General features: G+C 41.8%; 6 protein-coding genes and 1 long non-coding RNA gene across 18 annotated transcripts in view; 5 read left to right on the forward strand and 2 right to left on the reverse strand.

Moving 5' to 3' along the window:
• Positions 1-3,946: 3,946 nt before the first annotated feature.
• On the reverse strand, positions 3,947-46,960 carry LOC134294496 (uncharacterized). The gene is made up of 3 exons (XR_010001380.1): positions 46,720-46,960; positions 41,979-42,061; positions 3,947-4,962 (listed from the first exon to the last, which is right to left on the reverse strand). It is a non-coding gene; the product is annotated as an uncharacterized LOC134294496 (long non-coding RNA).
• Positions 46,961-47,996: 1,036 nt separating this feature from the next.
• rer1 (retention in endoplasmic reticulum sorting receptor 1) lies at positions 47,997-61,246 on the forward strand. 2 transcript variants are annotated; one of them, XM_062965891.1, is made up of 8 exons: positions 47,997-48,276; positions 55,647-55,738; positions 55,843-55,947; positions 57,512-57,611; positions 58,337-58,415; positions 58,661-58,796; positions 60,256-60,321; positions 61,046-61,246. In XM_062965891.1, exons 2-8 carry the CDS (start codon positions 55,658-55,660, stop codon positions 61,058-61,060), a joined length of 582 nt encoding a protein of 193 aa, XP_062821961.1. In that variant the 5' UTR covers positions 47,997-48,276; positions 55,647-55,657; the 3' UTR covers positions 61,061-61,246. The 2 variants fall into 2 exon arrangements, with proteins under 2 accessions (XP_062821961.1, XP_062821960.1); XM_062965890.1 differs by having other exon boundaries at positions 47,999-48,276; positions 60,256-60,383.
• A 2,162-nt stretch (positions 61,247-63,408) lies between these two features.
• Positions 63,409-68,609, reverse strand: pex10 (peroxisomal biogenesis factor 10). Its single transcript, XM_062965889.1, has 6 exons — positions 68,425-68,609; positions 65,434-65,514; positions 64,961-65,352; positions 64,713-64,885; positions 64,502-64,637; positions 63,409-63,593 (listed from the first exon to the last, which is right to left on the reverse strand). Exons 1-6 carry the CDS (start codon positions 68,537-68,539, stop codon positions 63,525-63,527), a joined length of 966 nt encoding a protein of 321 aa, XP_062821959.1. The 5' UTR covers positions 68,540-68,609; the 3' UTR covers positions 63,409-63,524.
• A 4,293-nt stretch (positions 68,610-72,902) lies between these two features.
• On the forward strand, positions 72,903-230,598 carry plch2 (phospholipase C eta 2). Of its 10 annotated transcripts, XM_062965884.1 has the most exons (24): positions 72,903-73,021; positions 73,309-73,402; positions 76,422-77,901; positions 170,261-170,407; positions 171,917-172,160; positions 173,010-173,139; positions 179,712-179,882; positions 185,194-185,287; positions 187,760-187,963; positions 188,055-188,175; positions 188,829-189,000; positions 190,693-190,800; positions 191,273-191,431; positions 195,842-195,934; positions 197,303-197,403; positions 197,603-197,700; positions 199,475-199,657; positions 200,099-200,206; positions 201,321-201,445; positions 204,181-204,265; positions 205,465-205,611; positions 209,007-209,086; positions 220,742-221,795; positions 225,618-230,598. In XM_062965884.1, the coding sequence occupies exons 3-24, from the start codon at positions 77,826-77,828 to the stop codon at positions 227,261-227,263; spliced, it is 5,346 nt and encodes a 1,781-aa protein (XP_062821954.1). In that variant the 5' UTR covers positions 72,903-73,021; positions 73,309-73,402; positions 76,422-77,825; the 3' UTR covers positions 227,264-230,598. The 10 variants fall into 10 exon arrangements, 9 of the variants coding, with proteins under 9 accessions (XP_062821954.1, XP_062821953.1, XP_062821955.1 ...); XM_062965883.1 differs by lacking the exon at positions 72,903-73,021 and having other exon boundaries at positions 73,215-73,402; XM_016998486.2 differs by lacking the exons at positions 72,903-73,021; positions 73,309-73,402; positions 76,422-77,901 and adding exons at positions 163,033-164,424; positions 224,722-224,751 and having other exon boundaries at positions 225,618-225,754.
• LOC134294508 (uncharacterized) lies at positions 100,448-105,090 on the forward strand. 2 transcript variants are annotated; one of them, XR_010001385.1, is made up of 2 exons: positions 100,448-104,631; positions 104,858-105,090. XR_010001385.1 is itself a non-coding variant. In XM_062965888.1 (2 exons), the coding sequence occupies exon 2, from the start codon at positions 102,180-102,182 to the stop codon at positions 104,274-104,276; it is 2,097 nt and encodes a 698-aa protein (XP_062821958.1). In that variant the 5' UTR covers positions 100,448-100,772; positions 100,999-102,179; the 3' UTR covers positions 104,277-105,090. The 2 variants fall into 2 exon arrangements, 1 of the variants encoding a protein (XP_062821958.1); XM_062965888.1 differs by having other exon boundaries at positions 100,448-100,772; positions 100,999-105,090.
• Positions 230,599-235,085: 4,487 nt separating the features above from the next.
• Positions 235,086-259,994, forward strand: LOC100552623 (probable glutamate receptor). Its single transcript, XM_003229231.4, has 11 exons — positions 235,086-235,244; positions 238,828-238,908; positions 246,136-246,167; positions 247,924-247,986; positions 248,690-248,869; positions 250,552-250,778; positions 250,919-251,010; positions 252,886-253,103; positions 255,605-255,830; positions 257,045-257,292; positions 259,463-259,994. Exons 1-11 carry the CDS (start codon positions 235,118-235,120, stop codon positions 259,556-259,558), a joined length of 1,590 nt encoding a protein of 529 aa, XP_003229279.3. The 5' UTR covers positions 235,086-235,117; the 3' UTR covers positions 259,559-259,994.
• Positions 259,995-268,538: 8,544 nt separating this feature from the next.
• The window catches only part of pank4 (pantothenate kinase 4 (inactive)), a gene marked incomplete in the record, with an annotated part of 25,194 nt that continues 8,374 nt past the window's right edge, over positions 268,539-285,358 (forward strand). Inside the window, 8 exon segments of the mRNA XM_062965679.1 lie at positions 268,539-268,723; positions 270,530-270,612; positions 272,584-272,792; positions 276,054-276,237; positions 278,224-278,316; positions 280,414-280,567; positions 282,040-282,221; positions 285,064-285,145. Coding sequence (XP_062821749.1) covers positions 268,540-268,723; positions 270,530-270,612; positions 272,584-272,792; positions 276,054-276,237; positions 278,224-278,316; positions 280,414-280,567; positions 282,040-282,221; positions 285,064-285,145 — 1,171 coding nt within the window.

Consider the following 285,358-nt stretch of genomic DNA (forward strand, 5'->3'; position numbering starts at 1 on the left):
GGTGGTCCAGGGTTCGTTTTGCCCCTTTGGGCCTGTTTAGAAGTTGTTTAAGGCCCCTTTAGGGTGGTCCAGGGTTCGTTTTGCCCCTTTGAGCCTGTTTAGAAGTTGTTTAAGGCCCCTTTAGGGTGATCCAGGGTTCGTTTTGCCCCTTTGGGCCTGTTTAGAAGTTGTTTAAGGCCCCTTTAGGGTGATCCAGGGTTCGTTTTGCCCCTTTGGGCCTGTTTAGAAGTTGTTTAAGGCCCCTTTAGGGTGATCCAGGGTTCGTTTTGCCCCTTTGGGCCTGTTTTGAAGTTGTTTAAGGCCCCTTTAGGGTGGTCCAGGGTTCGTTTTGCCCCTTTGGGCCTGTTTAGAAGTTGTTTAAGGCCCCTTTAGGGTGATCCAGGGTTCGTTTTGCCCCTTTGGGCCTGTTTAGAAGTTGTTTAAGGCCCCTTTAGGGTGATCCAGGGTTCGTTTTGCCCCTTTGGGCCTGTTTAGAAGTTGTTTAAGGCCCCTTTAGGGTGGTCCAGGGTTCGTTTTGCCCCTTGGGGCCTGTTTAGAAGTTGTTTAAGGCCCCTTTAGGGTGGTCCAGGGTTCGTTTTGCCCCTTTGAGCCTGTTTAGAAGTTGTTTAAGGCCCCTTTAGGGTGGTCCAGGGTTCGTTTTGCCCCTTTGAGCCTGTTTAGAAGTTGTTTAAGGCCCCATTAGGGTGGTCCAGGGTTCGTTTTGCCCCTTTGGGCCTGTTTAGAAGTTGTTTAAGGCCCCATTAGGGTGGTCCAGGGTTCGTTTTGCCCCTTTGAGCCTGTTTAGAAGTTTAATGCCCCATTAGGGTGGTCCAGGGTTCGTTTTGCCCCTTTGAGCCTGTTTAGAAGTTGTTTAAGTCCCCTTTAGGGAGGTCCAGGGTTCGTTTTGCCCCTTTGAGCCTGTTTAGAAGTTGTTTAAGGCCCCATTAGGGTAGTCCAGGGTTCGTTTTGCCCCTTTGAGCCTGTTTAGAAGTTGTTTAAGGCCCCTTTAGGGTGGTCCAGGGTTCGTTTTTGCCCCTTTGGGCCTGTTTAGAAGTTGTTTAAGGCCCCATGAGGGTGGTCCAGGGTTCGTTTTGCCCCTTTGGGCCTGTTTAGAAGTTGTTTAAGGCCCCATGAGGGTGGTCCAGGGTTCGTTTTGCCCCTTTGGGCCTGTTTAGAAGTTGTTTAAGGCCCCTTTAGGGTGGTCCAGGGTTCGTTTTGCCCCTTTGAGCCTGTTTAGAAGTTGTTTAAGGCCCCTTTAGGGTGATCCAGGGTTCGTTTTGCCCCTTTGGGCCTGTTTAGAAGTTGTTTAAGGCCCCTTTAGGGTGGTCCAGGGTTCGTTTTGCCCCTTTGGGCCTGTTTAGAAGTTGTTTAAGGCCCCATGAGGGTGGTCCAGGGTTCGTTTTGCCCCTTTGAGCCTGTTTAGAAGTTGTTTAAGGCCCCTTTAGGGTGGTCCAGGGTTCGTTTTGCCCCTTTGAGCCTGTTTAGAAGTTGTTTAAGGCCCCTTTAGGGTGATCCAGGGTTCGTTTTGCCCCTTTGGGCCTGTTTAGAAGTTGTTTAAGGCCCCTTTAGGGTGATCCAGGGTTCGTTTTGCCCCTTTGGGCCTGTTTAGAAGTTGTTTAAGGCCCCTTTAGGGTGATCCAGGGTTCGTTTTGCCCCTTTGGGCCTGTTTTGAAGTTGTTTAAGGCCCCTTTAGGGTGGTCCAGGGTTCGTTTTGCCCCTTTGGGCCTGTTTAGAAGTTGTTTAAGGCCCCTTTAGGGTGATCCAGGGTTCGTTTTGCCCCTTTGGGCCTGTTTAGAAGTTGTTTAAGGCCCCTTTAGGGTGATCCAGGGTTCGTTTTGCCCCTTTGGGCCTGTTTAGAAGTTGTTTAAGGCCCCTTTAGGGTGGTCCAGGGTTCGTTTTGCCCCTTTGAGCCTGTTTAGAAGTTGTTTAAGGCCCCTTTAGGGTGGTCCAGGGTTCGTTTTGCCCCTTTGAGCCTGTTTAGAAGTTGTTTAAGGCCCCATTAGGGTGGTCCAGGGTTCGTTTTGCCCCTTTGGGCCTGTTTAGAAGTTGTTTAAGGCCCCATGAGGGTGGTCCAGGGTTCGTTTTGCCCCTTTGAGCCTGTTTAGAAGTTTAATGCCCCATTAGGGTGGTCCAGGGTTCGTTTTGCCCCTTTGAGCCTGTTTAGAAGTTGTTTAAGGCCCCATTAGGGTAGTCCAGGGTTCGTTTTGCCCTTTTGAGCCTGTTTAGAAGTTGTTTAAGGCCCCTTTAGGGTGGTCCAGGGTTCGTTTTGCCCCTTTGGGCCTGTTTAGAAGTTGTTTAAGGCCCCATGAGGGTGGTCCAGGGTTCGTTTTGCCCCTTTGGGCCTGTTTAGAAGTTGTTTAAGGCCCCATGAGGGTGGTCCAGGGTTCGTTTTGCCCCTTGGGGCCTGTTTAGAAGTTGTTTAAGGCCCCTTTAGGGTGTTCCAGGGTTCGTTTTGCCCCTTTGAGCCTGTTTAGAAGTTGTTTAAGGCCCCTTTAGGGTGGTCCAGGGTTCGTTTTGCCCCTTTGAGCCTGTTTAGAAGTTGTTTAAGGCCCCATTAGGGTGGTCCAGGGTTCGTTTTGCCCCTTTGGGCCTGTTTAGAAGTTGTTTAAGGCCCCATGAGGGTGGTCCATGGTTCGTTTTGCCCCTTTGAGCCTGTTTAGAAGTTGTTTAAGGCCCCTTTAGGGTGGTCCAGGGTTCGTTTTGCCCCTTTGAGCCTGTTTAGAAGTTGTTTAAGGCCCCATTAGGGTGGTCCAGGGTTTGTTTTGCCCCTTTGAGCCTGTTTAGAAGTTGTTTGGGGCCCCTTTAGGGTGGTCCAGGGTTCGGTTTGCCCCTTTGGGCCTGTTTAGAAGTCGTTTAAGGCCCCTTTAGGGTGGGCCAGGGTTCGTTTTGCCCCTTTGAGCTTGTTTAGAAGTCGTTTGGGGCCCCTTTAGGGTGGTCCAGGGTTCGTTTTGCCCCTTTGAGCCTGTTTAGAAGTTGTTTAAGGCCCCTTTAGGGTGATCCAGGGTTCGTTTTGCCCCTTTGGGCCTGTTTAGAAGTTGTTTAAGGCCCCATGAGGGTGGTCCAGGGTTCGTTTTGCCCCTTTGAGCCTGTTTAGAAGTTGTTTAAGGCCCCTTTAGGGTGGGCCAGGGTTCGTTTTGCCCCTTTGAGCCTGTTTAGAAGTTGTTTAAGGCCCCTTTAGGGTGATCCAGGGTTCGTTTTGCCCCTTTGGGCCTGTTTAGAAGTTGTTTAAGGCCCCATGAGGGTGGTCCAGGGTTCGTTTTGCCCCTTTGAGCCTGTTTAGAAGTTGTTTAAGGCCCCATGAGGGTGTTCCAGGGTTTGTTTTGCCCCTTTGGGCCTGTTTAGAAGTTGTTTAAGGCCCCATGAGGGTGGTCCAGGGTTCGTTTTGCCTCTTTGGGCCTGTTTAGAAGTTGTTTAAGGCCCCATGAGGGTGGTCCAGGGTTCGGTTTGCCCCTTTGAGCTTGTTTAGAAGTTGTTTGGGGCCCCTTTAGTGGTGACGTTTTTCAAGACTGCTGGCAGTACTCCGCTTTGCCATCTTGCAGTGGGAGATTATTATTTTTTGAAATGTACTGGATGAACAAGAGTCCTCTTTTTACGAGCAAGAGTAAGAGTCATACGCATAATTGGAAATGTATGTTTTTGGCCATTGGGTGGCCATCTGGCCCGGTTGGCTTGACGGCCAACGATTATCTGGCCAAAGTATTCTACAAATTACTGTATATACTCGAGTATAAGCCTAGTTTTTCAGGCCTCTTTTTAAGCCCCCCTCGGCTTATACTCGGGTGAGGGTCCTGGTTGGCTTATATTTGGGTCAGTTTATACTCGAGAATATATGGTACATTTATTATTTTTCTCTATTATTATTGGTATTATTACATTTATTATTTTTATTATTATTGGTATTATTACATCTATTATTAATCTCTACTATTATTGGTATTCTTACATTTATTATTTTTCTCTATTATTATTGGTATTCTTACATTTATTTTTTTCTCTATTATTGTTGCTACTACAGTAGATTCTCACTTATCCAAGCTAAACGGGCCAGCAGAAGCTTGGATAAGCGAATATCTTGGATAATAAGGAGTGATTAAGGAAAAGCCTATTAAACATCAAATTAGGTTATGATTTTACAAATTAAGCACCAAAACATCATGCTATACAACAAATTTGGCAGAAAACGTAGTTCAATACGCAGTAATGCTATGTAGTAATTACTATATTTACAAATTTAGCACAAAAATATCACGATGTTTTGAAAACATTGACTACAAAAATGCGTTGGATAATCCAGAACGTTGGATAAGCGAATGTTGGATAAGTGAGACTCTACTGTATTTATTTTTATTTCTGAAATTTACCACTCTCAGCTTATACTGGAGTCAATATTTTCCCAGTTTTTTTGTGGTAAAATTAAGTGCCCCGGCTTATATTCGGGTCGGCTTATACTCGAGTGTATACAGTAATTTATTACAATTGGTTTTTTAACATTCATAATTTAGATTTTGATTTTTTTCTAAACAACTGCCTAGAAGGAATAACATCCCTGACGCAGTATTATCCAAGAGGACCAATTGTGAAACAGTCAGAAACACTGGGATGTCTGTGGTGGAGGAAAAACAGATTTTTTTTTTTTCTGAGGATGCCTGCCATAATGTGGTTGAAACGTCAGGAGAAAATACGTCTGGAACATCGCCGAACAGCCCGGAAAACACACAACAACCCTGTGTTTCTGGCCATGAAAACCTTTGATGTGTTATTTCTTTGCTTTGACTCTCGACATAGCATATCGACCCGAAAATGCAATTTATGAGCATCATGATTAATCCATTCCACAGCATACTTGCCTTAAAGTCAGGCGTTAAGTTGTGCTCCATCCTTTGCTTTCCTTCCCTAAGATCTTTTTGAGTTTCCATTTGCTCTTGCATCCCTTGAAAGCAAGTGGGAGACGGAGGTGATGTCACTTCATAATTACATGCTCTCCTGAAAGACATAAATGAAAGCTTGGTATTAATGCACTGGGTTGGATTCCCTTAGACACAAGCTCTGAAGTAGGGCTGAGCTTCTAGTTTTTTTAAATAATATTTTGTAAATTCCTCTTTTATGTCCTCATCCGTATTTTTACTTCTTTATCTTGCGTTTTAATTTTTAAAACCTGTTGCTTGTGCTTTTTCTTTCTAATCAATCTCGCTAGCCATTTACCTGGCTTGTTGGCATTTTCAACGAGCTCTGAGGTAGGGCTGAGCTTCTATCCCTGTCGTGCGGCGCCTGCCAGGACACAGGAGGCGGGGCTAGAAGAGGGGGCGGGGCCTCTTCCCAAGTGCCTGACAGGGCTGGACCTCTATACTGGACCTCAGGGGAGGTATACAGAGGCTTAGCCCTGTCTTGCGCTCTTGGGAAGAGGCCCCACCCCCACCCTAGCCCTGCCCTTTAGTCCTAAAAGTCCTCTCAGGAGAAATATAGAGGCTCAGCCCTGTCTAGGGCTCTTGGGAAGAGGCCCCGCCCCCACCCCTAGTCCCACCCTTTAGTCCTAAAAGGCCTCTCAGGAGACGTATAGAGGCTCAGCCCTGTCTCACACTCTTGGGAAGAGGCCCCGCCCCCACCCCTAGTCCCACCCTTTAGTCCTAAAAGGCCTCTCAGGAGACGTATAGAGGCTCAGCCCTGTCTCACACTCTTGGGAAGAGGCCCCGCCCCCACCCCTAGTCCCACCCTTTAGTCCTAAAAGGCCTCTCAGGAGAAATATAGAGGCTCAGCCCTGTCTCACGCTCTTGGGAAGAGGCCCCGCCCCCACCCTAGCCCCACCCTTTAGTCCTAAAAGGCCTCTCAGGAGACGTATAGAGGCTCAGCCCTGTCTCACACTCTTGGGAAGAGGCCCCACCCCCGCCCTAGCCCCGCCCTTTAGTCCTAAAAGTCCTCTCAGGAGAAATATAGAGGCTCAGCCCTGTCTCACGCTCTTGGGAAGAGGCCCCGCCCACCCCTAGTCCCACCCTTTAGTCCTAAAAGGCTTCTCAGGAGAGGTATAGAGGCTCAGCCCTGTCTCACGCTCTTGGGAAGAGGCCCCGCCCACCCCTAGCCCCACCCTTTAGTCCTAAAAGGCCTCTCAGGAGAGATATAGAGGCTCAGCCCTGTCTCACGCTCTTGGGAAGAGGCCCTGCCCCCACCCTAGCCCCACCCTTTAGTCCTAAAAGGCCTCTCAGGAGACGTATAGAGGCTCAGCCCTGTCTCACACTCTTGGGAAGAGGCCCCACCCCCGCCCTAGCCCCGCCCTTTAGTCCTAAAAGTCCTCTCAGGAGAAATATAGAGGCTCAGCCCTGTCTCACGCTCTTGGGAAGAGGCCCCGCCCACCCCTAGTCCCACCCTTTAGTCCTAAAAGGCTTCTCAGGAGAGGTATAGAGGCTCAGCCCTGTCTCACGCTCTTGGGAAGAGGCCCCGCCCACCCCTAGCCCCACCCTTTAGTCCTAAAAGGCCTCTCAGTAGAGATATAGAGGCTCAGCCCTGTCTCACGCTCTTGGGAAGAGGCCCTGCCCCCACCCTAGCCCCACCCTTTAGTCCTAAAAGGCCTCTCAGGAGACGTATAGAGGCTCAGCCCTGTCTCACACTCTTGGGAAGAGGCCCCGCCCCCACCCCTAGTCCCGCCCTTTAGTCCTAAAAGGCTTCTCAGGAGAGATATAGAGGCTCAGCCCTGTCTCACGCTCTTGGGAAGAGGCCCCGCCCCCACCCTAGTCCCGCCCTTTAGTCCTAAAAGGCTTCTCAGGAGAGATATAGAGGCTCAGCCCTGTCTCGCGCTCTTGGGAAGAGGCCACGCCCACCCCTAGTCCCACCCTTTAGTCCTAAAAGGCCTCTCAGGAGAAATATAGAGGCTCAGCCCTGTCTCACGCTCTTGGGAAGAGGCCACGCCCACCCCTAGTCCCACCCTTTAGTCCTAAAAGGCCTCTCAGGAGAAATATAGAGGCTCAGCCCTGTCTCACGCTCTTGGGAAGAGGCCACGCCCACCCCTAGTCCCACCGTTTAGTCCTAAAAGGCCTCTCAGGAGAAATATAGAGGCTCAGCCCTGTCTCGCGCTCTTGGGAAGAGGCCACGCCCACCCCTAGTCCCACCCTTTAGTCCTAAAAGGCCTCTCAGGAGAAATATAGAGGCTCAGCCCTGTCTCGCGCTCTTGGGAAGAGGCCACGCCCACCCCTAGTCCCACCCTTTAGTCCTAAAAGGCCTCTCAGGAGAAATATAGAGGCTCAGCCCTGTCTCACGCTCTTGGGAAGAGGCCACGCCCACCCCTAGTCCCACCCTTTAGTCCTAAAAGGCCTCTCAGGAGAAATATAGAGGCTCAGCCCTGTCTCGCGCTCTTGGGAAGAGGCCACGCCCACCCCTAGTCCCACCCTTTAGTCCTAAAGGCCTCTCAGGAGAAATATAGAGGCTCAGCCCTGTCTCACGCTCTTGGGAAGAGGCCCCGCCCCCACCCTAGTCCCGCCCTTTAGTCCTAAAAGGCTTCTCAGGAGAGATATAGAGGCTCAGCCCTGTCTCGCGCTCTTGGGAAGAGGCCATGCCCACCCCTAGTCCCACCCTTTAGTCCTAAAAGGCCTCTCAGGAGAAATATAGAGGCTCAGCCCTGTCTCAGGCTCTTGGAAGGAGACCCCGCCCCCTTCCCTAGCTCCGCCCTCTGTGTCCCAACAAGAGCCTCAGAAGAGGCTTTTTAATCGCAGTTTTCCTACTTTCTATACACTCAAATGTTCTCACTCTTTTGATGTTAATTCACTCTATCTTATAAGGTAAAACTTCAATAAAAATATATTTTAAAAAAAGAAAAGAAACAGCTTCCTAAGATCTACAGAGATACTCACAGGAACATCTCAGCAAGCAAGAGTCCAAAAGTGGCAGGCTAAAATCCGGAACCTCAATCAGTGGCTGATACCACAGGAGAAATTCTCCCCAGGGAACACAGAAGACTGGGCAACTGGGAAGGCCAGAACAAACATGAGAAGCAGAGCTAACCTTAAGAAATGGTGCTATAAAGCAGAGTCTACGACATGCAAGTGTAAAGAGCAAACCACAGACCCACAATGCAACCACATGCACAATGGAGGACCTTCTCACAGTGACACCAGAGGCACTCCAGCTTCTGATCAAAGGAAATCTAGAATAATGGCAAGTTTGTAAGGGTTGTTGTATGTTTTCCGGGCTGTATGGCTATGTTCTAGAAGTATTCTCTCCTGACGTTTTGCCCACATCTAAAGAGAATACTTCTAGAACATGGCCATACAGCCCGGAAAACATACAACAACCATGTGATCCCGGCCATGCAAGTTTTTAACTTTGTTTGCGTTTTTAAATACATTATAATATACCCTCAATTTGCTTTTGACACAACAAACAAACAAATCTGGGATACTTTTCTGCTACTTTATCTTACTTCTTCTTGAATGGTCTTGTAATAGGGTCTTCATGGGAAAAGGCATTCAAAAGTGGCTTACCGATGCCTCCTTGTGCACATTCCTAACAAGTGTTAGTTATGGTGACTTTGTGATCTGTCACTGTCTACACCACCATATAATGTAGTTTCAAACCGGTGTAGACTCATACAATGCAATGGTAAACCCAGATGCATAAGTCCAACTTCATCCTTTTTTGGTGCCAGCTGTAACACTTAGATACTTTAGGTTTTTATTCCCCACCCTAAAATAGGTTGGACAAACATTATTTATGGAGGTGAAACCATAGTGTATCCCTGTATTTAACAACAGTAATAATAACTGGTGTGTATGTGGGGAGGGGAATTAAGGGTCTGACTGTGAAAGCAGTTACCAAGGTGCTAGGTAAACATCATCCACATTCTGGCGTCATAAACTATGTTCAAGAAAGGAATTTATTTGTCCCATTTATTGGCTGCAAAATGCTTGGGGAATTTTCAAAGGGGCAGGGATCCTTCGAATATAAAAACGCATACGGATTGGGAAGCAGAGAAAAGGGATGTTTTGTTGCCCTAGAAACAACCGAGCCCCCCTTATTGTCCCTCTGCAATGCATTAACCGCCGGCATATTCGGGGATCAGAATGTGCAAGAAAGTGCCCATAAACCTGGAATTTCACACCACGTGGAAGAAAACCCTACTAAGAAGTAGTTACCGCAGATGCCGTAATGTAAGTAAGTAGCACCATGTCTCCTGAGGCTGAGACCATGGTCATGGGCCCAGAAGAAGTCTTTCTTTGAATGCGATCTTGAGCCTTTCCATCATAGCACAATTGCCCGTTTTCTTCTAAAGACAAGAACTTGAACATCACATACAAGCATGATGTGACCAGTTGGCACAATTCAGTCTTCGCCTCAACATCATAAAGATGGAGTACCTGACAACCAACGAGGAGGAGACTCATACCAACCAGGCAGATGAGGTGGATCTACCAAATGTCAACACCTTCAAGTATCTTGGATTCTGAGGACAAGGAAGAACTTGAACGTCAGGTGAAAGCATGGTGTGACTGGTTGGCGCAGTTCGGTCTTCATCTCAACGATCTGATGACCAACGAGGAGACTAGTACCATCCAGGCAGATGAGGTGGATCTCCCAAAAGTCAACACCTTCAAGTATCTCAGATCAATGGTTCTGAGGACAAGGCAGAACTGGAACGTCAAGTGCAAGCATGGTGTGACTGGTTGGCATAGTTCGGTCTTCATCTCAACGGCCTGATGACCAACGAGGAGGAGACTGGTACCATCCAGGCAGATGAGGTGGATCTCGCAAAAGTCAACACCAAGTATCTTGGATCAATGAATCTGAGGACAAGGAAGAACTTGAACATCCATGGTGTGACCAGTTGACACAATTTGGTCTTCGTCTCAACGTCACAAAGATGGAGTATCTGACGACCAACAAGGAGGAGACTGGTACCATCCAGGCAGATGAGGTGGATCTCCCAAAAGTCAACACCTTCAAGTATATCAGATCGATGGTTCTGAGGACAAGGAAGAACTTGAACGTCAAGTGCAAGCATGGTGTGACCGGTTGGCACAATTTGATCTTCGCTTCAATGACAAAAAGATGGGGTACCTGACGACCAACGAGAAGGAGAATCATACCATCCAGGTGGATGAGGTGGATCTACCAAAAGTCAATACCTTCAAGTATCTCAGATCAACGGTTCTGAGGACAAGGAAGAACTTGAACATCAGGTCCAAGCATGGAGACTCGTACCATCCAGGCACATAGGGTGGACCTCCCAAAAGTCAACACCTTCAAGTATCTCAGATCGATGATTCTGAGGACAAGGAAGAACATGAACATCAGGTCCAAGCATGGAGACTCGTACCATCCAGGACCTCCCAAAAGTCAACACCTTCAAGTATTTCGGATCAACGGTAACTTCAGGTGGCAAGATTTTGATGAAATCAAAAATCTACCGAACTGTCGTAAGGCCTGCTGCAATATATGCAATATAAGTTGGCTGCCTAGGTGTTATGGACATGAGGATGATATGATTTACAACTGGCGTCACACGCCTTGACCGCATCCACAATGATGACAACCAGCAACGCTCTGGCATTGCTCCAATTGTGGACAAACTACGAGAATGATAAGATCATATTCTCTGAAGTGGAGACAAGTCCATTTGCAAGATTGCTCTTGATTTAGAAGTGTCTGAGACCAAAGGGACGACCGAAGCAACACTGGCTGGACACGTAAAAGGCAGAACTGCTCAATATCTTCTTTCAAACTGAGCTTCCATGCATCATTTTGGCAGGAGATCCGGATTATAAACCAAAATGGATAAGGAGATAGCCAGGAATGCACCTAAATCAGTTCAAATCTTCAGGGACAGATGAAATCAACCCCAAGGTTGGCTCGGAGAAGACTTTCGAGCAGCTCTTTGGGCTTCATTTCTTACTCCGTTGGATATAATATTTGGGGATTTGCAGTGTTTCTAAGCAGGTCAAAGGCAGCTATGTTTGTAGGCAAATGTTTCGAAAATCACACTGTTCTGCTTTTGTGCGCAATGGTGCCTATGGTATAGACGGAGCCCGGGCTCCATATGGATCGCTGCAACATTATGTTCTTCCTCTCCGTTTTTAAAATGTCAGTCTGTTTTCGGAACAGATGGGATGGGAAGAAGAAGAATACGTGCATCCAGAATCCTAACTAGCAACATTTTGAAGGTATGGGGTAAAACGATTTACAAAAGTATGAGTTATATTGACTTGGATATCCACTCTCAATATTTTTCCGCCACATTCACATAATAAAAGTGAAAAATGGTTATATGTGTATGTGGAATAGTTCACCTTAGCAACTTAGACATTTTCTCACCTATACTGTGTTAATGTGGGATTTATGTATTGATAGTTTTTAAATGCAATTTGTGCCATGCTTGTATAGCAACTGATTGCATCATCCAGATTGTATCATAATGTGGAAAGAGTTAATTGCCAAGAAGCTATGATGACCTTGATGCATGGCTGGAACTAAGGAGTATCCAGACACAAGTGTTTGTGCATAACGATTGCATCAGTTCAGTTGAGTTCTGTCTGCCTGGAGTTCGAGTCAAGTTTTGTTGGAGAACAGAGCAGTCCTGTGTTCGTCTGTCGTCTGCAAGTCTGTCTGTGTTGATTATTGTTGTATACAGCAAAACATTGTAAATAGTTTTACCGACGTCTCTGAGTATCTCTTCGTTCTGCGTTCCACTGCTTCCATCCAACTACTTTTGTGCTGCAAATACTCTGATAATTGGTTATGGGCCCAGCACGCTTCCGCTGCGCAAAGAGCTGGAGATGGCTTTAATCTCAGTTCCAAAATCAGCTCCATGTGTTAAACTAAAATGTACAAAACTGGATGAGGAACCTATGGGAACAAGGTGGAATCTATTGGATGACCTCCTTTTAAAAAAAAAAAAACAAGGCTCATGGTGCTATATAGGGTCAAGGTTAAACACAGATAAACAGAGTACAAAAGACTTTGCGGTAAAGTATTAATGGTAAAATGTATTTGGGACACGGCTTAGTTGATCATCTAGATAAGATCCTTTCCCAGTGGGTTAGGGAAGGAAATAGTGTCTGAAATATGCATAGTCCAACCATATAATAACAACTTAGTTTTCTTTTAGCACAACACTTTCTTCCTAGGCACATGCACCATTCGAAATGCATGCATATTCTAGACCCAAATCACCGACTAATGGAAAATTGGCATGGCTAATTCCCAAGATATACCTTCCCCCACATCTTTCAGGAAAAGAAAATCCAATTTTTACTTTCAGAGAGGGTTGTACGTAAATTGGACTCAGCTGTAGCAGCTGAGGGCATTTGTTGTTTTTCCATAGCAAAGATTGCCGCGCATCTGAGCAACAAAATGTGGAGCCAATAAAAGCCAGCGTCATCTCACTGTATTTCTTGTTGCCATGTACAATCTCTCCCTTGTGACATAGGCACATACGCACTTGCACATACACACAAGGTCACAGAGCTCATCCATCTGATTCGGGAAGAGAAAGAGACTGTGTCCCATGCAATTGTGTGATATGATTCAGAACCAAATCATCATCGGCAATCACTCGTTGGCCTTCCTAGTTATAGTGTCTTGGCGGATAGATGATTTCCACTCTGGTGGGAAGCTTCCTATCGACAAGATGAAGCATCATAGCAATAAAGATGGATTTGAAAAGGGATTTGAAGTCTGCTGGGATTTTTTCGGTCACCCACACTTTTTCAATGAGCTGGTGTAGTTGTTGTGTCAGCTCAGGCCCACCCTCTTTAAAGATTTCAGCAAGGATCCCATCAGGTCCGCTGGCTTTGTTATTTTTTTGTTGGCTGATGGCGTTGCTGACTTCTTCCAATAGGCAGTGCTGCAAGCTCATCCCTGGCTTGTTGTTGCTTGATTTGTGAGAGAACCTCTTTGGCCATGTTGGCATTGCGATTCAGCAGGTTGTGTGTTGTTGTTTGTTCGATCAGTCCCTTCCGAGCCAGAGTTCCCTGTCGGCCATCGCCACCCCATCCCCATCTTTCAAGGTCAAGCTAGTCACTTCCACGTTGTGGTAGTGCTACCCTGTTTCCCCGAAAATAAGACATCCTCTGAAAATAAGACCTAGTAGAGGTTTTCCTGAATTACTAAATATAAGGCCTCCCCCAAAAGTAAGACCTAGCAAAGTTTTTGTTTGGAAACATGTCCGCCAAGCAGAACACTAGGGCATGCAGGATTGGTAAATGTACAGTACATGGAAATAATGGTAGTAACAAGAAATACTTGATAGGATTCACAGTTTGTCTGGTTATGCTGGTTTGTGATGACAACTACTGTACAGTATATAATAAATGTTAAAATTTTTGTTCAACAATAAATGGAAAAATAAGACATCCCCTGAAAATAAGACCTAGCGCATCTTTGGGAGCAAAAATTAATATGACACTGTCTTACTTTCAGGGAAACACTGTATAATAATAATAAATACTAAAAGCCTGACCTTCTGTTGCCTGAACTTTGAACGCAAACATCCAACTTTTCAAAATCCAGATACTACTATCCACAGTTCTAGCCTGGCTCTTGACAACAATAGAAAAAAATATATTCGATTTAATTCTTCTCAGCAACTTTTAATCACCTCCTTGGCCTAAGACAGAAGGCTGCCACTTGGAACACCAAAATTTGATTATATATGCAAGTCTTAAAAAAAAATGACCTTGTGCATAATCACTAATTTTATGACTGTTAGCAAATTGCCCAAATGGAATCTGATACTCATTGCGAGGCATTAATGAGTGGCTTCCTCCTCGTTCCCTTTCGCCCTTCCCCACGTTCGCTTCTTCCGCAGGAAAAAAATATGTTTTAATTAAGACTTCCTTGATTAGTCATTTAATCAGTTGTTAAGCCAATACAGATGGAGCCAATTTTTTAAAAAAATTCACAGCTGAATAGATACTCGATGCTAGTGCAAAAGTATACATTTGGGGGTGCATATACACCTATTGTATCCTCAGCGGTTGTGGGTTCAGCTCTAGAAAGCAAAACGGTAATCTATAGTTGGCATAAATATGGCATGAGCATATTATACCCGTATGGCATCACCTTCATTCAAACAAAGTGTGTTAAGTCATGTTGTGGTGTTTTTTGGCCCCTGCCATAATACCAGCAATGTCATTCCCTGCTAAATCTTCCCCAGAAATCCTAACTAGAACACTGATTTGACAATTGAAACAACTTTTCAAAGCCTTTAGTCATATAATAATAATAATAATAGTCTGGATTCAGAAGTCCCACAGTATCTTTGCGTGTTCATTTTCCAGGTGGTACTTGAGGCATAAGTTCCAATGAATCATTTGGGCCACATAGTTGTACCTCTGTTTGCAGTCTGTCTGTGCGATTTTGTTACAGCAGCTGAGGAGATGGTCAATGGTTTCGTCAGCTTCCTTACACAGTCTGCATTATTATTATTATTTTATTTTATTTTACGAAATCCAGCATATCTATCTTGTTTGCTATGACATAATAAAATAATAATACTAATAAAGACTGTGCAAGGAAGCCGACAAAACCATTGATAATCTCCTCAGCTGCTGTAAGAAAATCGCACAGACAGACTACAAACAGAGGCACAACTATGTGGCCCAAATGATTCATTGGAACTTATGCCTCAAGTACCACCTGGAAAATGAGCACGCAAAGATACTGTGGGACTTCCGAATCCAGACTGACAAAGTTCTGGAACACAACACACCAGACATCACAGTTGTGGAAAAGAAAAAGGTTTGGATCATTGATGTCAACATCCCAGGTGACAGTCGCATTGACGAAAAACAACAGGAAAAACTCAGCCGCTCTCAGGACCTCAAGATTGAACTTCAAAGACTCTGGCAGAAACCAGTGCAGGTGGTCCCAGTGGTGATGGGCACACTGGGTGCCGTGCCAAAAGATCTCAGCTGGCATTTGGAAACAATAGGCATTGAGAAAATTACGATCCACCCGACAGGGATCTGCGCGCAACATCCGAAAATACATCACACAGTCCTAGACACCTGGGAAGTGTTGGACTTGTGATTTTGTGATACGAAATCCAGCATATCTACCTTGTGTGCTGTGTCATATAATGTCGTTGTGTCAATAATAATAATAATAATAATAATAATAATAATAATACTGTAATAATAATAATAACAATAACATACTTTTATCACCCGCTTCACTCTGTGGCTCGAGGCAGATTGCAACATCATTACAACGAGAGAAAACACTACTAAAAGGCATATAACTTTTAGGAAAAACTGCCCATGGCGATGTATGAATACCATGAAAGTTGCTCTATTTCAATGGGTCCGCTGTCCAGTTCTCAAGGGCCAAATTGTGTCCATCATTTTTAATGCCATTTTCGAAAGAAGGCTATGAATAGGTTTTATTCATAGCCTCAAATCCTACACTTTTCTTAATATTTTTTTTAAGATTCAATTTTTTTAGCTCTATCTTGTCTAGGCAAGGAATAATAAATAAAAGCAGGTGTGAAGGGCTGGAATTGGAAACAGATGGATATGATGGATGCGATCTGAGATCTCTACGGCTTCAGTCTTTAATCCCTGTGGTTTAGTGCGAATATTTTCCCCCTGATGCAATGTAGGAATAATAAAGGCAGCAGAGCATATGGAAGGGGTTTCTTTCAATGGTTGGACAAGGGACAGGACCTGCGGGAGCGTGCCGAGCAGACTATCCTTCCAGAGCTGGATGTTGAGCTTCTTTCCGCCCACGCTTTCACACTTGATCATATTTGCATAATTGTATATAACTGTGAGAAGGCCAAAGTCTTGCTTTGTCATGTATTTCCACCTTAACTTAGGTTGGTCATAAGCTTCTCTCCTAGTCCAAGATGCAGGGCTGCGAGGGGAGGTGGGCGGGGCCAGGACTGGGATGGGCGGAGTTACGAGCTCTGAAATAGGGCTGAGCTTCTATCCCTGTCCTGTGGCACCTGCCAGGACACAGGAGGTGGGGCTAGAGGAGGGGGCGGGGCCTCTTCCCAAGTGCCTGACGGGGCTCAACCTCTATATCCTTATCTCAGGCTCCTGGGAAGAGGCCCCGCCCCCACCCCCAGCCCCGCCCTTTAGTCCTAAAAGGCCTCTCAGGAGAGATATAGAGGCTCAGCCCTGTCTCAGGCTATTGGAAGGAGGCCCCGCCCCCACCCCTAGCCCCACCCTTTAGTCCTAAAAGGCCTCTCAGGAGAAATATAGAGGCTCAGCCCTATCTCAGGCTCTAGGAAGGAGGCCCCGCCCCCACCCCTAGCCCCGCCCTTTAGTCCTAAAAGGCCTCTCAGAAGAGATATAGAGGCTCAGCCCTATCTCAGGCTCTAGGAAGGAGGCCCCGCCCCCACCCCTAGCCCCGCCCTTTAGTCCTAAAAGGCCTCTCAGAAGAGATATAGAGGCTCAGCCCTGTCTCAGGCTCTTGGAAGGAGGCCCCGCCCCCACCCCTAGCCCCGCCCTTTAGTCCTAAAAGGCCTCTCAGGAGAGATATAGAGGCTCAGCCCTGTCTCAGGCTCTTGGAAGGAGGCCCCGCCCCCACCCCTAGCCCCGCCCTTTAGTCCTAAAAGGCCTCTCAGGAGAGATATAGAGGCTCAGCCCTGTCTCAGGCTCTTGGAAGGAGGCCCCGCCCCCACCCCTAGCCCCACCCTTTAGTCCTAAAAGGCTTCTCAGGAGAGGTATAGAGGCTCAGCCCTGTCTCAGGCTCTTGGAAGGAGGCCCCGCCCCCACCCCTAGCCCCACCCTTTAGTCCTAAAAGGCTTCTCAGGAGAGGTATAGAGGCTCAGCCCTGTCTCAGGCTCTTGGCAAGAGGCCCCGCCACCACCCCTAGCCCCGCCCTTTAGTCCTAAAAGGTTTCTTAGGAGAGATATAGAGGCTCAGCCCTGTCTCGCACTCTTGGGAAGAGCCCCATCCCTGCCTCTAGCCCCGCCCTTTAGTCCTAAAAGGCCTCTCAGGAGAGATACAGAGGCTCAGCCCTGTCTCTTGAGGAGATGGGGCAGAATACAAATAAAGTTTTATTCATTATATTATTATTAGTAGTAATAATATAATAAATTGTCATGGTAGTTAAAGTGGTGTCGAACTACATTAATTCCCTGAAGTAGATGAATCCTGAGTTCGGTCAATGTGCCCAACATCAGGAAGAATTTCAGATAGAGAATTCTAAATAATTACTTGCCTCCCTCCACTTCCTGGTAAAAGCAGAAACTCTTTCATCGTTTTTCCTGTCGAATGGGATACACCCCTCCTCCTTTACATCTGGAACCTCTCCAAATACTCCAAATCCTATTTCGGTTAAATTACAGTACCCAGAATTGCCTTGATTTTATATTCAAAAAGATTTTTATATTTAGTCTGCTAACCTTTTGTAAATCCCACCCACTGCTTTTAAACCGCAGAATGGTGTGTGTGTTTTAATGCTAATTGCGATCAGTAGGGTTTCAGCAACTGGGTGCCTTGGCAATTTCAATGCACTGAATGGGAAGAGCAAATACCGTATATACTCGAGTATAAGCCGACCCGAATATAAGCCGAGGCACCTAATTTTACCACAAAAAAACTGGGAAAACATTGACTCCAGTATAAGCCGGTGGTGGTATTGGTTAAAAATTGTTGTGTAATTTTTATTTGACATTATTTGCATTTTTTAAATTAATTTTATTGTAAGTTATATTTTTATTTATTATATTTTATTATTTTCTTGTATTACTTTTAGTTATTTACTGTTATTATAGCATTTTATTGTATTTATTTTTTAGTGTTTTTTATTATTTTTATTGGGTTGCTAGGAGACCAAGTTGGAGGAGCTTAGCCTTCTAACTGGCAGCAATTGGATAAAAGCAATTATTCCTCTCTCTCAAATTAGGACTTTATTTTTCTTTTCTTTTTGTTGTATCAACCTAGAGGCGTGGATGATGGGTTGTGTTGTCAAATTGCGAGGTTGGGGGGCCTGTAGTTTTGTTGTTTTGTGGGTCGCCATGATGCCATCACTCTTTTATATATATAGATTAATTATATGGCGGTGTAGAGGTGGCCCAAGGCAGCAGCTATATACCAACTAGGTCGCTGATTCACTTTCTTCTATTGCACCAGAGTCAAGAGCTTTCACATTGCTCACTATCGCCCTTCTTCTTAATGTCATCATCAAAGCAAGCTCGTATTAAAAGTTAGCCTTTCTACTTCGGCAAGGACGTTCTTTTAACACCTGTCTCATCATTGGCTTTTGCTGGAGTAGCAGTATTTATGTTCAGAGCAATGAATGGGAACCGTACTGCTTACAGCATAATTTCCAATTTCTTAATGCACTAATAGTTTTGGATAAAGACTTTGCAGCTGCTAACTTCTGACGTCTCATCTAATTGTAGCGCGATGGGGTTTTTAAGTAAATATGAATCTAAAACCATGTGTGTGTGTGTGGGGGGGGGGGGCATCATACTGGGTTCCAGCTTACTCCTTCCCAGCCGTTTTCAGGAAGGTTTTAGACCCCAAAAAGGTTCGTCCCAGTATCAGGTCTCCAATATTGACAGTCTTAGCACATGTGCCAAACTCAAGGTCACCATGTCATTTTATGTGCCTTCCACCCCACATGCTGGACTACAAGGCTTCATCCCCATATAAGCTGCCCGAGTCCCTTCGGAGAGATGGAGGCGGGTTATAAGAAATAAATTATTATTATTATTATTATTATTATTATTATTATTATTATTATTATTATTATTGTATGACACAGCTCTAGTTTGTAGTGCGGTTTTCTTGTACTGGTTTTTTGTCTGCTGTGCTTTGAGGAGTTTCTGATTTTTGACTTTAATCAAAGCAGGTTCTTCACTTAGCTTTACATATTCTGCCAGGGCATGTTCTTCTTCTTTGACTGCTTGTTTTACTTGTTTTTTATTATTATTATTATTATTATTATTATTATTATTATTATTATTATTATTATTATTATTATTATTATTGCATGACACAGCTCTAGTTTGTAGTGTGGTTTTCTTGTACTTGTTTTTTGTCTGCTGTGCTTTGAGGAGTTTCTGATTTTTGACTTCAATCAAAGCAGGTTCTTCACTTTGCTTTACATCTTCTGCCAGGGCATGTTCTTCTTCTTTGACTGCTTGTTTTACTTGTTGTTATTATTATTATTATTATTGTATGACACAACAAACAAGATAGATATGCTGGATTTCGTATCACAAAATCGCAAGTCGAACACTTCCCAAGTGTCTAGGACTGTGTGATGTATTTTCAGATGATGCGCGCAGATCCCAGTAGGGTGGCCTTTTGCAGTTGGCAGATCGTGATTTTGTCAATGTCTGTTGTTTCCAAATGCCGGCTGAGATCTTTTGGCATGGCACCCAGTGTGCCCATCACCACCGGGACCACCTGCACTGGTTTCTGCCAGAGTCTTTGAAGTTCAGTCTTGAGGTCCTGATAGCGGCTGAGTTTTTCCTGTTGTTTTTCATCAATGTGACTGTCACCTTGATCCAAACCTTTTTCTTTTCCACAACTGTGATGTCTGGTGTGTTGTGTTCCAGAACTTTGTCAGTCTGGATTCGGAAGTCCCACAGTATCTTTGCGTGTTCATTTTCCACGACCTTTGCTGGTTTGTGATCCCACCAGTTCTTTGCTGCTGGGAGGTGGTACTTGAGGCATAAGTTCCAATGGATCATTTGGGCCACGTAGTTGTGCCTCTGTTTGTAGTCTGTCTGTGCTATTTTCTTACAGCAGCTGAGGATATGATCAATGGTTTCGTCGGCTTCCTTGCACAGTCTGCATTTTGGGTCTTCTGCTGATTTTTCGATCTTGGCCTTAATTGTATTTGTTCTGATGGCTTGCTCCTGGGCTGGGAGTTGAAGGCCAAAACATTTGGAGACCCACAAGTTGAAAACAACGATCCTAGAACAAAGTCTATTGGGAGCCTTTCCCAAAAGGCTCCATGAGAAGGTCTACTCCTAAACCTGAGAGCTTGTTAATGCGAAGAGAAACATACAAATGCTACTAATATAACCCATACAAGACAGCCATGGATTGGTCTGTTTCATTTTGGAGTCACTACTTTTATGCCCCATATGATGACTAATTCAAGCGCTGTCGGAAAATCCCGTCTCAATAATGTCACTCCTCTTTCCCTCCCTCCGTGTCTATTTTAATTGCATCAATTATATCTTGATCAGCAAGATAAAGGTCATCCCGGCACCTTGGATGGAGGAAGGTGGGAGGAAGGATACAGGATCAGAACAACTAGTCTCATAACGGTGGTATATAAAAGGGGGCAGCTTGACCTCTCTGGGAGGGAAATGTCGATTAATTATCTTTTTACAACCAAGCCAATTACAACATGCTAATCACCTGTGTAGGACATAAAACGGAGAGGAGAGGCAAAGAAGTGTAGGACATAAAACGGAGAGGCAAAGAAATGGAAGAGAAGGAGAAACACGGCCAACCATAAGTACTTAAGACTTAGGAGGACAGAGTCATTATCGTTAAACCGTAGGCACACCTTCTTATAACAGGGCATAAAGAATTATTGGCTCTTGATGGGCCGGCCTAAATGTTGTAATATTTTCTTCCTTAAGACGAAAAGGGTAAAAGATCGGGCCATTGGTCCTTGGGAGTTGCCCATGTGTTCCATTTAAAGGTGACCAGACACAGTGCATTAGCCTTTAATGCTTGGTTCAATTACCAATCAACTTCGGTAATTAACAAGAAGGAAGGTGGAGAAAGGAGTCAGGACGAAACGAAGAAGGAGAGACTTTAAACAGATCTAAAGGTTATAGGACAATAATGGGCAACCTTGTGCACTTGGTGTGTCAAAATTCACCAAAAACCTAGCATGACTTGGGTGGTGTGTCACTTTGAGAAAAAAAACCCATAATTTCACAATATATATAGTTTAAATAACAAAAATATATAATCTATATATATAAAAGAGTGATGGCATCACGGTGACCAACAAAACAACAAAACTACAGGCCCCCCAACCTTGAAATTTGACAACACAACCCATCATTCATGCCTCAAGGTTGATACAACAAAAAGAAAAGAAAAATAAAGTCCTAATGAGAGGGAAAGGAATAATTGTTTTTATCCAATTGCTGCCAGTTAGAGGACTAATCTCTGCCCACTTGGTCTCCTAGCAACCAACTCAGCTGAGGGGACAGGCATTTAGGCCTCACTTAGGCCTCTTCCACAGATTATCTAATTTGCACTGGATTATATGGCAGTGTAGACTCAAGGCCCTTCCACACAGCTATATTACCCATTTATATTCTTATATTATCTGCTTGGCACTGGATTATCTTGACTCCACACTGCCGTATAATCCACTTCAGTGTGCAGTCGGACACAACTGGACTTAATGTCAGGAGAAAACCTTTACCCTTTACCTTCACTACCACCAATTCCTCAATACTTTATTTCCCATACCACCAGACTTCGCCACAGCAACGCGTGGCCGGGCACAGCTAGTTGTAATATATAACTGTATTTAATAAATCAACAACTATTTACTACCATTATTTCCATGTACAACAATCTATGGTCCCTTTTGCAGTTTCCACGCTGATTTCTCTGTATTGTAGTTTCAATGTAGTCATGAATAATGAATAATATAATCTTCTATATATATAAAAGAGTGATGGCATCACGGCGACCCACAAAACAACAAAACTACAGGCCCCCCAACCTCGAAATTTGACGACACAACCCATCATCCACGCCTCTAGGGTGATACAACAAAAAGAAAAGAAAAATGAAGTCCTAATTAGAGGGAGAGCAATAATTGTAACTACCACCAATTCCTCAATACTTTATTTCCTATACCACCATACTTCGCCATACTTCGCCTCTGCTCAGCCACGTGTTGAAGCCCCGCCCACCTGGCTAACATAACCATTTATGGGGGGGGGGGGGCTCTGCGCATGCGTGGTTTGTAATTTTTGGTTTTGAAGGGTCTTCTGTAATTTGGACCTAATTTTATAGGGGTTTTTTATTGAAAGACATACATTGGATGATTATGTCTTTTGTGGCCAAATTTGGTGTGATTTGGTCCAGTGGTTTTGTTGTTTACTCCATGGGAATTATGCACATTTTTATATATAGACTAGCTGTGCCCGGCCACGCATTGCTGTGGCGAAGTATGGTGGTATGGGAAATAAAGTATTGAGAAATTGGTGGTAGTTAAGGTAAAGAGTAAAGGTTTTCTCCTGACATTAAGTCCAGTTGTGTCCGACTGCACACTGAAGTGGATTATATGGCAGTGTGGAGTAAAGATAATCCAGTTCAAAGCAGACAATATAAGATTATAAATGGGTTATATAGTTGTGTGGAAGGGCCTTGAGTCTACAGTGCCATATAATCCAGTTCAAATCAGATAATCTGTATCTTATAGGCAGTGTGGAAGAGGCCTAAGTGAGGCCTAACTCTGCCTGTCCCCTGGGCTGAGTGGGTTGCTAGGAGACCAAGTGGGCGGAGCTTAGCCTTTGAACTGGCAGCAATTGGATAAAAGCAATTATTCCTCTCCCTCTAATTAGGACTTTATTTTTCTTTTCTTTTTGTTGTATGAACGTAGAGGCATGGATGAGGAGTTGTGCTGCCAAGTTTAGTGTTTCTGGGATGTGTGGTTTTGTTGTTTTGTCCTAGGCCGAAATTTCATTACTCTTTTATATATATAGAGATAGATGGTTAACATTTTGTTGCAGGGATGATATGTCCTCTAATATAGCAACGTTGAAATTACTTAGTTTCCCATATGGTTCCATTGTTGAATCACTCTGCCAATTAAATTCCTTCTCGTATTCAATTGAAATCTACCTCCCTGGAAAGCCAATTTCTTCTGAGAATGTCCACCTCATGTTTCCAATAGGAACCCTCAGCCTCTCCTTAATGTAAAACACAAGGAGGAGTTTGAGCAAAGAGTTGGCTTTTGAGCACGGGCTGTAAAAGCACAAAACAATGAACAGCTGAGATCGGAATCAAACTGTATAACATTACATTCGACTGAGTCCTACCAAGCCAATGCCAATGAATGCAGAAAAGAGCCCTCCAGAAGACGTAAAAGCAAGGGTGTAACTTTATTCAATTAAAGCCAGGCAAAGTTATCATTCCGTCCTTCGAATGTTTGGTCTTTGTGGGTGTTACGTAATGCATAGATGTTTAAAAGCTCGGAAGGAAGGAAAATCTGTTACAGGCGACTGTAGGATTCTATAATCTACTAGCTGTGCCCGGCCACGCGTTGCTGTGGCGAAGTATGGTGGTATGGGAAATAAAGTATTGAGGAATTGGTGGTAGTTAAGGTAAAGGGTAAAGGTGTGGAGTCCAGATAATCCAGTTAAAGCAGATAATATAAGATTATAAATGGGTTATCTAGCTGTGTGGAAGGGCCTTGAGTCTACACTGCCATCTAATCCAGTTAAAATCTGATAATTTGTATTTTATAGGCAGTGTGGAAGAGGCCTAAGTGAGGCCTAACTCTGCCTGTCCCCTGGGTGAGTGGGTTGCTAGGAGACCAAGTGGGCAGAGCTTAGCCTTCTAACTGGCAGCAATTGGATAAAAGCAATTATTTCTCTCCCTCTAATTAGGACTTTATTTTTCTTTTCTTTTTGTTGTATGAACGTAGAGGCGTGGATGATGGGTTGGTTTGTCAAATTTCGAGGTTGGGGGGCCTGTAGTTTTGTTGTTTTGTCGGTTGCCGTGATGCCATCACTCTTTTATATATATAGATAATTGACTGTCAGTCATTGGCTACTACCAAAACTTTGAAAGTTATAAAATCAGTTGTCTGTGGTTGAATGCATCCTCCGGTTTAGTCCTTTTGCACAACTATGAAAGATACAAGAGATGTGTTTTCTTTTCACGTGGTCATCATCATAGGTTTATCTCAGGCATTGGAATCAGATACAGTAGAGTCTCACTTATCCAACATAAACGGGCTGGCAGAACATTGGATAAGTGAATATGTTGGATAATAAGGAGGGATTAAGAAAAAGCCTATTACACATCAGATTAAGTTATGATTTTACAAATTAAACACCAAAACATCATGTTTAGCAACAAATTTGACAGAAAAAGTAGTTCAATACACAGTAATGCTATGTAGTAATTACTGTATTTACGAATTTAGCACCAAAATATCATGATGTATTGAAAACATTGACTACAAAAATGCGTTGGATATTCCAGAATGTTGGATAAGCGAGTGTTGGATAAGTGAGACTCTACTGTACTACTAAATCACTCTCGACTAAAACATGCTCCGGCGGTTAAATGCATTTGGTGTTGCCACACTGTGAAGGCAGTCTCCAATTCTGTGGCTTTAAGAGCACTTAAAGCTTCGGAAAGCTTCTGTTCAACCATTTCAAAGCTCTCTCCTTGAGCAGTAATGGCACGATCATCATCACAGATGAAACTATTTCCATGTAATAAGCAGTAAGAGCACCTAAAGCTTCTGAGAGCTTCTGTTCAACCATATCAAAGCTCTCTCCTTGAGCAGTGATGGCACAACCGTCAGCATAGATGAAACTATTTTCCTGTAATAAGCAGTAAGAGCACCTAAAGCTTCTGAGAGCTTCTGTTCAAACATTTCAAAGTTCTCTGCTTGAGTGGTGATGTCATGATCGTCAGCATAGATGAATCTCTTTGTCCCTTCTGGAAGTGACTGGTCTGTGTTTTAGATGGATTAGGAATTGGCTGGTTTTCCCTGTAATAGGCAGTAAGAGCATCTAAAGCTTCGGAGTTGGAAATAACTTTGCATTCTGTGTTTGTCATTCAGTCCTTCTCTCAGCCTTCTACAGTAATAGCAGGGCTTCATCAATAATGTTTGGTTTATTTTCGATTCTTGAAATGAATACAAGACCAATATAAGCGTTTGTCAGAGTTGAAGAGCCTTAGGGATCTCCTTCTTTCTTACCGACAAGCCATTCTGTTCCCTTCCTTTATTAGTTTCACCTGCCTATCAGTCTTCTGCTATCGGTTAGGCTTCAAACAATGGAAGTGATTGAAACAAAAACGCCCACATTCCTGGGAAGATTAAGAGTGACACGTCATCCTGTAATTTGGGGAGTTGTGCAAGGGTTGTGCATTTGCATTAGAAGGGTAGGTGGGGATTGCGCTGCGTTGTTACATGAGCTGAACGTACGAGGAATAAATCTTAGTTTTAATTTTTGAAAGCTCTTACGATTCTTATTACTCACATTAGGTAAAGGTAAAGGTTTTCCCCTGACATTACATCTTGTCATGTCCGACAGGCGGAGATAGGGAACGAAGCGGGGCCTCCTTCCAAGACCCCGAGACAGGGCTGAGCCTCTATATCTCTCCTGAGAAGCCTTTTAGGACTAAAGGGCAGGGCTAGGGGTGGAGGCGGGGCCTCTTCCCTAGAGTCTGAGATAGGGCTGAGCCTCTATATTTCTCCTGAGAGACTTTTAGGACTAAAGGGCAGGGCTAGGGGTGGGGGCGGGGCCTCTTCCCTAGAGTCTGAGATAGGGCTGAGCCTCTATATTTCTCCTGAGAGACCTTTTAGGACTAAAGGGCAGGGCTAGGGGTGGAGGCGGGGCCTCTTCCCTAGAGCCTGAGATAGGGCTGAGCCTCTATATCTCTCCTGAGAAGCCTTTTAGGACTAAAGGGCAGGGCTAGGGGTGGAGGCGGGGCCTCTTCCCTAGAGTCTGAGATAGGGCTGAGCCTCTATATTTCTCCTGAGAGACTTTTAGGACTAAAGGGCAGGGCTAGGGGTGGGGGCGGGGCCTCTTCCCTAGAGTCTGAGATAGGGCTGAGCCTCTATATTTCTCCTGAGAGACCTTTTAGGACTAAAGGGCAGGGCTAGGGGTGGAGGCGGGGCCTCTTCCCTAGAGTCTGAGATAGGGCTGAGCCTCTATATTTCTCCTGAGAGACCTTTTAGGACTAAAGGGCAGGGCTAGGGGTGGGGGCGGGGCCTCTTCCCTAGAGTCTGAGATAGGGCTGAGCCTCTATATTTCTCCTGAGAGACCTTTTAGGACTAAAGGGCAGGGCTAGGGGTGGAGGCGGGGCCTCTTCCCTAGAGTCTGAGATAGGGCTGAGCCTCTATATTTCTCCTGAGAGACCTTTTAGGACTAAAGGGCAGGGCTAGGGGTGGGGGCGGGGCCTCTTCCCTAGAGCCTGAGACAGGGCTGAGCCTCTATACCTCTCCTGAGAAGCCTTTTAGGACTAAAGGGCGGGGCTAGGGGTGGGGGCGGGGCCTCTTCCCTAGAGCCTGAGACAGGGCTGAGCCTCTATACCTCTCCTGAGAAGCCTTTTAGGACTAAAGGGCAGGGCTAGGGGTGGAGGCGTGGCCTCTTCCTTAGAGTCTGAGATAGGGCTGAGCCTCTATGCCTCTCCTGAGAGGACTTTTTCGACTAAACGGCAGGGCTAGGGGTGGGGGCGGGGCCTTTTCCCTAGAGCCTGAGACAGGGCTGAGCCTCTATACCCCCCCTGAGAAGCCTTTTAGGAGTAAAGGGCGGGGCCAGGGGTGGGGGCGGGGCCTCTTCCCTAGAGCCTGAGACAGGGCTGAGCCTCTATACCTCTCCTGAGAAGCCTTTTAGGACTAATTTTTCTTACATCTTTTTGTTAACAATCTTTTTGCTCTGGTATTTTGCAGAACTTCTCCTTTCAAAACCACTCGCCAAATTTAACCCGCCTCCCCAAATGGCTCAAATATGAAAAAAGCATCAAAACGGCACGTCTCAGATACTCGCTTCTTACTGAAGGTTCATTTCTCTGTCTCGTAAATTCCACATAATTTAAGACATGTAACAAAATCGCTATCTTCAGTCCAGAAGTATGAGAAGTATTTGAGCTGATGCAGCACAAAACGCAATGATATAAACCAAACTTTAAAACAGATGGATTACAAGGAACTGGACAGCCAGCAAAAATAACGTTGCTATTGTCAGTGCCTGGAAACGTTCTGTATTGTTTAACTTTGTTTTATAAAACACAAAGACCGCAAGGGGAATATTCGTATCATTCCAGGAGTGCTATGTAAGTAGAACAGATCAGTATTGTCCCCCTTTTTCTTTAATGGGTGGAGATGCTTTAAAACAATAATTTATTATCATTTCAAAACCGAAGGGGAAAAATATATTCAGATGACAGGAGAAAACCAAACCCAAGGACAGTGTTACGGAGGGAGAAATGAAGAAAAGGACCAGCAACTTTTGTCTTGCTTCAAAGTTTGTACAGAAAGCTAACAGCTTTCTGTTGTTGGAACTACAACTCTCAAATGTCAACTCCCACTTTTATTCTGTGTATAGATTACCGTATATACTTGAGTATAAGCCAACCCGAATATAATCCGAGGCACCTAATTTTACCACAAAAAAAACCTGGGAAAACATTGACTCAAGTATAAGCCGAGAGTGGTAAATTTCAAAAATAAAAATAGATACCAATAAAATTACATTAATTGAGGCATCAATAGGTTAAATGGTTTTGAATATTTACATAAAGCTCAAATTTAAGATAAGACTGTCCAACTCTGATCCAATCATTATTCTCATCTTCTTCGATGTAAATGTGCTTATAAATCCTTTTAATAATAATAGAGTAAAATAATACATGTAATAATAATAATACTAACTAGAGTAAAATAATACATGTAATCTATATATATAAAAGGGTAATGGAATCCCAGCACCGGACAAAACAACTAAACTAAACGCCCCACAACCTCGAAAATTGACAGCACAACCTCTCATCCACGCCTCTATGTTCATACAACAAAAAGAAAAGAAAAATTAAGTCCTAGCCACAGCAACGCGTGGCCAGGCATAGCTAGTTCCATATATAAGAATATATAAGCGGACTAGTTCTTTAAAAGCTGCAGAAGAAAACCACCAAATACAGCCAACGTGAAGCATTTGCAAATGTTACATTTCCAAATGCTTCGCTTTGGCTGCCATTGTTTTTTTTTTTTCTGTCAGAAGCTTGCGTCAGCCATCAAATGCCAGCTTTTTAAAAAACCACGATAAACAAAATAGCACAACACAGAGAAGTAGAAGAAGGGACTGACACACGCTACATCTTCCCATCTTCAATCTGTTTCAAAACGCGCTGATAAACAGGCGAAAGGCAGCAAAACTGTGGTGAGTGGGAGTGCGAGTGCATTTGAGACACTCAGAGAGGCAGGAACATGGATCTAGGGGCAGTTTTACAACAGATCCAGGGGTTTGGGGCTGAAGATTTGGACAGCCCTTCCCACTATTTCTATGTGTACAAGATTACTTTTAATTTTCCGTTAAGAGCATTGAAATACTTAGTAATGCCTTTTGGGCTCACGAGGGTCCCAGGAGTGTTTACGCACTTGATCCATGAGATATTGAGAGCATTATTTCCCAGGGAATTTTGATTTATCAAAATTTGGCAAGTTTTTCAGATTTGGAAGCGGTCACTTTTGTCTGGAAAATTTGAAGATTTTCCAAACCTGGCTGGTCAGAAAAATCAAAATTTGGCAAGTTTTTCAGATTTGGAAGCGGTCACTTTTGTCTGGAAAATTTGAAGATTTTCCAAACCTGGCTGGTCAGAAAAATCAAAATTTGGCAAGTTTTCCAGATTTGGAAGCGGTCACTTTTTCTGGAAAATTTGAGCTTTTTCCAAACCCAAATAAATGATAAATAAATAAATACCGACACATCTGTAAATTGTAATAGCAAACTGTATGGCGAGAAAGCATATCTCAAGAACATCTTTCATTTATATTTTCTAAATATAGATCAAATCAAATCATGTTTTATTGATTAGCCCATCGGCTGTATCAAAACATTTAACACATAGACATACATACAACATACAACCCGTGGTACAAAAGCATTCTAAATATAGATGATTTGTTGCTTATTTCACATGCGACACACCAACACACCCCAGCCAACACACTAATGTTTCGCGACACACACTTTGTTAAGCTCTCATCTAGACAATGTATTGATCTGTTCACAGAAGAAATTCTTCTGTGTCAAAAAATATGAAAATGTTATTTTCTGCAAAAGAAAAAAAAATCTCCCAAATTGTGAATGGTTTTCAAAAAAAGTCTGTTTTTGTTCTTACAGCAGGAGAAATTGCTACAACTGCTCGTGGCATTTTCAAGAACAAAATTAGTGAAAAGGAAATGATGTCGGAATTGAGTTTTGAAGGAAAAGCTTAGATGCAAGTGTGAAATATGGAAATGCCATTTTGTGCCCTTTCCCCATTTGAAGTCTCACAATTCACCCAAGTGTAACATTTATATATACAGTAGAGTCTCACTTATCCAACACTCGCTTATCCAATGTTCTGGATTATCCAACGGATTTTTGTAGTTAATGTTTTCAATACATTGTGATATTTTGGTGCTAAATTCGTAAATACAGTAATTACTACATAGCATTACTGCATATTGAACTACTTTTTCTTTCAAATTTGTTGTATAATATGATGTTTTGGCGCTTAATTTGTAAAATTATAACCCAATTTAATAATAATATTACTATATATTGATATAGTACAATATAGTAATTTATTGCCAGTATCGTGTTATACCTTGGATAAGCAAGTCTTGGATAAGCAAGTCTTGGATAAGTGAGAATCGATTGTATTATTATTATTATATTATTGTATGACACGGCAAACAAGATACAGTAGTTTCACTTATCCAACATTCGCTTATCCAATGTTCTGGATTATCCAACGCATTTTTGTAGTCAATGTTTTCAATACATTGTGATATTTTGGTGCTAAATTCGTAAATACAGTAATTACTACCTAGCATTACTGCATATTGAACTACTTTTTCTGTCCAATTTGTTGTATAACATGATGTTTTGGTGCTTAATTTGTAAAATCATAACCTAATTTGATGTTTAATAGGCTCTTCCTTAATCCCTCCTTATTATCCAACATATTTGCTTATCCAACGTTCTGCCGGCCCGTTTACGTTGGATAAGCGAGACTCTACTGTATCTCAAACATGATACAATGCCTTGTTATTCTCTCTGCCTCAGTATTTCCCCTAAGAGAATACATTGTAATCTGGGATCAGAAAATTTACTTAACAAAACACTCTGGAGCGGGGAATTAAAACAATATAACAAAACGTTTGGTAATTCGATAGCAAGGGTCAGGTTTGGAAGAGGGGCTCTTGTCAATATTTATTTTGGTTGGGAAGAAGGCAAAATGTAACCAAAATTAATATGATAAAAGAGTCGCACCAAGTGTCGCACACCTATCAAAATAAACTCTCCAGAGTCCAAAGATAGATACTGTTTAAAGTTTCTCTCCACATAGTTAGCAAGCTGAGTGCATTAAGATGTAAAGCTTGTATTTATAATGTATCAAGTTATATGGGGTGGATTTAATGCAGTTCACACACAAAAAAAAAGTGATTAAACTTGGATTCAACCCCAAAGATCTCAGCACTCAGGCTCCCCTAATGAATTCCAGGAATTGTAAAATAATACCAGTGTGTTTATAAAGAAAGTGTTAGCTCATCTGTTACTTCATGTCCTCTAGGAAACACAAACAATATAGGTGGCTAATGTATATATATATTACACATCAGATGTAATGGGGAGGCATTCCTCTCTCAGACTCAGCTTTAGGGTCTCAGAATAATAATAATAATAATAATAATAATAATAATAATAATAATAAAAATAATAATTAACACCCATTGGCACACATCAGATGTAATGGGGAGGCATTCCTCTCTCAGACTCAGCTTAGGGTCCCAGAATAATAATAATAATAATAATAATAATAATAATAATAATAATAATAATAATTATTATTATTATTATTATTATTATTATTAACACCCATTGGCACACATCAGATGTAATGGGGAGGCATTCCTCTCTCAGACTCAGCTTAGGGTCCCAGAATAATAATAATAATAATAATAATAATAATAATAATAATAATAATAATTATTATTATTATTATTATTATTATTATTATTATTAACACCCATTGGCACACATCAGATGTAATGGGGAGGCACTCCTCTCTCAGACTCAGCTTAGGGTCCCAGAATAACAACAATAACAACAACAACAACAATTATTATTATTATTATTAACACCCATTGGCACACATCAGATGTAATGGGGAGGCACTCCTCTCTCAGACTCAGCTTAGGGTCCCAGAATAATAATAATAATAATAATAATAATAATAATAATAATAATAATAATAATAATAATAATAATAAACACCCAGTGGCACACATCAGATGTAATGGCGAGGCACTCCTCTCTCAGACACAGCTTAGGGTCCCAGGATAGCTATCATTATTAATATTAAATATTAATATTAAAAAGTGAATTTCATTCAATAACATCTGCAGGCCCAAATTGGGTGAAAGCTAGAAAGCACGAACCACTATGTAAATGAATTATAGTTGGCCCTATACCCTCTCCATGGATTCAACATCTCTTTGAAGGCAACCATAAGGCTGATGTGGTTCTCGATGAAAATGAACATCTCTAGGTTAACATTTGTATACTTTTGATTATCTGTGACATATGCAAAGATGTCATTGTTGACAGCTGTAATAAGGGACAAAATTACACAAGCTTTCCATATTCTCAGTGCTCATAAGATGCTCCCATGGAAAGAGGGCCACAATTCCTATGGCAGCGTTTTCCTGCGTCAGTTCTTCCCATGAGCAGTTGTTCCCTCCTGCCAGGCAGTCCTTCAGAAAGCTAATTATAGTGACATGTCCCGGGAATGAAAATGATGCCAACTCGGCAGTCCAACTATACGAATCAATGGAGTGAAAGACTGGGTATAATGCGGGAATCTAATTACAAACTGAGTTGGATAATCAAAGTACATACCAACAGGGAACCATTGAGCCACAGTCCATCATAGATGACATTGGAACAATGGGTTAGAGAGCCCCGTCATTGAATGTCTCCATGCCACTGAACATAAGAAGAAAAAAGACAGAAGAGATATGCATTGGGTTCTATTTGAAAGTATAAGGAATAAGGGATTAAGCTATAATAGCAGTATGGGTGGTCTTATTGGAGATGCGGGACAAATGCGGGGTGGGAGAAGCTTGGTAGTGAAACTTGGTATAACTCGTGGGTATGTGCACAGATTATAACTCAGTTAATGCATCCAGATGTGTTTGTTAACATTACTTCCTTAACAGAAACGTTGGTAGCAGAAGTAGAGAGGTGTGCGAAAATGTTTCCTTCGTGCTATCGTTTCGACCGTTTGTCTACACAAAACAAATGATGACATTTTCGTAGGAAATAATAATAATAATATTAATATTAATAATGATAGCTATCCTGGGACCCTAAGCTGAGTATGAGAGAGGAGTGCCTTGCCATTACATCTGATGTGTACCAAAGGGTCTTAATATTAATAACGATAGCTATCCTGGGACCTTAAGCTGAGTCTGAGAGAGGTCTGCTTCCCCATGACATCTGATATGTACCAATGGGTCTTAATAGTAATATTAATAACGATAGCTATCTGGGACCCTAAGCTGAGTCTGAGAGAGGTCTGCTTCCCCATTACATCTGATGTGTACCAATGGGTCTCAATGTTAATATTAAGAACAATAACTATCCTGGAACCCTAAGCTGAGTCTGAGAGAGGAGTGCCTCCCATTACATCTGATGTGTACCAATGGGTCTCAATATTAATATTAATAACAATAGCTATCCTGGGACCCTAAGCTGAGTGAGAGAGGAGTGTCTACCCATTACATCTGATGTGTACCAATGGGTCTCAATATTAATATTAATAAAGATAGCTATCCTGGGACCCTAAGCTGAGTCTGAGAGAGGAGTGTTTCCCCATTACATCTGATGTGTACCAATGGGTCTCAATATTAATATTAATAACGATAGCTATCCTGGGACCCTAAGCTGAGTCTGAGAGAGGAGTGCCTCCCCATTACATCTGATGTGTACCAATGGGTCTGAATAGTAATATTAATAATGATAGCTATCCTGGGACCCTAAGCTGAGTATGAGAGAGGAGTGCCTTGCCATTACATCTGATGTGTACCAAAGGGTCTTAATATTAATAACGATAGCTATCCTGGGACCTTAAGCTGAGTCTGAGAGAGGTCTGCTTCCCCATGACATCTGATATGTACCAATGGGTCTTAATAGTAATATTAATAACGATAGCTATCTGGGACCCTAAGCTGAGTCTGAGAGAGGTCTGCTTCCCCATTACATCTGATGTGTACCAATGGGTCTCAATGTTAATATTAAGAACAATAACTATCCTGGAACCCTAAGCTGAGTCTGAGAGAGGAGTGCCTCCCATTACATCTGATGTGTACCAATGGGTCTCAATATTAATATTAATAACAATAGCTATCCTGGGACCCTAAGCTGAGTGAGAGAGGAGTGTCTACCCATTACATCTGATGTGTACCAATGGGTCTCAATATTAATATTAATAAAGATAGCTATCCTGGGACCCTAAGCTGAGTCTGAGAGAGGAGTGTTTCCCCATTACATCTGATGTGTACCAATGGGTCTCAATATTAATATTAATAACGATAGCTATCCTGGGACCCTAAGCTGAGTCTGAGAGAGGAGTGCCTCCCCATTACATCTGATGTGTACCAATGGGTCTGAATAGTAATATTAATAATGATAGCTATCCTGGGACCCTAAGCTGAGTCTGAGAGAGGAGTGCCTCCCCATTACATCTGATGTGTACCAATGGGTCTGAATAGTAATATTAATAATGATAGCTATCCTGGGACCCTAAGCTGAGTCTGAGAGAGGAGTGCCTCCCCATTACATCTGATGTGTACCAATGGGTCTGAATAGTAATATTAATAATGATAGCTATCCTGGGACCCTAAGCTGAGTCTGAGAGAGGAGTGCCTCCCCATTACATCTGATGTGTACCAATGGGTCTTAATAGTAATATTAATAACGATAGCTATCCTGGGACCCTAAGCTGAATCTGAGAAAGGTCTGCTTCCCCATGACATCTGATGTGTACCAATGGGCGTTAATAATAATATTAATAATGATAGCTATCGGACCCTAAGCTGAGTCTGAGAGAGGAGTGCCTACTCATTACATCTGATGTGTGCCAATGGGTGTTAATAATAATAATAATAATAATAATAGTACTCTGGGGAAGAACCAAATGTTTTAAAAGCTGGTGGGCTAAAAGGGGTCGAAATGCTCTCTGTGTGTGGTGATTTTCACCCCTCTAGCCCAAAAACTGAGTGGCGGGGTGAGCCTCGGAAGCCCTCCCATTGCAGCCAATGGTCCAAAAAATTTTGTTTTTTTTCCGTAAGCCAGACTAAAATTCTGTTTGTATAGGCGTCCCATTTTCGTTAGCGGGAACAAATACGGAAATGAGACCGTACGAATGAAACTACACAAAACAAACAGCAATTCCATACAAAAGCACAACACTAACCAGAAGTAGAAATGAGTCAGAATAGGTTCACAACATTGTGCTGTCTGGCAAGTATAAGATACTATCCTATATATTCCATGTCCAGGAACCAAAAAGACTACCGGTTAAATCTTACTTCAGCACTGTTGATAGGACCATGTTCTTCGCTATTATTTGAGGGTAGTTGCTATATTAGGAAATGCAAGGAAAGTAAGAGAGTTCTGCCTCTGCAAAATTTTGCTGCTATAGCCCATCTACTATCATCGTTGCCCAAAGGTAGGATGGTCCCCACCTTTGATATTGTCTGTATCTAATTTTATTAATATATGTGTGACATGTGTATGCAGAAAGGTGATGTCACATTCAGCTAGCAGACACATACATCTATCTCCAAGCCATGTTTTTCCTCTTGAATAGCCAAATGAGATATATGGGGGTGGCCAGAATTAGTTGCGTACCTGGTGCTGCCAACTGACAAATGGTGGCTTACGCAGAACCAAGTGCTACTACAACTCTAAATTTATCTCTGCCATCATCAAATCCCAGATGGATCCAGAGAGACTCGAGTTCTGTTGCTCTGTCTTTCTTACCCGCTTAGCAACTCGTATCCAAAACTGAAGAGGAGGAAGGAAGAAGAGAGCAATGGTACAGGCGGTTCAAAAGCAAGCCATGGAAAAACACGTTGCTGCAGCAACTAGGCTGGTTCTGATTTTTTAAAATATTTCTACTGAGATCATGGTAAAGAAGTAAGTGTTCGGTTTTATTTTATTGCCGCACTCCGACACGCTTTTCTTTCTTTATTAGTGCTGAAAGATAAGCCAAATTAACTGCATTTTTTTTAACTTTTTCACTCAGATTTAAAAGAGTGCCCAGACTTGCCTTGTCTGAAACCGGAACCTCCATCCTTCCCCAAATAAACTGAGGGTCAGGAATGACCGATAGTCACACCGCTCGGCTTCAGAAGCTGGAAAATAACTCCCAACTAAGTGCATCTTCTGTTACAAACAACTCTAGTACATTTCCAGCTCCCATCCTAATACCACTATGAAAATCTTTTGTCTATACTACGCTATAGATGTAAAGCAAAGTGAAGAACCTGCTTTGATTGAAGTCAAAAATCAGAAACTCCTCAAAACACAGCAGACAAAAAATCAGTACAAGAAAACCGCACTACAAACTAGAGCTGACAGCTGGCACAACAAAACATTGCATGGAAAGTTCCTTGACAAAACTGAAGGAAAAGCTGATAAGGAGAAGACCTGGCTCTGGCTCACGAATGGGACCCTGAAGAAGGAGACAGAAGGCCTGATCCTTGCAGCCCAGGAGCAAGACATCAGGACAAAGGCAATTCAGGCCAAGATTGAAAAATCAGCTGATGACCCAAAATACAGACTGTGCAAGGAAGCTGACGAAACCATTGATCATCTCCTCAGCTGCTGTAAGAAAATAGCACAGACAAACAGAGGCATAACTCTCACACCGTTCGGCTTCAGAAGCTAGAAAAATCCCAACTAAGTGGATTTTCTCTTACAAACAACTCTAGTACATTTCCAGCCCCCATCCTAATACCACCATGAAAATCTTTTGTCTATACTACGCTATAGTCTTCCCTTTTCACTGCTTTCCGTGTGTTTTGGCTGCTTTTCGTTTGTCTTCTTTCCCAGAGGAAGGCCTACTGCTTGATACACCTGTTAGCAGCACTGAACAGGTGGCTAACCTTATGGGTTTCTCCCACCTGCAAAGAGAGAGCTTCGGCAGAGGAAAATAAACTCTTGCTACTTGCTCTGCCAAAGTAACAATGACAACATGCTTGAACGGACATATATATGCAGACAAACACAAACCCACAAGAACATAACCCAAGAGGAAGAGCTTTCTAACCTGCTCCTCACAGGGTTTGGCTTCCAAACTTCTCATCATTCGATTTGCCCTTCTCTGGACACTTTCCATCTTGTCACTATCTAATCCAGGCTGCAATGGTAAACAACTTTCAACTAGATGTTTCCAAAATAACAAGAACTAGACATGAATGCAATGACTCCCCAGCCTGATCTATTTGTGGGGTTGAGGAAAGGAATCATTCATAGTTCTTTGAGGTCTTTGGAGGAAAGCGAAGTACAATAGAAGGAGAAATGGAAAATCCAGTTTGCAGTATTGACAGACTAAAAAAATAGAGCAGGAATTTGGACTTGATGGCCCATGAGGTCTCTTCCAACTCTATGATTCTAGGAATAAAATCTTCACCATGTTGCAACTTTGCAAACCTCTACCATCTCCTACTAGAGCCCTAAAGTCCCAAATAAATAAATAAATAAATAAATAATAATTGGAAATTAAAGCTATGGACTTGTCAACATCAGAAGAGGAATTTTCCAGGGAGACTCATTGTCCCCTCTGCTTTTCATTATTGCCATGATCCCTCTGTCAACAATCTTACAAAAAACAAATCTCGGCTATCAAACATCTAAGAATTCTCACAAAATTTCGCATCTGATATACATGGATGACCTGAAGCTGTATGGAAAAACGGAAACTGAAATCCAGTCTCTGACTAACACTGTCTGAGTTTTTAGCACTGATATCAGCATGAAGTTTGGCTTGGACAAATGTTCAACAGTGGCATTGAAGAAGGGAAAAATAATTGAAAGTGAGGGCATAAATATGCCCAAAGGCCAAACAATAAAGTGTCACCAGCCAGAGGCCTATAAATATCTCAGCATATTACAGCTGGACAACATCAAGCATGAACATGTGAAGACTGTGGTCAGTAAAGAATACACACAAAGGGTCAGAAAAATTCTCAAAAGCAAGCTCAATGGAGGCAACACCATCAAGGCCATAAACACCTGGGCCATACCTGTCATAAGATATGCTGCTGGCATCATAAACTGGACACAGGCAGAACTGGACAATTGGGACAGAAAAACAAGAAAACTCATGACCATTCATCATTCACTGCACCCTCACAGTGATGTTGACCGGCTATATCTGCCTAGAAGATCAGGGGGCAGAGGACTCTTGCAAGTAAAACAAGCAGTCAAAGAAGAAGAACATGCCCTGGCAGAATATGGAAAGCAAAGTGAAGAACCTGCTTTGATTGAAGTCAAAAATCAGAAACTCCTCAAAGCACAGCAGACAAAAAACCAGTACAAGAAAACCACACTACAAACTAGAGCTGACAGCTGGCACCACAAAACATTGCATGGAAAGTTCCTTGACAAAATTGAAGGAAAAGCTGACAAGAAGAAGACCTGGCTCTGGCTCACGAATGGGACCCTGAAGAAGGAAGGAGACAGAAGGCCTGATCCTTGCAGCCCAGGAGCAAGACATCAGAACAAAGGCAATTAAGGCCAAGATCGAAAAATCAGCTGATGACCCAAAATGCAGACTGTGCAAGGAAACCGACGAAACCATTGATCATCTCCTCAGCTGCTGTAAGAAAATTGCACAGACAGACTACAAACAGAGGCACAACTATGTGGCCCAAATGATTCATTGGAACTTATGCCTCAAGTACCACCTCCCAGCAGGAAAGAACTGGTGGGATCAGAAACCTGCAAAAGTATTGGAAAATGAACACGCAAAGATACTGTGGGACCTCCGAATCCAGACTGACAAAGTTCTGGAACACAACACACCAGACCTCACAGTTGTGGAAAAGAAAAAAGTTTGGATCATTGATGTCGCCATCCCAGGTGACAGTCGCATTGACGAAAAACAAAAAGAAAAACTCAGGACCTCAAGATTGAACTTCAAAGACTCTGGCAGAAACCAGTACAGGTGGTCCCGGTGGTGATGGGCACATTGGGTGCTGTGCCAAAGGATCTCAGCCGGCATTTGGAAACAATAGATATTGACAAAATTGCAATCTGCCAACTGTAAAAGGCCACCCTACTGGGATCTGCACGCATCATCCGAAAATACATCACACAGTCCTAGACACTTGGGAAGTGTTCGACTTGTGATTTTGTGATATGAAATCCAGCATATCTATCTTGTTTGCTGTATAATTAATAATAATAATAATAATAATAATAATAATAATAATAATAATAATAATACATCACATAGTCCTAGACACTTGGGAAGTGTTCGACTTGTGATTTTGTGATATGAAATCCAGCATATCTATCTTGTTTGCTGTGTAACAATAATAATAATAATAATAATAAGAATAATAATATTCGCTCAGTCCTAAACACTTGGGAAGTGTTCAACTTGTGATTTTGTGATATGAAATCCAGCATATCTATCTTGTTTGCTGTGTAATAATAAAATAATAATAATAATAATAATAATATTCGCTCAGTCCTAAACACCTGGGAAGTGTTCGACTTTCGATTTTGTGATACGAAATCCAGCATATCTATCTTGTTTGCTGTGTAATAATAAAATAATAATAATAATAATAATAATATTTGCTCAGTCCTAAACACCTGGGAAGTGTTCGACTTTTGATTTTGTGATACGAAATCCAGCATATCTATCTTGTTTGCTGTGTCATACTATATCTTTGTGTCAATAATAATAATAATAATAATAATAATTTTATTTTTGTACCCCGCCTTCATCTCTCCGAAGGGATTTGAAGCGGCTTACATTGGGCTTAGCCCGGATAATTACAACAAACAGAATAAAACACATCAAAATAAAAATACAAGTGAAAATATAAAATTGTACACATTAACATAATAAGATTAAAATGGTGACCATAGTAAAACATAATTTAGACACCACCAGAATAATAGCTCAGCCTGTACTAAAGTGAGACATTGCTGAACTCCGACTGCTTGCTTTCATTGCAGGGAAGTAAGAACTCACACAGAGCTGCTCAAGCCGAATTCCCCCAAAATTGCCCTTCAATGCTGTCTTTGCTCCACCCAAAAACACTGTGCGGAGGCCAACTGTAGTTATTCCCTCCTCACAACAGCGTCAGCCTTGGCTGGAACTTGATCCCTTTGCCCTGCCTGCCTGGAGCAACCCGTGAGTTAATTAAACTCAGAACCCCAACAACTTTGCACTGACACACTAGATGAGAAGAAACCGGGCAGAGTTTCAAGGGAAATAGTCTATTCAAAGCAAATGTTAGAGAGCCACCAAGCGGCAAAAAACCAGAGATGCAAGATATGTTTCTAGTCTATTAATTAAATTTTAAGAAGCCTTTTCACCATATAAACATCTCTAAAAATGGGATACAAATTTTAGAATCACAGGTGATTTCTTATACATATAAATAAAGCTTTTTCCCCTGTCCGTGGTACTGAAATTGGTGTGCCTTACAATCAGTGTCTTACAATCAGTACTACAGTAGAGTCTCACTTATCCAACACTCACTTATCCAACGTTCTGGATTATCCAACGCATTTTTGTAGTCAACGTTTTCAATAAATTGTGATATTTTGGTGCTAAATTCGTAAATACAGTAATTACTACATAGCATTACTGTGTATTGAACTATTTTTTCTGTCAAATTTGTTGTATAACATGATGTTTTCGTGCTTAATTTGTAAAATCATAACCTAATTTGGTGTTTAATAGGCTTCTCCTTAATCTCTCCTTATTATCCAACATATTCGCTTATCCAACATTCTGCCGGCCCCTTTATGTTGAATAAGTGAGACTCTACTGTATTTGGAAATCTTGTATAATTGTGAATTTCCAACCACACCATGCTGTCTTTCCCAAGGAATTCTAGGCATTTAATAAAAATCTGAACATTATCACATCTATAAAGCATGGAAACAGCTGCATTCACAACCAGTAAAAGCAAAACATCGAAATAAGAACCAAGAACCAAGATATTCGCTTATCCAAGCTTCTGGCGGCCCGTTTAGCTTGGATAAGTGAGACTCTACTGTATTTACGAATTTAGCACGAAAATATCATGATATATTAAAAACATTGACTACAAAAATGCCTTGGATAATCCAGAACCTTGGATACGTGAGACTCTATGGTAATATTATTTCTTATTCACCTCTCATTGCGGCTCGAGGTGAACTATAACCTAGCTAAATAAACATGATCATCATAAACATTATACAAAATACACCTACTGAAATGTATTTCTACAAAATACATATACAGTAGAGTCTCACTTATCCAACATAAACGGGCCGGCAGAACGTTGGATAAGTGAATATGTTGGATAATAAGGAGGGATTAAGAAAAAGCCTATTAAACAAAATAGGTTATGATTTTACAAATTAAGCACCAAAACATCATGTTATACAACACATTTGACAGAAAAAGTAGTTCAATACGCAGTAATGCTATGTAGTAATTACTGTATTTATGAATTTAGCACCAAAATATCACAATGTATTGAAAACATTGACTACAAAAATGCGTTGGATAATCCAGAATGTTGGATAAGTGAGACTCTACTGTATTAAAACACAGAGAACAAAGATTAAAATAAATCTGGGATCACATCAAAATGTCTCGGACTAAAACGTGTCCCAAGTGGAAAAGTTTAAGAGAACTGAATCCAAAAATTACCAGACTCAACAATGACTTAAAAAAGAAAAAGAAAATTCATTTCCCACTAATTAATTTGAGAAGTTCCTATTTTTTTTCCCCTAGTTTAAATTATGCAATAATTTTTTTCTGGCTCATTAGGTTTAATGGGAAAGATCTGACTATCTCCACTCTGCCACTTTTCATGACCTCTGAAATCCCACTCATTTGGGAACATCTCACTAAAATGCCATAGTTTTGACCTGGTCTTTCAGCTCACCTTCTCATCTATATATATAAAAGGGTAATGACATTTCGGCCTAGGACAAAACAACAAAACTACACATCCCAGAAACACTAAACTTGGCAGCACAACCCCTCATCCATGCCTCTACGTTCATACAAGAAAAAGAAAAGAAAAATAAAGTCCTAATTAGAGGGAGAGGTATAATTGTTTTTATCCAATTGCTGCTCACTTGGCCTCCTAGCAACCCACTCAGCCCAGGGGACAGGCAGAGTTAGGCTTCACTTAGGCCTCTTCCACACTGCCTATAAAATACAGATTATCAGATTTGAACTGGATTATATGGCAGTGTAGACTCAAGGCCCTTCCACACAGCTATATAACCCATTTATAATCTTATATTATCTACTTTGAGCTGGATTATCTTGACTCTACACTGCCATATAATCCACTTCAGTGTGCAGTCGGACACAACTGGACTTAATGTCAGGGGAAAACCTTTACCCTTTACCTTAACTACCACCAATTCCTCAATACTTTATTTCCCATACCACCAGACTTCGCCACAGCAACGCATGGCCGGGCACAGCTAGTCTATATATATAAAAGGGTACTGGAATCACGGCACCGGACAAAACAATTAAACGAAACGCCCCACAACCTCAAAAATTGACAGCACAACCTCTCATCCACGCCTCTACGTTTATACAACAAAAAGAAAAGAAAAAGTACATACATACATATACTATTCATATTATTATCTATATATATAAAAGGGTAATGGAATCACGGCACCGGACAAAACAACTAAACTAAACGCCCCACAACCTCGAAAATTGACAGCACAACCTCTCATCCACGCCTCTACGTTCATACAACAAAAAGAAAAGAAAAATAAAGTCCTAGGCACAGCAATGCGTGGCCGGGCACAGCTAGTAAGCTATAAGAGGACTCACCTTCATATTTTCCACCATTTGCATACTGAAAGACACCACACTCGTGTAGTTCTCAACGAGGAGCTGCCCAGAATAAGTATTCCCTTGAATCAAATATATGATAATGTAAAACACCGGGGGAAATGGCTCTGGCAAATGCATCTTAATAATACTTGGTATTCCTATAAGGATTTTGAACATGTCTTTCTTCCATCTAAGACATTACAAGTGAATAATTACCAACCATTTTTTTTATTATTATCTGGGCAGATTAATGCAGAAGAAAGGAGGCGTCCATTAGGTCTTTAATCCTACAAATGAAAAGACTCATAATCCATATTGCTTTAGGTCTTTAAAAAGGATACTTTTAAAGATATTAGTGCCACGCATTTAAAAGAGCCCTCTTTCATAGTATATTTTTATGGTTAAGGAATGAGTAAGAAGTACTTCCATTTCTTAGTTAAGAGCACTTTGATTGCACACATTTATTCAAAGCATTAATTATGGATTGCAGGGATGTGGCCCATGAATAGAATTAAAGCAGAATCCCAAGGCTACTGGGACCACACAAAATTCACTCAACAGGAAACCTGCTCAGGACATTTCAAGTACAGTAGAGTCTCACTTATCCAACATAAACGGGCCGGCAGAACGTTGGATAAGCGAATATGTTGAATAATAAGGAGAGATTAAGAAAAAGCCTATTAAACATCAAAATAGGTTATGATTTTACAAATTAAGCACCAAAACATCATGTTATACAACAAATTTGACGGAAAAAGTAGTTGATTACTCATTAATGCTATGTAGTAATTACTGTATTTATGAATTTGGCACCAAAATATCACAATGCATTGAAAACTTTGACTACAAAAATGCGTTGGATAATCCAGAACGTTGGATAAGTGAGACTCTACTGTACTTAAAAATTCCAATAAATAAATATAATTCTACAGAAGGTCATAGCTCAGTGGCAGAATTGCAGGGAGATGTTTTGTTTTTAATTTGCTACATTTTACTATGTTATTGTTACTATTTCACTGTTTTAACATGTCACTGTATATAATTGTGTTTTTACTTTGTTGCATTTTTACCTACTGATGATGTGTGTCATATATACTGTATATACTCAAGTATAAGCCTAGTTTTTCAGCCCTTTTTTTAAGACTGAAAAAGCCCCCCTCGGCTTATACTCGGGTGAGGGTCCTGGTTGGCTTATATTTGGGTCAGCTTATACACGAGAATACACGATACATTTATTATTTTTCTCTATTATTATTGGTATTATTACATTTATTGTTTTTCTCTATTATTATTGGTATTATTACATTTATTATTTTTCTCTATTATTGTTGCTACTATTACATTTATTTTACACTATTTTTATTATTATTATTAATACATTGATTATTTCACTCTGATCTTATTATTACAGTAGAGTCTCACTTATCCAACATAAACGGGCCGGCAGAACGTTGGATAAGCGAATATGTTGGATAATAAGGAGAGATTAAGGAAAAGCCTATTAAACATCAAACTAGGTTATGATTTTACAAATTAAGCACCAAAACATCAGGTTATACAACAAATTTGACAGGAAAAGTAGTTCAATATGCAGTAATGCTATGTAGTAATTACTGTATTTATGAATTTAGCACCAAAATATCACGTTATATTGAAAACATTGACAACAAAAATGGCTTGGATAATCCAGAGGCTTGGATAAGCGAGGCTTGGATAAGTGAGACTCTACTGTATATGGTACATTTATTATTTTTCTCTATTATTATTGGTATTATTACATTTATTGTTTTTCTCTATTATTATTGGTATTATTACATTTATTATTTTTCTCTATTATTGTTGCTACTATTACATTTATTTTACTCTATTATCATTATTATTAATAATAATAATAATAATACATTGATTATTTCACTCTGATCTTATTATTACAGTAGAGTCTCACTTATCCAACATAAACGGGCCGGCAGAATGTTGGTTAAGCGAATATGTTGGATAATAAGGAGAGATTAAGGAGAAGCCTATTAAACACCAAATTAGGTTATGATTTTACAAATTAAGCACCAAAACATCATTAGACAACAAATTTGACAGAAAAAGTAGTTCAATACACAGTAATGTTATGTTGTAATTACTGTATTTACAAATTTAGCACCAAAATATCACGATGTATTGAAAACATTGACTACAAAAATGCGTTGGATAATCCAGAACATTGGATAAGCGAGTTGGATAAGTGAGACTCTACTGTATTATTACATTTATTGTTTTTCTCTATTATTATTGGTATTATTACATTTATTATTTTCTCTATTATTGTTGCTACTATTACATTTATTTTACTCTATTTTTATTATTATTAATAATACATTTATTATTTCACTCTGATATTATTATTATTGCATTTATTATTTTACTCTATTTATTATTACATGTATTATTTTCCTGTATTTATTATTATTAGTATTACATGTATTATTTTACTCTATTATTGTTCAAAGGATACATAAGCACATTTATATTGAAGAAGATGAGAATAATGGTTTGATCAGAGTTGGACAGTTTTATCTTAAATTTGAACTTCATGTAAATATTAAAAAAACATTTAATCTACTGATGACTCAATTAATGTAATTGTATTGGTATGTATTTTTATTTCTAAAATTTACCACCCTCGGCTTATACTGGAGTCAATGTTTTCCCAGTTTTTTTGTGGTAAAATTAGGTGCCTTGGCTTATATTCGGGTCGGCTTATACTCAAGTATATACGGTAATTCTACAGAGGATCATAGCTCAGTGGCGGAATTCCAGGGAGATGTTTTGTTTTTAATTTACTATGTTTTATAGTAGTCTCACTTATCCAAGCTCCGCTTATCCAACGTTCTGTATTATCCAACGCAGTTTGCCTTTTAGTAATCAATGTTTTTGTAGTCAATTTTTCAATAAATTGCGAAATTTTGGTGCTAAATTCATAAATACAGTAATTATTACATAATGTTATTGTGTACTGAACTGCTTTTTCTATCCATTTGTTGTAAAGCATGATGTTTTGGTGCTTAATTTGTAAAATCAAAACCTAATTTGATGTTTAATAGACTTTTCCTTAATCTCTCCTTATTATCTAACATTTTCACTTATCCAATGTTCTGCTGGCCCATTTAGTTTGGATAAGTGAGACTCTACTGTACTATGTTATTGTTATTATTTCACTGTTTTACCATGTTACTGTCTACAATTGTGTTTTTACTTTGTTGCATTTTTACCTGCTGATGATGCATGTCATGTATATATTTTATTTTGTTTTATTGTAATTGCCTGGGCTTGACCCCATGTTAGCCGCCCCAAGTCCCATTGGGAGATGGAGACGGGGTACAAAAATAAAGTTATTATTATGATTATTATTATTGACCCAATGACATTGTATGACACAGCAAACATGATAGATATTATTATTATTATTATTATCTGATTTTATTTTAATAGAGGTTGTTTTATCTAACTTATATACCTGGTTTGTAATGCTATTATTGTTCTTATGTTGATGTATTTTATTTTATGTATAGAAGAGTCTCACTTATCCAAGACTCACTTATCCAAGGTTCTGGATTATCCAAGGCATTTTTGTAGTCAATGTTTTCAATATTTTGTGATATTTTGGTGCTAAATTTGTAAATACAGTAATTACAACATAACATTACTGCGTAGTGAACTACTTTTCCAGTCAAATTTGTTGTATAACATGATGTTTTGGTGCTTAATTTGTAAAATCATAACCTAATTTGATGTTTAATAGGCTTTTCCTTAGTCCCTCCTTATTATCCAAGATATTCGTTTATCCAAGCTTCTGCCGGCCCATTTAGCTTGGATAAGTGAGACTCTAGTGTATTATCAATATTATATGTATATACAATATATTATATTATTATATATTATAGTAAATTATAATATTATTATAATTATATAATATATATTATTATTATAATATTATAATGGATACAATATTATACTACTAGTAATACAATATAATAATATTAATTATATATTTAATGTAACATTACTAATAATATTACCATATAATGATATAGTACAATATAGTGATTTAATGCTTATATTGTGCTATGCTAATAATATATTGTACTAGCTGTGCCCGGCCACGCGTTGCTGTGGCGAAGTCTGGTGGTATGGGAAATAAAGTCTTGAGGAATTGGTGGTAGTTAAGGTAAAGGGTAAAGGTTTTCTCCTGACATTAAGTCCATTATAAATGGGTTATATAGCTTTGTGGAAGGGCCTTGAGTCTACACTGCCATATAATCCAGTTAAAATCAGATAATCTGTATTTTATAAGCAGTGTGGAAGAGGCCTAAGTGAGGCCTAACTCTGCCTGTCCCCTGGGCTGATTGGGTTGCTAGGAGACCAAGTGGGCGGAGCTTAGCCTTCTAACTGGCAGCAATTGGATACAAACAATTATTCCTCTCCCTCTAATTAGGACTTTATTTTTCATTTCTTTTTGTTGTATGAACGCAGAGGCATGGATGAGGGGTTGTGTTGCCAAGTTTAATGTTTCTGGGATGTGTAGTTTTGTTGTTTTGTCCTAGGCCGAAATTTCATTACCCTTTTATATATATAGATATTATTATATATTATAGTAAATTATGTTGTATGTGGTATAGATAGGTTAGATAACATTTCTTCAAAACGAGTCTATATTTTTTAGAGGAATCCTACTGTTTATTCATACCTGCATCTTCTCCAGAATGGAAGGCCTCAAGTGTCCTTACTACTACAAAGGGTCGGATGGTGCTATACAGGCCCGAATGAAGGGCCTGCTTCTGTGGAGGATTTCAAGCAGAAGATGGGTGGCAATGTGTTGTGAGGGGTGCTTTGTGTTTTCCTGGCTTGGTTTGGATGGCCTTTGAGGCCCCTTTGCCATTTTGTGGTTCTGCGCCTCAACTGAGGAGAAGCAGAGCAATGGCGGCGGGCCAAAAAGAGCGCCTCAGGAGACAAAATCGCCCTCTGCGCATGCGCCTCAGGAGACCAAAAGGCAGTGTTAATTCTCCTCAGGAGACCAAATCGCCGTCTACGCATGCGCATCAGGAGTCCAAAAGGCATGTGTTCATTCTCTCACTCCTGCGCATGCGCCTCAGGAGCCCAAAAGGCTGTTAATTCTCCTCAGGAGCCCAAATCGCCGTCTGCGCATGCGCCTCAGGAGTCCAAAAGGCAGTGTGTTCATTCTCCTCACTCCTGCGCATGCGCCTCAGGAGCCCAAAAGGCTGTTAATTCTCCTCAGGAGCCCAAATCGCCCTCTGCGCATGCGCCTCAGGAGTCCAAAAGGCAGTGTGTTCATTCTCCTCACTCGTGCGCATGCGCCTCAGGAGCCCAAAAGGCTGTTAATTCTCCTCAGGAGCCCAAATCGCCCTCTGCGCATGCGCCTCAGGAGTCCAAAAGGCAGTGTGTTCATTCTCCTCACTCCTGCGCATGCGCCTCAAGAGACCAAAAAGCAGTGTTAATTCTCCTCAGGAGCCCAAATCGCCGTTTGCGCATGCGCCTCAGGAGTCCAAAAGGCAGTGTGTTCATTCTCCTCACTTCTGCGCATGCGCCTCAGGAGACCAAAAGGCAGTGTTCATTCTCCTCAGGAGACCAAATCGCCGTCTGCGCATGCGCATCAGGAGTCCAAAAGGCAGTGTGTTCATTCTCCTCAGGATAATAATATTACAATATATTGCTGCAGTAAAATATAGTAATTTATTACCAGTATTCTACTATGCTAATATAATATTGTGTGTAAATTTAATGTGTAAGCCGCTCTGAGTCCCCTTCGGGGTGAGAAGGGCGGCATATAAATGTAGCAAATAAATAAATAAATAAATAAATCGCCCTCTGCGCATGCGCCTCAGAAGTCCAAAAGGCCTGTGTTCATTCTCAGAAACCTAAATCGCCCTCTGCGCATGCGCCTCAGGAACCCGAAAGGCCGTGTGCTCATTCTCCTCAGGAGACCAAATCAACGTCAGCGCATGCGCCTTAGAAGTCCAAAAGGCGGTGTGTTCATTCTCCTCAGGAGCCCAAATCGCCCTCTGCGCATGCGCACCGCGGGAGTTGCCAGTGTGAGGGAACCTCAGCAGGGTGGTAGTAGGCGCGGCCTAGTTCCTCACGATGCCCCGGTAGCGGAAGCTGTGGGCCGGCCTCTCGCGGAGGAGGAGGAGGAGCCGGCAGAGGCCTCTCTGCCCGGTCAGGCGGGGCGGGAAGGAAGCGGAAGGCGAGGAGCCAGGAAGGAAGGAAAAAGCGCCGAGCCAGGCCTGTAAGTTGAGCGGTTCTTGGGCGAGGCCTACAAGGCCTGAGTGGGAGTCCCGAGCCCTTTGGGGACGTGAGTCCGTCTAAACAAATGGGAAACGTTTAGGTTTTGGAACTGGGTGTCTTGGGCCTTCTTCCACCCACATTGGCCTCTCTTCTGGAGAGCCTGAGTGGCCATCTGTCGGGAGGGCTTGGATGGTGTCTTTCTGCCTTGCACTGGATGGCCCTTGGGGTTCCTCCCATCTCTAGGATTCTCTCTCCATACATACATACATACATACATACATACACATACACACTAGCTGTGCCCGGCCACGCGTTGCTGTGGCTTTGTCTGGTGGTGTTGGTGAGAAATTGTTGAGGTAGTAGTGGTATTGAATGTGTGTTGTATGGTTGTCTTTATGTTTAGTATGCACACTGAAGTGGATTATACGGCAATGTGGAGTCAAGATAATCCAGTTCAAAGCAGATAATATAAGATTCTAAATGGGTTATATAGCTGTGTGGAAGAGCCTTGAGTCTACACTGCCATATAATCCAGTTAAAATCTGATAACCTGTGGAAGAGGCCTAAATGAGGCCTAACTGTGCCTGTCCCCTGGGCTGAGGAGGTCGCTAGGAGACCAAGTGGGTGGAGCTTAGCCTTCAAACTGGCAGCAATTGGATAAAAACAATTATTGCTCTCCCTCTAATTAGGACTTTATTTTTCTTTTCTTTTTGTTGTATCAACCTAGAGGCATGGATGAGGGGTTGTGCTGTCAATTTTCGAGGTTGTGGGGTGTTTACTTTTGTTGTTTTGTCCGCTGCCGTGATGCCATCACTCTTTTATATATATATATATATATATATAGAGAGAGAGAGAGAGAATCCTCACACACATACATATATAATCATGTAATATTAATAATAATATTATTATGAAGTAATACAATGTAATATATATACATACATACATATAGACATCTTTCCACCATGTCTCCTGTATCAATTTAATGATATAATAATATTATACTATACTAATATTATAATATATTGTATATGCATGTTATATTAATAATAATATTATGATGTAATGCAATGTAATAATAATTATAATTCACTATTATAATTGTATATGCTAATGCAATATTACTAATAATATTGCAATATAGTCGTATAATATAATATATTGTATGTATATATACAGTAGAGTCTCACTTATCCAATGTTCTGGATTATCCAACGCATTTTTGTAGTCAATGTTTTCAATCTATCGTGATATTTTGGTGCTAAATTCATAAATACAGTAATTACTACATAGCATTACTGCGTATTTAACTACTTTTTCTGTCAAATTTGTTGTATAACATGATGTTTTGATGCTTAATTTGTATAATCATAACCTAATTTGACGTTTAATAGGCTTTTCCTTAATGCCTCCTTATTATCCAACATATTCGCTTATCCAACATTCTGCCAGCCCGTTTATGTTGGATAAGTGAGACTCTACTGTATATAAAATTGTACAATACATTGTGAATCAATTAAAAAGTTACTAAGTTACATCAGACATTAATACAAAACACTTATAATATACAGATGGGCATGTTTGAATCTAAAAGACTGGGTGTGTCAATTGAGTATGGAGGTATGGCCCCCCACAGAGAAGGGTGTGGATCTTTGGGAAACTATAACTCCCAGGAATGCATAGTATTATTTTTTTTTATTAATTACAATATTTATATCTTGCCCTTTTCACCCAATAGAGGACTCAGGGTGGGTTACAATAAAACACATATATAAAATTGTACAATACGTTGTGAATCAATTAAAAAGTTACTAAATTACATCAGGCATTCATAAAAACACTTATAAAATACAGATGGGCATGTTTGAATCTAAAAGTAAGGCCCAACTGCCATTCTGGACCAGAATGAAGACGGGGCCAGGAAGACATCTTTCCACCATGTCTCCTGTATCAATTTAATGATATAATAATATAATAATAATAATAATATACTATACTAATATTATAATATATTGTATATACATGTAATATTAATAATATTATGATGCAATGCAATGTAATAATAATTATAATTCACTATTATAATTGTATATTTATGTTAATGCAATATTACTAATAATATTGCAACATAGTCGTATAATATATTGTATGTTTATATACTTGTAAACCGCCCTGAGTCCCCTTCAGGGTGAGAAGGGCGGGATATAAATGTCGCTAATAAATAAATAATATACAGTATATGTATATGTATGTATATATATATATATTTCTATCTCTACCATCTTATGGCCCCCACAGAGAAGGATGTGGACCTTTGGGAAACTATAACTCCTAGGAATCCATAGTATGGAGGTATGGTATTTAAAGTAAGGCCCAGCTGCATTCATTTTACAAGTGTAGAGATGCACCCAGAGAAGGTTCATGGACCTTGGGAAACTTAAAGTGAGATCCAACTTCATTCATTCTATAGTGTAGATGCACCCAGAGAAGGTTCATGGACTCTAGGAAACTGCAGTTTCCCAAGACCATCTCATGGAGACATGGCATTTAAAGTAAGGTTTTTGAGTAATTACATTGGAATACCGCCAATCTCTGGGCCTGAATATATTGCACAAGATTGATCTAGCCTGAAATTATACACTTTAATATATTGGGTTTATGGTTCCCGTCCCCTTGATCAGGTTGTGTAAGTGTTATTTATTGCTATATAATTGTATTGTTTTATCTTGCTTAATAATGTGTTATTATGTTGCCATGTAATGTATGTGTTGTTTTTATGATTGGAAACCGCCCTGAGTCCCACCTGGGAGATAGGGCAGTATATAAATAAATTATTATTATTTATTATTATTATTATTAGGTCCAACTGCATTCATTCCACAGTGTAGATGCACCCAGAGAAGGTATGGATCGTGGGAAAATTAAAGTAAGGCCCAACTGCATTCATTCCACAGTGTAGATGCACCCAGAAAAAGTTCATGGACCTTGGGAAACTGCAGTTTCCCAAGACCATCTCATGGAGACATGGCATTTAAAATAAGGCCCAACTGCATTCATTCCACAATGTAGATGCACCCAGAGAAGGTTCATGAACCTTGGGAAACTTAAAGTGAGGCCCAACTTCATTCATTCTATAGTGTAGATGCACCCAGAGAAGGGTATGGACTTTGGGAAACTATAACTCCCATGAGGACTCTATCACATGGAGCCATGGCATTTAGAGTGGGGTGCTTAGGCATTGCAGGACTCCCAGGACTTCATAAATAATAACACAACCCAACCAACTGGTCTAAGGTTTCTTGGCGTGGGGATGTTGGGTGCAGAATGAATGCAAAGTTACAACTCCCATGCTTCCATAGCATTGAGCCACGGCAGTTAAAGTGGTGTTAATTTGCATTTATTCTATAGTGCAGCTGCATCCAATCTGTTAGGGCTTGGTATGATATTCTGCCACACTATAATAATAATAATAATAATAACAACAACAACAACAACAACAACAACTTTATTTTTATAGCCCGCCCCATCTCCCCGAAGGGACTCGGGGTGGCTTACATAGGGCCTAGCCCAATAAAACAATACACTGCCAACGTATGCAACTAGTAAGGAAAATGTGCAAAATTATATTAGGATTAGATGAAATTCTGATTTGTTTTGGGGATGAGCGGTTGGAAAGACTTGTTGTTTTCCGGGAATGGTCCCTTGAGGATGAGGCTCTGAATTATTGGGTGAAAGGATGCCTCTCGCAACTAGGACAAAGTAGCAGAACATGAGAAGCGCTCTTGGCGCAAGTGGTTTTGTCATGCAAGTCCACAATATCGTGCTCTTACAGGCAAAGGTATTTGATCTATAACCATCAATGGTGCCTTCTTTCACTTTTCCCTTTCATCCTTAGCATGTTTCAGATGCATTCTCTCCTGATGTTTCATCCACATCTATGGCAGGCATCCTCAGAAGTTGTGAGGTCTGTTGGAAGCTAGACAAGGGAGGTTTATATATCTGTGGAAGTTCAAGGTCAAGTGGACAAGGATGTTGTTGGGTTCCTTCAAGTTGTTAATGACCTATTCGACCCTTAAGGTGAACCTATCACAGAGTTTCCTTGGAAGTGCATCAGGAGTCTTGGAGCACAGTGTGCCAAGCCCTGTTGTGTATTGTTGTCATTCCCTCGCACAATTGAGTATTATGTCGGCAATATAGCTCCGTGATCATAGAGTTATGGATGCTCTGATGCAGGATTTGAGCCATTCATGGCTTCCTTGTGGCTTACTCACAACTAGGCAACTCTTGAAAAACATTCACTGGAAAAAGGACATTTGTTTCATCCGTATGGCGAGACTGAATAATGGTTTCATACCTATATGAGCTATTTTTGTCTTCTCATTGACTTCAACTTGAGTCAGGAATGTCACTGGCTGCTTAATAGAGTAATAGTTGTTGATAATCATGTTTTATTGTAATGAGGTATGTTTTTATTCTTGATTTTATGATGTTATTATGTCGATTGGGCTCGTTCCCCATGTCAGCCGTTCCGAGTCCCCATGGGGAGATGGAGGCAGGATACAAAAATAAAGTTGTATTATTATTATTATATTATATTATATTATCACACAGCGAACAAGATAGAAATGCTGGATTTCGTATCACAAAATCACAAGTCGAACACTTCCCAAGTGTTTAGGACTTGTGAGGTATTTTCGGATTATGCGTGCAGATCCCAGTAGGGTGGCCTTTTGCAATTGGCAGATCGTAATTTTGTCAATGTCTGTTGTTTCCAAATGCCGGCTGACATCTTTTGGCACGGCACCCAATGTGCCGATATTATTATTATTATTATTATTAATCAGAATACCCCTGTATGATAGAAACAGTTGTATATCTTAACAACCCTGTTGTCTAAGACGAGCTGTTTACAAACGCCTTTGGAATGATTTTCCCAGCAAGTAAGACAGCATAGGGTTGCTATGAGTTTTCTGGACTGTATGGCCATGTTCCATTAGCATTCTCTCCTGACGTTTCGCCTGCATCTGTGGCTGGCATCTTCAGAGGATCTGATGGGTAGCATAAGTAGTTTTGATTTTATTAGGTATTTTCTTTTGTAAAGCTGGCCTGTTATATTTTTTCCAGATTGAAAGTATCTTGTCAAGTCTTTAAAATTATATAATGTTCAAGCAACATTGCGGGGAGTTAGAGGCGTCTTTTTCTGAATGCATCCGACAACAATTTTAAAAATTGCTTTATTTGATATGTTAATTTGGTTATTTATATCGGGATATGATATTTTAATTGATTATGTATTGCTGTCGGCTGTATTTGTATGGATTTTATATGTTGTTCGCCGCTTTGAATCCCACCCATGGGAGAAAAGCGGGATATAAATGAACAAATAACAATAATAATAATAATAATAATAATAATCTGCACGCATCATCCGAAAATACATCACACAGTCCTAGACACTTGGGAAGTGTTCGACTTGTGATTTTGTGATACGAAATCCAGCATATCTATCTTGTTTGCTGTGTCATAATAAAATAATAATAATAATAATCTCCTTCCTAGCTTCCTGTTGACAGTTGACTGAAGGTTGAGATTTCCCTGTTAATATGTCAAGCTCCAGACTGACTTTCCTTTTCTCCCTTCCTCCTTTTCCCCCCGGCATATATCTCTCCCGTCTGTAGTTTTGTATTTCCTGTAGCTCACAGGGAACTTAGCCCTGCCCCTTGGTGACGACAAACCAGGAAATTCATTTTTGCTCTGGGTGATGTGGCACCGCTGCTTCGATCCTTTGAACCACAACTGCAGGAATGTGCACTTCCCAATCACACCTTTATGAATCAAAATAGGCAAAGGGCCATGTTTTTTCTCTTCTCGTCCTCTATTAACTGTTTGAAATGGTGAGAGAGGAAAGCCAGGGAACTGATTCAGCTCATAACAAAAAAAACTATTGTATATACTCGAGTATAAGCTGACCCGAATATAAGCCGAGGCACCTAATTTTATCACAAAAAAACTGGGAAAACATTGACTCAAGTATAAGCTGGGAATGGTAAATTTCAGAAATAAAAATAGATACCAATAAAATTACATTAATTGAGGCATCAGTAGGTTAAATGTTTTTGAATATTTACATACAGCTCAAATTTAAGATAAGACTCTCCGACTCTGATCAAGTCATTCTCATCTTCTTCAATGTAATTGTGCTTATGTATCCTTTTAATAATAATAGAGTAAAATAATATATGTAATAATAATAATAATAAATAATACAGTGTTCCCTCACTACTTCGCGGTTCACTTTTTGCGTATTCGCTGTTTCGCAGTTTTTCAATAAACTCTAAAATACTATTATAAATCATAAACAAATATAGTTTACAGCCTAAGGAAGGGCAGAAGGAGAAGCCAAAGGGAGAGAAAAGGAGCCCAAGCGGCAACGGGAGGAGAAGGAGGCAATTTATCAACACATAATTGGTTGATAAAGACTTAAAATAGTGTATAACTACTAAAATAATGTATAAATATTAAAATAAATACAGTGCCCATACTTCGCGGATTTTCACTTATTGCAGGTGGTCCTGGAAACTAACCCCAGCAATAAGTGATAATAAATAGAGTAAAATAATAAATGCAATAATAATATCAGAGTGAAATAATAAATATATTAATAATAATAATAATAAAAATAGAGTAAAATAAATGTAATAGTAGCAACAATAATAGAGAAAAATATTAAATATAATAATTCCAATAATAATAGAGAAAAATAATAAATGTACCATATATTCTCGAGTATAAGCTGACCCATATATAAGCCAACCAGGACCCTCATCCGAGTATAAGCCGAGGGGGGCTTTTTCGGTCTTAAAAAAGGGCTGAAAAACTAGGCTTATACTCGCACACACACACACACATACACACACACAGTAATCCTTTATTTGAAGCAGGAGGCAGCATGTGATGCTTCAGACAGCTGAATGTCATAGCCCAGCATTCAAACCACTATACTGCAGACTTAAATACAGCTTCTAATTTCTAATAATCACACTTTGGTTGAATTGGTTGGACCTTTTCTTTGTGGCTTCTCCCAATCTATGGAATTCCCTGCCTCAGGAAATGTTGGCTCTTTCTGCTTCTCTTTTCCATTTTATATAATCCGGCTTTTAATGATTCATTGGTTGCAGTGAGACTTATTTTTTGAGGCATGGTGCTGTATTTTGATATTGTACTCGCTTGGGTACCCGGCGTTGCAAAGCTGCAAATAAAAAACATTTTTAACTTGAGAAAATGCATCTCTAGGAATCTTGGTTTCTCCTGCAAATTTAAATGAGTGGAAGGGAATGTGTTATTAATGTCGTTGCTTTTTTGTTTCTACAGCCAAAAAAAAAATGTCCGAAGGAGACAGTACTGGTGATTCTATCCATGGCAAACCTTCAGTGGTCTATAGGTTTTTCACAAGACTCGGACAGGTAACTAGCAGCAAAAAGTGCCTCCTTTGTAATTTGGCAATTACAGTTGCTGCCTGCTTAGAAATCCCATTCTAAAATAATGTTTTCTGCTACTTTTCTTCTAGATTTACCAGTCCTGGTTAGACAAGTCTACCCCTTATACTGCGGTACGATGGGTTGTGACATTGGGCCTAAGTTTTATCTACATGATCAGAGTTTATTTGCTACAGGTAAGAGTCATTCATTGGCAGTCTACAACCAGTTTGTTTGTTTATCGTGTCAGAAGGGAATTAAGGATACAGTTATAATGTATTTTGAAAAACAAAGTTTAAAACTTGGTATATTAGATTTCCTAGGTTTCTTATACTGTGTAATTTACCGTATATACTCGGGTATAAGCCTAGTTTTTCAGCCCTTTTTAGGACTGAAAAAAAAACCTCCTCGGCTTATACTCGGGTGAGGGTCCTGGTGGGTTTATATTCAGGTTGGTTTATACTCAAGTGTATATATGGTATATTTATTTTTCTCTATTATTATTGGTATTGTTACATTTATTATTTTACTCTATTAATTATTATTATTACATTTATTATTTTACTATATTATTGTTGTTACTTTTATATTTATTTTGCTCTATTTTTATTATTAATAATACATTTATTATTTTACTCTATTATTACATTTAGGGGCTTGGCCCCATGCAAGCCGGCCCGAGTCCTTTCGGGGAGATAGGGCGGGGTATAAAAATAAAATTATTATTTTATTCCAGTAGTGTGGCCTTTTGCGGTTGGCAGATCGTGATTTTGATTTTTTTAATTATTATTATTATTTATTTCACTCAATTTATTATTACATTTATTATTTTACTGCATTTATTATTATTACATTTATTATTTTACTCTATTATTATTATTACATTTATTATTTTACTCTATTATTGTTGTTACTTTTATATTTATTTTGCTCTATTTTTATTATTAATAATACATTTATTATTTTACTCTATTATTACATTTAGGGGCTTGGCCCCATGCAAGCCGCCCCGAGTCCTTTCTAGGAGATAGGGCGGGGTATAAAAATAAAATTATTATTATTATTTTATTATGACACAGCAAACAAGATAGATATGCTGGATTTCATATCACAGAATTACAAGTCGAACACTTCCTAAGTGTCTAGGACTGTGTGATGTATTTTCGGATGATGCGTGCAGATCCCAGTAGGGTGGCCTTTTGCAATTGACAGATCGTAATTTTCTCAATGTCTATTGTTTCCAAATGCCGGCTGAGATCTTTTGGCAGGGCACCCAGTGTGCCCATCACCACCGGGACCACCTGCACTGGTTTCTGCCAGAGTCTTTGAAGATCAATTATTATTATTATTATTATTATTATTATTATTATTATTATTTTACTCTATTTATTATTACATTTATTATTTTACTGCATTTATTATTATTATATTTATTATTTCACTCTATTATTATTAAAAGGATACATAAGCACATTTACATTGAAGAAGATGAAAATAATGGTTTAATCAGAGTTGGACAGTCATATCTTAAATTACAGTTTGACGTAAAGATTCAAAAACATTTAAACTACTGATGCCTCAATTAATGTAATTATATTAGTATCTCAGCTTATACTGGAGTCAATGTTTTCCCAGTTTTTTTGTGATAAAATTAGGCGCCTCAGCTTATATTCGGGTCGGCTTATACTCGAGTATATATGGTATATTAATTCATTCCAATTTGACATTTTGCATTTCCTCTCTCTCCTCTTTCCTTCCCAGGGTTGGTACATTGTGACATATGCCTTGGGCATCTACCACCTAAACCTTTTCATAGCTTTCTTGTCGCCAAAGGTAGATCCCTCTTTAATGGAAGATTCAGGTATAAAGAACTTTTGCATTTCACTCTGATCTTATTATTATTATTGCATTTATTATTTTACTCTATTTGTTATTACATGTACTATTTTCCTGTATTTTATTATTATTATTATTATTATTATTATTATTATTATTATTATTATTATTATTACATGTATTATTTTACTCCATTATTATTACTATTATTACTATTATTATTAAAAGGATACATAAGCACATTTACATTGAAGAAAATGAGAATAATGACTTGATCAGAGTTGGACAGTCTTATCTTAAATTTGAGCTTGATGTAAATACTCAAAAACATTTAACCTACTGATGCCTCAATTAATGTAATTTTATTGGTATTATTATTATTATTATTATTATGTTGTTGTTGTTATGTAATGTATGTGTGGTTTTTATGATTGGAAACCACTCTGAGTCCCATCTGGGAGAATAGCATTATTATTATTATTATTATTATTATTATTATTATTATTATTATTATTATTATTATTATGTTTCAATTGGCCATCTTGATTAGCATCAAATAGCCTTACAGATTGAAAGCCTGGCTGCTTCCTGCCTGGGGGAATCCTTTGTCGGGAGGTGTTAACTGGCCCTGATTGTTTCCTGTCTGGAATAATAATAATAATATGATGTAACATTGAGCCACAATCACCCGTAATGAAATAATCTACGACTGAATGCTTGTTTTTAAGATATTGCTTCTTCCCTCCCCAGACGAAGGCCCTTCATTACCCACAAAACAAAACGAGGAATTCCGGCCCTTCATTCGAAGGCTGCCAGAGTTCAAGTTCTGGTGAGTGTAAATGAGATTTTTCAAAGTGATTTTTCAAAGATTTTTCAGAGTGTTCAAATTTGGGCATATCAGGTCTGCATGCCAAGTTTCTTCCAGGTCTATCATTGTTTGGGTTGATAGTGCGCTCTGGATGTAGGTGAACTACAACTCCCATAAATCCCTCCAGTATTTTTTCCTTGTCATGGGGGTTTTCTGTGCGCCAAGTGACTTCCAGGTCCATCAGCTGCCTTCCTTTTCCCTTCAAGGCACTCGGCTACGAAAGGCATCCTTGTCGCAATGACGTGTACATTCTTTGAGGCTTTCAACGTTCCAGTGTTTTGGCCAATTCTCGTGATGTATTTCATTATGCTTTTCTGCATCACCATGAAGAGGCAAATCAAGGTAAGAACATTACAAGTTCATTACACTGTATTGTACTATACCATTATACTGCAATATTATTAGTAATATTACTTGTAATATATAATATACAATTATAATAGTGTATTATTATTATTGTTACATTGTATTACATTATAATATTATCAATATTATATGTGTATATAATATAATATATTAGTATAGCATATTAGCATAGCACAATATAAGCATTATATATTACTATATTGTACTATACCGTTATACTGCAATATTATTAGTAATATGACATGTAATATATACTATTGCATGTAATATATAATATACAATTATAATAGTGTATTATTATTGTTACATTGTATTTGAACTTGGAATAATAAATGTCTCCTGTGTCAATATAACAATATAATATATAATATTAATAATAATAATATATAATTATTAATATTATGCTATACTAATAATATATGTATATTGTATATACATCTAATATTGATAATATTATGTAATATATTATTAGTATAGCATATTATTAGTATTATATATTATATTGTTATATTGACACAGGAGACATGTATATTTATATACATATAATATTGATAATATCATGTAATATATTATTAGTATAGCATAATATTAGTATTTTATATTACATTGTTATATTGACACAGGAGACATGTATATTTATATACATATGTTTATATTGACACAGGAGACATGTATATTGTATATACATATAATATTGATAATATTATCATGTAATATATTATTAGTATAGCATAGTATTAGTATTATATATTATATTGTTATATTGACACAGGAGACATGTATATTTATATGCATATGTTTATATTGACACAGGAGACATGTATATTGTATATACATATAATATTGATAATATTATCATGTAATATATTATTAGTATAGCATAGTATTAGTATTATATATTATATTGTTATATTGACACAGGAGACATGTATATTTATATGCATATGTTTATATTGACACAGGAGACATGTATATTGTATATACATATAATATTGATAATATTATCATGTAATATATTATTAGTATTGCATAGTATTAGTATTATATATTATATTGTTATATTGACACAGGAGACATGTATATTTATATGCATATGTTTATATTGACACAGGAGACATGTATATTGTATATACATATAATAGTGATAATATCATGTAATATATTATTAGTATTGCATAGTATTAGTATTATATATTATATTGTTATATTGACACAGGGGACGTATATTTATATATTATGTAATATATTAGTATAGCATAATATTAGTATTATATTTTTTTTATCTTGACACAGGAGAAGTGTCAATATAACAATATGAATCAATAGCTTCATTTGTTGTCGAATTTGGGCTTTGTTTGGACCTATGTCAGGATGGGGACGGGAAGGGAATTGTATGCCATTTCTTCATGTTCCTCTTCTTCTTTTTTTTCTGCAGCATATGATAAAATACCGATATATACCCTTCACGCATGGCAAGAGGAAATATAAAGGGAAGGAAGAGGTGGGGAAGGCCTTTGCGAGCTAGAATATCCCACTTGAGCCTGCTGACCAACTCCTTACATTGTAATTAAAAAAAACCGGTTTTGAGCCATTGGAACGATGCCTCTTTTCTTCATAATTAAGTCATCACTAAGAGAGGAATTTCCATTTTTTTTTTTACCTTCCGTTTATTGGGGCCAATGTTTTTATGGGTACAGATCTCTCATAGGAACTATATGGTTGTTTTTGGGGTTTGGTGGCTCGTTTCACCCGTCTTTTTGAGAGCCGTTGTTTTTCATATGCATTGAAAGGCATAGGAAAACGTGGAAGTAACTTTTCAAGCCACACAATCATTGCAAGGCATTGCATTCTTTTAAAATAATTTTTTAATCTTTCGTAGTTTGCCACCCTCCTCTCACGAGAGAAAAAACAGGACTCAATCGTTCCGTTCAGATTTTTTAAAACTGCTCATTATGCTCATATTATTCACTAGCTGGTATAATATTTAGCGGGAAAATTGCAAAACAAGCCTACATTATATTCTTGATTTTTCAAAACACAAGATTTCCATTTAGCTTTTGTGGTGAAGAAGAAGAGGCTGACGTTTGGCTCTTTCGTAACAATTCAATATTATTCTTAGCTAGTATGTTTTTTTTAAAAAAAATGGCTAAATATCTGGAATTATAAATATATTAAGGTGGCAAAATGACATTTCTTTGATACCTATTTTTTTTAAATTAACTTAGGTTTGTGTCATGTGACGTCCTTTCCAAGAGGCTTTGCCATGGCCGATGAGACTTTGTGGGTTTTAACGCAGCTTTTAATCTTCTATGGAGAGAAATACGACCTGCATGTACCAATTTTTTTTTGATGTTATAGAGCTATAAACAATTTTACTGATTGACTTTTTAAAAATTCCAACTTTATTAAAAAGACTGTGTCCCTTTTTGGGGGGTTCGATAGTCTTTATAAAACCAACAAACCAGGACGAAGTGTTATCCTTTATCAGTTTTTGGTCAACTTTTGATTCGGTTTGGTTATTTGGGGGGCCAATTCAGAAAATTGTATTGGATAGACCACATCAGCTCTAGTTTCTGATACAGAACACTTGACCAAGGACCACTCTGACCAGGGACAATTCTCCAAGATTAATACCAAAAGGGTTATGAATCAATTTTTGGTCAACTTCCGATTTGGCTTTGTTATTTGGCTTTTGTTATTACGATTCGGTTTGGTTATTTGGGGTGCTGATTCAGAAAATTGTATTGGATAGACTACATCAGCTCTAGTTTCTGATACAGAACACTTGACCAGGGACAATTCTCCAAGATTAATACCAAAAGGGTTATGAATCAGTTTTTAGTCAACTTCCGATTTGGCTTTGTTATTTGGCTTTTGTTATTTGTTATTTCGATTCGGTTTGGTTATTTGGGGTATTGATTCAGAAAATTGTATTGGATAGACTACATCAGCTCTAGTTTCTGATACAGAACACTTGACCAAGGACCACTCTGACCAAGGTTGGACTCTCCAACATTAGTACCAAAAAGGTTACGGATCAGTTTTTGGTCAACTTCCGATTTGGCTTTGTTATTTGGCTTTTGTTATTTGTTATTTCGATTTGGTTTGGTTATTTGGCGTGCTGATTCCGAAAATTGTATTGGATAGACCACATCAGCTCTAGTTTCTGATACAGAACACATGACCAAGGATCACTCTGACCAGGGACAATTCTCCAAGATTAATACCAAATGAGTTATGAATCAACTTCCGATTTGGCTTTATTTGGCTTTTGTTATTTGTTATTTCGATTCGGTTTGGTTATTTGGGGTACTGATTCAGAAAATTGTATTGGATAGACCACATCAGCTCTAGTTTCTGATACAGAACACTTGACTAAGGACCACTCTGACCAAGGTTGGACTCTCCAACATTAGTACCAAAAGGTTTACGAGTCGGTTTTTGGTCAACCTTTGATTCGGTTTGGTGATTTGCGGTTCTGATTCAGAAAATGGCACTGGATAGACCACATCAGCTCTAGTTTCTGATACAGAACACTTGACCAAGGACCACTCTGACCAGGGACAATTCTCCAAGATTAATACCAAAAGGGTTATGAATCATTTTTGGTCAACTTCCGATTTGGCTTTGTTATTTGGCTTTTGTTATTTTGATTCGGTTTGGTTATTTGGGGTACTGATTCAGAAAATTGTATTGGATAGACTACATCAGCTCTAGTTTCTGATACAGAGTCTTGACCCAGGGACCACTCTGACCAGGGAGCACTGTCTAACATTAGTACCAAAAGGCTTACGAATAAGTTTTTGGGTCAGCTTTTGATTTGGTTTGGTTATTTGGGGTGCTGATTCAGAAAATTGTATTGGATAGACTACATCAGCTCTAGTTTCTGATACAGAACACTTCACCATGGACCACTCTCCAACATTAGTACCAAAAGGGTTATGAATCAGTTTTTGATCAACTTCTGATTTGGCTTTGTTATTTGGCTTTTGTTATTATTTTGATTTGGTTTGGTTACTTGGGGTACTGATTCAGAAAATTGTATTGGATAGACCACATCAGCTCTAGTTTCTGATACAGAACATATGCCATGCAGTAGTCACCATCTGCTCGCCCACAGAAAACCATATTTAATAAGCCTCGGCACTGGAAGAGGGTTTCATGAGACCAGTCGCTCTCCTTGCAACGGTGTAGTAACCATATTTTAGTTTTTGGGGACCGCTGGTGGTCCACGGACAACAGGTTGGAAACCACTGCTCTAGAACTTAGGGTATTAAGTTCTACGTAAATTAAGTACGTAAATATCCTCTATTTCTCAAAAACTGGGATATGGTTGGTGCCGGCACCATCTAAAACGTTTTGCTAAAATACTGGTAAATTCTTATTTTACCAACGAAAGGATGGACGCTAAGAATTTGTGCTACGTGCTAAGAGGAAGGCGCATTAAGCCAACCCTGACCGGGACCACCTTCCACCTGGAAAATGATGTCAACTACATATCCACCACCAAAACACACTGCACTTGGAAGGCCATCACACTTGGACAACGAGGGATCGCCCAACAACATGGACAGGCAGTACAATCCCGAGCGTTTGGCTGCACAGTTTTATTTCGGGAATTTAACATGAAAATAAAGTTTATTGGTCCGAAGTTGTACGATTGCCAGCTCTGAAGCCTTCACCTGACCGTCCGGCTCAGCGTTCTCATTGATAGTGTCGCAAATAAATCAACTTCTGTGGACGGAATTTCTCTCTACACAGCGGGCACTCGGCCTATGGCAGAGAAAAAATAAATCAGTGAAAATAATAATTAATAAACATAATGGTTGCCTTCAAAGGGCCGTTAGCACAATGGGCTAAACGACTAGATTTAGAAAATCCTGCTGATCAAAAGGTCGGCAGTTCGAGCCCAGGTTAGGGTGAGCACCCGCCGTCAGCCCCAGCTCATCTGCCCACCTAGTGGATCGAAAACAAAAATGTGAGTAGATAAATAGGTACAGCTATATCTTCTGAGTGCTGCCAATAGTATATCAAACCTGTCTATAGAACTTGCTGGAGCTCACGCCGTAGATATTAAGATGTGTACTGTACCATTTATTTACTTATTTACAGTACAGTAGAGTCTCACTTATCCAACACTCGCTTATCCAACATTCTGGATTATCCAATGCATTTTTGTAGTCAATGTTTTCAATACATCGTGATATTTTGGTGCTAAATTCATGACTACAGTAATTACTACATAGCATTACTGTGTACTGAACTACTTTTTCTGTCAAATTTGTTGTATAATATGATGTTTTGGTGCTCAATTTGTAAAATCATAACCTAATTTGATGTTTAATAGGCTTTTCCTTAATCTCTCCTTATTATCTAACATATTCGCTTATCCAACGTTCTGCCGGCCCGTTTACGTTGGATAAGTGAGACTCTACTGTATTTATATTCCGCCCTTCTTTCTCACCCCGAAGGAGACTCAGGGCGGATCATATTGTACACATATAAGGCAAACATTTAATGCCTTAACATAGAACAGAGACAGAGAGAAACGCAGGCTCCGAGCTGGCCTCAAACTCATGACCTCTTGGTCAGAGTGATTTGTTGCAGCTGGCTGCTCACCAGCCTGCACCACAGCCCGGGTCTGATCAGAATTCAGCTATTTTAAGACGGTACATCCTTACCTTTGTGTTGCACCAGTGAGTGATGCATTCCCAGCAGAAGAGGTGTCCGCACGGCGTGGCTGTGGTATGTTGCCGTTCCTCTAAGCACAGCGTACAGTAAGAGCTGCGGTTAAGAAGCCTCTCCTCAGACTGAGTCCTGTGGGAAACAAGGTACAAAATAATATCTAATGTCCAGTTCTATCCAATTCCCAAAACGCCAGGCATGTTATACCTTTGATAGGAGATGTGGCGATGCAGCTTCCATTCGTCCCGTGCCCGTTTCATCCGTTGGAACCGATACGTGTGCATGCCGACCGTCAGGGCCAGGTGAAGCAGGGAGACGATCCCGAGGAACCTGTAGCTGGACCGGAAGCTCTGGTCTTCGGCCAAACCCATGTAGCGAAGCTGCAAAAAATTGGGGTGCAACCATTACGTGGTGAATGACGATGTTTCCTCTTAGAAGGAAAGCGTTCCACTTACATACGTGATTCCCGTCATCCTCTTCGACAGGTGATAGAAGAGACCGTTGATGTAAAAGACGGCCAAGTGCAGCCTGCGCAGGAGTGGGAGGCCTTGCTTGAGGACGTAAACGCACTGCCCGAGGAGTTTCCTCTGCTGTTCGGTCAACGTGCCAAGCCATTGCTGCACCCAACCCTGCACATAAGTCCTCCGTCGCCACCAGCTTAAAGGCCTCGTCCCGTCCAATTCGGCCTCTAACTCATGCTCGAGGTGCATCAGTCCTTTGTCCAACGCGTACGGCAAGACCGCGTGCAGGGCGATCAAAGCAACCCGGCGAAGCGCCGAAGGGACTCGCCGTCCCGAGGGGTCCACTTGAATAATACCGACATATTCTTCCCCGAGAGTTTGGTAACCTTGAAGGAACACACAACAGGAGTCTTGAAACTAAATATCAAGACGGCACCAAGAAAGCACAGACCAATTTGCGGAATTACCTGAAAGCGTCGTAAGAGTAAAATAGGCCACGTCAGCAAGCAGCTCGATCTCCTTCTGCCACGCCAGCCACGTTTTGGCACCTGGAGAACGCCAAGAACAAAGCAGGGGAATGAGATCCCAACCTGATGCTTCTTCGAGAGAGAAATCTGATGCTACGTTTCTATTTAAACAATACTAAAAATGACAAATGAGTCTATTACACTGAACTGCATTATGAATCTATTGCACTCAACTGCATTATGAATAATAATAATAATAATAATAATAATAATACTTTATTTATATACCCGAACATGCCCTGGCAGAATATGTAAAGCAAAGGGAAGAACCTGCTTTGATTGAAGTCAAAAATCAGAAACTCCTCAAAGCACAGCAGACAAAAAACCAGTACAAGAAAGCCACACTACAAACTAGAGCTGACAGCTGGCACAACAAAACATTGCATGGAAAGTTCCTTGACAAAATTGAAGGAAAAGCTGATAAGGAGAAGACCTGGCTCTGGCTCACGAATGGGACCCTGAAGAAGGAGACAGAAGGCCTGATCCTTGCAGCCCAGGAGCAGGACATCAGGACAAAGGCAATTAAAATCAGCTGATGACCCAAAATGCAGACTGTGCCAGGAAGCCGACAAAACCATTGATCATATCCTCAGCTGCTGTAAGAAAATCGCACAGACAGACTACAAACAGAGGCACAACTATGTGTCCCAAATGATTCATTGGAACTTATGCCTCAAGTCCCACCTCCCAGCAGCAAAGAACTGGTGGGATCACAAACCTGCAAAAGTCTTGCAAAATGAGCACGCAAAGATACTGTGGGACTGACAAAGTGCTGGAACACAACACACCAGACATCACAGTTGTGGAAAAGAAAAAGGTTTGGATCATTGATGTCGCCATCCCAGGTGACAGTCGCATTGACGAAAAACAACAGGAAAAACTCAGCCGCTCTCAGGACCTCAAGATTGAACTGCAAAGACTCTGGCAGAAACCAGTGCAGGTGGTCCTGGTGGTGATGGGCACATTGGGTGCCGTGCCAAAAGATCTCAGCCAGCATTTGGAAACAATAGGCATTGACAACATTACGATCTGCCAGCTGCAAAAGGCCACCCGACTGGGATCTGCACGCATCATCCGAAAATACATCACACAGTCCTAGACACTTGGGAAGTGTTTGACTTGTGATTTTCTGATACGAAATCCAGCATATCTATCTCGTTTGCTGTGTCATAATAAAATAATAATAATAATAATAATAATAATAATAATAATCACACAGTCCTAGACACTTGGGAAGTGTTCGACTTGTGGTTTTGTGATACGAAATCCAGCATATCTGTCTTGTTTGCTGTGTCATAATAAAATAATAATAATAATAATAATAATAATAATAATAATAATAATCACACAGTCCTAGACACTTGGGAAGTGTTCGACTTGTGGTTTTGTGATACGAAATCCAGCATGTCTATCTTGTTTGCTGTGTCATAATAAAATAATAATAATAATAATAATCACACAGTCCCAGACACTTGGGAAGTGTTCGACTTGTGATTTTGTGATATGAAATCCAGCATGTCTATCTTGTTTGCTGTGTCATGATAAAATAATAATAATAATAATAATAATAATACTTTATTTATACCCCGCCACCATCTCCCCGTGGGGACTCGGGGCGGCTCACAATGTTACAAAAGTAACAGGGCAAATACATTAACACTACACACAGTTTAAAACACAAGAAGATGATAAAACAAGTTAAAACAAAGGTTTATACAACGGTAATAATATCAATCGTAATAACATCAAACAACAACCAATGCAATTCAGTCAACTTCAAAGGTGGGGGGACTATAGCAACAATATAAGATAAAATCATTAGATTAAAATATCCCAGTGAAAGGAACCTAATAACATTCAGAATAGAATTATAATTATAATATATCCTAGGTTCTGTATTATCCTTTTAGTAGTCACTGTTTTTGTAGTACAGTAGAGTCTCACTTATCCAAGCTAAACGGGCCAGCAGAAGCTTGGATATGCGAACATCTTGGATAATAAGGAGTCATTAAGGAAAAGCCTATTAAACATAAAATTAGGTTATGATTTTACAAATTAAGCACCAAAACATCATGTTATACAACACATTTGACAGAAAAAGTAGTTCATTACACATTAATGCTATGTAGTAATTACTGTATTTACGAATTTAGCACCAAAATATCACAATGCATTGAAAACATTGACTACAAAAATGGCTTGGATAATCCAGAATGTTGGATAATCGACTCTACTGTACTGTAATATTATTAATAATATTACATGTAATATATAATATACTATGTAGTAATTACTGTATTTATGAATTTAGCACCAAAATATCACAATGCATTGAAAACACGGACTACAAAAATGCATTGGATAATCCAGAATGTTGGATAAGCGAGACTCTACTGTACTATTATTAATAATATTACATGTAATATATAATATATAATATACTATGTAGTAATTACTGTATTTATGAATTTAGCACCAAAATATCACAATGCATTGAAAACACGGACTACAAAAATGCGTTGGATAATCCAGGACGTTGGATAAGCGAGACTCTACTGTACTGTAATATTATTAATAATATTACATGTAATATATAATATATAATTAATTAATATTATTATATTGTATTATTAGTATTACCGTATATTGTATTACAAAATAATAATACTATTACTATGTATTATAATATATATTATCGTTAATTCTATTGTATAGATACAGTCTTGGACTGAATGGGCTGTCTGCACTGCGGAATTAACGCAGTTTGATACCGCTTTAACTCTCAAGGGGCGTTGCTGTGGCATCCTGGGAGTTGTAGTCCAGTCTCAAAGAGTGAGGCTAAAATTCCATTTTAATTGAGCGGTGGAGATTAACGCGGTCTCAAACTGCGTTAACTCCACGGTGCAGACGCAGCTCGGCGCTCGCTCTCACCGGCCAGGCTTCCCAGAGAGGCCCCGGCGCCGCTCCTCAGCGCTGCCCGGTAGAGCTCGTCCTTCTGGGCCGAGCGGACGAGGCAAGCCGGGCCTGCTTCCCTCGACGGCGCCATGGTAGGCCTCAGGCTTCTCCTCGGCGACGGCGCATGCGCGGCAGCCTGCTGCCCGTTGTTTCAGGAAGGCAAGTACGCATGCGCAAGATCAGGCAAGAAGCGCTTTGGTGGACACCTGTGCGCATGCGTAATGAGACACTCACCTGTGCAGGTCTTTCAAAAATACCAAAGTAAACCTCAGAAAGAGCAAAGGTTGGCTCTCTGTGTGCCAAGTTTGGTCCAGTTCCGTCGTTCGTGGAGACCAGAGTGCTCACTGAATCCAGGTGAACTATAAATCCCAAAGGTGAAGGCCAATTCCCCCCAAATACCTCCAGTATGTTCTGTTGGTCATGCTGGTTCTAGGTACCAAGTTTGGTCCAGGCCCACCACTGGGAAGGCTCCAGATTGATTACAGGTGAACTATAAATCCCAGTAGCTACAACTCCCAAATCTCCAGGCCCAATTCCCCTCAAAACCCACCAGTATCCAAATTTGGGCATATTGGGTCTGCATGCCAAGTTTAGTCCAGGTTCAATGTTCGGTGTCTGGTGGAGGAAAAACACTAAGGTGACTGTGGTGGAAGAAAAAGAAACACTGGGATGTCTGTGGTTGAGGAAAAACACAGGTATCTATGGTGGAAGAAAAACAAACACTGGGGTATCTGGTGGAGGAAAAACACACAGGTGTCTGTGGTGGAGGAAAAACACACTGAGATGTCCGTGTTGGAGAAAAAAAACACTGGGTGTCTATGGTGGAGGAAAAACACACTGAGGTGTCTGTGGTGGAGAAAAAAACAAACACTGGGGTGTCTGTGGTGGAGGAAAAACACACTGAGGTGTCTGGTGGAATAAAAACAAACACTGGGGTGTCTGTGGTGGAGGAAAAAACAGGAACACGGGTATCTGGTGGAGAAAAAAACAGGAACAATGAGGTGTCTATGGTGGAGGGAAAAACACACTGAGGTGTCTGGTGGAGGAAAAACAAAAACTGGGGTGTCTGTGGTGGAGGAAAAACACACTGAGGTGTCTGGTGGAATAAAAACAACACTGGGGTGTCTGTGGTGGAGGAAAAAACAGGAACACGGGTTTCTGGTGGAGAAAAAAACAGGAACAATGAGGTGTCTATGGTGGAGGGAAAAACACACTGAGGTGTCTGGTGGAGGAAAAACAAACACTGGGGTGTCTGTGGTGGAGGAAAAACACCCCAGAGACATACACACACATATAGTAGAGTCTCACTTATCCAAGCTAAACAGGCTGGCAGAACATTGGATAAGCGAATATGTTGGATAATAAGGAGGGATTAAGGAAAAGCCTATTAAACATCAAATTAGGTTATGATTTTACAAATTAAGCACCAAAACATCATTTGACAGAAAAAGTAGTTCAATACACATTAATGCTATGTAGTAATGACTGTATTTACGAATTTAGCACCAAAATATCACAATGTTTTGAAAACATTGACTACAAAAATGCCTTGGATAATCCAGAACGCTGGATAAGTGAGTATTGGATAAGTGAGACTCTACTGTATTTTCACGTTTATTATGTCTATATGGTATTTTAAAAATTCCCTTAAACGTGTTCATCCCTGAAAGAACACTAGATGGTGACCTTGCGCCAAACAATAGCATGAATGCAAGCCAAGGAAGCCGTGCTGGTCTCACATTAGATTTCGGAAACATTTAATAATAATAATAATAATAATAATAATAATAATAATAATAATAATAATAATAATAAACAAAACGTAAACATTTCACTGTGACAGTTTTGCTGCAGGCGGCTGGTTGATATTCTTATGTCTTATTGAAACTGTGTTTCAAATTATTTTGTTACTCTTATTATTTTTGTTTTTATCTATGTTTCTCTTTTTGATGGATTGTTTGTATCTGTATCTAGGAGCACTTGACTGTGTGGAGCACTGTTACCTTCCTGCTGGAGCAGTACCTATTGATCTACTCACAATCTGGGGGTTGGTGCTCATCTCCATTTCTAAGCCAAAGAGCCGGCGTTGTCCGTAGACACCTTCAAGATCATGACTGCATGGAGTGTTGTTACCTTCCCGCCGGAGTGGTACCTATTGATCTACTCGCCAGAGCCGTACCTATTTATCTACTCACACTCTGTGGGTTGGTGCTCATCTCTATTTCTAAGCCGACGAGCCGGCATTGTCCGTAGACACCTCCAAGGTCATGACTGCATGGAACACTGTTACCTTCCCGCCAGAGCAGTACCTATTGATCTACTCACCGGAGCCGTACCTATTTATCTACTCACACTCTGTGGGTTGGTGCTCATCTCTATTTCTAAGCCGACGAGCCGGCATTGTCCATAGACACCTCCAAGGTCATGACTGCATGGAGCGCCTTTACCTTCCCGCCGGAGCAGTACCTATTGATCTACTCGCTGGAGCAGTACCTATTTATCTACTCACACTCTGTGGGTTGGTGCTCATCTCTATTTCTTAGCTGACGAGCCGGCGTTGTCCGTAGACACCTCCAAGATCATGACTGCATGGAGCGCCTTTACCTTCCCGCCGGAGCAGTACCTATTGATCTACTCACCGGAGCCGTACCTATTTATCTACTCACACTCTGTGGGTTGGTGCTCATCTCTATTTCTAAGCCGACGAGCCGGCATTGTCCATAGACACCTCCAAGGTCATGACTGCATGGAGCGCCTTTACCTTCCCGCCGGAGCAGTACCTATTGATCTACTCGCTGGAGCAGTACCTATTTATCTACTCACACTCTGTGGGTTGGTGCTCATCTCTATTTCTTAGCTGACGAGCCGGCGTTGTCCGTAGACACCTCCAAGATCATGACTGCATGGAACACTGTTACCTTCCCGCCAGAGCAGTACCTATTGATCTACTCACCGGAGCCGTACCTATTTATCTACTCACACTCTGTGGGTTGGTGCTCATCTCTATTTCTAAGCCGACGAGCCGGCATTGTCCATAGACACCTCCAAGGTCATGACTGCATGGAGCGCCTTTACCTTCCCGCCGGAGCAGTACCTATTGATCTACTCGCTGGAGCAGTACCTATTTATCTACTCACACTCTGTGGGTTGGTGCTCATCTCTATTTCTTAGCTGACGAGCCGGCGTTGTCCGTAGACACCTCCAAGATCATGACTGCATGGAGCGCCTTTACCTTCCCGCCAGAGCGGTACCTATTGATCTACTCGCCGGAGCCGTACCTATTTATCTACTCACACTCTGTGGGTTGGTGCTCACCTCTATTTCTAAGCTGACGAGCCGGCATTGTCCATAGACACCTCCAAGGTCATGACTGCATGGAGCGCCGTTACCTTCCCGCCGGAGCAGTACCTATTGATCTACTCACCGCAGCCGTACCTATTTATCTACTCACACTCTGTGGGTTGGTGCTCATCTCTATTTCTAAGCCGACGAGCCGGCGTTGTCCGTAGGCACCTCCAAGATCATGACTGCATGGAACACCGTTACCTTCCCACCGGAGCAGTACCTATTGATCTACTCACCGGAGCCGTACCTATTTATCTACTCACACTCTGGAGGTTGGTGCTCATCTCTACTTCTAAGCTGACGAGCCGGCATTGTCCGTAGACACCTCCAAGATCATGACTGCATGGAGCGCCGTTACCTTCCCGCCGGAGCAGTACCTATTGATCTACTCACCGGAGCCGTACCTATTTATCTACTCACACTCTGTGGGTTGGTGCTCATCTCTCTTTCTCAGCCAACGAGCCGGCGTTGTCTGTAGACATCTCCAAGATCATGACTGCATGGAGTGCCGTTACCTTCCCGCCGGAGCAGTACCTATTGATCTACTCACCAGAGCCGTACCTATTTATCTACTCACACTCTGTGGGTTGGTGCTCATCTCTATTTCTCAGCCAACGAGCCGGCGTTGTCTGTAGACACCTCCAAGATCATGACTGCATGGAGTGCCGTTGCCTTCCCGCTGGAGCAGTACCTATTGATCTACTCACCAGAGCCATACCTATTTATCTACTCACACTCTGTGGGTTGGTGCTCATCTCTATTTCTAAGCCGACGAGCCGGCATTGTCCATAGACACCTCCAAGGTCCCTAAAAAAAAAAAAAAAAATCAGCACGCGCCAGAACGGGCTCGCTTACTCCGTCCAGGCAACGTGGTTGCTAATGGTTAACCCACCCGCCCACGAGTTAACCCTCTTTCCCAGCTTCTTGGCGCAGAAGAAGGCCGGGAGTGTGTGGCACCACGATCCATCCCGTAAACAATTTGCCTTCAGTTTCCAACTTGAAGAACAAGTTCTCCTTTGTCGCCGAGAGAACAAAACGCTGAGGACGTTCGTCGTGCACTTTGCCCTCCTCCTCCTCCTCCTCCTCCTCCTCCTCCTCCTCCAACAACGACAATTAAATGTGTTACCTTGGAGCTGAGGACGTTCAAAAGTCGCCGTGTAATATATATATACACAAGGGAGGAGTGTGTCCGTCCACTTCGGAGCAACGAAACAACACGAAAAGCGAGGTATGTGCTTTGTAGATGTCTTCTACTTTTCTCGGCTGGGTTTGCTTTGTTTTCTTCACGCATCCCGAACGCGTCTCGGGCGCTTTAGAGCAAGTTTGGCAACCTCGGACAAGCTCGTACAAGAACCGCCGTGTAGTTTGTACGGTTGCAACAGAACCGCACGGCACCTGGACGTCTCGTCGTCTTGGTATTTCGGCACGTGCTGGTTCTTGCTCGAGCGGATACGGTGGGTGAAACGTGGTCGCTGGGGTGGAATGTTTGGTCCTAAACGCACTCTTTCCTTGCAGAAAAGCTATCGGAGTTTCCGGCTTTCCTTGCTGTCGGAGTCGCCTTGCATTTCGTTGGAAACCCACTTCGAAGAACGTCAATTCGGCGTTGTAGGTAAGGCGATACTTTTCCGAATTGTAAGCCTTTGGTCCAGGTCACAGTTTCTCTCGTTCTGGGTAAACTACAACTCCCAGAAAGGAAATCCAGTTCCCAAACCCGAACCCAAACCTTTTCAAGTCATCACATTTCGTCATATCAAGTTGGGTCCAGATTTATCGGTGTCTGGGTTCACAGTGCTGTCTGGATGTAGGTGAACTACAACTCCCACAAATCAATTTGAATTTTCCCCAAAGAGCTCCACTATTTTTTTTTATAGTCAGGGCGGATTACAATGAACACTTATATGGCAAACATTCAATGCCAACAGACAAACAACATTCAGTTTTAGACAGACACAGAGGCATTTTTTATCTCCATAGTATGTTCAGTTGCTGATCAATTCCTGTTTGCTATGTGCCATAGGGGGGAAAAAAATAGGAAAGGGTTATGGGAGAGATAGTGGGCAAGGTCATACAAATTCCACACCAATTGAGAGAAACACTGGGGTGTCCGTGGTGGAGGAAAACAAACACTGGGGTGTCTGTGGTGGAGGAAAAAACAGAAAATCTAGAATGAAATTTGTCATCCCTTGGGTGGTGGGAAGGATAGTGTTCGTGTAGGACGTTGGCAGGGCTCTTGGACATGTTCATGGCACTCGCTATAACACTGGAGTGCCTGTGGTGGAGGAAAACAAACACTGGGGTGTCTGTGGTGGAGGAGAAACAGAAAGTCTAGGATGAAATTTGTCTTCCCTTGGGTGGTGGGAAGGATAGTGTTCGTGTAGGACGTTGGCAGGGCTCTTGGACATGTTCATGGCACTCACTGTAACACTGGGGTGTCAGTGGTGGAGGAAAAACAGAAAATCTAGGATGAAGTTTGCCTTCCCTTGGGTGGTGGGAAGGATAGTGTTTGTGTAGGACGTTGGCAGGGCTCTTGGACATGTTCATGGCACTCGCTGTAACACTGGGGTGTCAGTGGTGGAGGAAAAACAGAAAATCTAGGATGAAATTTGCCTTCCCTTGGGTGGTGGGCAGGATAGTGTTTGTGGAGGACGTTGGCAGGGCTCTTGGACATGTTCATGGCACTCGCTATAACGCTGGGGTGTCTGTGGTGGAGGAGAAACAGAAAATCTAGGATGAAATTTGCCTTCCCTTGGGTGGTGGGCAGGGTGGTGTTTGTGGAGGACGTTGGCAGGGCTCTTGGACATGTTCATGGCACTCGCTGTAACACTGGGGTGTCAGTGGTGGAGGAAAAACAGAAAATCTAGGATGAAATTTGCCTTCCCTTGGGTGATGGGCAGGATAGTGTTTGTGGAGGACGTTGGCAGGGCTCTTGGACATGTTCATGGCACTCGCTGTATCACTGGGGTGTCAGTGGTGGAGGAAAAACAGAAAATCTAGGATGAAATTTGCCTTCCCTTGGGTGATGGGCAGGATAGTGTTCGTGTACTACGTTGGCAGGGCTCTTGGACATGTTCATGGCACTCGCTGTATCACTGGGTTGTCAGTGGTGGAGGAAAAACAGAAAATCTAGGATGAAATTTGCCTTCCCTTGGGTGGTGGGCAGGGTGGTGTTTGTGGAGGACGTTGGCAGGGCTCTTGGACATGTTCATGGCACTCGCTATAACGCTGGGGTGTCTGTGGTGGAGGAAAAACAGAAAATCTAGGATGAAATTTGCCTTCCCTTGGGTGGTGGGCAGGGTGGTGTTTGTGGAGGACGTTGGCAGGGCTCTTGGACATGTTCATGGCACTCGCTATAACGCTGGGGTGTCAGTGGTGGAGGAAAAACAGAAAATCTAGGATGAAATTTGCCTTCCCTTGGGTGGTGGGCAGGGTGGTGTTTGTGGAGGATGTTGGCAGGGCTCTTGGACATGTTCATGGCACTCGCTATAACACTGGGGTGTCTGTGGTGGAGGAAAAACAGAAAATCTGGAACGAAATTGTCCCCCTATGAAAGCAAATTTTGCTTCCTTGTTACGGCGGCAAAATAAATAAATACGCGAACGCCTGCAAAGTTGTTAGCATAAGGCCATAATCCTTTTCCTGCTTGCTAAGAAGACGCCGGGAGTTTTATGTCCGCGATGTTTTGCACACAGAGCAGCAACTTTCTCCTCTCTTTTACAAGGCCACGGAGACTGCCTCCTTTCCCAAGCTGATAGATGTAATTAACGATCTCCAAATTAAGGGCAAAATTAGCTCAAGTGCAGCCTGAGCAGATTGAAAGGGGTTTTGTTGTTGCTAAGTTGCTCTGGGGCACGAGCAAAAACGACAGTTGCCTTCCGTTAGGCACTCGATCTGTGCTCTCGATGGTGCTGACTGAGCTCGGAAAGTAGTTTGAGCTCAATTAATTGGAAGCAGAAAGGCACAAATCTTGCCCTTTCCACTTGGTTCGGGGAGACAGATTCGACATACACTTTTTCCTCAATGCCGGTTCAATTTTTTTGTTGTTGAAAATTGTGTTTTTATTATGCCTCGTTTTGTCCTTCCTTCCTCAACTGGCACTTGATACTCAAATGCAGCCTGAGCAGATTGAAAGGGGTTTTGTTGTTGCTAAGTTGCTCTGAGGCACGAGCAAAACGACAGTTGCCTTCCGAGCAAAACGACAGTTGCCTTCCGAGCAAAACGACAGTTGCCTTCCGAGCAAAACGACAGTTGCCTTCCGTTAGGCACTCGGTCTGTGCTCTCAGTGGTGCCGACTGAGCTCGGAAAGTAGTTTGAGCTCAATTAATTGCGAGCAGAAAGGCACAAATCTCGTCCTTTCCTCATGTTGTGGTGACCCCCAACCATAACATTATTTTCGTTACGACTTCACAACTGTCACTTTGCCCCTGTTATGAATCGTAATGTAAATATCTGATATGCAGGAGGATGTATTTTCATTCACTGGACCAAGTTTGGCACCAAAACCCGATACATCCAAATTTGAATGCGGGTGGGGTTTGGGCGGGATTGATTTTGTCGTTTGGGAGTTGTAGTTGCTGGGATTTATAGCCCAGGAAAATTGCTTATCCGTTTCCTTCTGTTTATTTTCTCAGGTGCTGCGGAAAAAGACAAAGAAGAGAGCCAAAGAGTAACAACAAAAGTAAACCGAGAGAATTATTCATTGTGTTCCCAAAGAAACACAGATTCCTAGAATTATAGACCACGCTGTCAAAACTATACAGATCTTCTGTAAGATCTTGCCATCTTTTCTTGACTTCTTCAGCTGGGATCCTGTTGTCTCCTACTGCCTTGTTATTATCAATGCTTCTTAAGGCCCATTCAACCTCACTTTTAAGCAAAGATTCCTAGAATTATAGACGACACTGTCAAAGCTGTCCTCAGTATAATTGTCATCTTTCCTATACGGATCTTCTGTATAATCTTGCCATCTCGACTTCTTCAGCTGGAATCCCGTCGTCTCCTACTGCCTTGTTATTAGGAGTGCTTCTTAAGGTCCATTCAACCTCACTTTTAAGCATCCCGAAAAACCAGAGATTCCTAGAATTATAGACTACGCTGTCAAAACTATCATCAATATAATTATCATCTTTATTATAAAGATCTTCTGCATAATCTTGCCATCTCGACTTCTTCAGCTGGAATCCCGTCGTCTCCTGCTGCCTTGTTATCAGCAATGCTTCTTAAGGTCCATTCAACCTCACTTTTAAGCATCCCGAAGAACCAGAGATTCCTAGAATCATAGACCACGCTGTCAAAACTATCATCAATATAATTATCATCTTTATTATACAGATCTTCTGCATAATCTTGCCATCTCGACTTCTTCAGCTGGAATCCCGTCGTCTCCTGCTGCCTTGTTATTAGCAATGCTTCTTAAGGCCCATTCAACCTCACTTTTAAGCAAAGATTCCTAGAATTATAGACTACACTGTCAAAGCTATCCTATACGGATCTTCTGTATAATCTTGCCATCTCGACTTCTTCAGCTGGAATCCCGTCGTCTCCTACTGCCTTGTTATTAGGAGTGCTTCTTAAGGCCCATTCAACCTCACTTTTAAGCATCCCAGAGAACCAGAGATTCCTAGGATTATAGAATTATAATCTTGCCATCTCGACTTCTTCAGCTGGGATCCCGTCGTCTCCTACTGCCTTGTTATTAGCAATGCTTCTTAAGGCCCATTCAACCTCATTTTAAAACAAAGATTCCTAGAATTATAGGGTCGGAAGAGACCACACGAACCATCCAGTCCATCCAGACTATGACTGTGTCAATTTTTGTTGTCATTTATATAATCTTATGTGATTGCATTGGGGCAACCTTCCAGCTTTTTGGAATCCCGTCTACAAACTTGTGTCAACGTAAGGCCGTTGTGTGGATCGAGTTTATGCTCTTGCTCGAAGAGTTGAAAGCATGATGTCCAACGGCGATTCCTTCTGACCACTGCACACGTGCAGAACTTTTGACCACGTGAAGACATATCCCAGCTCGAGAAAACATGTTGGATGATCCGGAGCCACAAGAGGACTCCCCTTGCAGACAGAACTTCCTCTCCAGAAACGACGTCGTGGTCGGTAAGTCCAAGTCTTTATTACACTATACGGACCACATATTTTTCGTAGTATCTTGGTTTTTAGACATTAGATAGATCACATTCGTTCTACCGAGTCCGAGACTTAAAATCCAGGGAGTTATAGTTCCTGGGAGTTACGGTTCCTGGGAGTTACGGTTCCTGGGAGTTACGGTTCCTGGGAGTTACGGTTCCTGGGAGTTACGGTTCCTGGGAGTTACGGTTCCTGGGAGTTACGGTTCCTGGGAGTTACGGTTCCTGGGAGTTATAGTTCTTGGGCTTATAGTTCCTGGGAGTTATAGTTCTTGGGAGTTACAGTTCCTGGGAGTTATAGTTCCTGGGAGTTACGGTTCCTGGGAGTTACGGTTCCTGGGAGTTACAGTTCCTGGGAGTTATAGTTCCTGGGAGTTATAGTTCCTGGGAGTTATAGTTCCTGGGAGTTATAGTTCCTGGGAGTTATAGTTCCTGGGAGTTATAGTTCTTGGGAGTTATAGTTCCTGGGAGTTACAGTTCCTGGGAGTTACAGTTCCTGGGAGTTATAGTTCCTGGGAGTTATGGTTCCTGGGAGTTACAGTTCCTGGGAGTTACAGTTCCTGGGAGTTATAGTTCCTGGGAGTTATGGTTCCTGGGAGTTATGGTTCCTGGGAGTTATGGTTCCTGGGAGTTATAGTTCTTGCGAGTTATAGTTCCTGGGAGTTATAGTTCCTGGGAGTTATCGTTCCTGGGAGTTACAGTTCCTGGGAGTTACAGTTCCTGGGAGTTACAGTTCTTGGGAGTTATAGTTCCTGGGAGTTACGGTTCCTGGGAGTTACAGTTCTTGGGAGTTATAGTTCCTGGGAGTTACAGTTCCTGGGAGTTACAGTTCCTGGGAGTTATAGTTCCTGGGAGTTACAGTTCCTGGGAGTTACAGTTCTTGGGAGTTATAGTTCCTGGGAGTTACGGTTCCTGGGAGTTACAGTTCTTGGGAGTTATAGTTCCTGGGAGTTACAGTTCCTGGGAGTTACAGTTCCTGGGAGTTATAGTTCCTGGGAGTTACAGTTCCTGGGAGTTACAGTTCTTGGGAGTTATAGTTCCTGGGAGTTACGGTTCCTGGGAGTTACAGTTCTTGGGAGTTATAGTTCCTGGGAGTTACAGTTCCTGGGAGTTACAGTTCCTGGGAGTTATAGTTCCTGGGAGTTATCGTTCCTGGGAGTTACAGTTCCTGGGAGTTACAGTTCCTGGGAGTTACAGTTCCTGGGAGTTACAGTTCTTGGGAGTTATAGTTCTTGGGAGTTATAGTTCCTGGGAGTTACGGTTCCTGGGAGATATAGTTCCTGGGAGTTACAGTTCCTGGGAATTATAGTTCCTGGGTATTATAGTTCCTGGGAGTTATAATTCCTGGGAGTTACAGTTCCTGGGAGTTATAGTTTCCCAAGGTCCGTACACTTCAACATCTCAAAGCGGCTCCTCTTGTTGCTGGATTTTGCTCGCAAGTAATGTGGGAAGAATATAATCCCTGAAGAATTCCTGAGGGTGGTTTTCAACCCACAAAAGTTGTGCACCCTGGTTGTGTGTTTATTGTTAGTCACAAAGCTGTGTTTGTTTGTCCTGATTCTGCATTTCTTTGAAAAAGGAATTAATGCATTGTTTAGATGTTTGCAATTTCTGGGACTTTAACAGAGCCTCTAAGTTCCATCCCGTGATTGTGTGCATGTGTATGTGTGTGGTGGGATAATACAGTTCCTTATGTTGCGGTGACGGGGTCACAACTGTCATTTTGCTCCTGTTATGGATCGTAATGCAAATATTCACACTCTTATGGATCATAATGCAAATATTCACAACTATCACTTTGCTCCTGTTATGGATCGTAATGCAAATATTTACAACTATCACTTTGCTCCTGTTATGAATTGTAAGGCAGATATTCAGAACTGTCATTTTGCTCCTGTTATGGATTGTAAGGCAGATATTCACAACTGTCATTTTGCTCCTGTTATGGACCGTAATGCCAATATTCACAACTGTCAATTTGCTCCTGTTATGGATCGTCATGTAAATATTCACAACTATCACTTTGCTCCTGTTATGGATCGTTATGCCAATATTCACAACTGTCATTTTGCTCCTGTTATGGATCGTAATGCAAATATTCACAACTATCACTTTGCTCCTGTTATGGATCGTAATGCAAATATTCACAACTGTCACCGTGCTCCTGTTATGGATCGTGATGCAAATATTCACAACTGTCATTTTGCTCCTGTTATGGATCGTAATGCAGATATTCACAACTGTCATTTTTTTTCCTTTTATGGGTCGTAATGCAAATATTCACAACTGTCACTTTGCTCCTGTTATGGATCGTAATGCAAATATTCACAACTGTCACTTTGCTCCTGTTATGGATCGTAATGCAAATATTCACAACTGTCACTTTGCTCCTGTTATGGATCATGATGTAAAATATTCACAACTGTCATTTTGCTCCTGTTATGGGTCGTAATGCCAATATTTACAACTGTCACTTTGCTCCTGTTATGGATCGTTATGCAAATATTCACAACTATCACTTTGCTACTGTTATGGATCGTAATGCAAATATTCACAACTGTCACTTTGCTCCCGGTGACTTAAAATAGTTAAATTAGCCTCCCCACATAAAGTGGTACCTAGATTTCCTACTCGACAGATGCAACTGTCTTTTGGTTGCCTCCTCCTTCTGTACACTGCTGGACGTTTTTTTATGGTGTTGTAAATTAGTTAAATCAGCCTCCCCACATAAAGCGGTACCTAGATTTCCTACTCGACAGATGCAACTGTCTTTTGGTTGCCTCCTCCTTCTGTACACTGCTGGATGTTTTTTTATGGTGTTGTAAATTAGTTAAATTAGCCTCCCCACATAAAGTGGTACCTAGATTTCCTACTCGACAGATGCAACTGTCTTTTGGTTGCCTCCTCCTTCTGTACACTGCTGGATGTTTTTTTATGGTGTTGTAAATTAGTTAAATTAGCCTCCCCACATAAAGCGGTACCTAGATTTCCTACTCGACAGATGCAACTGTCTTTTGGTTGCCTCCTCCTTCTGTACACTGCTGGATGTTTTTTTATGGTGTTGTAAATTAGTTAAATCAGCCTCCCCACATAAAGCGGTACCTAGATTTCCTACTCGACAGATGCAACTGTCTTTTGGTTGCCTCCTCCTTCTGTACACTGCTGGATGTTTTTTTATGGTGTTGTAAATTAGTTAAATTAGCCTCCCCACATAAAGTGGTACCTAGATTTCCTACTCGACAGATGCAACTGTCTTTTGGTTGCCTCCTCCTTCTGTACACTGCTGGACGTTTTTTTTTTTTATGGTGTTGTAAATTAGTTAAATCAGCCTCCCCACATAAAGCGGTACCTAGATTTCCTACTCGACAGGTGCAACTGTCTTTTGGTTGCCTCCTTCCACACACTGCTGGACGTTTTTTTTTATGGTGTTGTAAATTAGTTAAATCAGCCTCCCCACATAAAGCGGTACCTAGATTTCCTACTCGACAGATGCAACTGTCTTTTGGTTGCCTCCTCCTTCCACACACTGCTGGATGTTTTTTTATGGTGTTGTAAATTAGTTAAATTAGCCTCCCCACATAAAGTGGTACCTAGATTTCCTACTCGACAGGTGCAAGTGTCTTTTGGTTGCTCAGTTCAACAACGATTGGATATGAGTAGGGTAACGTGCGCTAGAAAGACACGTCTTTATGCAAAAAAAAAAAAGAGAGAGAGAGAGTGTGCATCAGGAGATGTGCTTTGTTATATAACATGGCTTGCTCCTGGCTATTAACACTTTGCCCCATTCCCTTGTTTTGGCGTTCGTTCGGTTCTGCATTTCTTTAAACTCCGGCGATGCTTCTCCCAGAAATGGTTGCCATGGAAACTGGCTGCAAAGGGATGGAGCCCAGCGTTGCTTGCAAACAGGAGAGGAAGTTTGCGCAAGAAGTGCAAAGCTGTCCATTTCTGTGCAGTGTTAGATATATATATTTCTAGAGTAGAGTTTACCATGAGTTATAGGACTTGTAGGTCCTGGGATGTCTAGTTACTAGGGTCTAGCACATAGGGGCAGCACTTCCTCTTCCTTCCAACCACGTTCCGTCACAGAAGAAATGTGGCTCAGTGGTGACACTAGAGGGCAGTGACGTTCTTAGGAATCCACGTAGAATGGAGCTGAAGTTTTGATGCCCTAGTTCTACGTCCTACCTATGTAAGTCCTACCGACATAAGTCCTATCTATGTAAGTCCTACCTACATAAATCCTACCTATGTAAGTCCTACCTACATAAGTCCTACCTATGTAAGTCCTACCTACATAAGTCCTACCTATGTAAGTCCTACCGACATAAGTCCTACCTATGTAAGTCCTACCGACATAAGTCCTATCTATGTAAGTCCTACCTACATAAGTCCTACCTATGTAAGTCCTACCTACATAAGTCCTACCTATGTAAGTCCTACCTACATAAGTCCTACCTATGTAAGTCCTACCGACATAAGTCCTATCTATGTAAGTCCTACCTACATAAGTCCTACCTATGTAAGTCCTACCGACATAAGTCCTACCTATGTAAGTCCTACCTACATAAGTCCTACCTATGTAAGTCCTACCGACATAAGTCCTACCTATGTAAGTCCTACCGACATAAGTCCTATCTATGTAAGTCCTACCTACATAAGTCCTACCTATGTAAGTCCTACCTACATAAGTCCTACCTATGTAAGTCCTACCTACATAAGTCCTACCTATGTAAGTCCTACCGACATAAGTCCTATCTATGTAAGTCCTACCTACATAAGTCCTACCTATGTAAGTCCTACCGACATAAGTCCTATCTATGTAAGTCCTACCTACATAAGTCCTACCTATGTAAGTCCTACCGACATAAGTCCTACCTATGTAAGTCCTACCTACATAAGTCCTATCTATGTAAGTCCTACCTACATAAGTCCTACCTATGTAAGTCCTACCGACATAAGTCCTACCTATGTAAGTCCTACCGACATAAGTCCTATCTATGTAAGTCCTACCTACATAAGTCCTACCTATGTAAGTCCTACCTACATAAGTCCTACCTATGTAAGTCCTACCTACATAAGTCCTACCTATGTAAGTCCTACCGACATAAGTCCTATCTATGTAAGTCCTACCTACATAAGTCCTACCTATGTAAGTCCTACCGACATAAGTCCTATCTATGTAAGTCCTACCTACATAAGTCCTACCTATGTAAGTCCTACCGACATAAGTCCTACCTATGTAAGTCCTACCTACATAAGTCCTACCTATGTAAGTCCTACCTACATAAGTCCTACCTATGTAAGTCCTACCGACATAAGTCCTACCTATGTAAGTCCTACCGACATAAGTCCTACCTATGTAAGTCCTACCTACATAAGTCCTACCTATGTAAGTCCTACCTACATAAGTCCTACCTATGTAAGTCCTACCTACATAAGTCCTACCTATGTAAGTCCTACCGACATAAGTCCTATCTATGTAAGTCCTACCTACATAAGTCCTACCTATGTAAGTCCTACCGACATAAGTCCTATCTATGTAAGTCCTACCTACATAAGTCCTACCTATGTAAGTCCTACCTACATAAGTCCTATCTCTGTAAGGAACTTAAGTTTTGATGTCCTAGTCCTACCTACATAAGTCCTACCTACGTAAGTCCTACCTATGTAAGGAATTTATGTTTTGATGCCCTGGTCCTACTTATGTAAGTCCTACCTATGTAAGTCCTACTTATGTATGTCTTATCTTTGTAAGTCCTACCTATGTATGTCTTATCTTTGTAAGTCCTACCTATGTATGTCTTATCTTTGTAAGTCCTACCTATGTATGTCTTATCTTTGTAAGTCCTACCTAAGTAAGGAACTTAAGTTTTGATGCCCTGGTCCTACCTACATAAGTCCTACCTACGTAAGTCCTACCTACGTAAGTCCTACCTATGTAAGGAACTTAAGTTTTGATGTCCTCGTCCTTATTACATAAGTCCTCCCTATGTAAGTCCTACCTATGTAAGGAACTTAAGTTTTGATGTCTTAGTCCTACCTACATAAGTCCTATCTATGTAACTCTTACCTATGTAAGGAACTTACGTTTTGATGTCTTAGTCCTACCTACATAAGTCCTACCTATGTAACTCTTACCTATGTAAGGAACTTAAGTTTTGATGTCTTAGTCCTACCTACATAAGTCCTACCTATGTAAGTCCTACCTATGTAAGGAACTTATGTTTTGATGCCCTGGTCCTACCTATGTAAGTCCTACCTATGTATGTCTTACATTTGTAAGTCCTACCTATGTAAGGAACTTAAGTTTTGATTCCATAGTCCTACCTACGTAAGTCCTACCTACGTAAGTCCTACCTATGTAAGGAACATAAGTTTTGATGTCCTAGTCCTACTTACATAAGTCCTACCTATGTAAGTCCTACTCATGTAAATCCTACCTATATAAGGAACATAAGTTTTGATGTCCTAGTCCTACCTACATAAGTCCTACCTATGTAAGTCCTACCCATGTAAGTCCTACCTATATAAGGAACATAAGTTTTGATGCCCCAGTCCTACCTACATAAGTCCTACCTATGTAAGTCCTACCTATGTAAGGACCTTAAGTTTTGATGTCTTAGTCCTACCTACGTAAGTCCTACCTATGTAAGGAACATAAGTTTTGATGTGCTAGTCCTACCTATGTAAGTCCTACCTATGTAAGGAACAACCTATATGTTGGAAATTTTGCGACTGTAGGTGCTGATATAGATACACATTCCACCATCCCTTTGAGCTTTGGGTCACTCACTTTTTATCACCTTGAATAGCTTCGCTAAGTGGTCAGAGTAGAAATAGGAGAAATCCTCGTGGTAATGTGCCTCGAAAAGCGATTTTAAGAGCGCGACGTGTTGAGATCTCATCAGGATGAGATGAAACGAGTCAATCGCCGGTCTTTGTTCAGGGTTTTCGCTCCCGGCGTTACCTTCTTACTGACGTTCCCAGCTGGGGAAGAGCGCGTTTTGTGCTTTGTTGTCAATCTCAGGCAAAGAAGAAACAGGCCTTCGTATTGATTGTTGTGTGTTTTCAAAAGTCTCCGTGTGTTTCCGTTTGCCTTCGTTGCCCACGGAAAGCTTTTCTCGGCCACGGGGTCGGCCCTTCGCTTCCCCAGAAGGCTGAAACTTCCCTCTGGCAGTTTCCCAGATCAGGAGCGACGACTTGTCTGCTATTGAAGGACTGGCGCGAAAAACACAAAGTGGTGGTTGTGATACAACACAAAACACAAAGTGGTGGTGGTGATGGGGAGAGAACTGGATGTTTGTTGATGTTTCGACAGCTCCTCAGACAGGCCGATGCTGGCAAAGCAATGGCTTCGGCACAAGTGCGAAAATCTCAAAGGGAGGAAGGGTGCTGATTACCCATAAAAGGTGTGAGAACAAGCCTCCTGACTGCTGCTTCTCCTCCTCCTCCCTCTCTTCCATGTGGTGCCTTGGTGTCTTCGTTTTTAGGCCCGGGGTTATTTGGTGTGCTGATTCATAAAATTGCCTTGGGGAGATGGTGGCGGGGTATAAATAAAGTTATTATTATTATTTTATTGTATGACACAGCAAACAAGATAGACATGCTGGATTTCTTATCACAAAATCACAAGTCGAACACTTCCCAAGTGTCTAGGACTGTGTGATGTATTATTATTATTATTATTATTATTATTATTATTATTATTATTATTATTATTTTATTATGACTATTGTTTCCAATGTCTATTGTTTCCAAATGCCGGCTGAGATCTTTTCTCACAATGTGCCGATCACCACCGGGACCACCTGCACTTGTTTCTGCCAGAGTCTTTGCAGTTCAATCTTGAGGTCCTGAGAGCGGCTGAGTTTTTCCTGTTGTTTTTCGTCAATGCGACTGTCACCTGGGATGGCGACATCCATGATCCAAACCTTTTTCTTTTCCACAACTGTGATGTCTGGTGTGTTGTATTCCACAACTTTGTCAGTCTGGATTCGGAAGTCCCACAGTATCTTTGCGTGCTCATTTTCCAATACTTTTGCAGATTTGTGATCCCACCAGATCTTTGCTGCTGGGAGGTGGGACTTGAGGCATAAGTTCCAATGAATCATTTGGGCCACATAGTTGTGCCTCTGTTTATAGTCTGTCTGTGCGATTTTCTTACAGCAGCTGAGGATATGATCCATGGTTTCGTCGGTTTCCTTGCACAGTCTGCATGTTGGGTCATCAGCTGATTTTTCGATCTTGGCCTGAATTGCCTTTGTCCTGATGTCTTGCTCCTGGGCTGCAAGGATCAGGCCTTCTGTCTCCTTCCTTCTTCAGGGTCCCATTCGTGAGCCAGAGCCAGGTCTTCTCCTTGTCAGCTTTTCCTTCAATTTTGTCAAGGAACTTTCCATGCAATGTTTTGTTGTGCCAGCTGTCAGCTCTAGTTTGTAGTGCGGTTTTCTTGTACTGGTTTTTTGTCTGCTGTGCTTTGAGGAGTTTCTGATTTTTGACTTCAATCAAAGCAGGTTCTTCACTTTGCTTTACATATTCTGCCTTATTATTATTATTATTATTATTATTATTATTATTATTATTATTATTATTATTATTATTATTATTATGCCAGAACACTCTCTTTTCCAAGGAGAGTTCATGTGTGGCGTGGCATGCAGGCAGGCCTAGAAAGTGTTTTATTATTATTATTATTATTATTATTATTATTATTATTATTATTATTATTATTATGTCACAACACTCTCTTTCCAAGGAGAGTTCATGTGTGGCATGGCATGCAGGCAAGCCTGGAAAGTGCGCATGCCTGCCAGTGCCTGCAGCTGAGCGGGCTGCAAGGATCAGGCCTTCTGTCTCCTTCTTCAGGGTCCCATTCGTGAGCCAGAGCCAGGTCTTCTCCTTATCAGCTTTTCCTCCAATTTTGTCAAGGAACTTTCCATGCAATGTTTTGTTGTGCCAGCTGTCAGCTCTAGTTGGTAGTGCGGTTTTCTTGTACTGGTTTTTTGTCTGCTGTGCTTTGAGGAGTTTCTGATTTTTTAAATGCCTTTTATTTATAGTTATCACAATACATAAAAAAGAAGAAAGGCTAGGAGGAAGGCAAGTAAAAGAGCAGTTTCTGATTTTTGACTTCAATCAAAGCAGATTCTTCACTTTGCTTTACATATTCTGCCAGGGCGTTTTTATTATTATTATTATTATTATTATTATTATTATTATTATTATTATTATTATTATGCCACAACCCTCTCTTTCCAAGTAGAATTCATGTATGGCATGGCATGCAGGCAGGCCTGGAAAGTGCACATGCCTGCCAGTACCTGCAGCCGGGCGCCTCTTACTCCAGAGTAGAAACAGCACGTAAGAAGTGCTTCCGGGAAGGAGATCCTGGGTGGGAATTCCTCCATAATGGTCTGATTTTCAGGGCCCCAAACCATTTGATGGGGAAGTGGAATATCCAGCATGGATTCGGCCTTCAGGAAGGCTGGGTTTGGTCCGAGATCGTTCCATTGAGGATTCAATTCTGCCAAACCGTACGAGTGACAGATACCGATCACAGCTCTTTCAAAAGAGAAACACTGTCAGAGAAACACTGTTCTTCGGGAGTGTTAATCATCAGATCCGAATCGAAATAAAGTACACCATCCTGGACTTTATTTGGCTGCGCTCCCAACCCCTCCGTCTCCGCGCACCTCCCTTGTCTCTGCATCACGGAAGCAAGCGCACAGCGCATCCAGAGCCAAAGGCGAGCGGGGCTGCCGACAGCGACTCCTCAGTGGCTGAGCAAAGCGATGGGATGAAATTTAAACTATCGTCTCCTACCGAGCGGACTCCGGCGGAGGAGCTCTGGCTCGCGAGGCAGGCAACGGGGATGCAGCGGCATCGGGGTGCGAAGCGACGCAACTAAGTCACCTTTGAGGAGACAATGGATTTAGGAGCCCAACCGCAGAAGCACAGTAGGTGGACTCAAACCTTTGCGATGGTCGGTTTCTGCATTTAGACATCAACATGCACCTTCGTAAACTAGGGCAGACTTCCTCTCCTGTGGCTTGAGTCAGGTGGATAGCAACAGTTTGTGTGTATGTGTGTGCATTTCTCTCTTTGTTGTGTTATGTATGAACATATGCGCAGCTTTTCCCAAACGTGCAAAAGGTTTGCTCTTGATCGAAGAGCGGAGATGCTTTCGAACCAAGTCAAGTGTACAGCATCAGTTTGTGTATGTGTGTGCAGTATGGTTTGCATTTCTCTCTTTGTTGTGTTGAGTATGAACACATGCGCAGCTTTTCCCGAATGTGCAAAAGGTTTGTTGTTGATCGGAGATAGGAGATGCTTCCGAACCAAGGTGTCTTTATTGTGTTGATCGATGACTTCTTCTCTTTTGGCTTGAGTCAAGTGTATAGCAACGGTTTGTGTGTATGTGTGTGCAGTATGGTTTGCATTTCTCTCTTTGTTGTGTTGAGTATGAACACATGCGCAGCTTTTCCCGAATGTGCAAAAGGTTTGCTCTTGATCGGAGATAGGAGATGCTTCCGAACCAAGGTGTCTTTATTGTGTTGATCGATGACTTCTTCTCTTTTGGCTTGAGTCAAGTGTATAGCAACGGTTTGTGTGTATGTGTGTGCAGTATGGTTTGCATTTCTCTCTTTGTTGTGTTGAGTATGAACACATGCGCAGCTTTTCCCGAATGTGCAAAAGGTTTGTTGTTGATCGAAGATCGGAGATGCTTCCGAACCAAGGCATCTCTATTGTGTTGATGGATGACTTCTTCTCCTTTGGCTTGAGTCAAGTGTATAGCAATAGTTTGTGTGTATGTGTGTGCATTTCTCTCGTTGTTGTGTTGAGTATGAACACATGCGCAGATTTTCCCGAACGTGCAAAAGGTTTGCTCTTGATCGGAGATCAGAGATTGGAGATCCGTGATCGGAGATGCTTCCAAACCAAGGCGTCTTTATTGTGTTGACTCTCCTTTGGCTTGGGTCTAGTGTATAGCAATAGTTAGTGTGTATGCGTGTGCATTTCTCTCATTGTTGTGTTGAGTATGAACACGTGCACAGCTTTTCCCAAACGTGCAAAAGGTTTGTTGTTGATCGAAGATCGGAGATGCTTCCGAACCAAGGCATCTCTATTGTGTTGATGGATGACTTCTTCTCTTTTGGCTTGAGTCAAGTGTATAGCAATGGTTTGTGTCTATGTGTGTGCAGTATGGTTTGCAGTTCTCTCTTTGTTGTGTTGAGTAGTGACACATGCGCAGCTTTTCCCAAACGCGTGAAAGGTTTGCTCGAGATCGGAGATTGGAGATTCTTCCGAACCAAGGCATCTTTATTGTGTTGATGGATGACTTCTTCTCCTTTGACTTGAGTCAAGTGTATAGAATCAGTTTGTGTGTATGCGTGTGCATTTCTCTCTTTGTTGTGTTGAGTATGAACACATGCGCAGCTTTTCCCAAACGTGCAAAAGGTTTGCTCTTGATCAGAGATCAGAGATTGGAGATAGGAGATCGGAGATGCTTCCAAACCAAGGCGTCTTTATTGTGTTGACTCTCCTTTGGCTTGAGTCTAGTGTATAGCAACAGTTGGTGTGTATGTGTGTGCATTTCTCTCTTGGTTGTGTTGAGTATGAACACATGCGCAGATTTTCCCGAACATGCAAAAGGTTTGCTCTTGATCGGAGATAAGAGATGCTTCCGAACCAAGGTGTCTTTATTGTGTTGATCGATGACTTCTTCTCTTTTGGCTTGAGTCAAGTGTATAGCAACGGTTTGTGTGTATGTGTGTGCAGTATGGTTTGCATTTCTCTCTTTGTTGTGTTGAGTATTGACACATGCGCAGCTTTTCCCAAACGCGTGAAAGGTTTGCTCGAGATCGGAGATTGGAGATTCTTCCGAACCAAGGCATCTTTATTGTGTTGATGGATAACTTCTTCTCCTTTGGCTTGAGTCAAGTGTATAGCAACAGTTTGTGTGTATGCGTGTGCATTTCTCTCTTTGTTGTGTTATGTATGAACACATGCACAGCTTTTCCCGAACATGCAAAAGGTTTGCTCTTGATCGGAGATAGGAGATGCTTCCGAACCAAGGTGTCTTTATTGTGTTGATCAATGATTTCTTCTCTTTTGGCTTGAGTCAAGTGCATAGCAACGGTTTGTGTGTATGTGTGTGCAGTATGGTTTGAATTTCTCTCTTTGTTGTGTTGAGTATTGACACATGCACAGCTTTTCCCAAACGCGTGAAAGGTTTGCTCGAGATCGGAGATCGGAGATTCTTCCGAACCAAGGCATCTTTATTATGTTGATGGATAACTTCTTCTCCTTTGGCTTGAGTCAAGTGTATAGCAATAGTTTGTGTGTATGCGTGTGCATTTCTCTCTTTGTTGTGTTGAATATGAACACATACGCAGCTTTTCCCGAACGTGCAAAAGGTTTGTTGTTGATCGAAGATCGGAGATGCTTCCGAACCAAGGCATCTTTATTGTGTTGACTCTCCTTAGGCTTGAGTCAAGTGTATAGCAACAGTGTGTGTGTATGTGTGTGCAGTATGGTTTGCATTTCTCTCTTTGTTGTGTTGAGTATGAACACATGCACAGCTTTTCCCAAACATGCAGACGGTTTGCTCTTGATCGGAGATCGGAGATGCTTCCAAACTAAGGCATCTTTATTGTGTTGATGGATAGCTTTGTCTCCTTTGGCTTGAGTCAAGTGTATAGCAACAGTTTGTGTGTATGTGTGTGCAGTATGGATTGCATTTCTCTCTTTGCTGTGTTTTGTATGAACACATGCACAGCTTTTCCCAAACGTGCGAAAGGTTTGCTCTTGATCGGAAATCGGAGATGCTTCCGAACCATGATATCTTTATTGTGTTGACTCTCCTTTGGTTTGAGTCAAGTGTATAGCAACACTTTGTATGTATGTATGTGTGTGCAGTATGGTTTGCATTTCTCTCTTTTTTGTGTTGAGTATGAACACATGCACAGCTTTTCCCGAACGTGCAAAAGGTTTGCTCTTGATCGGAAATCGGATATCGGAGATCGGAGATGCTTCCGAACCAAGGCATCTTTATTGTGTTGATGGATAGCTTTGTCTCCTTTGGTTTGAGTCAAGTGTATAGCAACAGTTTGTGTGTATGTGTGTGCAGTATGGATTGCATTTCTCTCTTTGCTGTGTTTTGTATGAACACATGCGCAGCTTTTCCCGAACGTGCAAAAGGTTTGCTCGAGTCGGAGATCGGAGATACTTCCGAATCAAGGCATCTTTATTGTGTTGATGGATAACTTAGTCTCCTTTGGCTTGAGTCAAGTGTATAGCAACTGTCTGTGTATGTGTGTGCAGTATGGTTTGCAGTTCTCTCTTTGTTGTGTTGAGTATGAACACATGCGCAGCTTTTCCCGAACTTGCAAAAGGTTTGTTCGAGATCGGAGATCGGAGATTCTTCCGAACCAAGGTATCTTTATTGTGTTGATGGATCATTCCCAAATTGAAATTGAGATATAACACAACACGAGTTGAAAAATAATATTCTGGCGTTGGGTCTATATTGGGTGTTCACACATGCACAGCTTTTCCCAAACGTGCAAAATGTTGATCGGAGATCGGAGATACTTCCGAACCAAGGCGTCTTTATTGTGTTGACGGATGATTCCCAGATTGAAATCGAGACACAACACAACACGAGTTGAAAAATAATATTCCGTTGTTGGGTTTATATAGGGAACGATAACTTGCTCACGGGTCTTCGGGTTACGTTGTTTTCCTTCTGCTCCGGATGTCCACGTATGTATGTGTGAACCATGCCCTCTTCATTGTTGTACTCTCTAGATATCACACACACACACACACACAATTCAAGGAAAGCTTGCTACCTTTTTAATTTTAGAAAAGCCGGGAGGGAGATGATTTTTTTTTTATCTTTTCCGCCTTTTGTATGGCAAATTACATAATGCGAAATGAAAGCTAAATATAATCAACCGCCTCTGAACAAACACATACAGACACACCTCCGGTTGTTGTCTTTATACCGTCACATCTTCTTTGTGAGTGTTTTCAGGCAAGCACAACATCGTGGTGGGGAGGATGCCTCTGTTATTCCTTTTTAAGAGAAGCACAGATCGGATCAGGAACCAGTTAATGTGTGTTGTGGGCCTTCAAGTTGACACTGACTCATGGTGTTGTTGTTGTTGTGTACCTTCAAGTGGTGACCCGAAGGCGAACCTATCCTGAGGTTTCGTCGGCGAGATTTATTCCGAGGGGATTTGTTTTGCTTTCTTTTGATGCTGAGAGAGGATGACTTGCATGTGGTTCCTTGGTGGGTTTCCATGACTGAGCAGGTCTCCAGAGTTGTGTTCCAACACTCAAACTACTGCGCCACACTGGCACGTGGATGACACTCTCCTGATGTGTTGCTACGAGTTTTCCGGGCTGCGTGGCCAATTTCCAGAAACATTCCAGAGAGCATTCCTTGTCTTCCTTTTCCTGTCCTCGATCCTTACCACCCTTCTTCTGGTCTCCACACTTATCCTCCTCCTCCTGGTCTCCACACTTCTCCTCCTCCTCCTGGTCTCCACACTTATCCTCCTCCTCCTGGTCTCCACACTTATGCTCCTCCTCCTGGTCTCCACACTTATCCTCCTCCTCCTGGTCTCCACACTTATCCTCCTCCTCCTGGTCTCCACACTTCTCCTCCTCCTCCTGGTCTCCACACTTATCCTCCTCCTCCTGGTCTCCACACCTATCCTCCTCCTCCTGGTCTCCACACTTATCCTCCTCCTCCTGGTCTCCACACCTATCCTCCTCCTCCTGGTCTCCACACTTATCCTCCTCCTCCTGGTCTCCACACTTATCCTCCTCCTCCTGGTCTCCACACTTCTCCTCCTCCTCCTGGTCTCCACACTTATCCTCCTCCTCCTGGTCTCCACACTTATCCTCCTCCTCCTGGTCTCCACACTTATCCCCCTCCTCCTGGTCTCCACACTTATCCTCCTCCTCCTGGTCTCCACACTTATCCTCCTCCTCCTGGTCTCCACACTTATCCTCCTCCTCCTGGTCTCCACACTTATCCTCCTCCTCCTGGTCTCCACACTTATCCTCCTCCTCCTGGTCTCCACACTTATCCTCCTCCTCCTGGTCTCCACACTTATCCTCCTCCTCCTGGTCTCCACACTTATCCTCCTCCTCCTGGTCTCCACACTTATCCTCCTCCTCCTGGTCTCCACACTTATCCTCCTCCTCCTGGTCTCCACACTTATCCTCCTCCTCCTGGTCTCCACACTTATCCTCCTCCTCCTGGTCTCCACACTTATCCTCCTCCTCCTGGTCTCCACACTTATCCTCCTCCTCCTGGTCTCCACACTTATCCTCCTCCTCCTGGTCTCCACACTTATCCTCCTCCTCCTGGTCTCCACACTTATCCTCCTCCTCCTGGTCTCCACACTTATCCTCCTCCTCCTGGTCTCCACACTTATCCTCCTCCTCCTGGTCTCCACACTTATCCTCCTCCTCCTGGTCTCCACACTTATCCTCCTCCTCCTGGTCTCCACACCTATCCTCCTCCTCCTGGTCTCCACACTTATCCTCCTCCTCCTGGTCTCCACACTTATCCTCCTCCTCCTGGTCTCCACACTTATCCTCCTCCTCCTGGTCTCCACACTTATCCTCCTCCTCCTGGTCTCCACACTTATCCCCCTCCTCCTGGTCTCCACACTTATCCTCCTCCTCCTGGTCTCCACACTTATCCTCCTCCTCCTGGTCTCCACACTTATCCCCCTCCTCCTGGTCTCCACACTTATCCTCCTCCTCCTGGTCTCCACACTTATCCCCCTCCTCCTGGTCTCCACACTTATCCTCCTCCTCCTGGTCTCCACACTTATCCTCCTCCTCCTGGTCTCCACACTTATCCCCCCCCTCCTGGTCTCCACACTTATCCTCCTCCTCCTGGTCTCCACACTTATCCCCCTCCTCCTGGTCTCCACACTTATCCTCCTCCTCCTGGTCTCCACACTTATCCTCCTCCTCCTGGTCTCCACACTTATCCTCCTCCTCCTCGTCTCCACACTTATCCTCCTCCTCCTGGTCTCCACACTTATCCTCCTCCTCCTGGTCTCCACACTTATCCTCCTCCTCCTGGTCTCCACACTTATCCTCCTCCTCCTGGTCTCCACACTTATCCTCCTCCTCCTGGTCTCCACACTTATCCTCCTCCTCCTGGTCTCCACACTTATCCTCCTCCTCCTGGTCTCCACACTTATCCTCCTCCTCCTGGTCTCCACACTTATCCTCCTCCTCCTGGTCTCCACACTTATCCTCCTCCTCCTGGTCTCCACACTTATCCTCCTCCTCCTGGTCTCCACACTTATCCCCCTCCTCCTGGTCTCCACACTTATCCTCCTCCTCCTGGTCTCCACACTTATCCTCCTCCTCCTGGTCTCCACACTTATCCTCCTCCTCCTGGTCTCCACACTTATCCTCCTCCTCCTGGTCTCCACACTTATCCTCCTCCTCCTGGTCTCCACACTTATCCTCCTCCTCCTGGTCTCCACACTTATCCTCCTCCTCCTGGTCTCCACACTTATCCTCCTCCTCCTGGTCTCCACACTTATCCTCCTCCTCCTGGTCTCCACACTTATCCTCCTCCTCCTGGTCTCCACACTTATCCTCCTCCTCCTGGTCTCCACACTTCTCCTCCTCCTCCTGGTCTCCACACTTATCCTCCTCCTCCTGGTCTCCACACTTATCCTCCTCCTCCTGGTCTCCACACTTCTCCTCCTCCTCCTGGTCTCCACACTTATCCTCCTCCTCCTGGTCTCCACACTTATCCCCCTCCTCCTGGTCTCCACACTTATCCTCCTCCTCCTGGTCTCCACACTTATCCCCCTCCTCCTGGTCTCCACACTTATCCTCCTCCTCCTGGTCTCCACACTTATCCTCCTCCTCCTGGTCTCCACACTTATCCTCCTCCTCCTGGTCTCCACACTTATCCTCCTCCTCCTGGTCTCCACACTTATCCTCCTCCTCCTGGTCTCCACACTTATCCTCCTCCTCTTGGTCTCCACACTTATCCTCCTCCTCCTGGTCTCCTCACTTATCCTCCTCCTCCTGGTCTCCTCACTTATCCTCCTCCTCCTGGTCTCCACACTTATCCTCCTCCTCCTGGTCTCCACACTTATCCTCCTCCTCCTGGTCGCCACACTTATCCTCCTCCTCCTGGTCTCCACACCTATCCTCCTCCTCCTGGTCTCCACACTTATCCTCCTCCTCCTGGTCTCCACACTTATCCTCCTCCTCCTGGTCTCCACACCTATCCTCCTCCTCCTGGTCTCCACACTTATCCTCCTCCTCCTGGTCTCCACACTTATCCTCCTCCTCCTGGTCTTCACCTTTCCCATCCTTCCCCTGTTCTTCATCCTTCCCATCTTCCTCCAGTTTTCCACCCATGTCATCCTCCTCTTCTCCACCCTTACCATTCTCTTACTCTTCTCCATCCTTGCCATTCCTCCCCTGATCTCCACCCTTACCATCTTCCTCCTGTTCTCCATCCTGCCTATGTAAGTCCTACCAATGTAAGGAACTTAAGTTTTGATGCCGTAGTCCTACCTATGTAAGTCCTACCTATGTAAGTCCTACCAATGTAAGGAACTTAAGTTTTGATGCCCTAGTCCTACCTACATTGGTCCTACCTACATAAGTCCTACCTATGTAAGTCCTACCAATGTAAGGAACTTAAGTTTTGATGTCCCTGTCCTACCTACATTGGTCCTACCTACATAAGTCCTACCTATGTAAGTCCTACCAATGTAAGGAACTTAAGTTTTGATGCCCTAGTCCTACCTACATAAGTCCTACCTATGTAAGTCCTACCAATGTAAGGAACTTAAGTTTTGATGTCCTAGTCCTACCTACATAAGTCCTACCTATGTAAGTCCTACCAATGTAAGGAACTTAAGTTTTGATGCCCTAGTCCTACCTACATTGGTCCTACCTACATAACTCCTACCTATGTAAGTCCTACCAATGTAAGGAACTTAAGTTTTGATGTCATAGTCCTACCTACATAAGTCCTACCTATGTAAGTCCTACCTATGTAAGTCCTACCAATGTAAGGAACTTAAGTTTTGATGTCCTAGTCCTACCTATGTAAGTCCTACCTATGTAAGTCCTACCTATGTGCTTACAACAGGGAGGCAAACAGACTCTAAACTCTCACTTTTTACTCAAAGGCAGGCTTTGTCTCTGGAGAGCCGAGGTAAATAAATAACGTACGGGTGGGCGAGCGGGACCACTGAAGAAGGGCTGCCAGTCGCCGAAAATAAGTTCAGGGTTTCTCGGCGTGTATAAAAGGAGAGATGCGAGAAGGGGGAAGATTGTACAAATTTAATTAGCCCCTTGACAGCAGAGGATGCACGTAGCTTTTAAAGGAAACTGGTTAAGTAGCAGTTGGGGACGTGGTGTTGGTTTTTTATTTAGCGGGGCAGCCTCTCCCGGCTGCGTTTGGAGCTTGAATCCATTGCGGATCACCCCTGGGATTTCGGAAGCGTTCGAGCAGGCAGAAAGCGTGCGTGTGAACAGTTGTAGGTGACAACAGCACTTTTCAACTCCAGAGGCACAAACACAATAACAAGCAGAGCAGCTGCAGTCAAGGAGGACTCACGCAGGCTAAGAGAACGGGCATGCGGCAAAAAGTGTGTGTGTGTGGTGTGGCAAAAGGTGCGTGTGTGTGGTTTTCAGTCTAGAGACGCAACCCAAGAAGAGGATAATGATAATATTAATAATAATAATATACTGTATTTATATTCCGTTCTATCTAGAGCTGGTACATAAATGGCAAGCATTCAATGGAAGTGTGTGTGGTGCAGCCAAAGATGTGTGTGCGTGTGGTTTTCAGTCTAGAGATGCAACCCAAGGAGAGGATAATGATGATGATTATGATAATAATAATAATAATAATAATAATAATAATAATAATAATAATAATAATATACTGTATTTATATTCCGTTCTATCCAGAGCTGGTACATAAATGGCAAACATTCAATGGAAGTGTGTGTGGTGCAGCAAAAGGTGTGTGTGGTTTTCAGTCTAGAGACGCAACCCAAGGAGAGGATAATAATAATAATAATAATAATAATAATAATAATATACTGTATATATATATACTGTTCTATCTAGAGCGGATTACAGGTACATAAATGGCACGCATTCAATGGAAGTGTGTGTGGTGCAGCCAAAGATGTGTGTGTGTGGTTTTCAGTCTAGAGACGCAACCCAAGGAGAGGATAATAATAATAATAATATACTGTATTTGTATTCCATTCTATCTAGAGCGGATTACAGGTACATAAATGGCAAACATTCAATGGAAGTGTGTGTGGTGCGGCAAAAGGTGTGTGTGTGTGGTTTTCAGTCTAGAGATGCAACCCAAGGAGAGGATAATAATAATAATAATAATATACTGTATTTATATTCCGTTCTATCTAGAGCTGGTACATAAATGGCAAGCATTCAGTGGAAGTGTGTGTGGTGCGGCCAAAGGTGTGTGTGTGTGGTTTTCAGTCTAGAGACGCAACCCAAGGAGAGGATAATGATGATAATAATAATATGTCAGGGTGTGGTAGGAAAAATCATGAGTTCCGCACCACCCTGATTTATTGGTGATCCAGGCCTCTCACCAATACATCCTCAGTCAGACCGCTTGCCCATCCGGATAAGCAGCACCAACAAATGACACCACAGGTCCAGGAACTTCCTTCAGACTGAGGAATGTTTTTCTTATCTCTGTGTGTTGAGCTGTGCTTGCCGGAGCGAAGAGGTAATAGAAGGATGCCAGCTCAGAGCAATGGCTTTTGCTGTGCTTTGTAAATAATTAAATATGTATGATAGATATTGAATAAATGTCTTTGAGATGTCTTTGAGTCTGACATTTGAACAGAGGAATTGGTGTGGCAGATGATTGCAACCAATTCATCAGGGTGCTGGTGAAGATGATTGATGGAGTTTGAAGAAACCCACCCAGCACGCACCCTGACACCCACGTATTGGTCTATCCAATACAACTTTCCGAATCGGCACCCCAAATAACCCCAGGCAGGCCTAGTCCAGCATCTGGTAGACCACATAAATTCAAACACAAATGACCTCCTATATATACAATTGAAAATGAATCAGTTCAGTAAATAATATATCTGGCAAATTAATATACTGTTTAAATTCACAGTAATATCGAACACCATCAAATGGATTGTCCCATATACATAGAAATGCAGTCGGCGTTAAATTCACAGTAATAACAAGCAGCCTCAAATGGATAGTCCAATATACATTGAAGTGCAATCGGCGTTGTATATTCTATTGCCGAGAAGAGTAAGTTCGCCACGACCGGTTTCGGCCCTGCATCAGGCCTTCCTCTGGTGGTCTGAAAATAGTTACGTACACTAACATAAGTAACAAAATATATCCATAAAACATCATCCATTGCCTAATACTAACATGGTTCCAAACTTAACACTTGTTCTCTTTAGAGATACATGTCATTTACATTATGAAATGTATATCAAAGACACCAATAGTTACATACACAAAATATAAGTAACTACCTATCCATTGAGTAATAACTATAAACAACATTACAATATACTTACATAGTTCCAAATTTAACACTCGTTCTCCTTAGAGATACCTGTTTTTTACAGTGGAATCTAGGTCAAAGGAACAAGGAGTGGCCATAAGCATTAAAGAGTTACAAACATCCAAAAATTTGTTTTTAAACAAATTGTATATTTCTAAAACAGTATATACTCACGGGATACTCTGCTGTGTGTTAGGTTCTAATTGCGAGTATGAAAAGCATCAAGGGGTTGCCTCAATTTAAAGGGGAAGATGTTAAAGAAACAGAAAGGTTTATATGAAGATATAGAAGAAATACCACCAGATGGTGCTATGAGTACCCTTATTGTATTGGGTGTATTCAATTAGGGATTTATAGTATGCTAAGGTTCTATATATAACAACTGTATGAATTTTGTTCATTTAAGCCCTGTGGATGTTCTGTCCGTAATCTGAAAATCCAATATGTTTCCCTTTGCAAAAGTTTATTATTGAAGTCCATATGTTTGGATTGTGATACTACTTCTAGTATGTGGTATTTGAATGATTCAGGACTATGCTGTAGATCACAGAAATGTTTGTACAGTATGGATTCTCTGACATGATTTCGTATTTTGCTCCTGTGCTCTATAATTCTGCTCTTAACTTCTCGACGAGTCTGCCCCACATATGATAAATTACAATCACAAATTATCATGTAAATAACCCCTTTGGTTGTACAGGTGGCAAAATGGGGAAATTTAAATTCGAATGATAGATGTTGGTGTGTCAAGATTTTGGTCTCTATCAATTGGCTGCATACTGAACAATGATGGCAGCGATAGTTGCCCACCAGATTAGATTTTACAGTCCGGGGCCTATTGGTTATGTTTGAATGTACCAATATATCCCCAATATTCCTTGTTCTTTTATATGCTACCAGAGGGGGTCTATCACATCCAGGGATGTCTCTTATTAAGTTCCAGTACTTTTTAACAGTTTTGATGGCTAGATTGGACAAACTTGTAAGTGTGAGTGGCCATATCAATCTGTCTACTCCTGGTCTAATTTTGTCCTCTAGGAGTTTAGATCTAGGAATACTGGCAACCTTCGAGTAGGCTGATTGTATTATGGACTCTGGGTAACCTCGATTTCTGAACCTGCTTTTCGTCTCTTCCATTTCCTGATTGAAGTCCTGTAGGGTAGAGGAGTTGCGTTTAATCCTGAGCATCTGTGTAAAGGGTAAATTATTTTTTAATGCCCAATGATGGTAACTGTTGTAATGTAACAAGGAGTTTCTATCAGTGGTTTTTCGGTGGTTACTCACTTTCAATCGATCATTTTCCTTTGTAACCACGACATCTAGAAAAATCAAGGATGTAGAACTGATGTTTCCTGTAAATTTAATTTTGAGGTGAATTGTATTGATCCAGGATAATAACGTTACTGCCTCCTGATGTGAATTAACAATGATAAAGATATCATCAATAAATCTACAATATTTGATAATGCCGTCCGCTACAGGGTTCTTTGTGTGATTCAAGATAGTTTCATTCTCCAAATTATCCATGAATAAATTGGCTATCGCTGGCGCGACAGGACTGCCCATGGCTACACCTTGTATTTGGAAATAGTATTTTTCATCAAACTTGAAGTAATTTTTTTCAAGAATAATATCAAGAAGATCCAACAAAAAAAAGGTGGGAGGGTGGTGATTAGGCCTCCTGTTCAAGGTTGATTCACATATATGTCGTGCCTCCTCTAACGGAATATTGGTATACAGTGATATTACATCTACAGACATCAGGACTGCATCTGTTGGGATCACCAAGGATTCAATAATGTTAATAAAATGTTTTGTATCTCTAACATAGGAAGAAGTCTGTTTCACAAAAGGTTGTAAATAGTGGTCCACAAATTTAGCTAGTGGTTCTAAGACTGAGCCCGATCCCATTGAATACACCCAATACAATAAGGGTACTCATAGCACCATCTGGTGGTATTTCTTCTATATCTTCATATAAACCTTTCTGTTTCTTTAACATCTTCCCCTTTAAATTGAGGCAACCCCTTGATGCTTTTCATACTCGCAATTAGAACCTAACACACAGCAGAGTATCCCGTGAGTATATACTGTTTTAGAAATATACAATTTGTTTAAAAACAAATTTTTGGATGTTTGTAACTCTTTAATGCTTATGGCCACTCCTTGTTCCTTTGACCTAGATTCCACTGTAAAAAACAGGTATCTCTAAGGAGAACGAGTGTTAAATTTGGAACTATGTAAGTATATTGTAATGTTGTTTATAGTTATTACTCAATGGATAGGTAGTTACTTATATTTTGTGTATGTAACTATTGGTGTCTTTGATATACATTTCATAATGTAAATGACATGTATCTCTAAAGAGAACAAGTGTTAAGTTTGGAACCATGTTAGTATTAGGCAATGGATGATGTTTTATGGATATATTTTGTTACTTATGTTAGTGTACGTAACTATTTTCAGACCACCAGAGGAAGGCCTGATGCAGGGCCGAAACCGGTCGTGGCGAACTTACTCTTCTCGGCAATAGAATATACAACGCCGATTGCACTTCAATGTATATTGGACTATCCATTTGAGGCTGCTTGTTATTACTGTGAATTTAACGCCGACTGCATTTCTATGTATATGGGACAATCCATTTGATGGTGTTCGATATTACTGTGAATTTAAACAGTATATTAATTTGCCAGATATATTATTTACTGAACTGATTCATTTTCAATTGTATATATAGGAGGTCATTTGTGTTTGAGTTGACTCAGGAACCCATTTAGAGTGTTCTTTCCAAAGCTTTGCTTTGTCATGGCTGAGTGGCAACAAGGATTAAGTTTTGATGATAAATTTAAGGAATCCTTAATCAAAGACAGATCATTGTTTGAATCTGGGGAATCTACTTCTGGTAACCCCAACACGGCAACAGGCATAAGGGAGTATGAAAAACTGAAACGCAGAGAGATTAGATTAGATTTACATGCTTCAACATTGGCAGAATATATCAGAGCTAACAGAATTCCTAGGGGATTACGGATTTTTAAACCCCCAGGAATGTTTCATGATGATGAATCCTTTAATCAAAAATGGGTGGCAATTCTCAATAAGTGCTCGCAGGATTTGATGCTCTTACTTATTGCACGCTCCAATGATGAAATAGCCAATGTAAGAACCCAAACTCAGGTTATATTGGAGAGACTCAACTCTGAGGACCAGTTTAAAACTGATTTGGACACCCTCACATGTAAACTTAAAGAATTTTCCCAACAACTTAGATCTTTCAAACTTAAAAAGTTTGAGCGGGATGAAAATGATTACAACAATAACAGAGTTTACCAGTGGCTATACTCTAAACGCCAATATTCTAAAAAACAAGTAAGGTTTAGTGAATATACTTCTGAAGAAGACACAGAATCCATGTCAGACAGTTCAGGACGTAGCATGGCCTCTACTAGGAGTGATAACATTCGGGTACCCAGACGTACGGGGCGTACTAGGAATAGACCCAATCGTTTTTTTCAAGAGGCTCCAAATGCCAAACGGAAGACCTAGTCGTGAATTTATCTAGAAGAGTTCTAACCCCTCAAGAGAGGGAGGTTGTCAACAAAGGTCTATCATTTGTCCCTAAACCTAAGTATAATCCATTTAGGATGCGAATAGAATTAGCTAGGTTATTTCGCACCATTAGATTAAGACATCATTTTGGAACCAAAATAAACCCTATTACCTCCACTTTCAAACCACGGAGTAATTTTTTTCCTACGACTGACCATATTGGCCTCAGAGTTTTTGAGAAGACAGTATCTGAAGAATTATGTTGTACAATTACAAAGCAAAAAAGATCATACAGTACAAATTTTTCCAGTAAGGAATGGCACATCCTACACAATTTAGCTAATGACAAAGATCTGGTTTGGAAGCCAGCTGATAAAGGTGGAGCCATAGTATTAATGAACCGCACTGATTATATGGATGAGATCCATAGACAATTATCTGTAAGAGAACATTATCTCAATATAGAACGGGACCCTACACACCATATCCAGTCAATTATAAGAACGGTGACATTGGAAGGGCTGGCACTTGGATATATATCAGAGGATGTATATAAATTTCTACATACACCATGGCCCAGAATCCCTGTACTATATACTCTACCCAAAATACATAAAAACATCAGACCGGTACCTGGCCGTCCTATTGTATCCGGATCGGGCTCAGTCTTAGAACCACTAGCTAAATTTGTGGACCACTATTTACAACCTTTTGTGAAACAGACTTCTTCCTATGTTAGAGATACAAAACATTTTATTAACATTATTGAATCCTTGGTGATCCCAACAGATGCAGTCCTGATGTCTGTAGATGTAATATCACTGTATACCAATATTCCGTTAGAGGAGGCACGACATATATGTGAATCAACCTTGAACAGGAGGCCTAATCACCACCCTCCCACCTTTTTTTTGTTGGATCTTCTTGATATTATTCTTGAAAAAAATTACTTCAAGTTTGATGAAAAATACTATTTCCAAATACAAGGTGTAGCCATGGGCAGTCCTGTCGCGCCAGCGATAGCCAATTTATTCATGGATAATTTGGAGAATGAAACTATCTTGAATCACACAAAGAACCCTGTAGCGGACGGCATTATCAAATATTGTAGATTTATTGATGATATCTTTATCATTGTTAATTCACATCAGGAGGCAGTAACGTTATTATCCTGGATCAATACAATTCACCTCAAAATTAAATTTACAGGAAACATCAGTTCTACATCCTTGATTTTTCTAGATGTCGTGGTTACAAAGGAAAATGATCGATTGAAAGTGAGTAACCACCGAAAAACCACTGATAGAAACTCCTTGTTACATTACAACAGTTACCATCATTGGGCATTAAAAAATAATTTACCCTTTACACAGATGCTCAGGATTAAACGCAACTCCTCTACCCTACAGGACTTCAATCAGGAAATGGAAGAGACGAAAAGCAGGTTCAGAAATCGAGGTTACCCAGAGTCCATAATACAATCAGCCTACTCGAAGGTTGCCAGTATTCCTAGATCTAAACTCCTAGAGGACAAAATTAGACCAGGAGTAGACAGATTGATATGGCCACTCACACTTACAAGTTTGTCCAATCTAGCCATCAAAACTGTTAAAAAGTACTGGAACTTAATAAGAGACATCCCTGGATGTGATAGACCCCCTCTGGTAGCATATAAAAGAACAAGGAATATTGGGGATATATTGGTACATTCAAACATAACCAATAGGCCCCGGACTGTAAAATCTAATCTGGTGGGCAACTATCGCTGCCATCATTGTTCAGTATGCAGCCAATTGATAGAGACCAAAATCTTGACACACCAACATCTATCATTCGAATTTAAATTTCCCCATTTTGCCACCTGTACAACCAAAGGGGTTATTTACATGATAATTTGTGATTGTAATTTATCATATGTGGGGCAGACTCGTCGAGAAGTTAAGAGCAGAATTATAGAGCACAGGAGCAAAATACGAAATCATGTCAGAGAATCCATACTGTACAAACATTTCTGTGATCTACAGCATAGTCCTGAATCATTCAAATACCACATACTAGAAGTAGTATCACAATCCAAACATATGGACTTCAATAATAAACTTTTGCAAAGGGAAACATATTGGATTTTCAGATTACGGACAGAACATCCACAGGGCTTAAATGAACAAAATTCATACAGTTGTTATATATAGAACCTTAGCATACTATAAATCCCTATTGAATACACCCAATACAATAAGGGTACTCATAGCACCATCTGGTGGTATTTCTTCTATATCTTCATATAAACCTTTCTGTTTCTTTAACATCTTCCCCTTTAAATTGAGGCAACCCCTTGATGCTTTTCATACTCGCAATTAGAACCTAACACACAGCAGAGTATCCCGTGAGTATATACTGTTTTAGAAATATACAATTTGTTTAAAAACAAATTTTTGGATGTTTGTAACTCTTTAATGCTTATGGCCACTCCTTGTTCCTTTGACCTAGATTCCACTGTAAAAAACAGGTATCTCTAAGGAGAACGAGTGTTAAATTTGGAACTATGTAAGTATATTGTAATGTTGTTTATAGTTATTACTCAATGGATAGGTAGTTACTTATATTTTGTGTATGTAACTATTGGTGTCTTTGATATACATTTCATAATGTAAATGACATGTATCTCTAAAGAGAACAAGTGTTAAGTTTGGAACCATGTTAGTATTAGGCAATGGATGATGTTTTATGGATATATTTTGTTACTTATGTTAGTGTACGTAACTATTTTCAGACCACCAGAGGAAGGCCTGATGCAGGGCCGAAACCGGTCGTGGCGAACTTACTCTTCTCGGCAATAGAATATACAACGCCGATTGCACTTCAATGTATATTGGACTATCCATTTGAGGCTGCTTGTTATTACTGTGAATTTAACGCCGACTGCATTTCTATGTATATGGGACAATCCATTTGATGGTGTTCGATATTACTGTGAATTTAAACAGTATATTAATTTGCCAGATATATTATTTACTGAACTGATTCATTTTCAATTGTATATATAGGAGGTCATTTGTGTTTGAGTTGACTCAGGAACCCATTTAGAGACCACATAAATTGACATGGTAACTCAAATTTGGCCTGCGGGCATTGAGTTTGATGTATGCATTGTACACAAACTCTCCTTGGTTACATTTTGTAAATTCCTTGATCTCTAAATATTAGACATGTCCAAAAAATAGTTTTGAATCGTATATCGAAATTATTTCGGATTGTTCTCACTTTTTGATACGCATTCCGAGACATTGTCTCACAGCACAACCAGCAATGTAATTCGAACCATTGTTGGACCATTCTCTAATTGTCTCTTAATGTTTCGTTAATTCCCCCCCCCCAAATCTTTTAAAATATATATTTAAAAATATTTTAAAAAAATTTTTTTTGTTTCTGCAACCTACCTTGAATGGGAGCTTAGCGCAGCCTAACATGGCTGCCGCTCCCTGGCCAATCAGAAGCTTCCACAATGGACACAAAGGTGGGGGCTAACGTCCTCTGCGTCCACATGGAAGATTGCCATACAAGCCTGGTGTGTAGTGATTGCGCATGCGCGTCCGCCATTTTAGAAACATTTAGAATCATTACAAATTTTCGGAAATATCTGAAATTTTTGGGTGATAAAATCGGAAATACTTTCTATATCGAAGTGCTAGCGCCCCTACTTTAGAAACGAGAATTGAAACATTTTTTTCATCGATCGGACATGCCTACTAAATATATTGGTTTTTTGTGTCTCCCGTAGCATGAGTTGAGTTGTCGTTGCCTTCATTAACACAATTTTGTCAGTTGTTTGAGAACGAGACTGCATTTGACTATGACACGGAGATGTCCTCCGGGACATGTTTCCATGTGGTGGTGTGCCTTTGGCCTTCACGAGAGCGTAAAGGAAACATTTTGTTAATTAAGGAATACCATGTCGTTGCTTGGGATGACTGCGGAACATGGATTGGCTCGCGTCGCCACAATGGCTCCCCCAGGACGGTGTTGGCAGAGATAATATATTAGTGCATTGGGTTCCCCTCCGTTGTATGTGTTCAGCTTCTTTCCTGTTTAAGCTAACGTGTTCATCAGTTCTCTGTTGCGGAAGAACGCCTCTTGTCCGTGTTGTCTTACATGGTTAGCTAGTCACCCATCTATCCATTTTGGATCAAGGAGGACAACGAGAGAAAGAAACTATATTCAGTTGTATTGGGACAACTAGCCATAGCTCATGTGACCCAAACGTTCTAGTATCTTGGAAGTCAAGTGGTCCTCCGTACCCACATGTGCTGTAAAGTTCTTGGATGAAACAGATTACCTGGATCCGTCACAGTCTGGTCATGGACCTGAGACAGCCTTGGTCTCTTTAGTGGATGATCTACGTAGGGAACTCGACCCGGAGAGTGTGTTCCTGTTGGTTCTCTTGGACCTCTCATTGGCCTTTGATACCATACACCAGTGGTTCCCAAACATATTTGCCCTACCGCTCCCTTTCCAGAAAAAATATTACTCAGCGCCTCCTGGAAAGGGGGCGTGGCTTAGAGGGGTGGGCGTGGCTCCTGCTCAAGAGGGCGTGGCTGAGCCTCTCCCCTAGTCCAAGATGCAGGGCTGAGAGGGGGAGGGGGAGGTGGGCGGGGCCACCAATGGGCGGCCAGGACTGGGATGGGCGGAGTTACGAGCTCTGAGGCAGGGCTGAGCTTCTATCTCTGTCCTGGACACAGGGGGCGGGGCTAGAGGAGGGGGCGGGGCCTCTTCCCAAGTGTCTGATGGGGCTGAACCTCTATACCCCGCCCCCATGTTCTAACAAGCGCCTCAGGGGAGGTATAGAGGCTCAGCCCTGTCTCAGGCTCTTGGGAAGAGGCCCCACCCCCACATCTAGCCCCGCCCTTTAGTCCTAAAAGGCCTCTCAGGAGAAATATAGAGGCTCAGCCCTGTCTCAGGCTCTTGGGAAGAGGCCCCGCCCCCACATCTAGCCCCGCCCTTTAGTCCTAAAAGGCCTCTCAGGAGAAATATAGAGGCTCAGCCCTGTCTCGGGCTCTCAGGAAGTGGCCCCTCCGCTCCCCTGGCCCCGCCCCCATGTCCTAATAGGTGCCATCACTGCCCCCCTGGATCGCTGCAGCGCCCACCAGGGGACAGTAACAACCACTGGGATAGACCACATCAGCTCTAGATTATTAAATATGGTTTTCTGTGGGAAAGCAGATGGCGACTACTGGATGGCATATGTTCTGTATCTGAAACTAGAGCTGATGTGGTCGATCCAGTGCAGTCTTCTGAATCAGCACCCCAAATAAGCAAACCGAATCTAAAGTTGGCCAAAAACTGATTCGTATCCCTATTGGTACTAATGTTGCAGAGCGGTCCCTGGTCAAGTAGTCCCTGGTCAGAGTGGTCCCTTGTCAAAAAAAAAAGTTGAGAACCATGGATATATAACATGTCTCTCCACTATCTATCGCCTATTCACAGATTGCGTACTTAATAGAATATTTTTTAAAGGAGGTTAATACAGACACGAACACAAAGGGTTTTTAGAGTTGAAGGAGGCCTCACAGCAGGGATGGCGAACCTTTGGCCCTTCCGATGTGTTGTGCGTTCTCTCCGTTGACAGCGAGTGATGCCCAAAGCATCTGGAGGACGAAAGCTTCTCCTTGCCCCGCTTAGAGGTCACTTCTCACCACACTCCCTCTCCTGACCAGTACACAAGGACCCAACTCTAACAGAGAGCTGTACAGTTTCTGCTCAAATAATTCCAGCGAAGAGAGCCTGTCGTTTCCCGAGGCAGTCTGTTCTATTGTTGGAACAGCTCCTACCGTTGAGAAACGTCTCCTCGTGTTCGGCTGCAATCTGTTTCCTTGCCATTTCCTCCCATTAGTTCCTGTTCCATCTTCCGGAAAAAATGGTGAAGCCCGTCAGATGTTGAAAGGTCTTCCTGCCTCAAGCAGACAAGAGTTCTTTCTTTCTCCCACCCTGGACATTATTCCATTTCGGCCTAGGACAAAACAACAAAACTACACATCCCAGAAACACTAAACTTGGCAGCACAACCCCTCATCCATGCCTCTACGTTCATACAACAAAAAGAAAAGAAAAATAAAGTCCTAATTAGAGGGAGAGGAATAATTGTTTTTATCCAATTGCTGCCTGTTAGAAGGCTAAGCTCCGCCCACTTGGTCTCCTAGCAACCCACTCAACCCAGGGGACAGGCAGAGTTAGGCCTCACTTAGGCCTCTTCCACACTGCCTATAAGAAACAGATTATCTGATTGGACTGGATTATATGGCAGTGTAGACTCAAGGCCCTTCCACACAGCTATATAACCCATTTATAATATTATCTGCTTTGAACTGGATTATCTTGAGTCCAGACTGCCATATAATCCACTTCAGTGTGCATTTTATCCAGCTGTGTAGAAGGGGCCTCATATAATCTAGTCTATATCTATATATATAAAAGGGTAATGGTGTTTCGGCCTAGGACAAAACAACAAAACTACACATCCCAGAAACACTAAACTTGGCAGCACAATCCCTCATCCGTGCCTCTACGTTCATACAACAAAAAGCTCCAGCTAGTCCAGAAAATGGCCAGGCTTTGAGACTGCAAGGCTATTCACTGCTATTCCATAAGGATTCCCATAAGCCACAGCAACGCATGGCCGGGCACAGCTAGTATATATATATATATAAAATGTAATGTTCATTTTACTATGGAGTAAACAACAAAACCACTGGACCAAATCATACCAAATTTGGCCACAAAAGACATAGTCACCCAAAATGTGTCTTTCAATAAAAAACCCTAGAAAAATCGTCCAAATTACACAGGATGAGGAAGAGCCTTTCTCCCCCTAACTGCCAGTTAGAAAGGTAGGCTCTGCTGCCTTTAGCCTTTTGATATGTCATATGGTATGTTTTTGCTGGATAAATTCACACGCACACATGTACATAAGGTACTATGGGGAGTGCATCTATGCTCAATGGGAAAAATCAGCAAGTTGTGCCGTTGTTCCTGCTGAGCAAAACGCCCAGCTGTTTTGGCTCTGCAAGCCACTGCTCTATATCCTGAATAATTCATGCTATTTCAGCTACACAAGGACCTCCTTCCTGTCTTCATAATGGCAAACGTAGGAATGATCCTAGTCCGTGTATACTACACGTGTGAAACTCAAGGCCCGCAGTCCAATGTGCTGCCCGCGAGGTCCGGACGAATGCACTACGTAACACGATTTTTTCCCGAATAGGCTCTGTACATGGGAAATGTGTATACATATATATTGTGGTGTCCGCAGCTCAGAGTTTGAAAAACTCTCCTACTGCATTTATTAGAAGAGCCACGCCATTAAAGCTTGGCAGATCTCTGGACTGGAGACAGGCTGAGAGCTCCAAATACAATTGCGCTGAGCCCCTGAGGATCAAAGTATAACGGCGAAATGGCATCGAGGGGTGGACGAGAGGAGTGATTAGGCCACTGCTGGAAGTAAGCAGCTTTTCCCTCTTTTGGCAAAGGTACCCATCACAACAACAGCCAATTTGTGGGGATTAGGTGCATTGCATTTCCAGCTCATTCTCCGATGGCATGAAATCATCAGATAACCCAAGGCCTTCAGATGTACAAACAGAGAGCCCAGGCGAAGTGATTTCCCGACACAGGAGAGGGAAAGCTCTAGTTTCCGCGATATGTCCGCATTCATATTAAGTCAAGAGGGGAAGGGTATATATATTAGGGTTGTGCATTCGGGGTAAGCCTTGACCCGTTTTGTGTCCCAGCTTTCAGTGGAGTCCCTGATCCGTTTTCTGGTCCGTTTTCTAATGTCCCATTATGGGGAGGGCTTCCCAGGCTCCCCTTCCCATCATTTAGGCATTGAAGCTGTTTTACTCTAGAGGAGAGGCGCTCAGCTGCAGGCAGGTGCGTACTTTAAGGAGACTTCTTACCTGTATCTAGAGGAGAGGTGCTCAGCTGCAGGCAGGTGCGTACTTTAAGGAGACTTCTTACCTGTAACTAGAGGAGAGGTGCTCAGCTGCAGGCAGGTGCGTACTTTAAGGAGACTTCTTACCTGTAACTAGAGGAGAGGTGCTCAGCTGCAGGCAGGTGCACACTTTAAGGAGACTTCTTACCTGTATCTACTCTAGAGGAGGCGCTCGGCTGCAGGCAGGTGTGTACTTTAAGGAGACTTCTTACCTGTATCTGGAGAAGAGGTGCTCAGCTGCAGGCAGGTGCGTACTTTAAGGAGACTTCTTAACTGTATCTACTCTAGAGGAGGCGCTCGGCTGCAGGCAGGCACCGTTGCTGGGCCTGCATGCCACACACATACTCTCCCAAGACAAGGAGGCAAGTTCTGATTTTCTTACTCTAGAGGAGGCGCTCAGCTGCAGGCAGGTGGCACTGTGGGCATTCACGACACACACATACTCTCCCAAGGCAAGGAGGCAAGTTCTGATTTTTAGAGGAGTTGCTCGGCTGCAGGCAGGCACCATCGCTGGGCCTGTATGCCACATACACTCTCTTTCCCAAGGCAAGAAGGCAAGTTATGATTTTCTTACTCTAGAGGAGGAGCTCGACTGCAGGCAGGCACCCTCACTGGGCCTGTATGCCACATACACTGTCTCTCCCAAGGCAAGAAGGCAAGTTATGATTTTCTTACTCTAGAGGAGGAACTCAGCTGCAGGCAGGCACCGTTGCTGGGCCTGTATGCCACACACACACTCTCCCAAGGCAAGGAGGCAAGTTCTGACTTCCTTACTCTAGAGGAGGAGCTCGGCTGCAGGCAGGCACCGTTGCTGGGCCTGTATGCCACACACACACTCTCCCAAGGCAAGGAGGCAAGTTCTGAGTTTCTTACTCTAGAGGAGGAGCTCGGCTGCAGGCAGGCACCGTTGCTGGGCCTGTATGCCACACACACACTCTCCCAAGGCAAGGAGGCAAGTTCTGAGTTTCTTACTCTAGAGGAGGAGCTCGGCTGCAGGCAGGCACCGTTGCTGGGCCTGTATGCCACACACACACTCTCCCAAGGCAAGGAGGCAAGTTCTGAGTTTCTTACTCTAGGGGAGGAGCTCGGCTGCAGGCAGGCACCGTTGCTGGGCCTGTATGCCACACACACACTCTCCCAAGGCAAGGAGGCAAGTTCTGAGTTTCTTACTCTAGAGGAGGAGCTCGGCTGCAGGCAGGCACCGTTGCTGGGCCTGTATGCCACACACACACTCTCCCAAGGCAAGGAGGCAAGTTCTGAGTTTCTTACTCTAGAGGAGGAGCTCGGCTGCAGGCAGGCACCGTTGCTGGGCCTGTATGCCACACACACACTCTCCCAAGGCAAGGAGGCAAGTTCTGAGTTTCTTACTCTAGAGGAGGAGCTCGGCTGCAGGCAGGCACCGTTGCTGGGCCTGTATGCCACACACACACTCTCCCAAGGCAAGGAGGCAAGTTCTGAGTTTCTTACTCTAGAGGAGGAGCTCGGCTGCAGGCAGGCACCGTTGCTGGGCCTGTATGCCACACACACACTCTCCCAAGGCAAGGAGGCAAGTTCTGAGTTTCTTACTCTAGAGGAGGAGCTCGGCTGCAGGCAGGCACCGTTGCTGGGCCTGTATGCCACACACACACTCTCCCAAGGCAAGGAGGCAAGTTCTGAGTTTCTTACTCTAGAGGAGGAGCTCGGCTGCAGGCAGGCACCGTTGCTGGGCCTGTATGCCACACACACACTCTCCCAAGGCAAGGAGGCAAGTTCTGAGTTTCTTACTCTAGAGGAGGAGCTCGGCTGCAGGCAGGCACCGTTGCTGGGCCTGTATGCCACACACACACTCTCCCAAGGCAAGGAGGCAAGTTCTGAGTTTCTTACTCTAGGGGAGGAGCTCGGCTGCAGGCAGGCACCGTTGCTGGGCCTGTATGCCACACACACACTCTCCCAAGGCAAGGAGGCAAGTTCTGATTTTCTTACTCTAGAGGAGGTGCTCGGCTGCAGGCAGGTGTCGTTGCTGGGCCTGTATGCCACACACACACTCTCCCAAGGCAAGGTGGCAAATTCTGATTTCCTTACTCTAGAGGAGGCGCTTATTGTCTCTTGGTATCCAGTTTGTGAGTCGACGTGTCCATCGGTTGTCTTTTTATATTATTATTATTATTATTATTATTATTATTATTATTATTATTATCTGTTTTATCTCCCTAAAGGGGAGTCAAAACAGCTTAGTTAACACCTCAGAGTATTAAAGCTGACCATAACATATTGGAGAGCTCGTCCAAACCCACAAGATGAATTTCGAGTTGGTTGTCAGGTGCTATGTTTAGGCAGGGAAGGCGAAAGGCATAAATATGAGATGTGTGACAGATGGCTTGGCAAGTGAACTTGACCTCGCGCTCTTGAAGTAGACCACAAGCCAAACATGAGTTCACAGTGTGATGTGACAGCCAAGAAAGTCAATGCAATTCGAGATGGAATCGATAGGAATATGGTATTCGAAGGAATCTGGAATACGTTTGGAAGTGGGCAACCAAAATAGTAAAGGATCTCGACACCAGGCTTTCTGAGGAACAGTTAAGGGAGCTGGTCATATTTATTTTGGAGAAAAAAAAAGATTGAGAGTGAAATGATAACTAGCTATATTTGACATCTGAAGAAGTGTTATATAATAGACGGAGCCTCTTTGCTTTCTTCTTCCCCATAGATACATAGAATACAACCCCAAATTATTCAAATTACAAGGGAGGAGTCTCCAACGTAAACTTACGCAGAATGTCTCGACAGCAAGAGTGTGTCTATAAGGGTGACACAACACACATTGGGTCAGATGTTGCTCCCACACGGCATTAGGGGACTTTTTTTTAGCTGCCACATCACACTGTTGACGCATGTCAACTTGTCATTGGTAATTCCTATCTGGGTTTCCGTCTCTCCCAACTACAGCTCAGGATATCACCAACTGAACTTGGGAACTTCTCCAGTTCAAGCCACTGTTCTGATGTTGCATTATAGACCTCCAAGTCCAAAGCAAGCTACTATCTAGAGCAGGGGTCCCCAAACTTTTTAAGCCGAGGGCCGGACCACAATCCCTCAGACTGTTGAGGGGCCGGATCATCATTTAAAAAGAAAAAATACAAACAAATTCTGATGCACATTGCACATGTCTTATTTGTAGTGCAAAAACAACAACAAGAAGAACAATGAAAAAACAATACAATATTTAAAAATAAAAATAATTTTAGCCAACATACATTTATCAGGATTTCAATGGGAAGTGTGCTTCTGCTTCTGGCCAATGAGATAGTCAAGTTAATTAGGATTGTTGTTGTTGTTGTTGTTGTTGTGTGCCTTCAAGTCATTTCAGACTTCAGACTAAGTCTAAAATGTATTTATTTATTATTTATTTATTGACTGCATTAATTTACTACATTTGTATCACACCCTTCTCACCCCAAAGGGGACTCAGAGTGGCTTTCAAATTATATGTACATACAATATATTATATTATTAGCATAGCACACTATTAGCATTATATATTACTTTATTGAACTATACCACTATACTATAATATTATTAGTAATATTATATGCAATAAAGAATATATAATTAATATTATTATATGGTATTATTATTAGTGTTATATTGTATTACATTATAATATTATTATCAATATTATATGTATATACAATATATTATATTATAAAACTGAGGGCGGGGGCCAGGTAAATGACCTTGGAGGGCCGCATCTGGCCCCCGGGCCTTAGTTTGGGGACCCCTGATCTAGAGTAAGAGATACTCGGTTTCAGATACTGTTGTCGGCGGCAAGTTTTCGTGTTGAGCTGATTTTCGTGCAGGATTTTCGTGCTCCTGAAGAAATGAAAGACACGAAAAAAACAGTAGAAACGAATTTTATGCACAACTCTACTAGAAGCCATAAATCCCTATGAGGAGTAGCTTAAAAAGCTGGGTCTGTTTAGCCTGCAGAAGAGAAGGTTGAGAAGAAACATGAGAGTCTGAAATATCTGAAAGGATTGTGTCTTTATTCCATGGCAGAAGGGAGTTGGATTGGATGACCCTATGGTCTCTTCCAACTCTATATTTCTACAAGGGTTGAGCAAAGTAATGCCTCCACCTTTGTTGCTTGGGTTTGGATGGGAATATTTTAATAAATCAAATGCAGGAATAATCCTTAGAATGTGCTCTTTAACTACCACTATTCACTTTCCCACACCATCACCAGACCATTGGATACATTTCTGCCAACAAGTTTTTGGAAGCCGTCACGGAAGAAGTCGACACTCGGTTTCCGCAACCGGCGTCTCGCAGGACCCATCGTGCACATAGCCAATAATGTGACCAACACGTTTTTGTGAAATGCCGATTATGCTAGAAATTTCTCTCTGAGTGTTACGACAATCGTCCTGAATCAATCTGTCAAGCTTTTGCTTGTGATACTCGGTGTTCGCTGTCATAGGATGTCCAACTCTTTGTCAGATGTTCCCACCTCAACATCTTTAAACTTACTTGCCCAACAACACACAGGACTCACATCAACACAATCACCATGAACAGCTTGCATTCTCTGATGAATCTCCTTTGGGGTGACACCTTCTGCTGTCAAGAATTCAGTGACTTCATGTTGCTTAAGTTGCATTGACCTAACGACTGCACAGGGTTCCATACTTCGCACTTTAACAACACAACCGTCCAATGCTAAGGCTTCCCGCTAAGTGGAACTGTAGAGGAGAGTCTACTGAATAAGCCAGTCCCTGCCGCATACCAGTATGGCCATCTGTTGAGGAGTTAGGGCTGTGGTGCAGGCTGGAGAGCAAGCCAGCTGCAACCAGCTGCAATGAATCACTCTGACCAGGAGGTCATAAGTTCGAGGCCTGCTCGGAGCCTATGTTTGCCTTGTCTTTGTTCTATGTTAAAAGGCATTGAATGTTTGCCTATATGTGTAATGTGATCCGCCCTGAGTCCCCTTCGGGGTGAGAAAGAAGGGCGGAATATAAATGCTGTAAATAAATAAATAAACAGGAAATAAGAGAAATTTAACCCCTTGGAAGGGAAATTCACTCCTGGAAGAGTTATCATGGGGGAAAGGTATCTTGGGGACTGCCTGCTTTGGAACCACCGAGTTTCAAAAGCAAAAGGTGGACAGATTGATTCAGGACGATTGTCGTATCACTCAGAGAGAAATTTCAAGCATCATCGGCATTTCACAAGAACGTGTGGGTCACATTATTGGCTATCGGAAGATCTGTGCACGATGGGGACTGTGAGACGTCGGTTGCGGAAACCGAGTGTCGACTTCTTCCATGACGGCTTCCAAAAACTCGTTGGATCCAATGGCCTGGTGATGATGTGGGAAAGTGAATAGTGGTCGTTAAAGAGCACATCCTAAGGATTATTTCTGCGTTTGATTTATTAAAATATTCCCATCCAAACCCAAGTAACGAAGGTGGAGGCAAGTAACGAAGTTTGACATGTGGCAGCTATTGCTAAGAGTAAACAGCCGAAATGGACCTTTTAAGCCATCTACTATAGTGAAAATTACGGCTCTGTAGGAACCTTCTGTGAGAGCTCTTCTCCTCTAGAAGAGGCTTTTACACCCGGTGGGACTCCTCCGTGTCCCTGCCTTACTCGGGCTCCACTTCCTCTCTCTTTCTTCACCCCGTTCTTGTGGGGTGTCTGAGTCACCCGCGCTCCTCCCGAGCTCCTGCTGCCTTGCCATTAGGCTTCCAGAAAGGTTAAGTCCACCTCCCCAAGTTTCGTTTCTCCCACCCACCCACTGCCCAAAGGAAACCAGCTGGGCTCCGACCTGGCAGAAGAGCTTTTGATCTTGATCTCAGCCCCTGGAGCAATGGGACAAAGTTCAGCCCTTGGCAGACACAGGAGCCTTTGTTTATTCATATATTATTTAGGCCCAGAGTTGAGTAGCACACGAAGGGCAGGAGAGGGAGAAGCATGGCATCCATAATTCATCCCCGAGGATGAGTGTGCAGAGGGTTGTGACTAGTGAAACCGGGGAGAATTCACTTTAGTTCGGGTAGGCTTCCAGGTTCACTATACAGGCCGTCCCCGGTTTGCACTAGTTTGTAGTGCAGTTTTCTTGTACTGATTCTTTGTCTGCTGTGTTTTGAGGAGTTTCTGATTTTTGACTTCAATCAAAGCAGGTTCTGCACTTTGCTTTACATATTAATATTATTTACTAACATCCGAGTTACTAACATCCGACTTACAAACAACTCATAGTTAAGGGCATGGACGAGACAACAGGAAATGAGAGAAATCTACTCTTGGAAGGGAAATTCACGCCTGGAAGAGTTATTTGAGCATGAGTAACAGCAAAAATGAGATAAGAACATATGACCTACTGACAGACCCCACATGAACATGGAAAGCGCCTTAAATGTATATTTAAATGTATAATTATGTATATTTTAATGGATATTCTTAATTTTATTGTAATTTTTAATCTTGATGGATTTTTAAATTTGATGACAACTGTTTTTAATGTGTATGTTTATATTGTAAGCCGCCCTGAGTCCCCTGATGGGTGAGAAGGGCGGGGTAGAAGTGATGTAATAATAATAATAATAATAATATTTATTATTATTATTATTATTATTATTATTATTATTATTATTATTATTATTATTTACTATCATCCGAGTTACTAACATCCGAGTTACTAACATCCATAGTTAAGGGCAGGGATGAGGTGGTACTTGAGGCATAAGTTCCAATGAATCATTTGGGCCACATAGTTGTGCCTCTGTTTGTAGTCTGTCTGTGCGATTTTCTTACAGCAGCTGAGGATATGATCCATGGTTTCATCAGCTTCCTTGCAGAGTCTGCATTTTGGGTCAACAGCTGATTTTTCGATCTTGGCCTGAATTGCCTTTGTCCTGATGGCTTGCTCCTGGGCTGCAAGGATCAGGCCTTCTGTCTCCTTCTTCAGGGTCCCATTCGTGAGCCAGAGCCAGGTCTTCTCCTTATCAGCTTTTCCTTCAGTTTTGTCAAGGAACTTTCCATGCAATGTTTTGTTGTGCCAGCTGTCAGCTCTAGTTTGTAGTGCGGTTTTCTTGTACTGATTCTTTGTCTGCTGTGTTTTGAGGAGTTTCTGATTTTTGACTTCAATCAAAGCAGGTTCTTCACTTTGCTTTACATATTAATATTATTTATTTATTTATTTACTAACATCCGAGTTACTAACTTCCGAGTTACTAACATCCGAGTTACTAACATCCGATTTACAAACAACTCATAGTTAAGGGCAGGGACAAGACAACAGGAAATGAGAGAAATCTACCCCTTGGAAGGGAAATTCACTCCTGGAAGAGTTATTTATTATTATTATTATTTACTATCATCCGAGTTACTAACATCCGAGTTACTAAAATCCGACTTAGTAACATCCGACTTACGAACAACTCATAGTTAAGGGCAGGGATGAAATTCAATCCTGGAAGAGTTATTTCTTATTATTTATTTATTTACTTACATCCGAGTTACTAACATCCGAATTACTAACATCCGAGTTACTAACATCCGACTTACAAACAACTCATAGTTAAGGGCAGGGACGAGACAACAGGAAATGAGAGAAATCTACCCCTTAGGAGGGAAATTCACTCCTGGAAGAGTTATTTATTTATTTATTTATTATTATTATTATTATTATTATTATTATTTATTTACTACATTTATATCCCGCTCTTCTCACCCCGAAGGTGACTCAGAGTGGCTTACAAATCAATTTCAAGCATAATCGGCATTTCAGAAGAACGTGTGGGTCACATTATTGGCTAGCGGAAGATCTGTGCACTATGGGTCCTGCGAGACGGTGGTTGTGGAAACCGAGTGTAGACTTTTTCCGTGACGGCTTCGGAAAACTTGTTGGCAGAAATGTATCCAATGGTCTGGTGATGATGTGGGAAAGTGAATAGTGATAGTTAAAGAGCACATTCTGAAGATTATTTCTGCATTCGATTTATTAAAATAATTCCATCCAAACCCAGAAGTTTCAAGCAGCATAGATGAGGTTAATACTTGCTTGAGATTCGTTTCCAGAGTTCATTTTCATGCAAGCGAGTATGTTTGGGGAAACTAGGCAGCCTTCGCTCACACGCAAAACTTCTCTGTGAGTCACTCCTCTGGATGCAAAAGGGCAGAATGAGATGTTGAAATTAAAATTGCCAAGGACCAAAGCGAGAGCGGCGTTCTGCTCAGAGAATCAGGTCAAGCTCTTGTCTATTACGGTGGAAATGCAGGTGTAATTTATTTGATTTCGTAACAAGCAAACGGAAGGATGGCTGACACTTTTCTCGATGTTTAGGTTTAACCTCTAGTTTTCCAGAACGATTGAATGACGCTGTCGCAAAATCATGCCTGTCTCAAAAGGAGGTCGCCAACTTGGAAAGCTCTGAGATAGGCTCTCCCGCCAGATGGATAGATTGGATTTTACAAAAATATAGAACGACTAGCTGTGCCCGGCCACGTGTTGCTGTGACTGATGGGAATAATTCGTTGGCCAGGTGGAATAGCAGTGAATAGCCTCAAAGCCTCAAAGCCTGGCCAGTTCAAATCAGATAATCTGATAGTCTCCCGGCACCATTGTGGACTAGGGGGTTGATAGGAGATGAAGTGGGCGGAGCCTAAAGGGGGCGGGGCCTACCCTTCTGACCAGCAACCAGGGTTGAAAACGGCTCTTCCTCGTCCTCTAATTTGGATTTTATTTTTCTAGGTTTTTTTGTTTGAAAGACATAGATTGGATGACTATGTCTTTTGTGGCCAAGTTTGGTGTCATTTGGTTCAGTGGTTTTGTTGTTTACTCAGTCCTACAAACATACATTACATTTATATATATATATAGATTACAGTTAGGGGGAGAAAGGCTCTTACTCATCCTCTGTAATTTGGACTATTTTTCTAGTTTTTTTGTTTGAAAGACATACATTGGATGTCTGTGTCTTTTGTGGCCAAGTTTGGTGTGATTTGGTTCGGTCGTTTTGTTGTTTACTCAGTCCTACAAACATACAACACACACACACACACACACACACACACATTGAATATTGGGTTACCCATATTGATTAGGCTTGTGCATTCGGGGTAAACCTTGATCCTTTTTGTGTCCTTTTTGTGAATTAATGCCGCTTGACAAGTTGACAGTCCTCGAATTGCCACTGTTCAATGGTGTGGAATCCTGGGATTTGTAGTTTGGTGAGGCTCCAACCCTCTTTGTCAGAGAAAGCTGAGGACTTTGTAAAACCATCATTCCATAGCACTGAGTGACTGCAGTTGGAGTGGTACCAAACTGCATTAATTCCACTGTGTAGATGCATCAGTGCTCACTTGACGAGGATGATAATGATGATGGCCCGTCCCCGGCCATGGCGCATAATGGCACCTGGGTTCTCAGGCATTAAAGCAGATTAATACAGCCCTGAAGCATTGCAGATGAGCTTTTCTGTGCCTTCACAATGCGCCGTCTGCTTAATACCTGGCGGCGTGCCTCCTCCTTTTTTAATTGAAATAGTAATTTTCACTATCAGGCTTATTATGAAAAGGTAACAATGGCATCCTATTTTTGGAAATATGTGGGCACCGGGGCATGCAGTCGAAATGCCTGAATGTTTCTCAGCAGACAAGGAGCAGCCGCGGTGATCTGGATGAAAGGAGACAGCACAATTACAGGTTCATGCCGTTGCGCTTTAAGCCGTGTCCTCCAACGCGCAGAAAGGGAGGGATCGAGTTAAGATACTTTTGGTCTCATTGAAATCCCTCTGGAATGGTCTGGGAACTGGTTTCAGAACTGAGTCGGTCTGTAGCAGGATTGTGCTGTTGAACTGCTGACCTGAAGGTTGGCAGTTCGAATTTGTGAGACGGGGTGAGCTCCCGTCTGTCAACCCTAGTTCCTGCCAACCTAGCAGTTTGAAAACATGCAAATGTGAGTAGATAAATAATAATAATTCAATGTTGTTAGATAATTAGTAAGGACAGACTATACACAGACAGAGGTAAAGGTAATTGTAAAGGCATCAATAATAATAATAATAATAATAATAATAATAATAATAATAATAATAATAATAATAATAATGCCCTGGCAGAATATGTAAAGCAAAGTGAAGAACCTGCTTTGATTGAAGTCAAAAATCAGAAACTCCTCAAAGCACAGCAGACAAAGAATCAGTACAAGAAAACCGCACTACAAACTAGAGCTGACAGCTGGCACAACAAAACATTGCATGGAAAGTTCCTTGACAAAATTGAAGGAAAAGCTGATAAGGAGAAGACCTGGCTCTGGCTCACGAATGGGACCCTGAAGAAGGAGACAGAAGGCCTGATCCTTGCAGCCCAGGAGCAAGACATCAGAACAAAGGCAATTAATAATAATAATAATAATAATAATAATAATAATAATAATAATAATAAAAATAATAATAATAGAAGACCTGGCTCTGGCTCATGAATGGGACCCTGAAGAAGGAGACAGAAGGCCTGGTCCTTGCAGCCCAGGAGAAAGCCATCAGAACAAAGGTAATTAATAATAATAATAATAATAATAATAATAATAATAATAATAATAATAATAGAAGACCTGGCTCTGGCTCACGAATGGGACCCTGAAGAAGGAGACAGAAGGCCTGGTCCTTGCAGCCCAGGAGCAAGACATCAGGACAAAGGCAATTAATAATAATAATAATAATAATAATAATAATAATAATAGAAGACCTGGCTCTGGCTCACGAATGGGACTCTGAAGAAGGAGACTGAAGGCCTGATCCTTGCAGCCCAGGAGCAAGACATCAGGACAAAGGCAATTAATAATAATAATAATAATAATAATAATAATAATAATAATAGAAGACCTGGCTCTGGCTCATGAATGGGACCCTGAAGAAGGAGACAGAAGGCCTGGTCCTTGCAGCCCAGGAGAAAGCCATCAGAACAAAGGTAATTAATAATAATAATAATAATAATAATAATAATAATAATAATAGAAGACCTGGCTCTGGCTCACGAATGGGACTCTGAAGAAGGAGACAGAAGGCCTGATCCTTGCAGCCCAGGAGCAAGACATCAGGACAAAGGCAATTAATAATAATAATAATAATAATAATAATAATAGAAGACCTGGCTCTGGCTCATGAATGGGACCCTGAAGAAGGAGACAGAAGGCCTGGTCCTTGCAGCCCAGGAGCAAGACATCAGAACAAATGCAATTAAGGCCAAGATCGAAAAATCAGCTGATGACCCAAAATGCAGACTGTGCAAGGAAGCCGACAAAACCATTGATCATATCTTCAGCTGCTGTAAGAAAATCGCACAGACAGACTACAAACAGAGGCACAACTATGTGGTCCAAAGGATTCATTGGAACTTATGCCTCAAGTCCCACCTCCCAGCAGCAAAGAACTGGTGGGATCACAAACCTGCAAAAGTATTGGAAAATGAGCACGCAAAGATACTGTGGGACTTCCGAATCGAGACTGACAAAATTCTGGAACACAACACACCAGATCTCACAGTTGTGGAGAAGAGAAGCCTTGCCTTGTTTGTGTGCATCCAAAGATTTTGGTATCCATGGGGGGTGGGGGTCCTCGAAGCAAATCCCGAAAGCTCACTGTCTCTCTTAGCTTCATGTCATTTGAGCTGATTTGAGGCGAAAACGAGGCTCTGTGAGTTGCACACATGTCCTGGTTTTCATCCCCACGTATGCGATTTGGGTGTTTGTTGTGCCGAAAGTCGAACCTTGTTAGCTCTGTCCATCACCCTGGACCTCTATCAGCGCCCTGGGCTTGCTTGCGCCACCTGCCTTAAGCCGATTGACGGCCAGCTCTTGGTTTATTTTAGCTCTTTAATTGACTTTCCATCAAAAGAGCTGCACCTCGAGACTGATGCAACAGAAGGACGTTGCTTCCTGTCATTGTCACCGACTTCCATAGGCCAACGGGTCACTTCTTGGGAGAGACGGGTTGCAACGGTGCAGATAAGAAGATCTCAACCACCACAAGATAATTACTTTCCTGAGTCTTAGAATGTACATTCATTGATTTTGGGTCTGAAAAGAAATCTGTCATGTCCTTGGTGCCCCAGGTGCCAGTGTGGATGCCTTTTTCAGCAGATTGGGAGCATTTTAAAGGAGGAGGATGCTAATTTATTTATTGTGTCAGAAGCAAATTGAGAATACAGCTGTAATCTATATATACAAAAATGTAATGTACGTTTGTAGGACTGAGTAAACAACAAAACCACTGGACCAAATCACACCAAATTTGGCCACAAAAGACATAGTCGTCCAATCTATGTCTTTCAAACAAAAAAACCTAGAAAAATAAAATCCAAATTAGAGGACGAGGAAGAGCCGTTTTCATCCCTGGTTGCTGGTCAGAAGGGTAGGCCCCGCCCCCTTTAGGCCCCACCCACTTCATCTCCTAGCAACCCTCTCGCCGTTGTGTTCAGTTAGGCCTCTTCAACACTGACTATAAAATACTGATTATCTGATTTGAACTGATTTGAACTGGCCAGACTTTAAGGCTGCAAGGCTATTCACTGCTATTCCACCTGGCCAACAAATGATTCCCATCAGCCACAGCAACACGTGGCCGGGCACAGCTAGTGTATATTTGAACTGATTTGAACTGGCCAGACTTTAAGGCTGCAAGGCTATTCACTGCTATTCCACCTGGCCGACAAATGATTCCCATCAGCCACAGCAACACGTGGCCGGGCACAGCTAGTGTATATTTGAACTGATTTGAACTGGCCAGACTTTAAGGCTGCAAGGCTATTCACTGCTATTCCATCTGGCTGACAAATGATTCCCATCAGCCACAGCAACACGTGGCCGGGCACAGCTAGTGTATATAAAAAACTACAAAGTTAGAAACTTTGAATTATGCAAAATTTCCTGTCTCGGGGACTCCTTTGTTGGGAGGTGAATAAAACCCACTTACCTAGTTTCCAACAGATCTCACAACCTCTGAGGATGCCTGCCACGGATGTGGGCGAAACGTCAGGAGGGAATGCTGCTTCTGGAACATGTCTGGAAAACTCACAACAACCCAATATTAAATGAATGGATCGGCGAAGAGCAGACGGGTTTTCTCTCAAATAGACACTTGAAAGATAACCTAAGAAATATTGTAGACATAACTGGATATTATGAATTAAATCATCAAAAAGGTTTAGTTTCGAAGATTTGAATCTGCTACAAAAAGGGAAAGAAGGGTTAAACAAAAGGAAAGGACAAGGAGAAAAAGAACGGAAGCCATTTTTATTTTTTATTATAATATTTTTATTATTTTTTATTTTGTCCTTTTCCTTGTTTTTCTTTCTTTTCTTCTTTTTCTTTTCTTTCCTCACACTTCTATTTTTTAGTTTATTTCTTTTCCTCCTCTCTTTTCTATAAACAAAATTGTTCTCGCACTTTCACTGTATATATTTTCTGAAATCTTAATGAAAATCATTTACAAAAAAAAAAATCATCAAAAAAGAAATGGCTTTCATAGCGTTAGACGCGGAAAAAGCTTTTGATAATCTAAATTGGGATTTTTTAAACCGTTGCTAGATGAATTAGACATGGGATTCCAAGTTCAAAATGCAATTAATATCCAATATTATACTTTCTTAAAGTTTAATAGGAAATGGTTCCTGTGGTTTAGTTGGAACTTTTTGATATTTGCCTCTATGCAAATATCATAAGTGAGTCGGATTATTTTATATCTTACACAAGTGATTATTTTTTGTTATTTATGGCTATTTCTCTACAGGGGTTGCTATGGCCTGTAGCTAATGCAATTAATAAAACTCAACGACTTTGATTAAGCGGTTGCCACTTTTGCTGATGTCGAACACAGCCTCTGTTCTAATAAATTAAACTCTATTAATGTATTAAGGAAAACAACCAAATGATGCTTGCATAATAGGCATAATCCGAATCATTAATTTTGCTCGTAGTTTAGCTTCCTTGCTACGATCCCCTCGGATTATGACACGAACGGAAAAGAATTAAAACAACAACCTAAGCTTTGTAGACCTAGACATTCCTGGAGAGAACATATTCATTAGGCATGTCCAATCGATGAAAAAAATGTTTCAATTCTCGTTTCTAAAGTAGGGGGCGCTGGCGCTTCGATATAGAAAGTATTTACGATTTTTTTCACCCAAAAATTTCGGATATTTCCGAAAATTCGTAATGATTCTAAATGTTTCTAAAATGGCAGACGCGCATGCGCAATCGCCCCCCCAAAAAAGGAATCGGGGGGGCTTTTACAGGGCTCTCCCGCCCTCATTTCTTGAGCTATCCTCATCAAATTTGCAATGCCCTTGCAAGTTGTGCAAAGATACTTTGAAAACTAGAAATTCCCTTGCTATATTTGTAAGCGAGAAGGACACTGGAAATCAATGGTGTATCTGGCTATGTGATCCCACAAGCCTCAACCCAATGCCTTCAATTAGAAATGGACCAAGCAATCCCCTGGCAAGGAGTGCAAAAATACTTTGAAAACTAGAAATTCCCTTGCTATATTTGTAAGCAAGAAGGACACTGGAAATCAATTTTTTTGGGGGGAAAAATTAACAAAACATTAAGAGACAATTAGAGAATGGGCCAACAATGGTTCGAATTACATTGCTGGTTGCGCTGTGAGACAATGTCTCGGAATGCGTATCAAAAAGCGAGAACAATCTGAAATAAATCCGATATACGATTCAAAACGATTTTTTTGGACATGTCTAATATTCATCAAGTCCCTATAAATTAAACCCACAAACGTAAAGAGCCGACTATTTTCCAGAATCCAGAAGAATCCAAAAAATATCTGGCATGGGTTTCTTCAAATGAAATTACTCGCTATCATGAATTGCGGAATTTTTTTTTAGAGTACAGACTCCGCTGACATCCTTTCTGGCCAGGAAGAATAAAATCCTCGGCTTTCGCCTTCTAACCCTGATTTGACGTTTTGGAGTAGTCATGCCGGGCTTCCGAACCTGTGATTTCGAGATAGCTAAAATCACTCAACATACTGGTGCTTCATCAGAGAGTTGTAGAAGCTCATTGGCGCTTATTGAGATACTAGTTTGGGAACCCGGCAATGCCCGAGTGATTAGAAGAAGGCTTTGTTTGTTTAGGGATGTTAGGTCATATCACTTAAGTTTGGTCCTGATCTGTCATTGGCTGGGTCCAGTACTGTCTGGATAAGGGTGAACTACAACTCTCAGATTACCAAGGCAATAATTCCCAATAGGAAAGGGTTAAGGGAGAGGCATGAACAGTGCTCTCTGGATGCAGGTCAAGTACAGCTCCTGAAAATCATGGTGAATTCTCCCCAAACCTCTTGTTCAGTTGCTGATGAAGTCCTCTGTCAACTGCGTGCCATAGGAAAGGGTAGGAAAGGGTAAAGGGATGGGCAGTGGGCGGGGTCATGCAAATTAAAGAACCCTGGGATGTCCATTCTGGAGGAAAAACACAACATATAGGGTGAAATTGTCCCCGAATGAAAGCCTTCACTTGGGTGGTGGGCAGGGTAGTGTTTGTGGAGGAAAGGGTAGGAAAGGGTTAAAGGAGAGGCAGTGGGTGGGGTCATGCAAATTAAGGAACCCTGGGATGCCTATTCTGAAGGAAAAACACAACATATAGGGTGAAATTGTCCCCGAATGAAAGCCTTCACTTGGGTGGTGGGCAGAATGGTGTTTGTGGAGGAAAGGGTAGGAAAGGCTTAAGGGAGAGGCAGTGGGAGGGGCTATGCAAATTAAGGAACCCTGGGATGTCCATTCTGGAGGAAAAACAGAACGTCTAGGATGAAACCTCCCCAAACCTCTTGTTCAGTTGCTGATCAATTCCTCTGTGAACTGTGTGCCATAGGAAAGGGTAGCAAAGGGTTAAGGGAGAGGTGTGAACAGTGCTGTCTGGATGCAGGTCAAGTACAGCTCCTGAACATCATGGTGAATTCTCCCCAAACCTCTTGTTCAGTTGCTGATCAATTCCTCTGTGAACTGTGTGCCATAGGAAAGGGTAAGAAAGGGTTAAGGGAGAGGCATGAGCAGTGCTGTCTGGATGCAGGTCAAGTACAGCTCCTGAACATCATGGTGAATTCTCCCCAAACCTCTTGTTCAGTTGCTGATCAATTCCTCTGTGAACTGTGTGCCATATGAAAGGGTAAGAAAGGGTTAAGGGAGAGACGTGAACAGTGCTGTCTGGATACAGGTCAAGTACAGCTCCTGAAAATCATGCTGAATTCTCCCCAAACCTCTTGTTCAGTTGATGATCAATTCCTCTGTGAACTGTGTGCAATAGGACAGGGTAGGAAAGGGTTAAGGGAGAGGCATGAGCAGTGCTGTCTGGATGCAGGTCAAGTACAGCTCCTGAAAATCATGGTGAATTCTCCCCAAACCTCTTGTTCAGTTGCTGGTCAATTCCTCTGTGAACTGTGTGCCATAGGAAAGGGTAAGAAAGGGTTAAGGGAGAGGCATGAGCAATGCTGTCTGGATGCAGGTCAAGTACAGCTCCTGAAAATCATGGTGAATTCTCCCCAAACCTCTTGTTCAGTTGCTGGTCAATTCCTCTGTGAACTTGTGTGCCATAGGAAAGGGTAGGAAAGGGTTAAGGGAGAGTGCTGTCTGGATGCAGGTCAAGTACAGCTCCTGAAAATCATGGTGAATTCTCCCCAAACCTCTTGTTCAGTTGCTGATCAATTCCTCTGTGAACTGTGTGCCATAGGAAAGGGTAGGAAAGGGTTAAGGCGGAGAGCACCACGGTAGGTAGGAGCGCCTGGCTGCCAACCAGAAAGTCTCCAGTTCAAAACTGGAATGAACTCATCAGAAGCTCGTTGGCAAGCTCTTCTCTCTCTGAATCTCTGCTCTCGTTCTCTCTCTCATCCTGTCCTCCCACCTGCAATATGGGCATCGTAATTTTTGGCAAAGGAAAGGAAACATGAGATGGCAGCTGCAGGAATTGGAAAGTTCCCAGGAAACTTCAAATATATCATATTAAGAATTCTCCTTTGGGAGGAAGGGGGAGAACCAAACACGAGACCCGAAAGAATTATATACTGTACGAGCGGTGCCCGGCCACGTGTTGCTGTGGCTTATGGGAATGCTTTGTCGGCCAGGTGGAATAGCAGTGAATAGCCTTGCAACCTCAAAAGCCTGAACCCTGACTGTATCAAGGGAGTTGCTAGGAAATGAAGTGGGTGGGGCCTAAAGGGGGCGGGGCCTACTCTTCTGACCAGCAACCAGGGTTGAAAACGGCTCTTCCTCGTCCTCTAATTTTGATTTTATTTTTCTAGGTTTTTTGTTGGAAAGACATAGATTGGATGTTTATGTCTTTTGTGGCCAAATTTGGTGTCATTTGGTTCAGTGGTTTTGTTGTTTACTCGGTCCTACAAACATACATTACATTTATATATATATACTAGCTGTGCCCGGCCACGCGTTGCTGTGGCAAAGTGGTGGTGGTATCGGTTAAAACTTGTTGTGGAATTTTTATTTGACGTTATTTGTATTTTTTTAAATTAATTTTATTGTCACTTTTTTATTTATTATATTTTATTATTTTGTTGTATTGTTTTTAGTCATTTTTATAGTATTTTATTGTATTAATTATTTTAGTGTTTTTCATAATTTTTTATTGTATTATTTGTATTTATTTTTTTATCATTATTTTATTAACACTGGGCTGAGTGGGTTGCTAGGAGACCAAGTGGGCGGAGCTTAGCCTTCTAACTGGCAGCAATTGGATAAAAACAATTATTCCTCTCCCTCTAATTAGGAATTTATTTTTCTTTTCTTTTTGTTGTATCAACCTAGGGGCATGGATGAGGGGTTGTGATGTCAATTTTCGAGGTTGTGGGGTGTTTACTTTTGTTGTTTTGTCCGCTGCCGTGATGCCATCACTCTTTTATATATATAGATATATAGATTACAGTTAGGGGGAGAAAGGCTCTTACTCATCCTCTGTAATTTGGACTATTTTTCTAGGTTTTTTTAATTGAAAGACATAGATTGGATGACTATGTCTTTTGTGACAAAATTTGGTGAGATTAGGTTCAGTGGTTTTGTTGTTTACTCGGTCCTACAAACGTACATTACATTTATATATATATAGATTACAGTTAGGGGGAGAAAGGCTCTTACTCATCCTCTGTAATTTGGACTATTTTTCTAGGTTTTTTTAATTGAAAGACATAGATTGGATGACTATGTCTTTTGTGACAAAATTTGGTGAGATTAGGTTCAGTGGTTTTGTTGTTTACTCGGTCCTACAAACGTACATTACATTTATATATATATAGATTACAGTTAGGGGGAGAAAGGCTCTTACTCATCCTCTGTAATTTGGACTATTTTTCTAGGTTTTTTTAATTGAAAGACATAGATTGGATGACTATGTCTTTTGTGGCCAAATTTGGTGTGATTTGGTTCACTGGTTTTGTTGTATACTCAGTCCTACAAACTTACATTACATTTTTATATATATAGATTACTGATGATCATCTTATTGCGAGGTTGCTGACTGCCCTGTCACAGGGAGGTGAGTTTGAGAGGGAAAATGTGTGGCAATTTATGGGATGAGTTGCTGTGAGTTTTCCGGGCTCTATGGCCATGTGCCAGAAGCATTCTCTCCCGATGTTTCGCCCACATCTATGGCAGGCATCCTCAGAGGTTGTGAGGAATATATGTCCATGTTCCAGAAGCATTCTCTCCTGATGTTTCGCCCACATCTATGGCAGGCATCCTCAGAGGTTGTGAGGAATATATATCCATGTTCCAGACGCTTTCTCTCCTGACGTTTCGCCCACATCTATGGCAGGCATCCTCAGAGGTTGTGAGGAATATATATCCATGTTCCAGAAGTATTCTCTCCTGACGTTTCGCCCACATCTATGGCAGGCCTCCTCAGAGGTTGTGAAGAATATATCTCCATGCGCCAGAAGTATTCTCTCCTGACGTTTCGCCCACATCTATGGCAGGCATCCTCAGAGGTTGTGAGGAATATATATCCATGTTCCAGAAGTATTCTGTCCTCATGTTTTGCCCACATCTATGGCAGGCATCTTCAGAGGTTGTGAGGAATATATATCCATGTTCCAGAAGTCTTCTTTCCTATGGCAGGCATCCTCAGAGGTTGTGAGGAATATATATCCATGTTCCAGAAGTATTCTCTCCTGATGTTTTGCCTACATCTGTGGCAGGCCTCCTCAGAGGTTGTGAGGAATATATGTCCATGCTCCAGAAGTATTCTCTCCTGATGTTTTGCCTACATCTATGGCAGGCATCCTCAGAGGTTATGAGGAATATATATCCATGTTCCAGAAGTCTTCTCTCCTATGGTAGGCATCCTCAGAGGTTGTGAGGTCCGTCGGTCCGTTGACGCAGGGACTACGAATACGCAACACTCACGGGCGCTTAACTCTTCAAAGGTTGCCCTGTTTCCTTTCCATTGCTATAGGCTAGGGCTGTCTGTCTGTTTCTTTGTCCGGGACTAGCTTGTGTTCTGAGGTTGTCCAGAGCATCGAAGGCCGAAAGCAAGGCCGATGAACCCGCGTTGATGTGCTGCATGCTGTCAGTTGTCTTGTCCGCCGTGCCCCTTTGCTCCTGGCAAGGCCTTCCCTTCCAAGGGACCAAGGGCTGGAGGCTGTGGCAGCTGCTGCCTTTTGAGCCGACCGTCGCCTGGTTACGTAAGAGCCCTTCTTCTCCGCAAAACACCTGGGTTTTTCTCATCTGTTTGGCCGCCAAACATTGGGTATCCGTCACCCTGAGCCGTTGCTCTGGCACATCCGGCATGAGGTCACTGGCCGCTCTGTGTATTTCGTGGCAAATTAGGGTCCACTTTTCCCGTTCCACGCTGAGCTCCGGCTTGAGGCAGGATTGATCGCTGGGCTTGGAAACCAGCTCGTGCGTCTCTTTCTCTTTACTCGATCCTCGTTTTCTCTCGTGTCGACAGTCACTTCCAGTGGATTAAACGTGACTTGGGATGTGTTGTGTTTGCTTTCTCCATCTTCGTAAGCTCTGCGTAAAAACTCTTTCTGTATTTGGTTTACGTTGGAAATGAAGCATCTTGGTTTTTAGGTTATTTGGGGCACTGATTCTGACTATTGCACTGGAAGTAGAAGCTTGTCTGAGTACACATATTTGTATGCATATTTTCACTTTTATTATTAATATATATTTTATATATATATTATATATATATTTTTCTATTTTCACGTTCATTGGGGGATGCTCTTTATTATTTTCCTGAGCTATACTGTCGGAAGTGTTGGGAACGCGGAGCTTCTGAATTCAGTATAACGTGGTTCTGACTGTAGCCCAGAGCCCTCCCTTAATGCATGTAAAAATAGCAATAATAACGTCTAAAAAAGCAGAGTCAAGTAGTTTTTCCTCAGTGGCAACAGCTGCAGTCTCTCTCGTTCCCTGCACTTTGCTTCCGTAACCGAATATTTCCAGCTCTGCCAACTGGGGCACATTAAAGCGGCAGAGAAAGTGCATCTATCAGAGACGGGCATTTGTGTCACTTAGAACTTCCCGTCCGCGCTAGAACATGTCAGCAAGTTCCTAGAGACGTGGTGCTCCAGTTCCTCTAACAGATCAGCGTTGTGCCTAGATATCTTTGCTATGGGGAGTGCCAAAGCGAGGGCTGCCTTTATCAATGGGAGGTGGAATTGTTTACTGGGGCGACAATGTCTCCTTACCTTGGAAAGAGAGAGAGTGTGTGTGTGGCATGCAGGCCTGCCTGAAGCTGTGCACCTCCTCTAGAGCAAGTTAGTCAGAACTTGCCTCCTTGCCTACAGAGCATGCATGAGTGGTGTGAAGGGCCAGCACAGGCATTTGCCTGCAACCGAGTGCTTCCTCTAGAGTAAGAAAGTCAGAACCTGCCTTCAGAGAGTGTGCGTGTGGTGTGAAGGGCCAGCGCAGGCATCTGCCTGCAGCCAAGCGCCTCCACTAGAGTAAGAAATTCAGAACTTGCCTCCTTGCCTTCAGAGAGTGTGTAAGGGACGTATAGGCTCAGCACAGGCCCCATGCCTGCAACCAAATGCCTCCTCTAGAGTACCAAATTCAAAATTTGGCTCCTTGCCTTGAGAGTGTGTGTGTGTGGTGTGCAGGCCCAGCGCGGACACCTGCCTGCAGCTGAGCACCCTCTCTAGAATAAGAAAGTCAGAACCTTCCTGCTTGTTGAGAGAGTGCGTGAGTGGCATGCAGGCCCATCTCCCATACCTGCTTGCAGTTGAGCGCCTTCTCTAAAGTAAGATAGTCAAAACTTGCCTCCTTGCCTTAAGAGAGTGTGTGTGTGGTGTGCAGGCCCAGCATGGGCACCTGCCTGCAGCTGAGCTCCTTCTCTTGAATAAGAAAGTGAGAACTTGCCTCCTTGCCCTGAGAGTTGTGTGTGGTGTGAGGTCCAGCATGGGTACCTGTCTGCAGCTAAGCACCTCCTCTAGAGTAAGGAAGGCAGAACTTTCTTTCCTTGAGAGTGTGTGTGTGGTGTGCAGACCCAGTGTGGGCACCTGCCTGCAGCTGAGCGCTTTCTCTAGAATAAGAAAGTGAGACCTTACCTCAGAGAGAGTGTGTGTGGTGTGCAGGTCCAGCACGAGTGCTTGTCTGCAGCCAAGCGCCTCCTCTAGAGAAGAAACAGGTAAGAAGCCCATTTAAAGCACATGCCTGCCTGCAGCTGAGCGCCTTCTCTAGAATAAGAAAGTGAGACCTTGCCTCCTTGCCAACTTGTAAGCCGCCCTGAGTCCCCTAGGGGAGAAGGGCGGGGTAGAAACACTAGAAATAAATAAATAAATAAATAAGTGTGTGTGTGGTGTGAGGTCCAGCATGAATGCTTGTCTGCAGCTGAGCGCCTCCTCTAGAGTAAAGAAGGCAGAACTTTCTTGCCTTGAGAGTGTGTATGTGTGGTGTGCAGGCCCAGACGCGTGCCTGCCTGCAGCCGAGCACCTCCTCTAGAATAGAAACAGGTAAGAAGCGCCCTTAAAATGCATTCCTGCCTGCAGCTGAGCGCCTATCCTCTACAGTAAAACAGATTTAATGTCTAAAATGATGGGAAGGGGAGCCTGGGAACTGATTTTTTGATACCTCAGAGCGAAAACAGGTATCTGCCCTCCCGATTTCGGGAGGACACAAAACGGGTCAAGGTTTACCCCAAAAGCACAACCCTATTCGACACACTATTGCAGAAGACAGTTATTCTCTTCTGGAGGAGACACCAAGGAAGGGCATGTTGGCGCACCCAGGATGGTGTGAGAATTGAACTCACACCTTCTATTCTTAATCCAGTGTGAGTCAGAACAGAGCAGACAACTCGGAACAGTGATTGTTTTGAGTGTTGGGAGCGAAAGAAGTAATTCCTCCGAGTTGTAGGCATTAGGGTTGTGCATTCGGGGTAAACCTTGACCCATTTCGTCATTTGTCTGGAATCACACCAACATGGACTTCTTTCTCTCCCATTGAAGACAACAAACAAACAACTCTCGCAGCTGTGATATCAAAGTTATCTTCCAGGCAGAACGAGCTCAATTGATCCTGAAAATGTCTGTAATATAAAACAGACGTCATGGGAAAAGATGGAAAAGGTACAAAGTGTGTAAGAGAAATGGCAAAACCTGTTCGCAGTATCATTCCGTGTGCTGCTAATGAGACCAGCAAAGAATGAAAGTTCCTATTGATCAGCAAAGTGGACTTTGCTGGACCAGATGGATCAATGTCCGACCGGCACAAAGGATAATAATGAGCATCCGCATTCTAAAAATCTTCTTATGAAGTGAGAAGCTGTAGGATGCTATTGAGATAATGCAGGTTTTCGAAGTTTTGACCCAATTGGACGAAACTGAAGTGGAAATAGATTCGATCGGACACATTCCCGTCACAAGGAAGACCAAAAATAATAATCGCTTAGCCAGCATAGGTAGGGATAAAGTTAGAAAAAGCCAAAGTGAATAATAATAATAATAATAATAATAATAATAATAATAATAATAATAATACAGTCCTAGACACTTGGGAAGTGTTTGACTTGTGATTTTGTGAAACGAAATCCAGCATATCTATCTTTGTTTGCTGTGTCATATAATAATAATAATAACAACAACAACAACAACAACAACAACAACAACTTGGGAAGTGTCCGACTTGTGGTCAGCTGTGGACTCATCTTGTTGTGTTTCAAATAATAATAATAATAATAATAATAATAATAATAATAATAATAATCACGTCGATCCCCTCTGTAGGTGCCATCTTGCCTTGTGCTACTGAACTGCTGACCTGAAGGTTGGCAAGTCAGTCTCCCCCCAAAGTCCACCAGTGTTCCCAGTTGAAATTGTGTGCCATGTTTGGTCCAGATCCGTCCTCAGTTGGGTTCGGTGTGATCTGAATATGGGTGAACTATAACTCCCGGATCTCAGGGTCAATCTCCCCCAAACCCTGCCAGTATGCAAATTTATCCATGTCGGGTCTGTGTGCCAAGTTTGGTCCAGATCCGTCATTGGTGACGTTCTGAGGGATCATTTAATACAGGTGAACTCTAACTCCCAGAGTTATAGGTCAATCACCCCCAAAGATCACCAGTGTTCTCAGTTGGCCATGTTGAAATTGTGTGCCATGTTTGATCCAGATCCGTCATCGGATGGGTTCAGTGTGATCCGAATACGGGTGAACTATAACTCCCGGATGTCAGGGTCTATCACGAACTATACATCCTAGTCTCTACAATTCGTATAAATCATGGTGAATTCCCCCAGATGTCTCCAGTATGTTCAGTGGCTGTGTGTCATAGGAAAGGGCTAAGGGAGATGCAGTGGGCGGAGTCATGCAAATGGGAGAGAACGGAACATTGGGATGTGCTCGCTGTAACCTGGAATGTCCCGGGCGAGAGTGACTTGGTGGCTCCTCAGCACTGGGAACGATAGCCTGTTTTTGTGCCACATATACACATATTTTCACTTTTATTGTGTATAGATATATGGAAGATAGATTATGTGTATTTATTATATATTATGTGTATCACTGGCAGTAAACAATATGGCTCTGTTTATCAATATTAGTAGTCGTTTTTCTTTGTTGCTTCAAATCCTTGGCTTTCTCCGGTGCATCTGTTTGTTTTGTTGACGGTGGCATTTGAGATTGTTCATAAATTTGGGCTGTCAGCTGCCTGGGAGACCCAGCGGGGTGGAAAGGCAGGGTGGACATGTTTAAATACATAAATAGAATAGGAATTAATTTCGGTCGAGGGGAGCTGCGATCTTCCTGCATTAGCCACGGCAGGGAATGGCCTGTCATCCGCAACGTTCGTGCTGTAATACCTCTATTTAGTCTTAAAGGTGTAACAAGATTTTTTTAAAGGTGTGGGCAAATTCGTGGGGACCTAGGTGTTTTGGACTGCAACTCCCACAATTCCTAACAAATAATGGATGTGCATTAGATAAAGCTATATTTAGTAGGATTGTGCTTTCAGGGCAAATCTTGAACCATTTCGTGTCCCGGCATTCAGTGGGGGCTCCGATCTGTTTTTTGGGAGCCTCCCGAAATCTGTTTTTGCTCTGGAGAGGTGCTCGGCTGCAGGCAGGCATGCACTTTAAGGAGGTTTCTTACCTGTTTATACTCTAGAGGAGAGGCGCTCGACTGCAGGCAGGCATGTACTTTAAGAAGGCCTTTTGTTTCTACTCTAGAGGAGAGGCGTTCGACTGCAGGCAGGTGTACACTTTAAGGAGGCTTCTTACCTGTTTATACTCTAGAGGAGAGGCGCTCGGCTGCAGGCAGGCGTGCATTTTAGGAGACTTCTTACCTGTTTCTACTCTAGAGGAGAGGCGCTCGACTGCAGGCAGACGTACGCTTTTCTGTTTCTACTCTAGAGGAGAGGTGCTCTGCTGCAGGCAGGCACACACTTTAAGGAGGCTTCTTACCTGTTTATACTCTAGAGGAGAGGCGCTCGACTGCAGGCAGGCATAAGCTTTTCTCTTTCTACTCTAGAGGAGAGGTGCTCTGCTGCAGTCAGGCGATCACTTTAAGGAGGTTTCTTACCTGTTTATACTGTAGAGGAGAGGCGCTCAACTGCAGGCAGGTTCACACTTTAAGGAGGCCTCTTGTTTATACTCTAGAGGAGCGGCGCTTGGCTGCAGGCAGGTGAGAAGCTGAGATCGGCTCCAGCTTGCTTTCGTTTTGAGCTAATTTTCACACATGGAACGAACGTAACGAAAGTAACGAAAGAACGGATGAAACGAAGGAAAATAGTTCCGAGCACAACTCTAATTTTCAGCCCCTGAGAATTTAAGTGAGAAGTATTATTTAAATCTCTTTCCGAGACTGAAGAAAATTTGGAGAGAGTGGATAACACGAAAGGAAGTGAGAAAACAATGATCTCTGAACTCCAAACTTTGGTGGATGATCATAGATCTCGCTATTGCTGGCCGGTTTTGACATTGAGAAGAGGCAGCAACATCTTCTGGTGGAAAAGAGAAATTGCATTTAATTTGGCTGCCTACTCTGTCTGTTGTTGCAGTTTGACAGCTGTCAAAAGGTCCATTGACGGCTGTCCGTTTCGGGAACAGTCAGCCAAGGAAATGGATATAAATCAAGAGATTATTTCAGAGTCGGGATGGTTTAGAGCTGGACTGAAGTCAACGAGGGCTGATGTTTTAAAGTTGGCAGCCTTTTTGAAGTTAAGCTGTTTAGGTATTGTATTTCTTTGAATCTGGGATGCTTATCGATTCCACGTTGCACCCTCTTATCCAAATGCAAACCAGGTTGACTCTACTTTGTTTACAAGATCAGACAGGATCTGTCGCTTTGTTTACTAGGACATAAATCCCGTCAAATTTGATGGGACTACTTCCTAGATCAACCCGGCGACTTTATCTGCACTATTTGGAAAATTCAGCGTACAAAATAGTATTGAGAACAAAAGGTCTGAGAGAGAGATGTCTCCTCTGTCTCTCTCACGCAGAAAAGCTTTTTGTTATGTTGCCCTGGGCAACCAGAAAAGAGCCGCATCACACATATCCTTGCAGTTGTGTAGACTCCTAGGCACAATAATATGTATTTTCGAAGACATATATAATCGGAGAAAAAATTCATTCATGGAAATAAAGACACGAGTGAATAATTCCCTCAAACGTTCCTTATCTAACAGTCAAGCGTTTCCTCAAATGTTGCTTTGCGCCAAGCTTATGCTTTTGCAAAAGAGTGGCTTGTGGATCTGTCACACCACGAGTGACCTAGAAAAGAGGCTTCTCTGCATTTCGGGTGGGTGGGATTCAGGTCAAATATCATAGTTCCGGAAAAAAGAAATTGCTTTTTAGTGATGTTCTATCGATATAACATTCCCGATTCCAATGACCCCAGGTAGGAACTGAACTCACTGTCGCACCTCAGGCTAAGTTCACCTTGCTATAGATACCCAGTCAGACACAAGGAAAGTCTTTTGAGGTTTTTATTAAGCAAAGCAGGATATAATTCAAGCAAGCAATCAAAAGGTAGTTCAAAATTATAAGGAAATAGTCAATAAGAATCCAATTGTTCACAATGCAAAGAAATGTCTATTAATCAATGATGCAAGGTCCAAAAGGCCAAAGAGCATGGCAAGAACAATAATCCACAAGGCAAGGCAATAGTCCATAGAGTCCAAGAACAAGATCCAGAATCCAGGGGTCCAAGAGCAATAATTCATAAGGCAAGGCAATAGTCCATAGAGTCCAAGAACAAGATCCAAGATCCAAGAGTCCAGGAACAAGGCCCAAAACCCAAAGATCCAAGAACACAGACGAAGAGAGTATCCACCTAGATAAAGCGAGGAAATTGTTCTGGAGCATTCAGTATCCCCTTGGTATCACGAGCCGGCACTATTTGTGGCTGAATGCCCTTCCCCAAAACGTTGACATTGGATCGTCTTTTTGTGTGTGCGTTTGGTCCGTTTGCATTGATGAAGTTATTTTTTAGCATTATTGAGCCTTGGCGCATGACATGCTTTGAGCAGATGGCTCGGGGCAGAGAGAAGGTTCGGCAATTAATATCACCTGGCAAAGCGAGCCCAGTTACTGTCCTATTAGGGACGGCCTTTGGGATTTCCATCCCCAGCATAACCTTTTATCTCTTAGGACTTCTGACTATAACTGGGAAATGCTGATAGTGCTTGTCCATCAGTACAGAAAGGAAAGATGCTGGAGCCGAGCAATATCTGTAGTCTCTTCCAACCCTATGATAGTATAGACGAGACTTCTCAAATCCCAAAGCCGGCCCTAGGTAATTTTCAAGTGTAGGCGAACAGAATTTTGGCACCCCCCCAAAACCAATCGCTGAAAACTAAAAGCGTTGGATAAGCGAAAATGTTGGATAATAACGAGGGATTAAGGAAAAGCCTGTTAAACATCAAATTACATTAAGATTTTACAAATTAAGCACCAAAACATCATGTTTTACAACAAATCAACAGAAAAAGCAGTCCGAACTGCACCCCCGTATGTTTTGCGCCCCAAGCGACCGCTTAATTCGCCTCATTGTTGGACCGGCTCTGTCAAATCCTTCTTGGCCTCAAATGAACCATCGAAGAGTACGTCAAATAGACCCACATATTTTTTTTTGCATTTGTCTTAACTACTGCGCCACTGCTGCAGGGAAACGAGCAACACTCGCTGGAAGTTGGATGGCAGTCTTAAACAGAAGTTCACTGTAGGTCTGTTACGGGAGCGTTTTGTCCCAAAGAGACAAGTCGATTGCACTGCCTGCAAGGAGAGGGAAAGAGAGGGAAGGATGGAAGGACGTGACCTACTTTTGCAAAGGCACACTGAAACACTTGCCATAGGCAGGAAGGCACAGGCAGCTTGTTGACTGGGAGTTTCTGAGCCCGGGAAGCATTCAGTGGCACCAGGAGATAATTGTATACTGGGAGGCTGGAAGTGTGCAAAGGATGCTCATCCCCAAACACACACTTGGTTTTATGGAGACATATACCCAAGAGAGAGAGTTCAAGTCAAGCATAATAATATTATATTATATTATACTGTTGGTAAAATGAATTAGTATAGTGTGAAATTGTGCATAGAGTTTAAACTGTGTGTGTAATCCGGTAGTGAAGAGGTTAAATGCATAGAGTGGAAGTGTGCAAAGGATGCTCATCCCCAAACACACACTTGGTTTTATGGAGACATATACCCAAGAGAGAGAGTTCAAGTCAAGTGTAATAATATTGTATTATACTAGCTGTGCCCGGCCACGTGTTGCTGTGGCTTTTTTAAGGTGGTTCCATGTCTTAGAGGGTGGGAAATCCTTTGTTGGGAGGTGTTAGGTGGCCCTGATTGTTTCCTGGATGGAATTCCTTTGTTTTCAGAGTGTTGCTCTTTATTTTGTGTTTTGAGATGAAAGAGTGATGAGTACCAAATGGGTTTGGACCTTCAAAGAGTGGGCCTTTCCCTGTTTGAGGAGGGGAGGGGAATCCTTTGTTGAGCATAAGAACATAGAGACGTGGATGAGGGGTTGTGTTGTCAATTTTCTAGGTTGGGGGGCCTTTAGTTTTGTTGTTTTGCCCGGTGGAGCGACACCATTATCCTTTTATATATATAGATAGATTATACTGTTGGTAAAATGAATTAGTATAGTGTGAAATTGTGCTTAGAGTTTAAAGCTGTGTGTGTAATCCGGTAGTGAAGAGGTTAAATGCATAGAGTGGAAATGAAATTGCTAGAGCGTAAATTTGGGAAGTTTCTGCTTTCTAGCTGGATGTATGTTTTAGATGTAAGAATGGAATGCTGACTCCTAAAGGGTGCCTCCATGTAGTAGGATGGAGTCTGGTTATTGACTGCTATGTAAATAAGATGTACATAAGTAAAGTCCAGTCATGTCCGACTCTGGGGGTTGGAGCTCATCTCCATTTCTAAGCCGAAGAGCCGGCATTGTCCGTAGACACCTCAAAGGTCATGTGGCCATTGTCATGACTGCATGGAGCGCCGTTACCTTCCCACCGGGGCGGTACCTATTGATCTACTCACATTGGCATGTTTCGAACTGCTAGGTTGGCAGAAGCTGGAGCTAACAGCGGGCGCTCACTCCGCTCCTGGGATTCGAACCTGGGACCTTTTGGTCTGCAAGTTCAGCAGCTCAGTGCTTTAACACACTTCGCCACCGGGACTTGTCTATATTATATTATATTATATTATATTATATTATATTGTTGGTAAAATGAATTAGTATAGTGTGAAATTGTGCTTAGAGTTTAAAACTGTGTGTGTAATCCGGTAGTGAAGAGGTTAAATGCATAGAGTGGAAATGAAATTGCTAGTGCGTACATTTGGGAAGTTTCTGCTTTCTAGCTGGACGTATGTTTTAGAGATAAGAATGGAATGCTGACTCCTAAAGCGAACTTTATTTTTATATCCCGCCCCATCTCCCCAAAGGGACTCGGGGCAGCTCAAAACAGGGACAAGCCCAAAAAACAACACAACACAATCATCATCATCATCATCATCATCATCATCATCATCATCTGCTCAGGGTAGTGTGCTTGCTCCATCAATGTTGAACATTTACACAAATGAACAACCACTGTCAGAAGGACAGAGAGTTTCATCTATGCTGACGATCATGCCATCGTTGCTCAATCTTTAAAATGGTTGAACAGGCGTTTTCAGAAGCTTTAGGGGCTCTTACTGCCTATTACAGGGAAAACCAGCTGATTCCTAATCCATCTAAAACACAGACCAGCCACTGCCAGAAGGAACAGAGAGTTTCATCTATGCTGACGATCGTGCCATCGTTGCTCAATCTTTGAAATGATTGAACAGACATTTTCAGAAGCTTTAGGGGCTCTTACTGGCTACTACAGGGAAATCCAATCTAAAATGCAGACATGTGCTTTTCACCTTTAGAAAAGGCAAACAACTCGAGCTTCTTAGGATCACCTGGGAAGGAACATTATAACTTTATCCTCAATTCGCTTCCGACATAATACATAAATAACTGTTTATTTGTCTGTGTTGAAGTTCCACGTAGGGAATTTTGGCCCAGCTTTCTAACCTGTTAAGGTTATTTTGGATCTGGATCCTGATCTCTAGGTATCATCCATGACTTTCATGGGAAGAATTCTGTTTTGGTGAGGAAGTATCCTCCTGTGAAGGATGATGGGGTGAAAAGTTGAAGGCTCTGAGCACAGACAGAACAACTTACCGTATTCCGTTTATTAACGGCACTATTTGTGTATCAAAATGCAGCAGAGGCAGGTAGGACGATCCGAAATGATGTACAAGGGTCCTGCCTGCCCTCCAGGCTCATATTTTTGTGTTGTCTGCAAAACCCCAAGGAAAAGGGCACACAATGTATCATGGCACTGGTTTTCTTTACCGGAGCAAAGCAGCGCCGAACAATGCGGATGAAGCCCAGACACTGCTTGGCTGTCAGGAGCCGATCTCCTCTTTGGCACAAGATGTCACAATGTTTTTACCTCTTCCTTGGTTGAAAAGAGCAAAGGCACTTTTTCTGTGCAGAAGCTCTGGAGAGTAGTCGTTTTTTAGCAGCTCAGGTTCTCTTAGATCTTTTTCATTATTTAGAGGGAAGGCAGAAGCAGACTTCCTCGAGAAAACATTTCGATCCACATTTCTACGTGCAGATACTCTCCCAGTGTCCCGATTTGGCTGGGACAGTCCCAATTCATTCTTTTTTCATCCCACTTTTCTGCGCCTTCTTAGACATTTCTATACTTACTTCTTGTTTATTAAATTTTGGTGAATATTTGATACTGGGGGATGAAAGAGCATCTTCTATTATCATATCAGAAAGCACACGCGCCCGCCAGTACCTGCAGCCGAGCGCCTCTTACTCTAGAGCAGTGGTTCTCATCTCAACCTTTGGGTCCCCAGATGTTTTATTATTTATTCATTTATTTATTTACAACATTTATATCCCACCCTTCTCACCCGAAGGGACTCAGGGTGGCGTACACAATTAGCAACAATTCGTTGCCTACACACATTTAAAACAAAGCAATGAATAAAATCCAATGACAACACTTAAAAAATATCTATATATATATATAAAAGGGTAATGGAATCACGGCACCGGACAAAACAACTAAACTAAACGCCCCACAACCTTGAAAATTGACAGCACAACCTTTCATCCACGCCTCTACGTTCATACAACAAAAAGAAAAGAAAAATTAAGTCCTAGCCACAGCAATGCGTGGCTGGGCACAGCTAGTAAACATATAAAACATATAAAGAGTCCTTAGAAAGAGAGTACGTGTGTGGTGTGAAGCCCAAAAAGCGCATGCACCTGCCAGTGCCTGCAGCCGAGCGCCTCTTACTCTAAAGCAGTGGCTCTCAACTTGTGGGTCTGCAGATGTTTGGCCTTCAACTCCCAGCTGGTAAAATTGGCTGGGATTTCTGGGAGTTGTAGGCCAAAACACCTTGGGACCCACAGGTTGAGAACCACTGCTCTAGAGTAAGAGGCGCTCTGCTGCAGGCACTGGCAGGTGTGTTCGCTTTCTGGGCTTCATGCCACACATGCACTCTCTTTCCAAGGAGAGTGTGTGTGTGGTGTGATGTGCAGGCAGGCCCAGAATGTGCACGCGCCTGCCAGTACCTGCAGCCGAGCGCCTCTTACTCTAGAGCAGTGGTTCTCAACCTATAGGTCCCCAGATGTTTTGGCTTTCAACTCCCAGAAGTCCTCACAGCTGGTAAACTGGCTGGGATTCCTGGGAGTTGTAGGCCAAAACATCTGGGGAAACACGTTGAGAACCAGTTGGAGAGCTTCTATTCAACCATTTCAAAGCTTTTTGCTTGAGCTGTGATGGCGTGATTGTCAGCATAGATGAAACTCTCCATCTCTTCTGGCATTGGCTGATCATTTGTGTAAATGTTAAACATTGATTCTTCAGTCTTTGCCATCTGTTCTCTGACCCTGGAACTCAACAAAAAAGCTCCTGTTTTGTAGCCGATTTACTATGAAGCGGGTAAGGTGGTAATACTTTGTGATATTCAGTATTTTATGTTTTTGTATGTATACTCTTTTGCCTTTGTAAGCCGCCCTGAGTCCCTGCGGGGAGATAGAGGCGGGGTACAAGAATAAAATTATTATTATTATTATTATTATTATTATTATTATTATTATTATTATTATTATACATTTTTATATGTATATAGGTCTATGAAGACAGCCTGTATACGCTGTTCGTGCTTATTTCGATTCATGTAAAAACCTAAAACAGCCACTAGGTGGCAAGCTGCGTCTACCAACATCCAGTCATCTATATACTGTATACTTTGATTTTTATATAAATAGATGTAGAGGAGAAAAAGGGACAAGAAGGAAGGCAACCATATGGTTATGTCAAACATAACAAGGGTGCAATCCATTCTCAGTGTGGCCTTCGCACGAGCCAACGATGATGTGGGTTGGAAAGGGCATGCCATGTGTGTTTTATGTTGCTTCATTTTTCACCAAAACTGGAAGCGAGAAAACCTCCAGAAGCAGAATATATGATTCTTCCTTTGTCACAAAATGACCGACTGGATGCGGTGAGTGATGGCATGCATGCAGATTCGGAAGATTATTAGAACGATGTAATGTGACTCCCCTGGATACAATTTACATCGCTCACCTGCCTTCCGAAGGCAATTTTCCGCAATAAGTGATAAACAGATCTGTTATGGTTTCCTCTGACGGCGTGCAGCTTATGGATTGCTGTGTCCCTCCTTTCCCGCCCCGTATATCACGCGAAGGTGACACTCGAATGTTCAAACGGATAATTTGAAATTTCGACAGGATTTATTGGGACATGATAAAACACTTCAGCCTTCTCAGATAGCCATTATCTGCTTAACTAAATCACAAGAGAAAAGGGAGGCATGATTTACTCGACCTCCTGGGTTGAAAAACATAGAAAATATATTCCTTTTGCTTAGTCCAAAAACTTGTAATGGTTTGTAGCATGGGGTCTGCAAACATGAGAACACAATTAGGTGGCCACAACTGTATTGATTGTTAGGGTTGTGTGCAGATCCCATTTTCTTCAGTACTTCAGTGTGTGTGTGATGTATAGCCTGTCTGTAGCCGAGCACCTCCTCTAGAGTAAGAAAGTTAGAACTTGCCTCCTTGCCTTTTAAAGAGAGAGAGAGTGTGTGTGGCCTGCAGGCCCAGAAAGTGTGTTTAAGAGTGTGTGTGTGTGGCGTGCAGGCCCAATGCATGTTCCTGCCTGCAGCCGAGCACCTCCTCTAGAGTAAGCAAGTCAGAACTTGACTCCTTGCTTTTTAAAGAGAGAGAGAGTGTGTGTGTGTGTGTGGCCTTCAGGCCCAGAAAGTGTGCTTAAGAGAGAGAGTGTGTGTGGCCTGCAGGTCCAGAAAGTGTGCTTAAGAGAGAGTGTGTGTGTGATGTGCAGGCCCAGCGCATGTGCCTGCCTGCAGCTGAGCAGCTCTTCTAGAGTAAGAAAGTCAGAACTTGCCTCCTTGCCTTGAAAAGAGAGAGTGTGTGTGATGCACAGGCCCAGCATACTTGCCTGCCTGTAGCCGAGCACTTCCTCTAGAGTAAGAAAGTCAGAACATGCCTCCTTGCCTTTTAAAGAGAGTGTGTGTGTGGCATGCAGACCAGAAAGCGTGCAGCCTGCCTGCAGCTGGGCTCCTCTAGAGTAAGAAAGTCAGAACTTGCCTCCTTGCCTTTTAAAGAGAGAGTGTGTGTGTGGCATACAGGTTCAGCCTGCACGCTTGCTTAGAGCCAAGCGCCTCTCCTCTAGAGTAGAAACAGACCTAGGACTGCAATCCTATAGAGCTTTTATGGCCTGGATGCTCCAAAAAGTAGGTAAGAAGGTGTGTCTGTATGAGTACACGAGGAGTTCATGGTTGGGAACTCCTTCAGTGCATATAAAACCGCAACACCAACCAGGCCTAGGACTGCAATCCTATAGAGCTTTTATGGTCTCTATGCTCCAAAAAGTAGGTAAGAGGAATTCAAGAGCATCAACAGGTCTCTTACCTTCCTTTTGGAGACTCTCCAGGTCATTTCTCACTTCCAAAGTATCGGAAGATGGAATGCTAGGAGTTCGAAAACCCTCAAGGACCTGGCGAGTTGTCAGGTTTATTTTCCCATCCGTTTTGTAAACTGATCCGTCATCAGGCAGCCTAATGATGATTAATTGATAGCTTTTCAGCCTCTAAAGGAAGAGCTTAAAAAAACCCGGCGGGAGGGGGGGCGCAATGGTGGGATCAGAATTTTAAAACAAATTAATAACCTAAGAGGGCATGTGATCTCTAAATGAGAAGGCATAATCACAGGAATTGGCTGCAAAAAGTATAATCTCCCTCTCTATCCCCCCATTATTTCGGCTCAGCATCCTCACGGCCAGCCCGCAAATGAGGCATTATTCCCTCTCGCTTGCAGATGTGGCTTTATTTATTCACCACGTTCTGCATCGGAGGCAAAACAGGGACAGAATATGATGTCGTTGGGAGTGCTTGATCTAATCGACTTCCATATTGAAATACTGCCCATTCGTTTCTCTCCCTTTGCTTCTTCTCCCCACAAATAACACAGATCTCCAGAATGAAATAACATTCTCATCTGTGGGACATCGGAAGCTAGGGTCATTTTTTTTCCATCCCCAGAATGAAACTAGAGTTGTGCGCAGAACCTGTTTTCCTTCGTTACATTCATTTTTTATTGCTTTCGTTCCTTTCGGAGCATGAAAATCAGCTCGACACAAAAGCAAGTGGGAGTCGATTCCGGCTCCTCACCTGTTTTTCATGAGCAGCCTCCTTGCCTTGGAGAGTATGTGTGTAGCGTGCAGCCTGCCTGCAGCCAAGCGCCTCCTCTAGAATAAGAAACAAGTTGCCTTCTTGCCTTGGAGAGTGTGTGTGTGGTGTGCAGCCTGCCTGCAGCTGAGCGCCTCCTCTAGAGTAAGAAATAAGTTGCCTTCTTGCCTTGGAGAGAGTGTGTGTGTGGCATGCAGCCTGCCTGCAGCCGAGCGCCTCTTCTAGAATAAGAAACAAGTTGCCTTCTTGCCTTGGAGAGAGAGTGTGTGCGGCGTTCAGCCTGCCTGCAGCCGAGCGCCTCTTCTAGAATAAGAAACAAGTTGCCTTCTTGCCTTGGAGAGAGAGTGTGTGTGGCGTGCAGCCTGCCTGCAGCCGAGCGCCTCCTCTAGAATGAGAAAAAAGTTGCCTTCTTGCCTTGGAGAGAGAGTGTGTGCGGCGTTCAGCCTGCCTGCAGCCGAGCGCCTCTTCTAGAATAAGAAACAAGTTGCCTTCTTGCCTTGGAGAGAGAGTGTGTGTGTGGCGTGCAGCCTGCCTGCAGCCGAGCGCCTCCTCTAGAATGAGAAACAAGTTGCCTTCTTGCCTTGGAGAGAGAGTGTGTGCGGCGTTCAGCCTGCCTGCAGCCGAGCGCCTCTTCTAGAATAAGAAACAAGTTGCCTTCTTGCCTTGGAGAGAGAGTGTGTGTGTGGCGTGCAGCCTGCCTGCAGCCGAGCGCCTCCTCTAGAATGAGAAACAAGTTGCCTTCTTGCCTTGGAGAGTGTGTGTGAGGCATGCAGCCTGCCTGCAGCCGAGTGCCTCCTCTAGAGTAAGAAACAAGTTGCCTTCTTGCCTTGGAGAGTGTGTGTATGGCATGCAGCCTGCCTGCAGCAGAGCACCTCCTCTAGAATAAGAAACAAGTTGCCTTCTTGCCTTGGAGAGTGTGTGTGTGTGAGGCGTGCAGCCTGGCTGCAGCCAAGCGCCTCCTCTAGAATAAGAAATACAACTTGCCTTGGAGACTGCATGTGTGGCATGCAGCCTGTCTGCAGCTGAGCGCCTCCTCTGAGTAAGAAACAAGTTGCCTTCTTGCCTTGGAGAGAGAGTGTGTGCGGCGTTCAGCCTGCCTGCAGCCGAGCGCCTCTTCTAGAATAAGAAACAAGTTGCCTTCTTGCCTTGGAGAGAGAGTGTGTGTGTGGCGTGCAGCCTGCCTGCAGCCGAGCGCCTCCTCTAGAATGAGAAACAAGTTGCCTTCTTGCCTTGGAGAGAGAGTGTGTGCGGCGTTCAGCCTGCCTGCAGCCGAGCGCCTCTTCTAGAATAAGAAACAAGTTGCCTTCTTGCCTTGGAGAGAGAGTGTGTGTGTGGCGTGCAGCCTGCCTGCAGCCGAGCGCCTCCTCTAGAATGAGAAACAAGTTGCCTTCTTGCCTTGGAGAGTGTGTGTGAGGCATGCAGCCTGCCTGCAGCCGAGTGCCTCCTCTAGAGTAAGAAACAAGTTGCCTTCTTGCCTTGGAGAGTGTGTGTATGGCATGCAGCCTGCCTGCAGCAGAGCACCTCCTCTAGAATAAGAAACAAGTTGCCTTCTTGCCTTGGAGAGTGTGTGTGTGTGAGGCGTGCAGCCTGGCTGCAGCCAAGCGCCTCCTCTAGAATAAGAAATACAACTTGCCTTGGAGACTGCATGTGTGGCATGCAGCCTGTCTGCAGCTGAGCGCCTCCTCTGAGTAAGAAACAAGTTGCCTTCTTGCCTTGGAGAGTGTGTGTGAGGCGTGGAGCCTGCCTGCAGCCGAGCGCCTCCTCTAGAGTAAGAAACAGAACTTGGTTCCTTGCCTTGGAGTGTGTGTGTGTGGCATGTAGTGAGCCCCTCTCCTCTAGAGTAGAGAAACAGGTAAGAAGCCTCCTTAAAGAGCGTGCCAGTGCCTGCAGCTGAGCGCCTCTCCTCTAGAGTAGAGAAATAGGTAAGAAGCCTCCTTAAAGTGCGTACCAGTGCCTGCAGCTGAGCACTTCTCCTCTAGAGTAGATGAACAGGTAGGAAGCCCTGAGTCCCTTTGGGGAGATAGGAAGGAAAATAAAGTTTTATTATTAAAGTGCATGTCAGTGTCTGCAGCAGAGCGCCTCTCCTCTAGAGTAGATAAACAGGTAAGAAGCCTCCTTAAAGTGTGTGCCAGTGCCTGCAGCTGAGCACCTCTCCTCTAGAGTTGGGTTGGACTGGATAGCTCACGGGTTTCTTCGAGCTCTATAATGCTATCATTACAATAGAGCAGTGTTGCCTTTGTGCCGATCTGAGTTGCGACGCAAAATTACTGGCAGAACGAGTCTCCCTGGGGCGGGCAGGATGGCACGTCTTTGGCCACCTGCGTGTCATTCTTCCTTCCGAGCCGTCGCCCCTTCATCAAACCGCCGTCTTCCTCGGAGATGGGTGGCGGAGGGTTAATAAGCAATTTATCCCACGACGCTCACCCGAAGAAGCTCCGCTGCCTCCACCGCCTTCTCTCCTACCTGCAGAATGAGCCTCGCGCGAGGAGAGAGCCTCTCGAAAGAACTTTCCGCCCTGACATTAAGGTGCATACTTCTGTATGCGTGACACGCTTATTCATGCTTTCTAAATATGATCTCGGAGGCCGGGTGATGCTTCTGGTCGGTCCTCCGGCTCCCGTCTTTGGAATATGGATGATCTGAACACCGTCCGATGCCTCAGCCCAGACCAAGGTAAGAGAAGGAGGATTAATTGTTTTGGATTCGGGATGGTTAAGATTCGGTTACGGCTCGTCTGCGGGAATCTTAACGTAGTTGACACACCGAGTAGATAGCTATTTTGGGAAGGATGTCCAGTTCTGATCGACGCAATTCAAGATTGATGTCCAGAGATATCCAGGGTGACTATAATGAATGACCCAAGGTTTTTGAGGAACGACTGAGTCTGGAAGGAAGGAATATAGCTATGTTGAAATACTGTTTTGTGTGGCTCGCTCCGGAGACTGGGATGCAACGTTTTCGAATGGCAGATAAACGTTAGGAAGAACTTCCTGGTCGTGACGACTGCTTGACCGTGGAGTCCTTCTCTGGAGACTCAGGATGGCCATCTGTTGGGAGGGATTTGATGGTGTCTTCCTGCAAGTTTGAGATATATGGTCCTTGGGGTCTCTCCCAACTCTGTGACTATACCACACCATCATTTCCAGCTCACGGCCACCGTTTTCTTGCCATCTGACGAACAGCAAGGCAGACAGAAACTTTATAGTTCACCTATGACCTATGGGAGTTGTAGTTGCTGGGATTTATAGTTCACCTACGCTCAAAGAGCACCCTGAACTCCACCAGCGATGGAAATGAACCAAACTTGGCACACCAAACTCCCACGACAAAGAGAAAATACTGGAAATGTTTGATGGGCATTGATCTTGAGTTTGGGAGTTGTAGTTCACCTACATCCAGATTCCAAACAATGATGGATCTGCACCAAACTTGTCCCAAATGTGAACACTGGTGGAATTTGGGGAAAATAGACCTTGACATTTGGGAGTTGTATTTGCTGGGATTTATAGTTCACCTACAATCAAAGAACCCCTTGAACTCCACCAAGGATAGAATTGGACCTACAGAGATACTCGCAGGAACACCTCCACAAGCGAGAGCCCAAAAGTGGCAGACCAGTCCCAGTCCATTGCCGGTGAGGGTCACAGTTTCACTGGATGTAGGTGAACTATAACTCCCAAAATCAAGGTCCATTCCCACTAACCACTACAGTATGTTCGGTTGGTCATGGGGCTTCTTTGTGCCAAGTTTGGTCTCAGTCCATTGTCAGTGAGGGTCACAGTTTCACTGGATTTAGGTGAACTATAACTCCCAAAATCAAGGTCCATTCCCACCAACCCCTGTTCAATTGGTCCTGGGGCTTCTCTGTGCCAAGTTTGGTCCGAGTCCATTCTTGGTGGGGATCAATGAAGTTACTGCAAGTCCCATTATCCATGACAAGTTTCACATTTTTCACTTTTACTATGTGTACAGATTTGACATCATTACATTCTTTTATATTATTGTGCATTATTATATTATATTACCTTATTATATTATTTTACGTGATTATATTATATTATGCCCGGGTCTTTTGAGAAACCTGTGTACCAAGTTTGGTCCAGATCCGAAGTCGGCTGGGTTCAGTGCTGTCTATATAAGGGTGAACTACAACTCCCAGAGCCAAAGGACAATCACCCCGAAACACATCCTGTATGCTCAGTTGGGCATGATGAAGCAGTGTGCCAAGTTTGGTCCAGATCCGAAGTCGGCTGGGTTCAGTGCTGTCTGTTTAAGGGTGAACTACAACTCCCAGAGCAAGAAGTGAGTGAAGCTAATTGTCCATTTCCCCCCAATCTGCCCCAGGATGGAAAGGGGTTCATGGGGGTTCTGTGTGCCAAGTTAGGTCCAGTTCCGTCACTGGTGGGCTTCGGAGTGGCCTGTGGGATTTGTAGTGATTGAAAGTACTACAAATCCCATCATCCATGATCCATCATCCCGTAAACGGCACCAGGATGTAAAGTGCATCATGGGGGTTAAGCGTGTCAAGTTTGGTCCAGATCCATCTGTATTAACTGCATGTCTCGCCCTGAATTAAACACTCGCAAAGATCTGCTGGCTGTGATGCTTACAGTGATGAACCTGTCTGACCTGAGAAAGGTAAAACAACTGGCAAAGAAAGGAGGAAAAGGAGGCTGAAATATTACAGAAACTGACTCCGAAGTCGCACTTTTTTACTTCCCGCAAAGCTATCCTCGCGCTGCATGGCTAAAAGGAACGGAAATCGAGGGCCATCCATAATTTAAGGCGGCTTGACTGCTGTTGCAATGCCAACAGCTATGTTGGGCCTGAGCCAAGGGAGCAAAATAACGTTTGCTTTTTGATTCTTTCCTTCGAATTGCATGCATTTATCAAGGGTGTCAGATAAAAAGCTGACCCGGTTTGTGCCTCTTTTCTTTAGCTCTCCATATGAGGCAATATATATATATATTAGACATGTCCAAAAAATCGTTTTGAATCGTATATCGGAATTATTTCAGATTGTTCTCGCTTTTTGATACGCATTCCGAGACATTGTCTCACAGCGCAACCAGCAATGTAATTCGAACCTTTGTTGGCCCATTCTCTAATTGTCTCTTAATGTTTCGTTAATCCCCCCCCCAAAAATTTATTTAAAATATATTTTAAAAAATATTTTTAAATTTTTTTTTGTTTCTGCAACCTACCTTGAATGGGAACTTAGCGCAGCCTAACATGGCTGCCACTCCCCGGCCAATCAGAAGCTTCCACAATGGACACAAAGGTGGGGGCTAACGTCCTCTGCGTCCACATGGAAGATTGTCATACAATGCCGGTGTGTAGCGATTGCGCATGCGCATCCGCCATTTTAGAAACATTTAGAATCATTACGAATTTTTGGAAATATCCGAAATTTTTGGGTGAAAAAATCGGAAATACTTTCTATATCGAAGCGCCAGCGCCCCCTACTTTAGAAACGAGAATTGAAACTTTTTTTCATTGATCGGACATGCCATATATTAAGGGGAATGGGAAGTATATAGTAAACACAAGTGAGAACATTTCGATCAAGAATGTGTGTCTTTGAGTTCGAAAGAAAGTGGAATTTGGAGTCTTCTGAGCTGTATGGTTATGTTCTAGAAGCATTCTCTCCTGGCGTTTCGCCCACTTCTATGGCAGGCACCCTCCTGGGCGAAACGTCAGGAGATAATGATTCTGGTTGTGCCAAGTAACAAAGTAACCCAAATAACGAAGGCGGAGGCATTACTTTTCATTCAACCCTCATAATTATGTAGTAATTCTGACGTGGGCTAGAAAGCCATTGACCACTTTGGATGGTTTCAGTCTTTCTGCCTTGACGTGAATCCATTGGACAAATTCTTATTTTCTAGCCATTAGGTTGATTGTTCTCGCTCTCTTTACTACTACTCTGTTGGTTTCATTAAATTTTATTGTAATGTTTGCAAACTCTCCAAGCCGCACTTTCTCCTATGCTGGTGAATTATTAAGTAGGAAACAGCTGGCGTTACAATAGTGGTAGAGATATGGGGAGTTGGGTTGACTCCTGGGTTGGCGCAAGCTGGGGCTAACGACGGGAGCTCACCCTGCTCCGCGGATCCGAACTGCAAGTTCTGCACTACCTCTAGACTTTCTGTCTAGTGATGTAAAATAATAATAATAATAATTCTGTAAGACACCTCCAAAGTCATGTAGCAAGCGGTACCTATTGATCTACTCACATTTACATGTTTTCGAGGTGCTGGGTTGGCGCAAGCTGGGGCTAACAGTGGGAGCTCACACCACTCCCCGGATTCAAACCTGCGACCTTTGGGTCAGCAAGTTCAGCAGATCAGCGGTACCTATTCATCTACTCACATTTCCATGTTTTCGAACAGCTGGGGTTACCGACGGGAGCTCACCCCGCTTTCTGTTTAGTGATGTAAATAATAATAATAATAATAATAATAATAATTCCCCCTTAGACTTTCTGTTTAGTGATGTAAATAATAACAATAATAACAATAATAATAATTCCCCCTTAGACTTTCTGTTTAGTGATATAAATAATAATAATAATAATAATAATAATAATTCCCCCTTAGACTTTCTGTTTAGTGATGTAAATGATAATAATAATAATAATAATGTAAATAAAATAATAATAATAATAATAATGTAAATAATAAAATAATAATAATTCTCCCTTAGACTTTCTGTTTAGTGATGTAAATAATAATAATAATAATAATAATAATTCCCCCTTAGACTTTCTGTTTAGTGATGTAAATATTAATAATAATGTAAATAAAATAATAATAATGTAAATAATAAAATAATAATAATAATTCCCCCTTAGACTTTCTGTTTAGTGATGTAAATAATAATAATAATAATAATAATAATAATAATAATAATAATAATTCCCCCTTAGACTTTCTGTTTAGTGATGTAAATGATAATAATAATAATAATAATAATAATAATAATAATAATAATTCCCCCTTAGACTTTCTGATTAGTGATGCTAATAATAATAATAATAATGTAAATAAAATAATAATAATAATGTAAATAAAATAATAATAATAATAATAATAATAATAATAATAATTCCCCCTTAGACTTTCTGTTTAGTGATGTAAAGAATAATAATAATAATGTAAATAAAATAATAATAATAATAATGTAAATAAAATAATAATAATAATAATAATAATAATTCCCCCTTAGACTTTCTGTTTAGTGATGTAAATAATAATAATAATAATGTAAATAAAATAATAATAATAATAATAATTCCCCTTTAGACTTTTTGATTAGTGATGTAAATAATAATAATAATAATAATAATTCCGTAACCAGCGATATCTATTGAAGATCCCCGATATATTTTTTTTCCCCGAGACCCAGCTGCTTACAGTCTGCCCTCGCTTTGTTCCCATGGATACACATACAAAAAAAAAGAAGATAATTTAGGTTTGGAGATTCTGAAAGCCACCCAGAGATATAACGCTACCGAGCGGGAGGTAAATTATGGAAAATATTAAAATATTAATTACATCGATTAAATTAATATCCCGTTCCCTGCAGGGACTCGAGCAGGGCTTTATGTCCCTTTAAGAGCACTATCTCCGCAAATGTTAATTTTACGAGAGGGTTCTTTTGGGAATTCTCATGTATATAATTCCCTCCGGCTCTTAGAGATGTTTAGAAGGGAGAATGAGTGTTAATCGGGTTAATTTTGTTGTATATGGAGCGGGAGGCACATTAGCACATGCATATATCGGCAATTTGCAAATCTTAAATTAGCTGATTTATATTAGATACGCAGAGCAAGCAAATCTTCCCGTCCTCGCCATTAAGAATTGAGACTTTTGTGTTATCCGTTGCGGTAAACGCATAGTCCAATTTTCAGACTCCCACCAACTACGAGTTTGCGATAAACGCATAGTCCAATTTTCAGACTCCCACCAACGACGAGTTTGCGGTAAATGCATAGTCCAATTTTCAGACTCCCACCAACTACGAGTTTGCGATAAATGCATAGTCCGATTTTCAGACTCCCACCAACTATGAGTTTGTGGTAAATGCATAGTCCAATTTTCAGACTCCCACCAACTACGAGTTTGCGATAAATGCATAGTCCAATTTTCAGACTCCCACCAACGACGAGTTTGCGGTAAATGCATAGTCCGATTTTCAGACTCCCACCAACTATGAGTTTGTGGTAAATGCATAGTCCAATTTTCAGACTCCCACCAACTACGAGTTTGCGGTAAAGGCATAGTCCAATTTTCAGACTCCCACCAACTACGAGTTTGCGGTAAATGCATAGTCTAATTTTCAGACTCCTACCAACTACGTGTTTGCGGTAAACGCATTGTCTAGTTTTCAGACTCTCGCCAACTACGAGTTTGCGGTAAATGCATAGTCCAATTTTCAAACTCCCACCAACTACGAGTTTGCGGTAAATGCATAGTCCAATTTTCAGACTCCCACCAACTACGAGTTTACGGTAAATGCATAGTCCAATTTTCAGACTCCCACCAACGACAAGTTTGCGGTAAACGCATACTCCAATTTTCAGACTCCTACCAACTACGAGTTTGCGGTAAATGCGTAGTACAATTTTCAGACTCCCACCAACTACGAGTTTGCGGTAAATGCATAGTCCAATTTTCAAACTCCCACCAACTACGAGTTTGCGGTAAATGCATAGTCCAATTTTCAGACTCCCACCAACTACGAGTTTGTGGTAAATACATAGTCCAATTTTCAGACTCCCACCAACTACGAGTTTACGGTGAATGCATAGTCCAATTTTCAGACTCCCACCAACGACAAGTTTGCGGTAAACGCATACTCCAATTTTCAGACTCCTACCAACTACGAGTTTGCGGTAAATGCGTAGTCCAATTTTCAGACTCTCACCAACAACGAGTTCGCGGTAAATGCATAGTCCAATTTTCAGACTCCCACCAACTACGAGTTTGTGGTAAATGCATAGTCCAATTTTCAGACTCCCACCAACTACGAGTTTGTGGTAAATGCATAGTCCGATTTTCAGACTCCCACCAACTACGAGTTTGCGGTAAATGCATAGTCCAGTCTTGGGTTTGGATGGGAATCTTTTAATAAATCAAACGCAGAAATAATCCTCGGAATTTGCTCTTTAACTACCACTATTCACTTTCCACATCGTCACTGGACAATTGGGTACATTTCTGCCAACGATGAACAAGTTTTCTGAAACTGTCATGGAAGAAGTCGACACTCGGTTTCCGCAACCAGCGTCTCACGGTTCTCTCAATATTTTAATAAATCAAAGGCAGAAATAATCCTTAGAATTTGCTCTTTAACTATCACTATTCACTTTCTACATCATCACCAGACCATTGGATACATTTCTGCCAACAATGAACAAGTTTTATGAAACCGTCGCGGAAGAAGTCGACACTCGGTTTCCGCAACCAACGTCTCACACTTCTCTCAATATTTTAATAAATCAAAGGCAGAAATAATCCTTAGAATTTGCTCTTTAACTACCGCTATTCACTTGCCACATCATCACCAGACAATGGGATACATTTCTGCTAACGATGAACACGTTTTCTGAAGCCGTCACGGAAGAAGTTGACATTTGGTTTCCGCAACCGACATCTCACAGTCCCCATCGTGCACAGATCTTCTGAGCAATCATGTGACCCACATGTCTCAAGCGCCTTCAGATCAGTTCTTTGGCACCAGAGCAAGACTGTGTCTTCAAACATAGGCCATTTGGACTGAGGCTGAGGATTGCTCCGGCATTCACAGCCATTGAGAAAGAGGGACCTGAAAAAGCTTCTCAGCTGCAAAGCTCCTCGGACTTAAGACAACCAGAGACTGTAATGTATACTTTCCTTTACCCCTTTGAAACTTCCAGCTTATTGGGATAACCTTTTGTGAACAATAAAACCAGTTTGGAGTTATCTACCGTGTTTTGGTCCTTGGGAGTTCCAGTTTCCCTAAAGGAGGGCAAGAAGCAATCCCCTGGGGAAAGATGTCACCTCCATGTCTCTTTCGCTAAGATTTATAGCTCCAGGCATACTTCGCTCTTTAACAACACAACCATTCAATGCTAAGGCTTCCCGCCAAATGGAACTGTAGAAGAAGCCAGTACGTGCCGCATACCAGGAGTTACGAAGGCGGAGGCATTACTTTTCATTCAACCCTCGTACTTGGTGGGAGTCGGAAAATTGGACAGCAATTGAGCTCGGTGTCGATGACGGCACCTCATTATCTCCAAACAGCCAGAGAAGGCCTTTGCCCGGAGCAGGAAATGCTCAGCTGTCCTTCAAGGAGCTCAAGTCTTCAGGGGGTTCCTTAAAGCTGTCAGTTAATTAATTGGATTAATGCAAACGGGCGGCTCTTTTTGCATTCAAAAGGTTTCATTAACAATTCCCGTCGGAATTGAAATCCCGTTAGACCATGTCAGCCTCGCCGCGGATATGGATATTCCGAATCCCCGCTAATGAGTGTTGCGGGAAACAATTTGATGACTGTGGATAAAGGGAAAGGTCTGCCATACTTGTCATGGTATGTAACATGGAGACATACATGTGGGTGGGCGAAATGTCAGGAGAGCATGCTTCTCGAACGTGACCACACAGCCCGGAAAACTCGCAGCAAAGACCACTCATAGATATTTTTTTTGTGTGTGTTGTTGAAGGCTTTCGTGGCCGGAATCACTGTGAGTTTTCCGAACTGTACGGCCATGTTCCAGAAGCATTCTCTCCTGACGTTTCTCCCACATCTATGGCAGGCATGCTCAGAGGTTGTGAGGTCTGTTGGAAACTAGCCGAGTGGGGTTTATATATCTCCAAGGTGGGAGAAAGAACTCTTGCCTGTTTGCTGCAATTGGTCAGCTTGATTAGCATCGAATGGCTTTGCAGCATCACAGCCTAGCCTGGGGGAATCCTTTGTTGGGAGGTGTTAGCTGGCCCTGATTGTTTCCTGTCTAGAACTCCCCGGTTTCCTGAGCATTGTTGTTCATTTACTATCCTGATTTTAGAGCTTTTTAAAAATACTGGTAGCCAGATTTTGTTTATTTATTTTGCAGCATCAAAGCCTAGCCTGGGGGAATCCTTCATTGGGAGGTGTTAGCTGGCCCTGATTGTTTCCGACCTGGAATTACCCCGTTTTTCTTAGCGTTGTTCTTAATCTTGATTTTAGACTTTTAAAAATACTGGTAGCCAGATTTTGTTTATTTATTTTGCAGCATCAAAGCCTAGCCTGGGGGAATCCTTTGTTGGGAGGTGTTAGCTGGCCCTGATTGTTTCCTGTCTGGAATTATCCTGTTTTCTGAGCGTTATTCTTTATTTACTGTCCTGATTTTAGAGTTTTTTTTTAAATACCGGTAGCCAGATTTTGTTTATTTATTTTGCAGCATCAAAGCCTAGCCTGTGGGAATCCTTTGTTGGGAGGTGTTAGCTGGCCCTGATTGTTTCCGTTCTGGAATGACCCCGTTTTTCTTAGCGTTGTTCTTAATCTTGATTTTAGACTTTAGCCAGATTTTGTTTATTTATTTTGTACTTCTAAAAAAAAGACACCATAAATTAAAAGATGCATATATTGTGATGGGGGCTGGTGGTAGTCATTATCCGGTGCAGAAATGGAGTGGATTTAACTGTGGAAATTAAAACTTGAGTGGAATTGAGCCTGACAGATTCAGCCATCCCTAGCCTGATTATCCCCGTGTACTGCTCTCTCAGCAGTAAATGCTGATCCCCATATGCAGGTTTCTTGCTTGAAGACCAACATCAAGCAATGCCATAAATAGACGATTGGCTCATTGTGAGGATGGGCAAATTTCCCTGCTCTTTGTTATCCTCACAATGACCCAACTTAGGGTCCCATTGGCACACATCAGATGTCATGGAGAGGCACTCCTCTCTCAGACTCAGCTTAGGGTCCCCAGAGAAACTATTGTTATTAATATTATTATTATTATTAACATCAGATGTCATGGAGAGGCACTCCTCTCTCAGACTCAGCTTAGGGTCCCCAGAGAAACTATTGTTATTAATATTATTATTATTATTAACATCAGATGTCATGGAGAGGCACTCCTCTCTCAGACTCAGCTTAGGGTCCCAGAGTAACTATTGTTATTAATATTAATATTATTGTTAACATCAGATGTCATGGGGAAGCACTCCTCTCTCAGACTCAGCTTAGGGTCCCAGAGTAACTATTGTTATTAATATTAATATTATTATTAACATCAGATGTCATGGAGAGGCACTCCTCTCTCAGACTCAGCTTAGGGTCCCAGAGTAACTATTGTTATTAATATTATTATTATTAACATCAGATGTCATGGGGAAGCACTCCTCTCTCAGACTCAGCTTAGGGTCCCAGAGTAACTATCGTTATTAATATTAATATTATTGTTAACATCAGATATCATGGGGAAGCACTCCTGTCTCAGACTCAGCTTAGGGTCCGCAGAGAAACAATTGTTATTAATATTATTATTAACATCAGATGTTTGGGGAAGCACTCCTCTCTCAGACTCAGCTTAGGGTCCCAGAGTAACTATCGTTATTAATATTAATATTATTGTTAACATCAGATATCATGGGGAAGCACTCCTGTCTCAGACTCAGCTTAGGGTCCGCAGAGAAACAATTGTTATTAATATTATTATTAACATCAGATGTTTGGGGAGGCACTCCTCTCACAGACTCACCTTAGGGTCCCCAGAGAAACTATTGTTATTAATATTAATATTATTATTAACATCCGATGTCATGGGGAAGCACTCCTCTCTCAGACTCAGCTTAGGGTCCGCAGAGAAACTATTGTTATTAATATTATTATTAACATCAGATGTTTGGGGAGACACTCCTCTCACAGACTCACCTTAGGGTCCCCAGAGAAACTATTGTTATTAATATTAATATTATTATTAACATCCGATGTCACAGGGAAGCACTCCTCTCTCAGACTCAGCTTGGGGTCCCAAAGTAACTATTGTTATTAATATTAATATTATTATTAACACCCATTGGCACACACCTGAAGTCATGGGGAGGCACTCCTCTCTCAGACTCAGCTTAGGGTCCCAGAGTAACTATTGTTATAAATATTAATATTGTGTTGTCGAAGGCTTTCATGGCTGGAATCACAGGGTTGTTGTGTGTTTTCTGAGCTGTGTGGCCATGTTCCCGAAGTATTCTCTCCTGATGTTTCACCCACATCTATGGCAGTCAACCTTATTATTTTATTATTATTATTATTATTATTATTATTATTATTATTATTATTATTATTATTTTATTATGACACAGCAAACAAGATAGATATGCTGGATTTATTATTATTATTATTATTATTATTAATACTATTATTATTAACATCTATTGGTACACATCAGCTGTCATGGGGAAGCAGCCCTCTGTCAGTACCTTATTATTATTATTATTATTATTATTATTATTATTATTATTATTATTACCTGCTTATTGTTACGTGTCCCAAAACGAAAGCAAGCACAGTAACCATGCAATGTTTGTTTTCGTGTCACCCTCTGTTTCGTCCGAAAATGGCATCTTTTGTTTCGTGCCTTCGGATGGACGATACTAAACGAATAGACGATCGAAACAAATGCTGTGGACATCACTAATATATATACCTCTATCTATGTACAATTCACTACTAAGCAAGCCATAGTTTGACATTATCAGACCCCAGACAGGGGTAAAAGCAGGGGAAGGCAATGAAAGCCGTAAACAAGGCATCTCCCAATCCCGACTGGGAAGACGGGTGACTTAAACCTTGAGCAGATTTATTAGAGAGCTTAGGGTAGCCATCCATATGGCACTGCTGTTCAGAGAAGCCGGCATCGCGTAAGTATGTGTGCCAAAGAGCCGAACTTCGATGTTACTAAGATGTACACCGCAAGTTTTGTAACATCTGTGAATTCCATAATATAATATAACCACGTTTTTTAGGGTACCAAATTCGAATGTATGAGACCTAGAGAAAGTGTCCACAGACAATCCAGCTCAGAGCAGATTTAAATAAGGGTGGGGTGCCATCCGGAGCCTCCGAAAACAAGCAGAAGGGAGATCTGGATTTACTAGGACTTCTCTGGCGGGTGACGGAAAGTGAATGGCAAAGATCCCAGACTCTCCATGATACGACGACAACAACAGCAACAAAATAATTCCTCGAAATCTTCTGCTGAAAGAAAGAAGCGCTTGGGAGTCATCCAGGAATCGATTTCTGTGGAGAAGACATCTGTAAGCGCCATTTGGGGGCAATTTTGTTGTTGTTGTTACTGTTGTTGAAAACACATTCAAAACATGATACTGTGCTGTTACTGGTAGAATCAACACCCTTACAAGAGTCATCTTCTGCTCCATGTTAAAATCAAAGTCTACCTAAACAGTAAGGTCTTCTTAAATTAGTAATAGCGAATAGGGTTGTGCAATCCGGGTAAAGCTTGACCCATTTCGTGTCCTGAAATTGTTTTCGCTCCGGAGTGTCAAAAGATCCGTTTTCTATCAGCCCATTTCAGGAATTTATGCTCTACTCTGCTCTAGAGGAGAGGCGCTCAGCTGCAGGCAGGTGCACACTTTAAGGAAGCTTCTTACTCGTTTCTTGCTCTAGAGGAGAGGCGCTTGGCTGCAGGCAGGTGCCCACTTTAAGGAGACTTCTTACTCGTTTCTTACTCTACAGGCGCTCAGCTGCAGGCAGGTGCCCGCTTTAAGGAGGCTTCTTACTCGTTTCCTATTCTAGAGGAGGCGCTCAGCTGCAGGGAGGTGCCCACTTTAAGGAGGCTTCTTACTCGTTTCTTACTCTAGAGGCGCTCAGCTGCAGGTAGGTGCCCGCTTTAAGGAGGCTTCTTACTCGTTTCTTACGCTAGAGGCGCTCAGCTGCAGGTAGGTGCCCGCTTTAAGGAGGCTTCTTACTCGTTTCTTACTCTAGAGGCGCTCAGCTGCAGGCAGGTGCCCGCTTTAAGGAGGCTTCTTACTCATTTCTTACTCTAGAGGAGGCGCTCAGCTGCAGGCAGGTGCCCGCTTTAGGGAGGATGTAACAAAGGAAGACGGTTCCGCGCACAACCCTAAATAGTGAATCTTGACTTGTATTTTATTAATATTTGTGTCAGTTGTTATGTATATTTAACCTATTTATATTGTACCCTGCCTTGAGCCGCGAGGAGAGGCGGGTAACGCATTATTGTTGTTATTGCTGTTATTGTCACTATTGTTGTCCTTGTTATTCCTGTTATTATTAGCAGGGGAGTTTCATAACTTTATCAGTCCTTTATCCTGCCCTTCTCGAGCTTTTGTTTGCTATCCTTTTCGTCTTACCAAAGTTTCCTTGCACGCCAGACCAGAACTCCCGCTACCCACTAAATTGCTAGCGATTAGAGGGAATTAGCCTATATTGCTGCCGACCAAGTAGGTCAAGAAGTAAAACCTCCTTTTCCTGGGATGGAGTGTTGAGATCATCAGCCTTCCCTGCCAAAGGGGTTCCCAAGACCATCAGGAATATGTGTTTTTGATGGTCTTTGGTGACCCCTCCAACACCCCCTCATGACCTCCCCCAGAGGTCCCGACCCACAGGTTGAGAAATGTCAAGAAATGGTTAAATTGAGACTCATTCATTTTCCGTCTCAATTTACCTCCTTCTCTGGTGATTTTATATATTTACAACATTTTTACTCCACCTTTCTCACCCGCAGGGACTCAAGGTGGCTATCTGGCTATCTGCTCAGTCGCACAAAAATGAATTCACACTTCCCAGCTGTCAGCTGAAACCAGCGACTTTTATCTTTATTGAAGTAGTTTGCAATATGTACATAGTCTTGCCGGAGCATAGCATTCGTGCATCCGATCTGATCGATCGCCGCATGAGAAACATTCTTTTTTTAAAAAATAATAATAATTTTTCTCAATTTACCTCCTTCTCTGGCGATCTGGCTATCTGCTCAGTCGCACAGAAATGAATTCAGACTTCCCAGCTGTCAGCTGAAACCAGCGGCTTTTATCTTTATTGAAGTAGTTTACAATATTTACATAGTCTTGCCGGAGCATAGCATTCGTGCATCTGACCTGATCAATCGCCGCATGAGAAGTTTTTTTTAATATAATAATTTTTCTCAACTTACCTCCTTCTCTGGCATTCTGGCGATCTGCTCAGTCGCACAGAAATGAATTCATACTTCCTGGCTGTCAGCTGAAACCAGCGGCTTTTATCTTTATTGAAGTAGTTTACAATATGCACATAGTCTTGCTGGAGCATAGCATTCGTGCATCCGACCTGAGAAGCATTTTTTTTTGGAAATAATTTTTATTAAAGGTTTTCATTCTACTTATACATCGGAAGAGTGGGAACAATATTTGTAGGAAAGTTTAGAAAAATAGAGAAAAGAGAAAGAAAAGATAAGGCTGAAAGAATACAAGTCCACTTTAGCAAGACCCAGCCGTTCCCGAGACAGATCTCATGAGCTTCGTGGAAGACTGACATACCATCTCCAGCAATGACAGATTTGGGGCTGTTCTGGGAAATTAGTTTCTCGGCGCTGGGCTCAGCAAAAGGGAGAGAATGGCGAGGTTGAATTAAATGTCTCATGGTAATTTCTGAAATGCAAAGTTCGAAGTCAGACTTGACAGCAGCTCAGGGTGACGAAATGCAATTGGAGAGGCTGATGATATCTGCAAGAGCCATGTAACAGCTATATCTGAATGAGAAAGCCTCTTCAGTGTGTGTGGGTATACGAGGGTTGAATGAAAAGTAATGCCTCCACCTTCGTAACTCATCAACAGATGGCAGTCCTGGTATTTATTTGTTTATTTACAGTATTTATATTCCGCCCTTCTTTCTCACCTCGAAGGGGACTCAGGGCGGATCACAATACACTTATAGATGGCAAACATTCAATACCATTAGACATACGACATATATAGACAGGCACAGAGGCAATTTAACATTTTCCAGCTTCCAGATCATGGTATGCTTGATTCCTGCCGCTTCACCATCCAATTGTGACACCGAGTCCTTGATGGAGTATTTCCTCACTCTTCCACATGCTGCTGGAATTTTGTTATGGTGCCGTAAATTAGTTAAATTAGCCTCCCCGCATAAAGCGGTACCTAAATTTCCTACTTGACAGACGCAACTGTCTTTCGAGTTGCATAGATCAACAACAAGCTGGGCTATTAATGGTTGGGAGCTTAATCCAACCCGGGCTGGATTTGAACTCATGACTTCTCGGTCAGTAGTGATTTATGGCAGCTGGCTACTAACCAGCTGCACCACAGCCCACAGTAAAGACTGATACTTTCCTCCATACACCATATTGGGCAGGTTTTGTAATGCCGATCACGTGTGCTTTTCGTCCCCGTTAATTTGAGGAGCAATCAGCCTCTTACGAAGACGAGATAAATATTAATTGGCCGGGAGGAGGGAAATAAACCGCCCTGTCGTAATGCACTTAGAATGATATATCCTGGGCTTCCATTTGGATAAATTTTTAAAAGCTTCAGAGTAGGACACTTAAAAGGCAGGCGAAGGATTGCAGTCCAGAGTTTTATTATTTCTGTATATTGTCAAAGGCAGGCTTTCATGGCTGGAATCATTGGGTTGCTGTGAGTTTTCTGGGTGCATTCTCTCCTGACGTTTCACCCACATCTGTGGCAGGCATCCTCAGAGGTTGTGAGGTCTGTTGGAAGCTAGGCAAGTGGGGTTTATTTATCTCCAGGGTGGGAGAAAGAACTCTTGCCTGTTTGCTGCAATTGGCCAGCTTGGTTAGCATTGAATGGCCTTGCAGCTTCAAAGCCTGGCTGCTTCCTGCCTGGGGGAATCCTTTGTTGGGAGGTGTTCACTGTCCCTGATTGTTTCCTGTCTGGATTTCCCCTGTTTTCAGAGTGTTGTTCTTTATTTAGGCTTTTCCTTAATCCCTCCTTATTATCCAAATTTTTTTGCTTATCCAACACGTTTATTTTTCAGTGATTGGTTGGGGGTGGGCCACCAAAATTCTGTTCGGCTACACTTGAAAATTACCTTGAGCCGGCCCTGATGCAAAGTAAGAAACACTGAGGTTGTATATTATTTGAGTTCATGGCCTATGGCTGGTCCAATAAACAATTCATTAAGTCATTCAAAATACTATATTATAATACTGTATTCAAAATAATAGCTGTAAGAAACACTGGGATGCCTTTGGTGGAGGAAAAACAGAACAGCTAGGATTCCAATGTTTTTTGAGTGTTGTGTTGTGAAATCTTTTGGAAAAGGGCAAGTGGGGAGAATGGCATCGTTCATTTCATGGACAAAACTGAATGAATAGACGAATGAAACAGATGAAACGAATACTGTGCACATAACTATTATATATATATGTTCTCGTAGTGCATTTATGGACGTCGAACAAGCAAGTTACATTTGGAAAGTTTAGAACTTTGCACGCTGTCATTTTCTCCGTGGGACAATGACACTTGTCCGGTCCCGTTTGGCACAATTTCAGACTCTTGTTCTTTCTGTTTTCCTTTTTTTGTGGCTGCAACACACACCCGCCTTCATGTGCGCATGCACACTCACACAGACACAGATGCATCTTTAAATCCCTTGACGGGATAAGGCAGAAGCCGCGGCCTTCGGATTAGCAGATACGCCGGATTTAGGGTTTCGAGCAAACATGTGTCGGATGTCGCTGGGCTGCAAATAGTTTCTTCGTTTCCTCGGCTCGCTGTATTCAGAGCTTTCCTCCTCGAAAGATGCCATTGAGGTTTGTTGATGCCTGAGCTGGGTTCAAAGATGCCTTTCTGGATGTGGTGATGGTTGAAAGAGTATATCGAATCACACTGGAGGATCCGAAGTGGCATTCGAAAGAGTATATCGAGTCACACCGATGGATCTGAAGCGGCATTCGCTGCCTCCTGTGTTGAGATCTCGGAGTGTGTTACCCTCCAAAGTTCGTCAATATACATAAGAAATCCACTCGTATTGCAATTGCTTTCCTATTCCCATATATACGAGATAATCTCACCGTGGTATGGAGAAGGAAAAGCCGTGGCTTGGAGAAATGGACCGCCGGACACGATGGTGACGGGTCATGGGAAGGAAATAGCATGGATCAGAGGCCTTCCCAGTTGCCATTTTGCCTGACTGGAGAGTAATGGTGCTTCATTATTATTGTTGTTGTTATTATTTTCTAAATGATCTTCAGTTAAAGTTCTCATGATTTGGATTTGCAACAAAACCGTCCCAGGATGTCGTTTCCGACCGTATAGAAGAACAGTGGGATCCGAGATCCCGAAGTTGGCGGCGGTTCCGAATCAGCTCGAAAATCATCGTGGACTCAATGTTTCGTTCTCACGAAAAGGAGTGAAATTGCCTTCTTGGTTCATGGATACTGCCGTGGTGCTTTGTTCCTGACGGGATCGTGTCCTTGCTTCACCATGGCCTCCAGGAAGTGAGTTCAAAATTTAACTCGTCGAGCCCGGACGCTCATTTTGGCGCCCAACATGGAACGCTCCCGCTCGCCTTTGGTCCGGAATAAGTTTTCGGTGGCTCGCCTGGCCGAAGAGTTTTTCTGGATTGGCGGGAGTATTATAGCCACTCCCAGGTGGAAAATGGGCCAGATAGGTAAGGAGGCAAAGCTTACTTCCGTACGAGACAATATAATGTTTTGACAGCTTTGGGGGTTTAAGTAGTATTTAGCAACAGCTTGATCTGCGGTTCTGGAAAGGAGTACAAAGTGTCATGAATTTCCAGATAATCCCTAGCTTCTTGGTTCTCCTACTTGTTCATTGCTAGGGATTATAAGCATCACACTTTGCAGCAATTGTAATGTTTCTCCACTCGTGTAGTATATACTCGAGTATAAGCCGACCCGAATATAAGCCCAGGGACCTAATTTTACCACAAAAAAACTGGGAAAACATTGATTCCAGTATAAGCCGAGGGTGGTAAATTTCAGAAATAAAAATAGATACCAATAAAATTACATTAATTGAGGCATCCGTGAGTTAAAGGTTTTTGAATACAGTAGAGTCTCGCTTATCCAACGTAAACGGGCCGGCAGAACGTTGGATAAGCGAATATGTTGGATAATAAGGAGAGATTAAGGAAAAGCCAATTAGGTTATGATTTTACAAATTAAGCACCAAAACATGTTATACAACAAATTTGAGAGAAAAAGTAGTTCAATACGCAGTAGTGCTATGTAGTAATTACTGTGTTTACGAATTTAGCACCAAAATATCACGATATATCAAAAACATTGACTACAAAAATGCGTTGGATAATCCAGAACATTGGATAAGCGAGTGTTGGATAAGTGAGACTCTACTGTAGTTACATAAAGCTCAAATTTAAGATAAGACTGTCCAACTCTGATCAAATCATTATTCTCATCTTCTTCAATGTCAATGTGCTTATGTATCCTTTTAATAATAATAGAGTAAAATAATACATGTAATAATAATAATAATAATAATAATAATAATAATAATAATAATAATAAATACAGGGAAATAATACACGTAATAATAAATAGAGTAAAATAATAAATGCAATAATAATAATAATAATAAGATCAGAGTGAAATAATAAATGTATTAATAATAATAATAATAAAAATAGAGTAAAATCAATGTAATAGTAGCAACAATAATAGAGAAAAATAATAAATGTAATAATACCAATAATAATAGAGAAAAATAATAAACGTTCCATATATTCTCGAGTATAATCTGACCCAAATATAAGCCAACCAGGACCCTCAGTATAAGCCGAGGAGGGCTTTTTCAGTCTTAAAAAAAGGGCTGAAAAACTAGGCTTATACTCGAGTATATACAGTACTTGATGCCAGACAAGCAGTTATACCTTTGTTATTGTAATATCATGTTTTGAACACTTGAGGATGTAGATTATCTGTAGGTTTTCCCATCTCAAGCTATGGATTTCACTCAGTAGGCTGATTCTGTCTACAACTGAAAGAAGCATACAACAATCTGGCTGCTAGCTATGTCACTTCAGTATTCATTTCTCCATAAAGCTATTCTATTTCCTGATCGCTTGGAGTTTTTAAAGAAATGTATATATATTATATACTAGCTTGGGGACCCAGCGGTGCCCGAGTTATTCCAGTTCTGTCATTGGTGGGTGTCACAGTGGTATGTGGGAGCCGAAGCAATTGAAAGTACTGCAGATTCCATCATCTGTGATCCATCCTTCCCCAGACCACATCAGGATGTAAAGTGGGTCATGAGGTTTCTGTGTACCAAGTTTGGTGCAGGTCCGTCATTCGTGGCGGTCGCAGTGGTGTGTGGAAGTGGAGGCCAATGAGAAAGCTGCCACATACACAGATACATATCCACATACATACATAGAAACACTGACTAGACACAAACACATGTATATATACTGTGAGTTTTCCAGGATGTCTGGCCATGTTCCAGAAGCATTCTCTCCTGATGTTTCACCCACATCTATGGCAGGCATCCTCAGAGGTTGTGAGGAATATATGTCCATGTTCCAGAAGCATTCTCTCCTGTCGTTTCGCCCACATCTATGGCAGGCATCCGCAGAGGTTGTGAGGTATATGTATATGGGAAGGTTGGTTGGAATCCTGTGTCACAGTTATGAATGTATGACAGAGTTAAGCGCCCGTGAGTGTTGTGTATTCGTAGTCCCTATGTCAACCTGGAGACTATGGAAACAAGCATGTGGACAATGCTTCTGGCCTGTCTGGCCATGTTCCAGAAGCATTCTCTCCAGTCATTTCGCCCACATCTATGGCAGGCATTCGCAGAGGTTGTGAGGCAGATGTATATGGGAAGGCCGGCTGGAATCCTATGTCGCAGTCATGAAAGCATCACAGAGTTAAGCGCCCGTGAGTGTTGTGTATTCGTAGTCCCTACGTCAATGGACCTACGGACCTCACAACCTCTGAGGATGCCTGCCATAGATGTGGGCGAAATGTCAGGAGAGAATACTTCTGGAACATGGATATATATTCCTCACAACCTCTGAGGATGCCTGCCATAGATGTGGGCGAAACGTCAGGAGAGAATACTTCTGGAACATGGACATATATTCCTCACAACCTCTGAGGATGCCTGCCATAGATGTGGGCGAAACGTCAGGAGAGAATACTTCTGGAACATGGATATATATTCCTCACAACCTCTGAGGATGCCTGCCATAGATGTGGGCGAAACGTCAGGAGAGAATACTTCTGGAACATGGACATATATTCCTCACAACCTCTGAGGATGCCTGCCATAGATGTGGGCGAAACGTCAGGAGAGAATACTTCTGGAACATGGAGATATATTCCTCACAACCTCTGAGGATGCGTGCCATAGATGTGGGCGAAACATTTCTTGGTGTACATGGAAACATTTCATATATATATATATTTACAAATACGTGATTTGTAAGATAGTAACATTTCCAGGATTTGTGTCACTCAAGTGAAAATATCCAAATATCATTTTCGTAACTAGAGTCGAGAACATCTCTAGAATGACAACTTTGGTGAATAGAGCCCGGCACTGCCAGCCTTTTGTAAAGCTTGTATTCTTCTTCTAGTGAAAGACGGACAGTTATTCATTGTTGACGTTTCTGTTCTATGTTCTTCTCTAGTTTTCCGCCTTTCTCTCTCTCTCGCTCCTTCTCTCCATTGCTATATGAAGACCACAAGTTAGAGAAATATATATATATATTTTAGGCTGAGAAAAACGATTACCTGCCTGGAATAAACTAATAAGCAGAACGACAGGGGACATTTTTGCATATATATCTGTATATATTTCCTATATTCCAGCAAACGTCCACTTATAACCCAGATTTCTTCAGAAAGATATTGCTTTCCCTCAGGATTCAACTTAAAGATGATCCTCGAGCAAAGCAATTTTCCACCATCCGTCTCAATACCGTTTGCAATTGTATTGTGTCGAATTGGTTTCGTAATTTGTTATTACTTATCGAATTTTTATGTATATGAAAGATATGTCTTTATCACAGCCGACTGTCTTTTTGGTTGTTTTGGTTTCTGACGGCACTGCATTAATCAGTAAGTGCTGGAGATGATGGTGAGATTTCTCGAACTTAGAACAATTAATTTGATTCCACAATCCAGCAACAAGTGTTTGACGTTGTTGACAGACCTAAGAATCAAAAAGTCATAGGTTGTAAGTGGATTGATAAGAAAAAGATACTTCCAGATGAAATACAGAGCGACAAGTCCACATCGAGCAGAGGGGCGCAACGGAAGGGTGCTGGGCCCATAACCCTTATCAAGAAACGATTAAATTGAGACAAGGTGAATGTGTCTCAATTTAACCGTTTCTTGTCCGTCATCATCATCAGGGTTGGGCTGGTTAGTCACTACCGACTGGAAGGTGGCGGGTCACGTTGAGTACCCAACCGTCAATAGCTTTGCTTACTGTCCACCGGTTCGGGCCCTGTCTATCTTCGCGACCGCATCCCCCCTCTGTACCTGTGTGAGAGTTAAGATCTGCCCGGGAGGCTCTTTTCTTGACACAAAGACAAAGTATGACACAGCAAATGATATATATATATATATATATATATATATATATATATATATATATATGCTGGATTTCGTATCACAAAATCACAAGTCGAACGCTTCCCAACTGTTTAAGGACTGTGTGATATTATTATTATTATTATTATTATTATTATTATTATTATTATTATTATTATTGGTTCGAAAACAGCTGCAGCTGTGAGTAGATAAATCAGAGACTGCTTAAGCGGGGAGGTTAATTTACGACATCATAAAACTGCCGGCGATCAAAGAGCAAAGAGGAAATACTATGATCAAAAAGCACTCGGTGTCATAGTGGATGAAGTGACAGCTCCCCCGGTGGCCGCAATCGAGCATAATATCCAGAAGCTGGAAACTTTGGAAGTTGGAAAATATTGAATTACCTGTACCTATCTATCCATCTGTCCATCTATCCATCTATCCATCCATCCATCCATCCATCTTGCTATCATCTATCTATCTATCTATCTATCTATCTATCTATCTATCTATCTATCTATCTATCTATCTATCTATCTATCTATCTATCTATCCATCCATCCATCCATCCATCCATCTTGCTATCTGTCTATCTATCTATCTATCTATCTATCTATCTATCTATCTATCTATCTATCTATCTATCTATCTTGCTATCCATCCATCCATCCACCCATCCACCCATCTATCTTGCTATCAAACTATCCATCTATTCATCTATCCACCCATCCATCCATCTTGCTATATTGCTATCTCTATCTATCTATCTATCTATCTATCTATCTTGCTGTCAAGCTATCCATCCATCCATCCATCTATCAATCTATCTATCTATATCTATCTATCTTGCTATCAAACTATCCATCTATTTATTCATCCATCCATCCATCCATCCATCTTGCTATATCTAATAAATAAATAAATCTATCTATCTTGCTATCAAGGTATCCATCCATCTATCTATCATCTGTCTATCTATCTATCTGTCTGTCTGTCTGTCTGTCTGTCTGTCTGTCTATCTATCTTGCTATCCATCCATCTATCTATCTATCTATCTATCTATCTATCTATCTATCTATCTATCTATCTATCTTGCTATCTATCTATCTATCAAACTATCCATCTATTCATCTATCCATCCATCCATCCATCCATCCATCTTGCTATCTATCTATCAAACTATCCATCTATTCATCCATCCATCCATCCATCCACCCATCTTGCTATCTATCTATCAAACTATCCATCTATTCATCTATCTATCCATCCATCCATCCATCTTGCTATCTATCTATCAAACTATCCATCTATTCATCTATCCATCCATCCATCCATCCATCTTGCTATCTTGCTATTTATCTATCTTTCTATCTTGCTATCAAGTTATCCATCCATCTATCTATCATCTATCTATCTTGCTATCCATCTATCCATCCATCCATTTATTTATCTATCCATACATCTATCCTTCTATCCATCCATCCATCTATCTGTCTGTCTGTATTGTATGTCTAAAAACAACATTGTATGTTTCCCGTGTATATGTGTATTGTGATCCGCCTTGAGTCCCTTTCGGGGTAAGAAGGGCGGACTATAAATACTGTAAATAAATAAATCATCATCACCAATTCTCTGCCCCTAATTCCCTCTGAAGGATGCACATTTTTTCCCTATGTTTGAATCCATAGATGCAGAACCTATGGATACTGAATGTTAGAATATATGTATGTGTGAGCTTTACAAATACGTGAAGAGAATTATAACCTCGCCGTCTTTGCAGATTCCTCGGAGAGGGTTGCGTGGGCGTCAGCTTTTCCAGTTGGCATCGTATTCTCTTGAAAAAGTTTCCTCTTGAATATCTCGAATGTTGAAAATGATCACTTAAAAAAAATCCTTGGTTTTCTATGTTTTCTTCCGCAGTGGAGAAATGTATGAGCTCCATGCAAGCCGGGACCCAAATGATCAAACTCCGAGGCAGTTCGAAAGGTCTGGTCCGTTTCTACTACTTGGACGAGCACAAGTCGTGCATTCGCTGGAGACCCTCGCGAAAGAACGAGAAAGCCAAAAGTAAGTCGACTTCGAGACTGGGGATTTTGATTTGTCCTGTGGATAATAATAATAAAAATAACAATATACTTTATGTATATTCCGCTCTATCTAACTCAGATTATAGGTACATATATGGCAAACATCCAGTGCTGTTATACAATTGACAAAGACAGACAGTACACAAACAGAGGCAAGGCTTCCCTATGATTTCTCTGTCTTGTCGAAGGCTTTCATGGCCAGAATCACAGGGTTGCTGTGTGTTTTCCGGGCTGTAGTGCCAGAGACAGGGCTGTGGCCCCGAGGCGCCTGTTAGTACACAGGAGACGGAGCTAGAGGAGTGGGCGTGGCTTCTTCCTAAGAGCCCAAGACAGGGCTGAACATCTATACCTCTCCTGAGGCGCTTGTTGGGACATAGAGGGTGGAGCTACAGAAGGGGTCGGGGCCTCCTTCCAAGAGCCTGAGACAGGGCTGAGCTTCTATATTTCTCCTGAGAGGCCTTTTAGGACTAAAGGGCGGGGCTAGAGGTGGGGGCGGGGCCTCTTCCAAGATCGCAAGACAGGGCTGAGCTGCTATACTTCCCCTGAGGTGCTTGTTAGAACTCAAGACAGGATATAGAGGTTCAGCCCTGTCAGGCACTTGGGAAAAGGCCCCGCCCCCTCCTCTAGCCCTGCCCCCTGTGTCCTGGCAGGCACCGCAGGACAGGGATAGATGCTCAGCCCTGCCTCAGAGCTCGTAACTCCGCCCATCTTAGGCCTGGCCGCCCATTTGAGGCCCCACCCACCTCCCCTCGCAGCCCTGAATCTTTGACTAGGGGAGAGGCTCAGCCCCGCCCTATTGAGCAGGAACCATGCCCACCCCTCTAAGTCACACCCCCCTTTCCAGGGGGTGCTGAGTAATATGTTTTCTGGAAAGAGGGCAGTAGGCCAAATAAGTTTGGGAACACTGGTGTAAATGATAAATATTGATGGAGCAAGAACGTTCCCCTGAGGTAGCTGTTCTTCTGTTTTCGCTGATCTTGGAACTCAACAAAAAAGCTCCTGTTTTGTAGCAGATTTCCTATGAAGTGGGCGAGATTGTAGTCCTTTGTGATATTATACATTTTTATATGTATACAGGTCCATGAAGACAGCCTGTATATGCTGTCCATGCTTATTTAGATGCATGTAAAAACCTAAAACAGCCACTAGGTGGCAAGCTGCATCTACCAACATCCAATCGTCTATATACTGTATACATATACAGTATATAGATGACTGGATGTTGGTAGCTTGCCACCTAGTGGCTGTTTTAGGTTTTTACATGAATCTAAATAAGCACGAACAGCATATACAGGCTGTCTTCACAGATCTGTATATATATATATATATATATATATATATATATATATATATATATAATGTATAATATCACAAAGGTGAGTCAAATATCACGAAGGTGAGTCGATGATATATCTTTACACTGGAGGCTCTTCTCTTGCTCCGTATGTAGCTCTGATTCCGCTTCCACCCGTTCCGTCCTTTTCCATAGTCTCCATAGATTCCATCCAAGAAGTATGTGAGGGAAAGCAGTCGGAGATCTTCCAGCGCTACGCGGATGGCAGCTTTGACCCCAACTGCTGCTTTAGCATCTACTATGGTGACCACATGGAATCCCTGGACCTGGTGTCGTCCAGCGGAGAGGAGGCCCGGACCTGGATCACAGGGCTCAAGTACTTGATGGCTGGGATCAGTGACGAAGACAGTCTCTCGAAACGGCAGAGGACTAGAGACCAGTATCCTGTAATATGAAGGGAATGTGGTACAGTGGGCTCAAGATATCTACAAGAACCATATCTAGTCTGTGTCACCAACATGACATGTCTGGAAAGCTATGCGTTAGATAACAAAATTAAATGGGATCCTATCTGCACTTCTTATACTCAGTGAAGAGATAATCCCATCCAATAGCTGGAAGACCAGTGTGCTTACTAGTATTGTATGGACCTTGGGAAACTATAACTCCCAGGAACACATAGCATGGAGCTATGGTATTGGGTTCCAAGAGCATTCATTCCATAGTGTAGATGCACCCAAGGAAGGGTATGGACCTTGGGAAACTATAACTCCCAGGAGGACTCCATTGCATGGAGCCATGGCATTTAAAGTGGGGTGCAAGGGCATTCGTTCCATAGTGTAAATGCACCCAAAGAAAAGTATGAACCTTGGGAAACTATAACTCCCAGGAACGCATAGAATGGAGCTATAAAGTGGGTTCCAAGAGCATTCATTCCATAGTGTAAATGCACCCAGGGAAGGGTATGGACCTTGGAAAACTATAACTCCCAGGAACGCATAGAATGGAGCTATAGTATTTAAAGTGGGGTCCAAGAGTATTCATTCCATAGTGTAGATGCACCTAAGGAAGGGTATGGACCTTGGGATACTATAACTCCCAGGACTTCACAGCATGGAGACATGGCATAATAATAATAATAATAATAATAATAATAATAATAATAATAATAATAATAATAATAAATGTAGAGTCTTGCTTATCCAACCTTTGCTCATCTAACGTTCTATATTATCCAATGCCTTTTAGTAGTCACTTCTCTGTTCCCTTTCCTTAATTCCTGCCAAATGTGGTTGAAACAAACGTTTGACGAAGCGGACAAAAACGGCGACGGGAGCCTGAGCATTAGCGAGGTGCTCCAGCTGATGCACAAGCTGAACGTCAACCTGCCCAGGCAGAAGGTCAAGCAGATGTTCAAGGTAAGGTGGGCTCGCTCACTGTTTTGCCTGACAAGGCAAGTGGAGACATATTATTTATTCCTTCTTGCCACAATCCTTAAAAAGATAGTTCTAAAGTTTTCCACTCAGCGGGAGGGAGGAGGAGGAGAAGCAGCAGTCAGGAGACTCTGGAAGATAATGGAGTTAAAATCAAGCTCATAACAATAAATAACTGGAGACAAGTAATTTATTCCCTCTTGCCACAATCTTTAAAAAGATAGTTCTAAAGTTTTCCACTCAGCGGGAGGGAGGAGGAGGAGAAGCAGCAGTCAGGAGGCTTGTTGTTGTTCTTTTCATAGATAGTCCATCTCTCCCTTCCCGATATCCCTGATGCTCTGGCACTGTCAGATTCTGGAAGATATTAAAGTTAAAATCAAGCTTACAACAATAAATCACTGGAGACGTATTATTTATTCCTTCTTGCCACAATCCTTAAAAAGATAGTTATAAAGTTTTCCACTCAGCAGGAGGGAGGAGGAGGAGAAACAGCAGTCAGGAGACTCTGGAAGATAATGGAGTTAAAATCAAGCTCACAACAATAAATCACTGGAGACAGATTATTTATTCCTTCTTGCCACAATCCTTTAAAAGATAGTTCTAAAGTTTTCCACTCAGCGGGAGGGAGGAGGAGGAGAAGCAGCAGTCAGGAGGCTTGTTGTCGTGCTTTTCATAGATAGTCCGCCTCTCCCTTCCTTATATCCCCATTGCCTTGGCACTGTTATTTAGACAAGTTATTTATTCCTTCTTGCCACAATCCTTAAAAAGATAGTTCTAAAGTTTTCCCACTCAAAACCCAACTCCCATCCGCCCCCTAGTGGGCAAACATTGTGCCCACAGTCTGTTAACTGCAGTTTCAATTCCTGATGTCTTATTTACATTACATTTCCCACTCCTCCCAGTCTCCCTCCCTTTACTCCCTTCTTTACATCAGAGAACCGTAGTAGCCAGTCCCAGGCTGATACGACAATCCTAATAGGCTATAGCTATAGTAGTTGCACGGGCCTTCTCTTTGACTTGAAACACTGCACTTTATTCCTCTGCCCCAAAGCTTTTTAGAATATAACATTGTATTTTAGTTCCAGTGGTCCCTCCAGGCCATCCTCTCCTCCATCCCAGTGGTCTTTTTTCTTTTTTCTTTGCAGATTCATATGTTATTTGAGTGATTATATTCCTTCTGCTTCTGTGATTGTTTTAGTCAATCGTTATGTTTTGTTTTTGTTTTTAATTCTTATAGCGTTTTATAGTGTTTTCAGTGTTTTATTGTACAATGTTTTATGCTGATTTTATATTGGAAACCGCCCTGAGTCCCTTTTGGGAGAGAGGGCGGTATACAAATAAACTTTTACTTACTTACTTACTATAGGAGGGTTTCGCGAGACCAGTCACTCTCGTTGCAATGGTGTAACGGTGAGACTGTGGACCATATTTTAGTTTTTCAGGACCACAGGTTGGGAACCACTGCTGTCGACTTATGTTCAGTTTGTGGTCTGCTCAGTCTCCTAGATCCCCTTCCAACTCTCAAAAGAAGTAAAGGACTGGGACAAGAAAAGGAAACACGGCAGCACATTTAAGACTAACTGCTTTTTAATTTGACTCGAGCTTCCGTGGATATAAGCTCGCTTCTACTGCCACGTTCTTCAAATCCCTCTCCCTCCTTTCTTTTTTGTGCTGCAAGAGACTGCCAGGGCTACTTCTTTGAAAACATTCCAGCTTTGTAAGCCTAAGCCGTGAGCTCTCAGGCTCTCGCCGAGCTCCAACCGAGCAATTTCACTCATCTTGGCCCAGAGCAGATTTAAGGGCTTCTTCAGATCTGACAAAAGGCAGTTCAATACTGACAAAATTCTCATGATTCACTCGTACCTAAGATGGCCCAAGGATAGGCAGAGATAACTCGCTTGTAGAATGGGAGAGAGTCCGGAATGGAGGCAGGGAACTTATTCCCTCTCTTGTGGGTCATCCTAGAAATCCGACGTGAGGAAGAAATGCGGGATCTGCTTTAGATGGGAGGATTTCTTTCGTACTTTGACGCATTTTCGAACTCCACGAGAGAAGAGATTAAAGGGACTTTGATGCCGCACAAGGCAATGCCATCCGTTCTTGGGTAGTCGGAGTGGCTTTGTGGCAGGCGGATGTGTGCGTATCTTTTGTAGTGTGTTGTTCGCCTTGGAAACATTTCCGCAGCATCAGCGAAAACTTAGATGTGTTGTCGGCACTGACAGATGTGCTGAGCAGGTAAATAGTTTTCTTCCCCTGCCGCCTCCCATTTCGTACAAAACTTAATTCTGCCGTTGTTTGCCCAGGTAATCGGAAGAGATTCTCTACTTTTCGGAAGTTGTTTGTGTTGTGCGTTTGTGCCATTGAGCTCTTACAGGAGGTCTCTCTGCAATTAACCGCTTGACTGCTGGGAATGCTTTAGAACTGTCTTTGTAAAGACTGTGGCAAGAAGGAATAAATAACTTTTCTCCTGTGATTTATTGTCGTGAGCTTGATTTTAACTCCAGGATTTTCCAGAGATCTTGTCTGTTGAAGTGGACACCCCAGCCACACACACACATACATATTTTCACTTTTATTAGGTGTATAGTTATTGATATATCCTCTCTTGCATTGATACAGATCGCAACTATCCCACATTGCTGTTATGAGATGTTATGGCCAACCTTTTGGTTATAAGCCAATAATAATAATAATAATAATAATTTTTTCCATATCTATCTTGTTTGCTGTGTCATAATAAAATAATAATAATAATAATAATAATAATAATAATAATAATAATAATAATAAGTCCCAATAAGGACGGTGAAGCAGCAGCTCCCACTGTGGCCGGAATCGAGCATACCCTAATGAAGCCGGAAGCTGGAAAAATGTTAAATTGCCTCTGTTGTCTGTCTACATATGTCTTATGTCTAATGGCATGTCTAAGGGCGCAATATAAATACTGTAAATAAATAAATAAATACTTTATTTCTAGACCGCCCTCTCTCCCCAGAGGGACTCGGGGCGTTTAACATGACAGGAAACCGGCATCCTGAATGATGAATGAGGCAGGTCTAACATCTCCTCATTCGTTAGACCACTTAGTAACTACCAAGCGGCACTAACAAACACGACAGCATAGTTGATCTTATATGCTGATCCCAGCGGCAATAGATTTTTATTTACAGATAGCTACAAAGGAAACAGCCAGAGCTGCTCAGACACATCTTGCTTCGGCAAGAACAAATCATGGAGTCTCTTTGTGTCTGTTATCAGTGAACTCTTAGGCACACCCACATTCCACAGTCTATGACATATCTTCCTGCCATGTAGCTCAAACGGAAGTCTTGATGCTTTGCTCTTTTAGCCATAAATCAGGGCTCTCTGCAATTAACCACTTGACTGCTAGAATGCTTACTGGAGCGAATACAAACACTTACATAGCAACAATGAATTAAACATTTCACTACATAAACACGACAGCATAGTTGATCTTATATGCTGATCCCAGCAGCAATAGATTTTTATTTACAGATATCTACAAAGTAAACAGCCAGAGCTGCTCGGACACATCTTGCTTCGGCAAGAACAAATCATGGAGTCTCTTTGTGTCTGTTATCAGTGAACTCTTAGGCACACCCACATTCCACAGTCTATGACATATCTTCCTGCCATGTAGCTCAAACGGAAGTCTTGATGCTTTACTCTTCTAGCAATAAATCAGGGCTCTCTGCAATTAACCACTTGACTGCTGGAATGCTTACCAGAGCAAATACAATGAATTAAACATTTCACTACATAACGCAAAAACCGTAACATAACATACCTATACATGGCAAGCATTATCAAAAGTATATCAAAAGTATAAAATGACAATAACATTAGTTATTAGTTAGTGTGTTGTTTGGACAGACCAGCTTGGTAGGACTTGTTCTATCTTCCATTCAATGGCATACCTCCAAGAGCCGAGGATCACATCTAAAATATGCTGAGAACGCAGTGAGACATTTTTTTTTTACGACACAGGAATGTATCACGTGATAGTTTGGAATATGCAGAATAGTCGATGCATTCTGCATTTTGAATACATTATTCAATAGCTTTAAAAAGTTATTAGTCTCCTGTGTTACGTTATGTTACATAAGCATTCCATAGGACATATCGAAGCTTTAGCATATCGGCATTAGCAGATGCTAATGGATTACGAAACTCTGCCTAATAGAAAAACCGAAAGGAGAATCAAATTGTCCAAACTGGTGGATCAGTGAAAATAGAAACCCGCAAGAAACGTGGTTTGTGTAGAAGCAGTGAATGAGAAATCGGTTAATGCCCCTTGATGTGCATTGTTTATTTATAGAGACGACACTGAGTTACAATCTGTTCTCTGACGGTAATGGAATTTGATTAAGAAGGGGACTGTCTTGGCAGTCTCTCTGGAAGACTGCCAGGGATTTGTGTCTTGCCAAAGCTGCCTCAGTCGCCGTCGAATCATCAGAGAGGGTGATTAGAAAATGCCACAACGGGGACGTGGTTCCTCTTTGACGAAGCGATCTGGCTTCGCAATGACCACCGTTGACAATGAAGGACAGGGGCAAAATATTAGTAACTTACGCTCATGTGTTCGGACCGAGGGTGAACTCCAGAACCTATTCGAAAGTGGTGATAAAAACGAGTGTAGTCGTGGTTGAAGGTCTCCATTGCAAATTATTTGGTTTCTGTCTGAGTTCATCTTGGCTAGGACTAAACCAAAGGAAAGATAAGAAATTTGGTTGGATTTATGAAGCTTCAGACTTCTAATATTTTTTGAAACGTTGTTTGTTTGTTTATTTGCTTATTTACAGTATTTATATTCCGCCCTTCTTTCTCACCTGAAGAGGACTCAGGGCAGATCACAATGTACATATACATGGCAAACATTCAATGGCATTAGACATATATAGACAGACACAGAGGCAATTGAATATTTTTCCAGCTTCCGGCTTCATGAGGCTATGCTTGATTCTGGCCACAGGGGGAGCTGCCTTTTCATAATCCAGTTGTGACCCCTGAGCCCTTGATGGTAGTACTTCCTCATTCCTTTCCGCCGTTAGACATATGACATATATAGACAGACACAGAGGCAAGTTAACGTTTTTCCAGCTTCCGGCTTCATGAGGCTATGCTTGATTCCGGCCACAGGGGGAGCTGTCGTTTCATCGTCCACTGTGACACCCGAGCCCTTGATGGTAGTACTTCCTCATTCCTTTCTGCCATTAGACATATGACATATATAGACAGACACAGAGGCAATTGAACATTTTTCCAGCTTCCGGCTTCATGAGGCTATGCTTGATTCCAGCCACAGGGGGAGCTGCCGTATCATCATCGTCCACTTGTGACACCCGAGCCCTTGATGGTAGTACTTTCTCATTCCTTTCCGCCATTAGACATATGACATATATAGACAGACACAGAGGCAATTTAACATTTTTCCAGCTTCCGGCTTCATGAAGCTATGCTCGATTACAGCCACATGGGGAGCTGCCGTATCATCATCGTCCACTTGTGACACCCGAGCCCTTGATGGTAGTACTTTCTCATTCCTTTCCGCCTTTAGACATATGACATATATAGACAGACACAGAGGCAATTTAACATTTTTCCAGCTTCCGGCTTCATGAAGCTATGCTCGATTCCGGCCACAGGGGGAGCTGCTGTTTCATCATCGTCCACTTGTGACACCCGAGCCCTTGATGGTAGTACTTTCTCATTCCTTTCCGCCTTTAGACATATGACATATATAGACAGACACAGAGGCAATTTAACATTTTTCCAGCTTCCGGCTTCATGAAGCTATGCTCGATTCCGGCCACAGGGGGAGCTGCTGTTTCATCATCGTCCACTGTGACATCCGAGCCCTTGATGGTAGTACTTCCTCATTCCTTTCCGCCATTAGACATATGACATATATAGACAGACACAGAGGCAATTTAACATTTTTCCATCTTCCGGCTTCATAAGTCTATTCTGTTTCATATTTTATTTTATCATTGTTTTGTATCTGATTTTGCTGTAAGCCGCCCCGAGTCCCCTTTGGATATAAATAAACTTATTATTATTATTATTATTATTATTATTATTATTATTATGCTCGATTCTGGCCACAGGGGGAGCTGCTTTTTCATCGTCCACTTGTGACATCCGAGCCCTTGATGAAGTACTTCCTCATTCCTTTCCGCAAGTTTCTGGAAGTAAATTAAATTAGCCTCCGCGCATAAAGCGATAACTAAATTTCCTACTTGACAGGTGCAATTGTCTTTCGAGCTGAAATCGGAACCTGGTCTCTAGAGTAGTCAAATAGTGAATTTCATGGCTTAGTACAGACTAGAATGTAGAAGTCTAGAGTTCCAGTCCAACACTCTAACCAATATAACCACTAGCTGGCCAGTTGGGCTCAGCTTTCTCTGTTTCTTTAAAGAATGCCTTTGCCACCTAAAAATGTGGCACTCTACTACTGTTGTTGTTCTCGTGATTGTGAAGTCGTCAAGATAAGGGAGTCAACTTGTCTCTTCTTTTTGTTGTTTTTCCACGACCAGGAGGCAGATACGGATGACAACCAAGGGACGCTGGACTTTGAGGAGTTCTGTGCGTTTTATAAGATGATGTCGACCAGACGGGACCTGTACCTGTTGATGCTCTCCTACAGCAACCACAAGGACTATTTAGATGTGGACGACCTGAGACGCTTCCTTGACGCTGAGCAAAAGGTACTAGTTTTGTTGATGTCCCATTGATGGCCACTAGGGGGCAGATGGGAGTTGGGCTGTTATATTAAATCTTTAGAACTATTATTTAGTGATTGTGGAAAGATGGAATAAATCATTTGCGTCCAGCATATTTGACAGAAAAAGTAGTTCAATACGAAACAATGCTATGTAGTAATTACTGTATTTACGAATTTAGCACCAAAATATCAGGATTTATTGAAAACATCGACTACAAAAATATATTGGATAATACAGAACGTTGGATAAGCGAGTGTTGGATAAGTGAGACTCTACTGTATAGGGTGTTGAGTGGGAAATCTTTAGAACTATTATTTAGTGATTGTGGAAAGATGGAATATATTATTTGCGTCCGGCATATTGGTTTTTTTTTTTAGCTTGATTTCAACTCCAAGGACTTCCAAAGTCTTACAATCTTGCATTTGTCCCTGTTGAACTTCATTGTGTTAGTTTTGGCCAATTTAACGTTTTTGGATGTTTCTTGGGCGTCTACAAAGGACTGTTATATTATAGGATGTTTGAGCAGGACATCTTTAGAACTGTTATTTAGTGATTGTGGAAAGATGGAGTAAATCATTTGTGTCCAGCATATATATATATATATATATATATATATATATATATATATATTGTGAGCTTGATTTCAACTCCAAGGACTTCCAGAGTCTTACAACCTTGCATTTGTCCCTGTTGAACTTCATTGATTTAGTTTTTGCCAATTTAATGTTTGTGGGTGTTTCTTGGGTGTCTACAAAAAATGATAGGATGGGAGTTGGGCTGTTATATTACATCTTTAGAACTATTATTTAATGATTGTGGAAAGATAGAATAAATAATTTGCATTCAGCATATTGTTTTTTGTGAGCTTGATTTCAACTCCAAGGACTTCCAGGGTCTTACAACCTTGCATTTGTCCCTGTTGAACTTCATTATGTTCGTTTTGGCCAATTTAATGTTTGTGGGTGTTTCTTGGGCGTCTACAAAAAATGTTAGGATGGGAGTTGTTATATTACAGGGTGTTTGAGCGGGAAATCTTTAGAACTGTTATTTAGTGCAGGATTGTAAGACCCTGGAAGTCCCCAGAGTTGAAATAAAGCTCACAAAAAACAATATGCTGGACGCAAATGATTTATTCCATCTTTCCACAATCACTGAATAATAGTTCTAAAGATTTCCCGCTCAAACACCCTGTAATATAACAGCCCAACTCCCATCCTATCATTTTTTGTAGACGCCCAAGAAACACCTGCAAACATTAAATTGGCCAAAACTAACACAATTAAGTTCAACAGGGACAAATGCAAGATTGTAAGACTTTGGAAGTCCTTGGAGTTGAAATCAAGCTCATAAAAAACAATATGCTGGACGCAAATGATGTATTCCATCTTTCCACAATCTCTAAAAAATAGTTCTAAAGATGTCCTGCCCAAACACCCTGTAATATAACAGCCCAGATCATTGGAAGGAACATTTGAGTTAATCTTATCCTATCCCTTGCTAATGTAGGAAATTGATTGACGTATTAATAGGGAAATTATGTGGACCTCTAGTGTTGGGATGTAGCTCCTGGGACTTGTAGTATAGTAACATCTGGAAGGTCTTGCAGTGGGAACATGGACAGATGATCATCAAAAGCCTAAACTTGGGAAATCTTGTCTAGTTCCTTCGTAGCTTTCCCTCCAAGTCCTGGTCTTCTTTATTTCTTTGCTAAACCAAAGTATAGAAATGCTCTGACTGTGTCTTTAGTTCCGCACTCGTCCTTGGAAATGTCTGGTCCTCCTCAAAGTGATTTCCCCTGAAATGCTCTTCAAACTTGAACTTCTCCTCTGAGAAGAAGGTCACCTTTAATGATCTGGGAACCGATCCAAGAACTTGCAGATAAACCTATCATGACCTTGAGGTGCTTTGTTTAGAACTTACTTTTGATCATAGGTATTTGATTATCATGTCAGAAGTGAATTGAGGATACAGTTATAATGTATTTTTTAATTTTTTTAAAAAAAAACTTGGCATTTGTAAAGGTTCTTATTACGTCTAAGGCTCTTTCAAGCAGGCGGGAATCTTTTTAACCCACCGCTGCCACCAAATTGTAAAGAATCTTAATTACGAGGAGCTGCCACCAATTTGGAGGAGACCTTCTACTTTTTATTCCTTTCTTCTTCTTATTCACTCTAGATGGTAGCGTACTTGGTTTGTAATATATATATGACAGAGGCTTCGATGTTGGAAAAACAAGTACAAGTTTATTCAGGCGCAAAGCTTAATGGTTACAATGATGTTTCTTACGAAGAGGTATTCTTATTAACAATTACAACACTAGAATAAGATGAATCAACTCTCTAAAATATTACTTCTTTTACTTAAGGTAGTTAAACCCTATTCCTCAGCCACTTTTATACCACAGTCACCCCTGTGATCTGCTATCACAGATTCTCTGTTCCTTACCAGGACACAGATTATATCAAATAAGTCACCAAACTTATTTTAAACTGACTCAAAATGACCAATTGAGTCTTCCTGATCCCTTTAACCTAGGATCAGTCTTCCCTGTGCCTCATCAGAGCACAGACTGGCTCTCTTTTTTAAACTCTGCTCTTCCTCAGCAAAACGGCGGTTGGCTCCGCCCACTTCTCCAGGGCAACCAGCCTCTGGGTGCTGAGAGCAGCAACTGCAATACTTACCCTTCTAAAACACAAACACATAATTAAACATAACATTTGTAAACCAAACTTTTTTTACTTTATTACAGCATTATACTACATTTCCTTTGACCACTTGGAGTGTGTCTGGTGTTGCTGTGAGAAGGTCCCCCATTGTGCATGTGGCATTGTAGTCAGTGATGTTGGGTTGTGATCCCCAGGTTGTGCCAGTCAGCTTTCATATGATATTATTTCCTGATGAAGGTGGCACAAAGTAAGGGTAAGGGTAAGGAAGAGGGGGAAAAGATATAATAATAATAATAATAATAATAATAATAATAATAATAATAATAATAATAATAATAATAAATACGTATAAGCTTGTCTGTTGTTAAGATGAAAAGCACACGTCTGTGTTTTAGATGGATTAGGAATAATCTGGTTTTCTCTGTAATAGTAAGAGTACCTAAAGCTTCAGAGAGCTTCTGTTCAACCATTTCAAAGCTTTCTTCTTGAGCAGTGATGGCACAATCGTCAGCATAAATGACGAAAAATGTAGTATTTATTCCACATTTTAAAATGTTATCTTTAAGCCCATCTTCACATCTTTTTTTGTTGTCCACCAACATTTCTTTTTCATTCTTGAGCTGAGAATAAACTATGCTGGTAGACAAAGAAATGAATGGTGGAGGATCATTGTTTCAATGCTGGTGGTCTTTGCTTCTTCCAACCCTCTGACAAATACAGTTGAATCTTTAATTCTTATTTTATGTCATCGTCGCTGCCCTTTTTTGAGAGACTTCTGCTACACATTTCCCCGCCCGTTCTTCTCTAAGTCACTCTCCATCTGCTTTTTCACGGTCTGTTGGAGATTTCAATTGTGTCCTTTTGCACAGATGATCGTCTTATCTGTGCCCACTGTTCCTCTAAACGAGTTAGCATTGGCTTCTGTGTCACTGGATTATTATCGATCTCCCCGATGCTTGGAAAGGGAGGCAAAATAAATAAATTGTGGCTGCATGGTTTGCTTTGCATACATGAGCAGCAGGAGGAAGACTCTGCAGACTCCGTTCCCGCATCCACTCCAGTCAGATTGAAGGCAGGCGCCCTCCAGTTAGTTCCAGCTCCGGAGGGTGGAGAATTTTCTTCCGTCCATATTATTGATGGGATTCACACTAATTCACACTGCTTGGACTGATTCGTGGATCAATATCTCAGTTACGTTCTGGACTTCAGACTCTGCTTTCTTGCAGGAGGACTTGTCTACTCAGAACTGTATATTAGAGTTGTGCGTGGAACTCGTTTTTCGTCGTTTCATCCGTTCTTTCGTTACTCTCGTTACCTTTGGGAGTATATAATGGGAAGTCCCCACTAGAGCGCCTCCTCTAGAATAAGACAGTCAGAGCCGGCCTGCAGCTGAGCACCTCCCCTAGAATAAGACAGTCAGGGCCTGCCTGCAGCTGAGCGCCTCCTCTAGAATAAGACAGTCAAAGCCTGCCTGCAGCTGAGGGCCTCCTCTAGAATAAGACAGTCAGAGCCGGCCTGCAGCTGAGCACCTCCCCTAGAATAAGACAGTCAGGGCCTGCCTGCAGCTGAGCGCCTCCTCTAGAATAAGACAGTCAGAGCCTGCCTGCAGCTGAGCGCCTCCTCTAGAATAAGACAGTCAGAGCCTGCCTGCAGCTGAGCGCCTCCTCTAGAATAAGACAGTCAGAGCCTGCCTGCAGCTGAGCGCCTCCTCTAGAATAAGACAGTCAGAGCCTGCCTGCAGCTGAGCGCCTCCTCTAGAATAAGACAGTCAGAGCTTGCCTGCAACTGAATGCCTCCTCTAGAATATGACAGTCAGAACTTGTTTCCTTGCCTTGACAGATTGTGTGTGTGGCGTGCAGGCCCAGCACAGGCGCCTGCCTGCAGCTGAAACGCCTCTTCTAGAGTAAGAAAGTCAGATCCTGCCTGCAGCCAAGCACCTCCTCTAGAGTAAGAAAGTCAGAACTTGCTTCCATGCCTTGACAGGGTTTGTGTGTGGTGGACAGGCCCAGCACGGGCGCCTTCCTGCAGCTGAATGCCTCTTCTAGAGTAAGACAGTCAGAGCCTGCCTGCAGCTGAGTGCCTCCTCTAGAATAAGACAGTCAGAACTTGCTTCCTTGCCTTGACAGAGTGTGTGTGTGGGGTGCAGGCCCAGCACGGGTGCCTGTCTGCAGCCAAGCACCTCCTCTAGAGTAAGAAAGTTAGAATTTGCCTCCTTACCTTGGAAAGAAAGAGTGATTGTGTGGTGTGCAGGTGCAGCGTGGGAGCCTGCCTGCAGCTGAGTGCCTCCTCTACAGTAAGACAGTCAGAACTTGCTTCCTTGCCTTGACAGAGTGTGTGTGTGGCGTGCAGGCCTAGCAAGGGCACCTGCCTGCAGCTGAGCGCCTCCTCTAGAGTAAGACAGTCAGAGCCTGCCTGCAGCTGAGCGCCTCCTCTAGAAAAAGACAGTCAGAATTGTAGAATCGTAGAATAATAGAGTTGGAGGAGACCCCAAAGGCCATCCAATGAGAATCATCCAGGGTGAATTGTTGGGGGGGGGGGAGATACTGTTCATCGCTAGAAAGGATACAACTATGGAAAAAAACGCAGTGTTGAAATGACCGTTTGCTTGTGTCTGTCTCTATCTCCAGATGAGCAACGTCACCAAGGACCATTGCCTGGAAATTATCAATCAGTTTGAACCCTGTCCGGAAAACCGGCAACAAGGCGCTCTCGGGATTGATGGTAAGATGTAAATTGCGTTTATTGGCTGGACGTTTGGCGACATCTTGTAAATGGTGACAGTTATGTGTCTGCAGACATCAGTGGTGTGTGTGTGTGTGCCACATACACAGATACATACCCACATACTTTCATACATTCATACAAGCACTGACTATATATATGAGAAACCCAAGGTGAATTCATAGCAATACACTTCAGGTCCAGTTGCTAGGAAGTCGATAGCAACCAAAATTGACAAAGCTGTCTCATCCCAAGAGCAGTCGCAAAGTCAGACTGCAAAAAAACATTGTTGGCGAAGATTAAGAAATATCTGGACCGAGTGGAACAGATGAGAATCCAAAGACGCCGCTCGCCTGGCTGAAGAAGAAGAAAAAAGTCAATAGCGAATCATTAGGAAGACCCGGTGGAACATTTTAAAAGCTTCTGCCTGACTTTCCGGTGGGCCTTGGAAAGCACATCAGAAGCATCCATGGGCTGCTTCGGAAAGGCTTTACTTGATTGAAATCCACGCGTCTGTCACCCCGAGTGGGACCATTTCGAAGTTGTGGCTTAAAAAGTTTCAGCAGCTTTAAAAAATGACTAGACTAGCTATGTTCCATCTCAGAAGAAGTCTTTTTTCAACCCTTAAAAAGGCTCCTTGTTTTAATGAGTTATCTCCGGACCTGTTGTAGCTCAGCACTGGTTCACCTTGCTCTTAACACACACTCCACCACAGCAGACTTGGTTTTTTCAGTTTATTGATAAAAGATAGCAAAGTCTGAATAAAAAGCAGTAAAGAAAGCAGTAATCCAAATGCAAAGGCAATCTGTAGAATATAGTTCAAATCAGTCCTGAAAACAAGGCAGCATAAACTCCCAAAATGCAATCCAAAACAGGATCCAGGCATGAACAAAAGCAAGAATTATATTCCATGAGCATGGACAAGGCAGGAACTTAGCTTCCCAAAACCAACGTTGCTTCGTCTGAAATCTTTCCCTGTTTCTCTCTTAATTAACCATGCTTTCAGGCTAAGAAAGCATTCCTCTGACCTTGGGTTCCCACACGTTTATTAGCGATTCTCACAGAACGTCTGGGACAAACGTTCCTTAATCGTTCCTTAATCTTGTGTCTCTATCTAAGGAAGACTCCTCTGACTCGCTGCCAGTGCCACCTGGACTTTGTTGATATTCAAAATCTTGTAAAAGGTCACCCTTATCACCAACTTCAGCTTCCCTTCAACATTTTCTGGGTCAACCTGCATTGTTGACCATTCAGAGCCTTCAACATTTCCTTGGACAACCTGCATAAACCCAAATTCATCATCAGACTGAACCACAACAGACATGGTCATTAACATTTGGACACTTGGAGACCGAGGGGCAGAAGTATTGACCCTCAAGGCCATGAGAAGAGCAATTTCAGGGTGTCAGATCTACACTGGCTTGATGGTTGGATTGGGAATATAGTAGAGTTCCGGTTGTAAACGGGCTGGCAGAATGTCGGATAATTGGAATTTTTGGATAATAGGGAGGCCCTATTATCCCCTCCTGGCAAGTGAGTCCCCTTCGGGGTGAGAAGGGCAGAATATAAATACTGTAAATAAATAAATATCTGAAAGGATGTCAGATTGAAGATCTGACCTACCGTATTATCCAACGTGCTTGCCAGAGGGAAGAGTCTCGCCCCTCCGGCAAGCACGTCGGATAATACAGTAGGTCGGATAACAGGAAGTCGGATAATCGGAACTCTACTGTATAACTAACAAGTATCCGCTAATGGAATAAAAACAATGTATTAGATATAATTAAACATTGTATTATGTACAATAAATGAATATAAATGTCAGACAAGCGATTACAAATCACAAACTGCTGCATTCACAGTATGATGAATAGTAGTTGCACTCACAATGTAGTAAGCTTTCTTGTCCGTTAGACCCTTGGGAACCCATTTTTTCTTATATTACTTTTGTCAGCAGTGGTTCCCAACCTGTGATCTCTGGACCACCAGTGGTTTCCAAGAACTAAAATATGGTCCACGGCCTCACTGCAGTGTTATTGATTGTTAGTGGTGATCAGAAAATATGGGTGATACTTGGGCAACATGTAGAAACTTAAGGGTGGCACAAATCACTCCCAAATGGACACCCTCCCAAAATTACATCTATTGCTATACGCAGACGACATTGTCCTGTTATCCCAAACTAAGGTAGGATTAAAGCACAAATTAGGGTTCTTTCGCCACAGACTGAAGCAGAGGTGTCCGACTTTTGACCCTCCAGATGTTTGGGCCTCCAACTCCCAGAAGCCTCTATTGCCAGCTTGTCCAGTGGCCAGGAATTCTGGGAGTTGATGTCCAAAACGCCTGGAACGCAGTTCAGAAGTATAGATTAGAAGGAGACATATGAAGTCTTATGTCTTAGGACTTGATGCAGATTTGAGTCTCACCCAGTATGAGTCCGTCTCTCCCATTGACCTGACCTTCTCCCCACAGGGTTCACCAATTACATGCGCAGTCCTGCTGGGGACATTTTCAATCCGGAGCACTACCACGTCAACCAGGACATGACGCAGCCTTTGAGCCACTACTTCATCACCTCTTCCCATAACACCTACCTCATGGGGGACCAGTTGATGTCCCAGTCCAGAGTCGACATGTACGCATGGGTTCTCCAGTCCGGATGCCGCTGTGTAGAAGGTAAGGACTCCCGTCACAAATCCAGGATCGGCGAATTCCTCGCCTCCGACCGTAGAAGATTTGGATCTGAAATCTTCGTATTCCCTTGCAGTTGATTGTTGGGACGGTCCGGATGGAGAACCCATTGTCCATCACGGCTACACGCTGACCTCCAAGATCCTTTTCAAAGACGTGATTGAAACCATCAACAAGTATGCCTTCATCCGGAGCGAGTAAGTATTTCTATGGATTCTTCATTTCAATTAAGTTTGATGTACTGTTGAAGGCTTTCACTGGGTTGCTGTGAGTCTTTGGGGCTGTACGGCCATGTTCCAGAAGTATTCTCGTCTGACGTTTCACCCACATCTATGGCAGGCACCCTCAGAGGTTGTGAGGAATATATCTCCATGTTCCAGAAGTATTCTCTCCTGACGTTTCTCCCACATCTATGGCAGGCATCCTCAGAGGTTGTGAGGAATATATGTCCATGTTCCAGAAGTATTCTCTCCTGATGTTTCGCCCACATCTGTGGCAGGCATCCTCAGAGGTTGTGAGGAATATATGTCCATGTTCCAGAAGTATTCTCTCCTGATGTTTCACCCACATCTATGGCAGGCATCCTCAGAGGTTGTGAGGAATATATCTCCATGTGCCAGAAGTATTCTCTCCTGACGTTTCGCCCACATCTGTGGCAGGCATCCTCAATGAGGTGGGCGAAACGTCAGGAGAGAAAGCTTCTGGAACATGGCCGTACAGCCCCAAAGACTCACAGCAATCCTCAATTAAGCTTATTTATTTGTATTATTTGTATCGTGATGCTCATAATGCTAGATTCAAAATATGAAGGCATAACGATGTCTTGTCTTGTTTGTTCCTCCCAAACCAGATACCCGGTCATTTTGTCCATTGAGAATCACTGCAGCGTCGCCCAGCAGAAGAAGATGGCCCAGTATCTCACCGAGGTTTTGGGGGACAAACTGGACTTGTCTTCAGTGAGGAATGAAGACCCCACCAAGCTGCCTTCTCCAGAGAGCTTGAAAGGGAAAATCTTGGTCAAGGTAATGACATATGCATTGCCCACTCCCTATTATTATTATTATTATTATTATTATTATTATTATTATTATTATTAACACAACGACATAGTCTGACACAGCAAACAAGATAGATATGCTGGATTTCTTATCACAAAATCACAAGTCGAACACTTCCCAAGTGTCTAGGACTGTGTGATGTCTGGTGTGTTGTGTTCCAGAACTTTGTCAGTCTGGATTCGGAAGTCCCACAAGTATCTTTGCGTGCTCATTTTCCAATACTTTTGCAGGTTTGTGATCCCACCAGTTCTTTGCTGCTGGGAGGTGGGACTTGAGCTATAAGTTTCAATGAATCATTTGGGCCACATAGTTGTGCCTCTGTTTGTAGTCTGTCTGTGCAATTTTCTTACAGCAGCTGAGGAGATGATCAATGGTTTCGTTGGTTTCCTTGCACAGTCTGCATTTTGGGTCATCAGCTGATTTTTCGATCTTGGCCTGAATTGCCTTTGTCCTGATGTCTTGCTCCTGGGCTGCAAAGATCAGGCCTTCTGTCTCCTTCTTCAGGGTCCCATTTGTGAGCCAGAGCCAGGTCTTCTCCTTATTATTATTATTATTATTATTATTATTATTATTATTATTATTATTATTATTGCTCCTGGGCTGCAAGGATCAGGCCTTCTGTCTCCTTCTTCAGGGTCCCATTCGTGAGCCAGAGCCAGGTCTTCTCCTTATCAGCTTTTCCTTCAATTTTGTCCAGGAACTTTCCATGCAATGTTTTGTTGTGCCAGCTGTCAGCTCTAGTTTGTAGTGCGGTTTTCTTGTACTAGTTTTTTGTCTGCTGTGTTTTGAGGAGTTTCTAATTTTTGACTTCAATCAAAGCAGGTTCTTCACTTTGCTTTACATATTCTGCCAGGGCATGTTCTACTTCTTTGACTGCTTGTTTTACTTGCAAGAGTCCTCTGCCCCTTTATCTTTTAGGCAGATATAGCCGGTCAACATCACTGCGGGGGTGCAGTGAATGATAAATGGTTGTTATTATTATTATTATTATTTGATACACAACAAGATTAATACATAGCAAACAAGACCACAGATATAAACCTCACATTCGTTGCCATTGGATATACGACATATATAGACAGACACATAAAGACAGACACAGAGGCAATTTAACATTTTCCAGCTTCCAGCTTCATAAGGGTACGCTCGATTCCAGCAACTAGGGGGAGCTGCCGCTTCATCGTCCACTTGTGACACCGAGTCCTTGATGGAGTACTTCCTCATTCTTCCTCACGTTGCTGGAGATTTTACAGCGTTATAAATTAGTTAAATAAAAAATCAGAAACTCCTCAAAGCACAGCAGACAAAAAACCAGTACAAGAAAACCGCACTACAAACTAGAGCTGACCAGCTGAAAGCCGGTACCAAAAGATCTCAGCTCTAGATAGTTAAATCAACCTCTCCGCATAAAGCAGTACCTAAATTTCCTACTTGACAGATGCAACTGTCTTTCGGCTGCATAGGTCAACAGTAAGCTAGACTATTAATGGTCGGGAGTTTACTCTGACCCGGGCTGGCTCGAACTTATGATTTCTTGGTCACTCCAATAATAATAATAATAATAATAATAATAATAATAATAATAATAAAATGCTGTAGCAGTTCCTCCAGTTTGTGCTGCTTAAAAACAGCTTGATGTTGCCTTTCTCCTTCTAGGGAAAGAAACTTCCAGCCAACATTAGTGAGGATGTGGAGGAAGGTGAAGTGTCCGATGAGGACAGCGCAGATGAGATGGACGACGACTGCAAACTGATGAACGGAGATGTAAGTATTGACATTTCAAAATCATACGAGGGTTGAATAAAAAGTAATACCTCTGATGAATCTCCTTCAAGAATTCAGTGACTGCATGTTGCTTAAGTCGCACGTTAACAACACAACCATTCAATGCCAAGGCTTCCCTGTCTGCACAGGGTTCCATACTTCGCACTTTAACAACACAACCGTTCAATGCTAAGGCTTCTCGCCAAATGCAACTGTAGAGGAGAGTCTACTGAACAAGCCAGAAGTTACGAAGGTGGAGGCATTACTTTTCATTCAACCCTCGTAACTTTGAATACAGTCTTATTCTCCCAATGAGTCCTCAGAATCCAAGTATGGCTGATACGGCAACTCTAAGTGTAGAAGTTTGTTCAGAATCAACAGCGATCACGTTGGTGCTGTTTGTATGTTTCTCCTTTATTTAATGTTGTCGTCGTCATGGGTGAAACTAAAGCTTTTGTGTCTTTATTTGTAGGCTTCCACCAATCGGAAGCGAGTGGAGAACATGGCCAAAAAGAAGCTGGATTCTCTGATTAAGGAATCCAAAATCCGCGATTGTGAAGATCCGAATAATTTTACCGTTGCCACTTTACCGCCGTCTGGGAAACTCGGTAACAAGCATGATCTCAAAAAGGTGAGGATTTTGATTGTGATTTTCCTAGTCGTGTTTTAATAGACTCAGTTTGCCCAACTTGAAAAGTACTGAGCGAGTTTCACAAGCCAAAGGTGGACAGATTGATTCAGGACGATCGTCGTATCCCTCAGAGAGAAATTTCAAGATTGATTCAGGACGATCGTCGTATCACTCGGAGAGAAATTTCAAGATTGATTCAGGACGATCGTCATATCACTCGGAGAGAAATTTCAAGATTGATTCAGGACGATCGTCATATCACTCGGAGAGAAATTTCAAGATTGATTCAGGACGATCGTCGTATCTCTCAGAGAGAAATTTCAAGATTGATTCAGGACGATCGTCATATCACTCGGAGAGAAATTTCAAGATTGATTCAGGACGATCGTCGTATCCCTCAGAGAGAAATTTCAAGATTGATTCAGGACGATCGTCATATCACTCAGAGAGAAATTTCAAGATTGATTCAGGATGATCGTCGTATCACTCGGAGAGAAATTTCAAGATTGATTCAGGACGATCGTCATATCACTCGGAGAGAAATTTCAAGATTGATTCAGGACCATCGTCATATCACTCGTAGAAAAATTTCAAGATTGATTCAGGACGATCGTCATATCACTCGGAGAGAAATTTCAAGATTGATTCAGGACGATCGTCGTATCTCTCAGAGAGAAATTTCAAGATTGATTCAGGACGATCGTCATATCACTCGGAGAGAAATTTCAAGATTGATTCAGGACGATCGTCGTATCACTCGGAGAGAAATTTCAAGATTGATTCAGGACCATCGTCGTATCTCTCAGAGAGAAATTTCAAGATTGATTCAGGACGATCGTCGTATCACTCGGAGAGAAATTTCAAGATTGATTCAGGACCATCGTCATATCACTCGTAGAGAAATTTCAAGCATCATCGGCATTTCACAAGAACGTGTGGGTCATATTATTGCTTTGCTTGGATATCAGAAGATCTGTACGCGATGGGTATTGTGAGACGTTGGTCGCAGAAACCGAGTGTAGACTTCTTCAGAAAACTCATTCATCGTTGGCAGAAATATATCCAATGGTCTGGTGATGATGTGGGAAAGTGAATAGTGGTCGTTAAAGAGCACATACTGAGGATTATTTCTGAATTTGATTTATTAAAATATTCCCATCCAAACCCAGCATTACCCAACACACAGGAGCCCGTTCTAAATTCTGCAAGGAAAGTGATATTAATGGCTGGGAAGAGTAGAAATCAAGCAGGTTCTGCTTGCATCATTACCCCCTTGCACGTCCGGCAATATCCGCACAAAAAACAATAAGCAATCCGGGCGGAGGATGAAATATTTATCATGATTAAAGGAGACGCCAATGAAGTCCCATTAACGAACTGGGCAAAACGATGGAAAAGCAAGAGCAGTGATCCGTCAGGATTAGCGGTGATTACGGAGCCGGTAATGAAAGGATGTGGGCTGCGAGTCTGTCCTCCGAAGTCTCCCAGGACCATTTTGTAGATGGTTTCAACATTCCTACTCAGCCCAACCTTACTGCATTGAGTACGGCCCAAAGGATCATATAATTCCTGACGGTTCTACTTCTGGATTCTTCAGGGTCTTTATCAGCTTTTCCTCCAATTTTGTCAAGGAACTTTCCATGCAAAGTTTTGTTGTGCCAACTGTCAGCTCTAGTTTGTAGTGTGGTTATCTTGTACTGGTTTTTTGTCTGCTGTGCTTTGAGGAGTTTCTGATTTTTGACTTCAATCAAAGTATTATTATTATTATTATTATTGACACAAAGCAAACGAGATCTATATGCTGGATTTCGTATCACAGAATCACAAGTCGAACACTTCGCAAGTGTTTAGGAATGTGTGATGTATTATTATTATTATTATTATTATTATTATTATTATTATTATTATTATTGACACAAAGCAAATGAGATCTATATGCTGGATTTCGTATCACAGAATCACAAGTCGAACACTTCGCAAGTGTTTAGGAATGTGTGATGTATTATTATTATTATTATTATTATTATTATTATTGACACAAAGCAAATGAGATCTATATGCTGGATTTCGTATCACAGAATCACAAGTCGAACACTTCGCAAGTGTTTAGGAATGTGTGATGTATTATTATTATTATTATTATTATTATTATTATTATTATTGACACAAAGCAAATGAGATCTATATGCTGGATTTCGTATCACAGAATCACAAGTCGAACACTTCGCAAGTGTTTAGGAATGTGTGATGTATTATTATTATTATTATTATTATTATTATTATTGACACAAAGCAAACGAGATCTATATGATGGATTTCGTATCACAGAATCACAAGTCGAACACTTCGCAAGTGTTTAGGACAGTGTGATTCATTATTTTATTATGACACAGCAAACAAGATAGATATGCTGGATTTCATATCACAAAATCACAAGTCAAACACTTCCCAAGTGTCTAGGACTGTGTGATGTATTATTATTGTTATTATTATCATTATTTTATTATGACACAGCAAACAAGATAGATATGCTGTATTTCGTATCACAAAATCACAAGTCGAACACTTCCCAAGTGTCTAGGACTGTGTGATGTATTATTATTGTTATTATTATTATTATTTTATTATGACACAGCAAACAAGATAGATATGCTGGATTTCATATCACAAAATCACAAGTCGAACACTTCCCAAGTGTCTAGGACTGTGTGATGTATTTTCGGATGATGCGCGCAGATCCTAGCAGGGTGGCCTTTTGCAGTTGGCAGGTCGTAATTTTGTCAATGTCTATTGTTTCCAAATGCCGGCTGAGATCTTTTGGCACGGCACCCAGTGTGCCCATCACCACCGGGACCACCTGCACTGGTTTCTGCCAGAGTCTTTGAAGTTCAATCTTGAGGTCCTGATAGCGGCTGAGTTTTTCCTGTTGTTTTTCGTCAATGCGACTGTCCCCTGGGATGGCAACAACAACAATTATTATTATTATTATTATTATTATTATTATTATTATTATTATTATTATCAATTATTATTATTATTATTATTATTATTATTATTATTATTATTATTATTATTATTATTATTATTGTTATGTTTACACCCCAAATTCGGTCCCCGTATAATGTCCCTGCTTTTCCATGGAAACCAGGGACATTATATGGGGCCTGTACTTCGTTGTGGTTCGTCATGTTGTGATGTCTTCCTGACATAGGAGGCTTTCTGCTCAGCCTTCTGACATGCTCTCGTTTTCCGATTTTTCTTTGATATTGAAGAAAGAAGTGTGCTTTTGTGGAGCTGTATATCAAGCGCCGAAAATCCATGCTTTGCTTGAATGCCCACATCCGAGCCAGAGAATGTCACAGTGGATTACAGTTCCTTGAATGTTCCTTTGCTGCTCCCTTGGTGGCCAACCTACATTCTGTGTGCCTCTTGTTGTGTTGCGTAACTCTCCGGGATCTGGCAAATTTGCAGAATAGAGAGAAACGTCCCAGCATCCAAGTTCTCGTTTTTAATGTCTACACCTGAACTTGGAAGGCTTTTACTAAAGGCTTGCTGTGAAGCTGCAACATAAAGTCATAGTCAGTGGAGAATCTCAGTCTACATGAGGGTCTATTTCTTCTAACCCCATGTAATGAAGTATGAATTTTGGTATACATATGTTATGTTTAATTGTGGGTTTGTGTTTTAAAAGGGTAAGTATTACAGTTGCTGCATCTTAGCACTCAGAGGCTGGTTGCCATGGAGAAGTGGGCGGAGCCAACTGCCGTTTTGCTGAAGAAAGTGCAGAGTTTAAAAAAGAAAGTCAGTCTGTGCTCTGATGAGGCACAGGGAAGATTGATCCTGGTTGAGAGGATCAAGGGAGACTCAAATGGTTATTTTGAGTCAGTTTAAAATAAGTTTGGTGACTTATTTGGCATAATCTGTGTCCTGGTAGGGAACAGTGAGTCTGTGATAGCTTAGGAGAGAAAGCATCTGGAATATGGACATATATTCCTCACAACCTCTGAGGATGCCTGCCATAGATGTAGGCGAAACGTCAGGAGGGAATACTTCTGGAACATGGACATATATTCCTCACAACCTCTGAGGATGCCTGCCATAGATGTGGGCAAAACGTCAGGAGGGAATACTTCTGGAACATGGACATATATTCCTCACAACCTCTGAGGATGTCCATACAGCCCAGAAAACACACAACAACCCTGTGATTCCGGCCATGAAAGCCTTCGACAACGCTTTGGTGACATTTCAAATGTTCTATCATAATGTTTGTGTTGTTATTTTTATCGGTCTAGGTCCTCTGTCTTGAGGGGTTGTTGAAATCCTGTGTCTGTCTCGCTCTCTGTGTTCCTGTCCATCTGTCTAATCACTGATCGTCTTGTATGTTGTTGTCCTTCTTTGTTCTTGTAGAATAAACATGAGGAGGATGTGGACTCTGGGCAAGATGCTATCATCAACAAACGGCACAACCGGTCACTGATGGGAAGCTTTTCCAAACGCAAGGTTGTTCATTCAATTTGGAGTGTTATTTCTGCTTTTTTGTCTGAAGGTGGTTGGTGAATGTAAACAATACAACGACCCCAAGCTGTAAATTGTTAGGACACAACGGGCCAAGCAGTGTGAATATGGTTGCTTTGCATCACTTTGAGACATGTTGAATGGCGAATGCCACCCCGTTGTCAGAAGAGCAAATAAGGAAGGGATTCTATGCGGGCACGACACTGCACTGTTGTGTGATTGATGTTGTCATGTTTGTCTGTTGGAGGGCATTATGACGTTGTGTCCAGCTCCTCTTCTTCACTTTCCATGGCCACAACGATGGCAATTGCCACTCCGAGCAGGACCGGAGCATGATGCAGTCCAACCACATACATTTCTTGGTTGGGATTATCCAGAAAATTGGATTGGATAGATCACATCAGCTCTAGTTTCTGAGATACAACTATCATGGTTGTCTGTGGGCGAGAAGATGACAACTGGTAGATGCTACATGTTCTGTATCTCAAAAACTAGAGCTGATAGGGGGAAACTAGTGCAATTTTTGGAGTCTGCAGTTGAAATAGACCCCAAAACAAGACTAACAATGTAATGGACTGCACATGTCCTTTGAAGGTACAACTGGTAGATGCCACATGTTCTGTATCTCAAAAACTAGAGCTGATAGGGGGAAACTGGTGCAATTTATGGAGTCAGCGGTTCAAATAGACCCCAAAACGAGACTAACATTTGAGACACCAAAGTGTGTGTTGACCAGTGTAATGGACTGCATATGTCCTTTGAAGGTACAACTGGTAGATGCCACATGTTCTGTATCTCAAAAACTAGAGCTGATAGAGGGAATCTGGTACAATTTGTGGAATCAGCAGTTGAAATAGACCCCAAAACGAGACTAACATTTGAGACACAAAAGTATGTGTTGGCCAATGTAATGGACTGCACGTGTCCTTTGAAGGTACAACTGGTAGATGCCACATGTTCTGTATCTCAAAAACTAGAGCTGATAGAGGGAATCTGGTACAATTTCTGGAATCAGCAGTTGAAATAGACCCCAAAACGAGACTAACATTTGAGACACAAAAGTGTGTGTTGACCAGTGTAATGGACTGCACGTGTCCTTTGAAGGTACAACTGGTAGATGCCACATGTTCTGTATCTCAAAAACTAGAGCTGATAGGGGGAATCTGGTACAATTTCTGGAATCAGCAGTTGAAATAAACCCCAAAACGAGATTAACATTTGAGGCACCAAAGTGTGTGTTGGCCAGTGTACATGTCCTTGAAGGTACATCCCAGTTCTGTACCCAGTTTAACATCTCGATACGAACAAGTGCAGCTTGTTGTCATCCTACTTATCTCCCTCTCATTTTCGCAGAAAAAAGGAAGCAAGCTCAAAAGAGCTTCCAGTCCGGAAGACGGTGAGGATGATTCCGACTGTCAAGGGAACATAGCTAGAGGCTCCGTGCATTACAGCAAGTAAGTGGCAATGCGTTGTGGTTAATGTTCTTCTTTGATTTGATCTGTCTGCGAACATGGGCGAGCGACTTGATCTAAAAGCTTTTTTTTTTTACCAGATGGAGAAAGAACAAGGTATAGGGATGGCAGGAGGGTCTGCTGGATTTACTGATATCACGAATGTCATTGGTGAATGAAACTCTTCATTTTCTCTTCCCAGAACCAACCGGCAGAAGAAGACCATGAAATTGTCACGGGCGTTGTCAGACCTGGTGAAGTATACCAAATCCGTCGGGAGCTTTGATGTCGAATCTGAAAGTAGGTTACATTATTATTTTTAATTTAAAATACAAGATTAATTATTTGGCTCGCCTGCAGCTTAATTATGTTCATGTTTACTTGGAAACCATAAGGGCCATTGACTCCATGGATGGAAGCCCTGTTGGAAGCAGGCTTTGAAAGAGAGTGCATGTGTGGCTTGCAGGCCCAGAAAGTGTGCACACCTGCCAGTGCCTGCAGCCAAGCGCTTCTTACTCTAGAGTTATAGGTGCTCAACTGCAGGCACTAGCAAGCCTGTGTGCTTTCTGGGCCTTCCTGCACACCACTCCACATATGCATTCTCCTTGGAAAGAGAGTGCATGTGTGGCATACAGGCTCAGAAAGTGTGTGCGCCTGCCAGTGCCTGCAGCCAAGCACCACTTACTCTAAAGTAACACACACTCACACTCTCTTTCCCACTTGCCACACACACACACACTCTTTCCTGCTTGGCTTCTGATGAAAGTGGGGTTGGAGCTTTAAGGAGGCTTAAAGGAGGCTTACCTGCTGTTTGTACTCTGTAGGAGGCGCTCAGCTGCAGATACCGACAGGCACGTGCACTTTCCTGGCCTGCCTGCACGCCACGCTACACACACATTCTCCTTAGAAAGAGAGGGCATGTGTGGCATGCAGGCCTGGAAAGCATGTGCAATTTGCCAGTGCCTGCAGCCAAGCGCCTCTTATTGTAGAGTAAGAGGTGCTCGGCTGCAGATACTGGCAGGCCTGCATGCTTTCCGGGCCTTCCTGCACGCCACTTCACACATGCATTCTCCTTGGAAAGAGAGTGCATGTGTGTTGTGCAGGCCCAGAAAGTGTGTGTGCCTGCCAGTGCCTGCAACTAGAGTGAGAAGCGCTCGGCTGCAGGTACTGGCAGGCCTCCATGCTTTCCGGGCCTTCCTGCACACCACACCACACATGCATTCTCCTTGGAAAGAGAGTGCATGTGTGGCCTGCCAGCCCGGAAAGCATGCACTGTAGAGTAAGAGGCGCTCGGCTGCAGGTACTGGCAGGCCTCCATGCTTTCCGGGCCTTCCTGCATGCCACACCTCACATGCATTCTCCTTGGAAAGAGAGTGCATGTGTGGCCTGCCAGCCCGGAAAGCATGCACTGTAGAGTAAGAGGCGCTCGGCTGCAGGTACTGGCAGGCCTCCATGCTTTCCGGGCCTTCCTGCACACCACACCACACATGCATTCTCCTTGGAAAGAGAGTGCATGTGTGGCCTGCCAGCCCGGAAAGCATGCACTGTAGAGTAAGAGGCGCTCGGCTGCAGGTACTGGCAGGCCTCCATGCTTTCCGGGCCTTCCTGCATGCCACACCTCACATGCATTCTCCTTGGAAAGAGAGTGCATGTGTGGCCTGCCAGCCCGGAAAGCATGCACTGTAGAGTAAGAGGCGCTCGGCTGCAGGTACTGGCAGGCCTCCATGCTTTCCGGGCCTTCCTGCACGCCACTCCACACATGCATTCTCCTTGGAAAGAGAGTGCATGTGTGGTGTGCAGGCCCAGAAAGCGTGTATACCTGCCAGTGCCTGCAACTAGAGTGAGAAGCGCTCGGCTGCAGGTACTGGCAGGGCTGTGTTCTTTCTGCGCTCTGTTTCTCGCTCGGCTGCCAGCAAAATCAGGGTTGGAGCCGGGATCTGATTTTTGTGCAGGGAGGCAGTTTCTCGTTTCATGCTCCCGAAAAAAACGAAAGAAGCAGTAGAAACGAATTTCGCAGACAACTCTAATAGGGAAATGAAATATAGAAAAAAGACCCATTTCCATTTCTTCACAGTCTCTTCCAGTTGGCAAGTTTCGTCCTTCAGCGAAACCAAGGCCCACCAGATCCTCCAGCAGAAACCAGCTCAGTACCTGCGCTTCAACCAGCACCAGCTGTCCCGAATCTATCCTTCTTCCTACCGTGTGGACTCCAGCAATTATAATCCACAACCTTTCTGGAATGCGGGCTGCCAGCTGGGTAAGGGAATTTGGACCGTGTGATGTCCAAACGGGTATTTGTTCCCAGTCAGAAGATGACAGATCCTCGTTTTTAAAGCATTTCTGCAAGCTTTAGCCCACTGTTTTCTCCGAGGATCGGGGAGTGGGAGTGGATGCTCAGCTCTCTCCATCTGCTTGCTGTGACTCTTTGCCGTGGGATGATTCAGTTCTGTTCCTTCAAGTGAGAAAGGTAGCAAGATGTTATATAGGTTTTTCCACAGAAGAATTTTAAAAAAATCATTCTCTCTCTCGCTTAATCTCTCTCTGATTTCTCGGTGCTTTGTGGCATTTGATGTCAAGTATTCTTTTCATCATGTGTGCTCTCTGAAGTGCCTGCCTTTCATTCCGAGCCTGACAGTTGTGCGTGAGCAATGCCGACTGCCACTTACCTGCTTTTTTCCTCCCACCATGAATGTTTCAGTGGCGCTAAACTACCAGTCGGAAGGGAGGATGCTTCAGCTCAACCGCGCCAAGTTCAATGCCAATGGGAATTGTGGCTACGTCCTCAAGCCCACGTGTATGTGTCAAGGTAAGGAAAGGGTTGAGCTCTGTTCTCATAGAGGCAGGGCCTGCAGCCAAGCGCCACTTACTCTAGGCATAGGTTCCCAAACTTATTTGGCCTGCTGGAAAGGGGGCGTGGCTTAGAGGGGTGGGCGTGGCTCCTTCTCAAGAGGGCGGGGCTGAGCCTCTCCCCTAGTCCAAGATGCAGGGCTGCGAGCGGAGGTGGGCGGGGCACAAATGGGCGGCCAGGACTGGGATGGGTGAAGTTATGAGCTCTGAGGCAGGGCTGAGCATCTATCCCTGTCTTGGACACAGGGGGCGGGGCTAGAGGAGGGGGCGGGGCCTCTTCCCGCTCCCGTGTTCTAACAAGTGCCTCAGGGGAGATATAGAGGCTCAGCCCTGTCTTGTGCTCTTTGGAAGAGGCCCCGCCCACACCCTACCCCCACCCTTTAGTCCTAAAAGGCCTCTCAGGAGAAATATAGAGGCTCAGCCCTGTCTCACGCTCTTGGAAGAGGCCCCGCCCACACTCCTAGCCTTGTCCTTTAGTCCTAAAAGGCCTCTCAGGAGAAATATAGAGGCTCAGCCCTGTCTCACGCTCTTGGAAGAGGCCCCGCCCACACTCCTAGCCTCGTCCTTTAGTCCTAAAAGGCCTCTCAGGAGAAATATAGAGGCTCAGCCCTGTCTCGGGCTCTTGGGAAGAGGCCCCACCCCCACCCCTAGCCCTGCCCTTTAGTCCTAAAAGGCCTCTCAGGAGAAATATAGAGGCTCAGCCCTGTCTCGCGCTCTTGGAAGGAGGCCCCGCCCCCACCCCTAGCCCTGCCCTTTAGTCCTAAAAGGCCTCTCAGGAGAGATATAGAGGCTCAGCCCTGTCTTGGGCTCTTGGGAAGAGGCCCCACCCCCACCCCTAGCTCCACCCTTTAGTCCTAAAAGGCCTCTCAGGAGAAATATAGAGGCTCAGCCCTGTCTCGGGCTCTTGGGAGGCCCCACCCCCACCCCTAGCACAACCTCTGAGGATGCTTGCCGTCGATGTGGGTGAAATGTCAGGAGAGAATGCTTCTGACTCACAGTAACTCAGTGATTCCAGTCATGGAAGCCTTTGACAAGTCATAGCTCGTCTCATTCTGTATTTGCTTTGTAAACAGGTACCTTCAACCCAAATTCTGAAGATCCTCTGCTTGGCCAGATGAAGAAGCAGCTTGTGTTAAGAATTATCAGTGGACAGCAGCTCCCAAAGCCTCGGGATTCCATGCTTGGAGACAGGGGCGAGGTATGGAGACAGGGGCACTTTAAGGAGGCTTCCTACCTGTTTCTTGAGAGGAGAGGTGCTCAGCTGCAGGCAGGCATGCGCTTTAAGGAGGCTTCTTACCTGTTTCTCTACTCTAGAAGAGAGGCGCTCAGCTGCAGGCAGGCATGCACTTTAAGGAGGCTTCTTACCTGTTTCTCTACTCTAGAAGAGAGGCGCTCAGCTGCAGGCATGTGTGCACTTTAAGGAGGCTTCTTACCTGTTTCTCTACTCAAGAGGAGAGGTGCTCAGCTGCAGGCAGATATCTGTTTTCGCTCTGGGATCAAATCAGGGGCTCCTCTTCCCGTCATAGGCATTTAAACTATTTCTACTTTAGAGGAGAGGTGCTCAGCTGCAGGCAGGCATGCGCTTTAAGGAGGCTTCTTACCTGTTTCTCAAGAGGAGAGGTGCTCAGCTGCAGGCAGATATCTGTTTTCGCTCTGGGATCAAATCAGGGGCTCTATAGAGGTGGTTTGCTGCTTTTGTGATAGGACAGAATCATTAGAATCTCCTGATACTGACTTGTTCAGAAACACTCAAGCCAGGTCCGGCCATTGCACCAAACAAGCCGTTGACAGAAAGTCAACCACGAGCCATACAATCGGGCAACCTGCTCCAATGTGCTCCCTTGTTTGCAGCAACTCAAAGTTTTGCTGCCGTTGTTTAATCCTGTTTACTGTGACATCTGAACACAGCTACCCAGAGAGAAACAAAGGGTGACAGAGACTATGTCTTTACCACTTGGAATTTGCTCCTAAAAGGCTGTAGATAGTTTGAAATATCCCTTCTGACTGCAGAGGGAGAAGGAGACTACGGCTCCGTTTCGAACGGATTATGTAACGTGTTTCTTTCTTCAAGACGAGCAGGTGCTCGGCTCTTTTTCTCGCCGCGCGGAAAGAGCCAAGTGTGGTTTATTGTCCGCGGGGCGCCTTTGGGGAGATGGTTGAGCCCTGCCAAGACGCTCCATCCATTCAACAGGGTCCCTATTCATGTCACCTCTCTGGAAAGAAAGAAAGAAAACCTCCAAAGGAGGTTGTTAAAACCCACAAAGCTTCTGGGATTGTCAGCCAAGATGGATGGGACTTCCTCTGGAGCCCCTCCTGGAATCTGTTTGTACAAAGTCCGTCCACCATCCCCCAGTCCTGTGGTTGGAAAACTGGGAAAGGGCTCTGTGGGTGGCTTCTGGTCCCCACCCGCAGCTACGAGCCGATCTGCCAAAGGAAAAACAGTGTCGGATCTCCACTCTGTGGCTGCGAGGTCATTTTGTTTTGACTTGTAGGAATATTTGGTCTCTATATGAAGCAGAACGCAACAAAACAAGCTTGGGATGGAGACAGAAAATAAGTATTTGGGATGATATTTGGCTGAATGCTGAAAAGTCTGTTTTCTATTGGCCCATTATAGTCAGAGGACTTTCCAAGCCCCCGTTTCCATCATTTTAGGTATTTAAGCTATTCTGCTCGAGAGGAGAGGCGCTCAGCTGCAGGCAGATATCTGTTTTCACTCTGGGATGCCGAAAAGTCTGTTTTCTATTGGCCCATTATAGTCAGAGGACTTCTCAGGCTCCCTTTTCCATCATTTTAGATATTTAAGCTATTCTGCTCTAGAGGATAGGCGCTCAGCTGCAGGCAGGTGTGAATGTTAAGGAGCTTTTCTTACCTGTTTCTGCACTCTAGAGGAGAGGCGCTCAGCTGCAGGCAGGTGTGCATGTTAAGGAGGTTTTCTTACCTGTTTCTTCACTCTAGAGGAGAGGCGCTCAGCTGCAGGCAGGTGTGCATGTTAAGGAGGTTTTCTTACCTGTTTACCTGTTTCTCTACTCTAGAGGCAAGGTGCTCAGCTGCAGGCAGATAACTGTTTTCGCTCTGGGATGCCGAAAGATCTACTTTCTATTGGCCCGTTATGGTGAGAGGACTTCCCAGGCTCCCCTTCCCATCATAGGCATTTAAGCTGTTTGTGCTCTAGAGGAGAGGCGCTCAGCTGCAGGCAGGTGTGCATGTTAAGGAGGTTTTCTCACCCGTTTCTGCACTCTAGAGGAGAGGCGCTCAGCTGCAGGCAGGTGTGAATGTTAAGGAGGTTTTCTTACCTGTTTACCTGTTTCTCTACTCTAGAGGCGAGGTGCTCAGCTGCAGGCAGATAACTGTTTTCGCTCTGGGATGCCGAAAGATCTACTTTCTATTGGCCCGTTATGGTGAGAGGTCTTCCCAGGCTCCCCTTCCCATCATAGGCATTTAAGCTGTTTGTGCTCTAGAGGAGAGGCGCTCAGCTGCAGGCAGGTGTGCATGTTAAGGAGGTTTTCTCACCCGTTTCTGCACTCTAGAGGAGAGGCGCTCAGCTGCAGGCAGGTGTGAATGTTAAGGAGGTTTTCTTACCTGTTTACCTGTTTCTCTACTCTAGAGGCGAGGTGCTCAGCTGCAGGCAGATAACTGTTTTCGCTCTGGGATGCCGAAAGATCTATTTTCTATCGGCCCGTTATGGTGAGAGGACTTCCCAGGCAAATTTTTGTTTGCTTGGGGATTATTAAAAAAGATTAAAGCAGGCAAAGAGCTGGGTTTGGCTCGTGCTTGTTTTCATGTCGAGATGATTTTCGTAGGGGGAGGGGCCTTCCCATTATGTGCTCCCAAAGGAATGAAAGAATGAAACGGCTTCTATGTAAAACTCTAGTAAATACTACAACTGATAAAATTATTTTTCATTCACAAAATGTGTTTATGTATTTTCAGATTATCGACCCGTTTGTGGAAGTGGAGCTAATCGGTTTGCCGGTGGACTGCTGTAAAGAGCAGACGAGAGTTGTGGATGACAACGGTAGGACTCCTCTCGTTCTCTCTTCAGATCATTCAGCATGTCATCTGCCATTTCTTTTTCCCCCCTGTGCATATTGATCTTTGTATATCGTTCTTATTGTTTTTATCATAAAATCCCAGTTTAAGTTGTCAAATGCTTTTTCTATATCGCTAATTAGTCACCTGCCATTTCTTTTTTCCCCTGTGCATATTGATCTTTTTATATCGCTCTTATTGTTTTTATATATTGGTCTCTCATATCGTGTGCTTGCAGAACTTTTTTTCGTAAAATCCCAGTTTAAGTTGTCAAATGCTTTTTCTATATTGCTAATTAGTCACCTGCCATTTCTTTTCCCCCCTGTGCATATTGATATTTTATATAGTTCTTATTGTTTTTATATATTGGTCTCCCATATGGTGTGCTTGCATCGTAAAATCCCAGGTTAAGTTGTCAAATGCTTTTTCTATATTGCGAATTAGTCATCTGCCGTTTCTGTCACAAACAAAAGAGCTTTCAAAGTAGAGTTCAAAATCCCACTTGTGGATCTTTTAGAACTACCATTGTATCATCTGCAAATGTTTTAGTCTCTAGATTGTATACAGTGGATCTTTTAGAACTACCATTGTATCATCTGCAAAATGTTTTAGTCTCTAGATTTTATATTTACTCTTTTGATGCCCTTTTCGGCCCCTATTGCGCTTTTCATGCCTCTGTCACCATTAGAAACATCCTTGTGGTTCCTTTCTATATTGTCCATGGATTTGTCAATTCTCGATTAATCAAGATCTGAGTATTTTGCTTGTTGTAGATCCGACTAAAACTATTTTAAGAGTCCTATACCTACACTCAATGTATTTATTTATTTATTTATTTATTTATTTACATCATTTATATTCCGCCCTTCTCACCCCGAAGGGGACTCAGGGCGGATCACATTACACATATTAGGCAAACATTCAATGCCTTTTTAACACAGGACAAAGACAAACAAACATAGCTCCGAGCGGGCCTCGAACTTATGACCTCCTGGTCAGTGACTCATTGCTCTCCCGTCTGCGCCACAGCATTGCATGAACATCCCTTCCATTTGAGATTTTCCTTTTTGCTAATGTTCATATACATATGGCATGGGGGATCCTTTCATAGGCAGGCTGCTAGTATTAATTGCGTTTGCTCCAGCATTTGTCTTCCCAGACACAATAAAGCTGTCTGCTTTGCAGGTTTCAATCCAATGTGGGAAGAAACCCTGGTGTTCACCATCTGCATGCCGGAGATTGCATTGATTCGGTTCCTGGTGTGGGATCACGATCCCATTGGGAGGGATTTTATCGGACAGCGAACGATATCGTTTACAAGCATGATGCCAGGTGAGGTGGTGGGGCTTGTTGCCGTTGTGTTTGAATACAGAATGTAGATGACATTGGTGAAGGAAGGTTTCTTGCCAGGTTCCTTGTTAGTTAGCATAACGCAATGCACAATAATATTCCGACTTTAAGGGCCCTTTCACATAGCAGAAATACGAGGGTTCTTCAAAAAGTTTCCGCACTTTTTACAAACTCGATTTCTTCATCGTGGTCTCTGTGAAATCGCATTCAGAGGTGACCACTCGAAGAAATACGGTTACAGGTAAGCAACCGTTCCTTAACAACAACAACAACAATATCCTGTGTCCAGGTTGGTCCATCAAGTGCTCTGCTATGGCTGACTTCTCCGATTAGATTATTCTGCCATGCTTTTCATGTTCCTTGATCCATGTCTGAGCATAGCTACGTCTGGAGGTCCCTATGAAGATGTATTTTATGAACGTTTATTTTATTGTTTTAATTATATATGCTGTTATTGTGCTCTGTTTTTATCTGCTGATTCTTGGGCTCGGTCCCCATGTGAACCTCTCCGAGTCCCCTCGGGGAGATGGAGGCGGGTTATAAATAAATAAATAAATAAATAAATAATAATAATAATTATTATTATTATATTAGAATCATAGAACTGGAAGAGACCTCATGGGCCATCCAGTCCAACCCCTTGCCAAGAAGCAGGAAATCGCATTCAAAACATTCCTAACAGATGGACATCCGGCCTCCTCCTCTTCTTCTTCTTCTTCTTCTTCTTCTTCTTCTTCTTCTTCTTCTTCTTCTTCTTATTATTATTATTAAGACTTGTCCACAGCAACACAATCACCATAAACAACTTGCATTCTCTGATGAATCTCCTTTGGGGTGACACCTTCTGCTGTGAAAAATTCAGTGACTGCACGTTGCCTAAGCCGCATTGACTAACTGTCTGCGCAGGGTTCCATACTTCGCGCTTTAACAACACAACCGTTCAATGCTGAGGCTTCCCCGTCTGCGCAGGGTTCCATACTTTTCACTTTAACAACACAACCGTCCAATGCTAAGGCTTCCCCGTCTGCGCAGGGTTCCATACTTCGCCCTTTAACAACACAACCGTTCAATGCTAAGGCTTCCCCGTCTGCGCAGGGTTGCATACTTCGCCCTTTAACAACACAACCGTTCAATGCTAAGGCTTCCCCGTCTGCGCAGGGTTCCATACTTCGCCCTTTAACAACACAACCGTTCAATGCTAAGGCTTCCCCGTCTGCGCAGGGTTCCATACTTCGCCCTTTAACAACACAACCGTTCAATGCTAAGGCTTCCCCGTCTGCGCAGGGTTGCATACTTCGCCCTTTAACAACACAACCGTTCAATGCTAAGGCTTCCCCGTCTGCGCAGGGTTCCATACTTCGCACTTTAGCAACACAACCGTTCAATGCTAAGGCTTCCCCGTCTGCGCAGGATTCCATACTTCGCCCTTTAACAACACAACTGTTCAATGCTAAGGCTTCCCCGTCTGCGCAGGGTTCCATACTTCGCCCTTTAACAACACAACCATTCAATGCTAAGGCTTCCCCGTCTGCGCAGGATTCCATACTTCGCCCTTTAACAACACAACCGTTCAATGCTAAGGCTTCCCCGTCTGCGCAGGGTTCCATACTTCGCCCTTTAACAACACAACCGTTCAATGCTAAGGCTTCCCCGTCTGCGCAGGGTTCCATACTTCGCCCTTTAACAACACAACCGTTCAATGCTAAGGCTTCCCCGTCTGCGCAGGGTTCCATACTTCGCGCTTTAACAAACACAACCGTTCAATGCTAAGGCTTCCCCGTCTGCGCAGGGTTCCATACTTCGCCCTTTAACAACACAACCGTTCAATGCTAAGGCTTCCCTGTCTGCGCAGGGTTCCATACTTCGTGCTTTAACAACACAACCGTTCAATGCTAAGGCTTCCCGCCAAATGGAGGATGCCTGCCATAGATGTGGGCGAAACGTCAGGAGAGAATGCTTCTGGAATGTGGCCACACAGTCCAGAAAACTCACAGCAACCCTGTCATTCACATTCTTTGTTTATTTCACGTGTAAGTGAATAGTCTTTATTCATTCCAGTAGAGACCGGGGAAAACTAAAGCAATATCCTTACCATGAAGAGGAGATCCACCTCCATACGTGACTCCTTTCAGGGCTCTGTACAACATACGTGTCCCGTGCTCCCCCTTCCTTCCCTCCCACCGTAAATTATAATGATGGGCGTTTGGTAGTTGGCGGTGATTGCATTTCACAGCTTCCAATATGCACAACTCCATGGGAGGGATCTCAAAGTCAATAGGGGAAGCTTCAAAGCCTTTTCGAAAGCAACCAGAGCTTCTTTTGGGCTCGTTTTTTTGTGTTGGCAGTTCACCAGCAGCTGCAATTAGTCTGTAATGTTAAAAACGGGCTGGTGACGGAGTATCTTAAAAATCCGGGGGTTTTTAACACTCGGTACATCCTCCACCCCTTCATTATTTTTGTGATAAAAGCGCCCTGTGTTGTTGTTATTTTCCCCTCCTCCTTCTTCTCCGTCTTCTTCAAAGGAGGAGAGAATTTGGCAAGTAAAAAAATGCTTTCAAGAAGAGGAAAGGATCCAAAAAAAAAAAATTGAAAGAAGTTCCAACTACGAAATTAATAAGGGCATCCAAGGGAGCAGGGAATCTATTAGAAATGCCGAGATTGACGACAGCGATAATACGAGAAGAATGGAAACGGGTCTCTTTCCAACCAAATAGAAAGGTAGCAGAAAGGTATAATGTGCCGGGTTTACTGGCGGATAAGACGACCCCCAACTTTTCCAGTTAAAATTTAGAGTTTGGGTAATAATAATAATAATAATAATACTAATAATAATAATAATAATAATAATAATAATAATAATAATTTTATTCTTATACCCCGCCGCATCTCCCCGAAGGGACTCAGGGCGGCTTACATGGGGCCAAGCCCGAACAGAACAATAAAACCAATAAAACCAATAATCAGACAATAAAAGCAAGTCATAAAAACCACATACTCGTCGTATAAGACTACCTCGCCGTATAAGACTACCTCTCCGTATAAGACTACCTCTTTTCCAACGTACACCAAATTAAAAGGCTATCAGAGTGGTAGTACTTCCTTATTCTTCTGCACACTGCTGGAAAGTTTTATGGTTATCTACGGATTAGTTAAATTCGCCTCCCTGCATAAAGCGGTACCTAAATTTCCTACTCGACAGATGCAACTGTCTTTTGAGCTGCACAGGTCAACAGCGGGTTAGGCTATTAATGATCGGGAGCTCGATCCGACTCGGGCTGGCTTCGAACTCACGTAGTGATTTATTGCAGCCGGCTCTTATCCTATTTGACAACACAAAATGCCACTCACCTTCTTGCTCTGCTTCCATGTGTTTTCAGGCTATCGGCATGTCTACTTGGAAGGCATGGAAGAGGCGTCCATCTTTGTTCACGTAGCTGTCAATGACATATGTGGTAAGGTGAGTAATTCTGTGTTCTGAGTCAGGAGGATGTGTGTCTTCTGTTGGGAAGCATTTGGTAAGAGGATGACCGGATATTTGAGAACTTACAGGTCTTGTTCAGCGACATGAATCCTATCGCTTTGTGAGTTGTGAGCTGGTGTGTGCAGCAATGGCAAAATAATTTCTCAAAATGATGCACGTATAAGTGGCAAACATTCAGTGCCATTAGACATACGACAGATCTAGACAGACACAGAGGCAATTTAACATTTTCCAGCTTCATGAGGGTTTGCTCGATTTCGGACATAGGGGGAGCTGCTTCTTCATCATCCACTGTGACACCCGAGCCCTTGTTGGGAGTACTTCCTCATTCTTTTTTTTAAAAATGTTTTTAGGGAGTACTTCCTCATTCTGAAGGATTCATGGTGTTGTAAATTAGTTAGATTTCCTACTTGGCAGATGCAACTGTCTTTTGAGTTGCTTAGGTCAACACCGAGCTAGGCTATTAATGGTCAGGAGCTCACCCCGACCCAGGCTGGCTTTGATCTTGTTCAGTAGTGAGTTATTGCAGCTGGCTACTAACCAGCTACGCCACAGCCCGGTTTGTCCACTCATACAACAAGGGTTATGGGGCCTGCCACATAGCAAAAGCAGGTGAATGTTGTCCGTTGCATGATACAATTCTGGACTTTGCTTCAAGACTTTGTATTGAGATTTCTCTCAATGATTCTCGCACCAAAGCAATGTCAACACATCGATAAAATAATGTGCAACAAATAGTTGTCTTTGCAGTTTGGTATGTGTAAACTAATCGCATCTCCAAGGTGTTAGATAAGGAGCCAAAGTCCAGCTTTCTTTGGACGATTAGTAAACCCGCTGTGGCAAGTGGGAATCGTGCTTTTCTCCGGAGCCGTGCCAACTAAACAAAGCATATTTATACTAGCGGCATTTTAACAAGGAGCGATGTGACACATTAGGCGAGAGCACGGCGCAGGAGTTCCTGTGGCAAATTATGTATTGAAATTGCAAAATTCAATTAGTGGGTGTTATGAGTGCGAATAATTCCGAGAGTGCCAATTTAGCCATCTAATCGGTAACTAATTCCCCCAGAAATGTATTACTTACAACATACGCATCTAACAGTAGCTTCTTGTACAGTAATATATTACTCCGGCATTAGTACGTATGGACAGGGATATGTACGGAAGCTGTAATTAGCAGACTACAAAAGACTACGAACAGGAAGAACCGGGATTCTCAGCGACCTTTGGTGTCCGTGAGAGGAACGACACAAAACCCGTTCAACCTTTTTAAGTATTCCAGGAAATACTAGAATGTGGAATTATCCAAAGAAACTGGCAGCCTGATGAAGCCAGGAAAAAGGAAGTGTTGTTTCGAATGTTGTTAATTAGTCTTTGGAGTTGGTTACTAGAAGTAATGGCAATGATCGTTGGCTTCGGCAGCTTTCGAGAAGAATCAGACCAATTCTTCCTTCGTTCTGTTCAATCATCTAGAATAGTTTGTGTGTTTAGACTAGCAATGGGCAAACTTCGGCCCTCCAGGGGTTTTGGACTCCAACTCCCACAATTCCTAACAGCCTACCGGCTGTTAGGAATTGTGGGAGTTGGAGTCCAAAACACCTGGAGGGCCAAAGTTTGCCCGTCCCTGGTTTAGACCTTTCAAAAAAGTTGGTCATGAGAAGCATCAGAGTCCAACATCTCATATATGTGTGTATGTATGTGCATATATTTACACACACACACATATAAATATATATTAGAGTTGTGCGTGAAATTAGTTTTTTCTGTTTCATCTGTATTTTCGTGACTTTCGTTACCTTCGGGAACATGTAACAGGAAGCTATTATGAAAAGCAGCTCGACATGAAAGCAAATGGGAGCCGATAATTGGCCCCCCTCTGCTTTCGTGAGCACGTGGCACCCCATGCTTCTTTGCTTTGGAAGGAGAGAATGTGTGTGTGGCGTGTAGGCCCAATGCATGCCTCTGCCTGCAGCTGAGCGCCTCCTATAGAGTAGGAATGAGAACGTTCCTTCTTTTCTTGGAAAGAGAGAGTGCTTATGTGGCATGTAGGCCCAGCACATGCCTCTGCCTGCAGCTGAGTGCCTCCTATAGAGTAGGAATGAGAACTTGCCTCTTTGCCTTGGAAAAAAGTGTGTGCGTGTGGCGTGCAGGCCCAGTGCATGCTCCTTCCTGCAGCTGAGCACCTCCTATAGAGTAAGAATGAGAACTTGCCTCTTTGCCTTGGAAAAAAGTGTGTGTGTGTGGCGTGCAGGCCCAGTGCATGCCTCTGCCTGCAGCTGAGCGCCTCCTATAGAGTAAGAATGAGAAATTGCCTCCCTGCCTTGGAAAAAAGTGTGTGTGTGTGGCGTGCAGGCCCAGTGCATACTCTTGCCTGCTTCTTTGCTTTGGAAGGAGAGAATGTGTGTGTGGCGTGTAGGCCCAATGCATGCCTCTGCCTGCAGCTGAGTGCCTCCTATAGAGTAGGAATGAGAACTTGCCTCTTTGCCTTGGAAAAAAGTGTGTGCGTGTGGCGTGCAGGCCCAGTGCATGCTCCTTCCTGCTGCTGAGCACCTCCTATAGAGTAAGAATGAGAACTTGCCTCTTTGCCTTGGAAAAAAGTGTGTGTGTGTGGCGTGCAGGCCCAGTGCATGCCTCTGCCTGCAGCTGAGCGCCTCCTATAGAGTAAGAATGAGAAATTGCCTCCCTGCCTTGGAAAAAAGTGTGTGTGTGTGGCGTGCAGGCCCAGTGCATACTCTTGCCTGCAGCTGAGCGCCTCCTATAGAGTAAGAATGAGAACGTTCCTTCTTGCCTTGGAAAGAGAGTATGTGTGTGTGTGGCATGCAGGCCCAGTGCACACCCCTGCCTGCAACCAAGTGACTCCTCTAGAGCAGTGGTTCTCAACCTGTGGGTCTCCAGGTGTTTTGGCCTACAACTCCCAGAAACCCCAGCCAGTTTACCAGCTGTTAGGATTTCTGGGATTTGAAGGTCAAGATATCTGGGGACCCACAGGTTGAGAACCACTGCTCTAGAGTAAGAAAGTCAGAACTTGCCTCCTTGCCTTGAGAGAGAGTGTGGGTGTGGCGTGCAGGCCCAGTGTGATGGCCTGCCTGCAGCCAAGCTCCTCCTCTAGAATACAAAAGTCAGAACTTGCCTCCTTGCCTTGAGAGAGAGTGTGTGTGGCATGCAAGCCCAGTGTGATCGCCTGCCTGCAGCCAAGCGCCTCCTCTAGAGTTAGAAAGTCAGAACTTGCCTCCTTGCCTTGAGAGAGTGTGTGTGTGGTATTCAGGCCCAGTGCGATCGCCTGCCTGCAGACAAGCGCCTCCTCTAGATTAAGAAGGTCAGAACTTTCCTCCTTGCCTTGATAGAGTTCATATGTGGCTTGCAGGCCCATCGCATGCCCCTGCCTGCAGCCAAGCGCCTCCTCTAGAGTAAGAAAGTCAGAACTTGCCTCCTTGCCTTCAGAGAGAGTATGTGTGGCATGCAGGCCAGTGCAATCGCCTGCCTGCAGCTGAGTGCCTCCTCTAGAGTAGAAACAGGTAAATGTGCACCTGCCTGCAGTTGAGCGCCTCTCCTCTAGAGTAAAACAGCTTAGATGACTAAAATGATAGGAAAGAGAGCCTGGGAAGCCCCATAATGGGCTGATAGAAAACAGATCTTTCAGTACCCAAGAAGAAGCCTCCCTAAAGTGTATGCCTGCCTGTCTGCAGCTGAGCGCCTCTCCTCTAGAGCAGAGTAGAGCTTAAATGCCTAAAATGGGCCGATAGAAAACCAGAGCGAAAACAGATATCTGTCCTCCCTATTTCAGGAGGCTCCCAAAAACGGATCGGGGGACACAAAACGGGTCAAGGTTTACCCCGAAAGCACAACCGTAGCAATTAGTGAAAGGACAGGAGGGACATCTGTGGTGCCGAAAGGCGCACACACGAGCAGATATGTGTCTTCTCCAAAATCAAAGCTTCTTCCTGCTGTTGTTGCACCGTCCTCATTAAAGGCGAAGAAATGTGTCAGGAGATGGTAATTAGGGCAGGAAAAAACGTCCGGAAAGGAACAAGCGAGCCTTGTCTGGGTTCAAAGCTGCCCAGGAGCATCCAGCTCCAGATGCTCTGGATCCTGAGACGGGAGAAGGGGAGCGTTGCGCGGCAACACGGACGGCGGGGCCAGGCATGCGAGCGCGTCGGAACAAGGGAAGCCAGGAGGGGAAAAGTTACCTACTTTAACGTCGCCCTTGATTTCCCTCCTCTTGTGCCTCCTTCTCCCCAAACTTCCACGGACTTCGGTGCCATTCGAAAGTCAAACAGAACAAAACTTGGCTCGCTTTGGCTTCGCTCTGTCTTCATTTCTCTCTTTGCTTTGTGTCGGAGCCACGTCTTTGGCAAAGGTGGAGGCTCGCAATATATTTTCCTGCCATTTTCGCGTTTTCTTACAGCTTTTAGCATCTATATTTTTTTTTACTAAAAACTTAGATTTTTCCTTGTTTATAATGAATCCTGATATGTCACCATATCTCTGAATAATGTCCAGTACTTTTTTAATACTTTGTAGTGGGTTAGTTAGGGTACAGACTATATCGTCTGCGTAAACCTTAATTTTTAGTTCTTGGCCACTGATCTTTAAACCAGTAATTTCCTTCTCTTCTCTTATTCTGACATTTAAGATTTCCAGACCCATAATACAGTAGAGTCTCACTTATCCAACATTCGCTTATCCAACGTTCTGGATTATCCAACACATTTCTGTAGTCAATGTTTTCAATATATCATGATATTTTGGTGCCAAATTCATAAATACAGTAATTATTATGTAGCTTTACTGCGTATTGAACTACTTTTTCTGTCCAATTTGTTGTATAACATGATGTTTTGGTGCTTAATTTGTAAAATCATAACCTAATTTGATGTTTAATAGGCTTCTCCTTAATCTCTCCTTATTATCCAACGTATTTGCTTATCCAACGTTCTGCCAGCCCGTTTATGTTGGATAAGTGAGACTCTACTGTAAATAAAAGTGGGGACGGGCAACCTTGTCTAGTCCCTTTTTGTATGTCAATGTAATCTGATAGTTGCCCATTGATTTATAACCTTGCCCTTTGATTAGTGTATATAGCTCCTACTGCCCTTTTGAATTGGTGGCCAACTTCAATTTTTTCTAGCACTTTTTCCAAATAATCCCATCTGACATGGTCAAAGGCTTTTTCTGCATCAATAAAGAACAATGCCAAATCTGGTGGAGGCTTGCAATATATTTTCCTGCCATTTTTGCAACGACAATGTCTGTTCTACTTCTGAACCAAAGGCGTCAGCTCATACGGGGGTTCTCCGAAAAGTTTCCGCACTTTCTGAAAACTCTTATTTATTCAGAACTAGCTCGGGTTATTTGAAAAAGGCATGGGTTGTTTTGGGGTGCGAGGTAATGAATTAGTAACAGTATTTATTTTAAAAAAGACAGTCTTGGATTTCATTTGTTAGAAAGCACATAATGATGTGGGTGAACTACAATTCCCAGACTCGTAGGTCAATCCTCCCCAAACCAGGCCTGTTTGCCACGTTTGGTCCAGATCCGACGTGGCCTGGGTTCAGTGCTCTCTGGATGTTCAGTTAGTCATGAGGCTTCTCAATGCCAGTCCATTGTAAGGTGGGGGTCACAGTATCAGTGAAGGTACTGCAAGTCCCACCATCCATGGTAAGTTTGGTCCAGATCCATCGTTGGTTGGGTTCACAGTGCTGCCTGGATGTAGGTCAAGTACAATTATTGTAAATCACGACGAATTCTCCCCAAAACTCTTGTTCAGTTGCTGATCAATTCCTCTGTGAACTGCGTGCCATAGGAAAGGGTAGGAAATGGTTAAGGGAGAGGTGTGAACAGTGCTGTCTGGATGCAGGTCAAGTACAGCTCCTGAAAATCACGGTGAATTCCCCCCAAACCTCTTGTTCAGTTGCTGATCAACTCCTCTGTGAACTGTGTGCCATAGGTAAGGGTAGGAAAGGGTTAAGGGATGGGCAGTGGGCGGGACTATGCAAATTAAGGAAACCTGGGATGTCCATTCTGGAGGAAAAACAGAACATCTAGGATGATATTGTCCCTGAATGAAAGCCTGCACTTGGGTGGTGGGCAGGGTGGTATTTGTGGAGGAAAGGGTTAAGGGAGAGGCAGTGGGCGGGGTCATGCAAGTTAACGAACCCTGGGATGCCCATTCTGGAGGAAAAACAGAACATCTAGGATGATATTGTCCCTGAATGAAAGCCTTCACTTGGGTGGTGGGCAGGGTGGTATTTGTGGAGGAAAAGGTTAAGGGAGAGGCAGTGGGCGGGGCTATGCAAATTAAGGAACCCTGGGATGTCCATTCTGGAGGAAAAACAGAACATCTAGGATGATATTGTCCCCGAATGAAAGCCTTCACTTGGGTGGTGGGCAGAATGGTGTTTGTGGAGGAAAGGGTAGGAAAGCATTAAGGGAGAGGCAGTGGGCGGGGCTATGCAAATTAAGGAACCCTAGGATGTCCATTCTGGAGGAAAAACAGAACATCTAGGATGATATTGTCCCCGAATGAAAGCCTTCACGTGGATGGTGAGCAGTGTGGTGTTTGTGGATGACATTTTCAGAGCTCTTGGACATGTTCATGTCGCTCGCCATAACCTGCAATGTCCTTGGTCATTGGTATCTCCTGAGTAGTGGGAGCTAGAGCTGTTTGTGGACCTCATGTTGGCGTTCTCCCATTCTTCTTCTTCTTCTTCTCTCTCTCTCTCTCTCTCTCTCTCTTCTGTAGTTTATCCATGTCTTTTTGTGTCCGATTTCTCTCGTGTACTTTCTCCCCTTTGCCCCCCAAGTGTTGCCTATATGTATATCTATCTCTCTTGCAGGTTCTCCCCGGCTTGTTGTTCGTCGTCTCACTTTCTGCCTTTCACTTCTGTCTGTTTGTGATTTCAGTGGACTTCTCTGTGTCAAAAAAAGTCTCCTTTTAGAAGCAGAGCAAATTTAGACGCCTCGAAGGTACCCCCTCCCTCCTCCCGACACAGGAAGGTGTAGTGCGCTCCCAGCGACACCCGTGCATGCTTCTCTAACCGACAACGTCATGAAACATTTGGTGTCTTCCCCTCCCCTCCCCTTGTCTTCTTTGCTTTTCTTTGGTCCCCCCTGAAAAATATATATATATATTCCACTCATAACATGGATTGCAACATCTCCTGGAACGTTTGCCAGGCCATTGAACAGCCAGAGTGCTCTGCATTTACGAAGCTGATCCAGGATCAATCTCTCCCTCTCCTATTGGAAATAATTGCACCCAGTCTCTGGGCAGATATGCCTTTGGAAATAAATGGCAATCATAACCCGATTGAAAAGGGGAAAAAATGATGTATTCAGAAGCATTTATGCAATGGCACACAGGTACCTCAGTTGTTAGATTGCAGAAGTGTATGTCTGGGCACATATCCTTTTGGCCAATGTGAATCTCCATAGACATGTGGAGACCACTTTTTGAAAACCACTAGTCAAGAAAAGCATCATCTTGTTAGAAATGATATTCATAAACATTCGTGTAATGGCACACAGGTACCTCGGTTGTTAGATTGCAGAAGTGTGTCTCTGGGCACATATCCTTTTGGCCAATGTGAATCTCCATAGACATGTGGAGACCACCTTTTGAAAACCACTAGAAGTGATATTCATAAACATTCATGTAATGGCACACAGGTACCTCGGTTGTTAGATTGCAGAAGTGTGTCTCTGGGCACATATATCCTTTTGGCCAATGTGAATCTCCCTGAACATGTGGAGACCACCTTTTGAAAACCACTAGTCAAGAAAAGCATGATCTTGATAGAAGTGATATTCATAAACATTCGTGTAATGGCACACAGGTACCTCAGTTGTTAGATTGCAGAAGTGTGTCTCTGGACACGTATCCTTTTGGCAAATGAGAATCTGTGGAGACCTCCTTTTGAAAACCACTAGTCAAGAAAAGGCATGACCTTGTTAGAAGTCAACCCTTTGAACAAGTGATATTCACAAGCATTCATGTAATGGCACACAGGTACCTCAGTTGTTAGACTGCAGAAGTGTGCCTCTGGGTACATATCCTTTTGGCAAATGAGAATCTGTGGAGACCACCTTTTGAAAACCACTAGTCAAGAAAAGCATAATCTTGTTCGAAGTCAACCCTTTGAATAAGCGATATTAATAAGCATTCGTGTAATGGCACACAGGTAACTCAGTTGTTAATCTGAAGAACCATGTTTCTGAACTGCCAAGGATAAAGACATGCCACTACAAAAATATATATTTGGTTAGTAGGAGATGGTTGTTTCTTTGAAGTTGAAATTGTAGTTGCAGTTGTAATTGTAACTGCCCAGAAAATATACACTCCCTTGAAAACTCTCAGTTCAAAATATGCACTCGGAGATTAAAAAACAAAGTCTTCTTTGAAAACATAACATATCTCGTTTACTCACATACATCTTGAATATTAATTCACCAAACAGACACATTTCTTATTAAAGTTCAGTTATAGATAGGATGTAGATTTCTTTGTGTTGAATATACACAATATATATATTGTGTTGAATATACTAATATTCTTAGTCCATAGTCTTTAGATATAGTTGTACTCACTGAAGTCCGTAAGTCGTACTTATGTACTGAAGTCCAAACAACAACATGCATCCACCTCTACTGAGGTGTGATTCAGACTGAATACAAAACGGAGTCCTGTGTCTGAACATGCTCAGTACAATCAGTACAGTTAGTTCCCTCTTCTGCTTGAAGTCATTGCCCTTCCACCCAGGGCTAGAATCACTGGGTTGCTGTGAGTTTTCTAGGCTGTATGGCCTCTGAGGATGCTGCCAAAGATGTGGGTGAAATGTCAGAAGAGAATCCTTCTGGAATATGGCCGTACAGTCCGGAAAACTCACAGCAACCAAATATCCGCTCTGCTTTGAGTGCTCTTTCCGATGTAGCCAGTGATCATATTTCCAGTTTTTTTTGCTTGCCATTTGGAAAATTGCTACTGGTTGTGGGTTTGTTTTGGTGTGTTGGTTTGTCTTTTTTTGCAAACGTCCGGGAGAGAGACGATGCTGGATCTTCTTCTTAAATGGCTTCCTTTTCTCCCGACCAAATTTGCACTGGATTTGGGATCTTGAATCGCTTGCTCCGATTCAAGCGTCACCAGCGAATCTCACTGGGTTGCATCAGCTGATCTAGAAGGACTGAACCGGGGGAGTCGTCACTGCCCGTCGTGCCATTCCATCCCTTGAAATCTTTTCTTTCTTTCTATGTGTATTTGTGTATTGAGATGTCCGGATTGTACGCAGAATTTTGCGAGTATTTTTTTTGTTGTTTCACACTTGAGCACAGCATCTGATTGCCGTTTTGATATTTATGATATGCACTCGTCCATTTGGCTCCGTAATCGGGAAATTGGTTCTTTGGCTGGGCAATTATCCATTCTCATATACAGAACACACATACGGCAAGCATCCAATGCCGTTATACAATTAACAAGGACAGACAATACACAAACAGAGGTAAAGGCTTTCCCCATCTCCGGTTTATAGAGGGAGATGCAATCACGGAGATAGGATACTTTGGGTGCCCCATCAAAAGCTGTCTAATCTTAATAATAATAATAATAATAATAATTATAATAATATTCCGCTCTATCTCCCCGAGTGGTCTCAGGGTGGATTACAGAACACACATACAGCAAGCATTCAAAATACAATTAGCAAGGATAGATGTAAAGAACTCAGGCAGGGGAGATGGAGGTTATTTTTAATTAAATTATATTATATATATAACTATATCCGCTGCCACCAGTTATTAAAGATGTTTTTATTTAACAGCTGCCACCAATTTATAGAGGTTTTATAATGCTGCCACCAAATTACAAAGGGGATCATCAACGGTTGCCACCACTTTTGGAATACGTAGCCACTGGCTACTTTTAAATTTTCTTCTTTCTTCTTGTTTATTCTTGATGTGTGTATGTATGACAGACTGAGATGTTTGAAGGAAAAGAACAATCACACATTTATTCAGGCACAAGCTTAATGGATACAATTCTCACTTAGAGGCACTTTCCTTAACAATTGCAATAATAGAATGAGGTGTTTCTAACTTCCTAAAATTCCACTTCAATCACAGAATATCTGTTCCTAGTCAGGAGACAGACTAGGTTAAAGTGAGTCACCAAACTTATTTTATCCCTGATCCCCTAACTTGGGATCAGCCTTCCCTGAGCTTCAACAGGGCCCAGATTACCTAAAATAAGTCACCAAACTTATTTTAGAATTGACTCAAATTTCCTCACTTGAGCCACCCTGATCCTCCAACTGAGAATCAGACTTCCCTGTGGTTTGCTGACCACAGACACTGACTGACTGACTGAGTTTCCCTCCAAATTCTACTCTCTCTTCAGCTAACCCAGTTGGCTCCGCCCCCTTCTCCATGGCAACCAACTCATGGTGCTGAGTAACTGAAATATTAACCCTTTTAAAAACACAGTTAAACCTGGCATCTGTAAATAAAAATCACACTTCGTTACAACAGACAATACACAAACAGAGGTAAAGGCTTTCCCCAACTTATTTCTGGCATCTCGGAGGCTGTGCCCGACTCCGGTTCTTAGCGGGAGATGCGATCATGGAGATAGGATGGTTAGGGTGCCCCATCAAAGATGTCTAATCTTAATAATAATAATAATAATAATAATAATAATAATAATAATAATAATAATATACTTTATTTATATTCTTCACTATCCTCCCCGAGGGGACTCAGGCCAGGTTACAGAACACACATACGGCAAGCATTCAATGCCATTATACAATTAACAATAAAACTTTATTCTTATATAAAGTATAAGAATAAGGACAGACAATACACAAGCAGAGGTAAAGGCTTTCCCCATCTTATTTGTCGTTCTTAGGCATCCTCCCGCTCAATATCCTTAAGGACTCCCTTTTTGCCTCCCAGCTTGAGTGGAGCTTAAATTCTCTACTCTCAGCTCAGCTGTTTTCGTACTGCTTAGGTGAACAATGAGCTAGGCTAACGGTCGGGTGCTCAATCTGACTCGGGCTTTGAACTGCTAACTTTCAGGTCGGCAGTGATTTATTAACCACCTTGCATTTATTGGGTCCAACTGATCAATGGACCCTCTTCTCTTCCCCTTGTTGACCTGAGTCACGAGGAATTAAGTCCCAGGCTTAAAATTCCCAATAAATATGCCCTAATTTCCGAACTGCTTAGGTGAACAGTGAGCTAGGCTATCCGACTCGGTCTTCGAACTGCCAACCTTCTGGTCGGCAGTGATTTATTAACCACCTTGCATTTATTGCAAGATATTTGGAAAATGATCAATGGACCCTCTTCTCTTCCCCTTGTTGACCTGAGTCACCAGGAATTAAGTTCCAAGCTTAAAATTCCCAATAAACATGCCCTAGTTTCTGAGAACACATACCATTGTCATCGAATGATATTGGGGAGAGTGGGCGGGGAAACCAAACTTTGGATCAAAACCGCAATTTGTATCTTTCTTCTGTTCAAACCTGGATAGGTGATGCTACCCACAGATTGTTATGACACCATGCACATCGCAAGTGTTTGTACAAAGGGATCGATGCGCACCTTTTGTTACGGGCACTTTTCTTCTCTTTTCCAGGCCAAGCAAGCGCTGGGCTTAAAAGGTCTCTTTCTCAGAAATCCAAAGCAGGCCTCTCTCGACAGTCATGCTGCTGGCCAGCTCAACCGCAAAGACTCCTTTAGCAGCCACATTTTACGGCGGACGGCCAGCGCGCCCACCAAGACCCAGAAGAAGGCCAAGAAGGGCTTCCCCGAGATCGCGATCGACACCAAAGACAACGGCTCCGACGGGACGGGCGAAGACCACGGACTCGAGGACTCGTCCCACCCTCGTTTCGACCAAGAGCCGGAACGCGGGTCCCCGGCGCTGTCTCTTAGAGACAGGGCCTTCAGGGAGGCCCACGGCAAGGGGTTGAAAGGTAAGGCCCAGAGTTTTGGCAAAGGTAAAAGCAGCCTCGCCCACGTCCACAGGGACGCCGCCTTCAGCGAGCCCATCCGGAGGTCCAACCGGGTCCGCCTCCAGGAGCCCCCTGCCGAGAAGCCGGGCGTCTTCGCCCGCTGTGCCATCAACGGATCGGGCCGCATCGGCATGGCCACCAACTGCATGAAATGCATGATCGGCTCGAACGAGAGCCCTGACCTAGAGTGCAAGTGGAGCAGCCATGCCGCCACTAGACCCGCCGCTCAGGACGGCCCTCCCGGCAACCAGTATAGCAGCCTTGCGGGAGACGAGGAGGGGTTAGAGCTCCAAAATTGGGGGGTCCAAGAGCAGCAGCCCCAACCGCAGCCCGATCTGCCCTTCTGCAGCGGCGGCTACGGGGCGGCGGGCCTCCTGCCCAAGACCTGTCAGCCGTCCGGGACCTCTAAATGCCACGGGGCGAAAAGTCAGTCCCGGCAGAGGTGGCAGGGCCAGCCTGGCGGCAAATACGGAAGCACGGTCAACCTGGTGACGGCCAGCAATGGCTCCGTATCCTCCGACTCCAGCAGCTTGGAGAGCCTCGGAAGTCCCGACTTCCCCAAACACTTGTCCGAGAGCTCCAGAAAACAAGCGGGCACCCTTCAGAGGGAAATGAATGCCTTGTTTGCTGAAAAACTGGAGGAAATTCGGAGTAAATCCCCTATATTCTTTACTGGTAAGGCCAAATCTTCTTCACCCCCGCTGCCTGCTATAGATCATGCTGCCGTTTTAGTTTCCCCTTAGAAGAACCTGCATCGTTTTCTTTAGTTCGTAAAGTCATTTTTAGCTTTCCATGTTGTCGACTTGGGGGAAACGTTCGCAAAAATCCATCTGTCTTCTTGTCTGGGGTCCAGTCTAGACATGTCCAGCCATAGATGAGTATCTGTCCCTCCTGTCTGCCAAACCATTTCCAGTAGCGAATCCTGTAGATGTCTGCCCTTTGTAGGTCTCTCTGCAATGTGAATGTGTGTTTCGATCATATAATGCGTAAGTATGATTCTAAGATTTCTTTTGATGCCAACCAGAGTATCTTGCAAACATTGTGAGAAGGGATTATTTACTGCCACATGTTGCATCATTATTGGGCATATGCATCTGAACAATAATAATAACGATTTGCGATCTGCCAACTGCAAAAGGCCACCCCATGTAAGCCGCCCCGAGTCCCTCCGGGGAGATGGGGCGGGATATAAGAATAAAATTATTATTATTATTATTATTATTATTATTATTATTATTATTATTATTATTATTATTAGGATCTGCACGCATCATCCGAAAATACATCACACAGTCCTAGACACTTGAGAAGTGTTCGACTTGTGATTTTGTGATATGAAATCAAGCATATCTATCTTGTTTGCTGTGTCATAATAATAATAAGTTTATTTATATCCCGCCTCCATCTCCCCCGAAGGGGACTCGGGGCGGCTTACAGCAAAATCAGATACAAAACAATAACAAAATACGTAACATCAAGATACAATAACAAAAACCAATATTATATACACAATAACTGAAAAAACAGAAACACAGTATTAAAACACCGAATTAAAAACAATGAGGTTGCAATAGTGGATAAGCAAAGTGCACATTATGAGTTGCAAATTCAGAAACAGATAAAGTGAAGATTGGATTTGAAGAATCAGATGTTCTTCCAACTCATCCCAGCTGTGATCGTGAAATTAATATAACATTAGGACACTTCACAACATTCAGATTGAGGGAGTCGCAAAGAGGAACAAGGGGAAAATTTCCCTAATTTTCAGGACAATAAAAAAATAATAATAGCAATAATATACTTTATTTATAGTCTGCTCTATCTCCCTAAGAGGATTCTGTAAACACATATACGGCAAACATTCTATGCTGTTCTACAATTAGCAAGGACAGACAATACACAAACAGAGGTAAAGGCTTTCCCCATCTTTTCCATTTTTCTACAATTAACAAGGACAGACAATACACAAACAGAGGTAAAGGCTTTCCCCATCTTTTCCATTTTTCTACAATTAACAAGGACAGACAATACACAAACAGAGGTAAAGGCTTTCCCCATCTTTTCCATTTTTCTACAATTAACAAGGACAGACAATACACAAACAGAGGTAAAGGCTTTCCCCATCTTTTCCATTTTTCTACAATTAACAAGAACAGACAATACACAAACGTAAAGGTTAGATGAGCTAAGATGAAAATTTGGAGGACACTTGCTATTATTATTTGTAGGGCTTTCCTTTCTTCCTAGGGTTTTGGGTAAGAAGTATCCTTAAAGCACATGCCTGCCTGCAGCCGAGCGCCTCCTCTAGAGTAAGAAACAGAACTTGCCTCCTTGCCTTGGAGAGTGTGTGTGTGGCGTGCAGGCCCAAAAAGTGTATGTGCCTGCCTGCAGCCGAGCACCTCTCCTGTAGAGTAGAGAAAGAGGTAAGAAGCCTCCTTAAAGTGCACACTTGCTTGCAGCTGAGCGCCTCCTCTAGAGTAAGAAACAGAACTTGCTTCCTTGCTTTGGAGAGTGTATGTGTGGCATACAGGCCCAGAAAGTATGTGCCTGCCTGCAGCCGAGCACCTCTCCTCTAGAGAAACAGATAAGAAGCCTCCTTAAAGTGCATGCCTGTCTGCAGCTGAGCACCTCCTCTAGAGTAAGAAACAGAACTTGCTTCCTTGCTTTGGAGAGAGTGTGTGTGGCATACAGACCCAGAAAGTATGTGCCTGCCTACACCGAGCATCTCTCCTCTAGAGAAACAGATAAGAAGCCTTCTTAAAGTCATGCCTGCCTGCTGCCGAGCGCCTCCTCTAGTGTAAGAAACAGAACTTGCTTCCTTGCTTTGGAGAGAGTGTGTGTGGCGTACAGGCCCAGAAAGTATGTGCCTGCCTACAGCCGAGCACCTCTCATTTAGATAAACAGATAAGAAGCCTCCTTAAAGTTATGCCTGCCTGCAGCCGAGCGCCTCTCATTTAGATAAACAGATAAGAAGCCTCCTTAAAGTTATGCCCGCCTGCAGCCGAGCGCCTCTCATTTAGATAAACAGATAAGAAGCCTCCTTAAAGCCTGCCTGCAGCCGAGCGCCTCTCATTTAGATAAACAGATAAGAAGCCTCCTTAAAGTTATGCCTGCCTACAGCCGAGCACCTCTCATTTAGATAAACAGATAAGAAGCCTCCTTAAAGTTATGCCTGCCTGCAGCCGAGCGCCTCTCATTTAGATAAACAGATAAGAAGCCTCCTTAAAGTTAAGCCTGCCTGCAGCCGAGCGCCTCTCATTTAGATAAACAGATAAGAAGCCTCCTTAAATTATGCCTGCCTGCAGCCGAGCGCCTCTCTTCTAGAGTAAAAACACCTTAAATGCCTATAAAAGGAAGTGGAGCCTGGGAAGCCCCTCCCACAAATATATCTTTCTGCCTTGATTTCATGCCGTCCAAGGCCTCCCTGGTTGGTCCAAAAAAGAACTATTAGGATCGTACAGCCAAACATTCTGTTTAAATGATCTTATTTCCTATGCTTTGCCCGACTAATAGATTCCTTATCTGTTCTCGCCTTCCTGGGATTAACTGTTTTTCCCCTTCTGTTCTGTCCTATTCCACATGCACTCTCTTGTCTCTGTAGTTAAGAACTGAAAGGATGAGCAAATTACAGGTAACTCTTAAGCGCTGTTGGTTTAACTACTTTATTGCCTGTTTCCCCTTCCATTTCTTTTAGGGAAGCTTTAGTTACCTATATTTTCCCTTTTAGCGTCTTTGCATGATTATCAAATATGTCTAATGCATGCCTTGGGTTTTGCTCTCAGCATTTCCTATCCTGCATGATGGTACATAAGAAATGTGTAGACCTTTCCCTTTCCCGAGAATTTAACACCTTAAACTTATTTTTATTCTTCTTTTTTATCTATATTCTTCTTTTCTGCCGCATGTTTATATTATGTGTATGTGTGAGACTGAGGTGTGACTTTGATTTAGGCAAGATTTTGGTAGGCAGAAAAACAAGGTGTTGACAAGGCAAATGTGAATCTCCATGAACACCTTTTGAAAACCACTAGTCAAGAAATCATGACCTTGTTAGAACTCAAAATCTTTGAACAAGTGATATTCACAAGCATTCATGTAATGGCACACAGGTACCTCAGTTGTTATACTGCAGAAGTGTGTCTCTGGGCACATATCCTTTTGGCAAATGGGAATCTGTGGAAACCACCTTTTGAAAACCACTAGTCAAGAAAAGCATGGCCTTGTTGGAAGTCATCTCTTTGCACAACTGACATTCACAAGCATTCATGTAATGGCACACAGGTACCTCAGTTGTTAGACTGCAGAAGGCAGGCAGGCGCAGCAACGGCAACTGCCTAGTTTGCCTCGCGGTTGAACCGCCCCTGCCTGTGGGTCATATTGTATTGACCTGGCCGGCATTTGCAGGATCCAACATATCTAGGCAAAGTAGAAGCTATAGTCGTGAAATAATTGTCAGTAGTTGATGACCCTTGGGTTTCTTTTTTGTCTTCCTGGCAGATGTCCACCAGCTCCCAGTGCAGAAGTCCATCCCTTCATTACGCAGCCTGGAGACCATCTGTGAAGAACCTTTTGTTGCCAACAAGAACCAGCTTGTTGGTTCGTGCTTTCTTCTTTCCACCACCCTCCCCACTGATTCCAAAGAAGGGGACGTGCCTGATAATTCCCATGAGACCAGTTCAGAAGGAGATGACCCATCAGACCTTCAGCAGCGAGGAGTGACTGGTGCCGAGAAGGAAATATCCCATGCTCCCAGCCCGGCCATTGCGAATGTCCTGGAATGGGACTATAGTAGGAGCAGCGGCAAAGAAGAAGGTAGCTGCAGAAGGATACATGAAAACGGAGATCCACCTACTTCACAAACTCAGGGCAATGTAGCATTGGCCAACCGTTGGCTCCATTCTGCCGGAAACTGCCAGAATCAAGGAAGCGGAACAGTCCAACCACTGGTGAACGATGAGAGGAGTGAGGAGAGTCCAACCACACCAGTATCACCATACCAAAGCAACGTGGCAAATATCTCCATACAAATTGCACCTCAAGGAGCTCCAGAAGCAACTCAAGTTCAACCCCCCACATCCCATGTCGTAGTGAAGAGGTCAAAAAGCGAAGGCTGCAGACTTTGCGACTGCTCGGTCTTGATGAGGCGACCTGATGGCTTCTCCCCAGCGGCGGAAGTCTACTCTGATGCCACAGCCAACGATCATATCTGGAGCAAGCTGGACTCCGGCACCCACAGGGACAGTATGTCTTCCTCTTCCAGCATGTCCTCCAATGACACGGTCATAGACCTCTCCTTGCCCAGCCTTGCTCGGAAAAGCCTCCCAGACCTGGTTGTTCGGCACGAGCATTTCGAAGCCCTCCCTGCAAGGCGGAGTATGCGGCCCTGGTCTGCGAGTGCTGCGCCTGGACGCGATATCCCCATGGTGACCAAGAGCAAATCCAATCCCAACTTGAGGGGCGATCAACCTACCCAGGATACCTTGTGTCCTCGACCGCTAAGCAGAGGATCCGTACCCAAGAGACACACCTGGAGCTGGTTATATATCGAAAGCCTCAAGCAGTCTTGTCTAAGGTCTCAAGGTCAAGGGAACGCCGACATGAACCCGGCCAAATCCAAAAGCCTCGGGGATCTAACCTCGGAAGACATCACGTGCACCTTCGAGGGCAAGTATCGCAGCATCAGTCGGAGCTTCGTCACCCAGTCCATGCGGGAGAAGCGCCACTGCGCCGCCGCCACGTTCCCGGCTCAGCCTCATGACGAGCTCACGGAGCGCTTGAAGAAGCTGACCATCTTTCAGCAGGAGAATGATATAACCTCCGCTACCAGCCTCGGACTCGTTGAGTCGGAAGAGGACGAAGAGCAAGAAACGGGCCTCCTCCGAAGGGCCTCGTCCAGGAGCCAGAGCCGGGTGAGATACATCGCCAACCGTGCCAAGCAGGCCCAGGAGAGGCAGCGGCTTCAAAACTTGACTATGGGCAAGGCGAGTCCCATTGAGGAGAGAGGGAATCCCGAAGGAGCCTGCTGCTTCGCCGGCGGGGCCTGCACGGACGCCGCCGCTTCCCCTACTCTGTTTACACCCCAGTGCAAGGACCAAACTCTCTTGAACCGTGACGCCGAGGTCGTCTTTTTATTCAAACTTTAACGCTGGGAAGGGCTGCACAAGTTCGATGTTTACATTCCCGTTGGAGCGAAACCAACGAAAAAACAAACCAACCCCGACCCGTCCGTTCGAGAGAGTGCGAAATATCGCGGTGACATCTCCTCTCCCAGTCTCCTATGGACAACTTATGCGTGTAATAATAATAATAATAATAATAATAATAATAATGCAATGTGTAGCATGCCGTATCAGGAGTGGGCAACCAGACTTTTTTTCCCCATAATGAGAAAAATCCTTTCCCCACCACATTGCTAGAAAGCATGTCCAAGGATCTGCACGACCGTTCTGTGTCCTTCTCTGAGGACTCGTTGTCTTAGCGCAAGAGGGTTTCCGACAGGCCAAATGGTCAGCAGATGCTGCCTTAACTTTCTCACCGACACTGCTCGATCCTGACTTCGGTCCCAGAAGGCCTGTCATGATCCCTGATCCAAAGCAGCATTTGGAAGGCGAACATGAACTAGGGCCTGTTTGATGAGATTAATAGCTTCCTGTGCAAAAAAAAAAAAAAGTATGCTTCCCTGAGAGATTTTTCTCCCCGCCTACTATTTCACCAACGCGCAGTGGTCAATATTGATTTCAATATTAGTTCCATTTCTCATACTGGAAGTAAACAAAGCGCTAAGAAGAGGAACTTGGGGCTGCTCTCGTCCACTCAATCTCCATTTCCGCCCTTAATATATTTTGAAATTGAGAGCTCCAAGTCTGCTACGGGTTGATTCAGTATGAATGTCAGTATTGTAATGCTCGTCCTTCCTACCGTCTTACCTACCACCGCCTGAAGCCTTTCCTGTCTCAAATTCATACCTTCGTGTTTGGACACTCAAGAATGGTATGAAATTCATACAATGACGACAGTTTTTACAATTTAATATTTCATTACCCAAAGCTAAAGTTCTTGCAGAACGCCAAGATAGAGATAGCAACACGTATAATATTCTCGTACTTTCTTGTTGCTTTAACCTATGGGTCGTGACCCCTTTGGGGGTCGAACGACCCTGTCACAGAGGTCGCCTAAGACCATCAGAAAACACATATTTCCGATAGTCTTAGGAACCGAGACACCGCTAACTTTTTCCAGGTTTTTGCAGAACTCCAAGATAGAAGTAGCAACACATATAACATAACACATTCTCGTACTTTCTTGTTAAAGCAGTGGTTCTCAACCTGTGGGTCTCAACCTCTTTTATGGGGGTCGCCTAAGACCATCAGAAAACACATATTTCTGATGGTCTTAGGAACCAAGACACTGCTAACTTTTTCCAGGTTTTTGCAGAACTCCGAGATAGAAGTAGCAACACGTATAACATAACACATTATCGTACTTTCTTGTTAAAGCAGCAGTTCTCAACCTGTGGGTCGCGACCCCTTTGGGAGTCAAACAACCTTGTCACAGGGGTCTCCTAAGACCATCAAAAAACACGTATTTTCGATGGTCTTAACTACCGAGACACAGCTTACTTTTTCCAGGTTTTTGCAGAACTCTGAGATAGAGGTAGCAACACGTATAACATAACACATTCTCATACTTTCTTGTTAAAGCAGTGGTTCTCAACCTATGGGTCGTGACCCCTTTGGAGGTCGAACAACCCTGTCACAGGGGTCTCCTAAGACCCTCAGAAAACACATATTTCCGATGGTCTTTAGAACCGAGACACTGTTGACTTTTTCCAGGTTTTTGCAGAACTCCAAGATAGGAGTAGCAACACGTATAACATAACACATTCTCATACTTTCTTGTTAAAGCAGTGGTTCTCAACCTGTGGGTCGCAGCCCCTTTGGAGGTCGATCAACCCTTTGACAGGGGTCGCCTAAGACTATCAGGCTGGAGTATGGCAGGGCTTAGAGAGGGGTAGAGTGGCCCCTCCATGATCAAATCCCAGGGAGAAAGAGAAGTAATGCATATTGGATATTTACATTACAATTCATAACAGTAGCAAAATTACACCTATGAAGTAGCAACGAAAATAATGTTATGGTTGGGGGTCACCACAACATGAGGAACTGCATTAGAAAGGTTGAGAACCACTGTCCTAGACACTACACTGCTGTTATTCTCTCTCAACTTGTTGAACAAATCCTTACAACAAAGGCCCCATAATGGATTCACTTTAGGACCAACTTTGGGAACAACTTGAAGGCACACAAAAGCAAAACTATATCCAGAATGTAGGGACTGGTGTTACAGATTTAGAGGTGATCATGTCGGAAAATATGGGTGATGTTTGGGCAACATGTAGAAACTTAAGAGTGACACAAATCACTCCCAAATGGACACCCTCCTAAAATTTCATCTATCGACATACTATTGCCGTACGCAGACGACACTGTCCTGTTATCCCACACTAAGGTAGGATTAAATTTCCTTTTAGAAGGAAATTAGGAAGTTTTAATTTCTGTGGCGCAAGTAGTTAAACGAGGAAGACGAATGTCAGGAGAGACGCAAAGCACTGCATATGTGACTTGAAGTATCGATGGCCAAGTGGTCCATTTCCAGTCTGTGTCCGTTTCACCTAAATCTGATTGTAAAACGATCACTTAATTTATTGTCTCTAGAAGTACGTTTTTTTTCCTAAATGTCTTTCCACTCCAAACGTGTTATGCTTTTTTTTTTTTTAAAGTTGAGAAATTTGTCCGAACATTTGGAAAAAAAAAATCCAGAGCTGTTGGAAAAACTGACTTTGGATCAGCACTTTAGTCTGCGAGGAGAAGGTCGAGTCGGTTTGTATTAGCGTTGCCCCCAAAATCACGTCTTCCCAGAAATGAAGCGGAAATGAGTGAGGATTTTGGGACTGTCCCAAAACTAAAATGTTCGAGAGCAAAGTCAAGCTTCGAGTGTCTTTGACTTTCTCGTTGCAATCAGTTCTCAGAACAGTATTTCTTATTTCCATTGTTAACGTTGTTAACGTCATAATCACTGAAGATATTGGTATTTTCCTACAGTTATTGGCGAAAGATTTGTGGTACCGAATGGATTCAGTAAGACACACACACAGAACAATCCTTTCACAAATTGTTTGTCTTAATACTCTGCATTACCATTAATTGCTATGAATGTACCTTTCACCAAGAAACAAAAATGCAGGAGAGTATATCGAGATGATTTAGGAAAAAAAGAGAAAATATCCGGTACTAAATTTTGACCCTTGTATTATATATATGCGGCAAAAAGGTAGGGAGGGAGAGATGGGGTTGGGTGAGGGATATTTTCCGTTCTTTGTTTGTTTGTAAACATTTCTTCTCTCTATATTGAAAATAATGCAAAATCTATTTGTAAAACCAACTGATACTATTCCGAATAAAGATTATTTAACCTATTAGTCTCCGATTGGATTACTGTTAAAGAATGGGTTTGTTTGTACTCGTTACACTCATCACCTATCTTCCTTCGAAGGCACCAACTGCACTAAACAGCAGAGCATCCAAAAATGCCCCAAAACAGAATACTTATAGTTGAGCATTCAGCTCACAGCAAGCAGAGTGTGAAGTGCCATGATGTGGCTGTAAAGAATTTAGAGCTTAAGAGGCAAAGTGTTAGGATTTTCTGTTAGGGGAAATTCCCCAAAACACAGCAGAACATCTAAAAATACAAAAGCAGGATACTTATAGTTGAGCATTCAGCTCACAGCAAGCAGAGCGTGAAGTGCCATGATGTGGCTGTAAAGAATTTAGAGCTTAGGAGGCAAAGTGTTAGGATTTTCTGTTAGGGAAAAATCCTCAAAACATAGCAGAGCATCCAAAAATACAAAAGCAGGATACTTATAGTTGAGCATTCAGCTCACAGCAAGCAGAGCGTGAAGTGCCATGTGGCTGTAAAGAATTTAGAGCTTAGGAGGCAAAGATACAAAAACGGGATACTTATAGTTGAGCATTCGGCTCACAGCAAGCAGACCATGAAGTGCCATGTGGCTGTAAAGAATTTTGAGCTTAGGAGGCAAAGATACAAAAATAGGATACTTATAATTGAGCATGACGTTGGTGACTGAACTCACTGAATCTGGCGACACATGATGTTGAGGTGATGACGTTGGCGTCCGAAGCCCACTGAACCTGGAGACACGTGACGTTGAGGTCATGAAACTGGGGACACATGACGCTGAGGTGATGATGATGGTGGCTGAAGCCTACTGAACCTGGAGACACATGATATTGAGGTCGTGACGTTGGTGGCCGAAGCCCACTGAACCTGGAGGCACATGACGTTGAGGTCATGAACCTGGGGACACATCATGTTGAGGTGATGATGTTGGTGGCTGAAGCCCACTGAACCTGGGGACACATGACGTTGAGGTCGTGAAACTGGGGACACATGATGTTGAGTTGTTGACGGTGGCCAAAGCCTACTGAACCTGGAACACATGATAGATAGGTCATGACATTGGTGACTGAACTCACTGAATTCGGCAACACATGATGTTGAGATGATGACGTTGGTGGCTGAAGCCCACTGAACTTGGAGACACATGACGTTGAGGTCATGAAACTGGGGACACATGATGTTGAGTTGTTGACATTGGTGGACAAAGCCCACTGAACTTGGAACACATGATACTGAGGTTGTGACGTTGGAGGTCGAAGCCCACTGAACCTGAGGACATATGACGTTGTGGTGATGACATTGGTGACCGAAGCCTACTGAACCTGAGGACATATGACGTTGTCGTGATGATGTTGGTGACCGAAGCCCATTGAACCTGGAGACACATGATGTTGAGGTTGTGATGTTGGTGGCCGAAGTCCAGTGAACCTGGAGACACATGACGTTGAGGTTGTGATGTTGGAGGTCGAAGCCCACTGAACCTGAGGACATATGACGTTGCGGTGATGACGTTGGTGGCCGAAGTCCACTGAACCTGGGGACACATGACGGGAGGAGAGAAGTTCTTTCTCCTTATATGGACTTTCTCCCAACCTGGACTTTCCATGGATACATGGACCCCACTTGCCTAGCTTCCAACGGACCTCACAACCACTGAGGATTCCTGTCATGGATAGGGGCGAAACACCAGGAGAGGAATCTTCTTGAACTTCCTACCAAAAGAACCACATTTCCCTCCCTGTACCAGGGAGTTGCAGTGACTTTTTCCTACGAACCCGCAATGTCCTTCAAGTCCTAGAAATGGTGCCAATGGGCTAAACCGAGTGTATGATGTGCTGCGACTTGTCTCGCATTGTCGCGGGAAGAAAACCTTTCTAATTGATATGCACACAGCACCGGCTCGGAGTCTACCACCATTTAGCCTCCGCCTGAAAGGCAGTGGGGGAGGCTCTCCATATACATAAAACTTGAGAACAAAGCCGCGGCTCCCATTTGCATAGGAATGTGCCTGGCCTCTCTTCAACTTTAGTCCAGATAGTTCTCTGTTTTGCCCTTCTCCGCATCGAGATAGATAGAATTTGCTTTATGTACGACCCGTCAAAGATGCAAGTGTATTAAAATGCGGTGTTCGGACGAATATTTTAAAATACTACACATTTCTGTGTTCTGTTTTCCATATAGGAAAAGGAACCAGCTATATATATAAAAGAGTGATGGCATCACGGCAGCGGACAAAACAACAAAAGTAAACACCCCACAACCTCGAAAATTGACATCACAACCCCTCATCCATGCCTCTAGGTTGATACAACAAAAAGAAAAGAAAAATAAAGTCCTAATTAGATGGAGAGGAATAATTGTTTTTATCCAATTGCTGCCAGTTAGAAGGCTAAGCTCCGCTCACTTGGTCTCCTAGCAACCCACTCAGCCCAGGGGACCCTTTACCTTAACTACCACCAATTCCTCAATACTTTATTTCCCATACCACCATACTTCGCCACAGCAACGCGTGGCCGGGCACAGCTAGTATATATATAAGAATGTTCTGACCGTTTTTACCTTAACTTAAACAACGAAACTACTGGAGTAAATCGCACCAAATTTGGCCACAAAAGACGTAGTCATCCAGGCTGCGTTTTTCAATTTAAAAAAAAACCAAGAAAAATAAAGTCCTAGTTGTATATAGAAAGAATGCTGGGAGATTTTAACCCTTGCACGGTTGTCACGTTTTATCGTGTCAGAAGCAACTTGAAAAGTGTGAGAGAATTGCCCGTCTACAGAGACGTTGCCCAGATGTGTTACCGTCCTGCTGGGAGGCTTCTCTCGTGTCCCTGCGTGGGAAGCTAGGGCTGACAGACGGGAGCTCACTCTATCTCCCGGATATGAACCATCAACTTTCAGGTCAGCAGTTCAGCTGGCACAAGGGTTTAACCCAGGGGTCCGTAAACTAAGGCCTGTCATTTACTTGGCCCCTGTCCTAAACTTTAGACTTAGGACTTAGACTTGTGAAGACACACAACAACAACAATCCTAATTTTGGACTATTTCATCATAGTCCGGCTTGCCAACAGTCTGACGGACACTAGGAGGGAGGGGGGCCATCTAACCTCTCTGGGGAGGGAGTTCCTTAGATTAAGGGGCCACCACAGAGAAGACCCTGTCTCTCATTCCCACCAGTCGCGTTTGTGAAGGTGGTGGGACTGAGAGCAGGACCTCCCTGGCCGATCTTAGAGCTCGAACTGGTTCATAAAGGGAGATATGTTCGGACAGGTAAGTTGGACTGGAATCGTTTAGGGATCTATAGGCCAAGGGGGCCCAGCGAATTTCACTGGGGAGGGAGTTTCACAGTGGAGGGGCCACCACCGAGAAGACCCCATCTCTCAGCCCCACCGGTCACACTTGTGAAGGTAGTGGGACTGAGAGCAGCACCTGAGAAAAATATTATAATATCATGAAGTATTACCACCTCACAACCTCTGAGGATGCCTGCCATAGATGTGAGCGAAACGCCGGGGGGAAATACTTCTGGCACATGGAGATATATTCCTCACAACCTCTGAGGATGCCTGCCATAGATGTGGGCGAAACATCAGGAGAGAATACTTCTGGCACATGGAGATATATTCCTCACAACCTCTGAGGATGCCTGCCATAGATGTGGGCGAAACGTCAGGAGAGAAAGCGTCTGGCACATGGACATATATTCCTCACAACCTCTGAGGATGCCTGCCATAGATGTGAGTGAAACGTCAGGAGAGAATACTTCTGGAACATGGAGATATATTCCTCACAACCTCTGAGGATGCCTGCCATAGATGTGGGCGAAACGTCAGGAGAGAATACTTCTGGCACATGGACATATATTCCTCACAACCTCTGAGGATGCCTGCCATAGATGTGGGCGAAACGTCAGGAGAGAATACTTCTGGAACATGGACATATATTCCTCACAACCTCTGAGGATGCCTGCCATAGATGTGGGCGAAACGTCAGGAGAGAATACTTCTGGCACATGGACATATATTCCTCACAACCTCTGAGGATGCCTGCCATAGATGTGGGCGAAACATCAGGAGAGAATACTTCTGCCACATGGACATATATTCCTCACAACCTCTGAGGATGCCTGCCATAGATGTGGGCGAAACATCAGGAGAGAATACTTCTGGCACATGGACATATATTCCTCACAACCTCTGAGGATGCCTGCCATAGTTGTGGGCGAAACGTCGGGAGAGAAAACTTCTGGCACATGGATGTATATTCCTCACAACCTCTGAGGATGCCTGCCATAGATGTGGGCGAAACGTCGGGAGAGAAAGCTTGGGGTGGCTCTTGGGGTCTCTCCTGGCTATGTGGTTATATATCAGAACTTTGCAACTTGGAGTGTCATGAGCACAATGTTCTCTCGAAAAGAAGAGCCTGACGACACTCTTCGTTGGGAGCTCTCATGCCTACGATCCAGCCCCCCAGTCCTCTGCCAAGCTCCTCCTCTGGCTCTGCCTTGGGCAAAGGGGTCTATGCCGTTGTTCTTCCTTGGCAGTCCCTCCACAGAAGCAGTGGTTGCCGGGGTTGCCGGTGAAGCTGCTGCTCGACTCGTCCTGCTGCCGACCGATTTCTTCCTGGGGTCGAAGAAGTCACTTAACAGTAAGTGAGACGATCTGAACAGCTTCTCTCCCGCATCATTGCCCTGTTGCTTCTTCCACCTGGAATCTATTCACTAGTTTAGCGAGACTGTTTGGTTGTTCGGGTTGTCGGAAAGCAGCGTCCGATATCCGTCTCGTCTTGCAATATAGTTTCTCGATCTGTATTCTTAACTCCCTTGCTCTGGTTTCAACTCTAGACTTCCCAGTACTATACTTCCTTTATTTTCCCTTCCTCGCGTTTCCACTCTTCTTTCTCCGCTTATTGGTTGTGTCTTAAGAACTTCCCCACAATTCAGGACTAGCCATAGGGAACTTACAACAATACAGTCATCGCGTTGTGAATCTTTCGGGCTGTATCATCAAGTTGCTGTGAGTCTTTCGGGCTGACGTTTTGCCCACATCTGTGGCAGGCATCCTCGGAGGTTATGAGATGAGGATGCCTGCCACAGATGTGGGCGAAACGTCAGGATGAATACTTCTGGAATATGGTCATATAGCCTGGAACACATACAACAACCCTGTGATTCTGGCCATGAAAACCTTCGACAATACAGTCATGGAACTGGAAGAGACCCCAACCCCATTCTGCCATTCAGGAACACACTAGTTATGTGCGGATTTCATTTCGTTGCATCCGTTCTTTCGTTACTTTCGTTACCTTTGGGAGCACGTATTTGGAAGCCCCCTCCCGGTACAAAAATCAGCTCGACATGAAAGCAAGTGGGACTCGGAGCCAATCCCGGCTCCTTGCCTACTTTTCGTGAGCTGCCTCCTTGCCTTGGAGAGTACATGTGTGGTGTACAGTCCTACAGCCTGTAGCCGAGCGCCTCTTCTAGAGTAAGAAACAGAACTTGCGTCCTTGCCTTGGAGAGTATGTGTGGTATACATCCCTAGAGTTTGCAGAGTAAGTAACCAAATTTGTCTCCTTGCCTTGGAGAGTGTGTGTGTGGCGTTCAGGCTCAGAGCCTGCAGCCGAGCGCCTTCTCTAGAGTAAGTAACCAAACTTGTCTCCTTGCCTTGGAGAGTGTGTGTGTGGCGTTCAGGCTCAGAGCCTGCAGCCGAGCGCCTTCTCTAGAGTAAGTAACCAAACTTGTCTCCTTGCCTTGGAGAGTGTGTGCGTGGCGTTCAGGCTCAGAGCCTGCAGCCGAGCGCCTTCTCTAGAGTAAGTAACCAAACTTGTCTCCTTGCCTTGGAGAGTGTGTGTGTGGCGTTCAGGCTCAGAGCCTGCAGCCGAGCGCCTTCTCTAGAGTAAGTAACCAAACTTGTCTCCTTGCCTTGGAGAGTGTGTGTGTGGCGTTCAGGCTCAGAGTCTGCAGCCGAGCGCCTTCTCTAGAGTAAGTAACCAAACTTGTCTCCTTGCCTTGGAGAGTGTGTGCGTGGCGTTCAGGCTCAGAGCCTGCAGCCGAGCGCCTTCTCTAGAGTAAGTAACCAAACTTGTCTCCTTGCCTTGGAGAGTGTGTGTGTGGCGTTCAGGCTCAGAGCCTGCAGCTGAGCGCCTTCTCTAGAGTAAGTAACCAAACTTGCCTCCTTGCCTTGGAGAGTGTGTGTGTGGCGTTCAGGCTCAGAGCCTGCAGCCGAGCGCCTTCTCTAGAGTAAGTAACCAAACTTGTCTCCTTGCCTTGGAGAGTGTGTGTGTGGCGTTCAGGCGCAGAGCCTGCAGCCGAGCAGCTTCTCTAGAGTAAGTAACCAAACTTGCCTCCTTGCCTTGGAGAGTGCATGTGTAGCATGCAGGCCCAGAAAGCCCACACTTTTTCCTGCAGCTGAGCACCTCTAGAGTAGAAACAGGTAAGAAGCCTCCTTAAAGTGTGTGGCTGCCTGCAGCAGAGCACCTCCTCTAGAGAAAGAAACAGGTAAGAAACCTTAAAACATGTGTCGGCTTGCAGTTGAGCGCCTCTCCTCTAGAGTAGAAACGGGTAAGAAGCCTTAAAGCACGTGCCTGCCTGCAGCTGAGCGCCTCTCCTCTAGAGTAGAAACACGTAAGAAACTTCCTTAAAGCATGTGGCTGCCTGCAGCCGAGCACTTCCTCTAGAGAAAGAAGCAGGTAAGAAGCCTTAAAGCACGTGTCTGCCTGCAGCTGAGCACCTCTCGAGTAGAAACAGGTAAGAAGCCTCCTTAAAGTGTGTGGCTGCCTGCAGCCGAGCACTTCCTCTAGAGAAAGAAACAGGTAAAAAGTCTTAAAGCACGTGTCTGCCTGCAGCTGAGCGCCTCTCTAGAGTAGAAACAAGTAAGAAACTTCCTTAAAGTGTGTGTCTGCCTGCAGCTGAGCGCCTCTCCTCTAGAGTAGAAGGTAAGAAGCCTCCTTAAAGCAAATATCCATTTGGCCCAGTTGTTTTTAGGTCGATCTTTGTTCTGTTTTTGATGGGTGGCCTCTTATTTTATCTTGTTACTATGGTGTTATGTATAAATATGTTTTGCTTGTTGTGATATTATTTATTAATGATGTGTTTGTGTATGTATTTTATTCTGTTTTATTGTATTTGGTTTTGGACCCATGCTAGCTGTTCTGAATCCCTGTGGGCAGATGGAGGCGGGATATAAAAATAAATTATTATTATTATTATTATTATTATTATTATTATTTGAAACACAACAAGATGAGTCCACAGCAGACACTCTGCTAGCTGTTGTATTGGATTATTATTATTATTATTATTATTATTATTTTATTATTATTATTATTATTAGAAACACAACAAGATGAGTCCACAGCAGACACTCTGCTAGCAGTTGTATCGGATTATTATTATTATTATTATTATTATTATTATTATTATTATTATTATTATTATTATTACAACAAGATGAGTCCACAGCAGACACTCTGCTAGCTGTTGTATTGGATTATTATTATTATTAATATTATTATTATTATTATTATTATTATTATTTGAAACACAACAAGATGAATCCACAGTTGTTGTATTGGATTATTATTATTATTATTATTATTATTATTATTATTATTATTATTATTATTATTATTAGAAACACAACAAGATGAGTCCACAGCAGACACTCTGCTAGCTGTTGTATTTGATTATTATTATTATTATTATTATTATTATTATTATTATTATTATTATTATTATTTGAAACACAACAAGATGAGTCCACAGCAGACACTCTGCTGGCTGTTGTATTGGATTATTATTATTATTATTATTATTATTATTATTATTATTATTATTACTATTATTATTAGAAACACAACAAGATGAGTTCACAGCAGACACTCTGCTAGCTGTTGTATTGGATTATTATTATTATTATTATTATTATTATTATTATTATTATTATTATTATTATTTGAAACACAACAAGATGAGTCCACAGCAGACACTCTGCTGGCTGTTGTATTGGATTATTATTATTATTATTATTATTATTATTATTATTATTATTAAACGAGAACAAAATGTGCTGTGAGATTTGAGTGGCCAGCTTCTGGTCAAAGGAAATCTAGTATCATGCCAAGTTTTTAACTTAATAAAAAAAAATACATTATAGCTGTACCCTCAATTCACGTCTGACATGATAAATAAATATAATTTCTAACCACTGTCTTTTGCATTTTGCTCCGATAGCGTCCCTGATGGACAACGTTCTCCACTTTGTTTTTTGCGCATGCGCCGCTTTGCTGCTCATTGGAGGACCTACTTCAACAGGTGAGCAAACAGATCACAAAATAAAAACATGCAAACGCGAGCAGACTGATGGAGGCAAACACGGAGCTTGGCATGAAATTTTATCCCACCGAGAAATGCCTTCTCTTCTTTCTTTCTCGTCCCAAATAAGAGAAGAACAACTCTGAATGCTTGTTTGGTTAGAATAATAGAGTCGTAGAGTTGGAAGAGCGGCGCTCAGCTGCAGGACTTGCTGACCGGAAGGTCGGCGGTTTTAATCCGTGGGGCGGGATGAGCTCCCGTTGCTAGCGCCAGCTTCGGGCAATCTAGCAGTTCGAAAACATGCAAATGTGAGTAGATCAATAGGTACCGAGCCGGTGGGAAGGTAATGGCGCTCCATGCAGTCATGAGCTTGGAGGTGTCTACGGACAACGCCGGCTCTTTGGCTTAGAAATGGAGACACAGTGTCACACCGACTCCTCAAACCACGAGGTCACACTGGCTCCTCAAATCCGGATTTGGAGACACGGTGTCACACCGACTCCTCAAACCATGATCTCACACTGACTCCTCAAATCAGGATTTGGAGACACAGTGTCACACCGACTCCTCAAACCACAACGTCACACTGGCTCCTCAAATCCAGATTTGGAGACACGGTGTCACACCAACTCCTCAAATCACAACATCACACCAGCTCCTCAAATCACGATTTGGAGACACGGTGTCACACAGACTCCTCAAACCACGACGTCACACCCGCTGATCAAATCACGATTTGGAGACACAGTGTCACACCGACTCCTCAGACCACAATGTCACACCGACTCCTCAAACCACAATGTCACACTGACTCCTCAAACCACAATGTCACACCGACTCCTCAAACCACAATGTCACACCGACTCCTCAAACCACGAGGTCACACTGGCTCCTCAAATCACGATTTGGAGACACGGTGTCACACCGACTCCTCAAACCACGATGTCACACTGGCTCCTCAAATCATGATTTGGAGATATGGTGTCACACCGACTTATCAAACCACGATGTCACACTGGCTCCTCAAATCACGATTTGGAGACACGGTGTCACACCGACTCCTCAAACCACGATGTCACACTGGCTCCTCAAATCATGATTTGGAGACACGGTGTCACACCGACTCCTCAAACCACGATGTCACACTGGCTCCTCAAATCACGATTTGGAGACACGGTGTCACACCGACTCCTCAAACCACGATGTCACACTGGCTCCTCAAATCACGATTTGGAGACACGGTGTCACACCGACTCCTCAAACCACGATGTCACACTGGCTCCTCAAATCACGATTTGGAGACACGGTGTCACACCGACTCCTCAAACCACGATGTCACACTGGCTCCTCAAATCACGATTTGGAGATATGGTGTCACACCGACTTATCAAACCACGATGTCACACTGGCTCCTCAAATCACGATTTGGAGACACGGTGTCACACCGACTCCTCAAACCACGATGTCACACTGGCTCCTCAAATCATGATTTGGAGATATGGTGTCACACCGACTTATCAAACCACGATGTCACACTGGCTCCTCAAATCACGATTTGGAGACACGGTGTCACACCGACTCCTCAAACCACGACGTCACACCCGCTGATCAAATCACGATTTGGAGACACGGTGTCACACCGACTCCTCAAACCACAACGTCACACCCGCTGATCAAATCACGATTTGGAGACACGGTGTCACACCGACTCCTCAAACCACAACGTCACACGCGCTGATCAAATCACGATTTGGAGACACGGTGTCACACCGACTCCTCAAACCACAACGTCACACCCGCTGATCAAATCACGATTTGGAGACACGGTGTCACACCGACTCCTCAAACCACAATGTCACACCGAGTCCTCAAACCACAACGTCACACTGGCTCCTCAAATCCGGATTTGGAGACACAGTGTCACACAAACTCCTCAAACCACAATGTCACACTGGCTCCTCAGACCACAATGTCACACCGACTCCTCAAACCACGATTTGGAGACACAGTGTCACACCGACTCCTCAAACCACAATGTCACACTGACTCCTCAAACCACAATGTCACACTAGCTCCTCAAACCACAATGTCACACCAACTCCTCAAACCACAACGTCACACTGGCTCCTCAAATCCGGATTTGGAGACACGGTGTCACACCGACTCCTCCAACCACAATGTCACACCAACTCCTCAAACCACAACGTCACACTGGCTCCTCAAATCCAGATTTGGAGACACGGTGTCACAGCGACTCCTCCAACCACGATGTCACACCGGCTCCTCGTCTTCTGCTTTGCCAAGAAGCAAAATCTATTAGTTTGCCATAAAATCCAACTGTTTGGAAGAGCTCCACTTAGCCCCGTTGTATTTATTAATTTCCTTTCCTCTGGCTCATAATCGGAGACGCCCGGGCAAAGAAGATGCCTTTTTGCGAGCGGCTGAGCTTTGATTTATTGACTTCTGTTGTGCGAAGCTCATTTTACATTTCCCAGCGGAGAAGGGCTTTGATTTAGCCGGATTGATGATTAGAAAACTGTCCATCATTTCCAGTTCCGTGCTTTGCAAAACAAAACAAAAATCTCCGGAAAGGGTGAAATTTACCCAGTTCTGTGCCTGTTTTCCAATAAGAAAGGCAATCCAGTTTCTAAATCAAATGCCTCTGGCTTGATCTGCATTTCTCTCTGAAAATTCGCTTTTTTCTTGTATTATGGGCTGGAGGCAAACACGGAGCTTGGCATGAAATTTTATCCCACCGAGAAATGCCTTCTCTTCTTTCTTTCTCTGAACAACTCTGAATGCTTGTTTGGTTAGAATAATAGAGTCATAGAGTTGGAAGAGCGGCGCTCAGCTGCAGGACTTGCTCACCGGAAGGTCGGCGGTTCGAATCCGCGGAACGGGGTGAGCTCCCGTTGCTAGTCCCAGCTTCGGGCAACCTAGCAGTGCGAAAGAATGCAAATGTGAGTAGAGCAATAGCTACCGCTCCGGCAGGAAGGTAATGGCACACGTTGGAGGTGTCTACGGACAACGCCGGCTCTTCAGCTTAGAAATAGAGATGAGCACCAACGCCGGGAGTGTGAATAGATCAATAGGTACGGCTCCGACGGGAAGGTAACGGTACACCTTGGAGGTGTCTATGGACAACGCCGGCTCTTCGGCTTAGAAATAGAGATGAGCACCAACGCCAAGAGTGTGAGTAGATAAATAGGTACGGCTCTGACGGGAAGGTAACGGTACACCTTGGAGGTGTCTACGGACAACGCTGGCTCTTCGGCTTAGAAATGGAGATGAGCACCAACGCCCGGAGTGTGAGTAGATCAATAGGTACAGCTCCAATGGGAAGGAGGTGTCTACAGACAACGCTGGCTCTTCGGCTTAGAAATAGAGATGAGCACCAACGCCGGGAACGTGAGTAGATAAATAGGTACGGCTCCGACGGGAAGGTAACGGTACACCTTGGAGGTGTCTACGGACACGCCAGCTCTTTGGTGTAGAAATGGAGATAAGCACCAACGCCCAGAATGTGAGTAGATCAATAGGTACGGCTCCGATGGGAAGGAGGTGTCTACAGACAACGCCGGCTCTTCGTCTTAGAAATGGAGATGAGCACCAACGCCTGGAGCGTGAGTAGATAAATAGGTACGGCTCCGACGGGAAGGTAACAGCACTCCATGCAGTCATGACTGTGGAGGTGTCTACGGACAACGCCGGCTCTTCGGCTTAGAAATGGAGATGAGCACCAACGCCTGGAGCGTGAGTAGATAAATAGGTACGGCTCCGACGGGAAGGTAACAGCACTCCATGCAGTCATGACTGTGGAGGTGTCTACGGACAACGCCGGCTCTTCGGCTTAGAAATGGAGATGAGCACCAACGCCTGGAGCGTGAGTAGATAAATAGGTACGGCTCCGATGGGAAGGTAACAGCACTCCATGCAGTCATGACTGTGGAGGTGTCTACAGACAACGCCGGCTCTTCGTCTTAGAAATGGAGATGAGCACCAACGCCTGGAGCGTGAGTAGATAAATAGGTACGGCTCCGACGGGAAGGTAACAGCACTCCATGCAGTCATGACTGTGGAGGTGTCTACGGACAACGCCGGCTCTTCGGCTTAGAAATGGAGATGAGCACCAACGCCTGGAGCGTGAGTAGATAAATAGGTACGGCTCCGACGGGAAGGTAATGCCTCTCTATGACTCCCCCAGAGTTGGACTCGATTAGACTTAACGTCAACGGGAGTTGGACGAGACCTGAAAGGCCGTTGCGTCCAGCCACCTGCTATGCAGGAAAAACACAATCAAAACATTCCTGGCAGATGGCTCTCCAAAGCTGTGGTTCTCAACTCTTTGACTTCTGGTGTTTGGGGAGACTCGAGATGTCACTCACTGTACAAGCAACTTAGCGTGTTCTTTCGAGTGCCCGAATCGGTCGGTGAGCCTGCTTTTGGGTTTCGACTCACACGGTTGTTATTTTACCTTGTGCCTTCTATTCTTCCCAGCGCTTGTTCGGGGACTCTGACAAAATGTTGGATTTGGGCGCCGTACAAATGTCGCTGCCACGAACTTTGGTTCGGTTATTTACCGCTCCTTTCACTCGTTCGGTTCTTTGTTCCGGGCCTAGAAGTTTCGCTCCGAAGGTATTTGTTTTTTGTCTCGTTCCACAACGGCGCTTTCAGGGCCGAAGTCTTCAATGAAGCCACTTGTTTCCTTCCAAGGTCTTCAAAAGACCCGCTGGCTCCGAGGCAAAGAGCTCAAAGAAAACAAGAGGGCTCCTTTCAGCCTTTTCCCGGCTCCCGTGGTCCTACTAAAAGCCCCTTTTGTTCGTGGATAATCGGGAGTTTCGCCTAAGAAATGGAAAGGTAGGATCCTAGAACTGGAACAGGCACCAAGGACCATCCAGTCGAACCCACAACCAGGCAGGGACGCATCTTCAAAACACTCAACGGACACTCGATAATCACAAAAATTTATAATAAACTAGCTGTGCCCGGCCACGTGTTGCTGTGGCAAAGTGGTGGTATTGCTTAAAAAATTGTTTTGTAATTTTTATTCGACATTATTTGTATTTTTAAATTAGTTTTAATTGTAATTTGGAATTTTTATTTGACTTCATTTGTATTTTTTTTAATTAATTTTATTGTAATTTGGAATTTTTATTCGACTTCATTTGTATTTTTAAATTAATTTTATTGTAATTTGTAATTTTTATTCAACTTCATTTGTATTTTTAAATTAATTTTATTGTAATTTCTAATTTTTATTTGACTTCATTTGTATTTTTAAATCAATTTTATTGTAATTTCTAATTTTTATTTGACTTCATTTGTATTTTTAAATTAATTTTATTGTAATTTGTAATTTTTATTTGACTTCATTTGTATTTTTTAATTAATTTTATTGTAATTTGTAATTTTTATTCGACTTCATTTGTATTTTTTAATTAATTTTATTGTGATTTGTAATTTTTATTTGACTTCATTTGTATTTTTAAATTAATTTTATTGTAATTTGTAATTTTTATTTGACATTATTTGTATTTTTTTAAATTAATTTTATTGTAAGTTATCTTTTTATCTATATATATAAAAGAGTGATGGCATCACGGCAGTGGACAAAACAACAAAAGTAAACACCCCACAACCTCGAAAATTGACAGCACGACCCCTCATCCATGCCTCTAGGTTGATACAACAAAAAGAAAAGAAAAATAAAGTCCTAATTAGAGGGAGAGGAATAATTGCCTTTATCCAATTGCTGCCAGTTAGAAGGCTAAGCTCCGCTCACTTGGTCTCCTAGCAACCCACTCAGCCCAGGGGACCCTTTACCTTAACTACCACCAATTCCTCAATACTTTATTTCCCATACCACCATATTTCGCCACAGCAACACATGGCCGGGCACAGCTAGTTTATTATATTTTATTATTTTCTTGTATTATTTTTAGTTATTTTCTGTTATTATAGTATTTTATTGTATTAATTTTTGTAGTGTTTTTAATTATTTTTTAGTGTTTTTTATTATTTTTTATTGGGTTGCTAAGTTGGAGGAGCTTAGCCTTCTAACTGGCAGCAATTGGATAAAAGCAATTATTCCTCTCTCTCTAATTAGGACTTTATTTTTCTTTTCTTTTTGTTGTATCAACCTAGAGGCGTGGATGATGGGTTGTGTTGTCAAATTTCGAGGTTGGGGGGCCTGTAGTTTTGTTGTTTTGTGGGTCGCCGTGATGCCATCACTCTTTTATATATATAGATTATTGGAGTGGTCCCCAGAAGAGGAAATAGTAAAAAATTGTATGATTAAGTGGGCTGAAAATATATGAAGACCAATAACTTTAGTTAATTTGGACCAAAAAATTGAAATATACTTATGCAACGGACCTGAAAGAGAATTGGTGTGATTTGGTATATCACACCAAAGAAATTAAACCAAATGTATACGAATACTCCAAAAAATGGTTGGAAATGTGAGGAACAAGAGGGAAGTTATTTTCATATGTGGTGGACATGTAAAGAAACAAAAAACGTATTGGGAGAAGGTCCATAAAATCTGTCAACTAATACTTAAAATAAATTTCCCCAGGAAAGCGGAGTAGTATTTATTAGACATGTCCAAAAAATCGTTTTGAATCGTATATCGGAATTATTTCGGATTGTTCTCGCTTTTTGATACGCATTCCGAGACATTGTCTCACAACGCAACCAGCAATGTAAATCGAACCATTGTTGGAGCATTCTCTAATTGTCTCTTCATGTTTCATTAATTTTTTCCCCCCCATAACATTTTTAAAAATATATTTTTAAAAATATTTTTTAAAAATTTGTTTCTGCAACCTACCTAGAATGGGAGCTTAGCGCAGCCTAACATGGCTGCCGCTCCCCGGCCAATCAGAAGCTTCCACGAAGGACGCAAAGGTGGGGGCTAACGTCCTCTGCGTCCACATGGAAGATTGCCATACAAGCCTGGTGTGTAGCGATTGCACATGCGCGTCCGCCATTTTAGAAACATTTAGAATCATTGCGAATTTTCGGAAATATGTGGATCAAACCGCTGGCATGTTTTTCATGGGTGCCTTTACCTCCCCACTAAAGTGGTACCTATTTATCTACCCGCATTGCTGTTTTCGAACTGGTAGGTAGGCAGAAGCTAGGCCAATGGCAGGAGCTCACCTTGCCCGTGGCTTCAACTGTCAACATCATAACAACATTTATCTTGTTTGTATGTATTTTCAGGTGCAGCTGAACATGAAGATTCCCTCCGTAAGGTATGGGCGTATTAATTTCAACTCGTTTCCTTGTCTTAGTTCACTCCGGTTTTGGGAAAAGAGTGTCCGGAAGTTCTGAGTAGAACAAGTCAAGCTCACAGCCTTGTTGACAAGATGGCAAAGGAGACACCACTGGTGTCCAACCTTTGGTCTTCTAGGTGTTTGGGACTCCAACTCTCAAAAGCCCTGGCCAACTTGTCCAATGAAATGGATTGTGGGAACTGAAGTCCAAAACACTGGTTGGACACCACGGATGTCTACTTTGCCATCTTGTCAACAAGGCTGAACAAGTCAAGAAGAACTTGTTTGACCCTGGAACTTGTTGAGGTGCTCCTCAGCCTTTCTATGCTTATAGTCATTGTGATGGGTCCACAACAGAGAGGACCAAAGGTTGGACACCACGGATGTCTACCTTGCCATCTTGTCAACAAGGCTGTGAGATACCAGGATGCACAAGTCAAGGAGGACTTGTTTGACCTGGAACTTGTTGGGGTGCTCCTCAGGCTTCCATGCTTATAGTCATTGTGATGGGTCCATGACAGAGAGGACCAAAGGTGAGATACCAGGATGAACAAGTTAAGAAGGACTTGTTGGTGTGCTCCACAGCCTTTCCATGCTTATAGTCGTTGTGATGGGTCCACAACAGAGAGGACCAAAGGTTGGACACCACGGATGTCTACTTTGCCATCTTGTGAACATGGCTGAACAAGTCAAGGAGAACTTGTTTGACCCTGGAACTTGTTGGGGTGCTCCTCAGCCTTTCCATGCTTATAGTCATTGTGATAGGTCCACAACAGAGAGGACCAAAGGTTGGACACCACGGATGTCTACCTTGCCATCTTGTCAACAAGGCTGTGAGGTACCAGGATGAACAAGTCAAGGAGAACTTGTTGAGGTGCTCCTCAGCCTTTCTATGCTTATAGTCACTGTGATGGGTCCACAACAGAGAGGACCAAAGGTTGGACACCACGGATGTCTACCTTGCCATCTTGTCAATAAGGCTGTGAGATACCAGGATGAACAAGTCAAGAAGGACTTGTTGGTGTGCTCCTCAGACTTTCCATGCTTATAGTTATTGTGATGGGTCCATGATAGAGAAGGTTGGTGTAGTGACTTGAGTCTTGGAAGAAGACTATGGAGACGAGGGTTCAAGTCTGACTCAAACATAGAATCCCGCTGTCACACATCCAACCTGAACATGGTCCATTTTTGCCAACGTTCTCGATACCAATCCTGTATCTGCTGCCCGAATGTTTGGAAAAGAGCACGGAAGAGATCTGGCGAGTTCCCAGAGCTAAATATAGGCGACTTCTGCTTTATTCCAGGCTTTTCGAGAGGGATTTATTTAGGTTTTTCCTTCCGATCTCTCTCCCTGCATCTCTCCGAGCATCCTGGAAGCTCTGTTTCATAACAAGGTCCTAATTGGCTTCCAGCTGTTTCTCCCTTTGAGACACAAATTGATCCGTTTGAAAGAACATGTAGACTAAAGAAGGGCCATTATGGTGCACTAAAAGCACTTTTTATTGGAGAAGATTGTGTTGGCAGCAAGTGTTTAACGAAAAAAAACAGATTTAATTAGGAGAGCAATAGAAGGTTCAAGGCAAGGAGGCTGAGAAAGTTTTGGAAACGGTGGGAAGCCCTTCCGCCACTTGGCTTTTTTCATGACCGCCTTCCCAGGGCGTTTATGCCGTAATAAAGTTTTGTTGTTCTTGTTGTTATACCAGTATGGACGAATTTAACATATTTTCACCCACAGGACAGTGGCGGTGGCGGCGGAGGCGGGAAGGACTGGCCGACAATGTACGTCACAACCATCTTGGTAAGGGAACCCGTGTACAAATGTCCCAATATAATAATACGAGCTGTGCCCGGCCACGTGTTGCTGTGGCTTATGGGAATGCTTTGTTGGCCAGGTGGAATAGCAGTGAATAGCCTTGCAGCCTCAAAAGCCTGAACCCTGGCTGTATCCCGGCGCCATTGTGATGAAGTGGGCGGAGCCTAAAGGGGGCGGGGCCTACCCTTCTGACCAGCAACCAGGGTTGAAAACGGCTCTTCCTCGTTCTCTAATTTGGACTTGATTTTCCAGGTTTTTTGTTTGAAAGACGTAGATTGGATGACTATGTCTTTTGTGGCCAAATTTGGTGCGATTTGGTTCAGTGGTTTTGTTGTTTACTCAGTCCTACAAACATACATTACATTTATATATATATAGATAATAATATAATAATATACTTTATTTATATTCTGCTCTATCTCCCCGCGGATTACAAGTATATATATATATGGCAAACATCCATGCTCAGCCATGGAGACCTATTGGGTGACCACGGTCCAGAGAACTCTGTGATAAGTTCATCTTAGGCTCACCATAAGTCGGAAACGACTTGAAGCCCAACAAGAAGAGTAGCAACATGGAGGAGTGGTTGGACTCACTCCACCTCCTTTGTTGATGGAGATGCAATGGCTTGATGGAGAGCAGTTGGGCCGACTTTGGGAGCCTCTTTGTCTTGACTGCTTCCTAGGAAGACCCCTACGTGATGGCCAAAGGCACGGAGCTGGAAGGCTACTGCATTGACCTGCTGGAGAAGCTGTCAGAGATGCTGCACTTCAAGTACAAGGTGGGCGTCGTGAAGGACGGGAAGTACGGAGTCCTGAGTCCGAATGGGAACTGGTCTGGAATGATCGGAGAGGTCGTAAGGAAGGTATGTCTCCTCCGGAATATGTTCTCCTCAAATTAGTTCAGGAGCCAAGTTAGTTCCAGGACCATCATTGATGGACTTCAGAGTGCTCACAGTACCTACAACTCCAAAATGTCCAAATATATTCCCCTCAAAACACACCAGTATTCAAATATGGGCATATTGGGTATGAAGGACCATCGTTGGTGGACTTCAGAGTGCTCACAGTACCTACAACTCCAAAATGTCCAAGCGTATTTCCCTCAAAACCCACTAGTATTCAAATGTGGACATATCGGTTATGAAGGCCAAGTTTGGTCCAGATCCATCATTGTTTGGGTTCTGGATGTAGGTGAACTACAACTGGAATATGTTCTCCTCAAATTAGTTCTGGAGCTAAGTTAGTTCCAGGACCATCGTTGGTGGAGTTCAGAGTGCTCACAGTACCTACAAAATGTCCAAGCATATTCCCCTCAAAACCCACCAGTATTCAGATATGGGCATATCAGTTATGAAGGACCATCGTTGGTGGACTTCAGAGCGCTCACAGTACCTCCAACTCCAAAATGTCCAAGCATATTTCCCTCAAAACCCACCAGTATCCAAATATGGGAATATCGGGTATGAAGGCCAAGTTTGGTCCAGATCCATCATTGTTTGGGTTCTGGATGTAGGTGAACTACAACTCCTATAAATCCCTCCCAAGATCTCCAATATTTCTTGTGTCAAGTTTGGTCCAGATCCATCATTGTTTGGGTTCTGGATGTAGGTGAACTACAACTCCTATAAATCCCTCCCTAGATCTCCAATATTTCTTGCGTCAAGTTTGGTCCAGATCCATCGTTGTTTGGGTTCTGGATGTAGGTGAACTACAACTCCTATAAATCCCTCCCTAGATCTCCAATATTTCTTGTGTCAAGTTTGGTCCAGATCCATCATTATTTGGGTTCTGGATGTAGGTGAACTACAGCTCCTATAAATCCCTCCCTAGATCTCCAATATTTCTTGCGTCAAGTTTGGTCCAGATCCATCGTTGTTTAGGTTCTGGATGTAGGTGAACTATAACTCCTATAAATCCCTCCCTAGATCTCCAATATTTCTTGCGTCAAGTTTGGTCCAGATCCATCGTTGTTTGGGTTCTGGATGTAGGTGAACAACAACTCCTATAAATCCCTCCCTAGATCTCCAATATTTCTTGTGTCAAGTTTGGTCCAGATCCATCATTGTTTGGGTTCTGGATGTAGGTGAACTACAACTCCTATAAATCCCTCCCAAGATCTCCAATATTTCTTGTGTCAAGTTTGGTCCAGATCCATCGTTGTTTGGGTTCTGGATGTAGGTGAACTACAACTCCTATAAATCCCTCCCAAGATCTCCAATATTTCTTGTGCCAAGTTTGGTCCAGATCCATCATTGTTTGGGTTCTGGATGTAGGTGAACCACAACTCCTATAAATCCCTCCCAAGATCTTCAATATTTCTTGTGCCAAGTTTGGTCCAGATCCATCGTTGTTTGGGTTCTGGATGTAGGTGAACTACAACTCCTATAAAGATCTCCACTACGTTTTCTTGGTCATGGGGGTTCTGTGTGTCAAGTTAGTTCCAGGTCTATCATTGGTGGAGTTCACAGTGCTCTTAGATTGCAGGTGAACTATACATCCCAGTCCCTACAACTCCTATGTTCTCCCTTCTGCTCTTTTTTGATAGGAAGCGGACCTTGCGGTTGCTCCACTGACAATAACGTCCATAAGAGAAGATGCTGTCGACTTCACCCAGCCCTTTCTCCACACTGGCATCGGTATCTTGCTTGAGAAGGAATCTGCCCTCGAAGAAGCTTCTCTGTTCCATTTCTTGACCCCCTTCAGCAAGGAGACCTGGGGCGGCATCGCCGTTGCCTACCTGCTTTCCAGCCTTTGCTTATTCTTGGCTGCCAGGTGAAGGACCTCTTCTCATCTCCAGCTTTCTCTTATATATAAATAGCTTGGGTATCCATACAAGTTCTTGGGTGGCCAACGGGCAATTTCGTTGAATCCCTCCATGAATCGAAGGTGTTGTTGCTTTTTTCTCTCCCTAGAATAAGTCCAAGTGAGTGGGATGGAAATGATGAGTTCCGCTACACGTTCCTCAACAGCCTATGGTTTGGAGCAGGAGCATTCACTTTGCAAGGTAAGCCATGAAACAGGGAGGAGAGCTTAAATGTCCACGTCGTAGAGTTGGAAGAAATCCCAAGGACCACCCAGTCCAAGCCATAAAGGAAGATGCCATCAAAGTGTTGGAGGTTGTAGATATAAATAAGTAGAAGCCAAGATAAACCCTGCAATGTCAATTGGGTTTGTGTAACAAGTAACAGTAACTTTACTTCAGTTTAAAAGATCAAACAGAGCAACAATATATACAGCAGTCTCTCTGAATTCTTACAGAGCAACAATATATACATCAATCTCTCTGAATTCTGACAGAGCAACAATATATACATCGGTCTCTCTGAATTCTGACAGAGCAACAATATATACTAGACATGTCCAAAAAATCGTTTTGAATTGTATATCGGAATTATTTCGGATTGTTCTCGCTTTTTGATACACATTCCGAGACATTGTCTCACAGCGCAACCAGCAATGTAATTCGAACCATTGTTGGCCCATTCTCTAATTGTCTCTTAATGTTTCGTTAATTCCCCCCCCCCCAAATTTTTTAAAATATATTTTTAAAAATATTTTTTAAAAAATTGTTTCTGCAACCTACCTAGAATGGGAGCTTAGCGCAGCCTAACATGGCTGCCGCTCCTCGGCCAATCAGAAGCTTCCACGATGGACGCAAAGGTGGGGGCTAGGGTTGATGAGGATAGCTCAAGAAATGAGGGCGGGAGAGCCCTGTAAAAGTCCCCCCCGGTTCCTTTTTTTGGGGGGGCAATTGCGCATGTGCGTCCGCCAATTTAGAAACATTTAGAATCATTACGAATTTTCGGAAATATCCGAAATTTTTGGGTGAAAAAAATCGGAAATACTTTCTATATCGAAGCGCCAGCGCCCCCTACTTTAGAAACGAGAATTGAAACATTTTTTTCATCGATCGGACATGCCTAATATATACATCAGTCTCTCTGAATTCTTACAGAGCAACAATATATATATCAGTCTCTCTGAATTCTTCTAATGTCAATATTTTCCTCTGCAACTCGAATCTGTAATTCCGTTGTGTCCTAGTTTCCAGAGCAGCAGGAAACCAAGGATACATCTTCCTCAATGGGGCATCAATAGGAGTTTAGAGACTAGGCTCCTATTGATGCAGACCAAAAATCCCATTGGCTTTTTGAGCTGCCGCATCACATTGTTGGCTCGTGTTCACGTTCCTCCTCACGAGGACTCCAAGAGTTGGACGTCCAGTGACAGCAACCGCTAAGTTTCACGAGCAAAAGGTCGACAGATTGACTCAGGACGACCATCGTATCACTCAGAGAGAAATTTCAAGCATAATCGGCATGTCACAAGAACGTGTGGGTCACATGATTGCTTTGCTTGGCACGATGGGTCCTGTGAGACGTTGGTTGCGGAAACCGAGTGTAGACTTCTTCCATGACAGTTTCGGAAAACTTGTTCATCGTTGGCAGAGATGTATCCAATTGTCTGGCGATGATGTGGGAAAGTGAATAGTGGTCGTTAAAGAGCACATTCTAAGGATTATTCCTGCGTTTGATTTATTAAACGTTGATATTGATTTGATATTTAGAGAGACCGAAAATGGGGTCGAAAATGCCGTGGGGAAGGTGGGAGATGGCAAAATGCTTCATCGTTTGAGTCAAGGTGCAAGTATTTCCTTTGAAGGTCCGTTGTTAGAATTCTTAGGTTGTTTAGAAAATGCTGAAGCAAAATAAACCAGACTACTTGCTTTCAAGACTTTGTGGCACATTTGAGGAGGGAAACCAAACAATGGAAGCACTTCACAAGGCACAAGAGGATACGTTCATTCGAAACCTTCTTTTCCCACACTGTACCGTTGGCCACTTGCTCCACCCTGTGGCTTTCTTCTCCCTTCTCGCAGGAGTGATGCCTCAACCCAAATCGCTCGCCATCCGGATCATTTCCGCCATCTGGTGGCTCTTCAGCATCGTCCTCCTCACGGCGTACATTGCGGGCTTCAGCTTCATCTTGGAGTCCAGCTCCGACCAGATTTCCATCCACAACTTTGAAGACCTGGTCAAGCAGAGGGAACTGGACTTTGGGACCATGGAAAGCTCCTCCACGCTCCAGTATTTCAAGGTGGGCTTGTTTGTTTGTTTATTTATCGCGTCAGGAGCGAATTGAGAACAACCACAAAGTTAAAAACTTGGTGTTATACTCAATGTCTTTTGAGCACTTGGAGTGTTGCTGTGAGAAGGTCCTCCATTGGTTTGCTCTTCTCCACATTTGTGATTGTTCTGAGCATGTTCAGACTCAGGACTCCCTTTTGTACTCAGTATGAGTTCGGTCTTCAATGAAAGCATCGGACCTCAGTGAAGGTGGATGAATGTATGCTTATGGAATTCAGGGAGTACAATTATACTTAAAGACCACGGACTATTTGTTTATTTATCGTGTCAGAAACCGAGGGTAGAGTTATAATGTATTTGAAGACACAAACAAAATATTAAAACTTGGCATTATACTAGATTTCCTTTGACCAGAAGATGGCCTCTGGTTTCGCTGTGAGAAGGTCCTCCATTGTGCATGTGGCAGGGCTCAGACCGCATTGTAGTAAGTAGTCTGTGGTTTGCTCTTCTCCACACTTGTGATTGTTCTGAGCATGTTCAGACTCAGGACTCCCTTTTGTACTCAGTATGAGTTCGGTCTTCAATGAAAGCATCGGACCTCAGTGAAGGTGGATGAATGTATGCTTATGGAATTCAGGGAGTACAATTATACTTAAAGACCACGGACTATTTGTTTATTTATCGTGTCAGAAACCGAGGGTAGAGTTGTAATGTATTTGAAGACACAAACAAAATATTAAAACTTGGCATTATACTAGATTTCCTTTGACCAGAAGATGGCCTCTGGTTTCGCTGTGAGAAGGTCCTCCATTGTGCATGTGGCAGGGCTCAGACCGCATTGTAGTAAGTAGTCTGTGGTTTGCTCTTCTCCACACTTGTGATTGTTCTGAGCATGTTCAGACTCAGGACTCCCTTTTGTACTCAGTATGTGTTTGGTCTTCAATGAAAGCAGGTGGATATATTGCATCGGACATCAGTGAAGGTGGATGAACGTATGCTTATGGAATTCAGGGAGTACAACTATATTTAAAGACCATGGACTATTTGTTTATCATGTCAGAAACAAACCGAGGGTACAGTTGTAATATATTTGAAAACACAAAACTTGGCATTATACTAAATGTCCTTTGACCACTTGGAGTGCCTCCAGTGTCGCTGTAGGAAGGTCCTCCATTGAGCATGTGAGCATGTAGTAAGTGGTCTGTGGTTTGCTCTACTCCACACTCCACTTTGTAGCCCCATTTCTTAAGGTTAGCACTGCATCTCGTGGTGCCAGAACACAATCTGTTCAGCGCCTTCCAAGTCGCCCAATCTTCTGTGTGCCCAGGAAGTAGTTTCTCATCCAATCTCAGCCACTGATTGTGGTTCCAAGTTTTAGCCTGCCACTTTTGGACTCTCACTTGCTGAGAGTATCTCTGTAGATGTTAGGGAAGCTATTTCTCAATTTAAGGCATTGGCATGCTGGCTGATATCCGAACAGAGGATGGGCCGGAGATGTCAATGCCTTGGTCCTTTCATTACTGGCTGCTACTTCTCGACGGATATCAGGTGGTACAATACTGGCTAAACAGTACAATTTCTCCAGTGGTGTAGGACATAGACTTCCTGTGATAATACAGCATTAAGAGCCCAATTCACTGTTTAATGTGGTGAGATGTATTCCACACTGGGCATGCGTATTCAGCAGCAGAGTAGCAAAGCGCAAGGGTAGATATCTTCACTGTGTCAGGTTGTGCCAGTCGGCTTTCATATGATATTATTTCTAGCACTCACTTTTTGCTAGATATTCAAGCAGTGCTTCTTGTAAGTCAGAGCACAGTCCAGAGTAACTCCCAGGTATTTGGGTGTGCTGCAATGCTCCTTCCCAGGTCATCCTCAGAGCTTGAGATGTTTGTCTTTTCTCAAGATGATGTTTTTAGATGGATTAGGAATCAGATGGTTTTCCCTGTAATAGTCAGTAAGAGCACCTAAAGCTTCAGAGAGCTTCTGTTCAACCGTTTCAAAGCTCTCTTCTTGGGCAGTGATGGCGAGATCGTCAGCATAGATGAAACTCTCTGTCCCTTCTGGCAGTGGCTTGTCTGGTTTTAGATGGATCAGGAATCAGCTGGTTTCCCCTGTAATAGGCAGTAAGACCACCTAAAGCTTCAGAAAGCTTCTGTTCAACCATTTCAAAGCTCTCTGCTTGAGCGGCGATGGCATGATCGTCAGCATAGATGAAACTGTCCCTTCTGGCAGTGGCTGGTCTGTATTTTAGATGGATTAGGAATAGCTGGTTTTCCCTATAATAGGCAGTAAGAGCACCTCAAGCTTCAGAGAGCTTCTGTTCAACTGTTTCAAAGCTCCCTGCTTGAGCGTTGATGGCATGATCATCAGCATAGATGAAACTCTCTGTCCTAACAGTAGCTGATCATTTGTTTCAATGTCAAATACTGATGGAGCAGCACAAGACACGAGTGTAGTTGCTTGTTTTTCCTTGTGTGAGTGACCTCTTCCTCAATGTTGTGGCTGCAGAACTCAAAGAACCCAGTCCAGCAAATGGTCTACGAGTCCATGAACAGAAAGAAGGATACCGTCTTGGCAAAGAATTATCAGGAGGCCATCCAGAGGGTCCTGAATTCAGACTACGCGTTCATCGGAGAATCCATCTCTCAGGACCTGGCGGTTGCCAGGCACTGCAACTTGGTCCGCTCGCCTGAAGTCCTCGGGGCCAGGGGCTTTGGCATTGCCACGCAGAAAGGTAAGGCAGCACATGTCAACGTATGTCTGTCTGTCCGTCCATCTGTCTGTACTACAAAGGCAATCCAGTGGCCTTTTGTGGTGTTACTGGATTGGTTGTCGCTAAAGACTGGGCTGTAGCAGAGCTGGTTAATCGCTGAAATAGTTCACTGTTGACCGGAAGGTGGAAGTTCGAAGCCCGAGTCGGATTGAGCTCCCGACTGTTAAGCCTAGCTTACTGTCCACTTAAGCTGAGTTGTGAGTAGAGAAATTAGGCATCGCTTAAAATGCGGGCAGGTATTTTATGACACCGTAAGGAAGGTAGCAAGTTCGAAGCCCGAGTCGGATTGAGCTCCCGACTGTTAAGCCTAGCTTACTGTCCACTTAAGCTGAGTTGTGAGTAGAGAAATTAGGCATCGCTTAAAATGCGGGCAGGTATTTTATGACACCGTAAGGAAGGTAGCAAGTTCGAAGCCCCTGAGCTCCCGACTGTTAAGCCTAGCTTACTGTCCACTTAAGCAGTTCGAAAACAGCTGAGCTGTGAGTAGAGAAATTAGGCACTGCTTAAAAAGCGGGGAGGTATTTTACGACACCGTAAGGAAGGTGGCAAGTTTGACGCCCGAGTTGGATTGAGCTTCCGACTGTTAAGCCTAGCTTACTGTCCACTTAAGCTGAGTTGTGAGTAGAGAAATTAGGTACCACTTAAAATGCAGGGAGGTATTTTACGATACCACAAAAATGCCGGCGATCAAAGAACATGGAGGACTTGGTGTCATAGTGGATGAAACGACGGCACCCCACTGTGGCCGGAATCGAGTCTAACCTCCAGGCGCTGAAATTGGAGACCAGGACACAATAGAGCAGTGGTTCTCAACTAGATGTTTTTCGCCTATAACTCCCAGAATCCCAGCCAGTTTACCAGATGTTAGGATTTCTGGGAGTTGAAGGCCAGTTGCAGGTTGAGAACCACTGCAATAGAGCAATGGATTCCACTTAAACATTAGGAAGGACTTCCTGGTGGTAAAAGCTGTTCGACAGTGGAATCTGCATCCTGGGAGTGTGATAGAGTCTCCTTCTCTGGAAATTGGATGGCCATTATTTGGGAGTGCTTTGATTGTGTGTTCCCGCATGGAAGAAGGGAATTGGACTGGGGTCACTTCTATGAGAGGTGCCAAGTGAGAGGTTCTTGGTTGTATTCCCAGAGAAGTAATGTTCTCACGCTCTGACCATCCTCAGGATCTCCTTGGACCAACAAGCTCTCGGTGGCCATCTTGAAACTCGGAGAATCGGGCGAACTGGACTACCTGCGCAGCAAATGGTGGGAGAGCCGCTGCGCCGAAGACGACGACGACCACTGGAGCCCGCTGAGACCTCACGCTCTCGGAGGCATCTTCTTGATACTCGCCATGGGTCTTTTATTGGGGCTGATCGTCGCCGTGTTTGAGTTGTCCAGGAAAAGCAAGCACAGGGCTGAGCAGGAGAAGGTGAGTAGCAGGTTGCACGTCTCGCTTTTCGTGTACTCAATGCTCGGAGCCGAATGTCCGAATAATAAGAAAGGACAAGTGTGTAGAGTCCTTGTCCCACACTCATGTTGGCTCTCCCAAATCACTGCCTCTTTTAGAAACAGACTTGCTCTTCAGACAGGCGTATTGTGATGAATGTGGCTTTTTGTTGTATTGGCCACGCTACAGTTGTCCCATTTACGGTGGCTTGACGGACATCCGTTCTTGATGCTTGTATTTGCATCCCTTTTGGCTGAATTGAATTAAACCACTGTGCTTGTCTTCAACTTGGTTTTTTCTGTCCTGGCCCATTTGGTTTAGCATACGCTCGCCAGGCACGGATTCTTTTATCCGCAGTCTCAGCTTACCCACTACATATTTAACACCTTTATAACTTAACTAGCTGTGCCCGGCCACGTGTTGCTGTGGCGAAGTCTGGTGGTATGGGAAATAAAGTATTGAGGAATTGGTGGTAGTTAAGATAAAGGGTAAAGGTTTTTCCCTGACATTAAGTCCAGTCGTGTCTGACTCTGGGGGTTGGGGTTCATCTCCATTTCTAAGCCGAAGAGCCGGCGTTGTCCGTAGACTCCCCCAAGGTCAGGTTGGGTGGAGCTTAGCCTTCTAACTGGCAGCAATTGGATAAAAACAAGTCTTCCTCTCCCTCTAATTGGGACTTTATTTTTCTTTTCTTTTTGTTGTATCAACCTGGAGGCGTGGATGATGGGTTGTGTTATCAAATTTCGAGGTTGGGGAGCCTTTAATTTTGTTGTTTTGTCAGTCGCCGGGATTCCATCACTCTTTTATATATATAGATAATAATAATAATAATAATAATAATAATAATAATAATTTACTATATTTATACCCCACTCTTCTCAAACCCGAAGAGCGGCTTACAAACCAAGGCAAAATTCAACAAATACAACAAATAATAAATAAACATATCAAATTATAAAACTATTAAAACACATAAATGCATAAAACAGGTTTCTCCCCAGTGTGAGTCCTTTGATGTGAACGTAGATGTCCCCTATGAGTGAAGTTCTGTCCACACTCCAGGCATGTATAGGGTTTCTCCCCAGTGTGAGTCCTTTGATGTGAACGTAGATGTACCCTCTGAGTGTCCACACTCCAGGCATGTATAGGGTTTTATTCCAGTGTGGGTCCATTGATGGGAATGTAGATGTCCCCTATGAGTGTCCACACTCCAGGCATGTATAGGGTTCCTCCCCAGTGTGAGTCCTTTAATGGGAACGTAGATGTCCCCTCTGAGTGTCCAAACTCCAGGCATGTATAGGGTTTCTCCCAGTGTGAGTCCTTCGATGTGAACGTAGATGTTCCCTATGAGTGTCCACACTCCAGGCATGTATAGGGTTTTCTCCCAGTGTGAGTCCTTCGATGTGGACGTAGATGTTCCCTATGAGTGTCCACACTCCAGGCATGTATAGGGTTTCTCCCCAGTGTGAGTCCTTTAATGTGAACGTAGATGTTCCCTATGAGTGTCCACACTCCAGGCATGTATAGGGTTTCTCCCCAGTGAGAGTCCTTCGATGTGAACGTAGATGTTCCCTATGAGTGTCCACACTCCAGGCATGTATAGGGTTTCTCCCCAGTGAGAGTCCTTCGATGTGAACGTAGATGTCCCCTATGAGTGTCCACATTCCAGGCATGTATAGGGTTTCTCCCCAGTGTGAGTCCTTTGATGTGAACGTAGATGTTCCCTATGAGTGTCCACATTCCAGGCATGTATAGGGTTTCTCCCCAGTGTGAGTCCTTCGATGTGAACGTAGATGTCCCCTATGAGTGTCCACATTGGTTTCTCCCAGTGTGAGTCCTTCAATGTGAACGTAGACTTCCCCTATGAGTGTCCACATTGGTTTCTCCCAGTGTGAGTCCTTCAATGTGAACGTAGACTTCCCCTATGAGTATCCACACTCCAGGCATGTATAGGATTTTATTCCAGTTTGGGTCCATTGATGGGAATTTAGAACTGTACTATGACCGAAACTTTGTCCACACTCCAGGCATTTTTTGGTATTTCTCCCCAGTGTGAGTCCTTTGATGTCTATGTAGAGTTGCACGCTGAGAGCAGCTCTTTTTAGACTTCAGGTATATATAGGGTTTTTCTTTAATTTGTCTTCTTCTTCCTTAGAAATCCTGCTGTCCTTTGTTCACCGAGGAGCTGAGCCAACGCTTCCAAAACAGAGGAGAACGGAGGCAAGAAACGGCCGGGAAAACAAAGCCCTGAGATTTGGGCACGATAAGCCCAAAACGTGATGGACTCTTCTTTCTGTTTCCTATATTCTGTAGCAGGGTTCTTTTATATTTTTTCATAACAGTAAGAGGTAACTAGGTTTATCTTTTCGTAACATTTTTGGGATAACACAAATCCTGGCCTTCTAACCCTCTTCTGTGCCATTGCAGACAACGCAATCATTTGGGAGACTGGATTTATAACACTTTTAGTGTGTCGTTTTAGCCATTTCTGCAGCTCTTGGCCAGCATCAAAAGTTGTCCATTTGTAAAGAAAATGCTCCAGAAATCGACTATCAAAGAAGCCAACACTGACGAGATGTGTGTGTTTTATGGGCCGCAGTGCGAGTCGAATGTACACATTCCTAACCCATAACAGCGTGAAAGTATTATCTTATGAAACTACAGAAAGTAAATCTGAAATATTTGGGGCGTGTTTGTGCCTTTCTGTTGCTTCTGAAACGATGAGGACTCCTCATAGTTACAATCCGTACAACCAAGACGTTATTTAGACAGAGACGTAGTTACATCAGAGCATTATGGGATGCTTTCTTTCCATATTAAGTCTCCTACCCCGCAGATTGATGGAACAAGAACAGCTCCGTCAATAGCAATATCAGCCCGAGGTGGCATTTACTTCCCAATATATCTGTCACCGAAAAGCTCCCAAAGCAATTTGTTTTGTCCAAAAGGTCTTGGGTACGGGTCTGTCGGAAAAATGATGAAAGGAAACAAAAACGAGCCCTAAAGTCCTGGCTGGGATTTTTATTTATTTCTGGCACTCTCCGTCCCTCTTGTTTTGAGTATAGTCTTTCTTCACTTGGAACAACGTCTTCTAAAAGTAATGAAAATAATACTTTATTTACATTCCGCTATATCTCCCCGAAAGGACTCAGAGCCGATTAGAGGTATATATATGGCAAACATTCATTGACGAAGATAGACAGTACACAAACAGAGGCAAGGCTTCCCTCTTTTTCTATCTCCAGCATCAAACTGTGCTTGATTCGACCAAGGGAAAGTGCTGTTGTTTCATTTTCCCATGCTGAGGAGCTTTGTCGTTCCTGATGGAACCGCCAGCGTGTTTTTCAGGGGCGCATTTTACCTCCCCATAAAGCGGTACCTATTTATCTACTCACACTGCTGCTTTCGAACTGCTATGTAAGCAGAAGCTAGAGCTGATGGTGGGAATTCACCCTGACCTTCTGGTCAATAAGATCTTCTGTAGCTAGCGGTTAACTACAGCTCCCTTCTATCCATCTGTATTTGCAGATATCGCATCGTAAAGTCTATTGCAGATGGTGCATCTCACGATCTTGCCATTGTCTCCCTTCCCTTGAATTTATAGTACAATCCGTGGAACTGTTGCCACACAGTTTTGCCTAAATATCACAAAGAATCTAGGAATCTTTCTACATATTCCAGTCAATTCTATGCTATGCTTCAGCTGGAAGTGGCCAATTGGGACCTCATGAGATGGACCGTGGGATCCATTTCCACACACATTTGGAAATGGGGAGTCATGCGGAACCCATCACATGCGGAAAACATCAATGTAATAATAATAATAATAATAATAATAATAATAATAATAATAATAATAATATTAATTAATAATAATACATCACACAGTCCTAGACACTTGGGAAGTGTTCGACTTGTGGTTTTGTGGAACGAAATCCAGCATGTCTGTCTTGTTTGCTGTGTCATACAACATCGTTGTGTCAATAATAATAATAATAATAATAATAGTCCTAGACACTTGGGAAGTGTTCGACTTGTGATTTTGTGATAAGAAATCCAGCATATCTATCTTGTTTGTGTCATACAATAATAATAATAATAATAATAATAATAATAATAATAATAATAATAATAATAATAATAATAATAACGCAAAGCTACTGTGGGACTTTCGAATCCAGACTGACAGAGTTCTGGAACACAACACACCAGACATCACAGTTGTGGAAAAGAAAAAGGTTTGGATCATTGATGTCGCCATCCCAGGTGACAGTCGCATTGATGAAAAACAACAGGAAAGACTCAGCCGCTCTCAGGACCTCAAGATTGAACTCCAAAGACTCTGGCAGAAACCAGTGCAGGTGGTCCCGGTGGTGATCGGCACATTAGGTGCCGTGCCAAAAGATCTCAGCCGGCATTTGGAAACAATAGACATTGACAAAATTACGATCTGCCAGCTGCAAAAGGCCACCCTACTGGGATCTGCACGCATCATCCGAAAATACATCACACAGTCCTAGACACTTGGGAAGTGTTTGACTTGTGATTTTGTGAAACGAAATCCAGCATATCTATCTTGTTTTCTGCGTCGAGACTATGTCATTGTGTCAATAATAATAATAATAATAATAATAATAATAATAATAATAATAATAATAATAATAATATACTTTATTTATATTCTGCCCTTCTTCCCCTAAGGGACTCAGAGCAGATTATAGCATTTACATACTGAGGCAAACATTCAATGCCTTTAGAATCACATGAGATACACAAACAAAGGCAAGGCTTCTTCTGTTATTTCCAGCATCTGGATGCAGGACCTTTGGACATGTTCATAGCATGTTATAGTGAACTATAACCTGCAATGTCATTGGTATCTCCTGAGTTGTGACAGCTATAGCTATTGGGGCAAGTGGGAGCCTGTCTGTGTAAGTGGACACCCCAGACACACAAATACATACATAGGGGACATCTACGTTCACATCAAAGGACCCACACTGGGGAGAAACCCTATACTTATCCAGCTCATCTCCATTTCTAAGCTGAAGAGCCGGCGTTGTCCGTAGACACCTCCAAAGTCATGACTGCATGGAGCGCCGTTACCTTCCCACCGGAGCGATACCTATTGATCTACTCACATTTGCATGTTTTCGAACTACTATGTTGGCAGAAGCTGGGGCTAACAGTGGAAGCTCACTCCACTCCCTGGATTCAAACCAGTGGCCTTTCGGTCAGCAAGTTCAGCAGCTCAGCCCTGTAACACACTGTGCCACCGGGGGCTTCATTTTATTATGTGTATAGATTATTATTAAATAATTAAATTAAATATTTTTAAATAATAATAGTATTAGAAAATAGGAAATTAACATGAATATATCTATATCTATCTCTTATCTATTTGATTTGAACCAGTGGCCTTTCGGCCAGCAAGTTCAGCAGCTCAGCACTTTAACACACTGCGCCACCGCGGGCTCCATTTTATTATGTGTCTAGATTATTATTAAATAATTAAATTAAATATTTTTAAATAATAATAGCATTAGAAAATAGGAAATTAACATGAATATATCTATATCTATATCTATTTGATTTGAACCAGTGACCTTTCGGCCAGCAAGTTCAGCAGCTCAGCACTTTAACACACTGCGCCACCGCGGGCTCCATTTTATTATGTGTATAGATTATTATTAAATAATTAAATTAAATATTATTAAATAATAATAGGATTAGAAAATAGGAAAATAACATGAATATCTATATCTCTCTATATATATTTGATTTGAACCAGTGACCTTTTGGTCAGCAAGTTCAGCAGCTCAGCCCTGTAACACACTGCGCCATCGGGGGCTTCATTTTATTATGTGTATAGATTATTATTAAATAATTAAATTAAATATTATTAAATAATAATAGCATTAGAAAATAGGAAATTAACATGAATATCTATCTATCCATATCTATCTATCTATCTACATATGAGAGAGACAAGGAATAGAAATAATAAAGTTTTATTATTTATTATTATTATAAAGCCAAAAGGGATGGAAGGACCTCAAAAGCTTCCATTCAAATGAATGAAACCAATGGGAAACTCAGGCTGCAATGCTCAGGCGTAGCCACTGGATGGAGGCAGAGAGCAAACCTGCTCTTTGGCTCCCTCCTGTGACCATGTCTCAGTATTGCAGCCTCCTATTTGCTACATTCATTTCAATGGGACATTTTGGAAGCCAAATGCATGAGTTTGTGGGTGAACTACAACTCATGCCAGCTTAATCCCTGATGAGAAACTCCAGCAGGACTTAAACGTTTGTTATGTTGGGCAAGTTTGCTCTGGATGCATCATCGGTGGGGTTGAGTGTGCTCTCTGGATGTAGGGTGAACTACAACTCCCACTATCGTGAGTCAATTCTCTCAAACCCCCCCAGGAGGTTGAATTAGCCATGGGGGTTCTGTATGCCAAGTTTGATCCACGTCCATCATCGATGTAGATATTATATACATTATAGAGGTATTATAGACATTCGGCGCTCAACTGTAGGCCCTGCAAGCTGGGCCTATGAGACATTGACTGCTCAATGCTTGTCCAGGGTCAACGCTCATAGGCCCAGCAGGCAGGACCTACAAGCATCAAGTGTTTGGCGCTCGACTGCAGGTCTTGCGAGCTGGGCCTATGAGACATCGAGCGCTCAATGCTTGTACAGAGCCTACAGTCAAGCGCTCAACGCTCATAGGCTCAGCAGGCAGGACCTACAAGCATCAAGTGTTTGGCGCTCGACTGCAGGTCTTGCGAGCTGGGCCTATGAGACATCGAGCGCTCAATGCTTGTACAGAGCCTACAGTCAAGCGCTCAACGCTCATAGGCTCAGCAGGCAGGACCTACAAGCATCAAGTGTTTGGCGCTCGACTGCAGGTCTTGCGAGCTGGGCCTATGAGACATCGAGCGCTCAATGCTTGTACAGAGCCTACAGTCAAGCGCTCAACGCTCATAGGCTCAGCAGGCAGGACCTACAAGCATCAAGTGTTTGGCGCTCGACTGCAGGTCTTGCGAGCTGGGCCTATGAGACATCGAGCGCTCAATGCTTGTACAGAGCCTACAGTCAAGCGCTCAACGCTCATAGGCCCGGCAGGCAGGACCTACAAGCATCAAGTGTTTGGCGCTCGACTGTAGGCCCTGCGCACTGGGCCTATGAGACATCAAGAGCTCGATGCTAATACGCCCTGCTTGCAGGGTCTACATCTGGTGGAAGTGGGAGCTTGTCTGTGTAAGTGGACACCCCAGACACACACATATATACATATTTTCACTTTTATTGTGTGTATAGAAGATTATTTATTTACGACATTTACATCCCACCCTTCTCACCCCGAAGGGGACTCAGAGCAGCCTACAAGTTATATATACATACAATACATTATATTATTAGCATATCATGTATTACTATATTGTACTAGACCACTATACTGCAATATTATTAGTAATATTAAATATAAAATATGTATTCTTATATTGTATTATTATTATTAGTAGTACTGTAGTACAATATATTTATATTGTATTATTATTAGCATCATATTGTATTACAATACTATGATCAATATTATATGTACATGCAATATATTATAATATTATCATATCATATATTATTATATTGTACTAGACCACTGTACTGCAATGTAATTAGTAATATTACATGTAATATATAAAATATATTTTATTATTATTATTATTATCACTGTATTGTATTAAAATAGTGTGATCAATATCATATGTATATACTATATATATTATTAGCATAGCAAAATATTATTATCATATATTACTATATTGCACTAGACCACTGCACTACAATATTAATAGTAATATTACATGTAATATATATAATAATTATATTATTATACTGCATTATTATTATATTGTATTACAATACTATGACCTATATTATATGTACATACAATATATTATATTATTACCATAGCACAATATTAGTATCCTATATTACTGTATTGCACTAGACCACTATACTGCAATATTAGTAATGTTACATGTAATATATAAAATATTGTACTTATATTGTATTATTATTATTGTACTGTATTACATTATATCATCAATATTATATGTATATAATATAATATAATATAGCATAGCACAATATTACTATCCTATATTACTATATTGCACTAGACCACTGTACTGCAATATTAGTAATAGTAAATGTAATATATATATATATAATACTATATGTGCATATAATATATTATATTAAAAGCATATCATATATTACTATTGCTGCAATATTATTAATAATATTACATATAATATATATGTAATTTTATACTTGTATTATTATTAGTATTATACTGTATTACCATAGTATGATCAAATTATAGGTGCATATATTATATTAATAGCATTTCATATATTACAATTGCTGCAATATTATTAGTTATATAATAAAATATTATACTTATATTGTATTCTTTTTCTTATTATTGTATTACATTATAGTATTATTAATATTATATGTATATACAATATATTATATTATTTTATTATAAATTAAGTTGTATATTATATACTATATATATATATATATATATATATATATATATATATAAACATAGTAATATTATACTGTACTACAATAGTATGATCAAATTATAGGTGCATATATTATATTAAGAGCATATCATATATTACAATTGCTGCAATATTATTAGTTGTAGAATAAAATATTATACTTATATTGTATTCTTATTCTTTATTGTATTACATTATACTATTATATTATTATTATTATTATATAATAAAATATTATACTTATATTGTATTCTTATTATTGTATTACATTATAGTATTGTTAATATTATATGTATATGCAATATATTATATTATTATATATTATTATAAATTAAGTTGTATATTATATACTATATATATAAGCATAGTAATATTATGCTGTATTACAATAGTATGATCAAATTATAGGTGCATATATTATATTAATAGCATATCATATATTACAATTGCTGCAATATTATTAGTTATATAATAAAATATTATACTTATATTGTATTCTTATTATTGTATTGCATTATAGTATTATTGATATTATATGTATATACAATATATTATATTATTTTATTATAAATTAAGTTGTATATTATATACTATATATACTGTATATATATAAGCATAGGGTATTATTAGTTATATAATAAAATATTATACTTATATTGTATTCTTATTATTGTATTGCATTATACTATTATATTATTATTATTATATTATTATTATATAATAAAATATTATACTTATATTGTATTCTTATTATTGTATTGCATTATAGTATTATTGATATTATATGTATATACAATATATTATATTATTTTATTATAAATTAAGTTGTATATTATATACTATATATACTGTATATATATAAGCATAGGGTATTATTAGTTATATAATAAAATATTATACTTATATTGTATTCTTATTATTGTATTACATTATACTATTATATTATTATTATTATTATTATATAATAAAATATTATACTTACATTGTATTCTTATTCTTATTATTGTATTGCATTATAGTATTATTGATATTACATGTATATACAATATATTATATTATTTTATTATAAATTAAGTTGTATATTATATACTATATATACTGTATATATATAAGCATAGGGTATTATTAGTTATATAATAAAATATTATACTTATATTGTATTCTTATTATTGTATTACATTATACTATTATATTATTATTATTATATAATAAAATATTATACTTATATTGTATTCTTATTATTGTATTACATTATACTATTATATTATTATTATTATATTATTATTATTATATAATAAAATATTATACTTATATTGTATTCTTATTATTGTATTACATTATACTATTATATTATTATTATATTATTATTATATAATAAAATATTATACTTATATTGTATTCTTATTCTTATTATTGTATTGCATTATAGTATTATTGATATTATATGTATATACAATATATTATATTATTTTATTATAAATTAAGTTGTATATTATATACTATATATACTGTAAATATATAAGCATAGGGTATTATTAGTTATATAATAAAATATTATACTTATATTGTATTCTTATTATTGTATTACATTATAATATTATATTATTATTATTATATAATAAAATATTATACTTATATTGTATTCTTATTATTGTATTACATTATACTATTATATTATTATTATATTATTATTATATAATAAAATATTATACTTATATTGTATTCTTATTATTGTATTACATTATACTATTATATTATTATTATATTATTATTATATAATAAAATATTATACTTATATTGTATTCTTATTATTGTATTACATTATACTATTATATTATTATTATATTATTATTATTATATAATAAAATATTATACTTATATTGTATTCTTATTCTTATTATTGTATTGCATTATAGTATTCTTGATATTATATGTATATACAATATATTATATTATTTTATTATAAATTAAGTTGTATATTATATACTATATATACTGTATATATATAAGCATAGGGTATTATTAGTTATATAATAAAATATTATACTTATATTGTATTCTTATTATTGTATTACATTATACTATTATATTATTATTATATTATTATTATATAATAAAATATTATACTTATATTGTATTCTTATTATTGTATTACATTATACTATTATATTATTATTATATTATTATTATATAATAAAATATTATACTTATATTGTATTCTTATTATTGTATTACATTATACTATTATATTATTATTATATTATTATTATATAATAAAATATTATACTTATATTGTATTCTTATTATTGTATTACATTATACTATTATATTATTATTATTATATTATTATTATTATATAATAAAATATTATACTTATATTGTATTCTTATTATTGTATTACATTATACTATTATATTATTATTATTATATTATTATTATTATATAATAAAATATTATACTTATATTGTATTCTTATTCTTATTATTGTATTGCATTATAGTATTATTAATATTATATGTATATACAATATATTATATTATAAGCCTGGCATAATATTAGACTTATCTCTGTTTGTTTACTTTGATCCTGCCTTTGGCTTCCTTCCTGGTTTTAAGATGCAAATCTATGCGCATAAATTTGCATGGCTAATGAGGGCGGCCGAGCGGGTCGATGAATCCAAGATGGCGGAGCGCGGCGGGCGAAGCGGCGGCCGGAGAGGCGGCGGGGCCGGCGTGGCTTCCGGAGGCGGCGGCCTGGACAAGAGCATCACCCTCCCGCCGGACGAGATCTTCCGCAACCTCGAGAACGCCAAGCGCTTCGCCATCGATATCGGTGAGCGCCCGGGCGCGGCCTTTTCCCGCCGCCACCGTCGTCGCCTTCCTTCCCTGAGGGAGAGAACTGAGGCAAGACAAGCGCTGCGCAAAGCACGCCGGGAAGTGAAGTCCTCAGCCCTTGCTTCGCCTTTGCTGTCAAGGGGACGCGGACTCCAATTCCCGGCGTGCACTGCGAAGTTGCAGGAGGAGCGGGCGGCGCGGGGGCCGACGGGAAAAGTAGTCCTTGTCTCCATTTACCGCTATAGCATTAGGGCGCGAAAAGACTACAAATCCCAGTGTGTTTAGCGCGCAACCTGAGAAGGATAAACAAGGTTCCTTCAAGGGCCTTTGGTACAATTCTAATTCGAGTGAGGGAAAGCCCAAATGAGGGAAATATTTATTTATCAGTTGTAATGTATTTTAAAACATAAACAAAGTTAAAAACTAGGCATTATACTATATATATATATATATATTATTGCTATAAGAAGGTGGTCTGTGGTTTGTTTTTAGCATTGAGTAGCCTTGCAGCTTCAAAGCCTAGCTGCTTCCCGCCTGGGGGAAATCTTTGGTTGGAAGGTGTTAGCTGGCCCTGATTGGCGTGAGAGCCATAGCAAGAAGTGTGAATGTTGCCATTGGCCAGCTTGATTGGCATTGAGTAGCCTCGCAGCTTCAAAGCCTGGCTGCTTCCCGCCTGGGGGAAATCTTTGGTTGGAAGATGTTAGCTGGCCCTGGTTGGCGTGCAGAGCCATAGCAAGAAGTGTGAATGTAGTTATTGGCCAGCTTGATTAGCATTGAGTAGCCTCGCAGCTTCAAAGCCTGGCTGCTCCCTACCCAGGGAAATCTTTGGTTGGAAGGTGTTAGCTGGCCCTGGTTGGCGTGCAGAGCCATAGCAAGAAGTGTGAATGTAGTTATTGGCCGGCTTGATTAGCATTGAGTAGCCTCGCAGCTTCAAAGCCTGGCTGCTCCCTACCTGGGGAAATCTTTGGTTGGAAGGTGTTAGCTGGCCCTGGTTGGCGTGCAGAGCCATAGCAAGAAGTGTGAATGTAGCTATTGGCTGGCTTGATTAGCATTGAGTAGCCTCGCAGCTTCAAAGCCTGGCTGCTTCCCGCCTGGGGGAAATCTTTGGGAGGTGTTAGCTGGCCCTGATTGACGTTGAAGGCCCCGAAGAGGCTGCGGTCTGGCACCCTTGACATGCAGAGCCATGGCAAGAAGTGTGAATGTTGCCATTGGCCAGCTTGGTTAGCACTGAGTAGCCTCGCAGCTTCAAAGCCTGGCTGCTTCCTACCCGGGGGAAATCTTCGGTTGGGAGGTGTGAGCTGGCCCTGATTGACGTTGAAGGCGGAAGGGAGCTTCAGTGGCAGGAGGTTATGGATATTGTTAAATGGTGCTTGCTGTATATTTTAAAATTATTTTTATTAGATATGTTAATTGGGTTTTTTATATCGGGGTATGACATTTTGACTGATTGCATATTGTGGTCGGATGTATTTTTATTAATTTTATACGTTGTGCGCTGCTTTGAATCCCACACACAGGAGAAAAGCGAGATAGAAATGAATAAATATTATTATTAATAATAATAATAATAATAGCAACAACAATAAAATAATAATAATAATAATAATAATAATAATAAGAGTGCAGTCTGTTCATGCCTTCCAAGCCACCCTGCCTTTCATGTGCCCAGGAGGGTTTCTCATCAGTTACCAGCCATGGATTGTTGTTCTGGGTTTTAGCCTGCCACTTTTGGACTCTTGCTTGCTGGGGTGTTCCTGCGAGTATCTCTGTGGAGCTTAGGAAGCTGTTTCTGGATTTTTCGCAGGTGGGTCATTAGCCAAACTGGCGTATTATTCGACGGTGCAACATAAAGTCGCCCGAGTGCGCTCTTTCGATCAGACTGGGAAGGTAAGGCGAGGGTTTCGTTGTCCTTTGGCATCAATCATATACAGTGCTATTGAAATAGTGTAATCATAATTATAATTAATCATCTGGTTTGATCTGGAGGAGACGAGCTTGCTTTCTGCTGCTCTGGAGTCTAGGACTTAGAGCATTAATAGTAATAATAATAATAATAATAACAACAACAACTCTTGGAAGGTGTTCGACTTGTGATTTTGTGATACAAAATCCAGCATACAGATCTCGTTTGCTGTGTCATACTCTTGTCTTGGTGTCATTATTATTATTATTATTATTATTATCATCACATCATCATCACATTATTATTATTATTATCATATTATTATTATTATCATTATCACACAGTCCTAAACACTTGGGAAGGGTTCGACTTGTGATTTTGTGATACGAAATACAGCATATAGATCTCGTTTGCTGTGTCATATTCTGTCTTTGTGTCATTATTATTATTATCACAGTATTATTATTATTATTATTATTATTATCACACAGTCCTAAACACTTGGAAAGGGTTTGACTTGCGATTTTGTGATACGAAATACAGCATATAGATCTCGTTTGCTGTGTCATACTCTATCTTTGTGTTATTATTATTATTATTATCATCATCATCATCATCACATTATTATTATTATTATTATTATTATTATTATTATTATCATCATCATCACTTAGTCCTAAACACTTGGGAAGAGTTCGACTTGTGATTTTGTGATACGAAATCCATCATATAGATCTCATTTGCTGTGTCATACTATATCTTTTTGTCATTATTATTATTGTTATTATTATTATCACATTATTATTATTATTATTATTACACAGTCCTAAACACTGGGGAAGTGTTTGACTTGTGATTTTGTGATATGAAATCCAGCATATAGATCTCGTTTGCTGTGTCATACTCTTGTCTTGTTGTCATTATTATTATTATTATTATCATCATCACATTATTATTATTATTATTATTATTATTATTATTATTATTATTATCATTATCATTATCACACAGTCCTAAACACTTGGGAAGGGTTTGACTTGTGATTTTGTGATACGAAACCCAGCATATAGATCTCGTTTGCTGTGTCATACTCTTGTCTTGTTGTCATTATTATTATTATTATTATTATTATTATTATTATTATTATCATCACATTATTATTATTATTATTATTATCATTATCATTATCATTATCACACAGTCCTAAACACTTGGGAAGGGTTTGTGATACGAAACCCAGCATATAGATCTCGTTTGCTGTGTCATACTCTATCTTTGTGTCATTATTATTATTATCACATTATTATTATTATTATTATTATTACACAGTCCTAAACACTGGGGAAGTGTTTGACTTGTGATTTTGTGATACGAAATCCAGCATATAGATCTCGTTTGCTGTGTCATACTCTTGTCTTGTTGTCATTATTATTATTATTATTATTATTATTATTATTATTATTATCACCATCATCATCATCACATTATTATTATTATTATTATTATTATCATTATCATTATCATTATCACACAGTCCTAAACACTTGGGAAGGGTTTGACTTGTGATTTTGTGATACGAAACCCAGCATATAGATCTCGTTTGCTGTGTCATACTCTATCTTTGTGTCATTATTATTATTATCACATTATTATAATTATTATTATTATTATCATCACACATTCCTAAACACTTGGGAAGTTTGACTTGTAATTTTGTGATATGAAATCCAGCATATAGATCTCGTTTGCTCTGTCTTTGTGTCAATAATAATAATAATAATAGCTGATGGACAGTTGAATATGCTTTCTGTGGCTCCTTCCCTCGAGGCTCTTAAGCAGAGGCTGGATGGCCATCTGTCGGGAGGGCTTTGGTTGTGCTTTTCCCGCACGGCAAGGGGTTGGACTTTCTTCTTTGGTTGTCGTCTGTCTTTCCTTTGTTGTTCCTCCCAAAAAAGGACATAGAACCCGAGTCGCCGTACGAAATCACCGTCCAAGAGGAGATCACGGCCCGGCTGCACTTCATCAAGTTTGAGAACACCTACATCGAGACCTGCCTGGATTTCATCAAAGACCACCTGGTCAACACGGAAACAAAAGTCATCAAAGCCACCGGCGGCGGGGCCTACAAATTCAAAGACCTGATTGAGAGGAAGCTGGGATTAAAGTACGTTGACATGCCTATGACAGGGGTCCTCAAACATTTAAATATTATTTTTTTAATGATTTTTATTGAGTTTCTACAACACATAACCATTAAAAGCTACAGCATCCAAAAAGAGAAAAGAGAAAAAGAAAAAGAGAGAAAAAAACCCCACACATAAACATTTACATACTTATTGTACTTCCCTTCTTCCCTTTTGGGGATCCATTTAAGTCAACTTTATAATTGTTTTTCAGTCCTGATTGTATTGGTATATCCAAATTAATTCTTCCGTAACAAGGCCTGTTTCTTACTGCATGTCCATATACTTTTTATATTGGTCCCAGTCCGTCTTTTTTATTGGCTGTCCTCTATGCATCTTCAGTAAAAATGTTAGTTCATCCATGTCCCTTATATCTTCAATTTTCTCAAGCCATTCTTCCTTCCCCGGAATTAATTGTGATTTCCAATGTTTTGCATAGATAATCCTTGCACCTGTATTAATATATGTAAACAATTTGTCATCGTTTGCGTTAAATGTTGTTTCTGAGTCTGTCAGATTTAGTAAATAGTATTCTGGTTTCATTGGAAATTTTTTCCCTAATATTTTCTGAGATTCTGTATGATTCATTTTCCAGAATTTACCAGCCTCGTTACATGTCCACCAAACATGATAGTACGATCCAATGTGGTCTTTACATTTCCAGCAGGAGTTTTGAGTTCCCTTATACATTTTCCCTAACTTTTGGGGTGTAATATACCACCTATGGAAGGATTTCAACCAATTATTATTACAATATTATTATATTGTGTTTTTATTAGTATTATATTGTATTACATTATAATTTTAGTATCAATATTATATGCATACACAATACAGTATTAGCATAGCACAATATTAGCATTATATATTACTACATATTAATATTATTATACTGTGTTATTAGTATTATATTGTATTACATTATAATTTTAGTATCAATATTATATGCATACACAATACAGTATTAGCATAGCACAAAATTAGCATTATATATTACTACATATTAATATTATTATACTGTGTTATTAGTATTATATTGTATTACAATATTGTGCTATGCTAATAATATATTGTATGTACATATAATATCGATAATGATATTATAATGTAATACAATATAATACTAATAACACAGTATAATAATATTAATATGTAGTAATATATAATGCTAATATTGTGCTATGCTAATAATAGAATATATTGTATTACATTATAATATTATCAATATTATATGTACATACAATATATTCTATTATTAGCATAGCACAATATTAGCATTATATATTACTATATATTAATATTATTATAGTGTGTTATTATTAGTATTATATTGTATTACATTATAATATCATTATCAATATTATATGTACATACAATCAGCATAGCACAATATAAGCATTAAATATTGCTATATATTAATATTATTATATTGTGTTAGTATTATTGTATTACATTATAATATCATTATCAATATTATATGTACATACAATATATTCTATTATTATCATAGCACAATATAAGCATTAAATATTGCTATATATTAATATTATTATATTGTGTTATTAGTATTATTGTATTACATTATAATATCATTATCAATATTATATGTACTTACAATTGGCATAGCACAATATTAGCATTATATATTACTATGTATTAATATTACTATTTTGTGTTATTATTAGTATTATATTGTATTACATTATAATATCATTATCAATATTATATGTAGATACAACATATTCTATTAATAGCATAGCACAAAATTAGCATTATATATTACTATATTTTTGTACTATAGCAATATACTATAATATTAGTAATATTACATGTAATTTATAATATACAATTGTAATAGTGTATTATTAATAGTAGTATTATATGGTATTACATTATAATATTAGTATCAATATTATATGCATACACAATACAGTATTAGCATAGCACAATATTAGCATTATATATTACTATACATTAATATATTGTGTTATTATTAGTATTATATTGTATTACATTATAATACCATTATCAATATTATATGTACATACAATATATTTTATTATTGGCATAGCACAATATTAGCATTATATATTACTATATATTAATATTATTATATTGTTTTATTATTAGTATTATATTATACTGCTAGGTTGGCAGAAGCTGGGGCTAACAGCGGGTGCTCATTCCGCTCCCTGGATTCGAACCTGCGACCTTTCGGTCCGCAACTTCAGCAGCTCAGCGCTTTAACACACTGCGCCAACCTGATAGGTTTACTGTATGTTGGTTAAAATTGTTTATATTTTTAAATATTGTATTGTTCTTTCATTTAGTAATATTGTGCTATGGGAATAATATGATATATTGTGTATGCATATAATATTGATACAAATATTATAATGTAATACCATATAATACTAATAATAATAATACACTATTACAATTATATATTATATATTACATCTAATATTACTAATAATATTATAGTATATTGCTATAGTACAATATAGTAATATATAATGCTAATATCGTACTATGCTAATAACAGAATATATTGTACTAGCTGTGCCCGGCCACGCGTTGCTGTGGCAAAGTGGTGGTGGTATTGGTTAAAAATTGTTGTGTAATTTTTATTTGACGTTATTTGTATTTTTTTAATTAATTTTATTGTAAGTTATCTTTTTATTTATTATATTTTATTATTTTATTGTATTAATTTTTAGTGTTTTAAATTATTTTTAGTGTTTTTTATTATTTTTTATTGGGTTGCTAGGAGACCAAGTTGGAGGAGCTTAGCCTTCTAACTGGCAGCAATTTGATAAAAGCAAATATTCCTCTCTCTCTAATTAGGACTTTATTTTTCTTTTCTTTTTGTTGTATCAACCTAGAGGCGTGGATGATGGGTTGTGTTGTCAAATTTCAAGGTTGGGGGGCCTGTGTTTTTGTTGTTTTGTGGGTCGCCGTGATGCCATCACTCTTTTATATATATATAGATGTACATATAATATTGATAATGATATTATAATGTAATACAATACAATACTAATAATAACACAATATAATAATATTAATACATAGATCAATAGGTACTGCTCCGGCGGGAAGGTAACGGCGTTCCATGCAGTCATGGCCTTGGAGGTGTCTACGGACAACGCCGGCTCTTTGGCTTAGAAATGGAGATGAGCACCAACCCCCAGACAAATTGTAAAACAAAAAACCCCGACTTGTGTCTTCTACCTTTTCAGGTTAGATAAAGAAGACGTCATGACTTGCTTAATTAAAGGATGTAACTTTGTGCTCAAGAACATCCCCAACGAGGCCTTTGTGTACATGAAGGACGCGGATCCTGAGTTCCGGTTTCAGATGAACCATCCACACATTTTCCCCTATTTGCTTGTTAATATTGGATCTGGGGTGTCTATAGTCAAGGTAGGTCCAAGTCCATTTACTATTATTATTATTATTATTATTATTATTGTTAGTCACCGTTACTATTATTTGTATTATTGCAGATCCGTTGTGCTGTCTTCCAAATCTATTATTCTATATTGTTATTACTATTATTATTGAGGGGCCTTCTCTATAATGCTATATAACAATAACAACAACAACAACAACAACAATAATAATAATACATCACACAGTCCTAAACACTTGGGAAGTGTTCGACTTGTGATTTTGTGATACGAAATCCAGCATATCTATCTTGTTTGCTGTGCCATAATAATAATAATAGTAATAATAGTCGTAATAATAATAATAATAATACATCACACAGTCCTAAACACTTGGGAAGTGTTCGACTTGTGATTTTGTGATACGAAATCCAGCATATCTATCTTGTTTGCTGTGTCATAATAATAATAATAGTAATAATAGTCGTAATAATAATAATAATAATAATAATAATACATCACACAGTCCTAAACACTTGGGAAGTATTCGACTTGTGATTTTGTGATACGAAATCCAGCATATCTATCTTGTTTGCTGTGTCATAATAATAATAATAGTAATAATAGTAGTAATAATAATAATAATAATAATAATAATAATACATCACACAGTCCTAAACACTTGGGAAGTGTTCGACTTGTGATTTTGTGATACGAAATCCAGCATATCTATCTTGTTTGCTGTGTCATAATAATAATAATAGTAATAATAGTAGTAGTAGTAATAATAATAATAATAATAATAATAATAATAATACATCACACAGTCCTAAACACTTGGGAAGTGTTCGACTTGTGATTTTGTGATACGAAATCCAGCATATCTATCTTGTTTGCTGTGTCATAATAATAATAATAGTAATAATAGTAGTAATAATAATAATAATAATAGTAATAATAATAATAATACATCACACAGTCCTAAACACTTGGGAAGTGTTCAACTTGTGATTTTGTGATACGAAATCCAGCATATCTATCTTGTTTGCTGTGTCATACTCTGTCTTTGTGTCAATAATAATAATAATAATAATAATAATGCATTATTATTATTATTATTGACACAAAGACATAGTATATGTATGATATATATACTATGTATATATATGTATGTATTGTCTTTGTGTCAATAATAATAATAATAATAATCCAGCATGTATATCTCATTTCCTGTGTCATACTATGTCTTTGTGTTAATAATAATAATAATAATAATAATAATCCTGCATATATATCTCATTTCCTGTGTCATACTATGTCTTTGTGTTAATAATAATAATAATAATAATAATAATCCTGCATATATATCTCATTTACTGTGTCATACTATGTCTTTGTGTCAATAATAATAATAATCCAGCATATATATCTCATTTCCTGTGTCATACTATGTCTCTGTGTTAATAATAATAATAATAATAATAATAATAATCCTGCATATATATCTCGTTTACAGTGTCATACTATGTCTTTGTGTCAATAATAATAATAATAATAATAATAATCCAGCATATATATCTCATTTCCTGTGTCATACTATGTCTTTATGTCAATAATAATAATAATAATAATAATAATGATCCAGCATATAGATCTCATTTGCTGTGTCATACTATGTCTTTGTGTCAATAATAATAATAATAATAATCCAGCATATAGATCTCATTTCCTGTGTCATACTATGTCTTTGTGTTAATAATAATAATAATAATAATAATCCTGCATATATATCTCGTTTACAGTGTCATACTATGTCTTTGTGTCAATAATAATAATAATAATAATAATAATAATAATAATAATAATATCACACAGTCCTAAACACTTGAGAAGTGTTCGACTTGTGATTTTGTGATACGAAATCCAGTATATACATCTTGTTTGCTGTGTCATATGGTTCATATTGTGTGTGGTTGCAAAATAATAACCGATATTTACCTTTGCTAATCCCCTTTTCTAGGTGGAAACAGAAGATAAGTTTGAATGGATCGGCGGCAGTTCTATTGGCGGAGGCACATTTTGGGGCCTTGGAGCATTGCTTACCAAAACAAAGGTAATATGAGAAAGGACACTTCTGCTTGTCATTATTATTATTATTATTATTATTATTATTATTATTATTGAATGGGATGTCTATGATCCTATGTTTCCCATACAAGCCTATAATTCTAAATAATAATAAAGATAATAATAAGTCATCATATTATGGTGATGATTATGATGATGAAAACTGGGTGGCCCTTTTGGGCTTTCTATGACTTTATGTTGTTGTCGTTATTATTATTATTATTATTATTATTATTATTATTAATGGCATCTTCTGGTCCACTCCATCTCTCTGCTTCAACTGAAGCGGCACATTTCAGCTTCTGTTGTTGTTGTTGTCTGTTGTTGTTGTTGTTGTTGTTATTATTAATGGGATCTTCTTGTCCATCTCTCTGCTTCAACTGAAGCGGCACATTTCAGCTTCTGTTGTTGTTGTTGTCTGTTGTTGTTGTTGTTGTTGTTATTATTAATGGGATCTTCTTGTCCATCTCTCTGCTTCAACTGAAGCGGCACATTTCAGCTTCTGTTGTTGTTGTTGTCTGTTGTTGTTGTTGTTGTTGTTGTTATTGTTATTATTAATGGGATCTTCTTGTCCATCTCTCTGCTTCAACTGAAGCGGCACATTTCAGCTTCTGTTGTTGTTGTTGTTGTCTGTTGTTGTTGTTGTTGTTGTTATTATTAATGGGATCTTCTTGTCCATCTCTCTGCTTCAACTGAAGCGGCACATTTCTCCTGCTGTTGTTGTTGTTATTATTATCATTATTATTATTGTTATTAATAATGGGACCTTCTTGTCCACTTCATCTCTCTGCTTCAACTGAAGTGGCACATTTCTGTTGTTGTTGTTGTTAATAATAATAATAATAATAATAATAATAATAATAATAATAATAGTAATAATAATAATAATAATAATAATGGCATCTTTTGGTCCACTTCATCTCTCTGCTTCAACTGAAACGGCACATTTCTGTTGTTGTTGTTGTTGTTGTTATTATTATCATCATTATTATTATTATTGTTATTAATAATGGGACCTTCTTGTCCACTTCATCTGTCTGCTTCAACTGAAGTGGCACATTTCTGTTGTTGTTAATAATAATAATGATGATGATGATGATGATGATGATGATGATGATGGCATCTTTTGGTCTACTCTGTCTCTCTGCTTCAACTGAAGTGGCACATTGTTGCTGCTGCTGTTGTTGTTATTATTATGATTATTATTTTTATTGATGGCATCTTCTTGTCCACTTGATCATTCTGCTTCAGCTGAAGCGGCACATTTCCGCTGTTGTTGTTGTTGTTGTTATTACTATTATTATTATTAATGGGACATTCTTGTCCACTTAATCTCTCGGCTGCTGCTGCTGCTGTTGTTATTGTTATTGTTATTATTAATATTATTAATAATAATAATGGGACCTTCTGGTCCACTCCATCTCTCTGCTTCAACTGAAGCAGCACATTTCTGTTGTTGTTATTATTATTATTATTATTATTATTATTATTATTATTATTATTAATGGGACCTTCTGGTCCACTCCATCTCTCTGCTTCAACTGAAGCGGCACATTTCTGTTGTTGTTGTTGTTTTGTTGTTGTTAATAATAATAATAATAATAATAATAATGGGACCTTCTTGTCCACTCCATCTCTTTGCTTCAACTGAAGCAGCACATTTCTGCTGCTGTTGTTGTTGTTATTATCCTTATTATTATTATTATTATTATTATTATTAGGACCTTCTTGTCCACTCCATCTCTGCTTCAACGGAAGCAGCACATTTCTGTTGTCGTTATTATTATTATTATTATTATTATTATTATTATTATTATTAATGGGACCTTCTTGTCCACTCCATCTCTCTGCTTCAACGGAAGCAGCACATTTCTATTGTCGTTATTATTATTATTATTATTATTATTATTATTATTATTATTAATGGGACCTTCTGGTCCACTCCAGTTCTTTGCTTTGCCTGAAGCGGCACATTGTTGTCAAATCTCGCCATATATTCCTATTGCAAGGAAGGTGGTGGCCATCTCCACCTCCCTTTGTGTGAATTGCAGAATGAATCAGGATGGATTTCGTTTTGTTTTAGAAATTCGACGAGCTGCTGCATCTGGCTTCGAAGGGTCAGCACACCAATGTCGACATGCTGGTGAAGGACGTCTACGGCGGGGCCTACCAGACCCTTGGCTTGAGCGGAAATCTCATCGCCAGCAGTTTCGGGAAATCTGCCACCGCAGACAAAGGTACGAAGCAAACGAGCCACTCCGAATTTGTGCACAAGCCTAATTCCTAATTGATTCACGGGAATCCTCATAGAGCTAACCATCTATATATATATATATATATATATATATATATATGTATGTATGTATGTATGTATGTACCCTGTTTCCCCGAAAATAAGACAGGGTCTTATATTAATTTTTGCTCCCAAAAATGCACTAGGTCTTATTTTCAGGGGATGTCTTATTTTTCCATGAAGAAGAGCTCACATTTATAACAACAAAATGAACATTTATTATATACTGTAAAGTAGTTGTCATCACAAACCAGCATAACTAGACAAACTATGAATCCTATCATGAATTTCTTGTTACTACCATTATTTACATGTACAACAATCTATGGTACCTCTTGTAATTTAGGTTTCACAAGGTTTCCACGCTGATTTCTCTCTATTCTAGTTTCAACGTAGTCATGAATGATGAATAATATAATATACTATAATAATAATATGATAATATAATAATAATATAATGATATACAATATATTAATGAGATAATATAATATAGGATATAATAATAACAGAAAATGATAATAATATGGTATTAATAGGATAATATAATAATGGGATATAATAACAGAATAGCATAATAATATAATAATAATAGGATAATATAATAGAATAATAGAATGGAATAGAATGATATAAAATATATTAATAGGATAATATAAAATGGAATATAATAATAATAACAGAATATGCTAATAATAATAAAATAATAATATGATAATATAATAGAATAATAGTATAGAATATAATGATATAAAATATATTAATAGGGTAATATAAAATGGAATATAATAATAACAGAATAATAATATAAAAATATAATAGAATAATAATATAATGATATAATAATAATAATAGAAAAATATAATATAATGATTTAAAATATATTAATAGGATAATATAATAATGGGATATAATAATAGTAACAGAATATGATGATAATAATATGGCAATAGAATAATAGTATAAAATAATCAGTTTCATGGCATAGGATAGGAATAAGGATGAGAGGAGAATCCCAATGCGTCCTGTACCTTTAAGGAGCAAAAGCAGCAGCACGAAAGCCCTCTTCCTTCCCTCCCTCCCTCCCACCCTCCCTTGCCCTGGCTCCAGGAGCCAATCAGAAGCCTCTGGGAAGAAGAGAGCATGGCCAGCATGGCCAGGACGGAGAAGGAAGAAACGGCAGCGCAGGCAGCAGCCACGGAAGGTTTTCAAGCCTCGGTGTATGAGTGCTGCTTTAGCCCTGCAGCCATGCTTCCCAATGGAACTCTGCTGCAGCCTTAGCTGCTAGGTCTTACTTTCAGGGGAGGCCTTATATTTGGCAATCCCCCCAAAACCCTGCTAGGTCTTATTCTTTGGGGAGGTCTTATTTTCGGGGAAACACGGTATATATGTATGTATGTATGTATGTATCTTTCTAGACTTTTCCAAAGAAGACATGGCCAAAAGCTTGCTCCACATGATCAGCAACGACATTGGACAACTGGCCTGTCTCTACGCCAAGCTCCACAACCTGAACAAGATCTATTTCGGAGGCTTCTTCATCCGAGGACACCCGGTCACCATGCGCACCATCACCTACAGTATTAATTTCTTCTCCAAGGTAACGGAAAACTTGGGATTTTTTTTTTCACTAGAGAAAATCCTAGGTCAATATAATAATATATAATACCAATATTATCTTATACTAATAATATAATATATTGTATATACATATAATATTGATAAAATAATATAATACATTATAATAATATATAATACTAATGTTATCTTATACTAATAATATAATATATTGTATATACATATAATATTGATAAAATAATATAATACATTATAATAATATATAATACTAATGTTATCTTATACTAATAATATCATATATTGTATATACATATAATATTGATAATATAATGTAATACATTCTAATAATAATATAATAATATAATGTAATACATTCTAATAATATATACTAATATCTTATACTAATAATACAACATATTGTATATACATATAATATTGATAATATAATACCTTATAATAATATATAATACGAATATTATCTTATACTAATAATATAATATATTGTATATACATATAATATTGATAAAATAATATAATACATTATAATAATATATAATACTAATGTTATCTTATACTAATAATATCATATATTGTATATACATATAATATTGATAATATAATGTAATACATTCTAATAATAATATAATAATATAATGTAATACATTCTAATAATATATACTAATATCTTATACTAATAATACAACATATTGTATATACATATAATATTGATAATATAATACCTTATAATAATATATAATACGAATATTATCTTATACTAATAATATAATATATTGTATATACATATAATATTGATAAAATAATATAATACATTATAATAATATATAATACTAATGTTATCTTATACTAATAATATCATATATTGTATATACATATAATATTGATAATATAATGTAATACATTCTAATAATAATATAATAATATAATGTAATACATTCTAATAATATATACTAATATCTTATACTAATAATACAACATATTGTATATACATATAATATTGATAATATAATACCTTATAATAATATATAATACGAATATTATCTTATACTAATAATATAATATATTGTATATACATATAATATTGATAAAATAATATAATACATTATAATAATATATAATACTAATGTTATCTTATACTAATAATATCATATATTGTATATACATATAATATTGATAATATAATGTAATACATTCTAATAATAATATAATAATATAATGTAATACATTCTAATAATATATACTAATATCTTATACTAATAATACAACATATTGTATATACATATAATATTGATAATATAATACATTATAATAATATATAATACGAATATTATCTTATACTAATAATATAATATATTGAATATACATATAATATTGATAATATAATGTAATACATTATAATAATACTAATGTTATCCTATACTAATAATATAATATATTGTATATACATGTAATATTGATAATATAATTAATACATTATTATAATAATAATATAATATATAATACTGATGTTATCTTACACTAATAATATAATATATTGTATATGCATATAATACTGATAGTATAATGTAATACATTATAATAATATATAATACTAATGTTATCCTATACTAATAATATAATAATAATAATATTATGATGTAATACAATGTAATAATAATTATAATTCGCTATTATAATTGTATATTTGTATTACATGCAATATTACTAATAATATTGCGATATACAGTAGAGTCTCACTAATCCAAGCCTCGCTTATCCAAGCCTCTGGATAATCCAAGCCATTTTTGTAGTCAATGTTTTCAATATTTTGGTGCTAAATTCGTAAATACAGTAATTACAACATAACATTACTGAGTATTGAACTACTTTTTCTGTCAAATTTGTTGTATAACATGAAGTTTTGGTGCTTAATTTGTAAAATCATAACTTAATTTGATGTTTAATAGACTTTTCCTTAATCCCTCCTTATCATCCAAGTTATTCGCTTATCCAAGCTTCTGCTGGCCCGTTTAGCTTGGATAAGTGAGACTCTACTGTAGTTGTATAATATAATATATTGTATGTTTATATACTTGTAAACCGCCCTGAGTCCCCTTCAGGGTGAGAAGGGCGGTACAGTAGAGTCTCACTTATCCAACACTCGCTTATCCAACGTTCTGGATTATCCAACACATTTTTGTAGCCAATGTTTTCAATACATCATGATATTTTGGTGCTAAATTTGTAAATACAGTAATTACTACATAGCATTACTGTGTATTGAACTACTTTTTCTGTCAGATTTGTTGTCTAACATGATGTTTTGGTGCTTAATTTGTAAAATCATAACCTAATTTGATGTTTAATTGGCTTTTCCTTAATCTCTCCTTATTATCCAACATATTTGCTTATCCAACGTTCTGCTGGCCGGTTTACGTTGGATAAGTGAGACTCTACTGTATATAAATGTCGCAAATAAATAAATAAATAATATATTGTATATACATATATTGATAATATAATGTAATACATTCTAGTAATTTAATAATATATAATACTAACATTATCCTATGCATATAATATTGATAATATAATGTAATATACGGTAAATGTTACTCATAAATAATAATAATAATAATAATAATAATAATAATAATAATAATAATAATAAAAAAAAAAATAGATCTGAGGTGATAGTTTCCAAGGATTTGTAGAGTGGCTTTAGGATCAGAGCTTTGTGCACCTTTTTCTCTTGTCCTAGATTGGAGTCAATAATAACAGTTTTTTTTTACAAATTTGCAATTTTACTCTAACGTAAACTGTATATGCTTTGCTATTCCACATCTTCGTGTTTTATCTTGCGACAGGGAGACGTCCAGGCTTTGTTCCTGAGACATGAAGGCTACCTGGGAGCCATCGGGGCGTTTTTAAAAGGAGCAGAACAAGACAGTAAGTGCCGTTGCCGTGTCCTGTCACTGTGTTGTCCTGTGGAATCGCACAGACAGACTACAAACAGAGGCACAACTATGTGGCCCAAATGATTCATTGGAACTTATGCCTCAAGTCCCACTAGAAGAAGAAGAAGGAGAGCAAGGGAGGGAGGGAAAAAATGGAGAAGAGGAAGGAGGAAAGAAAGAGGAAGGAAGGAAGGAAGGAGAGAAG

This window comes from Anolis carolinensis, unplaced genomic scaffold (assembly GCF_035594765.1).
Source record: "Anolis carolinensis isolate JA03-04 unplaced genomic scaffold, rAnoCar3.1.pri scaffold_15, whole genome shotgun sequence".
Lineage (NCBI taxonomy): Eukaryota > Metazoa > Chordata > Lepidosauria > Squamata > Dactyloidae > Anolis > Anolis carolinensis.

Coding starts and splice junctions, on each gene's coding strand:
- rer1 (XM_062965890.1), top strand. CDS start 55,658: ATGTCCGAAGGAGACAGTACTGGTGATTCTATCCATGGCAAACCTTCA. Junction 58,416..58,660: donor CTGCCAGAGTTCAAGTTCTG/GTGAGTGTAAAT, acceptor TTTCCCTTCAAG/GCACTCGGCTACGAAAGGCA. Junction 58,797..60,255: donor CCATGAAGAGGCAAATCAAG/GTAAGAACATTA, acceptor TTTTTTCTGCAG/CATATGATAAAATACCGATA.
- LOC100552623 (XM_003229231.4), top strand. CDS start 235,118: ATGCCGTTGTTCTTCCTTGGCAGTCCCTCCACAGAAGCAGTGGTTGCC. Junction 235,245..238,827: donor GTCGAAGAAGTCACTTAACA/GTAAGTGAGACG, acceptor TTGCTCCGATAG/CGTCCCTGATGGACAACGTT. Junction 248,870..250,551: donor TCGGAGAGGTCGTAAGGAAG/GTATGTCTCCTC, acceptor CTTTTTTGATAG/GAAGCGGACCTTGCGGTTGC.
- LOC134294508 (XM_062965888.1), top strand. CDS start 102,180: ATGCGAATAGAATTAGCTAGGTTATTTCGCACCATTAGATTAAGACAT.
- plch2 (XM_016998484.2), top strand. CDS start 164,304: ATGGAACGCTCCCGCTCGCCTTTGGTCCGGAATAAGTTTTCGGTGGCT. Junction 200,207..201,320: donor GCCCACGTGTATGTGTCAAG/GTAAGGAAAGGG, acceptor CTTTGTAAACAG/GTACCTTCAACCCAAATTCT. Junction 209,087..220,741: donor TCAATGACATATGTGGTAAG/GTGAGTAATTCT, acceptor TCTCTTTTCCAG/GCCAAGCAAGCGCTGGGCTT.
- pex10 (XM_062965889.1), bottom strand. CDS start 68,539: ATGGCGCCGTCGAGGGAAGCAGGCCCGGCTTGCCTCGTCCGCTCGGCC. Junction 65,515..68,424: donor CTCTCTGGGAAGCCTGGCCG/GTGAGAGCGAGC, acceptor GGCGTTCTCCAG/GTGCCAAAACGTGGCTGGCG. Junction 64,638..64,712: donor CGCCACATCTCCTATCAAAG/GTATAACATGCC, acceptor TGTTTCCCACAG/GACTCAGTCTGAGGAGAGGC.